Source organism: Brienomyrus brachyistius, chromosome 16 (assembly GCF_023856365.1).
Source record: "Brienomyrus brachyistius isolate T26 chromosome 16, BBRACH_0.4, whole genome shotgun sequence".
NCBI lineage: Eukaryota > Metazoa > Chordata > Actinopteri > Osteoglossiformes > Mormyridae > Brienomyrus > Brienomyrus brachyistius.
The window spans coordinates 9,138,813-9,359,574 of NC_064548.1; the positions used below are offsets into that span (position 1 = coordinate 9,138,813).

Below are 220,762 nucleotides of genomic sequence, written 5' to 3' on the forward strand. Positions count from 1 at the left end.
ACGTTACTCTTGGAGCTTCTGTGCGGTTTTGCAAAGGAGGCGGCAACGTAACACTTTGAGTCTCCCGTAAAGAAGCCCCTCTCTTGACAGAAACAGGCATATCACAGACGTCTCTCCAAAGAATACCACAAAAGATGCTTAATCATTTCTATGCTCTACTGTTCTAAGAGAATTAGGCCACTTGCCAAAACAACACCGTTCCTTTAAGGTTTCATTTTGCATCTCATGTTGCCACGGTGCCAAATCTCAGACTGTTTCGTCACATTGTTCCCCTTCCTTTGTGTCCATTTTGCTTTCTCCTACCTGGTCCAGTTCTTGGCATGAAGCATTTTTGTTGTTTATTCAAGGATACCCTTTGTCTTTCTGCTGCACTTTGATGTCCTTAGTAAGAGGGTTTCTCCTTTGATGGGGCTGAGATGAGTAGGAGGGTCCCTGCGAGGGGCCCGGGCTGTAAAATTGATTTGTTTCTCAAACATCATTTGCCTGGCATAGCCGTCTGATCTGAAATCGCTTAGCCAGGCCTGGGAGGAACGACTCGGGGCTGCATGCTGGTGCAGAGGTTGTGTTAATACTCCCATTTAAACACCAAGTCCTGCTCCTGCCTTTGATTTATACAGCTCAGCACAGAGTGCCAGCAAACCGGATCGGCAGCAAAAGTTCCCTCACATCAACGTTTCAGGCATCGTGCAGAGGTGACTTGGCTGAGTCGACAAAAAAGATCCCCCCCCCCTTTGGCAAAGACACAGTCCTCTGGGCTGCTGTGTATGCAGTCAGTGGGGGATCAGCTACTTACGTGCCAAAGCAGGAGATAAAGCCGCAGAAAATCAAAGCAGCAGCCATTGCATCTAGCAGGTGCAGCACAGCACCAGCAGCCCCGGGGCTCACAGCTTTACCCAGCCTCTGTGCACAGAGTCACTTTAAAAACTTTCAAAGATGTCTCTGATGCATGGAGGATAATCATCATTATTACTTCAGACAAATAGCCGGTAAATAAGCTCGAATTACACACAAGCAGGAGCTTTCCCACCAGGCTGCCTCTCCGAGGGAGATGGAGCCATCAGACTTGTGGAAAGCGTCCATGTCTGGTAACAGGTCCATCGCTATAATTTCCAGCCACAGCTACGTTCCAACTAATTAAAGTTCATTTAATTAATAAGCTTCCGTTTTTATATTCCGACTCCAAAAGCTGTCATGTTGACAGTTTTATTTGAATTTCCAGATGCCATCTGCTGATTATGTTTTTTTTGATTATTTATTTTTTTTTCTGCCTGGCATATATTTTTTGGCCGTGCTGCAAGATGGCAAATCGGAGTGGGCAGGGACACTGGCAGCGTAAATAGTGATGTCATGGGGGGAGGGGGGGACACAGTAAGCAATATCCATCCCCGCTGTTCCAAATATGTGACAAGAACAAGCCGCCCCAAGTTAATGAATGTGGCTTTATTGATCTTCTTTCATTAAAATAAAGTTCAGTTCCATTTGCCCAGAGACGATCACTTTGCTTTGTTTAGCTTTGACATTTAAAGGCTACTGGCACATTTTACACAGACTTTCATTCGTGTTTGACAAACCCTTAAAGCCTTGACTTACCGCTGGTATTTCGAGCAAAACCATTTTCACCAGGAAGAGAAGCATCTACTTCCTGCTTTTCCATGGGTTCGCTTTCAAAACTTCAAATCTTTGGTTATTTGTCTCCTATCACCTGATGCTTTCGTGACACCAAGACAACAGCTCATCAGCAGACATTCATCAGGCCACAGAGGAATGTTCAGATGTGACTTAATTGATTACAGTTCCAAATTAGTCTCAAGCTAGAATTTTCCATTAAAACCATCTATAGCAACGATTCTTAGCCCGTGGGTCACAACTCAAGTTCTGAAAAGGTCACGAGGCAGCGTTGGAAATATAACCATATTAAAACCAGCAAGCCCCTCTGCTGATCCACGATCAGATTTCCCATATAAACCAGTCTTGGGTTTGCATCTGCTTAGTGCAAAACTAGTGACCACTCAACCAAGCAACAGATGCTTAATTTAAATTTTAAATTCACTGGCACATCCAATCAAAATTGTGCGACAGGCATTGATTGGCATAAACTGCAAAGTGCATTGCGCACTTGATCATAGCATTGATTTAGACCTATTCTTCATATAGAGTTGCAACTGAGCTGAAATGGTAAAAATTGGGTCGTGGTACAAAAAGATTGAGAACCGCTGATCGACAGGCGGCAGTTTTTTCTCATTAAAGCATCAGGAAAGTAGTGTAGTGACCACTGCTCCAGTAAAGGTAAAGGCGGGCAAGGGGGAAGGATGTGAGTGTTTCAGGGACGAGGGAGAGATGTTCAGGGTCTCACTGAAAGTGATTAACATTGTAGAATATTACAGAATACGCTTTTAAGTTTTTAAGTAAAAAATGAAGATGATGCTGCTTGTGATGTAACATCTATTTGATATCTGAAATATTGTCTAAATGCATTTGGTAGAGTTCATTTTAATTCAGTCCAATCAAATCTACATTGACAGATTGCAGAAAAAATAACCCTTTAAAATTTTAGTATAAAAAACCTTGATCCAAAAATATAATCCATTTAACACTTACAGTTCTCACAGAAAGTCTCGGGATGCTTAGTATTAAGCAAATGCTTAATTGCTCAATTAAAAATATTGCAAATTTATTGGTTTCATAACAAAAGTCATGACTTTGCTCATTAAAGGGAATTAGTAACACCTTTGGAATAACATAAAGCAACAAACATTTGTGTTTGGTATCCCTTTGGGAGTAAATGACTATAACTGCAGTTTATAGCAGAACAGAAAAACAGAACTGAATGAGTCCATCAAAATGGACTTGTCAATGGACATTTGTTATAAAACCAATAAATCTGTGACATTTTTACTGAATTAGGCAAGCAACCCCAGACTTTCTGACAGCACTGTATTTGAAGACAGCACATTCTTTCAAATCGTCTCAGGTTTTTGAAAGGATAAAATAATCATAGTCTAAAATATACAAGGGCGTATAAAGTCTGTTTTAGGCATGAAACACTATAAGATATGGAGAGAGACACCTACTTCAGCCTGGTTACCCTTCACAGCACAGTCATTTGTCTTTCTATCATCTTCAGAACCCACACTTCCTGTTTGTCAGCTGCTTCTCCCGCATCTCGCATTACTGATTTCCAGCCTCTAATCAATCCCTAATCTGTCCGTGATGACACGGCCAGTGAAGACGTTTTGTTAGCCACGTCAGCCCATTAAAATGCACCATTGGTATGTACAGACATGCCACCAGAAACGCCAAAAAATCCGGACAACGGAGCTCATTAAAATGGTACTCGGTGGTCTGCTACAGCCAGTGACTGACAGCTTGGATAAAATATGTTTTGTGTGTGTAGCTGTCGATCCAGAAAAGCCGGGTCACGCTTAATGTAGGAGAGCAGAGCCCCCTAAGGGCCCCTGTGAGGCATTACAGATGGACTTCATAAGCCAACTACTACCACCGACTACCAAAGGAATACTACTGTCTTGTAATCATGGATACAGTCTCGAAATGGGTAGCAGCTCTTTCTACTCAAAATGATATTCTGAACACAGTATTGTGGGAATTAGTTAACCAAGTAATGCTTACCTGTAAATAGATTCAGATTAAGGGAGATACTTCACAAGACAGATAACGAGAGACGTGGGAAATGTAAACCGTGAAATGTGTGAAAAGTTCAGTGTGCAGTACATTTTGGCTGAGCACTCAGGTATAGTTGAGCATTAAGGCTAAGCAAGGTGGACAGGACAGAATTCAGTGGATTATAGCTCTCCCCACGGTCCTGACTTCTGAGGCCAACATCTTCTAAGACTACGGGCATAACTCCCTTTGAGCTAATGAGTGGAAAGGTCTTGAAACTACCTATTGATCCAAAGGTCGCCCTCGAAGATTTGGGACACCTCATTAACGCAAGTAAGCAGTATGTATTTTCCTAGCACTACAGGGGCCTAAGATCATCCTTACGTCTTCGACACAAGCATCCAGGTCTTCGGCAGTTACCCAGTCATTGTCAAACTTTTTGTAAGTAATTCAAACCAGTTTTTCTAACGAAAACCAACACAGTTGCCAATGTAATATCCAGTGCCGGTCAACCCTTTGGGCAGCATAGCCAGCCCCTTTTGCTTTGTCTCAGACAGGGGGCGCCAGCGGTAAAGCTTGCCTAGGGCACCACATGGCCTTGACCAGTACTGGTCATACCCCAGCAGCAGGGACAGCCTTTTCAAGAGAAGATTATCATTTTACTTTACATTTACTTTATTTAGTAGATGCTTTTATCCAAAATAACTTACAAGTGAGGCAGATAGCACATTGCAAACATACGGCTGTCGAGGTATCAGCTACAGACATAGGCTGAGCTTCCAATGAATTCTCAGGTACAAGTGAAATTAGTCCTGGAGACGGGGTTGCACAACATCCTTCAACAAAACAGGAACCCAATAGGACAATGACGAGAAATGCAACATTAAGAACCTTCAAAGCACCTAGAGGAATTCGTAGAACAAATGATCAAATTTTTATCAAAACCTTTGAAGCAAATGATAATGGTGCATGTATCATCTTTCTAATACCATCTCTTCATACCTCATCCATTCTGAGGTGTCGGGGAAAACTTCCACGTATTGTTAGTCACTTATTCAGAAAGTAATTTAAAACCAGACCTGCAAATCAACCCTTATCTACACAGGTACACTAAAGGGAAGATTTATTTACTGGTATAACAGGTGATTCATTAGTCAATGAATCAGGTAAGTATGCAATCAAACATTGACAGTGGGGGTGTAACTAATCTGTTGGCACATTGGTATGAGTGATAAAAATGCGATAAGGTCAAGTAGGCATGAGCAGAGAGTTAAATGGGCAGTGGTGGCTTAATGGTTAGAGAAGCGCACTTGTAATTGAAAGATTGCTGGTTTGAATCTCTGACCAGCAAGGCACCGCTGAGGTACCCTGAGCAAAGTACCTCACCTAAGTGCTAAATTAGCCGTCCCCAACTATGTCACGTATGGGTTAAATGCTGCAGCCACGTTTTGCTGGGGTGTGTCAACACTGATCTCTAAATGCACATCAACAGAAACTCACCGAATAGTTACAGGTGACTAACCAAACTAAGACAATGAGTCAAGTTTAGAATAACGAGGCACTGGGCGACCATGAACCTTGGCTTTACATGATGTTTGTCTAGCCGTTGAATGACAGTTTGTTGTTTTTCACGCCCAACTCAAAAAGTCACTTTGACTGCCAATCTCCCAAGTGCAATAACCATCTGAGGCCAAGAGGGGGCCTCCAGACCTTGGGAGGGGGCATGCAAATGTATGATTTGTGCGATATTAAATGCTGCTGCTGCTGATTTGGGGATTACTATTCTGGAAGACTGGGGTAAATGTTATCCTCCAGATTGCTTTTGTATTTAACGGTGCTTACTGTGCCCTCAGACTTAAAATACGCAGGAAATTCACATCCCACATCACCACAGAACTTTTTTTTCTCCCATGAGAAACGGACATTTGAGCCTGCAAACTTGTTTTCGGCAGAAGTCGCACTTATACTCAACCACTTGTTAAAAAGAGCCAGAATAATGACTCACCCAGCCATATGATGTCGTCCACACAGTAAATTGGTCCCTGTGTTTGTTGGCCCAGTTTCAAATGTGACAAGTGCATTCTTGGAGACAAGAAAGGGTTTAGCATGTCTGTCTGCCTGCCAGCACCTTCAACTGACTTTTTCAATCGTGGATATGTTTTGCATCTTGAAAAAGTACACTGAGATTATGCTCAAGGAGTTTGTGGTTTTGTCTTTTCACCTTTATTTTAGCTAGCACTCGTCATTTTTATAGATTTTTATACCCAGCATTTTTGTTCATCAACTTTATGCATTATGGACCAGTATACCATGTCAGTCAAACCGTACCACCAAGCCACCTGACCTAAACACAGTAGAAATGGTTTTTGACCAGAGAGTGAAGGAAAAGTGGCCAATGAGAGCTCAGCATATGTGGGACCTCCTTTAGGAGAGCTGGGAAAGCATCCCAGGAGGCCACCTCATTAAATTGGCATAGGGGAGAAAGCTGGGTCAGTCAGTGCTTGGAGCAGTTGGGGTTAAGGGCCCAATGGTGGGATCATTCTACCAACCCAGGTTTTGATGCTTTATAATGATTCTAAAATGTAGAGAATAGTAGGTGTGTCCAAACTTTTGACTGCTACTGTATATATACTGAATGTTAGTTCAGCACTTGCACCAGTGTGGAAGCACCTGCCTTAAATAAACTCTTTATTTCTAATTCCCTCAGTTGGGCTGATTATTCGTAGCCTGCAACACGTACAAGTCCTCACAGTTGCACACAGGAGATTCTGCATCTCCAGCTCTGTAAAAGCTCATGTCATGCTATGTCTGGATTGTTTGATCTGCATAAATGGTTCTATTAAGAAGAAAAACATGAACTTTGCAGAACTTAACCACTGTCATGCTGTCTAATGGGAATAAATGTCAAGCGTGTGTTACTGTTAAATCACTTTATACTTTATACACCCATGCCAGGTATTGCACCACTCAAATAACAATCATAAATACTTTGTTAGCCAACGTTGCTTACACATACAGTAGAAGGAATTTACCTTGACAGTGATCCTAGACAGCCATTTAACAATAGGCTTTAGACACACATAGGTCGAGGATTTCCAGAGTAGTGAAAAAAAACAGTAAGGATCTGAAGAAGTATACAAAAATTATGTATGACTAGAAATGACTTTTTTGTATGAAGGAGCTAGAGTTTCACAGGAAAATTAAAACACAAAAAAGTGTTGACCTTAATGCAGTCGGGACATCACTGACCACCACACAGCAAATGGTGCTGAAACACCCACAACTCAAGTTGTGATTAAACATCATGTCATGTGATTCATAATGCTGTAATCTATGAATCTGTTAGATGGCTGACACGATATAGGTTTCACACAATTAGCGGGATGTCATCTATAACATCATGTCATCTTTGTATGGGGGAATTTCTTATCCTTATGACACCAAATTGGGGCAGAGGACCATTCCTGAATGATACCCCAATAATACTGAAGTGATCCCCTGTGGGGAGACCGTTCCTATGATAGGGCTCTCAAAGTACCAGCCCACGGGCCAGAACCGGCGTATTCGTAAATCGTTTTTCATTGTTATTCTCTCTCGAATCTCTGTCAGCTAAAAAAAGAAACTGAAATGGCTCACTTGGGTTGAAGACTTTCTAGGCAGTGGCCCCCTGGTTATTTGTGTTTGAGAGCACTAGTGTTTATGAGAACACAGAACTCTGGTCTCACACCACGGACCTGTTTAAGCAGTTAGTCCAATATATGATTTTCAAGATACAAGCCTGAACCAAGCCCAGGAGGTAAACATTTGTAAAGAGACAGAAAAGATGCTAAGCAGAGCATCTGGCTGCTCGGGCCGCTGTGACTGCGGCTGATAGGATTAGCCCTTCTGGGGACGGATCACAGGCAGCCACCTCATTTTCAACGCTAGGTCCTCCACTGATGCTCTTTCAGACACCTTGCTGCTTCTCTGCACGCTGATATGGTTGCCGCTCATTCTCTTGGTCCCCTGTGCTCCAAGGGCAAAGAACGGGAGGTTTAACAGGCCAGTTCAGATGCACAGTCCGCCACTGGGAGCCGGAGGGGTAAGAACAAGATGTCTGATCAGGAACCTAGCACCCTACATGAAGAGACATTGACAGTGTCTCAGGTAAGGCAGTACATGATCTGATGCTGCAGAACAACTGGAAGGAGCATCCCTCTCCACCGTAGCCTTTCCCATCAGGCTCATTTGCACACAGTACTCTATCTAATGCATTACAGCCTCGTTACACCTGCCCCTGCTTTACTAATTGGGAAGGTGAACCTGCTCTGGGTTGGTTTCCATTAGACCCTAACCATACCTAAGGAGAGCAGTGATCAGTGCTCACTGCTTGATCTTCAGCACTGCTTATTGAATACATGACTACGTTGTAACCTGGTCAGTGGTTTGGTTTTTGGAGCAATAATAATAGTAATTGACACTTTTATTGACCCCCGTTGGGAAATTGCTTTTCTATACCTCCCTCAACTTGCGCTTTGTAGAGTAAGCTGTTTGCAAAGGCCAGCCACCTGTGGGGCACCCAGGGAGTTGGGGGTTAAGGGCCTTGTTCCAGGACTGACAGACATGCTGAGGCTGGGTTTGAACTGGTGATTTTCAGATTAGCCCACTGAGCCATACAGAACCTTAGGTAGATGTTTTCTCATAGGTCTGGGTTAATAGCAGGAATGCGTCAAGTTATTCCTTAGCAAGGCATTTGCCATATAGTCCAAGTCATTCCATTTTTGCAGTCAAGTCACAAGCATCCAGGGTTAATCTGTTTTCTCTATGCCTGGCAGTGTACTGTAGGTCAGGCTTGGTGCGTGCCTAGCAGTGTAGGTCTGGCTTGGTGCGTGCCCGGCAGTGTAGGTCTGGCTTGTTGCGTGCCCGGTAGTGTAGGTCTGGCTTGGTCCGTGCCCGGCAGTGCAGGTATGGCTTGGTGCGTGCCCGGCAGTGCAGGTCTGGCTTGGTGCGTGCCCGGCAGTGCAGGTCTGGCTTGGTGCGTGCCCGGCAGTGTAGGTCTGGCTTGGTGCGTGCCCGGCAGTGCAGGTCTGGCTTGGTGCGTGCCCGGCAGTGCAGATCTGGCTTGGTGCGTACCCGGCAGTGCAGGTCTGGCTTGGTGCGTGCCCGGCAGTGCAGTTCTGGCTTGGTGTGTGCCCGGCAGTGTAGGTCTGGCTTGGTGCGAGCCTGGCAGTGTAGGTCTGGCTTGGCGCGTGCTCGGCAGTGTAGGTCTGGCTTGGTGCGAGCCTAGCAGTGTAGGTCTGGCTTGGTGCGTGCCCGGCAGTGTAGGTCTGGCTTGGTGCGTGCCTGGCAGTGCAGGTTTGGCTTGTTGCATGCCTGGCAGTGTAGGTCTGGCTTGGTGCGAGCCCGGCAGTGTAGGTCTGGCTTGGTGCGAGCCTGGCAGTCCAGGTCTGGCTTGGTGCGTGCCCGGCAGTGAAGGTCTGGCTTGGTGCGTGCCCGGCAGTGCAGGTCTGGCTTGGTGGTGTGAGTAGCCCCTAACGTTCACCGTCCCTGTTGACCAACATTTGTCCTTGGAGCTCTGGTTGGCTGGTTTCTCTATGCTGCAGATATCCTCTTTGGGGTTTTAATGTCTTGTTTTGTGTTCTTGTTCCTTTTAGGTTCCTGGTTTGTGGTTTTCCAAGCCTGAAATGAGTCTTCTGTTTCACCTCATACTGATCGTCCATGCTGTCAGCAGCCCAAGTTCCCCATTCTCACTGATCTTAGGAGCCAGAACACCTAGCATGATGGATGGGTAGCCCAGGTAGAAGTTCTCATAGGTCTGGGTTTAAAGCAAGGGTGGGAGCAAGTCATTCCTTAGCAAGTCATTTACCGTCTACTCCAAGTCTTTCCATTTCTGCAGTCAAGTCACAAGTCATCAAATTTGTGACGGGAGTCCAAGTCAAGTTGTGAGTCCCTACCTGTGTCAGTTGTTTTAACCATTAGTGACTAAAACTTGCTATACCAAAAACCCACCACAGTACATCATAGGATACACTCTTTATAGGAGGTTGAATAGGGTGTCCACTCATGGTTGTCCTCACAATGTTTTTACTGTGTATTTGCAGAGAGTGATGCATCTTTCCAACAGGAGACCTTGCATTCAGCCAATGGGAAATGCAGACAGCAGAGAATTAATATACACTGAAATTATAAAAATAATGTTATAGTATCCAGAGGAGTCTATAGCCTCACATCTTCTCGAGTCATAGAGTCCAAGAATCAAATCATTGCCCTCAAGTCCAAGTCTTTCCATCAGTTTTGCCTAGTCAAGTCACAAGTCATCAAATTTCTGGCAAGTCGAGTCATGAGTCAGTGATTCGAGTCCTCACCCCTGGTTTATGGAGGCTAATAAAATGTTTTTACCTGTATCCTGAGTCTGAATCATGACTACCTGCTGCACAGGACTCGCTAATTTTCTACAGCACCTTGATGCAGTCAGGATATCATTGATCACCTCACACCAAATCTTAGTGAAACACCCACAACCAAGTGATTTGTAACCGCTCACAACATTTGCATTATATGTTTCTACTGCACCCTATATTTACATTGCATTTTGCTTATGTATCTATTCAATTCGTTACTGCTGTCATTGTACATGACACCACAATAACATTAAGTTAGAAACTTCCTGAGTGATTTAAACAAAGACACAAGATAATCATAATTTAAAAAAAAAATCAAAGTAAAAACAGATAACAAGTTGTGCATGGGGGTTATTTGTGAGAGTCCTTTAATCTCCAGTTCAGCTTGGTTACCGGGGTGAAAATTATGGTAAAATTGGGTAATTTATTGTCTCCCATGATCTGGTCTCCAGCTCTGCATAGGACAAGTGGGTGTAAAAAATGCATGGATGTATGGATGTTTTTCACAGTCCTGTCAAGTGCATTCATGGTCCAGTTGTGTCCATTAGCGTAATGGTGATGATGCTTGTGAGGGAGCGGCTCGCATGGGATTACGGCGATACATGTCATGTCTGGTCATGCGCCCTCTGCACACGCTGTCAGGACCTTTTGTTCAGGATGAACTTTTTTATTTTCCCAGCAAAGACTTTGCCACTGTGTCCAAAAAGAGATAATAATCCTGTCTCAGTGTACAATAATAAAGTGCAACAGTTCAAAGAGGCACACGCACAAACATCCTTCTGTACACAGTGCTGACATTGACTTTTATTATGACACACAAACCTCCAACCTCCAAACCTCTCTTCCTCTGTCATTGAGAGCTATACATGTTATTATACCAATGATGTGTGATTAGAATTAGCTTTATTAGCCCTAATGCTTTTATCATTTGTAATAAGAAAACACATAATATGTACATTCTGCTCTGATTGGTTCCTACATGTGTAATCGCAGGTGTGTATTAATGACGCTCTCCCAAGCCTACACAGTGTTTGAAAATAAAATAAGTTCATTAAAAAGCCATAACTAATTTTTGAAGTCAGACTATTAACATTCTCAAGGGGCCGTTTCTCAGTGAACATTAAAAAGGCTCTTTCGCTATGCACTGCTGTTACTTGATTGGCTGTTTATGTGTCGATCAGGTGAAGCACTCTGCATAGATTTGCTTGACTGTTCTTGTCATGTTCAGATTAGCCTAAACCATCTTGCTAATTTGACTGGTATATATATATATATATATATATATATATATATATATATATTTCATTGGCGCAAATGCAAGCTTGTCGAGGCATTACACCAGGTAACACCAGGAATGTCTAGGCAAATACAGCAAATCATCAAACTCTCTTTTATTATATTAGCTGTAATATTTGGGACAGGTGGCAATTCGAACCCTGCAGAATTTTAAGTGCTATTTTACGTATCTAAGGACCCCAGTAAAACACTGTCCCCTATGAATCTGCCAGGGAATCCATGCCCCTGTGGTGGCCCTGTTCTTAACTGATCTTGTTTTTACATTTCAGATTTTACACATGCTCAGCGGGAGGGTTTACTGGGGGTCAATGTGGTTATTGTTTCCACAGTGCGGTCTTTAATTCATTTTTTATGAGATATCATTCTGTATACGCCCCCTCCCCCCCAACTTCTGGGAACCTGTATATTTGCAGATGCATGTACATTCTGAGGTTTGCTTAGAAAAGCAGCCCATTAATTCAGCGTGACATTTTGTCCCTCTTGCTCTGGGTTGTTCTCAGCAGTGAGCCTCACGGTTGCACATCGCCGCATTAGCATCTGCATGCCAGCTAAACGCTGTCACCGCGTGGTTGGAGAGATGCTGCCCGCACTGCGAGCTGCATGTCTGTCTTCAGTCATGGATACAAGGTTCTCTGAAAAGCAGGAAAGTCATGTCTGCTTAATCATTTACATCCATTCATGATTTGCATTTAAATTATCTGATGGTTTATCAGTTAACTCATTCATGACCTTCTGAGATTAGATAGATAGATAGATAGATAGATAGATAGATAGATAGATAGATAGATAGATAGATAGATAGATTCCTAATGAGAAAGTTAAATAGACGGATGGATGGATGGATGGATGGATGGATGGATGGATGGATGGATGGATGGATGGATGGATGGATGGATAAACACAGCAAGGTGTCTCTACCTTAGAGGTCTTGCCATTACAGTAAGTGACTCCACACTAACCTATTTACACGCAAGTTGATGATACTGAGAAGATCAAGTTTTACTTCTAAGTGGACAAATAAAAGCAGTCAGGTAATATAAATGACCTGTTTTCATGATCCAGAGCAGTCTGGGGAAATTAAAATTGCTACTGATGCCAATAACATGTTATATGATCAAGTTTATAATGTGATGTTTGAGTCTGCAAGCATTATAGATGCTGTGATGTGCCTGATTTTCTAACCATCCAAAGGTCTTTCATTTTAGCAGTAGGCTAGCAGTGAGGAATTTCTGTGTAGCGCCATATGACGCAGTTGGACGTGACATGTTCTGAAATTAAAAATGTTCATCAAACTACAGAGTGCTTTTACCTGGTCCCTGAAACCCTCAAATGTACAGCTACCCTTGGCAGCACACAGAAGGCCCGAGCAAGCAGCTCTACAGTCATTAGTGAGCACCAGAAAATATTTCCGTTCAGGGGAGCAAAGAGACTAATGGATTTGCGTGCGGAATGTAGTCAGCCATTGATTTTTACCACTGTGTTTTTGCGTGAGGCTTCACCGGAGGAGCAGCCAGCAGAATTCACAAAGGAGCCCCACTCTTCACATATTTACATAAAACCATCTCCTCCTGTTGTTTGGAAGACGGATGTATGGATGGATGGATGGATGGATGGATGGATGGATGGATGGCTGGATGGATGGACTAGGGCTTTACAATTCTGTAAAAAATCTTGAAATACCTCTTTTGGAGTTTGCAGTTCCTAAAGTGAGTTTCTATTTAACACAGATGAAGAATAATGAAAGCAGAGTTAATTGGATATGCCCCCGGTGCTAAGAAGGAAGCCTTTATATTGAAAACTGCCTATGACTCTGCTAACGCATCCTAGGAAATGGGGGGGGGGGGGGGGGGGGGGGGCATGGGGGGTGCAGAAAGGAGGCTCTCTGTCATTTTGCCTGGGAGATCTGCTGCACTGTTAGATTTATTTAGCTTCTGCTCTTATCCAAGGTGCCGTGTGAGTGAAGCGAGTTTGCAGTGAGAAGACGGGGTCACTCTGCATCCCCAGGAATAGTGGTGGTTAGGGCCTTGCTCAAAGGCCCCTCAGTAATATAATATATTAGTCTGCAAGTCATGGGATTCAATCCCATCACCTTCCGCACGTGGGTACAGAGCCCTAACTCCTCACCCATTATGAGTTACCAAAAAAGATATCCACAGGACAATTTCACATTCAGTTCATTATGTACTATATGAATGATAACAGCAGTTCAAGTAACAACATACATATTGCAGCATCGGTGAGCTACAGTAAGTGCTGACCAGATAGTTTGCATATGTCCCAGCATGCCACGCTGCTGCACTGTAAATAACCCCTGTCTATGTCATGTATGTAGTTAATGTGCCTTATTCTGTGTCTTGCATGTTCCTGTATCGGTGTCTTGCTTAGATTTGTGCTTGATCCCTCTGTGTTTAACTGTGTGCAGATTACCCACCATGTATATTTCCTAACATTTGTCCAGTGACCTCCCCTAAGTTCCACAGTCTCAGGGTGTGTTCTAGCAAGTACTCGTGTCATTGTGTGTTTTTGGTGTGATTGGGTATTTTTGTATTTATGCAGTTTTGAGTCCTGTTTACAGTAGGACCCATCAATAACCAGCCAACTACCAGACTGTATCCTGATCTAAGAGCTTCATTATTACAGTGCATCATGTTCCAAACTGGTGAATATCGCATTATAGTATGTCTCTCTCGGTGACAATACACTTTCTGTTCACCTGTAAACACCTTTTACTACATAGTGCAAGCCTTTTATTTGGGTAGAACATGGAGTGTGACATGATTATGGAAAGTAAAGGAACAATTGAAAGTATAGAAACCATTAAAAAGAAGCACATGAAATATTAATTGAAGACCGCGCCCTGTTTCCTTGTGGGCATTTCCTGCATCCCTATTCACTGTGTGCAGTGAATGTGGAGGACAACGTGTTTTCCAGAGTAATTACTGTAACGGTCCCAGTGATCGAGCAGCACCTGGCACCTGCAAAGAACACATTTCCCCGCAAACCGTTTTCCTCAGCATCTGCTTTGGCCCACAATAAGCATCCATTCCCATTTTTCTATGAAGAAAATGGCAGCAATTAAAAAGTAATTGTGTTTACAGATAGACCGCCTCTTTCTTAGCATTATAATCAGTCAATATGTCGGGCGAGGAGCCTGAAATCTCGAAACGTCAAACGTGATGCACGTCTTGGCAAAGCAGTTGCTCAACACGCAATCGGCCATCTTTCTGTCTTCTGGAAAAGTGAGGAGGGCACCCAGAAAGCACAGAGGGAAAGTGTGAATTGCTCACATGCACACACACATGCACATACACACACGCATTGGTAGCCATATGTTTGTGAGGACCGTCCATTTATTTCTAAGATGTTAACCCTAATTCTAAGAATGACAACCTTAACCTCTACCCAAACCTTAACTGTAAGTAACCAAAGAAAATGCGAGACCTTTGGCATTTTTAATTTTTTGATTGCATAGATTTTTATAAAATTCCCCTTGTGGAGACTGAAAAAAAATTGTCCCCACAATGTCAAAATAATAGATTTTTATGTCCCCACAATGTAGCATATACATCACACACTCACATTGCCTGGGGCAAGATTTAGCTACAGTGCTAACATGAGGCACCACACCACATTGTCTGTGATGGGAAGGTAGTTGGTTTCAAGCCCAGGGTCAGCAGAGTAGTTTCACCATTGGTCCCTTGAGTGTGGTCCCTAAACCCCAAACCCCTGGGGATGTTGGACTGGCAATTTTAATGGATTTACTTATTAAAACATGTGCGTAAATACACAAAACTCCTACATTATGTCAAGGGTCAAAAATGTTTTTGAAATACATATTAATATATCTTAATACTACAAATTTGTCACATTGTGGGTATTCTCTGTCAGCACAGTAAAACACAGTGCGACTCTAAACAAAACAGACCAGCAGGCTAATATAATATTATCCATGCAAATGATAAAATCTTGTATTTGTATCTAGAAGTATGTTAAATGTGACCTTTGATCTACTGGGTAATTGCATGATCTGTCAATCGAATTAAACAGGAAACCATCCAGAAAGCTCTGCACGTGCAAACATACCAGAGAGTCTGTGCATCATTATGCTGGATTTTGTGTCATTTTTAATATTTACCCCAATTCATTTTGAAATATTGCATTAAAATGAAATTTTCTGGAGCCCTCAAGGTTTGTGCGACAGAACTAATAAGTTCTCCTCCAGTATAATTTAAACTGTCGTGCACATAGAGCATTTTTATAGAAGTGGAATTCAATTACGTTTAAAAATACCAGTTTCTTCGGGAGGTGCAGTGGCTCAGTGGTTAGCAGGAGAGTATTATGCCTCTGCTATTGTGGGTTGAGTTCTGCGTGTGAGGAGCTGGCAGCCGCATTGCTGCAGCTTTTCTTCTGCTATATAAAAACACTTTAAGTTGTTCATAGCTTTTGTCCTGTGATGGACTGGCATCCCTGTCCTAGGATTGGTTCTAGCAGGCCCACTGCGCATAACTCCTCATCCAGGGCCCCCATGATGCAGAACCCCACCCAGCTGCCTTCCCACCCAGCACCCCCCCCCCCTAGGCCTGGGTTCAAGATTTACAGTGACTTTGTAATGGACAAACAGCATGGAAGGATGGATGGATGGATGGATGGATGGATGGATGGATGGATGGATGAGCCGGGGCCAGGCATCTGTGTTTAAGCGGTTGTAGAAGATCTAGTTACACTCTTCCTTTGTCACAATCAAAACCTTGCGAATAAATGCAAGTCAACGCGAAATCTTATATTAATGCAATTACTGATGGTAAACAGCAGTGGAAAACACCAGTTTTGGCTGGGACGACAAAAATAGTGCAATGCATCAGTCACGTCACCAGAAAGCCACAAACTCATTATTGAAAATTATGTGATATTCCACAGAAATTCAATAATTTCTTGCTAATTCATAGTTAGAGTAATGTACTTGAAATATAACTTATTTACTATGTAAGCATCATAATCTGCATGCATGTGATATACTGCCTGCCATATGCATCGTATAAAACATGGTACAGCATTTTACAAATTAAGGGTCGCATTTTTTTGGTTAGTTTTCAGTTGCATTTAGTGTGTATGAAATAATCAGTCGGTTTTGTATGAATTCTCTTATTTCATTTATTAAAATCATTCATGTATCTTTGGCAAAAAAAATGTAATTTCCTTTCTCCTTCATTCTTTTTATATTTTAGAGAACTAGTTACTCATTTTCTCAGATTTTTTTGGTTTTTTTTTAGCTTTTGGGTGCAGGCAACGCCAAAAGGCAACTCATTGACTCAGACATAATTTGATAGCCTATATGAGGGACTTTTTTGGGCAATAAATATCAATAGAAAACAGAACTCTATTAAAGAGCAAAATTACTTTTTTTCTGTAATTGTGTCGAGCCAAAGCGAACAGCCTTGAATTCAATTAGATGACTCCAGGAGCGCACAGTATTTTTGAGATTAATTGTGTCTGACTGAAAATAGCAAGGAAATTTTGATGGTATAAAGCCTGCATTGTATAACAGGATACACTCTATCACAGACTGACCCAGAGGGGCGAGGTGGATCACAATCTTAAAACGTGCCCATCTTTTCTCAGCTGTTACCAAGGGCACAGCTAGACAAAGTCTGAGCTCTCAGACAAAACGCCACCTTGGATTTAAAGAGCTAAAACTTACAATATGTCGTTTTATAATTTAACATATTCAAGGACCCCTGCAGAGCACAGGGCCCCATGAATTTACAAGGGTATCCATACCCCTAATGCTCCCTGGCTATTACAGGAACGAGGTAAACAGTACCTAAGGGCAGAAGATCAGAAAAAACCAGGACTCTAGCGACACAAACGATTATTTAATCAAGAACTAGTGAATTTACTAAACTTCTCCCTTTTGAAAATAAGTATTTCTTTTCTGTTTCTAGCGACACACCAGCTGAAAACACCCAAGATAAGCTTTTAAAGAGAGGGTCGGGCCCACACTAAGTTTGCCGTCCACGCCTCCTCCTTCCTGTCTCCAATCCTCGGGCTGAAGCTGCACACGAAACAGCTGGGGCTCATTTATACCACAGAGGGAGGAGCCAGCCGAGCGATTGGCTGACAGCGAGAAATAATTAGCAAGGGAATCAACAGAGAAAGTTCAGGGGCAACAGATCAGGCCCGCACCCCTCCTCAAAAAACATATCTCCGAGGCCCCGGAGAAGAAAGAGGCGTCACTTTTACTCAAAGTGCAGCCGCTTCCTGCCGTTCTACTTCTCCTGTCACGGTTTCATCTCCCAGCAAAGACCGAGAAGCTCACAGGAAACTTGTTGCTGTGCCATCTGGAAGTCTGGTGAGTGCTCTCTCCTAATTATTCCAACTTCCCCAAATGATGTAACTATAGGTAAAAGTCGCAGAGAAAGTGCATTGCACAGTGTAGCTGTTAGCTGGACCTGGTCCGTCTCTGGGAAACATTCTGTCTCTTTTGAGACACAGCTATTCTCCATTTTTGCAAACACAGCTGCATAGTTTATCCATCTGAGTACTGGACAAGATGACAAATAATGCATATCCCTTTTTTATGCATTTTTTTCTGTTGCCAAGAAACTGGAATTAAGACCAAAGTTTTTCGCGTTATAATCAGATCTGACTTTAATGAACTGAATGAATCCTCCCAAGAATGAAATCCAGAGGGTTTCTATGTAACAGAAACAAGTGTGTTAGTTCACATTTGATGTCAAATAAACTATGCAAGTGATTTAAAACAGAGACGTAGCATTTACTGGTTGACTTTGGTCCTCTTGTGATCCCAGTATAAAAATGCATGTCCGATTTTTTTTTTTCTATCGGTCTCTCCAGTCAGTAATCTCAATTATTCTTTCAGAAAAAATCTGATGAATTCAGCTAAATTCTTTCTATTCTAATATCCTTTGGATTCCTTCTCATATACTGTAGATATTATAGCACTCTGCTGTACACTATATTTCTCAAAAACTTGCACAAACAGCCCTCTTAGATAACATACTGTATATGAAAGATTCATATGCAAAAGAACAGGGTTGCATATTTGTATTACATGAATATTGCAACTGTGCCAGGAATATATAAACCTAATCTATCACTGAGGTCAAATTTAGCATTTTCCAGTTCTCCAATAGTTTTCAGATGACAAAGACTCTCACAGTCGAACACTCCTAGAGTATTTTTTTGTGTTTTCACGTTGGCTATTATTTGCCATGATATAGAATGAAATATACATCAGTATCTGGTTTCCTTACGGAGAAACTCAGCTGTTAGCAGCTTTAGCAAAACCAGAACATGGATATTCTGGCCAAGGTTCCTGTTATACATGTATCTGGAAAGCAAAATAGGTGCTAGTGTGAGATAAATGATTCGGCTGACATACAGTCTTCCGATTGCTCTCAAATAGTATTTATTTCATAATAGTACAGTGCAAATAAAAGAATGGTATCGCTGAATAGCACACAATTAGCCTATTAGCAATTTAGTAGGTAGTACAGTTCTGAGAATTAGCTTAGCCACTTAGCAGTACTTATAGCAAAAGTGGCCTGTTAGTGTTACTTTTCAGTCACGTAGTATCATAGAGAATGGGAAGGACATGTTTTGGAGTGATCGCTAGTTCACATGGTATGTTTGCCACACCCACTGTAAAGTTAGTATTTGTGTCTGAGAGAGAGAGAGAGAGAGAGAGAGCAGCTCTGACATGTGTGATTTCCTTTTCCTCCCTGTTGTAGCAATTTGATACCAGAGCAGAGTCTGTGACCTGCACTGTTGCCACACTTCTGAGTGGGTACACCAGCTGTCCCCCTCAATCCCTACCCCCTAGCAGAAGCACACCATGGGAGACACCATGACCACATGGATTAGTTCCTCACAGGAAGTCAACACCACCACGACAGCAGGTACTGCGCGGCATTGGTCCGTTGTTCGCATGTCATTACCCAAAATGCACTTCTTCTGTTCGGCCCATCTGTGCAGCGCTGCAAAGGACTCAGAAGGAATGGCATTTTGAGTGCACGATTCGTCTCCTCCTCTTCATGAGTTAAACAGGAAGGGGGTGGGGGTACATGAAAACTATGTTTCAACTCCCTAGAGCTCCAACCGTGGACACACGTGACAGAGGTTACAGTTTCAACGTTATTTTCTGTTGCTAATGATGTAGGTAAACAATATGTTAGTATTTAATGTGGGCTGTTGTTTTATGCAAAAGGAATAGTGTTGCAGAAAGCCTCACTATTGTTATAAGTAAATAATTTTTAATCACAATTGCTCACTATTGTTATTAGTAAATTTTTTTTAATCACAATTAATTATATTTATTCACTCTACAGAATATCTTATAGTAATTCTTATGCCTGTCTTAGCACCTAATTTTATGTTATCTGATATTTATAAGCATTCATGGAAACACAGAGAACGAAGACTCCTTGTTTAAATGGATTGACACTTGCATCACAACTTACATACTTTGCTCTTTTTTAAGCTGGACACAGTGATTGTTACAGGTCTTGCTAAAACTTTGATCTTGCGTTTTTTTTTTTTTCTTGTCATTGATGTGTTGCCTTTGGTTAGAGATGTTGGGAAATGACTTGAATGACCTTGCCGGAATATCGTTTTCACACAAGACATGGTAGTTAACTCCCTTTAGAAGTTAGAAAGCCCTCAGCCAAACATCAGACAAAGTCTGCAGTATATAAACATTCTAGAAAGAAAAAAGAAAGAAAAAAGATTCTGGTGAGAAACTAGAATATAGAGAGAAACTAATGATGAATGAATGAATACAGCATTTTTTTTTCTCTCAATATTGGACGATTTTCTTGCTCCCTGTAGGCAGCATAGGGGCACATGCCTTCATTATACAACCTGGGGAAACGCGGTATGAAAAGGTTTTTTCTTTTTTAAAAAAAAAAAAAAAATGTCCTTTAGCTTTACTATGGCAAGAAAGGAAAAAAGCTGATTGGCTGGTAGGGGTGTAATGCCCCCTGAGGGAAATACAACCCAAAAGTCAATGCTCTTCTCCATTACAAATTGCCAGAGATAGTAAGACAAACTTCAGCTGGAAGTGAAGCACTTACAAATCAGAACATCGCGAGCGATAACTGCGAAGTCGCATATTTGGCGCGCCCCCCCCGTTATACGTGTCGCCGTGTTGGGTGCAAGCGGGAAAGAGCAGAGTTCTCTGACAGCTGCGAATGTTCCTCCTCAGACCTCTCGGTGCGTCGTCTGACAGCTGGCAGGGTGTTGTCTGACTTGAAAGACGTCCCCAGAGTCGTTTCGCAGAAGCGTGAAGCTGGCAGACAGAGGACTGCGTGCCGGGACCTTTGCGTAGAGTAGAAGCAAAGCAGAGGTGGTTGCGGAGCTCCCCAAATGTGTCTCTAGAAGCAGCAGAACACAGCACCTCCACCCACAGTGTGTGACTTACTACTGGGAAAACATGTTTGCAATAACCCGAAAGAGTCATATGTTACTGTGGAGTATGTATGGCAGGAAAAATACCAGTGCCGTGAATTGTAAAGCACCATCTCCGCCTTGCACTGCCTTATTGTCTGAGGAAAAATACATAGTTTCCTTCTAACGTGTATCACGCCGCAGTGAAATATTTTTTTTGTACAATTTGCATTTCTTTCAATAAATAATTTATGGAAGTACAAAAAAAACACTAAAGAACACCAAAGTTTTTGTAATGTATGTAGAGCGCATAATTCTATGATACTGTAGTGGAGTACGTTGTTTCCTGGGTGTCCCCAAGCATTGTACTCTATGCCACACGGTATATTTGTTCAAATTTATCATTTGAAACATATATCTTTAGTTGATGATACAAACATCATTGTTGTTAACAAATAAAACGGTAATAATTCCTTTATTGCTCAATGGCTGAGGAACCTGCAAAACTCTTTTGTTCAGTTGTGTTGCAATGCATATAGTAAACATAATCCATGCCGCGCTTGTCCATGGCACAAAGACCTGTTGTCCTATAATTTGCATAATCTGTGAGCAATTCATCAGTCTGTGTCAATTCATCGTCGTTATGCGAATGGGGACGTGCTGATGCTAATGGAAAAGCCTGAGGGTTGACCAGCTCCTTCCCTGAACTTCAGTAGGACCTCTCTCCCATTGGGATCGTTTTAGAGGAATGTGCACAGAAGAAATGGCATGAGGTTTTGCCGCTTCTCACTTTTTAGCGGGAGCGACCTGTCGACAAAGGGTGCACTGTGAGCTAAATTGTTTGGCACTTTGGAAAGAGGCTTTTTCAGTCTTTGGCTGCCATTTTCACTAACCATCACTTGCCTTTTCTCACTTTAGCACAATGCAAACTCCTTTCAGACTTAGGAGACCCGGCAAAGACAAATATAGAGAAAAAAAGCCTCAGTGGGGATCGCAATGCAAAGGTTGTGTAAAGTCAACAGCAAACAAAAAGAAAAACCAAGAGCCATAAGCAAACAAAAATAAAAAATATTATTGCCGCATTTGTTTTTGTGTGGGGAATGAAAAATATTTGTTCTTAGGATCGAGTCGCCTTGGGGAAGCTAGGGGCAGTAAGAGGTTATGACTCTCTGTCTCGGGCCTGCATGTGGGCATACCTCAGCGTGGACCTCTCGCATATGGGAGTACCGCAGTGTGGACCTCTCGCATATGGGAGTACCGCAGTGTGGACCTCTCACATATGGGAGTACCGCAGTGTAGACCTCTCGCATATGGGAGTACCGCAGTGTGGACCTCTCACATATGGGAGTACCGCAGTGTAGACCTCTCGCATATGGGAGTACCGCAGTGTGGACCTCTCGCATATGGGAGAAGCGCAGTGTGGACCTCTCGCATATGGGAGTACTGCAGTGTGGACCTCTCGCATATGGGAGTACTGCAGTGTGGACCTCTCGCATATGGGAGAAGCGCAGTGTGGACCTCTCGCATATGGGAGAAGCGCAGTGTGGACCTGGAGATTATAGGGAGTGACGTCTTATCAGACCGCTCCAGCGAGAGGCGAGAGCAGGAGCACCTCGAGTACTGCAACTGAGCCCCAGCGATAAATTTCGCCTTCGGAGAGCTCAATTTCTTTCCCCCTGAACTCCCACATCACATTCTGAAGCATATCAAGCGGATTGCTAGGTGAAAATTTCCCTTCCGGAAGGTTCCGGTCCTCTTCTCTTAGCTAATCTATGTTTTATGGAGTGACAACCCTGGGCATCTGTAGCCTTTTCTTTCCTTCAGCCCCCCGAAGGTTGTATCAGCGTTGCTTCTGTTCAGGCCTGTAAGGAGACGCCTTTGGAGCGAATGCCGTGAATTGAGTACGGCAGAAAGCAAGGTGGCGATAGATAGAGAACTGCTCGCTTTGAGCTATGACTTCGTTGCCTTTTGAAAAAGTCAGATGATGCAGTTGAAAGACTTTATGTTTTTTTTTTTAAAAAAAACTAGTTCAGTTGAGGTCAATCACTGACCAAGATACCCCTGAGAAAAAAGTAGAGGTACAAACAAATATCTCATCACTGCATGGGTAGACTGGCAGAGATACTACCCGAGCTAAGGGAGACTGCGAGAATGAGAGAGAATTCATCCACTGCGAGTCAGTAAGCTGGTAAATTCAGGTTGTTTTTGGCCCGGGGGTCTCGCTCATATTATTCAGCTACCAAGAGGCATTTCCTTCATTAGCCATAGCCGGTGCGATCTTGCCAGTCATGACCCACACTGAAATCGTAGCACTGTGCTGCTTTTTTTATGAAACGGACCATTTTTTTGTCACAAGAAGAATGAGCTGAGTTCCAGCTGTTACCGAAACAGCAAAAAGCCGCTTCTCGGCGTCTCCTTCGGGGGGCGTTTGATCCACTTTACAGGAATTGTCTTTGAAGGATGCCAGACCTGATAAACAGCCAGAGACCAGTGAAGGGCTTTCATAATAGAATCAACTGGAATCACAGTGAACTATTCAGACTGAGCATTAATGAAGGTCAACTCACCCTCTGTGCTCTTCTGACTTGGAGTCGTCATTATGCTCTGCACATGTGTCAAAGAGCACAGGCAAAAGGCACATTCTGTCCCGGGTAATGAAGTATGTATCTCAGCTAACGGTGCTACTGAGTGCATTTGCAGTAATGTTAATAAGGACTTTTTCAGCTCTGCATTACATTTGGAGATGGAAAAGGCCTCTGTGAACTTTTCACAATTTAATATCAACGTGAACCTTATTTTGAGAGAGTTTATACAAGTATTAAGGATATAGCATGTTAAAGTTTAACTCTATAAAGTAAAAGCATTCTCAGGGAAATAAATATCAGATATGTGTCAGTACAGCAAGGCTGGGACAACCTCTGACAGACTGAACAGTGTCAGGGGGCGTGTTTGGGCCTGGTTAATATAGAAATCACATTGACATAGACAGAAAAAAATGTGCTGATTATAAAAGGCACAGAATTATACACAAGCCATACAGATACATGCTTAAATACCAAAAACCAGTGTCAATAGGAAGAAGATGGAGTGGACATGTGATGTGAAATACAGACCAGAACATAAACGTGAACATAAACCCTTTCTATAAACGTGATCTACGATCAGGGCAGGAACGGAGGGTAGCTTGGTGGCACTGTAGCCTCATGCAACTGGAGGCCAGGGTTCGACTCTCCACCCATGTGTGGAGTTTACATGTTCGGACCATGTCATCGTTTTGGGGTTTTCTCCCCATGTTGCCCCCCTCCATCCCACTGTGAGACCCCTCCTCCGCCCCTGACACGCAGGTATAAAAGATGGATAGATGGGTAAAGACAGTGCCAAAGAAAATGGCTAAAATTACAATCTGTTTGTTTTTCTTTGATGAATAAAATGAGCATTAATTATCAGAACGCTAATCAAACAAACTTCCCACTGGTATCTGAGAGGGATGTGTCCTTACCAGTGGCAGTCTGCTTATCAGAGATCAGTCTCTCTGCGGTAGAGCAAACAGACACATATATATGGATATATGGGGAATTTCTCATTTTGCCTGTCGCATCTTGCTCTCTGACACACATACATAGCTTGGGGGGGGGGGGGGGATCACAGCACAGAGTCAGCCAGTGGGCAGCTCAGATATGTGGCTCTCATTAATATCCCTGTAGCTTCCATGTTCCGGAATCTGACAGCAAAAGAAACTTTTAATCATCATGTGGCATACATGTTGGAAGGACATGTAAGGATGAGCTTCATTGATCTCAGGGAGTAATTCTGGATAAGGAACATCCTATAATTTAATAAGCAAGGGTATTGCATTAAAAGCGCAATTGGTTCCACTGGGGCTCGAACCCAGGCCCTCCTGCGTGTAAAGCAGATGTGATAACCACTACACTATAGAACCAGCTGTGAAGAACAATACATATATCACATCTCTAGGAAACTTAGTGAACCTGATGTGCCTGGAGTAGGACTTTGGCTGATAAAAGATGTACAGACCATGTACATATTTAAAGAACTCACTCTGATCACGTGTCAGTGGATTCTGTACTGATCAGTCTAAATGAGATGCTCTACAGACAAGACAAACTTGGAGATGTATCTCGTAGCCTCCAGCATGACAGTCTAGACATGGAAGCTAACGTGCATGATGGCACTGAACTTATATCGACTTATATCAAATCAATTACTGTGATTTTCAGTCAGAGAGGAAAAAAACTACACAAACTACATCACGAAATGGTCTTAGCGAGAAACACTACTTGCATGCAAAAACAATTCAAGTGAATGATAGTTCTGTCTGATTTGTGAATGGATCGTCCTTTTGAACCAGTTCTTTTCAGTGAATCGGTCAGACCTGTTTTTGAAATCTAAAATGATGGTTCCCAGGAGAGCAAATATGATTATATCCTTTTATACCTGTCCCTGCGTACGTAGTTCTGTTGTAAGTGCACCTAACAACCTTGGAAGTCAACTGAGAAACATCTAAGAGTTACACAGACTGTGATCCATAACAGTAAGTGGATGGAATCCAAGATACAGTCAAAGTTGACTCCTCGGCGACGCCCCCTGACAGCCCTGTGAGATTCCTCGCCGGTTCCTCGGCATTTAACAGGTGTTGCGAGGTGCACAGGCTCTCCCGTGTCCCGCTGAGATGTTTAATCATTTGACAACAGCCAGAGTTTTTTTTTCTTTTTTCTTCAAACTAGCATTGAAAATGCCCCAGGACTCCTACAGCAAAGCTAACGGCTGTTCCTTCTGCCGTTCTGTGACAACAAAGGAGTCCACGGTAACCACAGGTGTCGGAGCACTCGCACTGTCAGTACCTGCGGCAGTGGCCATTCATTTCCCCTCCTTGGTTTGGTAAAACGTACCAAAATGCTCGGCACTGTAAGGATATGGAGATGAGCTGTAAATTCTTCTTTGTCTACAGACATCTGTCCATGTGCCAAGCATCGCTCTGCACTCTGTCGTGCTGGGCTTTGAATGCGTAGCCCTCAGGGATGAAGGAAGCTTCACACGATGACACTGTGACAACAGGCATCACCGTCACATTACAGCAGGCTGGCAGCGTGACACAGTCGGCTCGAACTGGCATAGATAAGTAGCGATAGCTTTACTTAGCATTCATCTGTGTCAATAAATACTTCACCAAACGCCATCCACCTCACCAGCAATAACATGAATACTCCACGTATAAAATGCACTTCATACATCCCTATATATCCCATGTTTTGGCTACTTAAAACAGATAGATCCAAATGCCAACTGTCCATTAACAGAACGATTTAAAAATCCTCTCTAGTCGGCATAAGCAGACTTTCCAAAGTCAAATTTAACCAGAGAGACACGAGCTGGGGGTGGTTAGCACAGGTGCTTTGGATCTCTGGAACCAGGGTTTGAGTCTTTGCCATGGTTGTGTGTGTGGGGGGGGGTGTTTTGTATTTTCTCCTTGTGTTATAATAGTTTTCTTTGGGTTCTCTAGTCCCCCCGACACACAGTCCAAAAACACACTAAGGTGAATTGGATTCACATAATTGCCTGTAGGTGTGTGTGTGTGAGAGTGAATGGTGTGTGAATGTACCCTGCAATGGGTTTCCAACCTATCCTGGATTATTCCCTGCCTTGCAGCCATAGGCTCAGGAAGTGGACAACCAGTTACAGAAAATGCATTGATACAGAGGAGCCCGTTTCAGTTAACATATCTGCTATCTGCTCAGCTATCACTTTCACAGAAGGTGAGAGGAACTTCTGCTGTGCCAAGTGGGGGGCAAAAGGTTATCAGGAGACTCACAACTGCTGTTTAGATCATAACTGTCACAAGTAGCTTTTTACACTTAGAACAAGTCAGGCAGACATGCTAATACGCTACGCTAATTGTAAGCTGTGAGGTCTCTGAATGATCTTAAAAATATCGTATTCATATAGCAGACACACATGTCTAAAGCAACATAGGACTGAGAAGGAAGAGTTTGACTGTTCCTGGAGAGTTAAGGGCCTTAAGGGCCTTGCTTAGAGTCTTAATCATGAAACCACACACCCTAGGATTGCATTCGGCAACTTTTCAAGCAGAGGCACACCCCCTTAACCCACTGAGCATACAGCAACCCCTGGTGAGACTCCCTAGCTCAAACCCAGGTGCCTCATATTGACCTTTGTAATACATTATGGAGGTTTCTACAGTGTATTACATATGAGCTTCATTAGAGCTTATGAATTATTATAATCAACACTATATTATCCTTATAACTGTCAATAGAAGATGTTGTAATGCTTTATTAATTATTATACTGGCCATTATAATGTATTATGAAGGCATTGATAATGCATTATAGATGACATCACTAAGTAAGGTGTTACTGAATGCACTTGCTCACTGTGCTGATGAGCTGGAGATGCTAGATCAGTTTCAGAGCCTCCCAAGCACAGTGACTGGGTATTAACAGGCTTCCCTCCTTTATCTCCCTACCCCAGCTCATGGCCTGAAACAAACCGAGTCACCGATTGCCTACATTTCTCCCCACTGTGCGCATGAACCCTGAGATACGCCTCTTCTAACCAAGGGCCAGGGAGTAACATCAGAAATCCAGCAGTCTCCAAATGTACAGGCAATACAATGGTTAAAATGATCTAGGCATTATTCTTCTCCTCTCCAAAAAATAACCGACTCCCCAGAGGAGTCCAAAAAAAGGTCGACTATCATCTCCTTCCAATGGTCGAGATAATTCATCTGTGACAAGTTTTGAAACTGCTTCCACGGTTACGAGTGAATTTGAATTCCTGGGCAGATTAATTCCTATTTCCTGAGCTTTTTAAAGCAGATTCGAACTTAAGTTGATCCGAGAGCAAAAGGCACAGAGACGGAAGGAAAAAAGTAGGATTTTCCTTTTAGGTGGAGCTTCCTAACCAGGACTAACTGTCCTCGGTGTGGCAGGCAGAAGCGAACATCCACCTACTCAGATCCCATTAGCCAGCCCTCAGTGCTGTAAAGAGGAAGTCGTCTGTGCACTTCAAGCACAAAAAGTTTTATGGGAGACAGCAGTCTGCTGCAGCCGCACAAAGCTGACAGGACATGTTTGAGGAGTCGGACATAGCCAGAGCAGGAAGACTGTACAGCTGTGAGGCAAAAAAAACCATTACACGTTTTTTTCTAGTAGCCAACTTTGTCTCATATTCACAAAAAATCTTGCAGTATAAGTAGAAAAAGCAACACAAATATAAACAGGCGCATAATCAGAGGATCGCAGCGAACGCTGGGCTCATACAGCCTTACATATGCATGAAAATCTGTCATGGGGGCCACTGGCCTATTTATTAAATTGAGAATGTGTCATTTTCATACCCAGTTCTGACTGCTTCTTCACATACTGTTCCCAGTTTGTTTTGTTCCCTCTGACGTCACCAATTCTCCCAGTCCGATTTTATATTGCGATTTGCAGGCTTCCTCCCTTAAGGCCCGGCTGCGGAGGGGAATTAACGCCCTGACAGATGTAGAAATGGGGCATGCACTCGAGACACGTGATCGTGATGTTCGTCAGGCTCGCAGATAAGTGACAACTCAAGTCCGGAGTATGATGAGATACGAGGGCGTCCGATCGAAGTGAAGAGAATAGTGAGATGGGAGTGAAACTGTGCTCGGTGCCTGCAGATCGACTTCGAGGAAATCCAACGATCCAACTTCCAGCTGCTTATCCTGCTCAGGGTCAGAAAATAGTGTGGGGGGGGCGGGGGAGGGGGTGTTGGAGCTAATCCCAGACAACATCGGAAATTAGGCTGTGGAACACCCTGTACACCCTGGACAGGATGAAACTCCATCACAGAATATAGACGTCCAGAAACGTAACATGAGCTTCCACATGCCACTATGTGGAAATATTAAATGAATTAAATTCTAGATATATAAATAAATTTATGCCTAAATGAGCACGTTTGATGCCAAAATATCAGAGCTAGTGCTGTCCGGCTGACCTGCCCTTGTAGAATGTGTTATATTTATAAAACCATCAAATCTCTGGAAACAACACAGAGGAATGGCAAGGGCCGTAAGCCATTAAGTGGGGACGACACATATTTTAGGCGCTGCGATTTAAGGCGGCACGGCGTGAATAGTTATTTTTACCCCTGCTGAATTATTCAGAAACCTGGCACTACCCTTGAGGTGGATTTGCTGAAGTCACCCCTTGAGGTTTCATTCCGACCTTCTGTCAAAACCACATTTTGTAAGACGTTGGTTGTAGGACTGAAGGGGGACTTTACTAAGTGACCTCCTTAAGGGTGTGCCCCCTCCACTCCAAAAAGAAAAAAAAACTAAAAAACTAAACTTTTACTGTAGATCAAATGATGAAAACCCGCGCTATGCTAAACGCTATTATCATTAGTACTAGTTTAGGGAAATGTCAGGGGTTTTTTTGTAAACCACTGACACTCAAAGGCCATAGTGACCATGAGTTGGGCTACATTTTGGCTGGATGCACATGTGTACATTTTCAGAGACTCGGTTGCATTTAGCTAAGTCTTATGAGCCTGTCTATTATAATTTTGTATAATTATCACAAACCACTATCAAATACGCTTTACTTAGGCAATTTAATAAAATAAAAAATAGGTTCAACAGAAAAAAAAAGGTGTAAAAAAAGATAAACTTCGGAAATCTCTTGCTTGAAATAGAAGTTTGGAGGAAATTGGGTCAAAGTTTCCTGCTGATGAACCTTCCATAAAGTTCATCCTGAAGATCTGTAGGCTACAGCGGCAACCTCCGATCCAGTGGATTCTCAGATTCTCCTGGCAACAAAGGGTTTTTTTCTTAATTGAAATCGTCGCTGATGTCCCATGCTGTTTCCCCTCTGCTTAGTGAGATAGACTCCAGACTCTCTATGACCCAGCACTGGATAAGAAAACAGATGGATGGATGAATGAAACATCAGGGGCTCTGGTTGCAGATGTAATCAATACAGGATTTCAGATGTGCAACACAACAGAGCTTTGGATGGATCTTTACTGAACTGGTTGTGTATATCAAAATATAATTCATTTGAATTTTATTTAGATTACTTTCTGAGGCGAGCTATTATTTTCATGTGTTGTGCAATATCTGTTTTTGTCAGTATTCTTGTCCTGGCACTATAAACACTGTCAAAACGTGCCATCACGTCCTCAACATTTAGCGACTAATCATATAGCAATACATCAGCCGCAGAAGAAGGGTGGAAATCTGTCTGAGCTCTCACTGTGAAACTCATTATAAATACAGGGATTAAGTGTGCTCAGCAACTTAAGGAACCAGTGAATTGTTTGGCAAAATAACAATTAAAAAGCTGCTTTGTGCAAGAATCTGTGTATGTTTTTACAGCTTGTATAGAGCAGAAACTGGTTACAAGTTCGTATCTGTAGGGTTCCGGCTGTGGAATGCAGGGTGCATAAATGATCTCTTTCCTGCAAAACTGCACAGAAAAACTAATTAGATGCTAGATGGCTGGGATCGTTATACATTAAAGAAAATGTCTTATAAGCAAATGATTCATTGCGGCCATCATTCTGTCATTTGTGTGGAGAGCGAGTTGCCAGCAAATTAGCTTACTGCTGCCAAAATGGAACTTGATTGTGCGAATACTAGACTGTCCACGAAACCTCTACCTCCTTTACGCAGATGGTGACAAGCTGATTTGAGAGGCCCAGTGTTCCCAGTCCATAGCATACGGATAGAAGGAGAAAAGAGTAACACTCTGGAATGAGCTGATATGGAACGAAAACACCCAGCCTTGACTGTGCCATAAGATTGCTGTTTTATTTTTAAGGAAATCTTTGCTTCAATGTATTTGTGAGCTTACCTCCATTTAAATATGGATTAAAATACTGATTTTTAGCACAAGGTACAGCCCCACCCACACCTGCGTTTGAACTATGCCCTGACAGAAACATCACATGTGCAGGCTACATCTTTGAGAGAGAAAATATGTAGAAAAATACCAGTGACTTTTGTGCTTATTAGACATCAAAGTGGAGTACCTCAATATCTCGCTTAATGACACTGCAGTGTTTCTCCAATGTACAATTATTACTCCAGTACTAACTTACACTTGTTACTGGTTATTAGTTCGAAGCTCAGCTATGCTACAGATGAACTATCTGTCTCGTTAGTATGCCGTGTCGGTCAACCCATCAGGCGATGCGGGCAGCCACTTAGAGCGCCATCTTGTGATTGGACGGCAACTTGCAGAACCGATTTCACTTTGCCTTGGGCGGTGGCAAAGTTAAAATACATGTGTACTAAATCTACAAAAGTGCCAGGCGTGAGTGCCTGACTGCCCAAAGTCCTTTATTAGAGGACCATCCGGCGTGAATGGGAGTCGGCCTGGACTGAACTCATACTCAGAAATCTATGTAGGTAACATAAATCACTGAAACTTCAATTAGGACATTTTTTTCAAACAGTGATACGAAACAGTGAACAAAACGCATATAGATGATAAAACACTGAATTAAAAAGCACACATAGACATTTCAGTATCTGGAAAGGTGACTTTTAAAAAGATAATAGTGGAAACTAGTGACACAGAAAAGGAGAGCAGATAAATTATGCTCTCAGCAGAAATTATTTAATCAGTGCAACAGATTTCACGCAATCTGAGCGAAGATAGCAGATAATCAGATATTTATAAATGGTGTGGGCATTTAAATTGACCCTGCACTAAGAACAATTAATCTGAATGGCAGTTTGTTTCTTTACATTAAGTGATGCGTAACTGATGAAAGTTCCACCTAAAATGGCTACAGAAAACATTTCCTGATCAACCAAAACCCGGTTCCCGGTGCCCGTAGTGCTGTAATGTTTTTACAGTGGTCAAATAATACTGCTGAATGGCCATTAAAAACCAGACCACAGTCCAACACTGTCTTTAAACACCCAATTAAGATTACTTGAGCTACCTATGGACACATAAATGCACATATGCTTTTTACATACAGCATTTATATAAACCACATGGGATAGTACCATAATATCCATACCCCTCACTTCTGGTTACCGTAATTACACTTATATGAGTAATTAAAACATTTCTTGCTGGTATTTCGGTTTCAGGAGTAATTAAAAGTGTACAATCGCAACCCATGACACATTCCAAATTAGATTTGTACTTTGATTATTTTTTTTTTAGCTCAGATGTTAATGAGTCGGGGAAAAGCGTCCGTCATGCACACAGAGCTGTCTCTCTTGAGAAGGACAACCTATTCGATTCGGAGGTCGGCTCAGCGGCTCACTGCCCCACCATATCACATCCGGCGGGATCAGCCCCCGGTGGCCAATGCTAATCACTGCAGCGAGTATCGGCGGTAAATAAATTAATAAATGCCGTTAGGTTCAGGTGAAGGAGAATCTGTTCCACCTTAATCAGTGTGAAATTGCTGGAATGCCGTTTTACTTGGTACTTAAGAGGAAAAATAGCAGCCTGATTTCACGTTAGCCTGCATGAGAATTATGAAATTGCTTTGCATCTGAGATCTTATAAGCTAATCTTTTTCTTTGACGTTGCTGACAGGATGATCTGCTAAAGAGAGAGGAGACACTGAGAGGAGAAATAGAGGGAGGGGGAGGAACGAGAGTCTGATTGTGAGATGGGGGTGGGAAAGAAGATCGGAGCCAAATATATTTGATCTTGTGTAATGGCTTTAGGAGGCAGAAAGCAATGCTGCATACTGTATGTGCTTTTCAGAGCTCATGCAATAATGGGAAGCAGACCCTCAGATTCTCACCATTACCGCAGGCCAGGTCTCGGTCCCTTGGCCTCCATCATCTCGTGTCACGTATCACTGTAGCTGTGGTCACTTCAGGTCTGAAGACCTGGTGCTGGGAAGTTCTCTGAAGACATCTTCAAAGATCTCACCCACTGCACGGTGAGCCCCTGATTATGTCACTCTGCAATGTGTGAAATCTTAATTGGCTCAGGACTGAAACTTTTTTTTTTCCTTTCTGAATGAAAGTCAGTGGAACAACTTACACTTATAAGTAACATCATTCTTGTACATCAGGGCCTGAAATAAGTTATGAATGTAGGACAGCAGCCAGTCCCTGGAGCTCAGCTGACCTGGAGATTCAAACCAACAACCTTCTGATCATAGTCAGAGGGTTCTAACCTATAGAACCTAGTGCCACTGCTATAACGCTTCTGCCAAATGCTGCGTGCAGGAGCCAGATTAATGCAAGAAGTCACAAGTTAGAAGTAAAGAAAAGAGAACACAAACAATCAGAGCTAGACACACCCATCCCTAATGGGAGTCCCTGAGGGGAGGAAATGGACCAGAGCAGCATTGGCTTGCGGCAATTCCGTGCACCAGTCGAACGGCTAACCAGCTTCGCGATGCTACATGCATGTCAGGCAAACGGAGCCCCAGGCGAATCACTTCAGATTCTCCAACGGCATCAGGGAAGCCTGGGATGGTGGCGGTCGCAAGCAGCGGGAAAGGCAACATTTTCAGACCTGGCTTTATCCGGACCCAGCTGCAGCAAGTCTGTGTGCAGTACTCTAGTTCCTTAAGACTACTTTGGTTTCAAAAATGTTAAAAATTCCTTAAAGCCAGAGGCCTTTAAGTATTCCAGATTTAAAAAAAAAATAATGCCAATGAAAATAATTTCACAGCTTATCTTTCGTACTGTATAATTTTAGTAAATACAGATGAATAAAAGGCTTTTCCAGATTATCTAATCATGCAGTTCAGTAACACCATAAACAGGATAATTATCCATAACTAAAACGATGGTAACACAGCCGAGAATGGCACAGACATGCAACAAAGGGGGAAACTCTTTAAGGGCTGTCCAGTGTAACCTACTCAGGCTGGCCAGAACGTGTTCCAGTGAAATAGCTCTCTGCTCTGACAAATAGAATTTAATTACTGCTCACGCGAAGCTCAAACCCACATTTCTCCCACCTACTGTAAATGAGGTTGTCTTTGCATTATCTTGACATAGGTAGTTATCCTGATTGAAGTCTTCCTTCGTCCTTGGCGTCTCCACATAGTCCGAGCAGGGCTGCGATTTGCTTTGTGCTTGAATCTGCCTTCTTGAACGATCTGTAATTTATCACTACCATGTGGGAAAAGTGCCCCTTGGGTCAAGATTCTTCTCAGTGGGAGATGGCTGGGTGTCATGGCCTTTTCCCTTTTCTCCGTAATATTACAATTGGGGGCGGGGCAGCGTAGCCCTGAAACTCAATCTAGGACTTCTAAATGTCACGAGGCTCCCTGGCTATTAAGCCTATGCAGTCTGTAGCATATGGTCACTCTTCTCAATGTCCTTGTTCAGTCCAATGTTCTCCCATTCAAGGAGAATGCAGAGCTAGGCTCCTCCACCAAATGGGGTAGGTGCTTATTAGCTAGCTAGGTGGTTCATACTGTTCAGATGTCAAAGTGGGGGTCATGGAAGATCATAGCATTGCACCAAGCAGAGGGAGGACCATCACTGGTGTCCCAGCTGGCCTGGGATCTGTCAGTATCCCTGCAGGTTGTCAGATTCCAGCAGTGAACGATCTGCTTGTCCTCTAATCTGAAGTAGCTTCCCTGGGTAGCGGCAGTTAAAATGACTGGTGGGGGACAAAATAAAATAACGAAAGGAAACCCTCATCTTCAGTTTTAAAAACTCTTTGGAAGGCGTTGACTTAGCATGATGGTTAGTAAAATATGCGGACTAATGGTAATTCATTATGTATATAACTGTGTTTTCAAGTTCACTTTTACTACGTCGTTATGTGTTTTGCATGCCTCATTAATGTTGTATTGCTTTATTATTAATGTACATAATGCCCTTGGTGGTAGTCAGCTATACATCAATTATAATTACTTAAGGCATGATTACAGTACTAGAGAATATAGTTGTCAGATTGTTTAATTCAGGTTGTGGAGGCTTTTGCTATGGATTGCAAGTGCTTGGAAACAGCCAGACATGCGTGACAGCAAGTGGGTGTAACTGGCTGCATCACTCCATCAGATCCAAGACAATGATCATATTGGGAAGATGGTTCAATGGGCAGGGAATTGCTAGCAATGTTGTTGGGAAAAAATTAAAACACTCTCTCTGGCTGCTATAACAGCATTAGAGTTACCCTGTCTGCATAACGGGCCCAATGCTTCTTTTTTTCGTATTCATAAAATGCAACATAAAATCCCCATAAATTATGGGCCTTACACCCCTTCGATACAATTCACCTCTACGTCCCCCTAAAGAAAAAGCCAGCATCCGTCTAACAGCTGGGTCTGACATCACCACTTTCCACAGGACTTCAGCTGTACCTCATTAAGTTGGCCGGGCCTTGGAATGATCTCACCGCCTAGCTATGTTACCCCAATCCCCGCCTGACATCCTCTGCTGATCACCACTTACAAACAAACATATTGCGCTTCGTAGTTTATTCATTTCGGGCTGAATGGATCCTGGGAGGGTCCTTTACGTGTTACGTGTAGCGTGCTTTTTTAACAGATGATAAGCATGTTTTTCTTCAGCCCAAAAATGTTACGCTGAAAAGCATTAAAATCCAAATTGTAACATTAAGGTACTACAGTTTAAGGCCCAGGTAAGTGCTGCACTGATCTCCACAGCACGTTTTGTGAAAGCATTTGTGAAAGATTCTAAATAGGGAAAATAATGCTGATTGTCTTCAATTGGCTTCATGCTTCCAGGGAACAGTAGGCGTCAGTCTTGCAACAGTTCATCATTATGCTCACCTTTAATTATTCAACTCCTTTAATTAACTATTCATCTACCGTTCATGCACTGAAAGGATCAATTAGTCATATGGAAACCATTCCCCTGCCTAGTTAAGTTTCCAACAGTATAGCTCATTAAAAACAAACAATCATAATGCCTCATTAAAGTCATGAAGCGCATGGGGACCTTCAAAAGCTCTCATTGTTTAACATGAATTAGATCTGCGGTATTAAAACATGGGCATCTTTTTTTCAAAATGGCCGACTGCATAAATCTGGCCAATGACAGTGCAGGAAAATTCTACTCGTTTTGATTGTCTTCCTCCTCTTATTTTACTCAAGAAGTTCAGGGTTAGAACAGACATCGGGATGTGATTCGTGTAGAAACTTTGAAAAAAGTAGTTCGTCCTATGTTACATACACGTGATAACTCCATAATTCAGCAAAGTTTTTACAGTATGATAACAGGGGCAGCAGATTAAATAAAATCTAGTCATTATGTAGAAATCTCCCATCTGCTTCTTTCCGTCGACCTGACAACTCTGCCTAAAAGGAAATCTTATATCACATCCACTGTTCAAAATTTGTGAATTATCAAACGTGATAATTGAATAAAAGTCCTTGCACCCACGTTATCCTTCATAATTTATTCAGTGCAGGACGAATGCAGTCTGAAATCGCCCTATACATCTTGCTTGTAGCTTTTGTGGCATTTCTCTTTTTTTCCCACTACAGATGATATAAATAAGAAATATGTTTTTGCTTCCAGTCTTATGTAAGAAATGAAAGAACGTGTAATAGAATTTTCTAGTACCTGTAATGCATAAAGAATCACTACCCGGAGCACATGTGCATAAATAATTGAGTGAAGTTGAAAAAATAATAAAACCGATTGCATTCTGAGCAAAAGTTCAGTCTTACAAAATGAAAGTGCAAACCGTGAGGATATTCTGGGGTCTTGAAAACAAATCAGCAAATTCAAGAGTCAGCAAGTGTAAAGTAGCCAGGCGCGGCCACTTACGTTACCATAAGAGCACTTTCACCCTCCGTATTTTATATCATGGGAATGAAGAAAAATGGTACGACTGTACGGTGGAGCGGCAGTGAGGACACTGTCCCTGGGACTGCATGGATCCAGGACCCCGCAGAACCAATGAGCAAGACCGTTAAAGCGATCTGATCCGATTTCATACATATTCACCTGAATCAAATAAGCACGCGTCATCTTTGCGAAGATCGAAATATGAGTGTGACTCTCGGTAAGGCGATTAGCCCGGCAAATAAATAATTTAGCTACAAACTCAGCAGAGATTTTTGCTGAGATCATTGGAGCCTTGAAATTATAAGGTGCGCATCGACATTTTGTCAAAATGTTATTGCTAACATGGAAATCCTCTGTCCATTGGGATTATGTAGAATGCTTAACATTAAGTCTGTAAACAAGATAAAACACATTCAGAACTCATCCTGGAACCTTTGAGAGTAACAACCCATATTCAATCATTTTGGTTGTTCTTTTTTATCAGAACAAGCTGTGCAATCCTGTGGTTCTTCCTGATGTTAAAAAATTACTGCTTCTGAGCTACTCAGCCGTTCACTCTTTACAAACCATGTCCACTGAGATGTCACATCAGCAGCAAACATCTTCCAGATGCTCCAAGTTTGACTTAACACATCTCTTTCTACAATTCTCAACTGTTAATTGGCCGCTCACACGTGAGATTTCTGCACAGTGTTTCAACAGACGTGTAGTGTTTTTGCGTATCCAAATGGCGCACTCAGCAACCTGTAGTGCTAAATAATTAATTACACGCATGCCTCTCTGGAAGGGAGATTAAGAGGTTTGCAGGGGGCTGGCGGGGGGCTAGAGTGGGTCCGTTTCATCCTTAGGCATGACCATATCATTTCTTGCACTGCGTTCTTCAAAAGAGAAATGTTCAGTCCAGAAGTGACAGTCCATTGAAAACAGTACATTAGGTCCTCCAACTGAACAAAGATGTCTTTGCCACAGTACTTCACTCCAATTATTGAACCCTGAACGATTTGAAAAAACTCTCTTGGTATTTGCGATGTACTTGTTGCATATTTCATTTCCTCAATGTATTCAAAATAAAGTGCAAAATATAGCTATTAAAGTCATGTATTTAATGCCATTTCTGGCCTTATATCATCTTTCTTTGGCACATTTGGTTTGTAAAGTAGCTAAATCATTGTTTTTAAACAGATTAGCTGGGGAGGGGGGGGGGGGAGTTTTGAAACACAAGCTGATTCATTAGTTTTGTATCAACGTTTAATGGCTGTTTGAAAGTGTACACTCTTGTCCAAAATCGTTTTGTTTATAGTAACTACAGGAATGGGAATTTTGTCTTGTATTGAGTCTAAATGAGCCTACTTCAAGTATACACACAGGTGCGTTCATTTTTAAACATGCCACCTGTTGTCAATTTTTCAAATACGCTGAATTATTCATTTTCTACAGAGTCCATGAGAGGAAGATAATTTTTCTTTCCCACACCAATTTTTCCATCCTAATTCAATATTTAGAGGGTCTCAAGAATGTTTAGATACAATTTTAATACGGAATGCTTTACAAGTCAGAAAAGAAAAATAAAAGCAATTTTTCTAAAAAAAATTTTGGAAAGGATTTACAAGCATTTGGGAACTGGAAGCAGAATCTCACAAAATATACTAAAGGCTGTAGTGAATACTGTGCACACAATGTGAGAGGCTTGTAATTCAGTGTTTCCTGCTAAGCCCTATCACCTTTAAATCACTATAGAGTGGAGACCCTGATTTGAAAATGCCCTGTCTTTATAGCTTATACTGGATCAGCAGCGACCACTCCAGGGCCACACTGGGACGATGGATTTTATGCTATACTGGGAGGTGAGTAAGACCCACATTCCTGCCATAGACATGATGACCAGGTGGTCTACATGACAGCTTACCACTCCTAGACGATAGCTGAACGCGACTGGCTTTTTGGAGCCCCTACCTGTATGTAAAAAGCATGGTAAAGTTAGAGGCAGGAGCAGATGTGGGACTGACCGCCTCTAATAGCTTTTACTTCAGCCGGGGCTCGGTAAACTCTCACTGGATCTTCTTGAAGCAGAGATCTATGTGGGACAAAGACCAAAAAACCTCACCCATCTCTGTTAAACCTCTTACACTGGAGCAAGTCTTCATCCATCTATCAGACAAAAACTCAGTTTGTACTTTGAGGGAGGAGTGACCAGCTCATCATCATTTTCCTCTATAATAATGTGTCTGGCCTGGTCTCTCAAGTATTTCCATAGTTATATACTTCCAAATTTATGCTGAACACATTATTTCTCTCAACCAGAAGACAGTTAAGGAAAATACTCAAACTGGTTATAAAACATATTACAGTAAAATCCCGTTATAACGGACATCAAGGGACCTGGCAAAACAGTCCGTTATGTCCAAAGTCCGTTATATCCAGAGTTGCTGTATGACCACAACACAACCACAGGACACCATTTACTCATGCCACACCCCAGCAGACACACTTGTGGTATAGATTATTATATTGTACATGTAGTAATCCAACTTTACCTGACCATATGCGTGACTATTAATAATCCCGACTACGTATCTGGCCTGGATATCACCGGCACGCCACGCGCCTTGTAGGTGGAGCTGAATGTCCGTTATAAGTGAGTCCATTATAATGGGATTTTACTGTATTCACTTTTACCATCATGATTTCCTTGTTTACATGACAATGCCATCCAAAACAACTTGCAGTCTCATACTTTGACATGAAATATTGTTATAAATACATTCAGCAAAGCCAGCCTTAGTTGATACTTTATTGGTTACATTGCTGGGTCATTTGGGTCAATCGCTACAGCCTGTTCTATGAATCAGTGATCCTTACATGTTCCTTACTGACTCCCAATTACTGTTTTGGAAGGTGTCATCATCACAGTGATTCTGGTGCTGCTTTGCCTGGTCATAGTGCTTTTGCGCTACATGTACCGACACAAAGGATCCTACTTCACCAATGAGGCCAAGGGCACCGAGTACGCGGAGACCGCCGACACCGCGCTCAAGGGTGACCCCTCCCTCCAGGAGGCCACAGACGAAAGCAAGAAGGAATATTTCATCTGAGGTGGGACGTAACGGTTTAACGTTCAAATCAACGGAAATTGACTGTGAAAATAGCTAAATAATCCGTAGAAGTTCCGTCTATCAGTGTCGTTAAAAAAGCAGAAACATAGTGTCTCTTCTCCTTTTTTCCCAGGATGCATCACTTGCTCAACCAACAGGACACATGAGATCTGTTATTATCATGACAGCGATTGATTTCTACTTCAGCAAACACTGTGACTATTGGCTTTGGTACCTCATCATATATATATAGGAAAGAGCCTGGATTTGTCATTGAATGAGATCTCGAAAGACTCTTCTATCAAAATTGGGCACATCTGAAATAGAAACTGGCAGTCGAAGAGCAATAAGTGACTCGGCAAAGAAATGTGAAATTCCTGCACCAGGAACATTGTTTAATAATATTTCCAGAGTTAATCAGCAAATGAATCCAGCTTACAGCCCTGGGCTGCCGCAGACAGACGTCCTCAGCACTGACACCAACGCGCAAAACAAATATTTTGTTGTAGCAATTCATTCATCAACATGCTGAGAAAACAGAACTAAAAACAAATAAAATAAAATCTACTTTAAAAAAAACGAAGTGACTCTTCAGCAATTAAACCGTCATCGGACACATCCAGCCACATCGAAAGAACATTAACTAGCTAAACTCTCCCTATGCCCACAACCTGCTGCATTCCCCATTTTCATGACCTAATACAACATAGACAAAGACCTTTGCAACTTCTGCATAAATAAAGTCCCCCCTCAGAAGGCATGATATATGTCACATAATGTCAATTTAGCCAAAATATCCAGATGTCTGTTAAACTGTGTCCTCTGTCACCTTCTGTATAACATTTTTTCAATATATTTCTCATCATTAAAGTTTCGTTGTTTATTTCAGTTCATGTTTAGTAAAGTAAAACATATTTACTTTGGCTTAAATGAACATAACCAAAGATGCATTTATCTGGTGACAAATAGACAGTTTGTATTAATCGAAAGGAAATGTAAAGGTGCAAGTGCTGTTAGGGCTGGAAATGATAATGGAAAATATGGGGATTAAAAGGAGCTTTAAGCACAGCACTCCTCATGTCCTTCAGCTATTTTATATATTTGACGACCTGGGTTTTCCAAAAATCAGTGGGTTCTGATACTATTGCGGCTGCCTTTAGTATCACGGTAACCATACAAGACCTCCATGTGTAAGGTATGTCATTCTCTTTGGAAGTTGGGTTGGGAAATTAATTAAAACAGACCCTTTTTGATCCAATCACTAAACAAATGTTTTTGTTCCTGAAGTATTTGCCAGCTGGAGCAGTTTGTTTGAGTAGCAAGTAGCTGCTCTAATTATTTGTTTGGGGGGATGTAATCAAATTTATGCTAATAATGCAAAGCCATTGGCGTTTTGTCGAGTTTTTCTTAAACTTCTTTGCAAAGAAATAATAAACTATACAATCTGTATTATACACTATAAAATTGTGTTTCTCTTAGTTTGTAACTGCCAATGAGTAACATCGTCGAACAATAATATCTGAAGGTTCTAGAAGCTAAATGATCTCTCGCTGTTATAATGTCTGCTGTCTAAAAGTGTCCATCTTAGATTAGATGCATCTAGGGTAGCTTACGTGCCTCGATCAGGGCATTTGTACTGTCTCCAATTTACAAGAGGATCCAGACTATTAAGTGTAATTTGTGTCCATCACAGTGATATGGAGACTGGCACAGAAGCAGCAGTAAGGCTCACAAATTGGAGGAGCTATTCTGAAAACATCTACTCCGTTTTTAATGAATTAGATATCAGGCACCGTTCCCAGGTAACACTGTTTGACACTGAGTCTTTAATTTAACCCTGGTGTTAGGAAAAAAACAGGGGGTTGTGTTACCAGCCTCTGATGATAGATTACATCTGACTTCATATTTTGGTTTAATTTAAGCTTTAAACAGTGTCTTCTGGAGTGGCACAGTGGGCAGCCCCTTCCAGGGCTGGAGGTTCAATACCTGGCCCACTTCTGCATGTGCTTCCCCACTCCCCTTTATTGACATGGGTTTTTTCCATGTACCAAATTTTCCTTCTACAGCCATAAACATCTGGTTAGCCAAATCGGTATCTCTCTAGTGTGTTTGCTTGTGCCCCTTGATGGAGTGACATTATGTCCATCTCCCGCCTTGTGCTCTTTGCTTCCTGCAACCCAGTACTGGGTACATGGATATGAAAGATGGATGACTGGATGGATGGATGGATGTTTTCTGCACCAATGCTTAAAACAGACACCCCCTGTGAAATGAAAATTTCAGAGTGGTTCTGGATTTGGTCCTCAGCGTTTTGGAGGGAAACATAAGTTTACTGTGGTTTGAGCAAAACGATTTAGAATAATCATTCTTTCAACAGCGGAGAATGGGGCCTGTATAATTGTGGTGTTCCTGTCACAGTGTGCAGAACGTCGTATAAAACTTTAATGTGTAATATAAAATTGCAGCTAAATTTTGTGAGGAGTGCTGCCTCGCAGCGGGGGAAGCTACCTCCATGCTTCGGCTAACATCTGCCGCTGCTGGCATCACCCCTGAGTGTGGGGGCGGAAAGTCGGTCTCCGTAGCAGCAGCTGTGGGAGCCGTGTGGGGGCCTGTGAGGGGTTGGGGAGGGGGGTCAGAGCGTCACAGAGGAGGACAGGGCACCCCTCGAGAGTGTGAACAGGGAGCCCGAGCAGCCATGTTCGAAATATTATCCAACCATTTCCTCTGGCTTTGAAAGGAGCTAGAGAATTATTCCCTCCTAAAGTCCCTGTGACGACTGACCTTGGACGGAACACTCCTCTCCCAAGTTACATTTTTCTCGTCTTTCCTTAAAATTCTCAATATTAGTGCAGCTATCAGAAAATTATTAATCATGAGGTAATACCAACTAAAAGCAAAATGCAAAAAGGCAACGTAAAGTGTTTTGTATGTAGCAAAATAGGTTCCAAAACAGATCAAATTTACCACCGAAGGAAGCATGTGCCTTTGCACAGAGGCTCGGGTGGGTCTCAAGGCTGCGGGGACACTAACATGCGTGTGCATGCAGACCACAGTGACAAAGCAGAAGCAAAAGACGCAGAACCTCGTCTGTTGTACAGAATAGCATCAGATTAACAGAGTCACTGCTAAGAGTAAGAGTGGGATAAAACAACCCATGTGCAGAATCTCGAATGTGCCTATGATGCAGGAGCGTACCATTCACTCAACACAAATGGGGGGTGGGGGGCACAAGTGCTACTTAAAGCATGATTATTTTGGACCACTAGAATGTTGCTGCGGTGACAACATGTATTCGGAGCACGATGAGAAGAACACAGACAAACCTGCATGTGATTTTACATATTTTACAATCAATACACTTTAGTATTAGGGCAACAGTGTAAGACCTAGATCACACGGTGTGTCATTTTATTTGGAAGGTAGGCCAGCAGATTCATTAAAACAGGCTCATTTTGATCCAGTTGCAAAAACAGAAGCTGTTTTCTTCCCCTAGAAGAGCTGGAGGAGTTCATTTGAGTAGCAGGAATTGAGTAGCAAAATTATTTGTTCAGGGTCGTCATACTTTTTATGCTACTGGTGTTTCATAGTGTTTTTCTTAAAAAACATATTAACTGTGGATGGCATCAAGAGATGTGGCATCTACTGTAACATGCTACTCCCATAGAATGTGGCTTGGATCTCATCAAGTACTTCCTGTTTTCAAAAAAGTCAAAATCGTCAAAAGCAATACCAAGCTCTTAATGATTAAAGTCACCCCTTTAAGCCTTTACAACTAATTTCTGTAATCGTACAATTAAAAAATATGACCTCATTTTTTCTAATGGGAACATTTCTAATGAACATTGTGGCCTCCTGAGAGAAGCCTTTAACTAAGCAGCAAAAACATCCAGAACTCATCGAAGGAAGAATCTAAATTACCCACTCAAAACTGTGTGTGTGTGTGTGTGTGTGTGTGTGTGTGTGTGTGTGTGTGGAGTGGGGGTGGTGGTTAAAGGCATCAACCATTCTTCAATGTTTGTGGAAGAAACAGAAGAAATTTCCATCTCTTTAGCCACTGTGCTATATTCTGCATGGAAATGTCCTCATGTATAACTTGTCTGATTTAGACGATGATAAATACGGTTCAATATGTATTACTCTGTGTCATCTAAGTCCATGTGAACGACCCCAGTGTTTCCATAAAAGGCTCCCTGAATCTTTATTAATGCTCTTCTTGAATGAAAACTTTCTTATACAGTATGAGAACGTTTTAACAGTTTTAAGAATGTTGTTGTTAAATTACATTTATGCAGGAATCAAAAACCTAGGAAATATCAAAATCGATCTGTACTTGTTTGTAAATTATTGTGAACAATGAATGCATCACGGCATGGTGGTGCAGTGGTTAGCACTGTTGCCTCACACCTCTGGGACCTGGGTTCGAGTCTCCGCCTGGGTCACATGTGTGTGGAGTTTGCATGTTCTCCCCATGTTGTCGTGGGGTTTCCTCCGGGTACTCCGGTTTCCCCCCACAGTCCAAAAACATGCTGAGACTAATTGGAGTCGCTAAATTGCCCATAGGTGTGCATGTGTGAGTGAATGGTGTGTGAGTGAGCCCTGCGATGGGCTGGCCCCCCATCCTGGGTCGTTCCCTGGCTCGTGCCCATTGCTTCCGGGATAGGCTCCGGACCCCCCGTGACCCAATAGGATAAGCGGTTTGGAAAATGGATGGATGGATGAATGCATCATTGACTGGACACTGACTTATATTAAATTTTAGCTTTATTCCTGCTTCAGATTGCAAGAAGCAATCTTGGTGATAACTGAACGACAATGAAAAGCTTTCCATTTTCACAATAAGAACCTTAAGCATTTTTTTAAATGTAAAAATAATCTGAATATACAGGGATATAAGGGGGACTGGTTTTCCCCCAAAGAAACTCATTTACCTGTAAGCATCAGAGTCTCATTTTGGCCTTTGAGTCCATCTCTGAGGTTGGGTGGAGGTGCGGTAACGTCAGACTGATGTCACTTGTTTCCGACTGTGATGCTGAAGCTCAGGGTAGTTTCACAAGCTGATCAGTCAGAATGATGTAGTTAGGCCATGGCATGATGGCAGTAAGCATTCACACATGCAGTCTTTGCTGTTCCTTTCCCTTTTCGCATTTTATTACGCTACAATCAAAATAAAACTCACTGGTTATTCTCACTCATATTAAAAAACATTATTGATAAATTAATAATAAAACATGAAAATATATCCAAAGCATATAAACAGACTTTATGACTCCTGTATATTTTGCATACAGAATCACCTCAAGAAAGGAGAAATATATGTGTTTTACGTAATCATATTATCACATTCAGCCACTGATGCATTCAGGGTATAACAGCCTGCGAGTCTCTTTGCTGACCAAGCGTATCCATCAATTAAACCTTTTAGTATTCAGTTCAGCTAAAATAGTTTATTGTCATTGTGTAAGACATGGAAGTGACCGGGCAGCTTGACGCTGCTGCATCTGTGTGCTGCCATCTTAGTCCCATAACAAACACCACTTTATGGGGGGGGGAGTTAAAGCTATTAATCATGAAATCTGAGTTTATAGGGTGGAGACAGGCTGAGATTTGTTCTTGGAATAAAACGTGTTAAAGTGGTTGAGCAAAGCAGCTTAGGAGGATTAATTTTTCCATGCTAAGCCAAACAGATGCACAAGGTATTACCCTTAAAATGGGGGGGAGGGGGGGGGTCCAATCCAGATGTGCTGTCTCCATTACTGCCAAGCCAGCAGATTCGGATGGAATAATGAAGCCCACAGTGAATCGTTGAAATAAATTTAGCCTTATTATGAAAGCATACCGGTTTATGGGCCAGAATAAGCTCATCTCTAGATCCTTCATCCGTTTCGAGATGCTGAAAATTACCTGGAAGTAGTATTGTGTCATATCTCCCTTTCATTTACTCATAAAACATTTTCCCTTCCACATATCCACTACAAATCAGTCATTTTAAATCATTTTGGTTTTACGCAGTTTTTTTATATATACGTATATGGGGAATTGCATGTCTTTTATGACATTCCATATGGTTACACGCAGAACAATATCACACTGGCAAGAAACCGTAAAAGTGCCAACGCTGCACATGCAGACGATGGGATTAACCTTGAATGGGGAGTGTAATATCTCCCCTCATGTACTGGCTTTCTGGTTGGCTGTTTAAAGTAATAGTAGCTCCTCTCCCCCCCACAAGATAACACAAATATATCTTGAACTCATAACAGACAGTACAAAAATTTCTATTATGGATTACGGAATACTCATTGTAATACTAAAAATACTAAACATTTAGGTATTTTGTAGCCATACACCATCAAACAGTCATGTATAAATATTAATATATTTGACATACCTCAGTAGGCTCCTTTTTATGGAAAACTTTCAACCTCCCTCTGACTCCCCGAGAACCAGAAGTAGAAGTTCAATGCACCAGGGGCGACATGCCCCACCTTCGAAGAGGATTTCGGTCAGCTGATTATTTGTATGTCAATGATGGCCAAGGCCCCCTGTCACTAACCACATTAGGACCTACTCTAGCTACACCTCACACAGACAACACAAACTGAGAGCTCAAGTGCATTTTTTCTTTCACCTTGCAATGCATAACGCAGATTATACATCAGATTGAATCGTGAATAAACTCATTCATGAACTCATTCGGAATGTACAGTATATTGAATGTAGCTCTTGATAGCACAGCTCTAATCACTATTACAATTTTTATACGACACTGTGCAATAGTCTTAGGCAGGCAAAGAAAATGTTTAAATCCATTCATTCTGGTAGTAAGTGTATATCTGATCAAGAAAATAATAACACAATTTAACATTAGAAGATATGCAAATAAACATCCATCCATCCATCCATTCTCCAAACCGCTTATCCTACTGGGTCGTGGGGTGTCCAGAGCCTATCCCGGAATCAATGGGCACGAGGCAGGGAACAACCCAGGATGGGAGGGCCAGCGCATCGCAGGGCACTGCAAATAAACAGCTCCACCAAAACTAATAAGAATGAATTTCTTCTAACGTTCCCCAAAACGTTACTGATATCATGTTACATGAACATGGCTTCAGCTCCCAAACCTCTCCTCAGGGGCATCTCAGCCATTCCATGTATTTGTTACATTTCATCACCAGCTCAATTAACTTTATTAGTTAAATAATTCAATGCGGCATTGATTATGCTAGTGGTTGAGTCAAAAAACACATAAGTGTGTTGGATGTTTGCAGTCGTCACTGGTGTGACTTTAGGAGAGGGTTTGAAATAGCTAAACTGACACACTTTTTCGGGCATAAAATTACACTTTTACACCAAAATTCATTTGAACATCATTTTCTTTGGCTGCCTAAGCTTTCTGCACCGTACTGTATAATTACATATTTGCATTTAACTTTCATTACAATTTATGTGTACAAATTTATAAAGACCCCCTCTTAATTAAATATTACAAAAGATAATTACAAAAGATAATTTTATGAGGTGAAACCTTGAACCTAATAGCGTATAAACAATATGAAAATACTTTTTTATAACTGCATTCCAGAAATTAACTCAAGATAAATATAAATTACAAATTTGCCACATAAAGAAATGATTCTTGCACTGTGGTTTCTCACCTCCAGGGCTCCGCTTCTCATTCCAAGTCTCAGCTGTGCATCTATTTTTATATATTTTTATTTATCCATCCATCCATTTTCCAAACCGCTTATCCTATTGGGTGGCGGGGGGTCCGGAGCCTATCCCGGAATCAATGGGCACGAGGCAGGGAACAGCCCAGGATGGGGGGCCAGCCCATCGCAGGGCACACTCACATACCATCCACTCACACATGCACACCTATGGGCAATTTAGCAACTCCAATTAGCCTCAGCATGTTTTTGGACTGTGGGGGGAAACCGGAGTACCTGTAGGAAACCCCACGACGACATGGGGAGAACATGCAAACTCCGCACACATGTGACCCAGGCGGAGACTCGAACCCGGGTCCCAGAGGTGTGAGGCGACAGTGCTAACCACTGCACCACCATGCCGCCCCCTATTTTTATTTATCTATAATATAATATAATATTATAGATTTTATTATACTTGCGGTGCAGAGTTCTGTTATGTTTCTTTTTAATCTCCTTCCCATCATTAAGCAGAGGACACATGTCTGGTTGCCATGCCTTACTCCCTTTCAGCATGTGAGTTAGGCCTGATACAAACTCCCTAACATGGCACGGCATCGTGCCCCGTAAAGGTCAGTCCTCACAGCCCAGCAGCGGGAGCGCTAATCTACCACGGGTAGAGTGTACGGAGATGTCAGCGGACATGACTGGGCTTGTTCCTCGTCGTCGCCTCCAGCTTCTGCTCCTGGGCTAAGATGCCACGCAGCATCCTCCTCTCCTTGAGAGGCACAGGCTAGCAAAGAACTGCTCCCCTGGAATAAGGAGGCAAAAGGGAGTCGCCAGGCATGGATGTCTGAGCTGGAGAGGCTCAAATTGTGGAGCTTTCAAGTACCGTAGAAACTGGCATTCTGAAGGGTCTTTTTTAATACAACTCCCCGCCTTAAGTGTCTGCCAGAGAAACTCCAGGACAGGTGTTTATCTAATGCAAGGGTCTCCAACTCTGGTCCTGGAGATCTACTGTCCAGTAGGTTTGCCATCCTACCCGGCTTCTGATGAGCCACACCTGTTCCTGGTATTTACCTGAGAACAGGTATAGCTCATCAGAAGTAAGGTAGGATAGAAAACCTACTGGATAGTGCATCTCCAGGTCCGGAATTGGAGATGCATGATCTAATTTTTCAACCTGACATAAAAAAATGTGTTTTATTCGAGGCGGGACGAGTGAATGCTGAGCTGAGAAGATCCATGACATCCACAGCAGTGTCTGCCACCACTCTAACCACACGTGCGAGGGCTCCTGAGGTCTGGGGCAAAACAGTCACCACACTATATAGTGCATTCTTTAAGGCGTTATATAGAAAAGATAAAGAAAGCAGAAGGACGATGGAGAATGCAGGGTCAGAAAGTCCCATGTGCAAACAGGGATTAAGGACCTTGCTGGAGGGCCCAACGGTGACATCACTGCCAAACCTGGGATTTGAACCTGCGACATTCCAAGCCCAGGCACTGCATCCCAATCAACTGCGTGACTTTTTCATTGGGGCCCCAGAAACAAACCCCCCCGGGAGTAAAATTTTCCACAATTGAGACTAAATACAGCAGTAGGACTGAAACTTTAGTTTTGACTCAAACATCAATGATTATGCCAGAACACACATTAGGTAAAGAAATCAGCCATATTAGGGTTACTGCTGGAAGCTAGTTAGGCAGACTATACACTTACCTCTTGCTGGGTGACCAATGCAAATACAATTTTCCGGTAACTTACATATTATAAACAGTCTAAAGCACATATTTCATTAGTCTGCAATATTCTATTAGTCCAGAATAATTTTTGAAATCTATCAAAGACGTTGAAGATGCAGATTGCATTGTATCTAGTTTACGTGATTAATTTGTAAACATTAATATATTATATATGTGTAAACATTAATATAAATATTAATATATTAATAACAATCATTTGTCTTTGCATCACATATTCCTTATAGTCTGTTCCCTAATGCATGAGTATTAAAGTAAGATCTTACAAAATATTCACACCAATAGAGCTACATTTAAACCACAATGACTTATAGTAAATCAAATTCATTGAATTTGACTACTAATGGTTGTAGGAGCTTAATTGGAGATAAACTACTTTTGCCCTGCTAGTCCTTTCAAACTCAGAGGATTAATGGTATTTGTCTGGAGTAATACCTTTGGTAAAGCATTGATTTGAATTCTTCAGTGACCTGAAGGAAATTGGGTGGGGAAACCACGTAGAATCCACAGTTAACATGGTACTACAGCATGGAGGATTTTCCTCAAAGTCGACTTGTGCCTTTGCAGTGACAGAGGTGACTGATCTTCTTGTCACAACCCCTGCAGGAGGCTGGCAAACGTTCAGTCTCGAGAGGACTGAAAACCAGTTATTCTCATTGCGTTGGGAGAGCCTTAAACCATTCAGTAAACCTCCATCCACATAAACAGGATGCATGAGCCTCCATCGTTCCGGTTTCCATGACTGCTTACCCAAAGCAGGGTCATCATCAGCCTCAAGCTTATCGAAGGCAGCACAGGGCACAATGTAGGAGATAAAAGGCCACAATGCTGTCCATGAAGTGACCCTGTCATCCCACACTGCAGTGACCTATAAAAATATCCCTGGCAAAAAGATGCTGCATTTGTTCTAAATTCCAGTACAGGATGAGGATAAACAGTTGTTGTGAAGGATTAACTGAATGTCATTCAACTAGGAGGACGTCAGCAGTAGAGGGCAAATCCAATCTTTTATATGTTTTGAAGAAAACTCAATGGGTTTACCTCCAGGTAGGTAAGGCTGTAAGCAATGCAATACCACCATCCTGCCACCAGGATGTGCTCAAGGTCAAATACTGCTCATTTTCCACTGCCCTGCTCAGTCCTCCATTGCGGATTCCATCCAGCACTGGCCCTGCCCTTGGCTCGCTAAAGGTGTTATCTGTCACAGGAGTGCGATGCCCAATCAATACAAATTAGGTTAGAGGAATTGATAACCTAATAAAACCTGTAATTACTTCAGTCCCTGGAAATGGCTGATAAAAAAATAGTTTTTATTTCCTTTGCTCATTCTTTTCCGGGTAGTTGAGGAGCACATTGGGGGACAGGGACAAACTTGCAGCCAGGATGTGCAGCCCCTCATCCCGTTCTGTTGTAGAGGTTCCTGTGCTGATCTCTGCACTTCTCCCATATACAACAATAGGCTAACAATATTAACAAATACTAACAATATACTAACAATATACTAACAATATACTAACAATTTACTAAAAATACTGAAACACTGTCTTACTTTGAGGCACAATTCTATTAATCGATTTCTTTACTCAGGTCCATGGGGGGAGTGTTTCTCAGCAGGTTAGGGCCGTCAGTGACTGGAAGATCACTAGATCTGGGCCTAGTGTCTGCGAAACGTCGTCACCAGTGGAATCCCCAGTGTTCCAGGGCCTTGCTGGTCCAGTTTCCTCAAAAATAAATAAATTAATAAAAAGATTTTATGTAGTTCGAGTTCCACCTGCGTCACATGTTTGCATGTTCTCCCCATGTCGTCGTGGGGTTTCCTCCGGGTACTCCGGTTTCCCCCCACAGTCCAAAGACATGCTGAGGCTACTTGGAGTTACTAAATTGCCTATAGGTGTGCGTGTGTGAGTGAATGGTGTGTGAGTGTGCCCTGCGATGGGCTGCCCCCCCCCATCCTGGGTTGTTCCCTGCCTCGTGCCCATTGCTTCCGGGATAGGCTCCAGACCCCCCGCGACCCGGTAGGATAAGCGGTTTGGAAAATGGATGGATGGATGGATGTTGCTTTAGTCTCTTACATAAAATGTACAGTACTGTGTCTTAGGCAGCCAAAAAAAATATGTGTTTAAATAACTGTCATGTTGGTGTAAAACTATGCTGTTACGCCTAGCAAAGTGTGTCAGCTTAGCCATTTCAAAACCTCAGCTAAAATAACCCTATTATTTCCAGCAACCATACAATATACCCATGTATTTTTTGACCTGACCTATTCAATATCGTGTTGACTTTTTTAACTAATTAAGTAAATTAATTAAGCGAGCTGGTGGTGAAATTTAATAAACACATAGAATGGTACGGGTGCCACTGAGGAGAAGTTTGGGAACTGAAGTGGTGTTCATCTAGCCATCCAAGTAGATATCAGTAACTTTTAGGAGAGCAGAAGACATTTTTACTAGTTTTTATTGCGTTACTCATAATTTTCATATGTTCTTATGTTAAATTATATTTTTTGTTCTCAGAAAATTTGCACTTACTACCCAGATAAATAGCATTAAACATTTCTTTTGAGTGCCTAAGACTTTTGCACAGTACTGTACATATCAAGCACAATTCCACCCACATTCAGACAGAACGAAATGTCTTTTAAAACAATGTGACGAAAGCTAACATTGATTGATTTTATCCCAGGTGATATCCCTAACAATAATTCAAGATTGAAAATACAGTTGCTCAGATTAATCAAAATGGAACAAAGAGAATATATATATATATATATATATATATATATATATATATATATATATATATATATATATATATATATACACACACACACACACACTTTTTTTCATTTTAGCAAAAATTCACTGATGAACAACTACAAAGAACTTTGTTTCCCATGAGAACATATATTGCACACAGATTTCACATTTTAAGGTCGAATTGCCCTTGACAATCTTTCATAAAAATTAATGGAAACTCCATTTTGCACCCTGTTATGAGTAGCACTAGCAAATAAATGGTCTGAGAGGTGATGAGGGAGACAAGTGACACTGTGTTACTTGAGCACAATATGTGTCCGCAGATTCAAGAAATAACTTTTCGCAATCCGTGGTAAAAGACAGGCGGAAAACGCGGCTAGCTTGTACCGCTACGGATGATGACCGTTTCTTCCGCTGCACAATGTTAGGACACCACTCTCTCGATGAAAGCTGCATCACAGAAAGAAATTTCATCCGAGAGCCATTCCTGTATTCTTCTGTACGTTCACTCTATAAGACACCAGATATTGTGAGATACTGTAAGCTCATTCACTAAAATCACACCGCAGACTCTTGCATCTGTGGGTAACATGCAAAAACAAAATAATATCCGTCCACGAAGTTGAATTCCACTGCGAGTAACTATAGCGATCTTGCAGCATCTGTCCCACTAAGCTTTAAATATCAGCACTAAGGAGGGGGAGTGACCGGGACATGGAAAAGAAAAGATCACTTTCCAAACACCTTTCGCCTCCATAAAAGCGTGCCGGCGAAGCTGCAGGACAGCTCGAGCTCCCGAACGCCTACGCTTTTATCCGCATACCCACATGTGTGTCTGTCTGGGACATAATTGCATTAATTAGGTCGTACTTAATCTGTAATTAAATTATTCTCTTTAAAAAAAAAGTTACTGCATCCTAATTCACAATCTACCTGTAGAGGAATAATTAAAGCATTAAATCATGGTTCTTAATGCAGAATGGGAACATAACAAATATCTGGAAAAAGGAAATTAAGTTTTATCGCCTTTACTGCTTAAGTGGTGCTTAGTCGTTGCCAATCGATTTGATTGTACGTTATCGCTACAAACCTAAAAGTGATGTATTTCCTAACAGCAAATGCTGCCAAGTGATGTTAAATTCCGCACTTTACAGATGCCCCAGCGTAGGGTGGCTTACGACGACTCTATTTATCTTTAATGTTCAAAAAGCTCTCGCCCCCTCATAGATCGAGATAGCCCTAACAAAGTGCTCATGGAACAAGACTCTGCGCTATCTTTCACGGAAGGAGCTAAGAGGTTATGTTTCATTCCAGAGCTGGTGCTTTAAGGAGATGCCAAAAAGCCCGGAGCACCATCCACGGAATTCATGTCCTTCCTGTCCTTGCAGCATGCTGGCTTTCCTTCGGCGGTATTTTGGACTGACGTGAGCTGGTACAGCACTGCCTGCTCAGGCGTGAAGAGGCCAGGCATCAGAACACAGCATTACAGTAGCCAGCTTCTGGACAGAAGCTGAATTCCTCTTCAAAGCTCACGTCCAGATAGAGAAAGAGGGCAAAACTCAATGTTAGAAAAGCATCTGAGGGGAAAAAAAAAATCAATATCCATTACAGTCCCCATTACACAGCATAACATAAAACCTGAAATACTACTGTAAGAATATAGACTGTAGCATGTTCAACAGTATCACGATTATAAATATCATTCTGTATTTATGGTAGTAGATGGGAGGACGAGACACACTCCACTGCATCGGCTGGGCATTTAATGCAGAGCACAGGAATCTCTGACCTCTATACTGTTCCTTAATCAACAAATCACAGCACAAGGCCACTTTTGGACTGGCCGAGATTCCAATAGGACAGTCGACAATGGCGTAGTCTGTGGGAAAAGCATTGCAACACCATACCTGTCGTGACCCGATCGTCCGCTCCCTCCGTGTGCCACGCCCCCTCCTTAAACCCGTGTGGAATCCCCGTGTTTATCAGTTGTTTCTTGTTGCTGTCATTAGTCCAATGTATTTAGTCCGTGTTTCAGTTTAGTACCCCAGTCCGGTCATTGTATTGTCAGTCTGCGTTTGCCTGCCTTGGCTTCCATTAAACCCCGTATATTTCCAGACGCCTGGCATTCTGCTCTCCTTTGTTTGCGCTACGTGCGCCGATCTTTGTGACAATACCTTTGAAACAATAGGGCTAGCCATAAATGTATATTGGTCAGGAGACTGGTGAAAACACCCATTGCCCTATTTTTTCACTAAAGCAGGTCACATGACCATTTCAATAGCATTATACCTTATTGGGCAATTTACACCGTCAAAGAGTTTGGATGGTAGCTAACAAAGCATCGCCGGAGTTATTTCCCCCACGTCCGCATTCCCAGTTCAGGAGAAAAGATCTCCAGCTGTAATGCCTGGAGTGCATTCTTCATGCAGGAACGTGCTGAAGTTCCTCCAGCGACATTGGCATGAGTAAATGCTCGGGTTCCCTTTTTAATATCCCTACAGAGGTGAAAATTAGACAAGCTTAGTGTGACTGCAGACGCCTTCAGCCAGTATGAGCGTCTCTTGGGAGCGAACATTTGGAGCACAGAGAATCAAGCAGCACAAGGTTTATGGAATGTTTAGTGGCCTGGAAAATGAGAAGCTACCAGCTTCCATGCGTCCAACTGCATGGACTCGCCTGTGGGGAATCATATGGAAAATATATGGACATGTATATATATATATATATATATAAACACATCAAGGTGCAATCTGTCAAGAATGCAGAAACAGCCCAGATAGCACATATCAGAACCATACAGGAAACTGGAGGTTATGGTTCAGCAGCATTGTAGCTGGACACATGTCGATGCACATAAGCCGGTCACAACGGCCCAAGCGATTTATAAATCCATTGCGGGTCCATGTGTACTGCGGTCATGCTTGACAGACTTCCTATTACCGCAACCCTACAGATCTTCTACTTCCTGTTTGAAGTCATGTGACTTTGGGTTAACATAACCCACCCCCAGCTCCCCCAGCGGCAGCTTAGCAGCTGTTCTGCCCTGGGGGGCTCTTTTTCCTTCCCTTGCTGTTACATGCCATCAGTCAGCCCGACGGTCTCTGTAGCCCTGTTTACCCTCTGCGTTTCCAGGCTGGGGGTGTTGCTGCCACCCCCAAGGACACTCATACCTGTGCTTGCCTGGTCCCTGCCATTTGTTTCCTTAAATGAGCTGAAGGAAGAATACCTCATTTTCTTTTCTGTGTCCTGCATGCAAAAACTGTACAAGCAAGACTGCAGGAGTGAAGCCACATACCGGACCATGAGATGCAAGTGATATCTTCCATCCATCCATCCATCCATCCATCCATCCTCTCTGCTTCTCCTGAAGCCAGGGCATGGTGATATCTCTCTTTTTCCTCTGTCTTTTCTTGACATGAACTCCCACCAACACTTAATCAGCTGGTAGGTTTTCAGAGAAGCTTGCCCCACCTCCTAATCCATCCACAGCGCGGAGAGTAAGTGCTGAGTCGGCGTTTTTGAACAACACTTTAATCAGCGTCTTTGATGAGCTATACAGATTAAACGAGGACTCCCCCAGCTAAAAATTATGACGAGGGTCGGGTTTAGCGTGATTTATCCTATAGGCTAATTCCATTACCAGCAGTTACTCTAGGCCCAATGTGGAGAGGGGGAGTTGAAAGATAAGACAATCACTTAAAATGATATCAGCTTTAGGGTGCCATGGCGGCTCACTGGGTAGCACTGTATGATTCCTCCTTTTGCCCTCTGTGTTTGTGGAGCTAGTGTGTTTTTCCCAGTGTCGAGTGGGTTTCCCGTCAAGTATGATTATTAGTGCATGTGGACTATGCCCCCTCCCCCCCCCCCCCATTGCACTATACTGCCTGCAACAGATGCAAGCCCCCCACCCCCCTCCTCTGGCCTGGATAAGTGGTTATCAGACGCATGCATAGCTATAATCGGTAATGAGGTGAAAGTCTTTTGGTTGGATCATTTGATGCTACATGGAACCAGCAGTTTAGTTACCAAAACACTGTGGCTTTTGACAGCATATGTGGCTCATTTATGTTAATTTCTGTTTTATACTTAGTTTAGTTTGTCACAGTTTAAGTTTAAAGGCAGACCTTTCAGACTGAAGGTAGAAGCTCTTCAGTACAAAGAGCATGTGTCAGGTAAGCATTTCTGCTTAAAGCTGACTATTGCTAAACAGGCTGTACAATGGCAGAAGATCCAAGTCATTCTATTATGCCACTTTCACAAAAGCATTATTCAGATATTTCACTATGCATTGTGTGCAAACAATTGTCAATTGTGGAAGTTGCCAAGGCAACAAGAATGCAGAGCAGAATGACTACACCTCATATTGCCAGCTCAAAAGAATTCTGTATTAAAGCAGTTCACTGTCTATTTTTTAGTTTATTCCCAAGCAGTATCCAATATCCAAGCAGAGCGTAAACCTATCAGGCATTTCTGAGCGTGCTATTCACGAGTACATCTACTCCACCAGCTCAGGGACGAGCGTGACACATACAGAATGACTATATCAGGAACATATGCATCCAATGTTCGCCAGTGCCCCCTGGGGGCTCAGTGCAGATAAATGCGACTCATGACACAACCAATAGAATAAGGAATGAAAGAAGCATGAGAAAACTGAAAACTGGTCGGTGCTCCCTCATCATGAAGCTCATAAAAAAAGACTTAACACTACTGATAGAGAATAACAGAGATGTCAGAGCCAAAAGTGAAAGAAAAAAGGAAAAAGATACACTTCAAACAGCCCCTTTGCTCATTATTCACTTCCAGCCTTTAATTGCTGCAAAGGATGTTACGGAGCTCAACACCAGGGCCATTAGGCAGTATTAATATTGATGCAAATGGCCCCGCCAGCCTATAATCTCTGCAGAGCTGCCATCCTTACGTAGCCTGTAGCAAACTTTCTGATTGGCCGCAAGACATCCAATGAAATGGCCCCAAATGCAGAAACTTCATTCATGCCCTCCTGGGGCTCGCGGCCGTGGTCTTCGCAGGTGGTGTCTGAAGCGTGCTGCTGGAAATAACACCAGCTCTTTGCTTCCAATTATGGCGCCATCCGGGCTCATAAATCTCTATCCCACAGTCAATATGGGGCTAGGGGCCAGCCCAGGAGAGGAAGAGCTGTCTTTTAATGTGTTTGTTACACTGAACGTGTCCTCACAAAAGACCATTAGATGTACATCAGATTTACTGAAACCACACTTTCCATAATGTAACTGACTCAGCAACAAAAGCGCAATATGGATGTACGGCCCACTTCAGCACTGAAAGGCGCTGACAAAGCAAATAGCTTTTCTTACAGTTTTAATTGTGGAAGTGTTTCAGCTCCACACCAAATGAAGTTCGTTGGGAAGCGAACTGGAGATCAGTGACATCATTTTCCCCAGAAGGCCTCGGATATGAGACGTACCCTTGACAACGGCTTGTTCTCCACGAACTAGCTGACTGGAAAAAGATACCAAGATCATTACAACACAACTTCCTCAGAGGCACCTCTGCCATTCCATGTATTTGTTGAAATGAATGAACTCAATTAATTAAGGTAATATCAATAACTCAATTTAGGTATTGGTTACCCATACGAGGTGTGCGAGTCAAAAAAATACAGGGGTGTATTCAACGGTTGCTGCAAATACTGGGGTGCCTTTAGGAGAGGTTAATACACTTTGACACACATAATATCACGGCCAAGCATGAACGCGAAGATCATTTAAACATCATTTTCTCTGACTGCCTAAGACTTTTGCACAGTACTGTATATTTTGGGGACAGTGGGTGGTTAATGCAGGCCTGTGACTTCTGTGATCAACTACGAGATCCTTCACATTATTCGCGTCCCATGAGAGTGATCATAATGTTTTGGCTCATCGGCGCACATACGCGCTTATTATTAAGAGAACTTCAACGCGCAGCGCTCTCCAGCCTTTAGCCGTGCCTCCGACACAATGAAAGCAAAATCATTTCCGCGTGAGAAGAAAGAGTGAGATGCTATTAAAGTTAGCTTGCCAGCGTGTTTGTTGTGACAAACTTTGAAACAGATAATTCAGCACCCCGCATGTAATTACTCAGCTGGCTGCCAGGCCATTTTCGGTTTAATTAAAACTGGGAGCCTAATATCGCTTGTCATTGCACCTGACATCGTAGTGTTATTCTTCTGCTTTGTACTCATTAGAGCAGACGCTCATTTCATTATATCTCCCGGGAAAATTGCCTTCCATTTTACAACTACCAGCACAATTCTGCCAAACCCACATAAACGATACTGCTAGTGGAGGGACATCAGGATGGAAGTCTTGAGCCCAGTCTCAACTCGTCGTGGGTCCCACTGGAAAGGCTGCCTTTACAGAAAATGTATGTGAAATGTAAAGAAAACAATGGTGATGACATCACACACATACAGAAACCTATAGGGAGAATGTGCGGAACAGTGCGTTCGGATGCTGTACCTGTAACCAGAAGGTTTGAATCCCACAAAGTAGTTTCTCTGTTGGGTCCTCGGGCCCGTTAAGCCCCCAGTTACTCCAGGGTCTGACTAATGTTACTTTCTCAATTGAATATGGCTTATAAATAAACATTAATGCATCAGCATCAGGCTCATAGGATGCTGTACTTCCAAGCAGGTGAACCAGCCAGATGGAGATTTTCATCGACACGGAATAAACAACAGCCAGGCGAGTCCTGCAAACGCTCCACTAATCCCAAGAGACGATCATAACCTGATTATCACGGCAGCTCTGAAGTCCCATCCTCCACTGAGGACCGGCACAACCAAGCATGCCAGCAAGGATGAAGGGTTCAGTCGTGCGGAACGGACAGGCCCCAAAGCTAACCCAGAGGTGGGGGGGGGGGGGTGGCCCTCATCAAGGAGGAGACAGAAGTTGACACAGCGAACAAGCACTTTTCATCAAGGCCAAAGACGGTCAGACTGGGATTTCACCAAGTGCCGCTGACGTAATATTCCACGCAAGACCAACCTGACGAGTTACAGGGTATTCATACTGGTGTTCCCCCCACTCATAGCTCTACGGCAACATCTACAGTCAACTGGAGGGAGGCCGTGGGGGTGGGGCCACAACTGAATAAAATGCCACCCGATGAAGCCTCTGGCCAATAGAGGCGAAGGGAATGGGTCAGGTGCCAGTGATTGATGTGATGTGCAGCAATGAATAGGGAGCTCTGTGATGGGACTGATTAGCCATCCTACATTTGAAGAAAATGGGAATCTCTCTCTTTTGGGGGTGGGGGGTGTCACTGTCTTTCTCAGGAAGCACAGTAAGGTGACTATAATTGCTTGTATTGATTGGTCCACTTAGTCAGCATTTCCTCTTGGCTATTTCAGTGTGTTGTCTTGGATTTGCCAGTAAGACCCAAAGAAGAGCTTCTAGGTCGGACTCAAACCCCCATTTCTCAAGATCAGACCTGGGAAGAAGCTGGCCAGCCCGTGGAGAAAATTTTACTCACCCACACAAGCATTAAAATGGAAAAAAACACAAAGTTTTATGTTCAAGTATAGGTTTGGCTCTCCAGACCAGATCTAGATGCTTAAGGTTTCACTTACCATATTTTATTTTCTAATACTAATGACACAGCACCTGAGACTTTGTTTAATGAGAAAGAAGCCCCCAGGGAATGGGGAGCCCCCAAATTAAACTTAGTGTCTGGGTGGGTGAACTCAGTCTTCCCTGTATGATACAGTGTGACAGTTTCCCCAAGTTTTCCCACAATCTCTGCATGAACTACAAAAAAAAACTAGCTTTTTCATAAATTGCAAGCACTCATGGTGGCCCAGTAGGTCCCACCTCTCTAGCATTGAAGGTTTGAATCCTGTCCCTGTTCTTACAGTGTTTGGTGGGTTTTCATTCACTGCCTGATTGTCAGTGAGAGTGTGTGCCCTTTGAGGGATTGGCATACCCCACTGGGGGTATCTCCTGCCTCATAGAAGATGAAAGGGAAAATTTCATGTGGTAAATATTAGGAGATGAGAAGGGAAGCATTATGGGATAGAAACAGTGCCCAGAATAGCAGCCTGTACCGAGGCTGTAACATGGCGGGATCAGTCCAATAGCACCTCCCTCAAATAATGATCTCATTAGCACATGCTGGAGGGCGACTCTGACTGGAAAGAGGGCACCCCGCGTTCCGGATGGGGGGAACCCAGGAGGTGAGTACGCCAGCGTTCCCGATTCAGCCATAGGCGCTGATTAAACACCTCTGGGTTTCTAGGCGACCTCCCTGTGTCCGCCACAACACAACGATGGGACGACTGGTTCATGGATTCGCTCTGTAGGGGGGTTTCCCCCTGCGTGATTTATGTACGGCAACTTCCTGCGAGTCACTTCCGGTCTCGTTAGCAGGGAGCCGCAGTGCGCCAACCATCACCAGGTGCCTGCCAACACGATTCCTCAAAGGACATCCTGCGAATCGACTTCCACCAAGAACAACAAAAAAATTGAATATTACTCCTAGATTGATTAAGGCGGAGGAGGGGTGTACTATTCCTAATCAAGCACGCTTGGGGAAGCTATCGCACAGTAGACGCTGAAGTTGGAAGAGGTTCCAGTACGGCGATATATGAAGATGTTGACCTGTTCCTGTTCCTAGGGGTAAAAATCAAATTAACGACAGACTGGAGAAATCGGCAGTGACGTCTGGTAGAGCCGAGCTTAATGTAGGACACACTTAGCTTTTCAGGCACGACTCCCCGCGAACGGGAGTTTATTTTACAGCCACAGAGGAAGCCCCCGCTCTCATCCCGCATGCCCTCCCAGTCCCCCCCCCCGCATTAATTGGCACCGTTTCTCTTTTGTGTCAGATCCTGAAATACGACGAATCGCAGGCCATTATGCAGAGCGTTCGCACCCGGAGAACTGTGACTAAATTGAAAAGTGGCAGAAGAAGGAAGCCAATTCACTCAGCTAGAAATGACTTTTCGTAATAAGGAAGTCCAGTCCATTATGATCTTGGAGGCGGGTGGGAGGGCCCGTCCGCAAATGCACACGCTTTACGAGTCAATCAGGTCACACCTTGGCTTTAATGGTGAAGGGGGGAGATGAAATGAGGCAGCTGTATCAGAACATTGTTGGTTTGAATCCTGTGCCTGAAGCAGTCACATCTCCATTGGGCCCTTTGGCTAGGGTCTCCCTCCCCTCCACCCAGAAATGGTCCAGGGTTGCTGGATGGATAGCTGACTGACCTTACACTCAGAGATTCACCCACACCTCTATATATGTGTGTCTGAAAGAATGAGAGCAAGATGGGATATATGGAAGGAAAAAAAAGACATTCGAATGTACCTGTTCTCGTATAAATGGCAAATAAAGCTTCCTTTCATTTCAAGGAGAAACACACCTCAAGCTAGAGGCTGATATGTTTTTTCCCTTTCAGGGATGCTGTAATTCTCTTGTTGAAATTGAAAGCTGAGCTGTGAAATTTGTTTGTTGTTGCTCTCTCTCCTGCTTGCTATGTGGGACAGGACATTTCTCTCACTGGACCATCCTGTCCCCCCTCCCTGTTTTCACAGTGATCCTCCTGCTTCCCAGTGTCATTTTTATCTTCTAAGCCCAGGTACCCGAACGCCCCATCCAACGCAGAGCACACACCCGACAAAACATGTCTTATCTGCCGGCAAACTGGCAGGATCTGCAGCACTGCAAGATTCCAGGAACCATCTGTCATTTGTTAGCTGAAGCAACAGGTATATTGTTTAATGTGGCATTCATATGTCAAGAAAACGTAAACAGGACACTGGAAAATCAGCCATGTGATGCGGTTTCTGACGTGATCCGGATATCCCACAATGCAGCTCTGTCGTGGGGTGCTAGGGATGTTTATGGAGAGGTCAGCCAGTGGGCCTTTCCGTCCCACCATGTGCCGATTCATTTCAGAGATCTGACTTTGAGGTGTGGTAATTATCAACTAAACAAAAAGGCTTTTAAGCGGCTGCTTCTCATTTGTTTAAGACAAAGTAACGCCATTAAAATCTAATCAGAAGGGGCTCGAGTGCAAGGAAGGGAATATATGAATATTTAAGTCTGCTTTTCCTGCGTAACCTAATGAAATGGTAATTTATGAAGTTGGGGGTTTTAATTATAGCCGTGGAACAAATTAACGGGATTTCTCGAATATCCCCAAAGTCAGTGCCCACTTCTTTATGGTTTTTACATATGTAAAGAAACATATCATTTCCTTTAAGGCTAATAAAAACAACAAACAATGAGACAGGGGTTGGCAGAAATCACAAGCTCATATTTAAGATTCTAAGCCCCCGCTGCTGGCTGAAGTCATGCGATTTTCCCGCCGATTAAAAAAGCCCCCAGAGTTGTACAGCCCCACCGACGCTGGATATTTGTCTGCAGTACAATGTTTAGCGGAGCAGACTAGATATTCTGCTGAAAAAAAAAGGCTGGAGTACTCTGACGGGGTCCCATTTCTAGTTCAGCTCCCTCTACCGTCACCTGGAAGACGCCTGGTTAGAATACCATCATTGTCAAACTAGTCATTAAGTATCACCACTCTGCTGGGAAGTTCTCTGGCTGCCGGTGAAGCTCTCTACCGCTCCGTCTTGCCAGTTCACAGCTCCCAGCCCTCTGTCGCATCTTGTTAGAGGCTCACTCAGAGACCTGTGCTCCTTCTTCTGTTCCAGGACCCCAGTCCGCACCCCTTTACAGATGTTATCTTCTCTCTGGCCTGGAAGTTTGAGGCTTTCACCACCACCGCCTCCCTCCCCGGGATTTCAGCAGCTGTGCGTAACGGGGGCGACTCGCTGGGCCGGCAGGGGAGGGGCCGCTTCTTACTACGAGTCGACAGCCAAATAACCCCCTCGCCGTGCCTCCCCGGCGCCGATCTTCCTGCATATTCAACATAGCGACGTCGCGTCGCTTCAGCACTGGGCAGGGTGCTCCTCCGACATCCATCAGCCGGAGTTGCCAAGGTGACCGGTGCCATCAGGATCTGGTGTCCCAGCTGTGGCGTGCCAGTGATGAGGGACGCCTGAGGGTACGGCAGATGGGAGAGCACAGCCTGGCAGTGAGGTGGGCCAAGGAATCCCACCGAAATGGCCCTGGATGCCACGAATCTGGAGGCGGCTCTTGAAATCTCGCTTAGTGGTAGTTGGCAGTGGTAGCCATCAGAGCTGGGAGGAGGCGCTGGGGTCGCAGCCCAGTGGATTGATCTGTGGTACGTGTTAACCATAGAGCGAATCCCCTGCTTTGGGAGGCCCATAGCCAGCTAAGCCTTCCAATGCTCGTTTGAATCGTTACCCTTCCGAAATATAAGTGATCCCCGGCTTCAAGCAGCAGATATAAGTGCTTCGGTATGTAACGGTGAACGCATCACTCTTTCCATTTACTGCCAGCGCTCCTCTGCAAATTGGCACAAGAGTTTTAGAATTTCAGTGCCCCAACCATCTCACCCCATTTGCAGGTGCGAGGAATCGGCCAGAGGCAGCTGCTCTCTCTCCGCGTGTCATTAAGGCGGCGGCCGTGGAGCCGACGTCTGGGGGTCAAAGGGAAACTCTGGGAATCGTGCGGAGGCATGAGTGGGCCGAGGAGGTCGGAGTTCAGGGGTCTGGCGCTCGCCAACGGGGACGAGATTCATACCAAGTCAGGGTGATCCCATCGCACCCAGCTGTCCGCATTCCTCTGCAATCCTATTGGCCCTTGGACCCTACAACCTCGTTCTTGAGAGAGAACGTCACGTCCATTACACTGGAGACGATGACCTACACTCTGACTTACCAAAAGCGCTTGTTTTGCGGAGGCAGCCAGCACTAGAGTAGGAAGAATAGTTAATTAAACTGGTCTTAACAATGATCAGTAAAAATTCTGAAAAAGCCTCAAAACTGGAAGGGAAAAAAATATAACAAATAATACACCCACTGGAAAACATTAAAATGCTGTTATTTGGCTAACACTGATCTTTCAGGGTTATTGCAAACACTTATATGTTCAGAGGCAGTACGCTTACACATATATGCGCAGAAATCCAACAATCGTCCAAAGCGGCGTGGCGAAACATCTCAGAGCAGCAGATGCTCATTCGGCACATCAGTGGTTTGCGATCAGACCGCAGAAGCAGAAAGTAAGAGATATCAGGTCAGCCCAGAAGATGGCGACACTCATCACGGCAGCTGAGAGCAAACAAAAGAATTATGAAAATAGAAATATACGAAAACAAGTAGCATCGACTGGCATTGCTTCACCGCGCGACAAGCTGAGGAAAGGCCCGTTTAAGTGTTATGGCTCTTCAGTAATACGAATGAAGAACCTTTTTACCAAGACCAAGCTATACTGCCATAAAAATGCAATAAGCCATCGAGCTGCTGTGCACATAACCACCTGTGACCACACTGGCTTTGAGGAAAGAGGCCAAAAACCAATAATCAAATACAGATCGGTCACCAATTGTGATTCGCTGGACTCAGTATGGGCCTGTTATGGAGCATCATTATAGCGTAAATGCTACACTTTCGGAGGTAGCCTTTGGCTAGTCCCCAGCAACCCGGCCCTAAATGAACAGAGACCACTGCCATCACGGTCAAGCGCTCATTTCTCCCAGCCCATTCAGCGTCTCGTTCCATAAGGCAATGGAGACGCGATGAGATGGTGGAAGACGAGGATTTAGAAGGCAGCGTTTCACCAGGAACGGAGGCACTAAAGGCCAAGCGTGCGGGGAGTGGGCAGAGAGAAAGCGGCGCAATTTATTTGCGATATGTTGCTAAGAATTGTCCCTGACATTCTATGGTTCCAGCTGAAGATACTGCTGCTTTGTCTTGACCTGCACATCGCCGCCACTTTTCATTGAATGTGACAATGAATTCCACCTGCTAATGCTAACTTCGCAGCAATTAACGGCGGAGGGAGAATGGAGCTCTGGCTGATCCTCCCACTGCAAGAAGCAGTTAAAAAAAAACAGTATCTGACAATGAAGTCAATCAGGCAGACAGCGACCCCCTGACAAGCAATCCTCCTCTTCGCAAATGAGCGCCGCAGCTCGGATGACGCGCCTCTGCATCACGTCCCCGGCTCCCTGATCCGCCTGTCGCTCCCTAACCTGTCCCAATCAATCCAGCCCTGACAGCGGCTCCCCGTGTTACTTCCTGTTGACCAGGCTACCTGCCTGCAGACTGACTAGCCTGTATTGACGGCGCTCATTTCCACCGGTGAGACCGAATCTTCAGAGACGAGCATCAGCGGACAGCTGCAAAGACGGATGCAAAAAAAAGAGCCATTAAGCCAAGTGAAGGCATTAAAGTAACAAAGTACTACAGCAGCCTAACGTTTTGCAGATACACAAATAAGAACCTGTATGTTTTTACAAGAAAACCGAAAAGCTGTATTCAAGCTTTTACACACTTTACATGCGCTTATATTTATCATGGAAGCTTTTGTAATAAACCATTCAAAATCTACGATACCATAACTTCAAGGTGATTTTACACACCAGGGATTTCAAAAACTTAAACTCTTGAAGTACGAAAGATCAGCATAAAGGATTCTTTCTACAAGACAGGAAACACAGACCTCGTTTCACTTAAAAAAAAAAAAAAAAAAAGTGGAATTTTGGTTTGTATGATAATGCAATACTTCCCTCTTGTGGCTAAAAAGGATTAGAGAGAGAACACTGGAAAAAACCCATCATTATTAGTGTTTAGCTAAAGGAGACGTGTGTTAAGGGTGCCACCCTGTGGTGAAAGATAACATTGCCAAATAAATAAACTCAATGTCAGGATTTTCAGATAATGAGACTTTGCAAACTGTTTAACTATAAAAGAGGGCACTCCATACGACTTTATAGTTTAACACACCTAAATGAAATATTTGCCTTTAACATGAGCTACAAGTAAAACTCCACGTGTCCATTGCAAAAAAATACACTCCAGGTTAAATGAGCAGCAATCAAATCAACATTATATTTCAATTGAATAATCTTTCAGATGTTCCAACAGGAACAGCCCACACCCTGTGGTTGCCATTTTCACTCAAGCTGAATTCATAATTAATTAGGATTCATATAATTTAATATCCCCAATGCTCAAATCAAGGGGTAGGAATTTGTTATTTAAGCATTCACTATTAATTAAAATCAGTACATTTTTTTTTAATTTATTTTTAAGTACTTGGTCTAATTTTGTAAATAAAACTAAATAGCTACTATTTCTTTTATTCAGCCCTTCGGCCATATTAATAAATTGAACATTACCATTCTAAATTTTAAAGGAAAAAACCAAAGATACTTTGAAACATTTAACCCTTTATACCATTGTAAAATTATGCCTAACAAAAGTGTGACCAGTTAAAATTGGAAAATCATAGTGATTCTTCTGACAACACACGATTTTAACTAAGGCCTTTTAAAATATATATGAGGCTTAATTATATTTATTAATTGTGCAAATTATTTGCAAACTTCGGAATAAAGTTAAATTCTGAATAGGGTGCTTCCATTTATGGTTGTCATACAAAAAAAATACTTTTTTTAAACCCATTTATCATCACAGGAGGGTAAAATTCATGTTTCATTCAACATGGAGCAGGCTTTACCCCAGTTAGTGGCTCTAGAAAACTAATGATCATTTTATCTCGTCTATTTCCTCAAATTGTTTCCCTTACAGTTTTGTAAATTAATTGTTTTTTGACTTGCCACAAAAACACCTCAGAACAGTAAAAAAAACAAATTTCTATTAATGTTTTTTTGAGTTTGCATCTTCAAAATTTGCAAAATGCAGGTCTATGAAAAGGTGACTCGACTGAACTATTTGACTGAACTTTTCCAACCAGATTGTTTGTTTGGTTCAGCATGCACTAATATTTCAACTTCAGCTGCTGGAGACAGCTCTGATTTCCCTCCAGAATACTTGCAGTAGATGGCATAGCAGGGATCATCAGGCTCGATGGTTGGTATGATCTTCTACTCAATGGCAGCTTTTTCCAAACATGACGTTTGCATTATAGCCAAACTGATCTGTTCAGAACATGTTGTTCCAGAGTCTGTTTCATAAACTTGAGTCAACTTTCTTGGACAGGAGGGGGTCTGCTTCCCTGGTTCATTTATTCTGACAACAGACGTTGACTTTTCCCAATCAGAAGAACCTCTTAGATCCATGAGTCACTCCCAAATAAAGAAACTGCTTCAGAGATTTTTTTTTTCTTCCCCACATCTTCGTATTGTTAGGAAATATATTTTGAATCCTTCAGACTGACAGATGGCAAGTCATAAAATTATCAGTTTCACTTAGGATCTGGGTCCAACGTGAATTTCAAACATAGCTTGTAATTCTATATTCCGCCAACCGCATAATCATTTTCATGCCTCATTCAAATAGCCTTCTTGAGATTGAGGACCAAAAATTCATATTTTTTAAAACATAATTGCAAAGAAAATGCTGCATAATTTCATGTTGTACACGTTCAGGATGGCCAGATTACCCAAAATGATCAAATCTTAAGGCACTGTACACTTTGCTCCATCTGGTACAGGGGAACATGCATGAGCAATAATAGCCTCTATTGGGAAGGAGGATCTTAGGAGAGGCACTATACAGGAGCCAAGAACCCCGACATGAAATTGGCAAAGCAATATCCAAATTTTCCTGACTTTTCCCACAAGCAATAATTAAGGAATAGGCCATATAAATTACACAGCAAGTTAATTTTACCAGGATATACTAGGTTTGATTGCAAAACCAAACTAGTTTAACTTCAGTTAAGCAATACTACATGCTAATAAAGTCTAAATGAAGATCCATCCGGTTAAAAGAAATCAGGTACTTCACCAGACAAAGCTAACCAGTTAAACAAATAAGCCACAGACCAGGAATCAATCGCTCTAGGCTTCGAGCAAAAACTGCAGCTCTCAATTTTTTTTGGGTTAGTCATAAACAATGAAAAAAGCCTTTTCATCTGTAGTTTCATCATAAAGTGAAATGTATCACTAATTCTTCCAGGGCTAATTCAGAAAACCAGGCTAAAGGCAGGGAAGCCCCGCAATTAAAATCATCACAGTTCCCAATGGCCCAGGATCGCTTAAAGAACCTCATTACTTGGCTTCGTCAGACAGACACTGAATGACTCAAAGAGAATTTGCAAGGGCTGGACAGTCGCCGATAACTTTAGCGATGCGCTGAAACACAAACATATCGCAAGAGCGGCTCAAGGACAACTTCCATGGAGCCACAAGACTGAGAAACAGAAACTCTGGAAGCACTCAACACCGAGACGTTTCTACATGGGTAGAAGAGAGCTGATGAGAAATTCCCAGCATGCATCTGCAACCCGCAAGGCAGAGGGAATGCAAAGTACTGGCAGCTTGTGTGCTCCATGCTGTTAAACCAGCAAGCAACAGGGAAAAGATGTCAACGTTCACAACATAGGAACCGGCTGCCTCACAGTGACATGCATCCAAAACCTGACTCCCTTTCTTACTCCATATTACACTTAAATCACTCCTATATGACAGTGGTTCTCAAACTCGGTCCTCAGGCCCCACTGCCCTGCTTGTTTCCCAGCTATCCCTTCCCTACACACTGCTGATTACCTGTATCAGGTGTGATCAGTCAATCAGAAGGTGAAAGACAGCTGGGACTTGTGTGGGGCAGGGATAGCAGGAAAACAAGCAGGGCAGTGGGGCTCAAGGACTGACTGAGAACCACTGCTATATGAGAACTTCATCTTCAATAAGATCCATGTCCACACGTTGTCTCTTGCACTGTGGCAAATCTGATTATCTCAGTGCATAAAAGGTACGTTTGGAACATACTATACGTGTGGATGAACACCACTGTGCAGAAGGGACCTTCAGAATGTATTAAGGCAGAGGCTGTGGAAGACCTACCAGTACTTGGACAGATATTTCAGGAACAAAAAGGTGAAAGACCTACCAGCAGACACACATTTATTTTAATCTAACTCATCGCAGTTCATCTAGACAAAGATAACCTTGGAAATGCACAGTATCAGACCCCAAAGATTTCTGATCAAAGGCTAATGTAGTATAAACGAAAAGGAAATGCCACAAATAACTACTCTGACTATTGGATGTTAGTATCCTTGTCATCCTTATTTGTTATTCATCACTCACAACAAGGTAAAAATGATCTGATCTTCTGAAAGGTCTCCTGTTATCTAAGAATTGAACAGTGCGTCAAAGAAGTCCACAAATACCAAGCAGCTTAAGTTTTTTTTTTTTTAATACATACATTAGTTTATGACAAAGAAATTGTCCCCTCTGCATAAATTTAGACCCACCACAGTAGCAAACAAAGCAACTCGTAGGCTTTCTAGATCACAAGTATGGGAGGGATGTCATTGGCGTAGCAACCCCACCCTCCATCCTGGGCCAGCTGCAGACCACAAAGTGGTTTCACTTTCACTTCAGCCAGATGTTCTTATCTCCGATGTCGGCGTTGTACCCTGGAGCGTACTTCTTTCCTGGGAGCTTGGGAGAGCAGGGGGAGGGTGGGGGAGAAAGAGCGAGAAGAGTCATTGAGATAATGTGGGTCACTCGTAAGCATCATGGCTGAACAGAGCTGAGCCTAGCTTGGTGTCACGGGGCGGAGCTACAACAGGATTCTCGATCACTCCTACTCCCTAAGTGTCTGAGCATGCGGCAGGCTTTCAGCTGCAGGCATCGCAGTTTGATCCTAGCTGTATTTAAACATGGTAGGACCATCTGTCGGAGGGATTTCCTTAAAGCGGCACAAGGCAGCACTGCCAAAGAACGACAGAGGGGCCAGACTGAATCGAGGACTGTGGTGATCCATCATCCGGTTTGCAGGGGAGGTTGGGACACTGCCCCATTAGCTGAAAAGCTCTGAATGCGTTTAAACAATCACCCAGCTCATCAGCATATGTAAAACAGCAGGGGACTGGCCTCGGAAGTGCTGGGGCGGGACAAAGCCAGGCGAAGGGCATGTTCAATCCTGACTTGTTTACAATCACGCCCAAGACCAGGTTTGCCGTTCTTGGCACCACAAAGGAAACCCAAACCCTGATACCTAACCCGAAACTCGTTTGGGGCTCCTCTCCACAACCAATGCCCGTCTCGCTCAGGAATTTCCACTTGCAGAAACAACTTACTTTCTCCCTTCTTCTGCTTCATTTTCATTAACTGCGCTCCCACTCCCTCCTTCGAATAAGTCCCCCCCCCCCCGGGGGTCACAGGGATCTGCGCTGCTACTAAATAAAACACTTTGTATTCACACAACAGAGCAAAACAAAAAAAAAAAAAACTTCCAACTGAAAGGAGGAAAAGGGGGGGACGGGGGGGGGGGTGGCAGGCAACAGCGGTCTCACGCGAGGACAGACGCAGACGAGGAAAACAAGCGCGGATGTTGTCATTTAACTCTGGCAAAACATGCACGGCGATGACAGCAAAATCTGCTTCAGGTTTGCACCGCCCGCGATTCCCAGCCGAAAGCTCCTGACGGGAAACCAGATTCCCTGAATAGCTGGCCATCCCGCGTTCCCATCCTCGCTTTCTATAAATACGGGAGTTCTGGACAGGCTCCGCGCCCTCATGGCGGCAAGCAGGCCCTGCTGGCGAACCGTTGGGGGTTTCGTTGCCGCGGTTCAGGCGTCTCCGAGGCTGATGGGCCAAAAAAACGGGGCCCAGAGTCGCTGCCAAGCAGCGGCCCGAACGGACCGTCCAAGAGTTTTCCCGTAAGTGTGTGGACCACCCACCCCGCCAATCGATTCCCCCCGCCACCGGCTGGGACTGATTCAGAGAGGGTAGCGTGCAAAAGGACTGGGTCGTGTGGGGGTAATGTAACCCCCCTGACCTATCAGCACTGGGACCTGGGGGAGTCTCTCCTCGGGAGTCACACACTCTTAGATCATTAAAGGATCATTAACGTCTGAAGTGTGTTAGCTAATATAAAACCCTCGACAGACATTCAATCCAATATTGGCGGAAACCTGCCTGCTAAAGTGCTTCGCTACTTTTTTACTTTGTCAAATATTCATTAATTACCATTAGTAACGCTGTGTGCGATTTATTTACTGCCGCTGTGACTTCCTTTGCCCGCAGGTAGCTTGTGCATGGGCATCGTGTGTGTGTGCGCGTGTGTGTGTGTGTGTGTGTGTGTGTGTGTGTGTGTGTGTGTGTGTGTGTGTTTATGTAAATAGGCAGCCTCCTTCTGCCAGCACGGCCTGTCCTCAGAAGTCCCGGCTCGCTCCCTCCATCCCTCGCAGCCGGCGGGATTTACGCTTACAGCCAACATCAAAGAGTCGCCCCGGCCCTCTGCTTCTTGTTCGGAATGGCAGGGAGAGGCAGAGACTCCCCCCAAGAGGAGCGTTTTAGGATGTAGGGGCGAAGCAGGATGAAAAAGGGTAAAGGGGTTGGCTTTTCACCCACAAAACTCTGGCATCAAAGCAGGGGCTGAACTGCCTCCACAGTGCCGTGCCAGCTGACTGATCCAGCTCATCGCTCCACCCTGCAGTCCTTTCAAATCAGATACAGGAGAAAAGGGGCCCGAAACAGCTGAACGGGCAGAAAGACCAGCCGCTTTGCTCAAACCCGTCGTGTTTAAAGCTTGCCCAGGCGGCTCCCTCAGAGGCCCGTTTCAGACGAAGGTCACAGGGTCAAATCCCACAGATTCTCGTCGCCGCCCGAATGGAGCTTTCGCCTGGTCCACTGTGAGTTCAGAAGCAGGCCAAGGAAACGCCTTTTATAAAAAATGAGCTCAGCGTTTGGAAAAACAGTCCCGCTGGCCACCGCACCCCACGCCCTTAGAGGGCTTGTTTAGGCCACCCTGCCAACGTCCAGATTTTGACAGTCAGAAAGAGCGTATTCAGGCTGCAGCCGGGGCTGGGCACGCAGCACTACCATTTCTCATCCAGCCAAATGAAACATAGATCTTCGTCTGCGTTCTGTCAAATGTCGTGCAGCGTCGGGGTGAGGGGGCTCGACGCAGCAAACCACTTTTACTTCCCTGTTAGTCCAATAATGAATTTTTGATAAGCCATTCAGGGAGGGGGAGGGATGGCAATTATTTTTTACATTTTGTTTTTTATTCACAGTGAGATACAGCTGAGCAGGCAGGGTCAGACCCTCCCTGGAGCGATGACGGGGTTAAGGGCCCAATGGTGAAAATACTCTGGGATTTGAACCGGTGACATTCCAATCACAGACAGTGTCCAAACCCAAGAGGTAGTGAGCCGCCTCCCAGTCACATAAATATTACAGGCAAAAACCCTGCGTGTTTAGCCACCGCTCAAACAGAGGCAAAGACAGAAAGAGCATCCGGAGTCCAACATGCGCCGGCAACCTTTAATGCGAGCGTGCATGTCAGACGGGCAGGGAAGATGCCTTCCCGCCACTGCCAGTGGGAGCGGTACAGGAGTTACTGGGCTTTCAGTACGTGAGAAGGCCTTATTGCTGCAGGAATTCTTGGACTTCAATGATGTTTGCATACAGGAGCCAAATGAAAAGTTTTGAATAGCCCTCCAAGTTTCCTAGAGCTCATCAATCCTTTGACTGCACACTCCCCCAGGCATCCCGCACGAGTACTGAGTAACGGAGAGCCTTGGAATCATAAGTGGCATCCAAAGAGCTGTTTTTGGGGTCCGCCGCAGATCTTAAGCTATGCAGGTTTTGTCTGAGGCGCCTCTGTCATGCCAGAGTAGAAAGAACAAAGGATGAGCGAATAAGGGGCCTAATCTCCAGCCTTTACTTCACTCGAACCACAGCAAATCCAGGATATTCCTGCTCAGAACCAACAGACCCGGCACAGTCATATGACCTCCCCCTCTGACCCCACCCCCATCCTCTCCCATCCTTACCGACTGGTAGGCGTAGTATGACGCATCATTGTCATGCGCCCCAATGGTGATCTCGGGCAGGAAGTTGGCGATGCAGGTCAGATCGGCCACTCTCTGCTTGTCTTCAACCCTTGGAAAGGAAACAGCCAGCTGGTAAACAGGCTGGGGAGGATGCGGCAGGTAGGGTAGCTACGAATGAAAGGCAGCCATGATTAAACTCAATTTTGGGGTCTGTCATCCATCCACCCAGGTCATGGTCAGAGGGGGCTTGAGTTCACCTGGGGCAGGAAATTAGTCCATCACAGGACACACACACACTGACACACACACAGTGCCACAGTTGAAATCCATGGGTTGCCTTGTGAAAGCTTCACCGCCAGTATGGTAACATCCCGAAAAGCAACCCCCATGTTCAGCAGATCCGAGATGTTCCACTTGGCACTTTCACACCTGACTCTCATGCCCTTGAGTCAGTGAAAGAGCCAGCCAATTAGGAAAGCCCACCAGAGAGGAAGTGAGAAGAGCCAGCCAATTAGGAAAGCCCACCAGAGAGGAAGTGAGAAGAGCCAGCCAATTAGGAAAGCCCACCAGAGAGGAAGTGAGAAGAGCCAGCCAATTAGGAAAGCCCACCAGAGAGGAAGTGAGAAGAGCCAGCCAATTGTGATGCCCTGCTGGTGTACCACTGTTCACCCTGCCATATGAAGCATCACCAGCACCTGTCGGCCATCACCTGCCTGCCTCCCACTTTGAGACTCAAATGTTAAAATTGTGACAGTGTGAATTGGGATGTCGCCATCTTGCCCATCGAACTTCCTCTGCCAGCCCCTGGAGGATGGGCTCCCCTTTGAGAATAGTTCCACCCAAGCTTTCTTCCTTGCCACTGTCACGTCTGGCTTACTCACTGGGAACTTTGGGTGGGGATGCTGTAAAGCGCTTTGAGACAATAAAATGTTGTGAAAATGCTCCACACCAATAAAAATGAGTTGAAAAAAATTTGAAATTATGAAAGCCCGCTTGAGAGGAAGGGAGAAGAGCCAGCCAATTAGGAAACCCCACCAGAGAGGAAGTGAGAAGAGCCAGCCAATTAGGAAAGCCCATTGTGAGGACCCCACATTCTCCATGTAATACATGTAATACACATCGCATGTCTAACCACGGCCCAGCAGGTCTCATTTGCGAAAGGGAAAGAACAGGTTTTGGAGAACTATAAGAAAAAGTAAGCCATCCCTCCTGAAATTACTACTTCTAATCTAACTCATGGACTGAGCAGAGGGAGAAGGGTTAAGGTTGGAGGAAAGCTTGGGCTCTGGAACGAGAGCTGCTTTGAGCCCAGCATGTCGCGTCAGCTCACCGTCAGCCATCTCCTCCAAAAAGGAGAGACACTGCTTTGGATGGGGGGGGGGATAATAAAAATAAAAATCACTAGCAGCCGTTACTGTCAATGCCACAGTGTATGGAGGAGAGGCTCGGGTTCGAGGCTGGGTTGTGAAAGGCCACTCACAGCATCCGCATGTAATGGAAGGTGACGTCATCCTGCTCCAACCACGGCCCCTTGTCAAACTTCAGGTACTCTATGTCCTCAGCCACCTGTGGAGAGAGGGGCACGGAACATTCTGGAACAATGATCACACTCAAAACAAACAGCTGCTTAGCACCTCATCTCTACCTTGGCTGAACCCAGTTACACCAAATTAGTTCATTTTCCCTGGAGGACTGGAGCTCCCCTTGTCATCTGAACTAATGGTTCTGATACCCAGGGAGTGGGCTGAGGGCCTTGGGGGTGGTGCTGGGTGCTGCCCAGTTACTCCCCATGCCCATTTAAACAGCAGAAAACTATTCAGCCGCAGATGAGTGGGACTGTGGCCAGAGCACGAAAGGATGGGGTCAAGAGTGTCCTCAAGAGTAATAAGGAAGGCGTGTCATCGCCTTGCAACCGCCCTGCACCCTGAGGTCCCAGCGGGCCATCCAAAGGCTTGGGTGGGTTCGTTAGGAAAGGGTCTCTTCTGAGGCCCCTTGATTAGGACAGAGTCACCAAGGCAGCAAGGTCTGGGCAGGCCCCCACCCTACACACCCAGCCTGACGTCTCGAGTCCAAACCAAGACAGGCCAGGCCTTATTCGAAACCCAAAACCACAACAAAAACACTCTACAGTCATGAAACTGAAGCAGCAGGTCACCGAGTACATCAAAGGTTATTTTATCTGTCTGGAAAAACAGATCCTTTTCTCCTATTTATTGCATATGAGTTGAATTTTCCTCTGAGGGAAAAGGGCAGATAATAAGGAAGTCACCACACCAGCGTACGCTTACGCAGAAGCAATTAAAGTAGCCTGTGAACAAATAACGAAATGTATACAATGGGCATACCGTGAAAACCCGAGGCGCTGTGACACTCAGCACTGACTCGGCTGTTGGATTGGCACGGGCCCGGAGAAGAAGCCTGCCTCCCCGTTCAAGGGCGGGCAGATGCCGGAGAGTACAGCGAATGACAAGTCAATTATCAGATGACAGGGGGAGGGGACAGCACCGCCCACAGCTGTTAACAGGCTCTGGCGAATTCCTCCATGCTTACTAACTCTCTCTCACACACACACACACACACACACACACACACACACACACACACACACACACACACACACACACACACACACACACACACACACACACACACACACACACACACACACACACACACACACACACACACACACACACACACACACACACACACACACACACACACACAGCACGGGGGAGGAAAACTTATTTTTTATTAATTTAGCAGACAGCTTTTGTTTTTAGTGAAATCAGAGTTGAAACCAATCACCAGAGCAATTGAGGGGTTAAGGGCTTCACTCAAAGACCAAATGGTAAAATCACTCTGCCGACCCTGGGATTTGAACCAGCAACCTACTGATCATAAGCAGAGTGTCCTAAACTACTGAGCCACACACTGTCACCAAAAAAAACAAATAAAATAAAAACGGCAGGTCTACGGATCCCTAATCAAATCCACCCTATTGTACAGAGAGGTCAAGCAAACCAGTCAAGAGTGACGAAAGTGTCGGTGTTTAGAGACTTTGGACTATATGAAGGGGCACCGGAGTTACTGAGAGGAACTGGGGCCCAGCAGGGTTAGTAGTTAATGCCCTCAGGCATGGGAGAAATAAGAGCAAGAATCGTTACTATCACTAGGCATAGGTCAGCGAAGTGTCATTTAGCAACACCACAGTCAGTAGGACAGCATGTATAATAGGCATGGAGAAACACACACAAACAGACAAAAGTATGAGACCAGAAATTACACAACTGTGGGTAACAGCACAAAATATCAAAGAGATGCAAATTGCAGAGTGAATTATCTGGATCCATGGACGCCATTATACATTGGAGTGAGGGGAGGTACTGGGGGCCTTGCCTGTGCGTCCAGAAAAACATGATTTTACCAATGGAACGCCGCCCTCCCCAGCTCTCAGATGTTTCCCCAAGACGTTTTTTTTCCCTGGGATCTTTCACAATACTGGTCTCATGCAGCTAACAATTTTCCAAAACCACGTCAAAAAGAGTCGCAGCACGAATAGGCTTGCATTCCGTAAAACCCTAATCTAATTAAAATGATTAAGGTCTCAAAGCACCTCCTGAATACCTCTCACTGAAGGAGCGCGGCTCATTTAAAGTACAAACAGGGCCTCGAGGGATAGCCGCAAATGACGATGGCAAACTGCTGTCCCATGCTGGTCGTTCTAACCTCGTACCCGGGGGCATCCCCCCCCCCCAGAAGCCGTCCCGCAGCTGGAACACCGCAGAGGAGGCGGCCCTCCTTACCTTCTCGATGTCCTGCGCCTGGGCCGTATCGTACACCAGCACCTCCGAGGTCGTGCTGGAAGAAGAGGAGGGTTTCGTGTCAGAGACGTCGGCCACCTGTGCACACGCCGCTGCCCAAAGGCCCTGCTGTCAGCGGCTCTCAACGCAAAACCCCCGCTAGCGAGAAGGTGCTGACGTACACGCTGCAGGCCTGCCCTTGAAAACATGCCAGTAAAAGCATCCTGAAGGCTTCCTCTGAGCATGCAGTTGGAAGGAATCGGGAGATATTAAAAGGAACATTCCGCATGCTCTTATACCGCCTGTATGTCACTCCTGCTTTATATCTGCCCTACATCAACAGGCCTGATTCTCAACGCAATTAAACATTCCGCAGCCACTCATCTCAGCCACAAATCGAACGGTCACGGGCCCGCATGGGAGCCACTCCCTTTATTCTTCCAGGATTGCTTTTCTTCCCTGTTTTGGGTTGGGGGGGGCAAGAGCAGGAATGAGGCAATAAAAGAACTCATCGATCAAGGTCTGCTTGGCATATGTGAAAGGAGGTCCTTGTGTAACTGGGCAGCCGTCATCACCGCCATGGAGAGCGATGAGGACACACAGGAATGACTTTCCCCTCCTCTGCCACCAAGGGACAGGCAACCATTGGGCCTTCATCAATACCCCGGGGCCAACAGCTCACCTGATCTGAGGGAGGAAGGTCTTCTTATAGGAATCCTCAATGCTCTTCAGGTAGGGCAGGGAGATGTTCTGGAGATATGCCTGAAAAGAAGCAAGGGTCCGTCAGCATCACTACGACTGGCCAATGGTCGTATGAACCAGAACCCTTGCTAGCTACAATGAAAGTAATACAGGTTTTTCAAAAAGGAATAACCAGCCATCTCAGTTCTGCGAGTCTTTTCACCAGCCTCCTGCCCGTCTTCATACCAAGCAAGCTCTCCTCCTATTAAACATTACCATATGTCCAAGGCGGGAGTAGGGTGGGGGGGCAGGGGGTTTTAAGACAGCAAGGCTGAAGCGATGACTGAGGGCTTTGTAAAACCTGAGTTTGCAATGCCGCCTCCCAATCGCCACCAGAACTCAAACCACATGTGAACCGCCAGCCCATGAGAACAGTGGGCGTGTTCAGCTACTCATTAGCATGCTTGCGGAAAATCGCGCATCACCACTGTCCAGCTCGGGGGCCCTCCATCCATGCATGGGACACCCTCCACATCCTGTAGCCATGTGCAAGAAGTGAGTGGAGAACATGAGCCAGCACAAGAGCGGGAACAAGAGCAGGAGGGAGTGGAAGAGCAGGAATATGAGCAGAATGAAGAGTAAGAGCAGGAGGAGGAAAAGGAGCACAAACGAACAGGAGAAAAAGGATGAGGAAGAACAAGAGGATAAGCATGATGAGAGGAAGAGGAGGAGCATGAGCAAGGGTATAAGCAGGGGCAGGGGCAGGAGCAGCGACCTCTCCCCAAATTATATTTGAGCAGGTCACTACCCTAAGCCAGAAGTTTAAAAAAAAAAAAAAAATCTTAACTGGCTGGAATGGCTGAACAAGCCTTGGGGTGCCGAATCCCATTATACAGTTGGCGTTGAGGGCAGGATCCTATTACATCCGGCCAATTTCGGTATAACCGCAGCCTCCCGTGGACGGGAGTTCAATAAACTGCCAATGAATAACTGTAGGAGTATAACAACACGGATAGAACTGCAGACTAATGCACACTCCTGGGGAAAGACACCATAGTCCTACAGTACATCAACCTGACAATGCCATGACCAATAGCCCCTTGACATTCTTGCATTTTACAGATGCTTTTATCCAAAGCAACTTTTTGAGAAAGCAGAGTCAGACAGTCCTTGGAGAAATAGGGGGTTAAGGGTCTTGGTCAGGGATGCAATAGTAAAATCTCAGTCGAACCAGGAATTTGAGCCCGGTGACTTCCTGATCACAGGCATAGCATCCTAACCCACTGACCCGCACATCACCCCCAGTTTGACGTAAGAGGGCTAAGCAAGGTTAGTCTTCCATAGGTGGAGTAAACACCCAGACTGAGCACGCTCCAGCCAGCGAATTACGCTTGGGAGCAAATAAGGGTTGAGAAGGCAAAGGTGCAGGTGAAGGATGAGGTGTAGCTTATCCACTCACTCAGCTCTTCCCCGTATGCTCAATCACTCACACACAAACACTCACTCGATTGTACATCCTCAGCAAACATCTGCCGCCAATTACCAGAACGAGCTGGCCCGCAATCAGAGGTAAATCAAATTCAGAGTGGGTATTAGGAGCAGGACGCCACACAACTCCTAAAGGCCGTCCCCAGTGACGTTCCCCGTCCAGCCAAATATTTCTCAGGGCCCTGGGTGATAAACAGAGGGAACTCTTGGGGAATTTTCCAGACTTTTGATTCTATTGGACCGATCTGCAGGGGGGAACATCTTCACGGGACAGCTTGGGGGAAGCTGTAACCACCTGCGAATGTGATCCGAGGAGGTGGGAGGCGGGTCGGAATATCAAAAACCATCTGCCGGACCTATGATCCGAAACCGTAACGGCTAAAACTTTGAGACAAGCTCCAAAACAAATGCCAGGGTATCGATTTCAACTACACCGGCGCATTCTCCCGAGCGTGGAGACACTGAAAGGTTTCCAAAGGCATCGTTTAACATTTCACCTTGAAGAACCCCTACTGGCACTAAAGGCAATGCGGTCCTCTCCAGCAGGAACGTCACTTGGCTGGCGCCGAAAGAACCACCTTCAGAGGCCAACCAGCGGAAAGAGCTTGAACCCAGACAGCCCCGAGGCCCAAGGGGAGAGTTCCTTCTACACAGATCGTCATCAGGCCAGGCATAATGAGAACCTGTGTCCTGTTTGTTCTGTTGTTCTTTTCCAAGAAAACAAAAACACTCCTTGGCCAAGAATAATGGGCCAGTCAAGGTCAGTTTGAAAACGGGACGGGAGCAACTGAGGCAGGAATCAATCACAGAAACTTCAGGGAACGTTGTTGCAAAAACTGTCAGATCTCGGGCACCGTCGTCAACTTTTTCCATCCATAGCCATCCTGAGCCCACGCCCAACCTCACCCCCAGGACTGCCAGAGTCAGCTCAGCCTCCGAAATTCCCCGCACTTCGTTTAGTAGGAGGGGGCACCCCAAGACAGTCATTTCTCCGAATGCTGCTTGAAAGCATACCAGAGTCTTTGCGACTTGCGAAAACGAGATATGCAAGGCAGATGTTTTCCGAAATTGTGGGGAAAAAAAAAAACAATGGAACGCAGGGCAGTAGCACTGGCCAACTCGCCCAGATTCCTCTGGATGGAAAAGGCGACCGATGTACTGTACAGGAGGTCCCATCAAGACCCCCAGGTATGTCTGTAGAAACACGGGCCAAGTCGACCCTCCTTCATCGGCCATAAAACTCCTGAAATGTACAGTAGCCACAGTAGTCATGGGAACACAATAAAAAGCTTCTGTTAAACACCAACAAAATTACAGTAAATTAGTTCGGAGCCATAATAGCTGCTGCTCCTAATTACACTGACACACAACATTTTCCTAAAGTACCTGATAGAGAGAAGCAATATTTTCCTTTTTAAACAAATTCTTTAGGAAATACTAGCTTATTGTACAAACAGGAAGTTCAATAAAACAATTCTCAACAGATGAGCCACAGAAAAGCTTAATAAAGAAGGATTTTTCTTTTTTTTGGGGGGGGGGGGGGGCTGGTAACCATCTTTACCACATTTGGAATTACGCTACTGCGAAAGGCCAATTACACATTTTTGTTTGTCTTAATTGTCAGCCCAGTTGCTGTTTTATGGAGTTGCAAACAGGTGGGACAAATTAAGCACCACCCGCCCGAGTTAACACATTCTGGGAAGATGTGTGTGGTAGGATCCGCGATCTGTAGGTTTCATGCGGAACCGAGACAAACAGATCAGTTTCAGATGTCATTTCTGATTAAATTCAGCGCAAAACTGACTGCACCCTGCAAGTCAGCCTGCTCCTTATTCGAGGCAGGACTTTTACAGACACCCTAAACGGATAATCAGTCAACAAGCAGCACAGCGATAAGCCTGCCAAGACGAACACATCTGAAACAGATGCCTTCGCACAGCGGGCTGGTGAGCGGATTCACGGCTCCTACACAGCTGGTACCCGAAAAGCGCATTGTGTGAGACTGACCCGCAGCGTACGACCGTCCCCTGGTTTAAAAGCATAGAACAGAAGTCATTACTGAACATATTACTGGTATTCTGTGTACATATCCAGCCGACTTTTTCATGCAACAGTGACATACGTCTGTCATTCAAAAGAAATGTTTAAAGCTATTTATCCGGATAGAAAGTGCACGTTTGCCCAGAACAACACACACAATTTAGCATTAGAATATATGCAAATTGAGTGTAGAAACGTATGTATTGACACATTATGTAGCAACTCAACAAAATGCAACACATTTATAGCATACATTATATAATTCTATATTGTAATATGAACCTATTTTTATTACAACTACCACTTCAAATAATAATAATAATAATAATAATAATAATAATGTGTGTGATTTTGGGTGAATTGTTTGTCTTTGTAACAGAACAACAAGTAAAGGTTCAAATAAAGAACAACATAGTAAATAACGAGTGGGTCAGATCAAATCATTCATTTATGATTGAAGCTACAAACTACTTTAGTTACAGAATGTTTTGAGAAATAATATAATTCATTGATTAATGAGCGAGTATGAGATAAATTACTTAAGCTTTTGGGAAACACACCCCTGAAAATGTTACAATTTGTCGTTATTACATAATGTGTGTTGTGTGACAAAGCATTATTTAATAACGCTGTATTATGTGATGAAAACTGAAAATGAAATAAATTAACACAACGCATTGTTACAAAGAGTACTACAATAGAAACTAGTAAGATTTTCTTCAGTTTTCCAAAAACTTACTGAAATCTAGTTCGATGACTAGATGAACATCGCTTTAGTTCCCAAACCTCTGCTGAGGGGCACGTCAGCCATTCCATGTATTTATTACATCTTTCCACTAAAATTGTTAAATTTGTTTAAAAAGAAAAAAGTCAATGAGACACTGATTAGCTATATGAGGTGCGCTTGTGTGTATTGAGTTGACTTTCGGTGCCCATGTGGCATGGAATTAATACTGTAATAATCTGGACAAGTTGTGATTGCTGAACTTCACCTATCAGTCATTCATATGAGGAGATTGATGTATTGATTGATTCTGTTCATGTAATAATTCACCCATAATATTTTTGTGCCTTGGTTAAACTGCACAAACATGTTTTTTATTGATCACTTATATAATTTGTTTCTCATAGAGAGCGCTAGCACACCTTGCCTTTCTCTGGGGAAAGGGACACTTACCTTGTCTCTCCCAGAGGAAAAGGGAAAACACTGCCCAATATGTTGTCTTCTCACAGAAAGAGGTAGAACACCTATCTTGACTTTCCCTGGGGAAAGGGACACATCTTGTGTCTCCCTGAGGAATAGGGAAAGCGGTACCCAAAATGTTTTGGAACTGCAAGCACAAGCAGCCTCACCTGGACTGGAGAACGAACAGCGCATCGCCTGGGGGGGGTGGTGAGCCTGGCCAGCTCACCCCCTGCCCGCACGTGTACCGCTCCCGATTTAGTATTCAGGAAGAGGAAAACTCAGTACTGACCGGAGCTCAGCCGTGGGATAAAGCGCGCATTGCCCGGCATTTCGCGGGACTCACGTGTTGGTCTCCTGCCAGGACCGAAAAGGGCTCCCCAGTCCGTGTGTGAAGGTGGGTGATGATGGCACATCCGAGTGTGAACAGCTTTGCAACTGCTTAAGCATTTCATTGATTATTTGGATTACTTATCACTGCATTTTGAAAGTATTATTGCTTCTTTTCTATATATTTAATAATTCGTATCTCTGCACTTATTATTGGCTATGATATACAATATTATTTGATATCACTTTGATATAATATGAGGTTTTTTTGCATTGCCTTTGATACAATGTCTTGCTATTTTAACGCAAGGTTATTTTGTATTACTTTTAATAAAGTGTTTCTGAAAGAACCTAAGCATGCCTGTTTGTTCCTTTGAAAGCCCTATGATCCCCCTCTCGTACTGAAACATTGTGGTAGAGTCAAAAAATACATGGGTCTATTGGATAGTTGCAGCAAATACCGGGGTGATGTTAGCAGAAGTTCTGATATTGGTAAGCTGACACACTGTGAAAGGCATAATATCATAGTTTTGCATGAAGTTCATTTAAACAATTTTCTTTAGCAGCCTAAGACTTTTGCACAGTACTATAGAACTGGGGAAAGCTTGGGCTCACAGAGCAGTATTCTGGTTAGTAGCCTGGTGCCAACAGTCATATGATCGGAACCCATGAAATGGGCATAGATCCCAAACCACTGAGCTACACACCGCATAGACTCTGATGTGTGGCGCAGTGGGTTAAACTCTGCACCACAATGGCAACACCAGGCATATGTAATGGGATTCAGGACCTCCCGGGGTCAGCAGACTGATGCAGCAGTTAGGACCTTCAGCAAGGCCCTTAACCCCCCCCCCCAGCACCAGGGGTGAAGCATGCTGGCTGACCCTGTGCTTTGACCCCCAAGATTGCTCTCACCCATCTGTGTGTCTCATGGAGAGCAAGATGGGGTAGGCAGAGAACTACGCGATGGTGAGCAATAAAATGTTCTTATTCTATTCTGTTAAAAACAAACAATGCGTAGATCATGCTTCCCTTACCTCCCCCGACTGCTTTAGCTTCTTCTGTACTTCCTCAGCAGGGACGTCCACATAGATTACCAGGTGCGGGGGCAGGAATTCGCACAGGCTGATCCCCTTGATCTCGTTGTAGTGATCCACACCTACGAGACAGAGCTCGGTTGGGGGCACTCGAGCAGATGCCTAGACTGAGGGTCACCACACCCCTGAGCGTCACTTACACTGCTTCCGGATGTAGCCCTGCTTGGCCATGGCTTCCAGAAACACCAGGTCACTGAAGGGAGAGCGTTCCAGAACAACACCCTGCCCTGCCCACAGAGAATGGGGGGGGGGGGGGGGGGGGGGGGAGAAAAACACTGTCATTCACAGACTGAGGGCGAGCCAAGTGACTTTCCATTGTTTTGGACTAATTTAAGTTAGACAGATCATCACATGGCAACTTGTTCTTCGGCATCATTTGTCTTTAAAAAGGGCAATTAGTCAAATAAAACTCCTGCCCTGCTTTCGCCCACGTCATCTGGAACTGTCCTAAAGCACTGAGCATTTCAGCAACATATAAAATAAACACTTGCCATCTAAATCCTACCAAGTATTCACTGCAAAGCAGTGTTTAGAAAAAGAGGTTTTTACAGTTCACACTCACATACAGCTACTCACTGCAAAACATGTTAATGAGACCACAGACGCGCAGACAATTTTCAGAACACATAAATCCTGCTCGTATAGGACTTAACAACAAACTGCAATAAGATGTTTTCTTGTAACATCAAAACACCATCCTCCATACCCACATATAACACACAGTGAAAGAATGATTCACTGATATCATCAGCGGAAAAACAAAATCGACTTTGTAATTACTGGATTGTGTTTTCCTTCAGAAATGAACACAATTGATAGCCATTACACCTACGATAAATATGGTGTAATGATTTTCAAAATACACACACACACACACACACACACACACACCAACAAGCAAACATTGTGGCCTTGCTTAAACAGCCCCAAATTTCAGAATACTACAGAGCTCCTAAAAGGTCAAAGTAGAAAAATATTTTTTGAAATGGTTTTGGGTTTCCTCGTAATACCTCGTAATCTCACCACACTTGCCCACTTGCTATTTGCTGCAACATGATGCCAAAGATAAACCTGAATAATACAGACATGTCCTGTAACGTTTGCAAAGCATTAAACTATGGGGGACAATGCACATCATGTAGCTTTAACATTAAAGGTTTTTATACATATTTATTAATAATTGCACTTTCCCTTCCTAACTTCAAGCAGTGACTTCAAGCAAGACAGTTGGGTCATTGAAAGTGAAGTGCACACACACACACACACACACACACACACACACACACACACACACACACACACACACACACACACACACACACAGAAATAAATTACAAATAATTAAAGATATTACAACTGGAAAACTGCACTTAAGGCTAACTACCACAGTTCTGGAGTTAAGGTTTAAACTCGAACCCGCTTTCTGGAGAATTTCAATATAGGTCTGCATAAGCTCACATACATCACCAAGCGAGAATACCAGGGAAGTATACCCAAAAGTGTTTTCAGGGTTAAACCTTAACGATGACACCACGATAAATTAGCTGTAAATTCAGCTTTCCAGCTGCAGCATCATTCAACTAAAGCAAGCAACACCCCTTGGTTTTTAATTATACTACATAGCAACGCCCCTTGGACAAATTTTAATTAATGTTTGTAATATATTTCAATATTTGTGTTTGCACTTTACATTCAATAGCCCAGCAGTCTTGTTGACAGTCAGTGGGGGTGAATGGACAAAGTGCAATTATTCATAAATAACACACATATGACAGTTACATGGTGTGTATTGTCCCAGTTTAATGTTTAAAGCACATTTAACTGGACATGCCTGTATCGTTTAGGTTTATACTTATTAGTCCATAATTCTATGTTTTGTACTATAAACAGACACAATACAACTTTAAATAAGTTTAAAGCTTACTGTAAGGTGAACTGATGAAGCCGCATGAAGACATTTCAAAACAAACCCAAACGGCATCACAATTACATTTTACTTCAGTCCCATTCAGACATGCACTGCCACCGTGAACTTTTCTAGAAATGACCCAGAGGGGCTGCATCCGTGAACACAAACGTCCTGGACATTAAATGGACTTTAATCTGCAAGCTCCATAGTAAAAATCTGTGTAATTTCTGCTTCAGCCACATGTGTGAATGGAGCAGGGAGAATTCTGGAGATTTCCCTGTGAGCAAGCGGCCATGTTGGTCACGTTTCTGACATGCCACTGGCACGAAAATGAAGGAATAACAAAATGCGAGGGCAAAGAATAAGGGTCACTCACAACCCAACAGGCATGGCTAACTGGACAGATGCTGAGATTCGGGAATTTGTCAGTAGGGCTGTAAAACAAAAAAAATACACTATGATTTCCGTAGCGTACTTTTTGGGTCATGCCCTGCCTCTTGTATGCTATACCCAAGTACCATCCCATGTCTAAAGCAATCTAATACTAGTAGGTGTAAATGCATCTGACATGATCAATTTTTGGTTGCATGCCACAAGTGTGACTAGGCAACTTCAGAAAACATCCAGACCTGATTCGCCAGACAATGTCTAGAGTTCACATGTGAAAAAGGCTTTACTTAGCAGGCACTCTTATCCAAATAAACATACTTTTTTTTGAGAAAGCAGGGGCAGGCAGTCCCTGGAACAACTGGGGGTTAATGGCCAACAGTGAAACCACTCTGCCAACCTTGGGATTTGAACCAGCAACCTTCCAGTGGCACAGCCTCCTAACCCACAGAGTCACGCTCAAACCCATTAGAGTGACACTCTCAGCCATCCATACCCGTAGTGAGGAGGTGCTCAATGGCGTCTGAATACTGCAGAAGCCTGATGTGATACATCCAGGACTGCAGTCGATAGGAGTTTCCGTCAGCGGCCTTGGGGTCCCTGTAAAACTTCTCCAGGCTGCAGTTGCCGTTGAAGCGCGTGTCCAGCGGCTCCTTCTCCCCCGTCATTTTGTCCAGGTAGTGCGTATCAGGCTCGGGCATGTACATCATCCCTGAAGCAGAATTTAATTCCAATAAGACTCAAACGCAATGAGTATCTGGGTGCTGATTCAGATTATTCTGGATACAGAGGTAGGTTCACAGACATCCATAATCACAGGTGGACAAGTTGCCCATTTAATAAGCAAAAACCTCTAATTAACCAAGTATGAATGCGTCAGTGCCATATCAAATGTCCACTCGTTTAAATATAGAAACAGAACTAATTTACCAGTAGTATTTCCTGAAGATGACAGTCAATAAAGACATTTCCTTACCTAACTTGTCTGCAAGCTTTTGTGCCAGAGCCCCTTTTCCTGATGCCAAATTGCCATCAATGCTGATGATTTTGCTGTTCTCCTTGAACCTGGGGGTGGTCCGCTCTCCCAGTGCATAAGCCCACCAGCCATACTGCAGGTTCCTAGGGCTGCCTGAGTGGATTCTGGCCTGGAGCCATTATTATGCATAACAATTAATGAATTCAGCAAATACTTCAAACAAAGCAATCAAACAAACACTTTAAATAAACATAGTGTAACACAAAGTTCACAGTGTTCAAAATGTCATATTGCAGAGAATAAATAATTTCCAGAGACATATTATAGCAACTAATAATATGCAAACAACGCCAGTCACGTAGAGTGTAAAAGTCGAAAAAGATTAACTATACCAGTACTACACGACTTTCTGTTTAGACTGGCTGTGAAACTGGAAAACTAATAATTAACAGTAGAATCTGGAGATGAGATCATATAATGTTACAAAATCAAACTAGAATACTACATTGCTGAATAAATTAATCCTGTTAGTCATACGTGATAAAAACTGGCAAATGTTACTTTATTTAAGAGCTGATAAATCCCATGCCAGGCCGGCTTGCAGTTATTTTGATGTCCTTGGTGTGTACGGATTGCCTTATACAGTAGTACATAAGCAGAAATAGTAAAACATATCTTACCGTCTGTACCGCGAAACCTCCTCTTAACGCAACCCCAGCAGTGGGGATGAACAGCCGAACAACCCGCACAATCATCCCCAATACCCAAAGAAACCTCTAACCTGACCCCGAATCCGCTCTCCAGCGCTTGGCGCGAAAAATATGCGTCATCGCGTCCTCTGCGAATCGAGCAGCACGAATTAGACGTGTATGTGGGGTGGTAAGCTGAATGCCTGCGAAAGTGTGTCAGATTTCATATTTAATAGCACTTGGATTCAGTGTCAGATTAGCATTTAAGAGACATACGATGACCAGGACTTAGTTATTTAAAAAAAAAACTGAAGCGCTCCCGAAATACAGTGTTAGACCATTACAATAATATTGACGAGAAAACAACAAATTTGATGTATTTCAGTAAAACGACACATCTAAACACGCTAACAGACATATCCATACTTGTGCTTAATTTCAAAATACACTTTTTATTCTCAAAAAAAAATAAACACGCCTGAAAAATTATTTTCGTCTATCCATCCTATAGATGGAGCCATACTGTACTTTTTTTTATCGCAATTTAACTATATTATATAAATTGTTTAGTGTCTCGTCTATTTTCTCCAGTGCAGGTTCGCAGGGAACCTAAAAGCCATCCCTACAAGCACAATGTATGGTTTATTAACCTAAGGGGATTTGAAGACACAAATTCAACCCAAATGGCACATGAGAGGGAACCAGGGTGTCAAGAGGGGACCCAAAGCAACATGTAGAGTGCGGGGGAACCTCACACACAGGCAGGGTCAAATCAAACTCGCTGCAGTACTATCCTCTGACCCATCAACTGACCCATCATTTATCTTGATATATTTAATGACATTTTCTCTAAGCAAACACCTATGTTTGGTTATTTCCCTCCTTGTAAGTAAGTAATAGTTTGAAGGACAATACAGACGTTGCATTTTCTTAAGAGTATTTCTATAATAAATATTTCTTGTTATACCCAATAATAAACCAGAGCAATGCAAAGTTTGTTTATTATTTTGCAACAACAATGGTAAAAAAATACATTTAACATTTCCATTAAACCAGAACATAGCTGAATTAGTTTCTTTTCTGATGCAGAAGAAACACTATGAAATTGTAAGAATTTTAATGAAAGGATAAATAGAGGAAGTTAGGAAGGGAAAGTGCACAATCTGCTAGTGGCAAGGGGGCTCCCAGACCTGCAGCTGAACCCTGACTGGACCCATAGGCTATTTGGTCATTTCATTTAAACAAGGTCAACGGAGGTTGAAGAAAAAAGCTGCTCATTTTTCTCTGGATTTAAGTGTCTGCTGCAGTTTGTTCTCAGGCCAGGCCTGGCATCCCAGGAGTGACAGAAATTGTAAGTTACTGTACATGCAAGGCTTCATTTTGGTTTAAAAATAATTTAAAATAATATATAAATTAAGGATAGCATTTAATTTTTATATTGCAAAATGCTATTGGCTGCTATGTAGTATAAGCCAATATATTTTTGTAAGTAGCAACGTTTAATTTAGAAAATGATTACTTCCTGCTCTATTTTTGCTTTGTTTCTTTTTTGTCATACCATTGTTTTTTCCTTTAAATGCTATACAGTAGGTATTGTTCACTACTAAATTGTAACTATTTGTGTAAAAATCAGCATGTGCAAATTTGACCTCTTCATGTCTCATAAACACCACAGTGGTCTGGGACTCACACTTTCAAAGTGGAACCATACCAGTTTCATGCTGTTTAGGCCAAAAATATAAACCTCACCGGCCTTTATGGGACTCGATGCAGTTTGATTCTTTAACTGCCCTTTTTAAGAGTGTAGTTCTGCTATAAATTAAAAACGTTTCACTTAAAGAAACACTGTTGACTCAGTGCATATGGCACAGTCACAGTTCTCCTATAAAAGTACCTTTGAAAGAATTCTTTTCCACCACTTTTACCATACCGGCTTTATTAGCTCCTTCTCACGCTGCATTTACATATTCTGACATGGCACTGCTACTGTTATGAAACACCAGCATGGTTCATGACGTCTTCTTGTTCATTTCACAGGATATCTTGTGTTACAGTATTATAAACATATTTAAGCACAGTGGCTGTATTTTACCTCCATTTATGTAGAACATATTTGCCATTATAAAAAGCAAAAAAAAGTATAGATTTACTTTATCCCCCAAACTCAATTTAAAAGGCAATTTTAGTCTGATTTTGTGTGGTCTTCTGCTGTCGTGTACACGGTCACACGTTGACACAGCTTTAGGTTCTGCTGTATAAATGAGCCCAGTTCAAGTCCCACTACCTAAGTGCTGTTAGTCAGGATTAAAACCTTGGCAAGTTTTCTCTTCTACATTTTCCTTTGGCAGACCTTTTTCATTTTGGTTATGCTTTAACAGTGTTATTTGGGGCAGTACATCGTAATTGGACATTAAAGTTTTGGATTGTAATGTTTATAATTAAACGACAGAGTTTCTATGGCAACAGAAGTGGTTAAACGCTGTGCGGAGGCCAGCCGCCAGCCTTTTCCTTCCAGCGGTTGTAGGGTCATGCTTTCACTGTGGCTTTAGAGGCTTTTCCTGTTTAGGCAGATCGCGCCAAATAATTTGGCAAAGGGGCTGAAGTAAGACTATTCAGGAGTAAACATGAACTGAGTAGTGCAGAGTTCCCCTTTGTCTCAATTACAAGCCAACCTGTCCCCACAACAACACACTGCTCAATATCATTTAAAGGGCCTTTTTCTCGAGAACCAGTGTTATTGTTCAAGAGGAAGTACAATCATGTTCTGTAGTGAAATGCATTATTGTAATCGTTTACATTAAACGGCACATTTGAATGTTATTGCCATATTTAATTTCCTATAGGCTCTAGGACTGTGCTTGTTACCATAGTAACCGTAATCGCTATCAATGGGCCATATTGACCAATATTTTTATTTCCATTGTGGTTTTAAAATTCTGGTCACTTTTTAGAATTACTGGTACGCATCTCGAGTGGTCCAGCCGAACAAAGCAGATGAACACAAATTTGTTGTCTACTTGGTACTAAGCAGATAAAAACATTGACAAACTTACACAGCTGCCAACTGGGAGCACAGCTAAGGAACAAATGACACTGGGGGCACACTGTATCATGTAACTGCATCACCATGCGACTCCAGTGAGTGCGTCGATGGGAAGGAGGGACTGACATTTATAGGCCCGTCAGTGAGCTTCAGCATATGGATCCGCTCAAGGGACATGGAAGGCGAAGCGCAGACATCATTCAGATGTGTGTATTTTCTCCATCGGTGCCACGAATGGCCAGATTTCCATTGTGGGCCTTTTATCTGCGGAGCTGTTTGTTTTCGCTGGCAGCACTGGCGCGTGCCGTGCCCTGGCTTTTGTTGGCCAACGGTAGTTGAGGCCCTTGTGTGTTTTTCCACTCTCACAAGGTGTGGCGATGGAATCACGGCTGGGCTGTTTACACCGGTGCCATGGCGCATCAGTAGATGAGAGCTCGTCGAGATGCATTCTGGTGATAGTGGGGACCAGGTCTCGCCCTCCATTTCCGGCAGGTGGAAGGAAAGTGTGCTTGCTGACTCTCAATGACCCGATATGCCTAAGGATATCCAGAGATACCCATTCAGAAAGGAACAAGCTTCGTGTTTCACGCACTGTGCACAGATTATCTCTGTCTGCAGAATAGGGAGTGGCATCTGCTTACATGATGATGGTTCACTTGCTGAAAACGTGTATTTTATGTGAAAATGCCTTTCATTTACGCTAAAAGTTAACTTTGGCTTTAGAACGCCATTATTTTTTTCAGCAAGATATTTAAGTGCTGCGTCTTAAGTTACAGTTTCGGTATTTGCCGGATACTGATGAACTGCGCATTTTTTACAATCCACAGCAAGATGCACGGGATCTCCCAGAAAGCATCTCATGCTACTGAAGGCCATGCAGTGGGCAACCTGAAAGGAGAGCTATAAGCTTTTATGTTTTTTTCATGGAGCTGCATATTCCCAGATTAATAAAAAAAAATCTCTACCAATAAACTCCAGCTCCTTTGAATCAAAACTTTCATTTTTCCACATGCTTTAGGCCAGGTTAAAAAAAAAAAAGAAAAAGAAATATGAGGTAATTAATGTTAATATTAGTTAACATCCCAATAATACACAGCAAGAAATAAACAATACAGCGATTGAAAATATAACTGACTATATGCTTTTAAAATGCCATAAGTATGAACATAATAGTTTAATAACCATGATAATTGTGTTAATGTAAGATGCATTGAAGTCGTCCATTGTTCTCCGCAGCATCAGAGACACACATGTTCTTTCAGAGATTTTTGGCAGGCAGACTGGTTGGTCCTGCTCGTGTACGGTAGTGATTCAGATGCATAAACGGCATTATCTCACCAGAATATCTCGATGAATAGATGAGCACTGCTTAGAACTGTAAACCGTGCTATTCTGACAAAGGCCTGTGCTAGGCAACAACAATGAAAGTAAGTTTTATCAGTTTGTGGCTTTGGGACTCAAGAATTCTCTGTATGAACACATGTCTGTCACAAATAAGGAAAAAGACAACCTTAGGCAACCATCCCTACATTCATCACTGACGTGTCGTTTTTACAAGGGGACTTTTCGGTGAAATCAAAGACCAACCCCGCGGCTCATTGTTAAATTCTAAATCGTCGTTTTCTCTACTTGCTTCTCCTTCAACATAAATAACCGGGAACCTTATTTTTAAAATTTTCTTTAATATTACCTTGTCCGTATACTGTATATTCCAAATGATCTTAACGAAACACATTTTTCAGATTTTGAAATTGTATCATATACAAATCTGAAACTAAATAATATTATACGTATAATAATCTACCATATAATGTTATTGTGCAATTCTTAATTCAACAAGAAAAATAAAATGTGAATTATTTTTGAGTGAGGCCTGACCCCTCCCTGTTTGGGGGGTTTAAACCCTGCCTCTACCGGGTGTTTGCAGAGGCTGCATGTTCTCCGATAGTGAGCAGCCTAAAAGCACGCAGCCAGGCTAACTGCTGACGTCCGTACTGTGTTTGCACTGAAGTGTCCTGCAATGACCTGGCATCCCATCCAGGGTCTACCCCAGCCTACCCCTGCAATATAAAGACAGGCAAGAATCCCTCCAGAAAATACTGCCTTTATAATAAAGAAAGAGAAAACGATAATAGTGTCATATACATGGGTAACTTTATGCTTTATCTTGGGTTTCTTCTATGGACCATTTACCAGCAATTGTCATCCAAGAATGAGAAATTACCACAAAAACAAACAGGCGTAACAAATGAAAACCAGAGTAGCAGCTACACAAAAAAATATTGAAGACTCATTCAGAATTCTTGTGGTGGAAAAATTGTATTCTTAACCATTCCAATGGTCTGAATTTTACTGTACTTTTCTGCCAATTGAGTGGAAACTTGAGTTTCTTATTTACTTTTGGATTTGAAATATAAATTCCCAATGATCATATGATCAAACACTGGATTGAGAGTAACGACAGTTTTAAAGATGACTTCGAAAGCTTAAATTCAAAGCAGGGTCGATCACGGACACGGTCTCGTGCATTTGGTGGAGGATCCACTTGAATAGTAGCGGCACAAAGAACGGTGAAAAAAAAGCCGGAGAAAATAAGTGTCATGTATAGAAAGCTTGCGGTTGTTTGTTGGCAGGTACTCAGCTTTTATAAAAGGACGCGTCTTCCGACATTTATGGGAGATCTTGAAACTGTCACTGCTGAAAGGTTAAATATACTATGCGTTTTATACACGGCTTTGCAGAAGTTACGTACATGCGCCGAAACTGTCCCTAGTTATAAATATGCGTGAGCGCCTTTGTAAACATAAAATTGCTTGAAAGTGGACGGGTACATTCTCACGTTTCTGTGACAGATATTTCAGTCAACCTGCTGCAGACAAACATGATGTTTACTAGAGGGACATAAGTTTTCACAACAATAACGTTATTGTTATGTGTAAATACTGCATTTTGCATCCCGCCATGCTATATATCTATGTGGTATTCAACTATCTGTACACAGTAATTAAAGAAGTTAGTTTTACGATTAATTTTACAATTCAGATCGTACAATAAACCGCGGACACATTTAAGACTGGTGCAAAAGCCATCATAATAACTAAAAAATTCTGAATTTAAATGACCCTCGAGTATGCAAGACATGCTGGAAAATATTTTTTTGCAATAATACGGGAAATCTATAATTCGAATGTTGAAATGAACGGACAGAAAGCTTTATTTGTGTAATTTCTTCGAAGACGAATGACGGACAGTTTCTACTTCTCCAGAAGTGCGTGTAACTAACATCCAGAACCCAATAACCTTTCTATGATTACTTTAACATGGGGTAAACCAGCCTTCCATGGACAAATTGCCTTTTTAAAATGGCTCAGTCGTAGTGAAAAATCCACAGTGAGGCAAAAATTCTTAAACTTGTGTGCTATAAATATAAGAATTAGTAAAATTTTCGCTATATAATCATTATTTAATCTTCACTGCTGTATATAATCAAAACTAAAGCTGGCGATTATTATTAGCGTATTACAAGAAATAAATGTATCATGTGCTTTTTTTCCAAAGCGACAGAAGGTAAATTTAGTCGGAGAGCAGGACCAGGCAGCCTCCAGCACCAGACCCCTACAGCAGATGGGATTAAGGATCTTGTGATTCAAACCCACAGCCTTCCTGACAGAGGCATAGATCATGAGCCCACTAAGCTACATGGCACATACCAATAAAAATGATGTAGGCCTAAAATCCAAAATTTTTGAAACTAACAGACATACGCATTCTTCAGGGGCATTATGGTTGCTTGGTAAAAGTTTGCAGGCAATCGTAATATTTTGAGATTAAGTATAAAGTAATGTTAAAGTTTTCATAATGAGGGTCATCTGCTTTTAGTTTTAGAATTGGGGGTTCAAATCTCGTCATGTTCTCCATGCGTTTTCATGTGTGACCCCTCATCCTCTCAAACTCATACAGTTAGGTGGATCAGCATCTCTGAAATGTCTGTTGCTTTTCATATGTATGGTCAGGGACAGGTTTGCTGTTTCCAGGCCCCCCTAGTAAACACTTCCTTAGTGTAATGACTGTTTGTGGCCAACAGGGGGCCCCCAAACCCTGGGGCCCCATTCAAATACATGGTTTGAGTGATGATACTCACCACCGCTATGCATTCCTCACAAACAAATACTGCATCACTCTGCTGGTTTATTCATTTCACTTCTGTCTCTTAATTTATTTATGCAAATAGTTGGAGACAGTATTTAGATAGCAGGTCAACTGAGTGGCTGCCAGAGTCGTATAGTGGTCTCCAATAAAAACGTTAAATCTAAGCATCCCCATGAAGGCGAGACATCAACTAAACCTGGTCTGTAGCCAATCAGATTGTTTCCTCTAAGTACATTTTATCACAAATATTGGTCTGAGGGAGCTTTTAAAACTGTTATTTTTGGTTGTGGGTTTTAAACACTCTGAGTGTTGTGTGGTGTAATTGACTTTTTTCTGTTTTTACTGTACCAAGCTAGCCTTAACCATCAGCTCTTTATTCACATTTTCAGTTGAGGAAGTAAGTTATAAGCATTTAGTAATTAAAAGCCTGTTTCATAATACTTAAAAGTCCTGCAGTTTGTACAAAAGCTGCACTATAATAGCGGCAGATCAGTAAAAGGATGTTGATTACTGACAAGGCCATATACACCTCAACATCCCAGTTGGATTGCTATGACACCCTCTAGTGTTACAAAGCTTCACTACATAAAAGTTATTGTTTTTGAGCTGATGATGCAACCATATTTATGCAAAATTGCGTGTGTTACTGCGCGCTGACTTTAATATGCATGTCACTTTCCTTAGAGCGAATTCCAGGTGAACCCAATAGAGTTTATCCATTGATCGCAACTGGTATGGCCTGGTTTGCACTGCACTCTGACAGATGTTACGAACTGGCCTGCATTACTCATGGATAGGCCACAGAGAGGCCGGTGACAGCACGGGCTAAAGTGCTTATTGTTTTTAATCGAGTTCAGTTACCAAAAAATAAATAAATAAATCCACGGGAATTTCCAACTGGTTTGCCTGATTATTTTTTATGAAATCCTTTTGTAATTCTTAAAAAAAAAAAAAAAAAAAAAAAAAACAGACGTAAAAAGGAACTGCCTGAGGATCAGTAGACATCCCGTTGAGTATACTGAGTCGATTATGGAAATTAATTAGTTGTCAGCGCCGGGTGAGTTTAGTTGGATTGTTTGGATTGCAAAGTATGGAGAATGACAACTCATGTGAATTGTATTGTATGTGTTTGTCAATAACGTAAATTGTGTTTATGTGTTAAAATCCCACGTTTTGTAGTAGATAAACAATAATGTAATAATGTACGTTTTCTCTTAAGCCTTTTCTATTAGACTATTTCGAAATCTGCGCTTTTTGTGCACCTACGTATTTGTAAATGATAATAACGAATAAAAAAACTTATTTCAAACTCAGTTTATACAGACAGTCGTACGAGGGAGTTGCTAGCCCAGTAACAGCACAGCTGACGTTAGCAGTCCACCTTAAAAATCGACTTTCTGTTTAATATTTCCTGAAAATACCGTGCACCAATAGAAAGAGGCCGCTGTTGACTGCGGTTAGATCCGCGTTGTAACAGTTCTTATGACTGGCTGGAACGCAGTGAAAACAACCCTAAATAGCTCCAGTTGAGTTTGTTTGGGGGGCAGTAGAGAGTGACAGCTTTGAAAACGGAGAAAGGAAGAGAGAAAATTTGTTCTGATCACGCCATTATAATCCACCGTGGAGCAGGAAACTTCTCCCAAACTTCCCGAAAACAGAACCTGTTCTGGACTTGGACTGAGCTGATCGCAGTTTACCGAATCTGCTGTTCCTCACGTCGTCATATTTGCTGTGCTCGGGGATTTTTCTCACTTAACTTATTCACTCGGAAAGTTTCCATTGAAGATCGCGAGTGAGGAAGAGCCTGGTGGATATCGTGTCTTTTTTTATATAAACTTTTTTGATACAAAGACATTATGTCGGGGAGTGTCGGGATCTATGCTGCGAAGAAACGGAAGAAGCCCGTACAGAAAATGTAAGACTTTTCAAGCTAATTTTCCTTCGTACTCTGTCACTGTACTTATGATTGGAAATTGTCCGGCGCTAAAGCGACATGCAGCGGCAAAATGAAAAGTAGGCTACTTTATACAACACCATAAAGAATTGCTATAGCTTGTATGAGACGTAATATGGCATACTTTAAGAACTGTTTCAAGCAGTTTACAAAGGATCCTGCAGTTGTATCATGATTTTGTTACATGACGTCTGAAGTCGTCTGCTTACCCTCTTCATGTTAAGTATTCGGTGTCTCGCGATAAAGTTATGATACACGTTTGAAAAGTAAATTCAGTTCACTTGTAAATAATGATTAAATACATAAAGTTGTGTGATCGTCATCTGCCAAAAAGGTTTCGTGTCGATACCAGATATATATTCTGTTGTTAGCAGGATATCGAAATCATTTTTACAATGAAGAAGACGATAGTTGCATTTCGTCAGTTTTCTGTTTGTCTTAGAGCGATAATACATTTTCTTTACCAAAAAGAATATGTACTTGTAGTGAGTGTGTGCATTTGGTGTCATGGTTGAGCCAGAATGATTTTTTTTTATTCGGCGCAGTGCACAGATTTGTGGGATATAAACGTTTCTCGTAGGTGGTTTGTTTTTGTGGCATGTTGCGCCTATGTGCGCTACGGGGTTGGCGAAGTTATGCAAGCGGACAGCGGCGGAGGCGGATCTCGTCGGGCCACCTTAAGAGCCGGTGCTCGTGCGCAGTTGTGCTCTGGCATGGAAATAGTACTCGCGCATTAATCATAATCAAGCCGAGAGCCGGCGGTGCTCTCACGCGATGCTCGCGAGAGGGAGGGGGCACGCGGGGGTGCTGGCCCCGGCCGTCTTATTGTAATCCGATATACGCGCTTTTCTCATTATGACAGCACACTCTTTTTCTCTCTCATTTTAAACTTTCTTTCGGGGTTTTTTTCCCTCTTCTTTTTAATTGACATATTTTAAGGCACGCAAGCAAGTTACACAACTACGGTCTGTTCAATAAGCGTGCTTTGTCTTCTTGCTGCGCTATACTGTACTTAACGTTAGTTTTTTCGGAAGAGGTCATATCGTTAATTACTAATGGCTTACATTATAAATATTTTATTACTCAGTTATAAAAATCGCAAAAAAATACATTTTTCTCTGACTGCAAACCATGTTTTTATACAATCAACAGTTTATTTGGGTGAATACGCTGTACAGAGCCAGGACTTCAGCTGCATTTATAAGTGAAAGCCGTCATTGCATTGACCATTTTCTGAAATTACACCATAACAAGCAGGCACAAATTAAGTGACTTTTTTCTGTATTTCTACAAGTTATGTCTGATAACCCCAAGTTATTGTGTATTTGGCTTTCAATAATTTGCCTTCATTACAGCAGATATTTCTGCGTGTATTCATTTCGTTCTGACTAGCTGTCTGTTTATTATTACTTGGTCTTTAATTATGCCTACAGACAATTCACAGATGATGGGTTGGTCAACGGGTGGATTAAGCGGGTTACCCTGTTACCAGGATCTCTGTTTATACTCTTTACGATTGTTGTGTTTGAACTGCACTTCTAATGTGCAGTGGAGCACAGAGCAGGAGTAATGGCACTCAGTCAATACCTGTTTATACTCTTTGCTGAGCCCACCCACAGTGTAATATACACTCCCCCATCTGCGCAAGGAAGGTCAATCTCTGAATCCTCACACTTGTACCGGAGGCTTTTCCTGACATTGCTGCCATTGACAGGGAAACACAGATGCACCGTGGAGGTTGCCTGCGAGCTGTGTGCTTTTGCTGAGGCAGAAATGCGACTCTGAGTAAGGCTTCGAGCTCATTGCAAAGGTGACTGCTGATGCAGCTCTTCCTAAACTAAGCTAAATTCATCCGTCCCTGCACACTTCATTTGATTTCCTCCTACTGCTGTTAGTACTGCAACCAGTACTTTGACACTGACTACCCAGAGAGCTTCACAAAGTCAATTTGACTATCTGCCTGTTCTTCCTGAAAGAATCCAAGTAAAGTCGGTCTTTATTTCTCGTATGCCCAGTATGGCAGAGACATCCGTACAATGAAATGCTTGTAGTGAGGCACAAGTATCACACATACAATCACACATACAATACGAGTGTACCACAGAAATGTAAACATGGGGGAGAAGGTAAGTTTTTAGAAAGGATGGGTATAAGGGAATAAGCCAGGAAAAAAAAAAATGGGTCTAGTAAAAATAGCAAGAAAGACCAGTAGCAGTATTATTGTAGGATGGCTGTTAATGTATTAAAATGATGAGTGTTACAGATGCAGTATTTAGTGAAAAAATAGTGAACAGTAATAATTAAAGTAGCAGCAGTGACCTGCAGTGTTATACTGTACTGATTTTGATCTGATGACCTGTGGGTAAAATCTATGTAGCAGCCTTGTAGTCTGTGATTGTGTGCTCCTATAACGCCTACCTGGCCTGTAGTCCGTGCTTGTGTGCTCCTATAACGCCTACCTGGCCTGTAGTCTGTGCTTGTGTGCTGCTATAACGCCTACCTGGCCTGTAGTCCGTGCTTGTGTGCTCCTATAACGCCTACCTGGCCTGTAGTCTGTGCTTGTGTGCTGCTATAACGCCTACCTGGCCTGTAGTCCGTGATTGTGTGCTCCTATAACGCCTACCTGGCCTGTAGTCCGTGCTTGTGTACTCCTATAATGCCTACCTGGCCTGTAGTCCATGCTTGTGTGCTCCTATAACGCCTACCTGGCCTGTAGTCTGTGATTGTGTTCTCCTATAATGCCTACCTGGCCTGTAGTCCGTGCTTGTGTGCTCCTATAACGCCTACCTGGCCTGTAGTCTGTGATTGTGTGCTCCTATAACGTCTACCTGGCCTGTAGTCCGTGCTTGTGTGCTCCTATAACGCCTACCTGGCCTGTAGTCCGTGATTGTGTGCTCCTATAACGCCTACCTGGCCTGTAGTCCGTGATTGTGTGCTCCTATAACGCCTACCTGGCCTGTAGTTCGTGATTGTGTGCTCCTATAACGCCTACCTGGCCTGTAGTCCATGCTTGTGTGCTCCTATAACGCCTACCTGGCCTGTAGTCCATGCTTGTGTGCTCCTATAACGCCTACCTGGCCTGTAGTCCGTGATTGTGTGCTCCTATAACGCCTACCTGGCCTGTAGTCCGTGCTTGTGTGCTCCTATAACGCTTACCTCGCCTGTAGTCCTTAATGAAGAGTGTATTGCACCTCCTGGTGTGCTAGCCTGCAACCAGAGCCCAGTCCCATAACCTCTGAGAAACCAGCTCTGTATCTGCCGGACAAACATCGCATACCTTTTGAGATTATTATGAACTAGCATAAAACATACTGATTGCATGCGTACTGACTTCTCCCACAGAGCTATAGTGGTGCACTAGATTATTATCTAACACTGTGGGTTTTGGGCCTTTCTGAAGTTGGCGGAGTGCGGTTATATAGCACGTTGCTATGTTAACCCAGGCTGTGTGTGCTGTCCTGTTTTGCTTGAGGTGTGTCATATGTTTAACTTTGTGGCAATCCCTGTTCTGAATATAGAGACATCTAAACATCTGTCAATAAGCTTGTCATTCTTTATGTGCCTTAGATTGCTATCAGTTAAGTTACTGGATGTCTGCATTACCTGCATGTGTAACTCTTATCAGCTTTGTGTTTTGATAGTTGTAATGTATTTACCCTTAAATGAGAAAGTCATCCTTTCTGTATGTAGTGGCTTTAGTTTGTGTTATCAATGCCTAGTCTCAGAATGCATGCGTCTTTATTTTGTAGCATAAAAACATCTGTACAAAAAGCTGAATATTGCCTAAATAATTTTTCCCAAAATGCACAAATCTGCTGGCGTAAATGTTAATGTAAATCACGGGAGTGTGCCATAGTGTTCTGTTGTTTGATCTTTGCTCTCTTGCTGTCTGTTGTATAGCCTGTCTAAAAATGCATTTATAGATGACATCATATCCGTATGCTTGGTAGAGTCAGCCATTTGTCAGGCATTATTAAGCTGTCATGGGTGTCGTCAGCGTTTTCTTCTTTATTGAGTGTTCATGAGTTAGGTGCTATGAAAGAGCTACTCTGTCTCTTATCTGGAATGTTTGCTTATGCTCCGCACCGTGCCTGCTAAGGGTGGATTAATGTATTACTGCAGGTATTGTGTACAGTACGCCTTTGCCGTTTTTTTTCCCAACGTCTCAGATTACTTCATCTCGCACGCTTTTTGTATTTTTCTTTTTTTGGACTGATGGCCATCTCCAGTCACAGTGAGGGAATCTGTGTGCGGAAAAAGCAGTTAAATTCATATGGTGAATTGGTCAATGTGGATTTTATTAGGAGACCCGAAGCCACGTTTGAGCTGTACAGTCACCATTTTGCTGTTTTTGTTTTGTAGTCTTTTAAGATGAGTCCTGCTGTGCAGTGGAATGGGAGTCCAGTTACAGTGTTCACCATAGCCCGGGCGTAGCAGCGCCCCTATGAAGCTGGAGTGTATCCTCTGCCTCTCTAGCTGCTGGGCCCTTCAGGGTCTCAGCTTACAGCTGTGGAACCTGGCAGTGATGTAATTCGCTTACTTTTACAGAAACACAAAAGCTTATTATGAAAGTGCTTGCCACAATAAGCTAGTGAAAAGGTTATTTTTGGCAGCGCTGCACACGGATTAGAGCAGCTTTGGCACCGGTGACGGAGAGGGGCACGCATACCATAGCGATGCAGAGAGAGCTCAGAACCCCACCACCACCACCTCCACCACCACCACCACCACCACCGTCTCCACCCTTCGCCCTCAGAAACGCACCCTCCCTTGGGACGCCACCTTAGAACCTCCTCTCCCTGTGAATGTCTGGAACAAAAACAAGGCCAGGTCTCCAACTGCAAAGAAGCCCTTTGTTCTCAGGTAGTCGTACCAACAAAGATGAGCTGCTGTGGTTAAAAAAAAAAAAGGCTTGAAAAGGCCTTTCTGCTTCACAACTTGGGTGATACTACAAACCAGGTCATTGTGCGATATACGATAAACCATCATAAGAGCCTCAAAATGCTTTTGTCTGGGTCAGTTTTAGTTCTTCTGTCGTTTTGTTTTAGTCTGCTGGATCAGAAACAGATGTTTATGAGTTTCCACTGAGCATTATCAGATATGGATCTGAATACTTTGATAAGATTGGATAGTAGCTCCAGTAAACTGGTAAATCTGTAGGCCATTGCATGCTTTGACTGAGGTGAGGTTGGGTGGGTAATTGTGGTCTCTGTAGGTGAGGGTGTTCTTTTGGTATAACGAGAGTAAGTCTTTCGTTGGCGATGCACACTATGTTAGCATTTCTCTATTGTCCGATTTACATTAAATCATGACATTGGCATCAGCCTGATGTGTCAGCCTTGGTTGATACTGCAGGTTGCTATTTAGATTTTAGCTCTGGTGCTGTTAACTTTGAACAGTAATGAAAGACATAAGTACCAAAATAATGCAGATGATTGTATAGGATGACCAGCCATTTTACGTAGCTGAGGAAGAGGGATTTGGTAAGCTCATTCACCACTTAGAAGATGGTAGTAAGGTTCTAAGTCGATATTTCCTTTACTGATTTCTCACTGTGTGTGTTTGTATGATATGGTTGTTTCACACATAATCTCAAGAAGTAACTTCACCGACATCAGTTTAACTACAGATTTGTGGAGGTCGGAGGTTAGCTGGTTATCAGTGTCAGTATTGTACAAACAATATATCCGCTATTGGTATCAGCTAAAATTTCTACCTTGATGCACAATTAGTTTTCATATCTAATATTTTTTTGGACTGAAAACGTCAGGGAGAGCAGCTGTTGACAGCTACAGATGTAGCCTGTTTTCCTGCAGTGGGTCCACAAACGAAAGGTGAGAGTGGCGTCCTTCAGCCTCTCTGTGCAGAAGCCTTCTGGGCCCCAGAGCAGCGTCCCTGCCCATTGCCCAGCTCTCGCTAAAAACCACCGGTCCCGCAACAACAGCGCCCAGCCGTTTCCTGCTTCTGAAATGACTCGGACTCGCGCTTCAGAGCACTGTGGCTATTGAGCAAGCAGCCAGACGTGTTGATATGAGAGACACCACAGGATATCTCGGGGCCGGAACGCACACTTTAGACAAAGTGAATAATTTAGCAGAACTGTGAAAAATTTATGAACGGCGTCGCATGGTCGTTTAAATACATAACCACTCTCCTAGTGATTTGACTACCTTTTGACAAACATTAGCAATTTAAAAATGCTGAAAAATAACATCCATTGATCTTCTAATTGCTTATCCTGGAGTAGAGCACAGGCCTGGGCTTTTCCTGTAACAGGATGTCAGTCCATCACAGGGCACATACGGTACATGCAAGCAGTCATTCACCACAGGGTTGGCCTAACAGCGAATATTTATGCTGAGGGAGGAAATGGGAATATCTGGTGGAAACCGTCACAACATGCAAACTGAACATGCAAAATCCACGCACACAGGTAGGGATGAGATTCAAACCCCCAGTTCTGGAGGTTGTGTGGCAATAGTTCTACCCACAGAGCCAACTTGTATAAAATGGCATGGTATGCCGAACTGTGGTGTTATTGGGTAATTTGGTTTTGGAGACCTATGGTTTCAGTGGTTTTCAAAGTGCATGTTAAGATATGGAGCACTTTTCTTGGTTAAACCTTTAGAGGTAATTGTGTCTTCTAGGCCTTGAGACAACGTGATTAGTAAATCGCAAAAGCTGCGATTTAAGTTATACATCATACAACATGTCTGTACCAGGGTTTAAATCTGCCGTGAGAATGGTTTTAAAATTCTTTCCATCCTCTTTGTGTGAAAGTAATTCTCATCAATCAGAAGTGCTGTGTTCCTCACGTGCCAATCAGACTCACTGAACCAAAGTGGCCCAAAGCAACTGTGTATACATCCACAAATGGCAAATGTGAAACCCAAGGAAAATGTCACATGTGCACCACATAAAACATCCATCCATCCATCTTTCAAACCGCTTATCCTACTGGGTCGCGGGAGTTCCGGAGCTTATCCCGGAAGCAATGGGCACGAGGCTGGGAACAACCCAGGATGGGGGGCCAGCCCATCACAGGGCACACTCACACACCATTCACTCTCACATGCATTCCTACAGGCATGCATGTCCAATTAGCCTCAGCATGTTTTTGGACTGTAGGGGGAAACCAGAGTACCCGGAGGAAACCCCACGACGACATGGGAAGAACATGCAAACTCCACACACATGTGACCCAGGCGGAGATTCAAACCCGGGTCCCAGAGGTGTGAGGCAACAGTGCTAACCACTGCACCACCATGCCGCCCCCCCCACATAAAACATAATCATTATATTGCTAATATAAGTGAACTACCAACGCTCAGAGATTGTTTCAAGAAAAGCCCTATTATTATGGGTCCAAGCAGTGTTTTAAAAGCTCTACATATGTTTGACTGAGCATAGTGTTTGACGGGTTTGATCTAATATGTCGCGGTCATGATTAACACGATGCCTGCACCTTGCCACTGACTCATTTTCTTTGTGTGCTATTCTGTGAACGTGAGCCAAGTGCGTGCCATAAACAGAACACAGTCTCTGTTAATTAGTGTACACAGACATCTCTTAGAAGACGGTCGGTTCTTCGTACGCTTCCTTCGTAAAGTTCACCTCCAGACGTGTGGTCTGGGTCTATGCTCTTATTTCATTATTTATTTTCAGTTTGACCTTCATCTGCTTTCTCCAAAACCATAATCTTTATTCATAGCCTGGTACTTCTTAAATGAGGTGTCTTTGAGTGTGTGTGTGTGTTTGTTTTCTCTTCTTCATTCTGACCCAGCAAAACCCACTGCTTCTTTTATGATTGATTTTTTTTTTCTTTTGCAATGGGGAAAAATGAAAGAAACCTCCACATTGTACTCTGGACAAACCTGTTTATGCTTTGAGAAAATAAATGCCATGATATTGCTCGTCAAAGAATGGATATATAAATGGAGTATTCGATGACAGCATGCATTGCGAAACAGAACTTTTTTTTTTTTTTTTGAGATAAAAGTTCAAAAAGGTCATAATATAGCCATTCATTTACCACCATCACTTAACTGCCTTCTGTTTTGGAAACAAGGAACCTCAAATTTTCACTTGCTGGCAGCATTGAAAGTAGACCTAACCACAGGAATATGTCACTGTTTGGTTAGGTGCTGTTTAATTTGACCTTTTTTGTTAGTTATTCGCCTTCTGTAAAAATTGCTTCACGAGTTTTCATGGAAATATGACGTTTCCTCACAAATGAATAGGCTGAGAAACTGTACGAATCTTCTGGGATATGGGTCTGTCAGAAGGAAGATAATGCGGTCAGACATGCCATAACGTGCCGCAAATTAAAAAAAAAAAAAAAAAAAATCTCCCTGCTGTTGCAATGTGCTGTGACATTGACGGTGCCTTCACACATGTCACAAAGGATTATTAAAAACACACGTTTGGCAAGTGAAACTGTTCAGCAATTAATTTTTTTCAGCTGCCAACACAACCAATATTATTGTACATAAACAGACATTCCAAAAAGTAAGTGGAAGAATGTTTCCTTCAACGAGGAATAGTTTTTCCATCGTTTTTCACACCCTACACTGTTCCTAGATGCAATTTCGGTTTTCCTTTTTTAAATACAATTCCTTGTTTCCCTCTAATGTCTGTTGTTAGTTCTCTGTACCCTCAAGCTGACCTGTTTAAATATTTCATCTTGTTGCAATGTTCAGTAATAATGTAATAATACCAATATAAGGCAATTATATAATTGGGGAAAATACATAATTTTTGCCATATGTTATTTGGGCATAATTTAAGTAACCCTTTCATGGCTGCATGCTAAAGAAATGAGGGAAACTGAGTTAAACCATAAATTTTTATTAACACATTCAGTGCTCCTCTGTGCTCAATGCAAAACAACTAGCTAAGGCAAACGATTATTCTGTTAACTTTAGATAAACTCTTGAGACATTTTAAGTAATTTTGAGGTCAGTAATGGTAATTTGATTTTCAACTAAAAGAAGATATATGTTCTGTATCAGTACAGACATGTCATACTTTGGTTTCTCAGTAGAAATGCAGGAATGTTGGCTGTGAAGTTGGGGTCCTAGTCATTCCTTAAGGTCAGCGTACCCTCATGGATGAAATAAAACGAGAGCGTGGTTTGTTCGAGTTGATAAATCATCCCATGGGCCTACATCCCGATAAAGGCAGACCTGCCATGCATCTGTTCCTAATTAGCAATTAATGGCACGTGTCTTGTTTGGAGGTTTTGTTCAGAAAGTGAACTTCTCACAGGATCTGAAAAAGTAACTTCATCAACATCAGTATTACTACAGATTTGTGGAGGTCGGAGGTTAGCTGGTTATCAGTGTCAGAATTGGACAAACAATATATCTGCTATTGGTATCAGCTAAAATTTCTACCTTGATGCACAATTAGTTTTCATATCTAATACTTCTTGGACTGAAAACATCAGGAAGAGCAGCTGTTGACAGCTACAGATGTAGCCTCTCTATAGGAGGTGTAGCCTGTCCTCCTTTAGTGGGTCCACAAACAGAAAGGTTCTCTGTGCAAAAACCTTCCGGAGTTTTCCTCCGATACACCCCCTGCCCCACGCAGCAAAAAACGAAACCACAGCAAAACGATTGAGAATGCCCTTGGCAATCAACTAGCATTGGGTTAAATGGTAAACCTACGCAGCCTGTTTTGAGCACCTTCGTATATCTGTCGGCAGTTTATACCAATGAGCCGGTAACGTGCTGATGTGTACCAGGCATCTGCTACCTGCGCGTGCCACAGTTTAGTCCGTATTGTTCTGGATCCATCCGTTGAGTATATCTTTTCCACCTGGTTGTGCTGAGATCCCCGAGGGTGGGGGGCACAGCAGAGGGATCTGGCTTTCATCAGAATGATGTCATACCCTTAGCCTGCCTCCTTGGCAACAAGGGTCCAGGTTCCCCTTCGGGTACGCTATCAGTGGGAGCTAATGAAGACAGTCACTATGGTTCCAGACCTTAAAAACAGACTCTGCTTTGAGTAACCTAGCAGGGTGGAGGGTCTCTGACTCGCACAGCGAATCATGTAGTAATACTGGCAGATTTGGGTTATTTTTACAGCCCTCCCCCCATTCTGTTATTGTCATGTTGGATGTGAAGACTGCGCCTTCTCAAGTTGTTATGCTTAATAGTGAAGGACTTGTGGCTGAGTTACTAACACTGTATAAAGCACGAGCCAGCTGCTAGGCATATGATCGTCTGCTTAAGTCATATCCTAAAGACATGAGTCAGTTTGACTAGATTAAGTCAATTTTATCCTATTGTTAAGCAATGGCTCTGGTTTTCTACCCAAATTCTCCCCCACCTTACTGCTTGTGACTGCACGTACCAGTCACATTCTGAACGTACTCGCTACTGGTTGAGAAACTCGTTATGATGCAAGGTTCTTAAACAGCATTTAAAATTTTTTTTCCGCTGTTACAACAGCTTGACTTTGGCAGACGAAGGACTGAACTGATTCGCAGTTGATAATTTTTCTTGCAGGGAATGCTGCAGGCATGTTTGTTGAATCATGCTCAGCGGGTCCTTTGAGTGTTTATTTCTTTGCTTTCATCTAGAAGCATCAGCAGAGGTATAGCTTTGCATTTCATCTTTGGTATTTTTCTTGCTGGTAGCAAATCATTGTCACACCCAGTATGGGGAACTTTCAAAACTTTGCACTGGTCACAAGTTATTTCCTTATGCCATGCAAACGGTTACTCATTTTTAAGCAATCTTGTCTGGTCACAATATATTTCTTCATCTCTTGCCTGGTTTATTGATTTTGGTTTTTTTTCCAAGTTGTATTTTCTCAGTGGGGAGACACTAGACCTCACAAAAGCTCAGTAATCTGAAGTCGTCCCAGTTGAAGCTGCTTGAAAGCTTTTGAGTGCTTTGAGTCTCTTTCCAAGGGCACACGAACCTGTCCTCTGTGCTCGTTTTCCTTACTTGTGCTTACCCATGGGTATAGCTGGAGTCAGGAAGGCTACAGGTGCAGTGAGAGCGAGGTCATTTTGCTGCCACAAAACACAGTTGACTAGTTTGTTTTGTCAGAGGCCAGTCCAGCCAGGTGGCACTGTGGGGGGGATCAAGTCTTGGTCCCAATGTATATCTGTGGTTCCCCTGCGAAGCCCAGTGGCCCCTGCTTACGTGTTTCATCAACAGACTGCCACCGATAGGACGATATCCATCTAATCGTTCAATTCTACATACCAAAGATCACATGAAGAGTTCAGAATCCCAGCTAGTTGACCTTTGCATGACCTTTTGAAATTTTGACTTCTGACGTACAGGTAGACAGGAATTTTACGCTCGTGTCCATAATTTTTCTGTTATTTGATTTGCACTTTCAGACATCTGAAGGAGTAACGGGTTGAATATTTCTTACTTAAGCACTTTTCATTCCCAAGTACGGAAGAAGTTTAGCAATACCAATTTTTCATCCATATTTTAAAGAAAAGTTAGATGTATTGGATTTGTTTGTTCATTTATATCATACTTTGGATAGGTACATCTTGTTAGGTATTGGGTACTTATCGGTTTTTCCTGGTTCCCTGACAGCCCCAAGCCCCCACCTCCAGATGGGGTCAAGTCAAATCCCTCCAAACGCCACAGGGACCGGCTCAACGGGGAGCTGGACAAGCTGACCAGCCTGCTTCCATTCTCTGAAGATGTGCAGGCGCGCCTGGACAAGCTTTCTGTGCTGCGGCTCAGCGTCGGCTACCTGAAGGTCAAGAGCTTTTTCAATGGTAAGTTCTGCCAGACGGGCACTGAACTCGAGTCATCTGGTCACCTGAGTGAGTAAACATGACTTTGATTGCTTGACTTGACAGGGTGGGAACTGAAACTGTAGGCTGGCTGTAGTTAAATGTAAATGAATAGTCCTTGCCCTGAAAGATGGCACAAACCACTGCTAACGGGCATACCGGTGATTGCACCATAAAGCAAGACGTCAGCCTCTTATCAAAGCACACCATTGTCCTCTCTGGGAAGCCTCGTTTAAGATTTCTCTCCAAGCTAATCTTTTGTGTTACAGGAACATAAAATCGGGGAAACTAATGTGCCATTTTTAACCTCATGTTACGGAGGATGAAGGCACTTTTGAGGCCTTTTCTGAAGGTGCCATAATGTCTTTGGCTCTTAGAACTGCTGCATGATTTGAAATGGTCTCATTTCCTGTCTGAGTGTGAAAGGATCATGTGGAAGCTATGACTTGGAGGTTTTGAGAGTGAAAGATTTGTTTTAATGTGACTGTCTGGCTGCTCCTTTAACGGCCCCATAATCAGACATGCATCAACTGCTGCGGTACCTTAAAAATCACCATTTCCAAGCTTGTAGTATATTTCTACTACATACGAGCACAGTGATTTTGAGAGTAGTTGCCACCTTGTTTTATTCTGCTTCTTTGCCTCTATGAAGGGGTGGATCAAGACATAATGTGAGAAATCCTCAAATAAGTTTTGCCAGCAAAAGCAGTTCAGGCTCTTGCATTAGATAGGAAAAGAGGACTTCCCTGCTAAGAATCTGAGACGGACACGGAAGTGCCAGATCTGTGCCAATCCTTGTCTGCCTCTCCCATAATGCTTTTAGCTCCTTCGCACAAGTTTAACTTGATAAATCAGCGAGAGACTGGAATTATACTCTATCAAATGTTGGACAGTCAAGAAGTATTGGGTGTCTGTCTTGTACAGGCTCCCAGTTGGTTTTCTCCACTGGTAACATGACCAATAGGGGGAGTGTAAGTGCCTCTGAGGTATGCAAAGTGTGGTACTCTTTGGTGGCTGTGTTTGCTTGTTGTTGCAGCCGGCTCTTTGTGGTGAGTAAAAGGGCTCTGACACCTAAGTTGTCCACGATGATGTCAATCTCTGAACTATTTTTGTTTAAGCCACATATTTGTGACCCATCACCACGAAATGAGTCTTATGGGTGAAATTCTACCAGTGCGACTTAAGACTCATTTCGTGGCGACGGGTCACATTTGTGGTGTTCTTCCTGTACAACCATTTTTGTTTTGCCAGTTAAAAAAAAGTAAAGGGATCAGCTTATTGAATTTCTTAGCATAGTCTGTGTAAAGAGGTCTGCCTGACAAAGCTTGTATTTCATGTTATTGCTGTTTTAATTAACTCCTGAAATGATTAGCTGGCCTCTAGTACATGGGGGGGGGGAGGGGGGGTGTTGAGCATGTTAGTAGGTCTCCCCCATGGCTGCGCAGCTGGCAGTTTATGGTCGTGTTCTTTGAAGCTGTTGCAGCTTCTCCCGTCGGTCTTGCAGACAGGCTGACGTGGCACCAAATTAATCACTGGCTCGCCTGGTACGAAGCCTTTTGAGAAGAAATCGGGTGTCCTGGTCACCCATTGCTCCACCTTCTGTGTTTGCTCTGAGTTACTGGTACATTTTGATTTCTGTTATTGTGATGCAAATCAGTAGACAAAGTAAGATGAAGGGAGCGTGTGATTCGTATGAAGATTCCAGGCCTAAAAGAGCTGCATCCTTGTGAAAATGTGCCCGGGGTCATGCCGGCTAGCTTTCTGGTTCTGATATTGTTAAAAACTGAAATGCTGGCAGGTGGTGCTGACTAAGGCTATCCACAAAATCCACACCCTGGCATTACGGTGACCCTGAGCTGCAGCCAAACTGGGCACGCATTTGTCTCCCGGCAGGTGTTTGCCAGCTCCAGCGGAAAGGTATCCGCAGGCGGACTGGGGTGTTGAGGGCCAGAGGAGACAGCTGTGGATAGACGTCTGACCTCAGGAGGTCACTTGGCCCGACTGAAGCTTCCCTTTCCGCTGTGGAAGTGGGCACACATTGCCCAGCATATTCTCAGAGGAGTTTGTGCCCGTCTGTGCCCTCACTAGGACGTGAGTTACCAGTGTACCCAATAGACACTCTTGTCCTTTTGGCTTAGGACTTAATTACATAGCAAATGGGCCCAGCTACAGTCCAGGCTTCCTCAAATTGTTCTGCTAGTAACTAAAATAGCAGCCATTAAACATAGAAATGAGCGCCGTTGCCATATGGGATGGGCCTGCAGCCTCTATATTTGCCCTTTATTTGAGGTTGAGACCTTGTCAATCATGGTAGGACCAGACGTGGAGGGTGAACAAAATAAACTGGTGAATGAGGTGCTCTGGTGCTTACTGGTGCTAAGTAAACGTTGTCGGAAAGATCGGAGCATGCCGCGTGGTATTTGCTCTCTTGCAGCCAAACAGGAATCCTTGATGCTGCTCTTAGAGTGCTAACACCCCTGAGCAGTGTTGAATGAATCTTTGGATCCTGTTCAGAATTAGCCCTGTGCAAGGAGTTGTGTAATTCGAGAATCAGGATTGGGCCTGCGTTACATGTGAGCAAAGTTCCTCAAATATGTTAATGTAAAGCTTGCTTCCTCATTCAACGTCTGAATGTGACACAACCAGATGGCAGAGGAATATTTGAGAACTTTTCTTAATGCATTTTGAATCTGAAGTTCAAGGACAACGTCCCCTTCATTGGATCTATGACTCTTACTCTGCCACTTTCACAAAACTTATACTTGACAATGAATGAAGAGATCTAAAAAAAAAAAACTGCTAAGCCATCTTGAACTTGACCATGCATAATGTTGAAAGGTTGCTTGCCATTGTTGTGCTTTTCAACAACTGTGTGTCTTGAAGATGTATCGTATTGGCCCTATTGTAGCCGAAATGGCAGAAAGACAGGATCACCTATTTTCACGCCTCCCCCGACATTGTGGGTAGTGCCATCCGCCTCGTATGATGATGGAGCCATTGGCTGGACCTCTCCCATTTCCTCTGCACCTCAGTCTCTCTTCCTCCTTCTGTCTCCCTTTTCCTCCTCGAGTGCATTGATGTCCCAGCTTTGTGCTCTTGGCCCTGATGAACAGAGAGTCACTGGAGGTGCTTTCACGAATACAGTGGAACTTGCATCTTTTCAGCACTGGCGCACTGCTCGCTGAAAACATTAGGATTGTTCTCAAAAAAAGACACTGTGTTGTTCTGCCGGTGTACCTGCCCAGTGTATTCCACTGTTCCACTTCCTTGTTTTTGGATAAAATGACTATAAGATAATACCGTTATTGCATACAGAATCCCTTCAAATTTGTTGTGACCATCCTGCTTTGGTAATTTTAAACATTATTATTTAAAAGTTTGATTTTGATATGCATTTAGTTATAGCAGCTAGTAAATGTTTATTCACTCCGAGTCGTTTTGAGCTAAATGGTTCTGACAAGCTGGTTTTTGTTTTTAGGCTCATGTGTGGTAACGGTGCATGGGTTGTTCTGATTACGTTATGTTACGAAGGGTTCATACACTTTGCTCTGTTTGGTTGCAGTATACTAATTGTAACGTTTTGTTTTTTTCCCGTCACCTGTACTATGAGGTTATCACTGTGCATGCAATGGGTCTTGGTACCAAGTCTTTGGCCATTTGAGCCAACAGAATGATGTAAAGTATTTTTGCTCTTGCTTTTCTGTGATGTCGGGAAATATTCCCTCTGGGCCACACAAGAAGGCCAGTGATGGGTCCTTAAGAACCGGAAGATGGCGATGAGAAAGGGCCCGGGGCTGCAGTCCCACGCTTGCTGCATAGAGTGGTATTGTGCGGCCGGCTCCAGCTCAGAACCCTCTGCCGCCCCCCTCCACCGGTCATCCCGCTGTCCCTTACAGTGCTCCGCATTGATGGCGGCGCCGCACTCAGCCACAGACACCGAGCCCTCCAGACCTCCTGAGCCCCCGGCACACAGCCCGCTCCTTGTCTTATGGAGGATGTGAGGCGTCATATGCTGCTATAGTCTAGCCTATTTGCAGTTTTCCAGCCGGGGGTTGCAGATGTGGGGCACCTCGCACGGTGTTCACTGTCTGGCATTTTTACTGATGAACGTGGACAAGGACGATGGCTGTACTGCAGAATTACTGCTTCTGATGGGAGCCATGTTGGAATAGCGATATTGCTAGTAAACTTGTTTTTTTGCTGACAGTAAATTCCTCATTCTTAGAAAGGTACGATGCATACGTCTTGTAAATACTGAAACGCATGTGTTACTTTTTGTTTATCAGCCAAAACTGAAGAACATAAAACAGCAAGTGTTCTATGAATGATGAAAATGGTATTTTTTAAATTAGTTTTCCTTTATTATGCGATGGGGACAATGATGGTCCTATTCTTCAAATTCCTTATTAGGTATCTCATGGACACAGACCTCATCATCTCATCATGGAAGAATGTCTTTATCAGTCCCTCTCGACTTCTCCAGTTTCGCCCTCCTGTCTGCCGTTTTCTCCCCCCGCTGGCTCTCGCTTTGTGCCTCCGGAAAGCCCCTCTATCATGGTGAGATCAGCACCCCTCCCTACCCAATGACTCTCCTAGAGGGAAGGAGGGCTTCACAGGCTCTGGAGCATGCCAGTGTAAAATAAGGGCCCCACTGGTGACTTTGGTGGGCCTCTCTACTGGCGCCTCAAGGTTCTGCCCCATTCTGACTGGCACCTCCCACCTTCAGACTTACAGGCCCCGGAAAGTCTCAAATGCTGGGGTGATTCATGCCCTCAGTCACTTTTTGGCAAGCTATTCTTCAGAGTCATCTTTATTTTACAAGCTTCTGCTGTGACTCTTCTCGATGTTTTCAGTGGCCGTTGGGTCTGGGTTTTGGGGGTTACTGTATTAAGAGTTTGACTTTGAAAGCCACGATAAAAACAACTACCCGGAAAAATATGTGGCCTTTGCTTAGGCTTACTCTAAGACATTGGTGTTGAGATTAGCTTTAAGTGTTACCCTTCATATTATAGATGGTATGAAAACAGTGGAGTGGCCTGTTTAGAAAACCAGTGATTGTCGCAGGAAGGAAGACCTGCTTCGATGTGGTAATTCGATTATGTAAAAAGTTGAATAACAGGACTCTAGGATCAGTATCTGTGTTGATGATGTTCCTGGGGCAGCCAACATGGACAGTCTGCATGATGTAGAATGGAGGGATGAACAGAGGTATAAAGTAGCATGTGTTAAGTATCACCAATGGTGGTACTAGAAGAGGGAGAAGACAGGGTGAGCTGAGTGCCGTGAGTCAGTAAGCAGATGGTGCACACCACACACACGTTCATAAAAAGCTCAGCATGGACGGCAGCGACCGCACCTCTCGCGTATGACTCACAGCGGGAGTTTTTGCACGTTGTCGTCCTGGAAGTGACGGCAGTGTTTCAGAGCCACACTTCAGTTGTGTCTGCTTCAGTTCACTCTTGTCATCTTGAAGGTGTCATTTCTGTTCGGTGTTGCAGTCTGCGCTCGGCAATGTGACAGTCTTCTGTTTGTCCCCCAGCCTTCGTCAACCACCACTTGTGTTCAGAAGTGTCAGACGGATGACTTATTTCAAGAAGTGGGTGCATCGTGGTTTCAGTAAATTAACTTCTGCAAAAAGCATCAAATAAATTTTGTTGATTCCGCCACCCACCCAGATCATTAAAAAAGCAACTGTCTTCAAGACATTCTACTAAGAATGAAATACAGGAAGTTTAGTTTTAAAAACTCAGATGGTCTAGGAGATGCTATTGAAATATTACAATTCTGCATAATCCCGCAGTGCCATTATATTGAGCTTCTCTCTCAATTGTCATGGTTAAAAAACATTAAGGACCTTATTAATGATATACTTGAAAATGGGAAGTTAACCTACTTTCATGTTCTTTACAGATGTCTAGGAATAGGACAAATCATTGGGTCTTGTACTTGGTATAGACCATTCCTCTATTTATTAAGAAGAAATTTTTAAAATTGAGATTCCAGCTTAAATTCAACACGTTGAATATTTTGTTTATTTATTTATTTATTTTTTGCTCCATCTCTGCAGGTGCAGATATTACTCTTTCATACGATAGCAGCAGAATAGAGTTTGATGTGTGATAGGTCTGCTTTATGTAAAACAGGCTACAGTAAGTGCACCTAGGGCTTATTAAGCTGGTGCATGTATAGAGGTCATCTTGCCCATCTTGCCAGAACACTGACTGGATCTGATATGAATGGATTATTTGGATGTGCTCATGCTCGTACATTTAAATGACTGCCTGCATTGAAGCACTTTCCCTATTTACTCAGTGTTTGGTATGGTTGAACTCACCTATTTATGCCTTACCCTGAGAAGTAAAGATAAGCCTTCAAAGCATCTACTTACAAGCCACCCGGGAGGCCTTTTGCAAGCTTCTTTTAGGGGCTAATTCTCACATGTACTGATTCGGGGGATGGAAGCCAGCAAGTACTTTTATCAAGTTTTGTGTGGACCGTCCAGTGTCGGTCACTGTGGGTATGTACAGCTCACATTATTGGTTGTCTTTTGTCTTGTCAGTGTTGCATTGTGACTGGTTCTTTCAATGACATCGGAAGGGTTATGGGACAGGTTGACTAGCAAAGCATGGCGTAGACTGACTTTGAAGAGCATATAGTCTGCTGATGGTGACTGCTGATGTTGGCTGTATGATCACACTACTAGGCTGAGACCAGAGGGGTCATCATGGAGACTGTCTTTGCCAAGTTGACTACAGGGAAGGTTAGAGTGGTGTCTGGCATTGTGCTTGAGTTTACGTATACCTCTTAGGGTTGAAGGTGAATGATGTCTGTCAGGGAATGAAGAGACACCCCCCCAGTCACATCAAACAATTGACTAGGAATGGTCTGTTTCCACTACTAGCTGGCGTAAAGAGGGGACAACTTTCTATAGATAGCTGAGGGCAAGTACTTCTTTTCTTGAATATTGCCAGCCTGAGGTGCATGATTGCAAAATTGAATTAGGGACTTGGGTGTTGGCGTACACTTTAGTGCTTTATAAGAATATTTGTTTTGTCCCTCACCCATTCCACAGGCCCATGAGGAAAACTCTTCTGCTCTCCTGATCCTCATGGGACACAGTCACTTAAAATGTTCCTCCCCTCGCCAGGGATTCCTGCTTCTGTACCCAGCTATTTAGCCCTCAGCACTTAGAGGACCCTGTCAACTCTCATTGTCGCCGCTGTGTCTTTTGAAGTCAGTCAGGAGGGGCTGTAGTGTTTTTCTTTCTCTTCTTTCCTGCACAACGAAAACAACTTGAAATTGTCCTCTGAAGGACTCGGTTTCCCATCAACATGTTTGTTTTGTGACCTTTTTGTATCTGAAGAACGAATCCAATTTTTCCTTTGTTTAATGGAGAAAGAGGGGTAAGAGTTTGTCTTGGCCGCAGTCAATGACTGTAATGTAACGGCCACTGGCTATGTTCACAGCAGAAGGCGGTTGAGTCAAGATGATTTCCTCTCTGTTGGGGGGAAAAACACAACAATGAATTCATGTGCCTTAGATGAAGTAGTGTTATCAGTTAAAAGGTACTCGTGTTTATGTCCTGTCCTACCAAAAATGCACTGGCCAGGCCCGATTAAAGCTAAGGAAAGTAGCATCAAATTCGTGATGAAACTCTCTTGATCTCATCGGTTGCTGCTATGTTACCTCAGGCTATCACTGTGGGGAAGTAAAAAAAAAAAATGCTAATATCTGTCAGTTGACAAGAATGGTTGATAATTCAAATGAGAACTAAATAAAGATAATATATAAGGAATGTGTGTTCAGGAACTGGTTTGCATATCTAGCGCCAGGTTGCCTCTTGTCTGCTTTCTGTTTGGTCCTTTTGCCCTAAGACGTTGACAATAGATACCGTTCTCGGTCGGCCCAGCTGTTAGCATATAGGTATGTGAGGCATGAGCAGACAGCCAGGCTCTGTAATTCACCGGCGCTCCAACTCGAGAGGTTTGGTGCAGCAGCCGCGCCCCAAGAGGGCCGTGCCCTGATTGCTGCTTCCGCAGCACACGGCAGCCTTTCCATGGGAGATGCATGCAGACGCTCCTCATACAAGCCATGCAAGATTTTTTTAAATGGATTTAATTGTTGAGGTTAAAAGAGTTCTCATGTCGCTTGTCGTCTTGGTGTCTCTTGGTTCATTGTAGTGTGTGGAGAATGCCTTGTGGTGATAGGGAGTTTGGGAGGGCTTTTTTTTTTTAAGAAGTGTCAACGTTGGATGTTCATGTTGCTGTTTCATTTCTGGCTTCCTTACCATGATTTCAGCTCGAATAAATGCCTGTTAGCACAACAAGTCAAAGCAAGCTTCACAGCAGCAACCAATTGAATTCAGATTCAGAACCTCAGGTCATCTATAAACACCGTATCAATCATAAAAATCCCTGCATGTAATGGTATGATTATGACATAAGCACCTATTATAGCAATTGTAGTTATCGAATAGTGCTAAAGAATTGTTTCAGATTTCCAATGTTTTCATTTTGCATGTTAAATAAGGCACATTTTCCAAGAGAAAATTTTGTATTTTCCCTCAAATCATGTCCCACTCAACTGCACTGATCCACACGTGTGCCCTGTATGGATGTCTGGCCTGGAGAAGGACTTGGATTGACATGGGATGTAACCTTTTAAAGTTAATAACAGTTGCTCAGTTTTGGGAAAAACTGTTTTCTAGATTATCTAACGTGATTCAATAGCACTTATTGAAACCGCAGATGAAGTGAACCATCCACGGACCCACTATATATTGTGATTTTTGTGTACTTATATATAGTAATTGATAAACTATGCATAGTAAAACGTTAATAACATTAAAATGGTAATAACAAAATACAATATACATTATTATACAGTACTGTACAACTACTCGCTCAAAAAGGATTCCAATTTTTTAGCCCAATTTTCAAGAAATGATAGAGCAATGAAAAATATGTTTCAAAGGATGGTTGAGCAATGAAAATCATGTTCTGTATACCACTCAAAGAACACATCATCAATGAAAACAGTGTTGCACATTTTACGGTTTTTATTTTGGACTGTGGTAAACCAGATACCTGAACCCACAGTTAGTGGTTTACTATTGTATATCTAGTGTGGCCGTGTTGGATTAGACAGGAGCAATCCAGTGAAAATGGTCCACCAATCAGAAATCTGTATTCATTAGGGCCCTCCCTCCAAACTTGAATGGGTCAAAGTGATAGTTTGCATTTCAAGGCTTATTTTATGTCATATGCCGCATCCCTTAAATAAATAAATATAGATCAAACCAGCAATAAATAATTAAATAAAACCAGGAAAACAATTTTAGATTTATTTATGCTTACATTTCATATAATTTATTTGTCATATTTCACAATACATTTATTTATACATTTGTTAATCCACCCATTTCTTCTCTCCATAAACAGAGCAACAGCCTAAATTATAGGACTCCCTCAGCATGGCAGCCATGCACACTTGTGGAGATCAGATAGCATCAGTTAGCATGGCTCTCCAGTTCAGCCTGTGGATCTCAAAGTCAAAACAGCATTCGTGTGGGGACAAGCCCAGACCTCCAGATAAAGATCCTGCCCACTCTAAAACAAAGAGGAAGACTGTGTCTCCTGCACTGACTGTAGGCGGACGGCTGTTTCAGGCAAACACATCTTTGCCACAGACAGCCAGCATCTCATGCCCTGTGCAACCAGCACCAACATGAGAAATGCTGAAGAATTTCAAATTCAAGGGGGAAAAAAAACAACAACCCTAAGAGACTCTGAAAGGATCCAGGACGTCAGCAGACAGGCCCAGGCTCCCCATGCTTAGGGTCCGATAAGGGCTCACGGGGCTCCAAGATAGAAGGGGAGGTGAAAGACAGATTAAGTGAGACCACCTCCATCAACCCATCTCCATCAGGGGTCGCTAAAGAGAAGATGGCTGCGTCCGGAGTCAGGGACTGCATCCTTTTGAAGGGTGCAGTCTATGTTGCCTCGGTAGGCAGTTGAAGGTTCACGCAATGAATCTTGGAATCTTGGCAAAAGAATAACGCATTTCTAGGCCGCATTGGAAGGAGCCTTTGAAATGGGACAGTCTTGTCGCACCGCTGTTACGCACTCGGGTTTTGAATGCAGCCTTAGCACCTGAAATTGGACACAGCCGATTGAATACTGGTCTAAACACCTTCTAAGCGGTATGCCCAGTACTTAATGAAAGCAAGGGGTGACATTCAAAGACACAAACCTGTCGCTAATAAGGTACACAGGTGCAAGTCAACTGATCACCTTGAAGCACACAAGAACGGGGCCAAATGGCGACACCCCTCTACACACTCTCAACACACCCTTCTGGGACTTTTTCACTTCCTGTTGCTTACGCATGGTGATCGCACAGAGAGAGAGAGAGACGGCAGATGCCTTTTGACCTTTGCTGTTTGCCGTAGCTCTGCTGGCAAGTGTGCGTGCTGAGATCATTTACAAGCTTGAGATTTCGTTTCGGCTGACTTGACGCTTCCGTCAGGCCGTTCGTGCTCAGAGGAAGAGGCTCGTCTTGCAGTGTGTCGTGACAAGGAAGGGAAAAGGAGCATTAATCATGTTTTCACATTTTTACTGCCGTGGCTTTCACGAGCTGCCCGCGGCCCGGAATGCTCCAAGCCGGCCCGCGCGCTCCGAGTTTCGGGAACCAGTAAAACATGTTTAATCTCAGTTATGTACACAGGAAGTGCTCTTTGTTCTGACAGAAAGGATTGTAGGAAGCGAGCTGAACGCAAAGGCCTGGGGCAGGTAGGGTCCAGGGTGAGAGAAGAGGCACTGGAGGAGGCTGAGGGGCCAGCCTGAGGGGGTGGGGCTCTGGGTGTGGGTGTGAAGGAGGGAGTGCTGTGCTTTTCATGCTGTCCAGCAACTGGCTGTTAGGGGCAGGGAATATTGCAGGCATCAAAAATAAAAATGACACTAAATCAAATAAAAATATGAAAAGACTGAAGAACTTGGGCTAGGTTTTTATTTACTGTGCCCACAACCTCCCACCAGCAGTATGTCCCAGATGACTGGAAATATTGGTTAAAATAAGCAACCGGCGTGTGTATTTTTTTTTTCCTTTCTGCGTTTGCTTTTATTTCCATCCACTTCTCTGACATAGCGAGCAGAGCCAGGTTTCAACATGGCCGCCTTCCCTGGCTTTCAGCCACACCGGACAGCAGGCAAAACGTCAGCAGACATGCGTCAGCCAGGTTGGGGTCCCCATAAGGGCTGAGGGCCACAGGGTCTCTGCTCAACTTCTGGATTCTGGGGGCCCTGATAGTAATAGAAATGCCAGTGTGGCCCTGGGGACTCCACAGGGCTTTTTGGACTGCGGTGACATGCTTGGTGTATTAGGCCACTTTCGTGTGTCAGGTCCCTTTTGTGGAGTGTGGTGGCAGGTTTCAAGTTTTATTGTCACATGCTCAGAGGAACACAGTCTGATACTTGTGTCACATTTGCAGTAGAGGGGACAGGTGCTTCGGGGGACAGTCGAACAAACAGCAGTGCAGTAAAAGACAAGCCAGGGCAATATAGGAAGTGGAACCATTAATATGCAACAAATAGGTGGTGCATTGGGGAAGGATGTGCAAATAGCAACAAAGGTAAACGGTACTAATACTCATTCTAAGTGCGGAAGTGGACTCTTAACAGTGTACAATACATGGGGCGGCACAGTCGCCTCACACCTCTGGGACCAGGATTTGAATCTCCGCCATGAGTTTTTGCGTGTTCTCCCCGTGTCGTCGTGGGGTTTCCTCTGGGTTGTCTGCTTTTCCCCCTGCAGTCAAAAACCATCATGAGGTTGATTGGAGTTGGCAAATCACCTGGTTTGATTGGCCAGTGCGGGTACCCTGTGATGAGTTGGTGCCCTGTCCTGGGTTGTTCCCTTCCTTGCGCCTGCAGCCTCTGGCATAGACTCCTGACCCCCTATGACCCTAAGTAGGACAAGCAGTTAGGATGGATGAATGGATGGATGGATGGATGGATGGTGTGCTATACAATACAGCGGGGACAGATGCAGGTCACTGACTGTTTAGCAACCTCACCCTGAAAATGTAGATCCGGCCCACCCTGATCCTCATCCTCCTCCATGCCCCTTCCCCCCCTCCAGCTGTCCCTGCTCTGTCAGCTCTGGGGCCAGATGAGTCGTCAGCAGCACGGGCAGCCATCCAAGCAGCTGCAGTAACACCTCCCCCTCCTCCTCACAATCACCCCCATTCACTCCACCTGTCTGGCATGAGCTGCTGCTGGACGGCTGCCATTCCTTCATCTCCATCACCGTCATAATCATGCTCATTATCATTACCTTCACCAGAATTATCCTTCTCAAATCAGCATTCTCACGTGATTTTCCCAGAATGCTTGGGGTGACATCCACGATTCAGTTACACCCCCCCCCCCTGCCCCCGAGTAAGTAGATGGTGCATCTCCCCCCCCCCCCCCAGTCGATGGTGGTTTCTGTCTGTGGTCTGTCTACTCCACTTAACATTATTTTGAATGCATGGTCCTAATGTAGGCTAATTTATATTAGAGCTGTACCTTCAAACTTCGGATTATAGAGGACCTTCTCCATTAAATGGTTTCCACCACATAACTGGATCTTTGAGGGTGACATGCCTGGCTCTCACAGGCCAACCCCACTCTGACATTCAGCTTGCTGAAACGCTGGCTCTAAGTCTGTGAGAATGGAATTAGCTGGTTACCTTAACATTATACCTAATTTAATTTTTTTTATCCAGTGGAGAAAGCAAGGTCCACTAGTCCCTGGAGCAGTTACTCAAGGGCCTAACCCTGAAACCATTCTGCAAACCACAGGATTTGAACCGGCGACCTTCCAGTCGTGGGCAAATCATCCTAACCCACTGAGCCACATACTGGTTAGCTTGAGTAAGCTGAGAGAAAGCTGCCGAGAAACCTGCAAGCTCATTTTGGTGTTGCGGAAACATTTAGTATGGTAGGCCAACGAGTCATTAGTAGACCTTTTTGGTCTCCTCCTCCCCTCAGTTTTGTATTATAGGTTACGTTTGATGGCCTTATATGTGAGGGCTTCCTGCTACATTCATTTTTTTTTCCACTTGTAATCTCGGCGCTCTGTGTCCGGCGCAAACCGGTTGCCGGCGGCGGGCGCCTGGATGCAGGTGTCATGCCGCATCACTGTAGACGTGACCCTGTGGTTATAGGGAGGAAGGAGGGCGCTTCCTGACTCCTGTCTGTTGTAGAGCCGTGCCTCTGCTTCATAGAGACCCTGCAGCTAGAGACACTGAGCTCCTCCCAGTCATAGACTGTTGCGAAGAAGAAGAGGAGGAGCTTAGTCGCTTTCTTCTGAAGCTCGTGAACCTGAGGGTTTAAACTGCAGTCAGTAGCCTCCCGGCTTCTCCGGTATCCCGCCCTCAAACGCCATGGTGATGGAGGTGTTTTTAGCAAGCTTGTGGAAATGTAGTTTCAATTACACAGGCTTGGCTGTGCAGGATGGGACCCTTGGTGTACGCAAGCCGTCCTGTGCAGTCGGGGAAGTTCTTCCTATTGTCAGAGTGGAAAACTACTGGCAGGATTCTTCCACTTCTGCTAGACGACAATGTTATGAATGAATGTTTACAAATCCTCCTCCATGTGGGTTACCAACCGGTGAGGCCTTGCTTTCATGTCAAAGAGTTGGCAAGAACCAGTCATTTCATTTGCTGTTATTCTTCCTGTAATTAACATCCGACTGATAATTTTGCTCCTTTAATCTATTTTTGTTTACCTGTAATTGGAGCTGAGAATTGGGATGGAATGAGGAACATGGCATTTTGATTTAAGTAAAAACCAAAAACAGTGGGCTAATGAATGGTGGAAAGGCAGGAAAACAAGCTGTTTTATTCCTCCGAGAAGGCGATATAATGCGGGGGAGTGAGAGCGGGCCGGGTCAGGCGGCCAGGGCCGAAGCCGGCAACATCAGTGTTACCTGCAGATAAATACACATACCTGATCCAAAAGGAAAATATGCCAGAGAGGGTGTGAATTGTGTTTGGGGGGGAGACTCTGAGAACAATATCTGCTTTTTGTGAAGAAACGGATATTCAGAATATCTTTGACGCAGCTGCATGAAGTTTGCTTTGGCCCCAGCCAGCATTTCCTCTGTGAACAGGATTGGGGGGGTGGGGGGTGGGGGTTGGTACTCAGCCTGTTTTTTTTTTTTTTTTTAATCCAAGCAATAGGTTAGAGAGCTGTGTGTGTGTGTACGCGTTATTAAGGGTTGTTATCCGCTGTGTGAGGCACACAGGAAGTGATGCGTGTTCCTTCCTCTTGGCTGCGCCAACTCTCCTGGGAGGCCTGCCTCGCGTGAGAGCATGGCCGGCAATCTGTCAGCGGAACGGGGACGTCTCAAGGTCTCTGGTATTGGGGCCAGGGTGGTGGGGGGGGGGGGGGACACAGGAATCCTAAACCTACAATAGGCCAACAAATAGTGCGCCTGCACGTAAGATGGCTGCCTTTTTTATTTTTATTTTTTTCTTCTCCCCCCCTGCCCTCCCCCTCCAATGTCGTCACTGTAAGTTAAGGCAATACTGGGGTCTCACTTCACACGTTACTCCTAACCGAAGCCAGTTTGCAGTGAGCAGATGAAATGACACTGTATTGGTGGGCCACTTCTCCTGATTCGAGGGGGGGCAGGAGGTTATTTTAGTATGCTGTTCCGTGATGAGAGCTCTGATGCCGGGGCAGCTTCAGAGAGTTGGTACTGATTGTCAGGTTGTGGTTGTAAGTGACTCATTCTCTGCATGGCGTGTCAGGCAGTGTGGGTGCGCATTGTGTCAATCTAATAGAGATCAAATTAAAGATTTAAGTACAGCAGTTTGAAGTTTCGGTGGTAAGAAAAATGGGAAGTGCTAATGAGATGTCTGTCACTAGCATGGAGGGCGCGATGCCACTCTGCAGCAGCGAGCGTCCTGCAGTTACAGCCGCGTTCCCAGAAGCACAGCCCACCGCTTGCGGTGATGGGGAAGGTCGGGGAGTGCAGCTGGCTTTCCCCTAGTGACACTCATATGGGAGTCAGACTGTCGTCAGCCTGAAAGCCTGACGTGCCAGCCACTGACGTCACATGATGCTTTCTCGTTCTTCTCGCAGGCCTGTGTGCCGACACCTTCCTGCACGATGACCAGATGTCGGCAAAGAACTTCTCATATTTTCATGTGGTCGCCTGCACATCAATGCATTTTCTGCATGCACATTGCATGCACTTTGTACATGGGTATATGATGCACGTGCACACTCAAGGTTTTGCATAAAGTACGTGCACGTGTGTGTGTGCATGCAACCCTTCTGTGGTACCGTGGAGAACCACCTCTGCCTGCTTCTTGCCTCCTGTGTTTTAGGGTTTCAAAACCTCCACCCACCATCACCAGGGGGAAATGGTTTGTCCTGTGGTGTCACCCTGCCCTCACCCCTACCGCACACCAACGAGAAGCGGTTCTAGAGTTGAGCGACTGCATATCCTCATCCCTTTTCGTGCGATGGACGGCTGTTCTCCTTCCATCTCTCGGTGTTGGGCGGGATGGTGGGGTCGTTGTCAACGTGGCGACTTTGCATCCCTGCTGCGGAGGCAGGAAGGTCACGGCATCTAAGCGAGCTGTGATTGGGCTCTGTGGGCCCCAGGTCTTCCCCACTATTGCGAATCGCCAAGGACAAACAGCCTGGCCCTGGGTATTGCTGTCATGGTGCCCCTGGAGCTCCATGTGCAGAACTGCACTGATCAAAGCTGCCACCGCAGGGCCCAAAATAGGTAGCCAAGAACTTCGGCTGTGTTGCAAATTCATGCTCTTAGATACAGCCTGCAGAGTGGCCCAGGGCAGCCTGTTTGGGGGGAGTCACTGGGTTGCACACAGGATATTGTGCTCATCGGGATGAGTTTGGTGTTTCCGGGGGGCCCCACTCAAAAAGTCACTTCCCTCCCCCAAGATGTTTCCATAACTAAATAAATAGTGCATGAGTAGAATCAGAAGATCATACTTTGCTGGCTAAGTTGCGTAGCCCTTTGGAAACAGACAGTGCAGTATCGAACACAAGGCCACCAAGTCTTGTTGGCTGTTTATTTAAGGACCTGAGAATCAGAAGGGCTGTGTGCTAATGAGATTTAAGAGGAAAGTGTTCTGCCTCTAAGCTATGCAGTGGCTTTCAACAGGCTCATTACTCTTAGCACAGACTGGAAAGATGTTCCCTCTTTGAGCTCAGAGGGCTTCGAATTGGCCCCGTAATCACACCCTGAATGCAGTTAAGTGTAACTGATATGTTACACAGATTGGCTCTTTGTGTGTTTTTTTATTTATTTCATCTCCTCATTACTCACCGTCTCTGAACAAAAGACTCTCCCTGGTTCCTGTGTGCTCTCCTTGCAACCCCAGAGCGCTCATTGTTCCCCAAGTCGGCGCTGAGCTTCCTTCTTCCTTCCTCCACCTTCGCCCAGTTGCCTCCATCTGAAAGGAACCACCCTCCCCCCCATTCGGATCAGCATTCCCCCTCCGCCACCAGACACGGCCTGTCTCCATACCAGGCCAGACCTGGGCACAGAATCGTAACAAATAACGGCAGACATATAAAAAAAATAAATAAAAAATAAGTGCTATGTAGGCTGCACCGTAACATGGTAAATTGTGCTTGCAGTATATAAAACCACATGTTGTGATTTCCTCATGTATCCCATGAGACATAAAGAAGTATGATCATGCTAACAGCCCTTTTTTAACAGCTAGTTTAGTGGCTCACAATGAAAATGAAAGAAATCCATCGTAGTAAAATCATAATGAAAATGCAGGATAAGTTCCAAATCATGGTGCGGATGCATCAGTGGTTTCAACTGGAAAATGTTATGTTTCTGAACAAGGTGATAACAGTAGGGCAACAGCTTGCTAACGGGTTTTGCAGTTCTAAATCCTTAGCTGCTGGTTTTGGCTTGTTGAAAATGGCACAAAAAGCTGTTCCCTTCCTGGTCTGGTCAGTGTAGGATTTTTAAGCCATGTCTGGTGCCCTGTGAGCAGCAGAGGAGCTCTCAGCTGGACTGTGTGGGAGACTGAGACGTTGGTGGAAGGCGGAGGGGAGGTCCCGGAGTTTCCATAGCATGCAGGCGAGCATGTCTGATTGGCTGCCTGTAACTTCCTGATACCGTTGGCTTGCTCCTTCCCAGGGCCCTGCGTGCAAGGAGAGATCTGTGGGCTGGATCTACTGGAACTAAATGTTTTCAGATTAAGATAATATCCCTGCACATAGCTTGTGTGTGTTAATTTTTGCTCCCTCCCCCAATTTCCCTCCTGCCCCCCCCTTTCTTTCCCTCCCTTCTGCTTCGCCTGTACTCTCTGACCCTCACTAGACTGAAATAAATAAGCTACTTTGATACCATTTGGCAAGAATTCAAGACCGGTAGACAGAACTGTGTCAAAGTAATCTTGCTGTTCCAGATGTTTTCCGCAGAAGGCTTGATCCACCACTCAAGCGGGTCTTTTACTTGTTCTTTTGTCAACTTCTTTTTTTCTCCCTCTTTTCTCATGTCTACACTTAATTACACGCTATAAAAATAGTGCGTGTGCTATTAAGGACCACCGGCATTTTTTTCTGAGGTTTCTTCGATAAAGCTTTGCATTTTCTTGTAGAGCAATAAATCAGAGCTTGGACTATTTCTGTTCTGTGGTCCTGTTCTCAGGCCTTGCACTTGACGACGTGAACCAGTTCCACAGTTCGCCCAAGAGAAGGGCTTTAGTGCACCCAGGTTTCAGTCAGTGATCACATCGTCCATGATTTAGACAATATTTCAATGTAAATACTGGCGGAAATTTCCAAAGAACAATGTGATTTTGAGCTAAAATCCCATGATCTCTGGTGGATTTCCACTTTGCTCATGGGTTTCTTCCTGCATCCATCCATCCATCCATCCATCTTCCAAACCGCTTATCCTACTGGGTCGCGGGGGGTCCGGAGCCTATCCCAGAAGCAATGGACACGAGGCAGGGAACAACCCAGGATGGGGGGCCAGCCCATTGCAGGTTTCTTCCTGCAGTCGTGTTTATTTTGTCTTTCCTCCCCTCCTCGCCATCACTGTACATGTTGTTCTGGCACTCTGATCCAGTTTTTCCAGTTTGACATCATTGGCAGTTGCCATTGTTATTCTTGTTAGCCTTTCAGTTTATTGATAAGCATCTCCTTTATTTATTTGTATATTTTCCACCTATGAAAAATATAAACGTTGCTTAATGCAGCTTGGCTGACAGGCACGGGCAACACAGAAGTGTCAGGCCTAGTCTGCGAGTTCTGGTCACCCTAGAGCTTTGCACTGGGTGCTAAGTCTCAGAGACTCCCAGACTCCAACCTGTGAGCTTCCCCACCCCACCCCCTCCCCACACACACACACACACACACCACCCCCTTGCATTGGCAGGCAGAAGCAGCTTGCTGTGCTTGATCGTTTGCTGCTGATCATCAGTGTATCTTTAATCAATAGAAGGCTGGCGAGCAGTGGGAGGGTTTCAGTGTCACAGCCCTCCCCATGCTACCCCGTTGTTTGTGTTTGTGAATCAAACGTTCATTTGCATGTCTGCTGGGGGAATGTGGGCGAGCTTATAGACACTGTCTTAAAGGGCCAGCACAAGGGACTGGCCCAGCAGTGAGTCTTGGCTCAATGGCATATGTGTGGTTTCTATTTACAACTTTAGTTTTTAAATAATTACTAAAACATGCACCACATTTTTTCTTAGTTCAGCTGTTATTATTTTATCAAACTATACAGCCACCAGAGCTTGGCTCGGACACCACAGTGTTTTTTTAAATGAAGTATTTAGTTTTCCTATTGAAGTCTAAACCCATAGGCTCTCTTTGCCAGGTCACCTTCCAGCTGTCTGTGTGCCGTACCATGTATCTGGGTGACTTCTACGCTGTAATTAAGAGCGTTGTGACATATTTTGGGGTGAGGGTGACAGGCTAGAGACAACAGCTGTCCCATCACACCGTCCCACATATTGACAGACAGGATCCAGTGGCCACACCTAGGCCTGTCGTGATAAACGATAAATCGATTAATTGCACGATAATTAAAATGAGGTCGATAATTTTTCCGGCTGCGATAATTTTCATTTGCATGCTTGTTTGTTTTCCTCATGTCTCTCTCTACCAAATGGGAATATCGGCTCTTTTTAGCAAACCAGCTCATTTGGCTCAGCTCACCAAGAAGAGCCGGCTCTTTCAGCTCCTAAGCGGCTCTTTAAAAAAAAAAACGCCCCTCTTTTCGTTTAATCTGATGCTGATTAGTGTGACCTGATTTGAGCTTGTTAAAATTAAGATGCCGTCTCGTGGGCATCTTAAAAAAAATCTCCTGTTCAAGAGCCGGCTCCCATCGTTCACTAAAAAGAATCGGCTCAAAGAGCTGTCTCGTTCGCGAACGACGCGTCACTAGTAATGAGGAGTGAACTCTCTTGACAGTGGGCTCTTTGTACGTCAGCTTCCGCGTTCATGGAAATGCGGCTCACACACTTCCGGTCTGTGAAAAATGGCATTGGTTTATACATGCCATTCACAGGACTTTCCCAAACATATGATCAACGATGTACATCGCTTTTGTAAATCCTTCTCCAAAGTACCAATGAGTTTAATTAGAGACGGGCTTTAAGATGTTTGCCTTGTCTTACATCCAGAGATGCAAAGGGGAGTTTTCGTTCAACTCTGTGGTTGGCGTTGGACTGAGACATGAAGAAAAAATCGACTGTGATGATCAATCGATTATGATTATCAATTTCGCCCAGGCAGACATATTCGCTATAAGTGGTAAAATATAATGTGGCAATAAATTATATGAAATGTGAGTGTAAATATGTTGGATTTGTCGAATTTCCCAGGGATGTGGTGGAAGCTTAAAACTCGATTTGTATTTTGAGGACGTAGCACAGCTGGATACATTGCTACTCCTGAGAGATCCTGCCTTAAGCCACACAAAGTCAACATGTTGGTATTTCTTGCTCGGAATTTGCCAGACTAAAGTAGCTACGGATTTGCATGCGGCCTGTTGAGGCACCTGCTTTTATTCATATGGAGTGTTTTGTTGTTAGTTAGCACTGCCTGACTGGCAGTTTTGCCTGTTTTCCCTGTCTGAGCATAATGTTTAATATTTTAAGGGCGATTTTGTTTACAGAGACTTCATAATCCATTTCATTTATTGTTTTTGGTTGTTTTGTTTTTGGACATTAAAAATGTCTTCCAGTCCCAATGTTGAACGTTATTTCGAAATTAAAGTTTTGATCGTTGAAAGGGTGTACCTGCATTAATATGCCATTATCATTACATCAGTTGGTCTCACAACGACAATATTATTGTTTATTACCATAATTCCTGGGACAATTTATTAATTTGTTATTGTGACAGGCCTAGCCACACGGCTTTTACGCAATTTCCCTGGCACCCTGTTTGCCGCTGGCTGTGATTCTTCACGATGCATTTGTGCAGCTTTTGCCTTGTGGGTGGGGGATATCCCTGTCACGATGAGTGTAAAATGGTAAACTATGACTGCAGCCTCTCACAGATGCTCTTCTTCCGGCGTTTAAATGTCAACTGAACGGAAGCCAAACAGTGTTAAGACTGGGTCCCTTTCAGCCCCAAGCCTCCTGGAGTCCCGCCACGTGTGACTCGGACTAAAGGGCCATCAAACATCACAGAGAATGTGCCCTGTTCACTGAGATCTCCCGAGCCAGACCAGTGTGCTTATTGGCAGTTAGTTTACTTTTTCTTTAGTGTTAAAAGAAGTTGCCGAAATCTGGAATGTCTCTGCAGCAAGTTGTTTGACAGCACAGTGTGGGAATATGTCAGGTGCTGGGATCGGGAGTGTCCGACTGGGGCAGAGACCCTAAACGGAAGCAAGTCTAAACCGCCAGGGCACGTGAACGCCCTGTCAGGCAGCGGCGAGCTTGCCGTAACCTCTAAAACATGCTGCACACCACAAGGCATAACCTAGCTTTCATTTTCTCCCCATCGTCAGTAGGGGGCGTACTTTCCCCGCCCCCATTCTGTACTCCCCCAGTCCTGCAAGGGTAGTTGGCTCGCTGTATTGATTTCTTGGCGCACCTTGTTTGTTCACTTTTCAGAGGTGGTTATACTAGAAACTCGGGCAAACTAAACAAGGGTTCCTCATACAAAAATATGACCCCCCGTGACATTCATGTCCCAGGTCCCCATGAGAAACGGATGGCGCTCTTGTGATTGGTGTCGATGGCCTAGCACAGTCGCCGGCATTTGCAGTCTGTTTATAAACCTCATGCTTGATGTGCTAAATGGCACGCTAGCACGTGTCATGTGTGTGGTTTTAATTTTTTTTAGGCATGACCAAATTCTTGCAACATTTGGAGTAAAGTACAAACCACTAACATTTTATTCACCTGCTGCATAATATATGAAACCCACCAACAAGGCGTGACGGACCCTGGGCAATGCCCCGAGGCCGCTTCACAGCCCAGGGGCAGGACAGACCAGCCAGCGGAAGCTACCCGTTCAAGCAGCACATGATGTGCAGATGAGCGGATACGGGTGAACGCCACGCGCTGCCTGGGCTGCTCTCATGGAATTCTGGAGGCCAGAGTGGCCTGGCGAAGCCTCTGCTAATCACACGTGGTCGTGAAGCAACATTCCGGCTCCTCCTCCCAACCATTGCTTAAGCTGGAGACATTTGCATGAGACCATTTCCTTATCTGCCTCCTAACCAGCCCCTCCCTGTCCCCCTTCCGCGAGGCCGTTTGGGCCGGAGGTACGTGAAATAGGGTTTGCAGAAAGATAAATCTCTGTCTGGGTGGGGCGGGAGTGTTGCTGAGAAAGCAGGGGGCTTTAATAACAAGAACAAAGAAAATCATAAAAGGAGACCTTTTGACAGGTTGACCTTATTTGCTGGCTTATCAGTTCAGCACATCGGGAGAGAGATTTTCCTATTCAAAAGGCAGAGAAGCCGACAGCTACCTGGGTCCTGTCTGCTAGGGGCCGCTTCTTTTCACTCTCCACACGAAGGCACAGGTTAGCATTATCCCAGCCTCAGGCTGGCTCAGGCCCCCTTTCTCTGTGAGAGGTGAGAAGTTTGCCAGCAAGAGCCCACCAGTGGTTGTGGAGTAAAGGCTGATTCATACTTCTGTGTAAAATCTACTCCGTACCCTGATGGGCACCTCCCCAGAAATGCAGCTACACGGATCAGGCTTCAGCCCTAACTGCTCAGTCCCTATGGACTCCATGGCGCGCCTGCATTCTGTACAGTTTGAGTTTTTTTTTTTCTTCCTGTTCTTTTCTGTTTTTGTTACTCCATTTGGAGGGTTTGTCTGGACTTGGTCCTGCTGCCCCCCCAACCGCCGACACAGACACACATACACACACACACACATATATACCACCTCTGGAGAGTGGTATGCGTTGACTGACAGTAATTTGCAGATGTAGCCAGGAAGTGGCTAGCTTGCCAGTGCCGTTGCGTGTAAAGAGTTTATTTAGGGAAAGAGAGAGGGAGCAAGGGAGGGAGGGGTGTGTGCGCCGGAGTGCGTTTGATGAGGGAAGGAGGGGCATTTTTGGTAAAAAGAGAACAGATGAACGATGGCAGTGGGCCAGGAGCTGGGCTTTTGTCTGCGGAGGCTAAAACTGCGAAGCATCCGACTCCCAGCCAGTGGAGTTCAGTCTTCCACAGACACGTATAGCAAGACCCTGGTTACCCAGCTTACCCCCCATGTTTTCCTCTCCCACGGCCCTTTAGTCCTTACATAAATTCATTTTTAAGGTTTTCTTTTAACCAACCTCGACATGTGCTTAGCTTCTTCATGTTTGGCATTGCATAATCCCAGCAAGCCCACAAATCTCCCCCCCAGCCCCCCGTGCCTCTGTCCTGTCCCCCCGGCTGTGCACAGGCCTGCATTGTGTTTATGCTGTGGCCTTGTTTTCCATTGGCACCATCAATCTGCAGTTCAGTGCTTTCTACTCTAACGGGCTTCCCCTAAGCTTGCAGGTTCAGTTCTAAACCCGGCATCCTCCCTCGCGATTTCTGCCAGCTCTGCTAATGAGTTTCGGCAAGAGACTCATCGTTCAGAAGAGCCCGATCCTGTTTAGTGAACCCCGCCAGGTGTGCTGCCTCCCTCTGGCTGCCCCAAAACATTTCCCTCATTCGCCACAGTGGGATCCGTGCGTCGAACACGGCCGGCTGATTTCCCACCACGAGACGCTCTTTTTCCTACTCGTACTTCATCAAGTGGATTTCAAGTGAACTTTTTTGTTAGAGTGAAATGACAGATGTTGCAGTGGGGCTCAGTGAAATCAGCAGTTCATGCACTCTGAGAGGCTAAAAACTGCTATAGCATGTAAATCGTGCTGGAGGGGGCACCTCCATAGCCCAGGCCCTTAAGTTACATTTTGATAATGCCACTGCTTGCATGCGGTCGTCTTGGTGCTGCAGCAGTGCCACGATGCCCCGTGTGCTTTTCCAGCTTCCGTGCAGAGGAGGGGTGGGCTGGGCCAGGATGGATGTCACGTGGCCCACATCTGGCACTGGGCACTCCACTTGCGTCAGGTCGGACCCCAGCAGCTGTGTGCTTATGTGTGAGGTCTGGCCAACCCCCGGAGTTGCAGAACTCCTGTTCACGGAGCGCGGGGCTGGCCGTTCTCTGGGCAGCGCTGACTCCCCTCTCAGGTGAGCCCTTCAGCTCCACCCAGGGAGGATGGTGATTAGCAGAACCGGACGTGCTGTCCCTCTGCATGGCTCCTCCTCCTGGGGGCACCTTTCCTTTTTTATTGAATAGCAGACAAAAGCTTTTCATACATCCTGCTTTTCACCCAGTTTCACCAGTTCGCTTTAGGGCGTGTGCCTCTCTCCCGCGGTAGGGCTGGACCGGCACTGCTGCAGGGTAGGGCAGCGTTGCGGCTTCGCGACAGCAGCTTGGCATGAGCTGTACCCATCCGTGATGGGGGGGTAGGGGGGAGTTCTCTAACAGGCTGTGTCCCAGCGCAGGTGGGAGGGGCCACACCGCATCTGCAGCTGTGCATCTGGTTGTTAATGCTCAGTGTCTGATCAGGATTATCGCCAGACACTCCTGGCTCTGCAGGGACCGATTCTGAGAAAAAGTCCACAAAAAAATGGCATCCTCTGAAATTCAGGCATGGCAGGGAGCTGCCAGCCAAACAGGGGCCCGTGCAATGGCCCCGTCAGGTCACGATTTGTTTATCACCTTTTGAGGTTTTGGGGTTAAGGGTTGTTAAATTCGGTGAAAGGGAGAACTCCATAAAGACAGGAATACAAAGGTTTGTGTTTGTGTGCGTGTGCGTGTATGTGTATGTATGTGTGTGTGCGTGCATGTGTCTGTGGCTCTGTGTGGGTCCTCGCATCGCGTGAGGAGCGAGCGTGCGAACTTTCAACCCTGGCAGCCGACAGTGGAGTTTTTGGGAGAGGGGGGGGTGGTAGAAGGAAGGGAGTGGGCAATGGGGCGGCCGGCGGCGGGGGGGGGGGGGGGGGGCAGCATAGAGCAGGGGTGTTTGGTTACACAAGGATATGGAGTTCGGTAATTAAGAGCAGCGGGGAGCTGAGCCGAGAGCCGGCCGTGCGGCCAAGAGAGCAGAGAGTGTCTCAGTGAGGGCTTTCCGGCACAGCCTTCCCGTGGCCGAGAGGGGGAACGTGGGAGATGGGGGGTGGACGAGGGGGGAGAGAGGGAGAGAGAGAGGAAGAGGGAGTGTGGCCATGCATTGTCGTGCCATGAAGTGATTTAGGGTAGGAAATGACCCGCCGGCCCACGTGGCGGCTGCCAGCAGCGCGACATTAGATCTGGAAAACGCTGCCTGGGCTTATCTGAAGTGTTGAAAGTAAAAACGGGGGATATTAATAGCTATGTGTGAACAACAGGGAGGGTGGCCTTGATTCATTCCGAAACAGGGACAGGCTCTGAGACTACCCCCACCCCCGGGTCCAGTCCCGCAGTCACAGATGCTGGACGCCAGCCGCGACTCACCTGCAAAGCAGTTAGACCATGACCGTTATAGATCCTCACAGCAACAGGAACTGACCTCCCGCATTGCCCCACCCCTTCCTGTCAACCAATTAGACAAATGAAGGCACAGAACTGCACTAAAGTCTCAGGCAGTTAAGCCACAAAATGCATGGGCGTATTGGACGGTTCCTGCGAACACTGGGGTAACTTTAGAAGATGGTTCCCAGGACTTTTGCACAGTAATATATGTGTTGGTTATTGTCTTAAGTGAAGCCTGAATCCCTGGGGCATCCCTATTAGTGTCAGGCAGTGCCAGACTATATAGACCAAAAACAATATAAATATCAGCAATTTTGAGGTGTATTAGCAATACATGATATTTTCTATGTAGTGTGCAAGATATTCACTTTTAAATCAAAACTACATGTGAGATATAACAGTAATTCCTCACCTTTCCATCCATCAAATTCTCTTGCAGATGCCGATAACTGACTGGTTTGATTTTAGCTGTGAATTGTAGGAGTCTGCGCGACATCACGACCAAAGCTCTTTCGTTTTTTACAACCAGGAAGGAATAGTATTGGTTTCTAATCGAAATCTTTGACAGAGCCCTTATTTTAACATGCGATAAGAATGTATCGTCATCCTGTATCGCGTTTTGAAAATATAAACCAATATAATGTAGATACCACTCAGCCATAGTGTTAGGCTCCACTGACACAGCTCACGGCGACCCCTGCAGGGCGGCCCGGGCCGGTTCATCGCCATGGGTACAACTGCATCATCATGCAGTGTGTACTTTTCATTAGCAGCACTGTGTCCCTCAAGTCTCTCGCTTGGGGAGTTATTTTCAGCAGCTGCTCTGATCACCTGTCAGAGATTGGGTTTGGGTCCAAAGAAGTAAAGTTGTAAATGAAAATAAAAATAATAGTACAATAAAACCAGTAGGGGGGCGGTGCTTATGGGAGGCCGGCAGAGTGACGTGGGTGTCTCACTATGTCGCTGCCAGTGTGTGTGCGGGTGGTGGTGATTGTGTTGAGCCCTGGCCCCAAACCACATGCCAGACTCCTCACTTCAGAGCCCTCCCCCCACTCTGCTTTATCGGTGTGGCCACCCTGATAAAAGGCCAGGATATGCTCTGTCCATGAGTCACTGAATGAATTAAGAAATGGGGCCTTTCGTTCCCTTCCAGGACATGTAGAGATTATGAAACAGACTTTTTTCAGGAACCAGGAACCTCTGTTGCATTCCCACCACAGGAACTCTGCCCGATTGCAGTTCCAGAACCGTTTTTTTAGTCCCCATTCCAGTACTTTTCATTTGACCAAAAACTACTGTGGCTGGGCTTGTAGCGATTAACTGGCTGAGTGGTTGACCACAAGCACTGGTATTGACTGCAGAGGTCTGGGGAAAACAGAGATAGAAGCAGTGGAGCGAAAAAATGAGCAGATGGAATTATTTTTGTGACTCAGATACATTTAATACATATATGAATACTTTGTGGCTTGCGTCTCCTTATTTCTGCATTGGAAAATTCATTTGATAACTGATATCCTTTTGTCTAACATCATCGGTGCCAGCACTTATTAGTGGGATAACATTGCATTGTTTTTTTTTTCTCTGGAAAATGAAAGATCGATATGCTGTCTAGATTTAATAATGAATTATTAACATGTAGCGGGTCATATATAAATAAATGTCACAGTTCACAAGAAGGTAACAGTTCCTGGTGCACGGGGGGTACGCAACAATGAAATTGGCCATCGGCAAAGTGCCTTTCCTTCCCCTACAGGACATGCAGAGATTAAGGCACAGGGCCTTTCGCTGGGGCCTGTCTCCATGTGCTTAGTCCTTCCATCGTGCTGTTTTTGTCTGCTCACTCATCAGTGAGCTGTGCTATTGTTTTGCTCCTTTAGCAATTAGCGATTATAGCTGTGCTGCCACTCTGTCCCTGAGGGCACACCAGTCATCAAACCACCCCCCCCCCCCCCATTTCCCTGTCCTTCAGATGGCGCATGGGAACGGACCTGGAGGGTGCTGGGGGCCAGGAAACAGCCCATACCCCTGCCATAGGTCCTTTGCACTGATCAAATTTACCGTAGCCTGCTGGTTTCCTGCGACAGTATGCCCCCAACACACACAAACACGCAAACAGAGGCCCCCATGCCTCACCGCGTCGTGAGAATGTAAACATGGCCAGCAGCAACCACCTCGCTGTTCAGAAAGCCCCAGGGAGGGGTGAGGTGAGGGCGCCATGGTCTGGCATTCCGAGGTCGCAGCATTTGTGTGCGTAAACTTTAGACCCCCGCTATGAGTCTGCATTTATGTGTACAGAAATATAAGTGTAAAAGCCGATAGCGTTATGTGGGCCGTCCTCTTCTGCGTTCATAACGTACACAAAATATGGTAAAATCTGAACGTCTTTTAAGCTAAGTTTTATATTCTTGGTTGCGTGTTTGCTAACATTAAGCATAAACGACTCGTCTCAGTTCTCCGAACATGTTTGTGTCTCCCCCTGACCACGCTTGGTCCCAGCACTCCTGCATGTCTTTTCACGCTCCCCACTCTGCCTGTCGCTCGTTACACGCCCGTGCGGATGCCCGTGCTGATGCCCGTGCTGATGCCTGTGCAGATGCCCGCCTCTTCCTTTTGCCCTTTCACACATTTCTCTTACTCACGTTTTTCGTTTCCTCTGGTTTCGAACACCCACGTTCCTTTCTGTGTTCCGTCGGGCGTCTGTATTTCTTATGAGGTTGCGAGAAATCGAGTCGCATGTCCCCCCTGTGACTGAGAGGGACGTCACTCCCTCAGCGGTGACCCCTGATGAAATTGGGTCAAACTGAATGGAAACACTCGGGATGTGTATTTGGGACATGTTACTGGAAAACTGAGTTTATCTTCATGTAACTCTAAGCTTCCACTGCAGACATGAGACAGCACACCACACTTCCTGATTTATCGGAACACCCCACAGCCCAACGCGAACCTAGGGGGGAGGGGAGAGACCGTAGTCCTCAAACTGTCATCTGCAGAGTCCCTTAAAGGAAAACCTGGCTTAGCTCTTGGAGCTTGAGACTCCAATGGCTGAAAGGCGAAAATCATGGCGAGATAGCTGAGTTGTGGTGTAAATTAACAGAAGTGCAGGGTGGCCGTGGGGGGTTCGAGCAGGTGAGAGAGAGAGAGAGGGAGAAAGTGTGTCATAGACGCCCAGTCTCAAATTGACGTATGCGTCTCGCATCATGTGACACCCTCCACGTGACCTCCAATCTTGCAGGGGGCAGTGTACCTCTGCCCCTGATGGACAGTACCTTAAATCACCCCAAGTAAATAAGCAGCATGAGTTTTAGCGACAGAGGGGCCTCAGAGTGGTGTGCCGATGAGAAGGCAAGGGGGGCATGGGGGGCAGGGGTGTCAATCTGAAAGGACACCCCCCCCCCTCTCTAAGGCATGTCGTGGCAGGCCGTGGACCTGGGGGGGAGGCAGTCAGCAGTGAAATAACAGCTCGCTTCAGTGCAGCACAGTCTGGCTTCAAAGGTCATATTTGGGGGGGGGGGGGGGTTGGCGAGGCTTTGCAGGATTAGGGGGCACCGTGTGTATGAGTCTGGAGCAGCGTCCGTACCGGCTCACCGTCCCACGGGAACAGTGGGCACGCCTGCGCACGGCAGACAGTGGGAGGCGCTTTCTCTGCTCGTTATTAAACCAGCTGCTCCTAATTAAAGTCGGAAGGTGGGTACAGGGGGTGGGAGTCACTGACATCAGAGTCTGGATCAGCGTGTCTGTCCTTGGACACCCAAGCAACTGTTTTCACTCTTTTTTTTTTTTTTTTTTTCTTTCCTTTTTTTCTTTGGTCTTTTTTGAGATTGAACAACAAGGGCTTGTGTACAGTAACATTCACATAACCTCACTTATAGACTGGTGGTCTGGGCCAAACCAGGGACGTTAGGGTTCAGCCTGCACTGATCGTCACGAAAAAACAGCAGAAGGAAACAGCAGACACACTCAGGAAGTCGCCTTTAATGCCACAGCAGGAAATAACTAGGTATCTGTCTTACACATATGGTGACGTAAGAGGATGAGCCCAGGTGGGAAGCAGAGGCCCACCGTTTACGGCCTGCAATCACATGCATGGTCCTAACGCCACATAGAGATACATGCATTGCGTGGGAGTATGTAAAATGCTCTTCTTCTGCTGTAAATCACGTTAAACCTGTTGGGACAGAGCAGTAAATAAGTCTGGCAGACTTTACTACAACTCCCAAACCGAAATGACACGGTGACACAAATATAAACCATGGAGATGGATGCGGGGGTGACCATTTGTCATTTAAATTTATACACCCGATACATTGTTTTCACCCCATATCAGATTATGTAAGGGTAGCACGCATGAATGCGGGGGGGGGCATGCTAGCATAATTCGGCAAATTGCCAAATCACCAGGCACTGCATTCCGTTAGCGGTGAACGAGAAGCCTGGGGTGGGCTGGGTGGGTGGGGGGGGGGGGCACGGGGGGATCCAGGGACTTAGAATACTGGGAAGCAGTCCAGTCTGCTCACTAATAGGGCTCAGGTGTTCTCACGGTCAGAGTCTCCCTCCGCACGCGATGCCCATTAGCCGCAGAGGTTTCCCCGCTTGCCAGGGTGAGTCAGGGCTCCCGCTGGTGCAGCCACCATGAGCCTCCAGCAAGGGGCGCACCAGAGCACAGGCTAGAATGGGGACGCACATTTCAATTTTGTTTATAGTGCTTATCATTTAGTAGCGATAAAGTTGAATATGAGGATTTAGAAAACATACAAAGTAACAGGTCATGAATATCAAAATCTATAAAAACGGTGTTGTGGCTGTAATCAGAAGATCTAGAGTAAGGAACAATAACCAAGATCTCACTGGCTTGTGGGTCGAACTCAGGACTCTCCCTGGATCCACCCTTATTGCACCGATTATAAGAAGCATGAGTGAACTTCTGACTGTATAGGCGTAAAGATGACCAGCGAGAAATCTGTGTTTATGGCTTAGAATATTGCTTGATGTTGATCTGCTATCAATTTGATTGTTGTAAAACAGAATTCTTTTTATGTTTCAGAATTATAGGGATGTAAAACTGAAGATGCTTATTTACTGTTCACATGTTTTTCATCATGATTTACTATGTGGAGATTTCCTAATTTTCTAGTATATCTGTGACAATCTCTGTGTTGTGTTATCATCAAACGCTAGTTGAATTAGCATTAGCTTGTGTAAATTTGCTTTTTGAGTCCATTCCATTCAGCTGCTCTATAGTAATATCTTTTTAAGCTGGAGAATGGAAATTCCACGCCGTCAGGAATGCACCAGTACATTGCGGTACTACTAAAATGCCATTTTTTTCCTTCAGATGATCTATGGATATTCCCCCCAGATCACCAGGATCTCCCTACATTTAAACCAATCAGATGGTAGCGATGCTACCAGCTCACTTTGGTCACGCTTTTGTTAGTAAGCAGGGCCATATTAGTGCGTTTGTGGCTCGGGTGCAGGTTGTGGTTCGGCTCAGTTCTTGGTGGCAGAGGAAAAGTGCCGTATGATTGAGCACTATCAGTCAACCTGACACCCTGTTGCCTTGGGTTATGTGTGAGTTATTCTAATTAGTTATTAGCAGAAGATGAGGCTTGAGATTTGACGGTACAGAAATCATTTCTCACGGTGATTTAACCTGGAGAAAATGTCACAGGATATGGATGCTTATACTCTTCTGTGTTCTCAGAACAGGGGAAATTACAAAACCACAGCAAGATAACTATTAAAATCATGTGAGATCCACATAGGGAATCTGTGTAACAGCCTCCCCTTCCCCCAGAAGAACTCCAAAGTTGAGAGCTGTGAAGAGCTGTGAACAGAGCACTTCTTTCTGTTTGACCACAGAACACATTTCACTGCTGAGATACAGAAGGCTCACAGCGCTGATCTGCCGGGAAATGACCGCTTGCGATGGCTTGATTTCTTGTAGTGCGGAGTTTCAGAAATGGGCCGCAGCCCGTACCGAAGGCGAGAACCAGTCCAAAACTGACCGCTGACTCGACAGAAAACCGCCAAAGGGGAACCGTTTCCTTTCTGTTAAAAAAAAGATTCAGTATGAAACCACTTCTGTTGTCTGCTTCCAGTCTGCTGCGAGTGGCTTTAGCGCTCAGATACTCTCAGCCTGTTGCATGCATGAAGTTTTGCCTCCGGCAGTAAAACCTTAACAAAACAAATCATGGGGAGACGTTAGATTAAAGGGCCTGAATAAACCCTTCGTAAGGCATTCACACAGCAAAAGCATTTTGTTCACTGGCAGTTTGTAAACACCCATCCATCCATCCTCTATGCATAGGGTCGCAGTGCCAATCCCAGAAGCTATTGGCAAGGCAGGGAATAATCCATCGTTTGACACACATACACACAGTTTGGCAACTCCATCAAACCTTAGTGTATTTTAGGACCATGGAGGGGGGATCCCTATTCCCCGCCCCCCGAGCTGCATGCAGTGCAGTGCATTGTGGGATGCCTAATATCTGGTCAGTTAACCCTGACTGAAAATAGGCAGATTGCCATTTTTTTGTCTGTATTTTTCGTATGATTACCAGTTACCCTTCCACACTGCAAAATAAAACGTAGAAGTATAATTCCCAGACGCACCCCCTGTGTTAGATATATAATTATGAGCATTAACATGCCACCACTGCACATACATTGACAGAAGGTAACCTTTATATTTTCACTGCATCTTTTCTTCGCACTGAAGAATTTTGTGAGGCATTTTCCCTGCAGGGCAGTCAGGAATGACATAGGACGCCTGATGTGTCCGTCCACCAGGTCAACAGGGTTATTGATCCGAGACACCGATGGGTATGTCAGGTATTGTTTAACAGCCTCATAATAATTCAGTTTTTAGGTGTGTCCCCCAGCCCATGATGCCCCCCCTTCGAAAGATGGTGGTGCCGTAGTAGGCAATTCTCATCCCATGGAAACATAATATTAGTGTAAAAAAAATTCAGCATAAAAGAAAAGTATGTGTAATTATTACACATAACCCGAAAGCTGAGCGATTTCTATAAATACTCTGGGTAATGACAGGCCTCATATTGCCTTATTTGTAAGGACTCAAAGCTAAAAACAAGGACTGTTAATTTACCCGGTGACATGTTGCCAAGTTCTGCCCAGCCTGGGCCATGCACAAACGTTGAGCGAGCCCTGACCGTTCTCCTCTTTCTTGTTGTGGTTATTGACCAGATCAATTTAATGTAGTTTTGACTTGTGACGTGCAACCATGTGACAATCCGGCATGTTTCCACAATGGCTTCGTCTCCGATGTGCGTGTGTCCTTGGTGTGGTGATGGGCTTTGGTGTCGGCGTCGTGGGTTGACTTGGAAAACCGAGGTGTGGAGAACCGCAGATGCAGACGCGCAAAGCGAGCAGCGGAGAAGGAGGGCGTGAAACCTGCCGCGTATGTATCTGCCATCTGCTTCCTGGACCACTGTCTCTGCAGACTCTGCCAACATCTGCATGGGCTCCCCTTTGACAGCTTCCTTATGTCTATAATGACAGTCACTAAAACAGTAATGTACTACGTACAGTCCCCTAAATATTATATGAATAAACAATGAAACACAGCTAGAGCTAATATGTCTGTCAAAACTGCCTTTTCATCCCAACTTTTCATTCGACTTATGACATATGACAGTTTAAACATGCCGTTTTCGTTTAGCGGCCTGCCTTCGGCTTCGCATTCTCCCCAGAATTATCTCGAAACATCTGTGTCCTGTGGGAACATATTTGGGGTTTCTAGCTTGGAAGTATGTTTTTTGTTTTTTTTTGTTTGAGTTGATAAGCAGCTGACTCCATAAATAGCTCCCCTGTCTGTGAGAGAGAGAGGAAGTGAGCGCTTGCCTCGCCCATGGCGGTATAGGGATTGCACCCTCACTAGGCCTCCACCGGGGGCAGGCCTCGCTTGAGGGGAGGAGTCATAGTAGCTAGAACTAGAACCCTTAGTCATTGGGCAGTAGTTGCCATGGAAATAAAATGCTGTCGTTTATACCCAAGGAAGATCTCTTTCAGTCGTGCCCTTGAACAAAACAGCTAGCATGAGTCACTCTTGCAAAGTAGCCGCTGTATAAAGGACCAAGTCACCTGAGATAAGTGCCGGTTAATCCCTGTAATGGTGATAGTCACAAGGCATCTTCATTTGTTACTGCACCTCCTGACCATCTGCATTAGTTTATGGTTCACCATGGAGGCAGTCCTTGAGAAAGAATGGACCATTGTATCCCTTAATCTCCCCCCAAGCTTGCTGCATCTGCACGTGCCCTCAGAGGACTTCTGGGAATGGCATGTGCTGACATGGGGACCCAGGGCTCTACGCTGACTTTCTTTTTCAAGGTGCCTCTGAGTTGGAAAAAATGTGGGAGCCCAGTCAGTTCTGTTTTTAAGCACCCTAACGTATTGCATCGTCATAATACAATTTCACATACAAGCTAGTGGAATGTAAAGGTTATGAATGACAAAGCTGTCAAGAAACTAGACTTTTATTTTTGTATCTAAGATTTCTTTTGATGCTTTATCAAATTCCACATCTAAATTCATACTGTAAGTCCGAATGGCTTGGCCTAGCTTTTTATGTATAATGTATGTAACCAGTTTCTGTGGTGTGTGAATTTTCTATTAAACTCTGACGCCGTGTCCCGATAGCAAATTTAAACAAAATAGTCAAAATAAACAGATTTTGAATAATTGTACACATTAAACAAAAATAAACTGGTTACATACATGTATAGTAGTAAATTAAAAAGAGAAACATTCCCTCTAAATCAGCATATGTATGTGCCGCTGTCTTCATGCAAGGTGCCTATGCTCTGCCCTTTTTTGTGCTAATAACAGCAGTGAATCTATTACCCTAAACCAAAAAGCCATAATCTTCCTAAGATTGTCCTGAAATCATACAGCTGAAAAGTTTTCAAATACAGTATGTATTTTATAAATGAGAGAGAAATAGGTACAATTTTCTTGGTGGTTTCATGTACGTCAAAGTTTTACGTTTTTTTTGACAACTGTATAAAGTAATACAAAAAAATGTAGATATTCAGAGTTGCCAACTCGCACATCAGGTGTTATGCTCACACCATTATACACCTAAAATAAGCAACATCAAAAAACGCTGGGGTAGTTTGCAAACCCTGCAGACTGTTTACAAGGTAATAAAACTGTCGCAAACATGTAAAATGCTTGTGCATGTGTGCAGACTCGTCTCAAATTGAAAATCTCACTCCAGCCAGCTGACCGAAACTGGCAACCCAGCATTTTCTTTTAAATGAACTGTGAAACGCACTTTGTTCACTTGAAACAGCATGTTAGTCTGTTTGTGTTGTTACTCTGCCAATTATAAAATGAATATGAGAACATTACCTATGTCACTTTCTCTATCTTTTTGAAATAAGACTGCCCATACCCAACTCTAATAGCAATTAAAGTATACTTAATATATTATGATATATAAATGTAATAAATTTTATAATAATATTCTATACATTTACATAAAGGGACAGGACATGCTTCTCCTGTCAAAACCTGGAAAAAAGTAATACTATGATATAATACCATCAGTGTTCAAAAGGTGAAAAATACCGTGATAATTATTTTAGGTTATATCACCCACCCCTAATTTGTGCTGAGAAAATTCTTTATCTTATTTGAAGAGGTGCGTGCTGGTTCTGAAGTAGCCAATTGTAACTTGAAACACTACTGACATGTAAATGTATGCAAAAGTGGCAGCGCGCATGCAGTGTGACTCACTCAGTCACTGAGTACTTTTTGATGTTTCAGGTTTTCTGAGGCGATGTCACAAGTAACTCGCACCAGTACGCCTAAATCTTTTTTCATGTTTGCACGCCCCCATTTTTACTCGCATCTGCCAGTGAAATGGGTGCACTGTAGAGCCCTGGGACCATGTTTGTCATCATCCCTTGATTTTTGCCGCCGAGCATACTGTACCACGTGGCTGTGGCCTCCAGGGTCAGCCGCTTTCATCCGCTACCTCACCAGCATACGGCTTGTGCACGGGTCACACGTGACTATATGGCCGTGTGACACATGCAGCCCTCAAACAATAGCACCAGTAAAAGCGAAACAAACCAGTTTGGCCTATTCTGATTAATGTCTGAGTGTCTCTCTTCTGTGGCCTGGCTGAGATGTTTCAGGAGTGTCACGTAATGTAATCGATCCGCCACGGAGCCTTGGCGAGGCATTATGTTCTGTCGCATGACTTCATTTCCCACCTGACTTCTGGACTGTGAAAAAGTAACCGCATTTTTCGTGCTGCAATTGGAGGATTGTCTGTCTGGTGCTGACTCAGAATTAAGCTCTGGTGTAAATTGCTCAACACAAGCGCGACCTGTCACCGCACCATTGTTTGCTTTGTGGACGGGCTCATCTCTGGACGATCCGAGATCACTCCAGACACATTTACTGTAGTCACGGTCGCCGGTGTTTCCTTGGCAAGCATGGTGGTGCGGAGAACGTAACTGGGATCATGAACATAGATGGCTGCCCCATTCCTGTTTCATTCTTCTGCACAGCACATTTACACTGAGGCCTACCTTGACCTCTAATCCCAGGCTGTTGTAGTTCCTCTAGGGAGGGAGGGAGAATGAAAGCAAAGAAGAAAGAGGCAGGCAGGGAGGGAGGTGTGGTAGGTGGGCTTGCCTCGCTTTGACTTCCTCTGAAGTCACCTGGGGCAGTGTGAGGGGTAAACGGGGCAGTTTTGTGGCCTAGGAAGGCGGGGCGGGGGTTGGAATAGTGGGTTTGTTGTTCAAATGAAAAATTAAGAAAATTTAAGAAGCTGGCTTGCAGCATATAAACAGTGTCGAAAGAGAATGAACAAGTTGCTTCTTTGCACTATGCTAACATGCTAATGTGCAGCCTCTCATCTCCTCTGTCTCTCTTGCAGCCACCATAAAGAAGAACAGTCTGGGCTGGATGGCGGGATATGGCACCAACGGCACCAGCGCGTCCACCATCGATGGGGTCTCCTTCTCCGAGGGTGAACTCCTCCTCCAGGTTGGTGGCGATCAGGGCCGGAATAACTTCTCTGGGGGCCGTAGGCGGACATGGGACCCCCTAAGTGGGACATTGGGGATATTTTTGGAGCTGAAAGAAAAACAAGAAAGAATTAAAAATAATGTAACATCAAAAATGTTCTTATCAAAGTGCCAGAGGGTCAACTGGTTTAATCATTCTCTCTTTTGCTTTCATTTAAGTACAGCAGGACCGTGTCAGACAAGAGAATGTTAGTCTTGTATCTTTGTGCTGTTTTCTTCTTGCTTTGTGCTGGTTTGCTTGGCAGTGAACAACCGGTAGACACCAGTAGTAAAAGAAAGCTGGGTAGCATGAAGTCTCACAGTAGAATAGTCCATTACAACTAGGACAGGGACATCTGTGTTTATCTTGAATACTGTCGCTAAAAATGTGAATATACAGGTTGCTATTCCGTCGTCATGGGGCCTCTAGTTTTCGTGGGCCCCAGGCAGCTGCCTACCCTTGCCTAATGGTGAGTCCGCCCCTTGTGACGACAGACAAAGCGTGCCCCCCCCCACTGGCCTACACGGGGGCCCACCCAAGGGGCTGAGAAGTACCCTTGGTCCTGACCTCTTCCTGCAGATTTAGCTGGAAATGCAGGCAGGCAGGGAAGAGGCAGGCGTCAGCTTGCCCCAGTTCAAACCGAACACGCCCAGAGGCCAGGATCTGAAACGAAACACCCTGCTCTTTGAAACCGGCTCTGGCTGCGCGCCCGCCTTCGCCCATAAACGTGGCCCCTCGCCTCTCCTTTAAGCCGCCATATTGGTTTTGTCTAAATTGTATTTATTCGCGGAGTGGTGAGGATCCAACGCCCCAATAATGGCGAACGTGCTTGGCGGCCACTGGCGTTGCGTAACCGTGAGTGAACGTTACGCTGTAAGCATGTGCCATCCAGGCAGTGTCCCCTGCACCCTGACACCCTCCCCTATTGTAGAATACAAGTATCCCACCATTAACCGCAGGGTCTTTGACCCCATAGGGCAGCAGAGGAGGCTACAGCCATAATGAACCCCTCCTGGGAAGGTTACACAACGTGCACACACACATACACACATGCCATCTCCCTCTGCCTCGATGCCAGACTCATGGCTGTAAGGTATAACTGTAGCCTGCCAGAGGCGATTCTGCAAAGGAAGCTCATTATTTCAGGGCATGCGATCCTGTGATCTTTGTGGTAAGTTTTCCAGAATGCAGTTGCTGCACCCAGAATCTTCAAACATATTTATGTATTTTGGATTTTCTGTTACATTCAGATCAGCTTCCCTGTGTTTGGCCCGGGCCTTCAGAACAGCCAGGGGTTATCTGTGGGTTTCCGTTTGCTTGTTAGCAAACCTTGCCGGTGGAGACGCAGTCCGATGTCGCTTGTAGCTGTCAGTCGCTGCGTAAATAACCCGTGATTTTTTTTTAAACCACAAGCTCACGTGATGCTGCGTGCTACCACAGCTTTGCGCTGGAAGCTCTTGTATCTGTCAATCCAGGAACCTTCGGGGAAACACAGACTGTGACTTTCTCCCCAAAAAACCCAAAATTTTGCCCTATGTCCTCGGCACTGACCAAGGCCCTGGTCCCTTCAAACTTTCACTCTCAGGGTTTTCTAATGTCCCCATGATTCATCTGTTATTTGAACTCCAGCTCTGCTGCGTACTGAGACCAGAAGCTTTAACTCATGGCTGACAGAAAAATATAGAAATTATCTGTGTGACCAGTGGTGGGTAAGTGAGAATGGCCTGGTAGCCAACGTTTGGAGACACGGGGGTTTGCTGTGCTCTGCCTCCTTCCCCACACGTCCCGCCCCACCCAGATTTAGTAGCATTCTTTGGCAGCACTGACAGAAACATCTTGTGTTTCCTTATTGCTGGAAAAATGCAGATTCTAATAAAACCAAATCTAACAAATCTGCTTCCCCTGCCAGGAGTTTTAGCTGTGCAGAGGCCTGGTTGGGCACACAGGTGCAGAAATAAAAGCGCTTTTTGAAAAGTTTGTCCACTATTGGTCAAATTGGGCAGAAGAATGTGCACAAGAGAGCTTCCCAAGACGCCTGACGTGGCATTTAATTGGGAGATGGTGACTGCTGGAATCCCGGCCTGCTGCCAGGCTCCCACAGACGCTTCCTAAGCCAAAGTCTGCCGCTACCAATTTGCTGCTCTTAAGCAATGTTTACATTTCATTTGTGTTTTTAACACACTCGATCTGAGACGTTGGCATGACCATGCCGCACTACATTAACATGGGGCGAATAATGAGGCAAATGCAGAAGGCCATCAGGAAGTATGCCGTACTGCTCGTCAACCGAACGCGTTAATCATTTATAAATGTCGAGGGCGTAATCAGAGTGAACTGATCATTACTGAGAGACAGCATGCAGCTCAGGTTGTCAGTCAAGGGCCCTTTGTTGAATTTGGGCAGCAAAGTTAGAGATTGTGCAGGAAAAAAAGGAGTCCTTTCCTTTTTTGAGTTTTACGTAGACAATCTCGGCTTCTATCAACTGAATCTGCTTGCCGTATCCCCCCCCCCCCCATCTTGCTGCTGGTGGTAGAAGGGTTGCGGGGGGGTGGTCCATTGTTTGCAAGGAGTAGGAACCCTGGCGTGACTGGGAGCCAAACTCTTTCCATCTCCTGTTGACATGTTTAGCACCTGAACAAAGACATCAGTAAGTGTGTGTAATGTTTACCCTGCCCCCCACCCCCCAACACAACCGCGCTTTCCCAGCTCCCGACTCCCCCCTTCAGTGCATCCAGGATGTTTTGTCCACCCATAGAAAAGCCTTAAATAAAACCCAGGAGCATTTGGAGGTCACATGACCGTGCCCGGTCTGCAGCTTCACATAAACATACATTCTGGGCCTCCACCCGGACCATCCTCACACACAGCTGCATGGTGTCTGTGAGGAAGTCCTCACTGTGCTGCTCTAGCCTGTCAACGTCTCCATCAGGCAGTTCTGCTCCGGTCTGAGATTGATTGCAGGAGGTGTTGGATCACCGCATGCTTTGCTCAGAAAAACAAGATTAGCTGCGCACCAGGCACAGTTAAAAAAAAAAATTATAATAAAAAAACCCTCACGGGCCACCCGTCCCCAGGCATGGGACCTGCAGGCTAGGATATGGAAAAGGAACAGTGAGCAGTGGAGGTCCCTCGAGAGCAGCAGGGAGCAACTTCCCCTGAGAGCCGTTGCATCACTGTTTACTACTGTGTTGTGTGTGCGTGTGTGTCTGTGCGGTTGCTGTGCACATGTTTCTGCACACGCCTGTGGGCGTGTACTTCTGCATGCCTGGGTGTGTGCCATTTATGTCCGTCTGCATGTGTTACTGACACGCCAACCCCGTGTGTCCCAACAGGCTCTGAATGGCTTCGTCCTCGTGGTCACGGCCGAGGGCTACGTCTTCTACGCGTCCCCCACCGTACAGGACTACCTCGGCTTCCATCAGGTGGGTTCCAGTGTCATCTTATCCTTCACACATGGGGGGGCTCCAGCACATGGGGGGACTCCAACAGCTGCTCATCTGGATACAATCTAAGAGACTCACACACCTAGTTGTTTGTCATTTATAAGAACATATGGCCTGTTATCAATGCATCTATTTTTTCCCTAAATTATAAAAAAAAAGAGCAGATTGAAATGTCTTCCAGACAATTTACATCTTGTCAACCGTTTCCTTTTTACTGAACACGGTTCTATGACTATGATTATGTAATCAGCCATTTTTTTGTTATTTGACAACAAAGGACAGTTAGGTAACCCTCTTCCAAGCAGGATCGTCTTACAAAGGATTGTTCAGTTTTTTCCTCCTTCCAGTTTTCTCTTTCTTGGTTTGCTACTTGCATGGCGCTTGGGACGTCCCATTAGGTCGAGCCAAAACGGGGTGTTCGTGTTGTGCTTCTGCTGGAGCGCTCTGTGCTGCCAGCTTGCCAAGGCTGCCGTCGCTAGCACAACAGCTTAATTAAGCCCCGGTTCCCTTGACATCAAAGGAAGATAACTAGCAGTTGTTCGAGCAACATAATTAAATGCTTAAATGCAGCGCCAAAACCAGAAAGACCGGCTCTGCGCTGGACGTTGAATAAGAGCTCTCTGGAGTCAGAAAATAAGGAAGTACCTAGGAGAATTCATTGTTTCATTCGGAGAGGCCTCAGCTATGTTTGAGGCTATCGACAAGGCCCCTTTGCAGCAGCAAGGCTATGTCAGCAGTACAAGATTGCAGGATATCTTCACAGTCAAGCCATGCCCAGCCCATAAACCCTTTTTGTTTGTTTTATTTCTCCAATGACAATCCTGTACCTTTTTTCCTCTGTGAACATAGTGAAAGCTAGCATGGGGGACCATCGTGAGCCCCTGAGAGATGCATGCCGTCATCTGTAAAATATTCAACCTCGCCAAAATTCACCATGTATCAAGCCACCTGGAAGAAACAACATGCCCCGATTGCAATTTCAATCTCACACTGGCGGTGGTGCATGCACACGTTACCCCCACCCCAGTTCGACATGTCTGTTTATGAGAATCCACCTCCCTACTCTGTATTGATTTTGGAATGGAGGAGCGTATTCCCGGAAGACGGAGGCCCCCCTGACTTTTTGAGTGGGGCCATGCCCAGCAGACCTTAAACGCCCCTGTGTGATGTGGTCACAGGTCACCTAACCCACACAGGTCATTCCCACTGCAGGTCCTTGTGAGAGTTTTCTCTATTTCCTGGGGGTTGGGGTCTGAAAATCATACTTTTGTGTCTCAAAGCATTTTCTTAAACCAGAACTTTCCAGCCTACGAACAGCAGGAGTCGTGTTGCTATGGCTTGCTGGGTGAGGGTGACGTGAGAGCCGGTATCGGTTTGTGTTTCTTGGTGGGCGTCTGAAGGATCAGTCAGGAGTGCTGATCCCATGAGTCATGCATTGCCAGTCTGACCGTGAAATAAGTCTTGTTTACTGTTGATACCTGCAATACCCTTGCTCCCTGTAACAGAATAGCACTTGAAATTGCCGATTCAGTGCGTCAAATACCAAAACAATGTCTCACTTCCAGCTTGGCAAACACAAAGGAGTGCGCATGCTTTAGAATCACTAACTCTTCAGACATGTCACTCTGTGGGCGGTATTCCCACCTCAAAGGATTTACCGTGTTGGGCCTTTATTTGGTCATTGTCTTTTCATCATTGTGCGGTACCAGCGCAGAGGTCTGGCAGTCTTTTGACAGTGGTAGCATACTTCTTACCTTTTGTCAAATCATCTGTCTTTGTAAAGTTGCCTATGTGCATGTTGACTCTGGAAAAATCTGTGTGTTTAAGGCTCCGCAAAGCAGCAGTGGTTGGTAGAACTGCTTGTGTCTGTTAAGAGTAGGATTCTTTGGGGGGGGGGGTACGTGTTCAGTTACCCTCAGGTCAGTGGTGAGCGCAGGAAGATATGGCAGGTCATGTAGTCCATTGTGACTCAAGGTTCCTTAGAAGGGGACATAAGTGTCAATACCATGGATACTGCACGATGACCTTCACTGAATCCTTGCTGACCACAGTGTCCCCTTCGCCTTTCTTGATTCTCCCCACAGTCTGACGTGGTCCACCAGAGCGTGTACGACCTGATCCACACAGACGACCGCGCCATGTTCAGAAGACAGCTCCACTTTGCCCTTGACCCTACTCAGTTTGACGCGGAACAGGGAAGCGATGGTGGGTGTATATCCATACTACTCTGCCTTAACACACAAAACTCTAATGTGTGACAGTAATGGAATAAAGTGTGCCATCTTACTACCAAAGAGAACATTTAGAGTTTGATTTTATCGTTTAGCTTGTCCAGCTGATGAGGGGGATGCCCTAACTTCCTTGGTTCTGCTGTAGTCCAGCATCTACAGAAATTTTCAGAAAAGTCGTTCACGTCGGATCAGTCAGGCTGGCAAAAAGGCCAAACCATCGATTTACAAATTTCTTTGGAACGTCCTGGTTAAAAGAGTCCACAATTCAATAAGTGCAGGACCTTTCTTTGTGTTCAAACAGTGGCCTTTATGTGATTGAAACACTTACAGCTTGTGTAACATGACAATAAGAATGATCGCTAATAGTAAGACATTATTTGTTTTCGGTTTTGTTTTCATTTTGTTGTGTCATATAGCACACTTAAATCTTCATGGCCATGTTTCTCCTTTGTTTATGATTTTCTGTGTAACACCGCCGTATTCCTTTCCTAGGCATGCAAAGCCCCAGCGATATCAACACCAATGTCGTGACCTTCGATCCCCAGCACATCCCCCCGGAGAACACGTCCTTCCTGGAGCGGAGCTTTTGCTGTCGTTTCCGCTGTCTCCTGGACAACTCGTCTGGCTTTCTGGTAAACACAAGCGAATGCCACAATCCCCTGTGGCTGAGCCAAGCGCAATGATTAAGCACTTTCCGTCACCACGCGTCTGTTGTTCCTGTAACTAATGGTCTTGACTTGTCAAAGAAGGGCTCAAAACAAGACCCATGATTTCTGTGGTGTTGTTTGGTCTGGGCCAGGTTCTTCGAAATTCTTATGCTCTCGACAGTAGTTACCCTTTGACTGGCTTTGCCAGCACTAATTGATTGTAAAGTTACATAGTCACCTGCTCTCCTGAAGTCCTCCCTACCCACATGCAACAGAGTACCCTTTCCCTAATTCTCCCTGTCTACCTTGCATACAGGCCCTCAACTTCCAGGGAAGGCTGAAGTACCTCCACGGGCAGAATAAGATGACTGAAGACGGCACCATGGCCCATCCCCAGCTGGGCCTGTTCGTTATTGCCACACCTCTGCAGGCTCCATCTATCACCATGATCCGTTCAAAAACGCTCATCTTCCAGACAAAGCACAAGCTGGACTTCACGCCCTTGGGCATTGACCCTAGGTACATTTCCTAAAGCATGCTCGTTCCAGTGGGCTTTTTATCGTTTACATTTAAACAACCACTGTTAGCTGCTATAATGATTCAGCATTCTTATTTTTATCTTTTCAGAGGGAAGGTGGTTCTTGGCTACAATGAAATAGAGCTGTGCATGAAAGGCTCTGGATATCAGTTCATTCATGCTGCCGACATGATGTACTGCGCAGACAACCACATTAGAAGTGAGTTTCATACACTGTTAAATATAATGCTTATAATCCTTTTGTTTGTTGACTCGAGTCGCGCAAGAATATGTTGCTTGCAAAGGAGAGTTGTTGCTTTGTAGTTCATTGCTCTGATAGCTCATTATGTTCTTTTCCTAGTGATAAAAACTGGGGAGAGCGGTCTCACAGTCTTCAGGCTTCTGACGAAGACTCGGGGCTGGATCTGGGTTCAAGCCAACGCAAGGCTGGTGTTCAAAGGAGGAAGGCCAGACTTCATTGTGGCCCGTCAAAGAGCCTTAACGTAAGTTAAACTAGTGGAACTAGTGACTCGACTAGGCTGGTTACCTTCATCAAAGGTGATCACTCATGGTCAGTTTTGGTGCTCTGTTTTTGTAGGAATGAGGAGGGTGAGGAGAACCTGAGGCAGAGGAAGATGCAGCTGCCCTTCAACTTTGCTACAGGAGAGGCAGTTCTTTATGACACAAGTCCAACCCTTGACATCCAAGGCAGCAGTAAGACTCCCAGGATGAACAGGATGCCTGATCAGAAGGCCCTGGATCCCGATTCCATTCTTGGGTCCATGCTGAAGCAAGATCAATCTGTATACCACCAGCCCTCTGAGTCTGAAACACAGTTCCCCCTGGACAAAGCTTTCATGGACAGCCATGCGCTTTTCAATGTCCCCAGTGACAACTGGCATCTAGGGAACCAGAAGTCCACTAATGAGGACGTTATTATCAAAGACATGATGGAGACACTGGAGCAGATCCTGGGTGACAATAACATGTGCATCACACTCCAGGAGATGGATGTGGATGCGATGGAGATGAAGGATTGGGAAAACACCCTGCTCAGAATGAACACCAACAACAGCGACATGTCTGTCGAGCTCAAGGACATCCTCACAAATGACATCTTTAACTATGTGGAGGAGGAGCTCTTCAAACAGAAAGGGGAGAGCCCCTGTGTCTCTAGCTCTGAGCAGGTCAGCCCCATGGATGATATCAACAATCTACTTGCCCACCAGAACACTTTCCTGGGAGCTTCAGAGAGCCTGACAGCCGTGGAATTGCCAGCCCCTATGTTGCATGAAAACCAGGGCCTCAGCCCTCAGAACCAAGCGGTGACAGATCCCAAAAATGGCTTCATAGGCTTATCAGGGCAAAGCCTGGTGAACGGAATGCAAAACTTCACTCATTTGAGGACCCCGATTCCATTGGGGATCAATGGTCCCACATCAATGGAGCCTGCTTTACAGAAGACACCACCAGAGAGCGTGTTTGCCCCACCTGTAGGCTACTCTCAAGGCAGCACTCAGAACAACTTAGTCCATAACAACATCATGTCCTTCGGTCCCTGTTCCACAGTGTCTTGCGCTCAAGCTCAGTCAAGGCCTGGCCTGCCCAACTCCCAAGCCTTGATGAACGGGTTGGGACCTTGCTCCCAGAAACAGGCACAGATACCTGCCCAGGGCTTCTCCAGCCCAGTGGCTCCGCATCTCCAGGGCCACCTGCAGGCAGGTATCCTGAGCCAGCAGCCGCACTTCCGGCAACACAACAATGTCAACCAGCCAAACGACATCAACCCAAGTCAGTGGGGCCCCACTATGCCCAGTGCCAACTTCACAGACCAACTAGAGGAGGCCTGTCCCCCCAATGTTTCCATTCCGGATAACCTCATAGATCCCTCACCGGTAGTCCCTGTTCAAGGACATTTGTCACTGCAAACGCAGAATGTTCAGGTCCCCAGGCTTCAGTCATGGCCAGCTCCCATGGGAAAACATCCTCCTAGTTGTTACAGCCAGAAGCCAGGCTTTAAGAGTAACTGTGTGACGGGTCATCAGACTCTCAACGGCCAGAACTGTCAGACTGGTTTCAGACTACATAAAACAACCAATGGGGTGTACCCGGCCCTAGGCCGGCAGCCGGTGGATACCCTGTCACCGTCAACCAGTAGCTGTATGTTTCAGAGTGGCCCAGCTGCCCCCTCCAACAAGGCTTGCTTCAATAACATGGGGAGGATGGCCTCGGCCCCCACATGTCCGCCAATGAATAAGCCTCATGACCATAGTCAGCAGCATGGCTGCTACTATTTCCAGATGAGCACCACTGATCCCCTGGCAGGCACGTCGTCCCTCCCCCAAAACGATATCAACATGGGCTCGTTGACGTGCTCCCACTTCCCTGGCATTAGCCCAGATGGCATGATCACCCAGCAGCAATACCTCACCTGAAATATCCACACACAGGTATATGTGCATGTCTGTCCTCTCTTGTTTCCATGGTTATAATTCTCAGAGGAGGTCACCTAAGCCTTTGGTCTCAGGTTTATAAAGTAAATGGTGCCTTTCTCTGCTGAGTATACCGTGATTTTCAAGGAAGTGCATATAATATACAGTGGCGATCAAAGTTAAAGAACAAGAGAAGTTTGGAATTTAGTTTTCTTGTACATCTTCAATATTTGAGAAATGAAGCTCTTGGAATGACTAATCTTCTCTTTCAGTCGCGAAGAGGGTCATCCATTTAGCCTTTATCTGAACAACCTGACGTCACAGGCTCTCAGGCACTTTGGAGAGGACCCCCATCTTGCAAAATGCCTACCAATGTTGTCAGATAGACTGGGGATGCCTGATATTTCAAGATATGATTAGATGCAAAAAACTGTCAAGTTTAGCAAATCATTCTCTAATTTTGAGCGCATGCCTTCTTCAAATTTCCTGTTTTAAACCATTTATTTTATGATGTGGCATAGCTTTCACTGATGGAATATGATTAAAATATCTCCATGTTATAATAATTTTGAATCTGGATAAGTTGTGACTTTGTATATTAAAGAAACATCTCTTGTTCTCAAATTTTGATCACCACTGTATATACGGCTGCATTTTGTCTTGGACAGTCAGTGGTAGTAGGGGGATGCTGGTACAAACAGTGTGAAATACAGTTTTACTGCTACAGTTACTTTTTATGGAAATGAATTCTCGAAATTTCAATGTTGCAAAAGTGCATAGAGGACATGCATTCCGGACTTGAAATTGGGATTTTAGATTTTTGGTAGGAATGCAATAAAGAAAAATATGCAGATTCGACGACATTAACCATAATATTTCTTGTGCTATCCACTTACCTCTTTCTCTTGAAGCGCTATTTTTGTGTCTATTTACAACTTTTGTGTTCTTGAGATGATAACTTTGGCTATGTTGAGTTCACAGAAAAAACAAGTTGTGATCTTAACATAAAACAAAAAACAATGATGATGGATGTTCTCTTTGGACATCGTACAATCGGAGTTGCAGTAAAAAGAATACAGAGAAAGCAGTTGTGTGTTCACATTAGGCCTGTCACTATCGATTATGTCATTAATCGAGTAATCTACATTCAGCGATTTATGGAGTAATCATTTATAATATGGCATAAACGGACATGCAATATATCATACCATATCATATACATTACTGTTGGTGTGCACTCAGGCACACACGGTCAGGTTAGACACTCCAATTGAAGTCGCATGTTTATGTTACATTGGAAGAAAGCTGGAGGATCCGTTCACACACAGGGTGAACGTGCAAATTCCACACACATGAAGAGGCGGTATGTGGCAGCGGCGGCGCTGCTCACTGGGTCACCATGCTGCCCTGACAGGCTTGCATGATGTGTGATGTTAATATCGACATGGCATTTCATGCACATGCATGTTTAGCATGTCTTACGTTTAGCGCTGCTGCTTTTGCCTAAGCTCCTGGCTGTCGGACTCATTCATAATCTGTGTGGTGCATGTGTAAGAAATTAGACAAAAATGAGTAATGATGAGAAAGGGCAACAAAAATGGGTCACGTAAGGATATTTGTCTTCTGCTGTATGGAAATATTTTGTATTTGCTTTGTCGGCTGGCAGACTCTGTTAGTTGATAAGATCTACTTGCCTATAATAGTTACTTTTCCAGTATCCTTCAGCCCTAATGTACAGTATTTTCAAAAAGAGTAATAAACATTATATGGCCATTATCTACCATATTATGTAAAGCCATGCAGCTAATTGATGGGCTAACCTTAGTTTTAGCAGTAATCATTTTGAAATACAGGAATCAAAGAAAGTAAATGAAGCAAAATAGTTTGTCAAAATGATGACTAGGCTACTCCGGGCAGCAAAACGGCACGTATCTATGGTTAACCTCACATTATTTATTTTCCTAAATGTCTTCTTTTAAGATATATTTACATTGCAGTCATTCCGTGGTGATATGTAAGTTCTGCTGTGCAATACTGACAGATGACTGACTGTGCGAAATTTTGAATATGCATCTGCGAAGTACAAATCTTGCCAAGAAATGTCACTAATATGCTCAGACTCATTCCTATAAAGGAAATGTTTCTGATTATGCGAGGAAGTTGAGCGTGTGTGATAAAAATTTTATTGAACGGGGTAGGGGCTCATTAATGTCATCAAGCGTGCGATCGGTGTCACATGGTTGTGCCCATGAAGCGAACCACATGTCGGCAGAGCTGACGAGCTGCTAACTTTCCTCTGTCTTTGTCCCCCGCAGATCTCTAACTGTCCAGTGGAAGCAAATGGACCCCCTCCCTCCCCATCCCCCAATGGAACTCCATGCTCCTCAGTAGTCTCGCCAGTTTCCCTAGGCCTGAACTTTTCTTGAGCAGCAAAGATACTTACTGAAAGCAGCACTTGCTGTGGGAGCTTGCCGAAACCTGTTCTCCCTGCACCTCCGGAACCTCCCACCTTCAGTCTCTGAAGGCCTGGTGTGGCTAAAATATCACCTCTCCCCCCCCCCCCCCCCCCCCCCCCCCTCGCCCAACACACACAGTTTATACAGTGAGATTCCAGTTACTACCAGCCAAACTGTGTGTGCGTTTGTGTGAGAGAGAATGTGTGATGTGGGTGGGGTCAAGATTTGGGTGGGTGGGGTCAATTTAAAAAAAGAAAAATTAAAAAGGAGCAGGTGTCGAGCAGGCTCCTGTAATTGCTGTCTTTTTTTTGGTGCAGAAGTGGAAATGAGTGGATGGACACACACACACACACACACATATATGTGTGTGTGTGTGTGTGTGTATGTATAAAACCTTTTGGATATTTTTCTTTGTGCCTCCAGCTTTGCTTTTCCTTCCACTAAAGGAGACCCACGAGACTTGTGGAAACTTGCAGTTAGACTGTGCGTTGGGTGGAAAACTCACCTCCCCTGGACACTATAATGAAGTAAACAATGGAGGATGTAAGGAGTCTGCGCCCTGGAAATCAGTTAGAGCTCTCATGATTTACTCATGCTTACTGGAACAACACGCGCGGCACTAAGGGAAATGCGGTGTCGGTTGGCATGGAGCTGCACAGTGCTCATCCGCACTAAATGAAATCTCCATGCACAGTGTCTGGAAGGTGCAGGATCGTAACTGTAAACACCGTTTCAGATCATGACCTTACAGTCAAAGATATAAAACGTATACATTTCTGAAAACCTGAAAAAACACCTTTTTTATATATATCTTCAAGGCTTCCGTAGGCTGTTTCCCTAGCAGTCCTTTTGCTTGTTTAAAAAAATGTTTAAATGTTTATGAATCATGTTATAACAAGATACGATAATCAGAGTAATACCATAAAGGATCATTTATCCAGCTTTGTTTTGTTGTTAAAACATGCCTCTATTATATTTTTACCAGCATTTATTTGTAGTTATTGACTTGCCAATGAGCCATTCTTTGTATTTCCTTCGCTGTCCCCCCCCATAGAAAGGAGCTAGATTGCCCCTATTACAAATGCAGTTCCCATTCTCGATCCATGTGCAGTTTTTAAGCACGCCGAATGCCCAAGAGTGGTTGCTGCTGATGACAAACACAGGACACAATTCATTACCACTTACCATGCAGATTTGCAGCATGTATATGCTCTCCCCTCTTGGGCTACGGTTATAGCTAAGCAGCCCCTGACATCAGTTTGATGGTTACAGTAGTGTGGCTCAGTTCACATTTGTTTTATTCGGAATTGTTTTTTTTTTCCTACGGGCCTCTGAGTCAGACAGTGATGCAATTTAATTTGCTAGACGTCGTTGTAGCAGGATTGTGTTGAATTTTATCAAATTGCCAGGGGAAAGACGCTCACATGGCCTTAGTGCAGGGATCTCATATTCTAGATGGTCGCCGTCTGGTTATCCTAGCGATTCATCATCATTTTCACAAGAATGCCACATAAGGCATGGTTAGGTATCGTGTTATTAAGCGCACAAAGATTGTTTGTTACCCCCCTCCCTTGCCTACCCCTTGCACATGATGTAATTATGTAAAAAATCTAATTAAATGTATTGTATGTTTTTCTTCAGGCGTGCATGTGAATGTTGGCACTGTGGTTAACTGGTAGGTTTCCTCACCTAATGGTCGTCTAGCGTGAGAAACGTTCATTGTCTGCTCTCCGTCCAGTGCGGCTCCATCGACAACAGCCGCTAGCTGAATAGAAGGACATGGTTGCAAAAAAATGATGGTATGTTGTCACGGGAACTGCATTTTTCGTAAGCATCCTGCCCCTTGTGCCCTTCGCTTTGTCACAAAGACAAACTTCCATCCTCATCTCGTCTTCTGTGTTTATAAATTTCATTCTCACTGTTTTTTTTTTATGAAGGTGCAATATGTATTGCACTGTTCAGTGAAGATGAGAGTAACTAGGCAGCTATGTTTGAATACAAACGTTGCATTTGCATAAATACACCAAAGAACTAAAATAAATATGTTATTATTATTATTATTATTATAATTAATGCCAGGTTTCCTTAAAATTTGAATCATTGTCATAAAATGGGTAAAACTACCCAAAATAACTAGCTGACATTGCGTTTGGTTGATTATAATATCTAAATAAACTTTACATATCCCAAGGACAAATTAAGGGCACACAGTTTTGTTGAAAATAACTAGTGGCACTTTTCTTCTTATCAATGTCGTCCCAGACGCTAATTATGTTACACTCTGCAGTAATGCACATTTCCCTAAGCTGCATGTGTCCTGCAGTTTCGCCTTTTTGATATTTGAGAGATGTTATGCTTCCAAAGCTTTTGATACAATCAATCAGTCTCTTTTGGTTTTTTTGATATTGATCAAAAATAGGACATTGTGTGTGAGTTTTTCTTATTTTGCTGAGTTGAAACAGCTTAGTTGTCTTTTGACAAAATCTGATGGTTGTCGTTGGCCAGTTCTAAGCAGAACATCAGAAAGTCGAGGCCTGTGATTCACTTCAGACTCAAAAGTGGGTGAATTAATTAGTTTGGGGCAGGGGGGGTGCGATTATGAGACCTTGGACCTTAACTATGTGAGTCATTCACTGTTTTGTTTCATTGTTGACTGCTTTTTGCCATCACCCTCTAAGTCTGTTGAGGAAGACTCCTCCTTTTCTGGGTGGCTTACTGTACAGCTACAGAATAGCCATTGGTTTTTACATCATTTTCTGCATGTCTTACAACAATGGAAGCACTAGCTGCTGTAGATATTTATTTTTAACTGGCCTTTTTAATGGTTTCTTTGTGAACCCAAGTATATTAATCAAAATGCAGTATCAGTGTATTATGCATTTTTCTTTTTTATTATTTGTTTATTCTCATGTCACATGGTCTTGTAAAGGCCCCCATGTACCACATACATTTTTTTACATTTTCAGCACCACATTGTATGATGTAAGCCTTTTCCTGTTTTTAAAAATACGTTAAAGTCATATAGCTTTCAATTTGCCTTGTAAAATGCATGAATAGTCTACCTTTATATGCTTTCCTTTTGCTTTGCAATGATAATATTCCATCTTTATTATTAAAGACATTTGTAATGCCTTAGCTTGAATCACATAAATCATTGTGTCCTTCCAGAGCCCACAAACAATAGTGTGTAATTAAAACACAAAACCATTGTGGAATGAATCTGAAAGTGTGGGAATGATACCTAAAGGAGAGAAATTTTTATCCACAATTTAAGATTTTCACAAGCCGCCATGTTTATTGACTTGCTTTTAATGAATGGGCTAGAGGGCGAAGCATATCTCTGTGAAGATTCAAGAGATTTCAACTCTCCCCCAGCAAAGAAAAATATGTGACTTTGATGTTCCAAAGGGACACCACTTAAGGGACACCACCAATGCTGCCACACATTATGGGTTCACGTCCCTATCATATGAAAGGTGCCCTGCATCTGTTTGTGATTTAATGCTATACCAGCAGCAATGGCTCAAATTGTGCTGAGTTTCTTGTTTTTATTCAAGCTAATACAACACCACTTTAAAATTATATAATGTCTATTTTATAAAGAAATGCGACAATAAGTGTTACACGCCCTAAATGTCACTGGAGAGTAATGATTAGGACACAATTTACTGCAAGTATGGATCAGAACCCACACACGTGCTGGACAACGCTACTTCAACAACCTTGGGGTGTTCCTAGTCCCACAGGCATTGCTACCCGCCCCACAGCACTCGAGACGGATACTTGCTCAGTCGTACACTGCCGCAGCCTAAAGAAACACGTTTTTCACAACAACCCAAGCATAACACACCTGAACTCACATGGCCTCCTGACTTCCAAGCCATATCTAATCTATATTTCCATATTTCAGATATGTATACCAGCCAAGAGTTTGGGAATTCTTGCTGGAAACTACGTATTATCCTAATGTGTAGAATGTTTGTCTTACAAAGACACTACTGTCACAACTTGGGGGAGGGATTTCCCAAGGCTCAATGCTCCTGGTTCCTGCTGCCAGAAGGAGGAAGAATCTCATATTCAACATTGGTATCCTGCAGATCCAGATTGCACTGGCCACCCTAGAGCCCAGACTCAGCTCTGTGTTCTTCCCTAGCTGATTCCCCCTTTGTTTTCAGCCATTTTCTCCCCCATGTTGCCCCATATGAAAGTTTTGCTCCCCCATCCAGCCACAGTGTCCCGTGCATCTGTTTGCCGTCAGCTTGCATTCCTGCATTATAGAAGTCACATTAGAAAAAGAATATCCTAAATGAGTCAAAGGGAAAAATGCCTAAAATTACTAAATCCCTTCTTCAGGGCCCAGTCAAGGAAATGACATGTATTCTTGAATCATTCTGACCGATGAATGAGTCACTCTCCAGTGGAAGTACTGATCCACAGTAATACGATTCTGCAGCCTTATACTGATAGATCAAGCATTATCAACAGTGCTGTAATGCCTGAAGATTTAAACGCAGACCATCACTATTATCCCATTCAGTAGTAATGAAAGATTACTTATTTACACAAAACCATTATATCCTGGTTAGTTTGACCTTTTGGTTATTCAATTTACATAATGTTGTGAGATTAACATGGAAAAATCTGGAGACCATAGCAAAATCTTCAGTTTCACTCATTTGTCAATTTTTCGGTATGCATCAGTGTCAACTTCTTTTCAAAACTCCAGCCTGGCAACTTTACATTGATGAGGGGCTTCTTCCTTGCTTCACAGGTCTTCTGTTCTGCTTGTAGAAGCCTGTTATGAATTGTCCCAGCAGTGCATGTCACACCACTTGATGTTTCCCATTCTTTTTTAAGGTCACTTGAGGTCATCCTCTGATTCATGAGGCACTGCATCAGAAAGGTGCTTCTGCTCTCTACCTGGCTGGTTTTTGCTTCACCTTGTTCTTGTATACTGCTGTTATAGAAACTTTGAGCCTAGAAGCAGGCTGCCACACAGTGTAGCCGTCTACCAACAGATCCAGAATTAAACCCAGATTTTAAAATGCAGATTTGTAATATACATAGTCGTCCCTACATTTTCTCCAGAGCTGTATGTAGTTGAGATGAAATAGGAAATTCAGCTGTCTGGATATTTAGTTGATCAGGCCTAAAAGAGATAGGAAGTATGCAGGAAGAATACATAATGATTTTTTATGAAGATAAAGGGGTGTATTACAAATATATGTACATGCATACATATATCCATCCATCCATTTTCCAAACCGCTTATCCTACTGGGTCGCGGGTGGTCTGGAGCCTATTCCGGAAGCAATGGGCACGAGGCAGGGAATAACCCAGGATGGGGGGCCAGCCCATCGCAGGGCACACTCACACACCATCCACTCACATATGCACACTTCAAGCTGTTCATGCAATTTAGTAACTCCAATTAGCCTCAGCATGTTTTTGGACTGTGGGAGGAAACCAGAGTACCCGGAGAAAACCCCACGACGACATGGGGAGAACATGCAAACTCCGCACACATGCAACCCAGGCGGAGACTCGAACCCGGGTCCCAGAGGTGTGAGGCAACAGTGCTAACCACTGCACCACCATGCCGCCCCCGCACACATATATAATAAATCAATCTTGTAAAGGAGGGACTTTATATTGACTCATCTCCCTTAAAACACTGCTTGTTCTGCGACCCCATCTACCTCAAGCAGACCTTACTGGGCTCCCTGTGCCATGTCAGGACAAGCCATAACTTTTGTATTTTGCATTACTTCATCCTGTCTCTGCTTTCTGTCCCTGCTACCCGTATCCTCAGTTTTGAGGTTGCACCCCTACTCACAATGTAACCACCATACACTCCAGATCAGGGCAGGAGTACAGAGTGTACAGTATCAGCTTAAGGCTCTGCAGGGGGGGTCTTGTGTTGCCTCTGAGGGTGAGGTGCCTTTCTCTGATTCCTCAAAGTCCGCCCTGTGAAAACAAACGTCTATATCTTTTCATATCTAGACAAACAGGAGACCACCAGCATATCAGCAAAATCACTGTGGAAAGATACATCCAGTAAAGCACAGAAACATCCAGATATACTAGCTTAATTTTTTTAACAACAAGTTCGTCAACATTTCTGTACATGGCAGTTATTTAACACACAAATGGCTTCTGGAGTCTAACTTTGGACTTTGTTGACCCACAAGCTGATGGTTTCACCCGGAGAAGGTGAAATCTAACGGTGAAATTCAAATCCGTAGAAAACCACTGTTTTAGAAATTTCATGTACTCTGCATCCGATGAAATCCAAGAATTCCCCCTGGAAATAATTTTCCCTTTGGTTTCATATAAGGAATTAATTTAAAGAAGAATTAAATATGTTTGTCTATGCATAATACGATGTTCACACGCAAGGAATTTGGTGTAGGATCAAACCCAAACGAGCAAATATCTCAGAGATAAAAAGAGTTGGCAGTGAAAACGAACAACAAAGAGAGGCCAAAAATCCTTCTAAAGGTTGAGGTTTAGTATATAATTTCTCAGCTGTAGATGGAATCTTGTGGGGGAGTGTTTGGTCTGGGAAATAGAAAAAATGTAACTATCCATCCTATTTTAAAAACCTTCAGACATACTAAACCCCTCGCATAACTCAAAAATAATAAGACACGTCCGCTTGATAGTTACAATAGCAATAACTAACAATTACAGCAAAAAAGCTATGATAGGGGATGTCAAAAAGGAGGTGATGGGACTGCGACCACCTCACTGCTGTTTCTTCGGTGCATGAGCATCATAAGGACGGTCACTTTGGATTCCTGGTACACCTCACACACATCCCTGAGCACTTTCATCCTTCAGGGATTTTTTCCAGGTATCAAAACCTTGTTCCGGAACCAGAAACTTTCATCACGTTCGCACTATCGGAACTCTACCGGATTGTAGTTCATCAGAGGCAGTTCAGGAAGCATTTTGTAGTCCCAACTCCAGTCTAGGTACGGCTGGTACTTGATTCCAAAAAGAATAGACTCCTCATTTCCGTGCAGCATTGATTCGAGAATTTTTTTCAGTTTTGACTTTTCCGTATATCTGTCAAAACATGAAGTTCTGAAGACTCGAACAGAGGCTGCTGTGAATGCCGCGTGTTGATGCCTCGATTGCTCTGTATGGTGTTATCACATTTACAACTGACACCCTCGTCAGATTGTATTATTTCCATCCAATCAGAGCAACCCGTTCTTGGTTGTTGTTTACATCAGTGTATGTCAGAAGTACCAATGAATGAAGAACTCTAATCATGTGATTAGAAGTGTGACGTGAAATAAGCAGGTTTGCTGTCATTTAGAAATGCCAACACCAATGCAACTTTCAATAGATTGGCAATATTTTAATTTAAACAAGCCACTAAATAAAGTTAAATGCAGTATATTTAAATGATGAGGTATACTGTTATGCATACTGTATGTATAATTTTAAAAGGTACACTTATCAGCAAAAGATTCAGTTAATTAAATGAATTGGAAAGTATCAAGGTCATTCATAGCACTGCGTCCTGTGCTTTTTACAATACCTTCTTTGTCTCAAATTTTAAAGTCTTTGAAAATGAGAATTAGGACAACTGGTGTTTGGAAACCACTCTTGCAATAGACTCTTGGAATCGAAACTGGAGTCGACTCCAAAATCGAATACAAACTACTTAGGGAGGCCTTTACTGTGATAAACTTGCTGATTGGTTGAGCACGAGCACCGCAGCTAACTTGAAAGTTACATGGAAGTGTGGGGAAAAGGCATAGAATTAGCAAAGCAAAAATCAAGCAAACTGAATGATTTTTGTACCTCGGTAACACTTAATGAATAAATAAATCTCCATATTTATGCATCAGAAAATTCAATCAATAACCAATACTGTATGTAGTACTGAGGTTCCCCCAAACAGCGTGGCAGGTTAGACTGATGTCAGCCTTGTATATAGTTCCCCATAGTCACATGTATTGCAATGTAAATATGCTGTATGCAATGTCAAGTGTAGTGTTAAATGACTGGTACGAGTGTAATAAAGACCACCTGTTGGTTAAACTCAGAACTTTCTCTGTCTCATTAACTGTCTGCAACATTACACCGATTGCTAGCCACACCATGCCGAAGTTGCACCTGTGTGCCGGGGGGCTCTGACATTGAGGGACCGATAGAGCCAAATTGGAGATTTGAAGAGATTGGGCACTTTGCCCACAGTTGCCCCACCCCAGCACCACACCCTTGTCCTGAACAGCAACCAGGAAATGGTCTATGGCACTTGCAGTCAATGCCATTTGGCCTTTGCAATGCTCCCACTCATGATCAAGAGGCTCATGGGACATGTCCTAGCCCACATTGTCCAAAACCCAGTGTGTCCTCTATCTTAATGAGGTGCTTGTACACGCTTCTGACTTTGCTGGGACACTCCAGAACCATAAAGTTGTGTTCTCTGTGATCTGGCAGGCAGGGTTATGACTGAACCCCCGGAAGTGCTCCCTCCTCCATTGTCAGATGTGCTACCTAGGTCACATTGTTAGAGCAAAAGGTGTGGCCACTAACTCAGGAAAGACTGCAGCAGTGAGGGACTGGTTGATTCTGTGCAACATGAATGAGGTATGGTGCTTCCTTGGGCTACTGTCCAACTAGCAACACTTTTTGAAGGGCTTTACCAGCATTGGGAAACCGATGCATCATCTTACAGAGAAGGAAAGAGGTTTCACGTGGATGGACCCCTGTGCTGCAGCTTTTAACAAGCTTTGCGCAGTGCTCACCTATGCCCTTGTGCTAGCTTAACCATGTCTCCCTTTCATCCTGAACAGGTATGCTAGAAATGAGGGGCTAGATTCTGTGCCGTCGCAGGCGGGACCCGAAGAGGATCACGTAGTTGCATATTTCAATTAGATACTTAGCCGAGAGGAGCTCAGCTACTGTGTGACCTGACAGGAACTACTGTTTATGGTGCAGGCATGTCAATACTTCTGTCCCTACCTCTGTGGCCAGTGGTTCTGGTTGTGGACAGACCAATACATCACTGCCGTGGCTCATAAACTTCCGCAACCCAGAAGTATAGCTAGCTTGCTGGCTAGATGTGCTGGCAGGGTTTGACTTTAAAGGTCACACTGCCCTGGGAAATGCACTCAAATGCAGATGCTCTGTCTCACCAGCTCCGCACCATTGAAAGCTGCGGCCGTTGCTGCCAAACAGAGGAGCGGGATCAGCTTGCAGCGACAGTGGCCACTGCCCACACAGCACTGTCCTGGATCCCTTGCCCCGCACTGAGGCCTGGAACTGCTACATACCATGGCCATGGATTACATCACGAAGTGGCCCAAGGTATATGCGATTCCTGACAAGAGCACCACCACCATAGCGGCTAAGCTCTTCAAGGAAAACTTTTGCAGGTTTGGGGCCCCGGGAAACTGCGCAGTTACCAGGGGAGGATCTGCACAGTTGCTTGGCACCATCCTCCTTCACCCTCAGAGCAACAGGCTGGTGGCATAGTTCACCATACCCTAGCCACACAAATAGTGATCCACAGGGCCGAACACCAGCGCGACTTGGACACCCACCTCCCCCTGGTCCTGTAGACATACCACGCAGCAGTGCAGGAGAGGAATGGCTGTGCCCCCGCTGCCCTCATGTTTAACCATAAGCTGTGGACACCAGTAGACCGGGCGTTCAGCCTGCCCCCTGAGTTGGAATTCCCGGCGACATCTGGACTGACCATCTCTGGTGCCACATATTGATGTAAATAATTTCCTATAGTCACATTTATTGTAAGTGTTCTGTATTATAATGTCAAGTGTAGCAATAAATGTTAATCGTTATACATAGCATGTCTGTGTGCCCACAGAAGTAAGCAGGGCGACGGGCAAGGTGGGCAGTGCGAGAGTGTTGAAGTGCGGTAAGTACGACTGATGTGGGTGCAGTAAAGACCATCTAGTGGTTAAACTCACCGTTTCATTAACTGAGCTCGAGATGGTTCAGCAACGTTCCTTTACAATACTTTTTTGTTTAATATTGCTGGTTCCTGCGGTGAATCTTGCCAGCACTTATTAGCAAAATAACTTTACATCAATTTTTATTCTGTGAAACCGAAAGATCGATCTGCTGGCCAGATGTAATAATGATGTGCAAACACGTGCCGATGAATAAAAAATAATAAAATAAAATGAAATAAATAAAAGGCTGTGTCCTGCAGTCGAACCCCCCCCCCCCCTACCCCACCCCAAGATTCAGATGTGCACACAATGTCCCCCCCAATATATATTACAATTACTGCTTTGGTTCCCCCTCAGTGTTGACTAATATTAATGCACAGAGACGGGTGGCCACATTGCAATATGTTTTGAAATGAAATGAAATGATGAAATGCATGTTTCAATTTTTAACCAAAACAGGTAACTTCAATGAGACATGTTTCGCTAGCCCATCTATGACAGAACCAGGATGACTGTCCCATCACTAGGGGCTACGGCCCGAGTATTTTAGCCCCGATGCTAATCTTCCTTAAAAGTCAAGCCCCGGGTAAACTTGACTTAGTCCTGGATCTTTTTGATAGTGAGAAACTCCCTGGGTGACAGTAAAAACAAGGAAAACATTATACAGGGTCAGAAAAAGGGGTATAGCCCAGACACACTTTTGTCTCCCAAGGTACAAGCAACATTAACGTAGCCCCAATGGTACAATAATGTTCCTCAGAGTCCATTTCTGTACCTTAAATTAGACTAAAAGGTAAATTTACCTACAGCTAAGGATCACAGTCCCAGTGATAAGTAATTCTCAAAGGTACAAATTGGTAATTTTCCTGAAAAAAACCTCCCTGTCATTGAAGCACCTGACAGCCTTGTCATGTGCATCTATGAAGAATGAATACAAAATATACATTGTGAAAAAATCAAATTACCCTCCAAACCATGTTTCTCATACACGACTGCCCTTTATTTTAGCTCAAAGAGTATCACTGTTTCCTACCACGGCTGGGGGCTCAAATCCCCCTTTGTTCTGTGTATGAGTTTGTAGTTCTCACAGTGCTGTATATTAATCCTCCTACTTAAGATAACTGGCATCTGTCAGTTGCCTGTTGTGTATATATCATGGAGGAAGTGGCCCTGTCTATAGGATAAATGCATGTGACCAGAAATTTCTTTGTCCGGTAGAAATGGATAAATATACAACAAAAGTTTATTTATGCAGGAAAAAAGTAAAATGATCACTAATTTGAAGATTTATGGATGGCAGTCTTTCGGTTTAATCTGTATTTTTGTCACAGCCATCCAGATTCCCTGGTGTTTCTACTCAGTCGTAACTCAGACCTGCAGTTAATCAACGGGTCTGTTGCCTCCTGGCTCTGTTTTAGGGCGTGTTAATCGCTTCGGTCCTGGGAGTCGGTTTGCGATCAGATCCTTCGCTGTTCCCGATTCGGCTCGGCGATTCACACAGTCCCTCCCATGTCCGTTTGCCTGTGTCTGAGCTTTTCTTCTGCACAGTGTAAATTTCAAATATTTAAGTTTACGGAAAGCAAAAAAAAGCAAGAGGAGCGCCGCTGCTTAACATCTCAATTGACCGAACAATCCGTAAATACTGCTTACTTATTAGGCTGCTACATCTGCCATGTACATCTGGCTCCAGAGTAAATGATATATTTATACCTTTCTCATCCTTATCTTTGTGCTAATTTAGGGTGCCCGGTCCTTCTTTGGTTTCACCATCTTTCAGCTTGAAAGACAGTTTAAAGACAGCTTGGCCATAGTGCATTTAATAAGGTTGTATTCGCATATTTTGCAGCAAATCACAAAAAATCTTTTTTGATAATAATGAATGTAAAAACCCTAAATAAATTCCGTTCATGTTCTTGCAAATTATGCATTTGGATTTATTTCAAGTATGCTAATTAATTATCGATAGATATAGGCTAGTCGCAATCAGTTACAATTATTCTGTTCATATAGGTTCATACTATTGTTCTGTTTCTGCCAAGCCGTGTAGCCATAGTCCGCGGGATTTTTGTTAAACAAATCCGAGCAGGATCATCCGCTAGTCCATTTTGCGAACGCGCGTGCGCGCCCCCACAGCCGGAGGGAGTAGATAACGTCGGGGACGCGCGCCGCTCCGTTTCTTAAAGCGTTGCATCCCAGGACTTGTGTCGTATAAAACTTTTCTACATAAATAGTCCTTGTATTTATGTTAGATCTCAGTTCAGTTTTGCAGTGAACTGACACCTGCCTTATTAAATGGATGGCGTCATTATATGTGTTTAGTAATACTTTATTTTCTCTTCTGAGATATTAACAAACGCTGATTCCAAGACGCATATAATAACCAGAAGATTTTTTTATGACAATATAAAGCAGATTTTGTTGTGGGCAGTATTTATTTTCGGATCGAATACTTGTCTTATTTGCTTAAATTATTTGGATTTTGTAAATAACAAATTGCAGGTTGCTACATTTGGTTCGCAACAGGCAGAAGCAGTAACGGTGCCTTAATTTATAATATTGCCCAGCTGCAGTAGTTATCATTCTGATCATCACACAACAGGGACCCGGCAGCGTTTCTCCAGTCTCACATGCCGCTGGCGGTCCGTACTTTGAAAATAAATCCTTCTGTGTCGGTCCGGGATATTACACTGCTTTTCGCTTCTTATAATTATCTGGATATTCCATAAAGCCTAAAGATGTATGCTGGACGTAAAAGAAGAAAACCGGTATCGAAAACGTAAGTGCAAACTCTGGGTCCGTGTGTTTGATAAACCCTCTGCGATCGTTATGTCATTTTCCCCTCAATCGCACCTTTTCCCCTCCTCTTTCATTTTGCAATTTATCTGTAAGTAGAAGTGACCTGTCACAAATTGAAATGGGCTGTCAAAAAGTGTTGAGTAAATAAACTGTATAGATAATTTGGAATCATATCTACATCATATAGAGTATTGAGTTTTCAGTTAATTCATTAGACAGTCGTTTGATATTGAGAAAAATCACGTGAGCCATTAGCAAATATTTGGCTAACAGAAACAAACGCAAAAAAAAAACAGGTTGCATCACCCAGGTTATTATATGTGAACACGCACATGGAGAGTCATTCTCGTGTGTTACTGTCTAATAAACGCCGTGTTTGTACCGAAACTCAGTCTGGGAATAGCTGAAGTAGCAGCCAACTTAGTCACTGCGCGGACACTTCATTCTTTCAGCCAATGTTAGTCATTCCCCAGTCGGCTGTGCTGTTCATGCCTTCACATAACTTTCTGTTCTCTGAAACCAATTTATGTCGCTTGAAATATATTGTTTACATCATAACAGGCTTGCGTTAACAACTGAAAAATACATATATATACATTATTGCTGTAATTATTGTTATTTCTATTGTTAATGATATTTGGCTGCTAATAGTTGTAGTGCCAGTATAAATAGGGTCATATTAAAAATGAAACATGGTTATTTGGTGCAAGAAAAAAAACACATGTTTACGTTGTGTTTTTTTTTTTATTAAATATAGACTAAATGAAACTCGACAGGGAGTTTTCCTGCTGCTTTAAATAAATAGATATGGTACGTTTTACCATCGCAATATTTTCTGAGTCTTAGTTATTTCGTATTTTCTACTACTCGGTGCCTCGTCACAGATCCAGGTATTGCAACAATAATAATAACTATTATTATTATTATTATTACTATTATTATTATTATTATTATTATTATTATTATCGTCATCATGTAGGCCTACCAGTGTTTTGCGGTAATTTCCCAGTAGTCCGAATAAAATGGGAACAAGGAATGTAGTATTTAACAGATTTAATTAATAGGCCTATATTTATATATTTTTCTATGGAATACTGTGATGCAGGAAATATTTTTTCTCCGGCTCAGAGTAAAACCTCAACCAGCCGAAGGGACCAAGTCAAACCCATCAAAGCGCCACCGGGATCGGCTCAACTCCGAACTGGAGCGCCTGGCCGGCCTCCTGCCTTTCCCGGAGGAAGTGACATCCAGCCTGGATAAGCTGTCAATCTTACGGCTGAGCGTCAGCTACCTGCGAGCCAAGAGCTTCTTCAGCGGTAAGAGTGGCTCTCTCGCCGCGGCGGGCTGCTGATACGCGCTCATGTTGAACTAATAAATATTACAGCCTAATTCGCGTATTGTGTCCTGTCGCAAAGAGTGCTGTGGCGCACACTTCATATTTTCAGGGAGTTTTAATTATTTAAAAATGTTTTTTTTTCATAATTTAAGTACTTATTGAATTGAGCTGAATGGAAACATCGCTTATGACCCTACCCTGGGTTTGGGGGCGTTTCAGGTCGAAGCGCTGGTCCCGGCGCACCCGCGGAGCGAGAGCCTCTGAGTGTGCGCATGCGCTCTGCGTGGACCGGTTTCAAGGGAGCGCTGAGAAACTGCCTCTGGGGCAGAGCCGGGAGTTAGCGGAGGTCTAGTGTGTGTCACACAGACTAATTACGAAGCCTTCAATGAAGAAAGGACAGCGCACTAAACTAGTCGTGACTCAAGAATAAGGCGTTATTATTTAACTCTTTAATATCAATGGCATATATTGACCAGGACATAAGATATGCACTACGTTATTTATCCCTGAAAAGGAATTACGACATTGTAGCGGGTAAGATTCTGATAGCAAAATCACAGAGAAATATTCACTGTAATAATAATAAATGCTTCTCTGTTTTCATATATGGCGACTACTGTAAAAATGAGTCGCTTTCTGGAAAAATCATATCAATGTCTTGAATCCCAGCTTGCTAATTACAAAGTTTAACTGTCCCATTTGCCAGGTGTCCCATTTTCGCAATACTCACCCTATATAAAAACAATAACAAATAGCATTACGATGTCTTTGTTGTGCAGATCAATAGGCCATAGATTCCATTTGTCCCTCAGTCTGGCTCTGCCCCTTTCATGTGATGTGTAGCTCTGCAGGTTAGGCCGCTGTGCCTGTAACAAGAAGGTTGCTGGTTCAAGTCCCAGGGTTGCCTGATTGGATGGAAGTAGCTGTTAAGTACATTAAATGTAAGTTAATCAGTCAAACTGATTGGCTATTTAGCTGCTCCCCCCCCCCGCCCCCAACCCGGTCATGCTATTCCTTGATTAGACCACCGCATGTGTTTTCTGACGCTAATGACCAGCAGGCAGTAAAATGGAAACAAATGAGGTACAAGGTTTGCGTCACAAACCAAAAGATTTATCATTAAGCATAACGAAACAATACAGTCCTTCTTTAAAGTGCAGGTCATGTCGCAAAGCTAAGAGGTTTTACAGACCAGTATCACTCCCATCCATTTTCAGTAACCACCTACCCAGTTAGCGTCATAGTGATCTGGAGTCAATCTTAGAGAGCATATGGCACAAGGCAGGACAGGCCGCTGTGTGTGATGTTCAAAAGAAATCGCTCACAGCGAACATCTTTATGCTGTAACGGCCTTGTTTTCATCATGGAGAAAGAGGGCAAACCTCAAAATTCATTTGCTTTCTTGTTCTCTTCTGGGATTCCCGGCCGAGGGAGAATGTTCCCAAAGCCGGAATCTGCCACTATGTTGCTGGGCACTGGGATGCTGTTGACTGGTTAATTTCAGATATGTGTCAGTTTGTTTTTTTGTTAGTTTTTTTTTTTAGGACCAAAGATTTTTTGCACAATTCTTACCAGATCGCTCAAGTTCTCTATGGCAAACTTCATGCAGGCTTTAGGTTTCCTGAACTTCAGAGGTGTCCTGGGTGTTGTTGGCTGCTTTTTCTGGCATCTTTAGCAATTCTGACCTCATGGTAACGTCTCAGAAGTGTCCTCCTCGCTTCAGAAGAGTAGTCAGATACAGACAGTCTTTGGGTAGTATTTGCACCATCAATCCCGTTGACATATTCACCTTTAGTACCTGATATTTCTTGTGAGCATCTCCTCATTTGACGTTTTCTATGAGTTTGCTAGTGTTTTGGGTTCTTTAGTCTTTAACACGGGGCGGTATGATGGTGCAGTGGTTAGCACTGTTGCCTCACACCTCTGGGACCCGGGTTCGAGTCTCCGCCTGGGTCACATGTGTGCAGGGTTGTTCCCTGCCTCGTGCCCATTGCTTCCCGGATAGGCTCCGGACCCCCCGCGATCCAGTTGGATAACCGATTTGGAAAATGGATGAATGGATAGTCTTCAACACACAGACAAATACACACAGGTTTGTAATAATATCTTTGTGGGAATTCTCCATTCATATCTATGTGGAAAACTCTAATCCCAACATGCTGACCGTAACCCCTACCCAGCCCTAACCTTAACCCTAAGTAACCAAACAAGATACGAGGCTTTTTTAGTTTTTTGATTGCAGTCACAGATCTTTGCAGGGATCTGGAAAGTGGTCCCCACAACATCAAAATAACAGGTTTTTAGTACATTACGGGGAACATTTGGTCCCAATAATGTAAATAATGTAATAGAAACATAATCCACAGACACACACACACACTATGCACAGCTGAGTCACTGGACTGCAGGAGGTACCTGGCTGTGTTACCCTGGGAGAACAAGCAAACTTCACGCACATGGAGCGGTAGCTGGGTTCAAACACCAGACCCTGGAGGTGTGAGGCAGCAATGCCATGCGCTTCCCCCCCTTCAGCTTACATATAAAAAAGTCCTAGTAAGTGTGTCATATATGGGTGCCATGTCAGAATGCGCTGCTGTGCAGATGTGCATGTGTGTGTGTTTATGCTCAGAGTGGATAGTTGCCAAGGTTTTCAGGTGTGTTGGGGTGCACAGGAGTACCTGCCTTGTGCATCCGGTGTCAATATGTCTGGATGAGAAGTGACTCAGAAATGTGATGTGATGGATAAAAGGGAGAGTCTATCCCCGTCCAGAGAATTACACAACTCTTACACTTACTCGATGATCTCTTGATTAATCAGGAAATAATTTGATACACCCATAAAATACCCCCGACATACCCGTTTCTGATTGGTTCCCCTTCCAGTGGAACCGACACCATAGCAACGTTTCTGTAAGCCATGATTGCTATTTCTCTTGTATTTTCTTTAAATCAGACATTTACCTTTCACAGAGCACCAGCGATGCTCCAGTCGTCAAAGTCATCCTGCCTCCCATGTCCTCCAGCCTTGGTCAAAGGAAATTCGTTGGCTGGGCAGTAATTCGGGCAGGACCTGGAGCGTGGTGGTGGTTACGTCAAGGCAGATTCTCCCCTGGCACTCTGCTCCCAGCCCTGTTAGCCTAGTCACAGCTCCTCCGCAGTGTATAAAAGGCCTGATCCGGTAAATTCCATTCTCGTCCTGTGGGTCAGAAAGCACAGGGCAACCTGCCTCTCATATTTACTGCACTTGTCGCTGCTTGAAGCTCTAAGAGCCTCTCGCCAGCCGGGAAAACGAGTTGACGCACTGGTCGGGCACTGGCTGTGGAGCGTAAATCCCCACATTACCATTTGGAAGTTTTGCAGCCTTCCAGTCTTTTTGTAGATTGTGAGATTTGTACAAGTGTGTTTTAGGACAGGGCTGCGTTCCAGGCTGAAGCTAACCGCCGCTGGGTTTGACGATGATGACTTCTGGGTGGGTGCCATTAGTGATGGAGCGAGGCTGCAGTGGGCCCCAGCTTCAGACCACACCCAAGCCCAAATGCTCAGAAGCTCGTTCCCTCGATCAGTCATTAAACATGAAGAACAATGTGTGGGCCTGGATTATATTTCCTGCCGTTACGGTTCATGGGGCACCATTCTCATAAAGCCTCTGCCTTTTTTGACTCAGAGAGAGTCTTCCAAAGCTGATTACCCCCCCCCCCCCCAACCACCACCACCACCCACCATTATCCCACCCAGATTCCCCATCTTTGGATGTCCTTCTCCTCAGATGTGGGTGCAGCTTCGTTTCTGGCCACATGACACACGGTCAGGTCCTGCCCAGCAAGCCGGGACACAGTGACCCAAATCCTCTGTCTGCCCACCAGGGCTCAGCAAGCCAGGCCTGAGGGCCAGCCTCCTTTTTGCATGTATTCATTTTATACTCCATAAATCCTTTTTGCTTTTGCACATTTTTAAGTATGTAACTGAGTATCTTCCTTATGGGAACAACTGCAAAACCACTTCTGGGAAAATAATCACCACCTTTCAGCGAATTCCTTAAATACTGCTTCTAAATGCTCCCTTTCAGTGAGCTGTTTGCTATTCTGTAAATGGTCATTATAGAGTTTCTCAAATGCTGTTCTGCGTGCTGGCTGTGCATTACACAGACCGTCTGCCTCACATGTCAGTCTGCGCCCTGACAGCTGCTCTGCCAATAAGCTGATCAGGATTTATTACATTCTTTACATTCCTGGTTCGGCTAAAGTGACTTCTGATACAGCTGGTTTTATTAAATCCGGGGTCCTGATCAGAGACTGTCGTTGGATTTTACATCCAGAAACCTTAGGAAAGAGTGATTAAAATCGCCCAGATTGTTTCTGGACTTTTTCCTCTTATTTTCAGAGGAGTGAGAGCCCATGTCTGGGGAATTTTGTCCTGAGCATTAATTTACAGATTGAGGGCATGGTGGGGGGGGGGGGTCTTTAGGGGAACTGGTTATGTGAAGTAAGGGCCAGAGGGGCCGCCAAGCACGTGAAACGTCCCCACCCATTACAGCACCACCCAGCACTGAAGGATGGGTAGTGGAAGTTGCCGGAAACCATGTGGCTGGGATGCTAAGGTTAACTTTCACATTAAGTAATATTTAAATTATTCTTTAAAAAAAAACCTGCACTTGGCAGCTTAGAGAGGATGACCTACATAGTAATCATAACACTGATTTTGTTGTTAGACAAAATTAATCCGTAACAGGAAAAGTGTTACAGTCTGAAGCTGGAAATTGACAAAGCAGCTTTCTAAAAAGGCTGCTTATGAAAGCATGGCTCCTACATTTGTCCGTACTCTGACATTTCTCTGGCTCTTGCTTCGGCTGACATATCAATGCTCTGTACTTTAAAAATAGGACAGAGGAAATCCTTCGTACCTATGACCATGACCTAAGGAGAAATGCATTTTGGGCGTGGTCACAGTTGTAACTTGCATGCCTTGCGGTACGCCTGCTACCCCCCCCCCACTGCTGCGGCCCCCAGCAACAGTTTCCAAAGAGTTTGTTCCAACAACATTGATTTAACAGTAAATCTGTACGTGTTTAAATCAAGTAATTTTGCACATTAAAAAGGTGGTGCACCCCCCCCCATTCACATATTGATATAAATGTGGGAGGTGTTGTCATATCATGTGCAGTTTGGAAAAAGATGGTATCATTGCTAGTGATGTTCCAAGCCCGTCACAGTCTGGTGGGTCATCCTTGCAGGATGGAAAATACCACTTAGCACGGACTGGGGTCAAGCAAATATTTAGCTGACATGAGGCCGATGCTTCATTGTAGCAGTCAGGCTAATCGTTGGGCGAGTGTGAAGCTGGTCTTAGTTAAGCTCCATGCTTGTTTAAAATGTGGTCCCAATTTGCATGCTCAGTCATTTTTTTCTCTGTGTTTTGCTCCAGGATTTTCTGTGTGTCTCCTTTTATGTAACTGATTAAAGAATCCAAATAAACGTGTACAATATACATAATTGGTTGATGTGTAGAAGCAAAAATGATTTGAGAAATGGTAATGTAATCTTGGGCTTGTGGCATTGTTTTTTATGTTCTGTGAATGCCTCCCAGTCTATAGGGGGCAGTGTCTAGTTTTCTTACACTCACTGCATTTTTATTCTCTGTCAATCTCTGAATTCACATTTATCGTCATAGTGAAGAGTTGAGGCCTGACCTTCAGCTTGTTGGCATACAGAAGCAGGAAAAGTGTTCAACCAATCTATTTAGCCTTTTTCCTAAAATGCCACATTAAAGCAATAGTTCCCCTTTTTCTAAGTGTTACTCATGACCGGAGACTAAGCCAGGAGAAGCTGAATGACACCCTTATTCATAACAAAATATCATTCCGATTGAGCAGCAGTTATTGTTGAAGTAGGACACAGACTAACAGAAAGCAGCCTTTTCTGCTTCAGTGAAATGCTGGGGACTTTCCTGGCATTTGCCTCCTCATGGCTGATCTTAAGAGGCACAGACACAAGGCCTTTTATTCGAACTTTATCGGAAATTCCAGTCACACCATGTGACCGATTCACTTGTCAGTGTGTTATGTGAAATAATGTGTTTATAGATTCGCTAATACCCATCAACAGTGCAATACACAAACACACACACACACACACATATATATATATATATATATATATATATATAGGTTAGCACTGTTGCCTCACACCTCGGGGACCCAGGTTCGAGTCTCCGCCTGGGTCACATGTGTGTGGAGTTTGCATGTTCTCCTCATGTCATCGTGGGGTTTCCTCCGGGAACTCCAGTTTCCCCCCACAGTCCAAAAACATGCTGAGGCTAACTGGAGTTGCTAAATTGCCCGTAGGTGTGCATGTGTGAGTGCATGGTGTGTGAGTGTGCCCTGCGGTGTGCTGGCCCCCCATCCTGGGTTGTTCCCTGCCTCATGCCCATTGCTTCCGGGATAGGCTCCGGACCCCCCGCGACCCAGTAGGATAAGCGGTTTGGAGAATGGATGGATGGATGGATGGATATATATATATAATTGCACCATATAAATATATATTTAAATATCGTATAGTGAGAGCGAAGAGAAGGGTAGCCTCAGACACTTGATCTTGTCAGCATGGTAGTTCAAAGATTTTTTGTCGGAACTAGAGACAAAACGCAACAAAATTGAAGCAATGGCCCTTATTCAATGGTGACTGCAGAAGACATTTCACCTTGTGATATGTGATTAATCTACCCCGTAAATCTACCCCTAGAGTAAAACACCCCGTTTTACTCTGCTTCATCTTTCATGGATCTTGGTGTAACTATGGAAAATTAGATTCCACCCAAGCGTACTGTAGGGCAATAGCGGGTGGGGGTGTGGGAGGAGGGAGTAGGGATTTGACAGGGGAGTGGGGGTTACAGGGTCATCTAAAGAATACATTGTTGCCATTTTTGTCAGCCGCCAGGCTATTTTTCTGCATGCTTATCTTATCTAGTCCAGCGTTAAAAATAAATGTTTATTCCCAGAGTTAAAATGCTAATATAGCACATATTTATTTGCTTGCTGGTGTTTAGTTTTCACAAGTTTGGGATCAGACACATTATATCAATTTTACACCCCAGTGTGCCTGTGGGGCAGATTTCCTGCCAGCTTGTGTGTTTGCAGATACTAGGTAGAATCTAGAAGTAGCATTTGATCTCAGAAGAAAATCACAATGGAGTCTTTATGTGTCTGTATCTTTCTGTGTTTGATATTACATAGTTATTGCATAGTTGTGCTCTTGTTTGTCTACCACCAATGTATAACGGTGCTCGCTGTTACAAAAAAATATGTAAGTCATAGTGAGACAAACTAATAAAAACATTATAAATATTTAGACATAAAAGGAATATAAATGACAATATATGGACATTTAGACCTGTACAAATATGTGGACTGTGCAATGAATGCATAGGTGTTGTTTCAGAGTTATGTGTCACTATTAGGAAACGCATTTATTGGCTTTCACATTTCCAGTTGATCTACCCAGTTATTCTAGAAATTGTAGAGGTTGGGGGGTATGGGATGAGTGGGGATTAGATGGGAGGGGGCAAGGAGGCTGTCCAGGGAATACAGTTATTCCAACAGCATCTTTTTTAGTTTTGTACAGTGTTTGATTGTAGCATTATGTGTGTATCCATTTATGCTATTCGATTTTATTGTACTTGTTTAGCCTTCTAGAAGAATGACAACTATAAAGCCATGATCCTTGAAAATGTGACCCAACTTTGTGCCACAGACATTATCCACATTGCACCACAGTGTCCCCCTCCCTCCCCTCCACACACACACACACACACACACACATGCGCGCACATGTATTCTGTGTCTTCCTTTGTGAGATCGTGCCCGCTTGTCCGCACAATGTCCTGGAATGAGCCCCTTGACCTCATCAGACTCGCTGCTGCTACTTGGGGTGCAGATGGCTTCAGGAGACCCCCCCCCCCCCAAAGGAGTCCCAGGTTGGCTTCTTAAACAATGTCAGTAATGACAGTGAATAGCCCTTGTTGCAGGTCATGAGAACAGGTCCAGCGAGCCTAGGCTGAAGCCAAAGCACGGCCTTTATGTTCCATGGGGTTAGTCATGTCTGTCTGGGAGGAATCAGAGAATGAGGGCCTTCAGTTTCCACAGCTGCCTTCCTTTGTAGAGGTCATTAACAAGGCAACTGAGGACACAAAGCTGTTTTTGAGGGAAAGCCACTAAAAAACAAAGTGCAAATGGTAGATATCCCTTTGAAAATAAATGCACTTGAAAGGCTCGACATTATTATTATTGTTATTATAATCTGGCACTCTGAAGCTGATGTTAACTCCCGACGACCACAGAAGTGGCATCGTACCAGAATGCTCTGTTTTCCAACCAAAGGTATTTTCACTGTCGTGACAAGAAACTTGACACCATGCACGAAAACTGAAATATTCTGCTCACAGTCAAAATTTGTATGATAACAGCCTTTATAGTTCATGTTTACATCACAAAGAAATAGTAAGGCTTTGTAAACATTGACTTCATTGCCAGCAGAAATACAGATTAGTCTGCAGATTAGACTAGAGTAGAGAGCGATGCTCGAAAACACCTGCTTTTTACTAAGTGGCCCTTGAACATACCTTGAATACCATCACATTTTGCTGTTTATTGAACCTAAAAATGGGCTTTGAAAAAAAATGTCAGTGGAGGGGGCTGCCTATGGGAGGGAGGGGGGCTATGCTTTTACAGAGCATACTTTAAGTTGCGTGCCATTCCAGTGGGCGGTATCACATTTTCCCACCGCGGAGTCCCCCCCCCCAGTCTAGGTCTGTGTGTACCCCACCCTGATCCTCAGATATCCTTGGATCGGACCAAACTCTCAGAACTTGATGTCTGATCCTCTGGCCAGCGCCACCTGGTCATTCCGAGGGAAAAACACATCCGAGCAAATGAGAACCCCCCCCCTCCCACCTCGACGCGGCCCCTGCTTTACTGTCTCATTTGAATGTTTCAGCTGCTGAAAAGCTGTGTTTTTAACGGGCCCCTGGGGCCGCTGGTATACGCCATTATTACACAAATGCCTCCCACCCTCTCGCTCCAGATATGGGTTTCTCACATTCTCACAATGCTCTCGTTTATTTTGGCCCAGACCTGCCCCCCCCCAACCCCCGTTGTGAGGAAATTAGCCAGCATTATTAGATGGAGACTCGAACTCGGCGTCGTCTTGCGTGAGTAGGAGCGGGAAGCAGTGCTCTGCCAGGAAAACGATGCAGGCCTGATTGCTCTGCCAGCCCCTGAGCTAGAGCCGGGCGCGACGAGGCCGTCCACCAGGACCCCAGACTTCTCACTGAGACACGGCCTGCCTTTTCTGTTTTATCCTCCTCTTTGTTCAGGTTTCATGCTCACCGTCTGCTGGGAGGTGAAACTCGGACTAAAGTGGGCGGAACTTCCTCCTAAATCGGCAGCCATCAACCTAGGAGAGAGACAGCTAGTCCACCATCCCGTGTCACATGCTCCAATGTCAAAATACCCATCTATCCACCCATCCATCCATATTCTACCTGTTTATCCCAGTCAGGGTCACAAGGTAAAATACAGATGGATTCATCATTAAAACCAGCACGAATATACCCTCCCTTTTTTGTGGTTAGATGTAAAGTAATATCTGTTACTTGCTGACTTCACCAAAAACAACAGTAATCACTTAAACTGTGGAAACATAAAGTACTGAATAATATCCATCTCCTTGAATCAGGGGTGGGTTTGATGTTTTTGCCCCCCCCCCCCCCCCGCCAGTATAGATATGTTTGTGGCCAACTGAGAGCCCCATGTAAAAGAGTGGCTGAAGTGGTGGTAAACACAGTCTGCCTTCAACCCATCTTCTGATACAGAGTCACTGGAGGCCAGGAGCCAATCCCAGGCAATACTGGACAGGGGGACATCCTGGATGGGATGACAGTCCATCACAGAGAACAAAACAACATTTGTTATGAATTAATTGCAAATAAAAACCAGAAACCACATAAGCAGAGCATAAGTATATAACCCTCCAAATGAGTACTTGTACAAGGCAGCTTTGGCACCAACTGGGTCGATTTGGGTCAATTTGCCAGCGTTGCACCATAATTTTTGCAGATTTTAAAAACCTTTCAAGGTTGTATTTTTCTGTACTGGCCACACAGAGCTGGATTCAAGTGTCAGCTTAGATTTTTTTTCCCTTTTTAACTCCATTTTGGTTTTTTTTTTGTTTCATGTAGCGTTTCCTCCATCATCTCCCCATCCTTCCTACCCTATATTTTGCCTTCTTTTGTTGTGGTTACTGCGTCCTGCCATCAGCATGCTTCCCGGGGGCGATGCAGCGTACTGGCCCCGCCCCGAACGGGACACTTAGCATCCAGGCCTTAATGTCATATGTATTTCACTCTGATTAGACCGTAAAATCTTCTTCCACATGGTTTCAGTCTCCCCCACTTTGCTTTCTGGCAAATTCTAGCTGCGAGCTCATGTGACCTTTATTGTGACTGTTTTTTCAACAATGGCTTCTTTTGACAACCTCTTCCATTCAATGCCCCCCTCCCGTTCATATGGATACATATATTTTGAAGACTTTGAAGACATTTATTCCCATATACTCTCTGTTTCTTATTTGAGCGCTTATCTGTGTTTAAAGGGATATCCAGTGTATTTTACTTTGCTCGTATTAGCTGCATTTACCCATTTTCTCATATTCCTCCACATTGCATCTTTCCAGGGAATTTTTATGAACAGCCTTTAACTCGTCCTTTACATTAATTGACAAATTTTAAATAGCGAAAAACACATTAATTGCACGTTAGTGCAGTTCATGTAGATAATTGTGACACGTGTCGCACATGTTTACTTATGTGACAAAAATTAATTTATCATTTTTATCAGAAATTAGTGAAAAAAGGAATTGAAATGTGTAGATATATTCACAGTGAATGGCTAGATGCTTGTGACCTGTAAACAGTCTTACAATCGAGTTTCATTTGTCTTACTGGAACTGATGACCCAGTAATCTGAGGTAGATGATGGCACAGTATATCATGCGAGGAGCCATAATGGTCCATGAAATGCCCACCACTGGGACTGAAGTAGCCAGTGATTAGAACCTGATTTTCTGTTTGGTTCTTCCCGGAATTCTGTTGGGCTTCCTCCGAGCCCATGGTTAACTAGGTCCAGTTTTCGAACTTATACAGTACTGTGCAAAAGTCTGGGGCAACCAAAGGAATTTATGTTTAAATGACCTTCATATTGGTGTAAAACTATGAATTTTTTTGTCCGTCAAAGTACATGATCTTAGCCATTTCAAAATTTCCGCTAAAATCACTCCAGCATTTGCAGCAACTGTTCAATACCAATGTATTTTTTTGATTCAACCACTAGCACACCTTGATTGGCTGACTGATACCTCACTGAGTTGTTTAACTAATTAATTAATTAATGAAGCGAATATGTATGGTGATATGTAGCGAATACATGGAACGGCTGAGGTGCCGCAGAGGAGAGGTTGGAGAACTAAAGCGGTGTTCATCTAGCCATCCAAGTAGATATCAGTTACTTTTTGGAGAACAGAGAAGATTCTTGTTTTTTATTTTTGTTATTTTATTGTATTACTGCTAATTTGTATATGTTATGAAGTATTTTTTTCTCTGAGCAAATATACATTTACTACCCATATAAACAGCCTTAAACATCTTTGTTGACTTCCTAAGACTGTTCAGTACCTTGTATGTTTGTTTGTTTCCCATTAAATAACCGTTTCCAAATATAAGATCATCAAAGCAAACTATTTCACGCGAATGTCGGCCCACAGGACTGGCTCCCTGTCCTGAGTTCCCCCATCCTGAAGTTCCTGCAGGCATTAATAAGAAAGCTGCTGGTGTGTTGCTGGGTTTATATCTCGCTAATCCTGACCAGGCATATTTCGCAGGCTCCGTGTGTTCAGCATCGTCAGGGATGTTTTCACACGTCGTTTCCACTCCTGTATACCTGTGGCACGTGACACAAGCACTGGTGTCATGGCGACAGGTAGAGCTGTGAGAAAAGGAGACCGGTCATCTTAGCAGGGCATTAAGGGCCCATAACCCAGTACAAGTAGTCCCTGGGTAAAGAACATCTGACTTGCAGACAACTCGTACTTACAATCGGACTACCGTAAAGCTAATTATAGTAAAAATTTGAGCTAAACACGATTGTGCGTAATACCGAAATGCATGCACTGTTTTGCGATCCCCATGGAAACACTGGCCAGTTTCAGCATTTCTTCGGCTCCATTGTAACGAACCGGTTTTACTCTAAATGAACATCGTGCACACAACATACGCATCAGTGTGAGCTTGAGCATACATTCATGCAATTAAGACAATACAACAGGCTCAAGGTACAGTACAGTGCCATAGCTACATGTAGTTACTTTTATTATTACTGTATTGTTATGTACAGTATTAATAAGGTATTTTAGTGCATTTGGAAGTGTTTCTCAAGTGTTTATATGTATAGAAAAGTAAAATATACAAACATTTGACTAACTGACACTAAATAAGAACCATGTGTATCTGTCCCGACTTACCTACAAAATACAGACTTGGAGAAGAAATCTCAGTAAAAACTTACTTAACATTATTACTGCTTCCATCAGAGTTCTGCACCATGCTGTTAGTGAGTAAATAATAACATACATTATAATACGTTTGACACTAGACTCGTCACACTGGGTCATTCCATTCAAATTCCATTTTGGATTTTGACAAAATTTGGTATGTGAATTGCATACTGTATACCTTTCAGAGCTGAGAAATTTTCATTGTTCATTAAAAAAAATGCTTTTAGATATGCCTTTTCTGCACCTTGGGTAGCTAAAAGGAAAAAACTCCATAATTGAGGGTGTTTTCTTATGGCCTATAATGTTTTTTACTATTAAAGCCACAGTACGTCTGCTAGTTTTCATGGTATGAAACTTTAGCATAAGTCTAAGATTCCTTTTTCAAGGTCAAAGTTCATCTCGCAAATCACATTCTTTTTATCTATGGTTTTTAAATCTTCGTGGTTATTAAAAAAAAAACAGTGAAGGATTTGCTCATTTAAGATGGACAGAGGCAAAGTGGTCTGATGAGTCAAAATTTCAAATTCTTTTTGGAAATCGTGGACGCCGCGTCCTCTGGGCTAAAGAGCAGAGGGACCATCCAGCTTGTTATCAGCGGACTGTTCAAAAGCCGGCATGCGTGTTGGTATGGGGGTGCATTCGTGCCCATGGCTTGGGTAGCATGCACATCTGGGAAAGCACTGTTAAAGCTGAATAATGTATATATGCAGGTTTTGGAGCAACATATGCTGCTATCCAGATAATGTCTTTTTCAGAGAAGGCCGTGTATATTTCAGCCAGACAATGCCAGACCGCATTCTGCTCGTATTACAGCAGCAAGGCTCCATAATAGAAGAGTCCAGGTGGTAGACTGACCTGCCTGCAGTCCAGACCTGTCACCCACTGAAAACATTTGGAGCATCATAAAACGAAAAATACGACAAAGGAGACCCCGCATTGTGAAGCAGTTGAAATCCAATATCGGGCAAGAATTGGAGAACATTTCACTTTCAAATCTCTAGCAACTGCTCTCCTGGGTTCCAAAACATTTACAAAGTGTTGTTAAAAGAAGAGGTGATGCCACACAGTGGTATATAATGTCCTGTCCCAACTTTTTTGAAATGTGATGCTGGCATCAAATTCAAATTGAGCATATATGGGTTTATATGATTTGTAAATCATTGCAATCTTTTTTTATTAACATTTTACAAAACATACTAACTTTTTTGGCAACGGGAATGTAAAACAATTATCATATGCCAAAGGAAATGAACTTAGAAAGACAAAATAAAGCAAGTGTATAGAATAGTTATTCAATTTTTTTTCTCATACAGAAATGAAAATATAAAGTGTATTCATACATATACAAGCTCAGTATATACATCTAACCGAGAAAACAATTTTGTTATATAATTATTTCTGTTTTGTTAGTTTTTTTTTAATTGAAGTGAATTAAATTCTTATTTCTGTCATTCCAATTCCAATTTAGTGTGTGGCCAATTTAATTTAAATTCCAATTAATTAATTCTGTATTTTGCACCATCCTGTTACTTCATTATATTATTCATCCCAGTCCAGTAATCACTGGTACAGCTCAGTCTCTTCACAAAGTAAAGAGTGAACTGTCTCAGGCAATGAACTTAGTCAAAGTTTATTTTTGACTTGCACTCGTACTCGTACAGCACAGTGAAGTACTTGTTCTGGCAGATCCATCCACTATATTGTATGTAATAGGGAATATATATATAACATGTAAAATAAATATATAGAACACAATAAAATATACTAAATAGAAAAATAGAAAATACCAAAAAAAAATACAATGCGGTGTGACAGTGTGTAAACGTGCGAGGCTAAGGTAGGCAATCGTGCAAAAATATAAGAGAGGTGAAAAGGGAGTGGGAGACGTTCAAGGGAATTAGGTCCCGTACAGATAATTCCAGTGCTTTTCCAAATGGCATCAGAATACATAGTCTAAAAAACACCAAAAGAAAAATGCCACTGAAATTCAGCTTTATATGCACTGGTTTTCATATCGTCTAGCATCTCTTTATACTGCTCACCTTTAAAATCTATGCTTAAGTTAAAATGAATTAAACAACACCATATCTATTACAGTATGTTGAATATTAAATGTGACAGCAATGCAATAAAACAAGGAATCGTCATAAATATTTCACTGGGAACACTTTGTCATTCTCTAAGCAAAAGGACTTCATGCAGATGTTCAAAAACTAACAAAGTGATGGTCTTTCAGGAACCCTTAATATTTCTCGTGTGAAATATAATGTAATAATTTCTTAGCCACCTTAAAGGAATGATGCTGATTCCCCTGGAGTTCAGCAAAGAGGAATTACGGACCCTCTTGCTCTCATTTACGTTTTCTGGTGGTCCACTCCATCACCAAGGTGGATGACAAAGTGTGGTGAGCAATCTAGCAAACATCTTGATGTCCTGAGAATTTTAGGTCTTGTGTCAAAAAGAAAGTATCTGTGACCTGTTGAGTTCACACTAAGAAGCAAGGGCTATAGAATAAGAGGCATTTTCCAGATGCTTTTATCCAAAACAATATACTGCATATTGTTTGCAAAGGCAGGGTCAGCTGGTCCCTCAAACAGTTGTGAGTTAAGGATCTTGCACAGTGACCCAACGGTGTCATCTGCTGACCACAGGATTTGAACCGATGAGCCTCCGATCGCAAGCATGATATCCTAACCTTCCAAGCCACCTACCACCCCTTTGTGATTAAGAAGGTGTCTTGAACTACTTTTCCCTTTCAGTCCTGTTATCCAACCCACTCATCCCATCACAGATGAAATGATTTGGCATTTGCAGAAGTACAGTGGAATGTCTCTTTTCAAATATCCCATCTTGCTCTCGCTTGAGACATAAATAATATATATATCCAGATGAGTGTGAAGAATCGGGTCCAACGACAGGGTCCTGCCATTTTGTCCAACACCCCTGGAGCATTTGAGCAGGGGAGTTAAGGGCCCAACAGCAGTGTGGCTGTACTGCCAAGGCCAGGGTTCAAACTGCGACCTTCTAATGACACCAACTCATGGCTAAATATGTGCAAGGGAGGAGACATGCCTTTAGCCAATGCTCCTTACATCAAATTAACAGCGATTACTAATGAGTCACAGTTTTCTCCATTTCCACGAATAGCCGGAATAGTGATGTCAGTCCATCGAGGGTGTTAAATCCTGCTCCATTTTCGAAAGGCACGCCACATCTGGGATCATTTTCTGGTCAGTTTTTTTTTCCATTTCTGATGGACAAGCAAGGCCCCCCAGTGCTTTGATGCAGATTAACATCAAACTGAAAAATTTGACTTGGCCAGGATTAGTGCAGCGATTTGGGGCTGATTAATAATTTATGTGTCACCTTAAAAGAATGATGTTGATTCTTCTAGAGGAATTACGGACCCTCTTGCTCTCATGAACGTTTTCTGGTGGTCCACTCCATCACCGAGGCGGATGGCAAAGTGTGGCGACCAAACATTTTAATGTCTTGTGAATTTTAGGTCTGGTGTCAAAAAGTGAACGGACATTCTGCATTCTGAAAAGCTCGTGCCACTCACTTTGGGCGTTTATGGTTCTAGAAGCAATAATCATTACATCAGAACAGTAATGTCTTGCAGGTTGTGTAACAGAACATAAGTATGTCACTGCTGTTCGTGTTATACTGTAAATAACTTGTACACGTGAAATAAAATGAAATCCGTTCAGTGTATGAATGTATAAACATTACTCTATTAGTATTAATATCAGCATATTAGTAACATATGGGCATCCTAAGATATAAAAACAAGAAGCCATTTAGAGTAACTGTGTGTAACTATGACGCTGACTGCCAACAGATTTGTTTTAATCAACTTTACACTGATGTTTGTCCCTAATAATTTGCTGTGCAATAACATGGCCGTCAGATCAGAAGGGAGCATCGATAAATCAATGCCACGACAGGCTTCTCTCTCAGCTGGGATGCTACACATCTGCCTCTAGTTCGCTCTATCGCTCCCTATGTGCTTGTGTTGATGTGAAGCACGCCATTTAAAGGTTAGCATATTGTGTCTCCTTATCTTAGGGTTGTCAGAGGCGCTAGTTCCTGTGCGATGAGCTGTGATATTCGTTCAGGGCTTTTAAATGAGGCAGTTTCCGTTACCTGAGACCCCAGCTGTGACACAGAGGACACTCCCCTTAGGGGAGTTAACCAAACAAGGCCTTTTGAATTATCCCAGGCTGCATTACAGAAAGGGTGCTTTGGAAGCCATGGGTGAAGTTAAGCTTGTATATTCCTGCATCTTTGTGAATAGCCTGAGACATGTTAGTGTTAGTCCTGGGTAGGATAGATGGTTTGCACTGGGAGGTGGCCTCCAATCACTCTGCAACAAGGGCTGCTAGTACAGTGCTACCATTCACAACCAGTTACGAAACAACTTGCATTGTACGTGTCTTACATCGATAAAAAACCGAGACCAATGAAAGAAGTTCACCAGTGTCATTGTCAAGGTGTCAGGAATGATGGAATGTGGCTGTGACCTGTTTGCTCCGCAAATATGAGCTGATTCAACTGCTCGCAATAGAGTGTCTTTGAAACTCGACTCAGTTAATCAGGATGATGAAATGATGCCTTATTTGCCATTTGCAGAAGTACATTGGAATGCTTCATTTCACACATCCCAACTCTCCTTTGAGACACACACAGGTGTGAGAAAAGCATGGGGTCTAAGGAAAGGCTCAGCTGCATACTCAAGAGCCCAGTAATATTTTTTTTGTGGGCGTGGGCTTAAGGGCGATACGTCAAAAGGGCCAGTTAATCACACACACAGCGGCCTAAAGCACACACCCTCCCCAGTGTGACCACAGGCAGAACACCAGGTAAAGAATCAGGTCCCCATCGCTGGCTACTTCAGGGCCTATGGTTGGCCTGTTACAGACTGTTATGGTGCCATGTGTGAGAGTCACACTATGCTGCCATCCACCACGGATTACTGAGTCATCACTTCCAGAAAGGTAACGAAAATGTCTCGACAGTAAGACTGCTTACAGTTCTGACACAAGGATCAACCTCATTTTACGAGAGTAAGCCTTTCATTACACTCTCCCATCATTACTCTTTAAACTTTATCTTCATGAATATTGATTATAGCCTGGGTTTGCAGGGGTACTTCATCTCAAGTGCTCACTTTTGGATGAGGCCATGATAACCAGATGGTCTGGACTCAACTGAACTTTGTAAATGGTAATAACAGGTAATAACAGAATGGCAGTTGTGCTGTTGTTTTTTTTTTTTTTTGCAACCAGACTGTATAAATTTAGAATGAGACTAAAGTAATCCCAGGAGGATGCTGAGAAGACTTCCACTTGCCGAGAGGGAATTTGGCCAGCAGGTTCAAGTTAAGGCAGGAACCACATGGCAAGCTTGACTCAATGGCCAACGGAAATGAGCCCGGCTCCACCAGCCAATCGGAAATGAGCCACAGGCCCATTAGCCAATCGAAAATGAGCCACAACCCCCATTAGCCAATCAGAAATGAAACTGGGCCCTTTCTCTTTCAGGTGGGAGGACAGCCTTGCCAACAGTAGAACAGTTTTGCCTCTGACTGCATTTCTGCCATTTTCCAGAGACACTCCCTTCTAATGAGCACTTATGCATTTCCCCCACTAATTTTATAGGAATGCTCAGTAGCATTTAAAGCATTCAGCAGCATTTAAATTATATTTCCAAGATGCCTGCTTTTGTTCCCCAGTAGTAATTTATCTTCTCTGTAAACTGTGTGAGCTGTAAATTACGAAGAAGCAGTTTAAATTCTGTGGATATAATTATGTGTTATTTTTTAATTGTATTTTATAATGTGATGAGCTTTTTTTATAGTGTTGCCTAGAAAAGAGTATCTGTCCAACATTATTAGTAAGAATACTGCTAGAAGAAGTCACATTCATTGTTATTAATAGGATCCTTTATTTACCGTAATACAGTCTATATTTTGGTGACTTATTCCATTATGCAATTTTATCATATAAGTTACTGGTTGCCCATATTTACATTAGTAATAAGTTGTTTGTCATAGGGTGTGTTCAGTAAATCCTCCTTGCAGCAGCAATAGTGAATGCTAAAACTTCAAGGTTCAATGCGATAACTGCCCACACCAATAGCACCGTATGACATTTTATTATTTTTTGATTTGTTTAATTCTTAGATTGTTTTGCCTCTTTCGACGGGTATTTTCACTTTTGCCCATATTTGCTATATCTGTAATAACTTCGTTTCTGTGTTTTGGCGAATCGTCCAGGCCACCCAAGGGTAGGCAGTGTGAGCTTGCAGAGTGAGGTCTCGTCAGTCTCTGAGAGGGATTTTTACTCACAGATTAAGTCCTGCCAAAAAACAAGCAACATGGATTTGGATCCTAACAACTCTTTCCACTCTGCTACAGATATGGACCGATAGAAACCAGAGTCCACCAGCATCTCCACAGTTCGCCACTAGTAAAAACCACCACAAAGGTGCTGGATCAGTTTCATATGACTCAGCTATTCTCTTATTTAATTTCCTTATTGTTAGTCTAAATATAGCTCAGTGTAGTGATTCATTTCTTTATTTAGTTATCTTCTTGCTAAAATATCAAAGTTCAGTGTCAATATGAATATTAACCTTCGTAAATGTCTGGTGACTCTCTTAGATTTATGAAAATTAAAACCAAAGCTACATATTTAGGATCATTTGCCTTTAGCTTTGGCATTTTTTCCGGGCAGAGATGTGATTTGTTGAGTATTGTGGTTACCCCGGGGCTTTGTATCCGTCCACGACTTGGCATGCTGTCACCGAGTTTCCTGAGTTTTCTTCACTTACTCAAGTTTCTTCTCACAGTCATGCAAGACATGCAGCTTAGGTGCTTCTGAATTGCCTTGTACTTTCTGGAATAATTTACCTCCTGGCCCAGCCCTGTTCTGGATAAGCAGATGGAAGATTGGATGGATGTTTTTTATACTGCACCTGCATATGTTGGGTGTGTCCATCCCAAACATATTTAATAAGCCCCAAAGATATTACTAAACAGCAGACACTGCTCTATAGTGGTTAATGTCCCAGTGCTGTGAAGCCAACCACCTTCAAACCCTCCAACATGTGAGAAGTGTCACTCCAGATGTTTCTCATGTGTGGTTCCCCTGATCATGCAATGAGCTGCCAAACCACAACTGGTCATCAAACTTCCTCTCCACCTTCAAGAGACGCATCAAGACCCATCAGTCGGCATTTACACCCTGCTGCTACATGGTTATATCTGACTGTGCTTAAAGTAAACTTCATCATTATCTGGGTTTTGCTCACTTGGTTCAAGTCACGAAATATAAAATGCATAAATGACCAGTAAATTGAAGATGACACAGATTTTAAATATGTGAAGCAATGTGCACTCCGAAGTGATACTGTACACCGTTGATGTTTAATGATGAGTCTGACTGGGGATGCACACCACTTCCTCCAATCCGGTCTTCCTGACTCTCAGTGGAACATGGCACAGAGGGCTGTGGTGAGTGCTGTATGTTTTGATCTTTTAATCACTTGTTGGGGGCTGCTGCGATTTCCAGCACGCTGAGGGAAGCGGCCCGGGGCTGAAGCCATCACTGACTGCAGTCTGAGGCACTCTTATTTCATCGAGTGTCACTCCGCATCTGCCTCCATGCCGTGATGTCGTCCTTACGTGACACGGCACAAGTAGGTCACTGTTTTAATATTTAATGGCAGATGGGCCTCTTGCTCCTGCGGCTCACGTTTCTACTCCATCACATCTTCAGGGTTTTTCTCGCTCCTTCGTGACTCATTTATCTCCAAAATAAAACTCTTTGCGCCGAGCTCATTTCATAGCGCTGTCATGCCAATGGCAGGCAACCAGAATAACGCCACACTTTACAAAAGTTATATCATTGGTTTCCAGGGATGATATTAGGATTTTCGTAAAGTGGGTGGGGACATCAGAGGGGCCATTATTCATAAAATGGGGCCAAACATGTCATTAGCCAATCATTTGTTTTGAATTGAGTAACGGGACACTCCAGGAGACAATCAGTTTTCAGCTGGGGACAGTGCCCCCCGCCCCCCCGCCTCTTTATACACCCCTGTTAGTTACCATTGAGTTAAACCCAGCAGTGATCATCAATGCATATTAATCACCCGCACAGTAGTTTGGAGTCTGTCATTAATGTTTTTGGGTGTGTGTGCGTGTGTTACAAATAGAATGAAACAGAATTAAAAGCAATATCAACATTAAGTTAACATTAACAAAGTCCCTCTGACTAATGTTACTGGCAGCATGACTATTTCCCATCATGCTCTTGGACAGACAGACCAGTAACCAGTTTTGTCGGCATAATTCACAGCTCTGTCCACTATCAAGTCTTTATCATTTCAGTTTAAGTTGGCACATTCCAGAAAGTATTTTATCACTTATTTATCCCATTGCAGTTGCTATCTGCCCCTTTCACGACACTTACTATCATACCGATTCAATCTGCAGATAGCTGGCAATGTAGACAGCTCACTTTTTTCAGTTAGATTAGGCTGAATTAGGCCATCTTACAATTAACAAGACGCTCCCTCAAAGACTTGAATGAATGTCAAGTTAAACTTCTTAATGGGGTCTTATTAAGGAGCTTTAATTGAGTTATGCATGAATTTAGGTTGTGTTGCCCATATGTGTCGTCCATTTTTCTGTTGTGATGGTCAGGTCTCGTGGGAGGCTTGTAAAAAGGCCGTAAACCTCCCCCCACCTACCCAAAAAATAACTGAAGAAACTGAACATTCACAACGAGCGACAGTGAGTCTTGCATCTGTCCTTTTCCCCCTATTTTCTGCAGCTTTCACCACCACAGATTTTTTTAAAGGCAAAACAAGGCTTAATCATTTCCAGAAGGAACGAGGAAATATCGTATGGAGAATTATTTATTGTGTCAGGACGTCTCTGAGCAGAGTGAAAGAGCCAGCAGAAGAATGAATGGAGTCCCAGCTGGAATATGTGGTCTACATCTATCGTTTTTTTGTACTGTTGTCCTTTAGTTTGTGGCAAATGCTGCATAAATTGAAATAAACACGCACACATAGCAGACCTCTGCCATTCAGATGTTTAGGAGCATATATGGAAAAATGCAGAGCATTGCATGGTTTTAGGCTCTTACGGTTCCTTTATCATTCTATATATATGCATTTTATTAATTACGGAGCACAGAGCTTCTGCAACCTGCTTTTATCTAAATGTAAAATAGGTTATTTAAGTGTCTGTTGTGTGATTGTTTAGGCATGTTTACATCTGCTACACCCCTTTCCCCCCCTCTCCATGGGGTCGACTCTCTTTGGCACAACCACAGAGCACAGAGGTCTGATGACGGCTTCATATGTGGTCTACATGCATGTTGATATTCAGACCGATGTGATCGGTTTGCGGAAAGTAATGCCCTTAGCTGACATGGGTACCGAGGCTGGGATGAAGGTTGGGTGGCTCACTGACCATCCTGAGTCCAGTCCTCTGCTAACTGTATCAGCTATACTGACCATCATGAGTCCAGTGATCTGCTAACTGTATCAGCTATACTGACCATCATGAGTCCAGTGATCTGATAACTGTATCGGCTATACTGACCATCGTGAGTCCAGTGCTCTGCTAACATTATCGGCTATACTGACCATCATGAGTCCAGTGATCTGCTAACTGTATCGGCTATACTGACCATCGTGAGTCCAGTGCTCTGCTAACAGTATCGGCTGTACTGACCATCATGAGTCCAGTGATCTGCTAACTGTATCGGCTATACTGCCCATAATGAGTCCAGTGCTCTGCTAACTGTTTCGGCTATACTGACCATCGTGAGTCCAGTGCTCTGCTAACATTATCGGCTATACTGACCATCATGAGTCCAGTGATCTGCTAACTGTATCGGCTATACTGACCATCGTGAGTCCAGTGCTCTGCTAACATTATCGGCTATACTGACCATCATGAGTCCAGTGATCTGCTAACTGTATCGGCTATACTGACCATCGTGAGTCTAGTGCTCTGCTAACAGTATCGGCTGTACTGACCATCATGAGTCCAGTGATCTGCTAACTGTATCGGCTATACTGCCCATAATGAGTCCAGTGATCTACTAACTGTATCGGCTATACTGACCATCGTGAGGCCAGTGATCTGCTAACTATATCGGCTATACTGACCATCATGAGTCCACTGTTCTGCTAACTATATCAGCTATACTGACCATCGTGAGTCCAGTGCTCTGCTAACTGTACCAGCTATACATTGTGAGGAGCTGCAGGCTTGCTCTTACGTTCACACCCAAGGCTCACGCTTCTGCTGGCACCTCCTTTTATCGCTTGAGTGTGTCCCTCTGGTGGCTGGATAGATGATGGACGGCAGGTCTTGAGAGAGTGTGGAGATACGGACAGGGCCCCAGGTTCTTCTGTGCCGTTGAAAGGAATCCGCCTGTGTCCCTATGCACTTATCTCCTCCAGGTTCCCAGAGTTTGTCGCTGTGACGTCGCGCCTTTACGTGACCTTCGTGCCGCCACACGCTATTCCACTTCCCGCAGAAGACAGACATGCCCGACCTTTCGAGTCTGAAGGGAAGAGAGTCCTCCAGGCCTCCTGTCCGATCGCGTTTTGGTCCGTCGGATTTTCGCTGCCGAATACATCAGCTTGCAAAATATGGAGGGGTGTGCGGTTAGTAGGTTGGGCCTCTGTGTTTGTGATCAGGTCACCAGTTTGGCCCTGAGAAGAAAAATGCTCCCGGGGGACTGGATGGGTGGCTGACCCTGTGCTCAAACCCCAAGCTTCACTCTCAGCTCTGTAAACGTGTGTGTACCTAAGAAAGGAGAGCACGATGGGATATGCAAAAATGAACACATTCCAATACACCTGTACTAAACTTCATTTCACTTAATAAAAGTCTGCCTCAGTCAAGCAGCCAGTTGGCCAAAATGATTCAAGACATTGGTGTTTTCTTTCCCTATTTGTACTGTAACAATCCCTAAGTGAATGAGTATGAATCTGTGGAAAGCTGAATTCTAACATTGCTATTATTATTACCTCTGGGGTTCCTAGTCATTTGTCTTCTTTGGTGTTTTGTGAGTGCCTTTGTCTGGGTTTGTGCTGTATAATCCTACTTCATGTTACTGTCTGTATGGAGTGAATAAGGATTCCTATGTACTCATGTGCAAAAGGCACATGAAGAATCTTGAATCTATAGCAAATTAATCTAAACTAATGATATGGATGTCGATGGACACATTGGTGCTGTTGATGGGCATCTCATGGCTGAACATGGCTGTTTAATGGGGCAATGGGTCCAGTTCTGCTGCCTAGTTGGCCTTTCTACAGAACTTCTGGCAAGCAGGCCAGGTTCGCACAGCACCAATGCCCAGGAGGAGCTCCAGACCTCCTCGGAGAACACACCATGAGATCCCATTACTCCCAGTTTAAAACAAAACACCTTTGGCAGGAAATTAAACTGAGCTTGAGTTAATCTGACAGCTGGTTATCCTGAGGTATCTGTGTGACACTCTGTGCTGGTGTATTGGGAAGGGGTTTTGTATCATAGCTAATATAATTATTCCTGCCAGAACTTTCTCTCCGGTCATAAAAAATATCATTATACTAGAGGAATGCAGCATAAATGTTTGAGAAAACCTGACAGGGATGGTGTTGGATCCCTCCCAGACCTGTACATGGGTCATAGAGTAAGTGTAGCCCCATGATCCTGTTACAGTATAGCACATTCCGTTGTATGTGTACCACTCTGGTGTGCCATGTGCTCGCAGCAAAGCCTTCTGGGTAATGGCATATTCTCATAAACGAGGTGTGACTGTTGCTAATTTCGTTTGCGCTGGGTGCACTTTGAATGGCAGATTAGCGAGTAAATGGGTTAAAACTCCCCAGGTCAGCGTCCTGAGAGCCGCCTTGTGACTTTAATGGTTGGAGAAATGCCCCCCATCCCATCCCCCCCCCCCTTCAGCTTTTTTCTTTCCCCGAGAGTCTGTATTCTCTGGCTCACCGGCTCACTGCCCACTCATAATGTGTGTTTGCAAATGCATCAGTAGTGCTTAAAAATAACAAGGCAATGCCCGGGGTACTTGCCAAGACGGTCTGTTACTCGCATCCGTGGCACGCGGACAGAGGGCGAGGTGCACTGGGCCGACGGCAGCGATTGTCAGCGAGATAATGAATAGGTCATCTACAATTTTGATTTGGCTAAATTATAAAATAGATGTCCCTGCTTGAAGTTGGGTCATGCCATGTTTTGGTGTGCTGTATCATGTCATGACCTTCACCCACTGCGGCGGCTTATTCGGGCATGAAAGCCAGCTCTCTTCCCTGCTTCTGCTTTTCAGTGACCCTGAAGAACCACACACCCAATGGAGTGAAGGACAACGTCAGTAAACGCAACATCGAGAAGCCCACGGGATTGGCCGACAGCCGGATGCCTGAGGGGGAGCTCTTGCTGCAGGTTAGTACTTGGGAAGTGGGCCAGAGCCAATTTACCTTAAGGGGGTGTGTCCAAATGAATCGCAGGTGGCCATTGGCTCACATTTTCCGTACCCATATGCAAACTCACATATGCCCACTCTCTATATATCCATCCCCCTCATTGACCTCAGGCCCATCTGGAAGGCTGCTTCCATCACATAAATAAAACACAAAGCATGAGGCTGAGGGGATGTGAGTGCAGCAGAGAGGGAACACAAGCATTTTTCGACCGTGATCAAAAATAGAGCGGCTACGAAAGCCAAACCGGCTTTGCTAGGAAGTTTATAATGGCGGGTTGTGAATATTGAAGAGCAGACTGTACCACAGCCAATCCCGGAGACGAGTCAGGAGCCACAGGCAATCTAAGCCATAGCCTCTGGTTTCCACTCAGCCTGGGAACAGACCACCAGCCCAGTGAAAAATCCAGGAGAGCAGTTAGTCAACTTCTTATCCATATGTTCTTTCAAATGTTGTCCTTGCTGTCCAGAACAACATAATTGCTCATTCTGAACTTTTACCTGAGCTCCTTAATGAGGAAGTTCTGGAGATCTCGTTACACAAGCGGGTCAACATGGTCTCTTTCGGTTCAGACGTTCCTTCAAGTGTAATTTAATTTGCAGGCCAGTACGTCATCCTCCTGATCTATTTCGGATGAGCTGAAGTACCTCCAAGTAAAATTCTTCTCCTGTCTGCTGTTTAGAGGAAGTGTGACTGATAAGCTGAGGACTCTTGGCTCATCGTAAGTCGAGGAAGTTTGAGGAGCCTGGTAAATAAACAAGGAGACGTAATGTCCAAATAAACCTATATTAGTCATTCTGTGATGTTTATATGAGAGGTAATAGGCAAGATCTGGGAATGTGTAAGTTCATACCTTGTTTAAAGTTGTTTTTTTGGGGGGGTGGCATTTATGCAAACAAAGAATTGGAATCAAGCCTCGCCCCCGATTAGGAAACTGGCACTTTGCCAGCAGAAAATCGGGAGTTCCTGTGCAGTTAACCTGCGCCATAACCGAAATAACCATTTACTGGGAGGCTGAGGACTTCTGGAGCTAAATAGCAAGCCTTCGCATGGGGATTGATAAAGATGACTCACCTCACAAGCGTTAGCCTGCCGAGCTCCCGGCTGAGAGGGCTTCTCCGACGCTGATTATCTGAGACATCTAGGCATCAACACAACAGGGGTGCCAGCCCCCAGCCCCCAGCCCTGGCTCCTATGCTACCTCCCCATCACTCCATGCTTCTCCTGGGACTATAAAATAAGCACCATGTCATTTTTCCTGTGATCCATATCCTGCCGAGTTATGAAGTTTGGCTTCACTGTTGTACTGTTGCAGTGCTTAGCCAGACCGTAAACAGGGCAAGAAGCATCCTGCTCTCGCTTGGCTGGTGATCTGAGAGTAACAGACAAAGAGGAGAGGGTGGGAGAGACTGAGCAGTGACTTGTAAGGGGATGGAAGCATAAAAAGTAGGAGCTATTTCTGCTTATGCTCCTGGTCCTTCTGAGTTACATTTCAGATGCTTTTCCATACATTATAAATAAGTTGGAGGGGCATCAATAATTCAAAGGAAAGAAAGAACAGAAAAGTGCATATGTGTTTGGGAAAATCCTTTTTTTTTTCCACCGCATCGGTGAAACAGTGCTGGTTTGTTTACATTAAACTAGGCAGAGTAAGAGGATTCCCATACGGCATGATGACGTCATTTCTCATTAGAGTGAGGCGACACAGACCGATGTCATCATTTTACAGTTTTTTTTTTTTTTAATGATCTGCTTGCGCTTGTGCATCTCCCAAAGCAAATATATCTGTCAGATGTCAGACAAAATGAATGTTATTAGAAAAAGATCAAGCAATGTTTGGCAATCCTCTTTCAGGGCTGTGAAATAACCAAAATCTGAGTACGCCCTCCTAATTCTGATGCTGCTTTTGACACCATAATTCCCTCTTAATATTTTGTATTTCAGTAAATATACCATCAAGATTTATCTCTGATTTTTTTTAAATCTGTATTAAATTTTTCAATGTCATTAACAAATTTTAGCATATATTACTGTATGATTTAAATGGAATATATATATATATACATATATCATTTAAATTTGAGCAAATTGATTTAATAATGGGTGGATAGATGGATGAATGATTCCATTTAAAACCTTACTGTAAAATACTAATGAAATCTCTCTACACAGAGATGAACCTAAATATTTACATTGAGGTATAGAGCGTAACCTCTGGTTTGAGGGAACTGGGCCAAAGCGAGGTGTAGGTTGTCGTTTTTGGCCCATTGCAGGGAGTTTGAGGCCCCAGTGGGTAGGTACTGATGCCCCAGAAGTCACCAAAATTGACTGCAGGCCGTAGCGAATGAGCAAATAGGATAGGACCACACTTGCAGTTGTTCTCTGCAGTATAGCTTATCTGGCCAAATGTTAATCGCACCATCCTGAAATCCTATAATCGATATGCACTGAGAAGCTACAATGAAAAGTCCAGATGAAAAGTCATCCAACCGTATATTTAAGGTTTTTATTTCCCTAAGGTCACTAGGAAGACTGCTGTGAATCGGCACCCTCCGGATCGGTGCTGGTGGCTTTTGGGTAATGGGGGGTATGGTTCTCATGGCGTGCCATTGGTTGGGTCAGGTTCTCCTTCGTCCTCGCGTGACAGTGGCGGCTTCTCCCGCAGGCTGCGGCGGGCGGCCGGACACGGCAGCGAGGTGTGAGTCACAGCACCGCGTGGGTTTGTTTGGACGCGGCCCTTCCTGTCTCAGCGGCCCAACATCATAGCCCTAAATGACACACCATTTTCACCCGGGGACACTTTTTGCCCATTTCTTGCCCAGTATCTAAGCACTGATCCTTCAGTATCTAAGCATCTAATCCTTCCTGCTGTTTCCCCCCTTAAAACCAGGCTTGATTTTTTGTATTGTGACATTTAATGCACTCGTCGGTTGCTCTAACCCTGGAGGGGGGGGTCTTTATCAGACCATCTGCGTGCACGACCCATCACCGTAACCTTTTTCAGCCCTTCTAGACATTTATAGTGACAGTTTCTCGCACCCTTTCACCACAGGCTATTTGTGAAGATTGTCCAGTGTTTTTTTTATTGCCTTTATATCGCTCTATTTCCTAGCTGTGCTTTTCTTTTAAAAATAAACTACAAACAGGCTTCAGGTCAGATGATTTGTGACACATTTTCTAATGAAACTTCTGTAAAGCTGGTAACCAAGTGAAGTGTTTACAGAAACGAACATGAAACTTCTGGCCTCTGAAACAATGACACAATTTCCATGAAGAAATGTGTTTCTTTTAATAGGTAATTAAAAATAATCCCATTTTTGTGCATGAAGAACTTGTACAAAACTAAATCTAAGATGTCTGGGTGTAGAGTGGCTGGAATAATTCATCAAATCGTCTAATTTTCCGGAGGTACTGAAGTTACCGTTAGTATCAGTTTGCGGTGTAGCCGTTTTTTAAAAGATCAATTTTGTCTAGACGATATGCAGCACATATCACAAGAGAAGCCAGTAGAAACTTGAAAGCTGAAAGGTACTGAACTTGTAGAGTAGGTGTGTGTGTTGAATTACATTGTGATGAATTCATTAATTTTGAAGAACATGTTGAGGAATCGCTCACATTTCTCATGCTGGGAATACGTTTCGGTGGGAGTCTTTACCACCTTTGGTGCTTCACCTTTGACAGAAAGACAAAAGCCAAGATCAAGACCCTTATTTAATGAGACTCATGCCAGAAGGTTACCCTTTTTATATATTTCAGGTGCTATTTGAGGTGTAGTAAGGCAGAAAGAAGAAAGCTGGGTGGGTTTGATGGCGCTGTGGAACTCCCTTGTGGTACCCGTAAAAAAGACGACAGTCAGCTGGTGCTCCTATTCAGCCGAAAAGTCCCCGTTTTTATTTAATGCCAATGAGGCAGAAAGGTCTTAAGGAAGCCGCTCAGCCGGAATCGCTCTCTTCATATGACCCCCGCCCCCTCCCTCTTTTACAGGCCCTGAATGGCTTTGTGCTGGTTGTCACGTCAGAGGGGATCATATTCTACACCTCTCACACCATCCAGGATTACCTGGGATTCCATCAGGTAATGGCCGCCACTCCCACGCTCAGCAAACTGTGGGGTAATCGCTGGCTGCCTCACGCATTTTGGCCCTCATCCTGCCCCCCTGCCCCAGCACCAGCCCATATATGGTCTGCTGCCTCAGGTCATTTGTTGGTAAGCTTTTCAACTGCAACATCGAGCTGATCAGTTCATTTCAGCCGTATTATATGCAGAAATATCTTTCTGTTCGCAGCCAGTGTAACAACTTCCGTGTGTCGATATTCGCTATACGATTATTTATTCCTCCCTTTGTTTACAAATATATAGCCTTCTTCTGTGCTTGGTAAAAATAAGGACCTAGTTTAGTATCGTTTGCCTTTTGCATTACATGTCTACACACCTGTTTCTTGTTGCCATCACCTGGTGAAGTCAATCATTCAATCGCTTTGTATGAAACTGCGATCTTGGGGAAATGCAAACACTGTAGAAAATAATATGGTAGTTTGCCATTACAGCAGCACTTGAACAGAACATGCCGACTAAGAGGTTCCAGACTCAGGTTAATTAAATATATTTTGAACTGCACCATGGGTTTATAATACAGTTGTTTTATAATTCACTTACAGATGTTAATAATAGTGACTGATCTTTATTACCAAATGTCCCTCTTGCTTAATATAGGTCCACTTCTTACCAGTTTTCCTCTGTCAGTCCCACGGTTTCGGTTAAAATCTAATGGTGACCGTGCCTTTGCAACAGTCTTCCATTTCTGAATACATCAGCTCCATCAATCCTGGTTTTTAATCCATCCATCCATTTTCCAAACCGCTTATCCTACTGGGTCGCGGGGGGTCTGGAGCCTATCCCGGAAGCAATGGGCATGAGGCAGGGAACAACCCAGGATGGGGGGCCAGCCCATTGCAGGGCACACTCACACACACCATTCACACACACATGCATTCCAATTAGCAAGTCCAATTAGCCTCAGCATGTTTTTGGACTGTGGGGGGAAACCAGAGTACTCGGAGGAAACCCCACGACGACATGGGGAGAACATGCAAACTCCACACACATGTGATCCAGGCGGAGACTCGAACTCGGGTCCCCGAGGTGTGAGGCAACAGTGCTAACTACTGCACCACCATGCCGCCCCGTTTTTAATCCAGATAAATTATTTATTTTTATTTATTGGCTTTTGCATTCTAAATGTTAGTGTTACATGTCATCATTAGATTGGATTTTATTGTTGGATTATATGTGTAATGAATGTTATTACTGGATTTGCTGTTATAAATTTTATGGTAAACACTTATGTGTTTTATACATATAATGACTTGACACGCATCATTATAATTGTCTTTGACTTTAGGTTTTAATTCAAAACATTGTGTTGTTTTTCCCATTTATACAGTAAATTTGAACCTATTTATACAGATGAATGTTTCATTAGAATAGTCTAGGTTTGGCACTATGTTCTGGAGTATAATGAGTGAGCCTCGCACACTTAGGTCTGCACATTTCCTCCAGTCTGCGTTGGTTATCTACATGCATGCAGACGTGTGAACGCGGGAACACGCCTTTATCACCTCGCAGCTCACTCTGGATTTGGAAAATGCAGCCCAAAGTGCTGTAATAAATTTGTGTAATTGGTGTAGAAGGGGAAAATCCCCATCAGCCCAATCTTTTGGTTAAACGACGATTTATGTATAGTGACAGCCGTGATCTTCTGAAATAATATTTACCGACTCAAACTCGCTAGGCTCCCAGTGCGCCAAATGTTGACGCTGTGATGAATTAGAACGTTTATGTTGATGCACATGTTTTTGATACTGAAATGATGTCAGTGGGAGGGGAAACTAAGTCAGACGATTAGCGCTCTCACCCATTTTCTGCTGTATCTCTGGGGGGAGTGGAAGCTGGAAGCCAGGATCCTACCCAGGATTTAGCAATGATGAAGCCTCGCAAATAGCTCGATCAACGGTTTCATGTTTAGCGATTTCAGAGAAGCTAGAGGCTAATGGTTAATGAGGCTGTTATATTTTATGTTTTTCTCGGTGAAGTCGACAGCATCCCAAGCAAAGGATCTGGTATAGCAAATGCTACATAAAGGTGTAACAGTACAGTAATTCCTAATAACATCACAAACCAGTATATGGTACTAAATATTTATGGGCAGCAGTATTTTTTTTGTCTCTGAATTCATCCTGAAGTAACATTAAAACATGCAGCCATTAGTTAAAAGAGCTGATAATTACAGATTCCTATAATTTAGCACATTGTCACAAATTGTTACGATAAATAATAATGAAAAATAATGGCAGTAGTGTGTTATCTGTGACTTGCTCTGATCTGAGCGTTAGTGGGGGGGGGGGTGATGTAGCCTCCCTGAAATGACCGATCTGCCTGCCGCCTCTCCCTCTTGTCTCAGACGGACATCATGCACCAGAGTGTGTTTGGGCTCATCCACACTGAGGATCAGCCGGAGTTCAGGAGAAACCTGCACTGGGCTTTGAATCCTCCGTCAGTGGCCCAGCAGGACCAGTCGGGTGAGATCCGCCACCCCTACCAGACTACCACCCCTACCAGACTACCACCCCTCCCAATCCCCAGAAGGTGCAACAAATGCAGGGACTCCTCTCAAAAAGTCACCGTAGCGAAATAAATAGTCAAGGAGTAGAGTCAGAAGGTCGTAGCTCGCTGGTTGGTTGGCAGAACATTCTGCTTCAGCATACATGAAACAAAAGAGGAAAATTTTCCAAACCAAGGCACTCTTTGTACCCTGAAGAAGGTACAAGCCACTGCATGTGGGCTTTTTTAACACGGTAAACACTGTCATTTCCCATTCAAGTCTTAACCCTCATCCTCCTCATTGATCATTTCCAGTTGACAGAATTCACATCACATAACAGTATTGTGTTCATAAAACTAGTTAACAGACAGGAAGCAGCAAGTAGTTATTAGAGGCACAATGTCGCAGTGGGACTGCGTCCATGGTGGGGTACTGCAGGGTTCAATTTTAGGACCACTACTGTTCCTAATTTACAGTAATGATATTTACACCAATACATACAGTAAACTGGTTAAATTTGCAGATGACACCAAGGTGGGTGGTGTAGCAGATACTGATCCTGCAGCACAGAGACTACAATGGGATCTTGATTTAATACCTGGCAGATGAAATTTAATGTAGATAAATGTAAGCTAATCCATGCAGGGAGCAGAAATATAAAGTACAGATATTTTTTGGGTTCTACTGAAATAAAGGTAGCTGATTATGAGAAAGATCTCAATGTGTATGTTGATGCTTCCATGTTCCACTCTCGCCAGAGTGGGGAAATAATAAAAAAGGCCAATAGGATGTTGGGTTACATCTCTAGGTGTGTGAAGTTTAAGTCATGGGAGGTGATGCTACGATTCTATAATTCCTTGGTAAGACCCCACTTAGAATATTGTGTGCAGGTTTGGTCACCATACCTTAAGAAGGACATTGCTGCCTTGAAAAGGGTGCAACGTAGGGCTGCGAGAATGATTCCTGGTCTTAGAGGAATGTCTTATGAGGAGTGGTTAGCTAAGCTGAATCTGTTCAGCCTCGAGCAAAGGAGACTAATGGGGGACATGATCCAGGTATATAAGATTCAAACAGGTCTGGATGCTGTTCAGCCAAATGGCTATTTCAGTATTAGTTTAAATTCTAGAACTCATGGCCATAAGTGGAAATTAGCGGGAGAACATTTTAAAATGAATTTGAGAAAGCACTTCTTTACATAGCATGTAGTTAGAGTATGGAATAGTCTTTCTGTTAGTGTAGTGCAAGTTAAAACCCTGGGTTCCTTTAAATCAGAGCTAGATAAGATTTTAACAACTCTGAGCTATTAGTTAAGTTCTCCCCAAACAAGCTTGATGGGCCGAATGGCCTCCTCTCGTTTGTAAATGTCTTATGTTCTTATGTTCTCATAAGGATCAGGTTGCCGTTGCAATGGAATAAGACTTTTCATGGCCCTGATCTGGTGTAACACTGAGCTGTGTTCTGTGTAGGAGAATCTAGTTGATCTAGTGTAGGGATCCACAACTATTTTTCCCCGAGGGCCAAATTCCATCAGCAACACAAGGGCAAAGTCTACTGCATCCAAAATAAGGCTGAGCAGGGGGAATCGATCTATTGCGTTCCGATCCAAACGTGGAATGGAGACAACCAACTGGTGACCATGGATCTGCCGCACACTTTGTCGGCCTCAGCACCATTGTGCCAAGTCACTAACGTGGCGGCCAACTAAAACGAATGGAAATGTGTGACCTTTACAAGAAGCTCCCCAGCTGGGCGCGGGGGGCATCGTGTGGACAGATGTCTGCTTTAATTAATAGAAAGGGGGCGCCGATGGCAGGCACACACGATGGCGTTTACGCGCAATGACGGTCACAGGCGATGGTGGTCACAGGCGATGGTGGTCACAGGCCATGGTGGTCACAGGCCATGGTGGTCACACGCGATGCCTGTCACAGCCGATGATGGTCACACATTATGCCGCTCACACACAATGGGGCCAGACAGTGGCACAGCAGGGCACCAAGGCAGCCAGCGGACCCAGACCCCTAACTGGGGGAAGCCCAGATCTCAAACAGGGGAGGGTCTCGCCAGCTGCTTATTCCATTTGGGGACATATTCATTGTCCAGGTTCAGCACAATTTCCATGATCAGCTGACTAGAGAGCGCCATGTAGCTCAGCGGGATAGGAGGCTGTGATCAGAAGGTTGCTGGTTTGAATCCCAGGGTTGGCAGAGTGATTTCACTATTGGGCCTCTGAGCAAGGCCCTTAACTCAACTGGCCCAGGAACTGTCTGACCCAGCTTTCTTTAAAAATGTACAATGGAAATGTGTAATGGATAAAAGCATCTGCTAAAGGAATAAAATGTACCTAGTTGTCTACAGGGTGGGTGTTGAGGGGCTGATGGTGCTAAAATGAAATAAAAGGGATTGAGGAAAAAAAGACACCCTAGAGGCCATTTTATATCCTCTTCCTCAGATGAAGACCCAGTCACCTGTTCCCCCATCTGCACCTACACCCCGGACCAGCTACCCCCGGAAAACTCCTCCTTCCTAGAGAGAAGCTTTGTGTGTCGCTTCCGCTGTCTTCTCGACAACTCCTCTGGCTTCCTGGTACGTGCCTCCTCATTAGTCTCCAAACCCTGGCCCAGAACTGAGGTAATTTAAGGCCACGATGGAGAGAAAAGCCCTTAGTTATTAACACTAACCAGCCAAAACCTTACCTGCTCCATATTTGTATGTGCAATACTCCTAATCTAACCAAATAATGAGCCCTAGTTTCATGTGCGAAATTATGCTAGTAGGGCATAATTTCAGTGATGATTTACTACTTTTATAGAAATTTACATTTAACCAGCTCCTTAGTTAATCTCAGATTTCATATCACATTTTTGTGTAGTATTTTTGCTGTAATACCTATATGCGGTGTGTATCTTTTTCTCAAATTTGCTCTGTTAACTTTTGGGTCCTTTTAAGATGTAGTCTTGTATTTTTTGCCACCGGTTTGCATGAGGGCCACACACCGGTCTGTGGGCATGCCACCACAATACACAGGACCTTTGTGATTGGAAAAGAGCCCTCTGATAAGGGGCAGGTGTGTTGTTTAGTGATGTTTAAAAAACTAAATAGCCAGTGTGTAGATTCAGAAGATCATAGCTAGTTAGATGATTAGCAGAACATCCTGCTTCAGCATCTCTTTAATAAGTAATGCATTTACTTAATATTTAGTGTAGTGACTGTTTGTGCCCAACAGGGGGCCCCCAAAACTCAGGGGCCCATGGAAATACATGGTTTGAGTGGAGGTAAACTCTGCTGCTGCACCCCTTAGAGCTGCAGGACTACCATGACCACCCTGTGTAGAGCAAGGCTTCACCCTGTGTAGAGCAAGAAACCTGGCTAGACCCCACCTACCACTGCCCACCCCCTCCACACAGGTGACCCCACCCCCTTATTGCCGCTAATGAGATGTGGTGCCGCAGCAGATCCCCAAGAGATCAGACACAGGTAATCCGCATTAAAGGGGCAGCGGGGTCATGGGGAAAGGACGGGTAATCCTGGCACGGGGGTGTGAGAACCTCCTTAGTACAGCAGGACAGAGCTGTCCCCTGTCTTCCCATGGCGACCCCTGCACGAGCTAACTGGAGGCGATGGCAGTGCGCCCGGAGCTGCTCTCATTTCCATAGCCAGACCCACGTCTTCCTCAAATTTATTGATCATCGCAAGGCCCGTGGTACAGAACTGCAAAAGCAAAAAAAGCCAGCGAGCTTGTCGGGACGGGCTTCCTATAGCAGCCTGGAGGCCTCCAGGCCATCCGAGTTGCAGTTTTTTTAACGGATCGACATCAAAGGCTGTCAGCGGGCGTGGCAGGGCATAGTTTGGATTGTGCGGAGTGCCGTGTGACACAGAAGGACCAGCTTAGTGCCGTATTTATAGATTAGCCAAGTCAACACTTGCTTTGGACCTAATAAGAAAATGACTGAAGTAAACTTATAAAACTCATAAACATTTAATCGCACCGCTTTAAAAGACGCCAGGAACGGTCAAAGTTTGGCTTTCTTTTGCCTTTTTGCTGTTATTTACAGCAACATTTAGTAGACAAAATGGAAAGGAGTAAATATTTTCTAAAAATCTTTCTTATAAATATCTTTGTTTCTTTTTGAACCATTAATGAGTTTTTCAGCGTGCCGCACATGCAGTGAAGTGTTTCAGCGTGGTTGGCAGCACGAAGGGGGGCAAGTAACCAGGCACACTTTACGGAGAATGTGGGGGGGCCGATAGGCATCCCTTCCAACAGGGTGCGCTGTGAGATTCCCTTTCACCCAAAATGCATGTAGGAAGGGTGTAGCGAGGATGGGGGTGGCTGTGTGACTCATTGGCTAAACAGGGTAACCTTGATTGGACACCGTATGTTGCTAAGGGAAAGCTTGAGGAAACCCCAGCATCTGAGGAGGCTTTTTGCAATGGCCATAAGATCAGCCCTTTAGCTTAGTTTTTCCATTACTATACCCATTCCATTCTTATTATGTCCACCACAGCATCAAAACCTCTTAAGAAGGAGTAAAGGGAGTAGGTCATGTGTCCAAGACACTCGGACCCACGTGAGAAGGGGGATGATGCTGACCATTCCCATCTTATCATACTGGATAATGTATCTGGTATTGATGCACACAGTAGTGCTTTAACGTTTTCCATGCTGCTGAAACTCTACTTACAGGGCCTGAGCTCCCAGACGAGAAGTCGGAGAGGCCCGACATCACAGAGCGGTCGTAAAACGCGGGGTCATTACGTTAATCGAATCAGTTTGAGGGCACGGGTTTAAGGCATGGCATCAAACCCCCGTTAGCAAAATAAAATGAATCCTTTGTTGTCGGGTGTGTTTTGGATGAAGGGGATTTGAAAATTGTGAATGACAGTTACCGAGTTGGTAAAGTATTCCCTGGACCGGCTCTCTTCATGGCGCATGTCTTCCATAAGTTATGCCGAATGAGAGCAAGATGGTGCATCGCGCCACTTTAACGTTTCATCTCTCGTACGCTGACAAATCTCCGCCGTTCTGTTTTTCCCCTGCGCCCTCGTGTCGGTGCCCATTCTGGCCGGGCTGCTTTCTGCGGCTGCTCGCGAGCGCATTTCAGATTCATCAAGAAACCGCGGGCTCTCCGTTTCATCTCGGTTTTGGTTTTTTGTTTTCCTGCTCCTCGGGTTCCCGTGCAGAGCTCAGCCCAGATTCGGACGCCGGGGGAAACCGGATACGCGCTGCCTCGCAGAGACGATTCTTGACCGCATTCCTGGCTTAGTCCGCCGTGCCTGTCAAAAAAGCTAACGCTCACAATTAGAGGGCCTGGCACTTCCAGAGAGGCGGCGAGGCGGGGGACCTCATAATGGAGGATTTGTGGTGTCCGCTTTCAGGACGACTGGTAAAACCATCACAAACAAAAAGGGAGCCAGGTAACAGCTCTGAGTACATTTCCCTGAAATGTTTAAAAGACACAAACACCATTAGCATAGTACGCAGCTACCAAGCGCTATCATCAAGCTGGTTCTGAATCGGCTGCTCCGTACTCTCTGGGTTTGTCAGCCGTGTGTCCGTATTTGTGTGTGTGTGTGTGTGTGTGTGTGTGGGGGGGGGGGGGGTGTCTGTCTGTGGAAAGCAGCTACACGAGACACGTCACACAAATCGCACATGAACAGGTGATTTACAGTAACAGCTTGACTGAAAGATTCCTAAAATTAGTGTTATATTGGGACGCAGCCCATATGGAAACTGCAGTTGTGTTATAATGGAATCGCTGGATCTGTGCTCACCTATTTTAGACTTCACAGTCTCAGGCTTAATCACGGCTGAAGCAGAGCTGGCCCACTTTAGCGTCAGGACTTAGAAGATCAAAAAGGGCTGCACATCAGAACCTCTGCCTAGGGTGGTGCTCACCGCCCAGCACCTGCTACACACTGAGGGGTGCATATTAATGCCGCGTTTGCTGCAGAACAGAACCGTTGTTGTGCACTGGAGTTAAGTCTGTTTCCCTGCTATAGCCTGAAGGTACCAGGGGATGATCCTTCTTTTCCCCTCTCTGACAGAGGAATGTGTTTTTCGACCTGGCTGCACCAGGACTGACGTCAGAACAGTCACCAGTAAATCTCAGGGCTGGGGAATGGGGGGGGGGGGTGTTTCCACAGAACAAGATTTTGTAGTTAGCTGGATAATTTAAGCCAGAAGTCAAGACTGTTCAACTGCAATTTTCCTTGCCTACCTCCTACCTCACTAGATGATCATGACTTAAATTTTCCAGCTAACCACAAAATCTTGGTTTGTGGAACACTCCCCTGTTATCTGATAAATATATTGTAGAAAGGATTTAATACTTCTAAATGATGAATTGTCGGTGTCAAGTAAAGTAAGGTGTCACATGGTCATGAAAGTCTAGGTTCTAAGTTCTTAATTAATCAGTTGATTGATTGACACATTTTTCTCTTCTTCTAGTATTTATTTTGTTGGCTGGGAAGCGATGCCGATGTACTGTGATTCGTAGAGATGAAACACTACACCAGGGTTACCCAACTCCAGTCCTGGAGGCCAGAATTCAGCACAGTTGGTATATTTCCATGCTCAAACACATTTTATTTAGCTACTTACCAGGTTTAGTAGGTGTGTTTGAGGAAGGAAATATGCAAAGTGTTCTGGGGAACTGGGGAACCCTTCTCTACACCTTCCGCTAACAGGAAGCATGGCTGTCGTCTTGCTCTCCATCCCCAGGCCCTGAATCTGCAGGGTAGGCTGAAGTTCCTCCTTGGGCAGAACCAGGCATCAGAAGGCACATACCACGTGCCCCCTCAGCTGGCCCTATTCGCCATAGCAACGCCCCTGCAGCCACTCTCCATTCTGGAGATCAGAACCAAGAACATGATCTTCAGAACCAAGCACAAGTTGGATTTCACCCCCATGGCCTGTGATGCCAAGTAATCAAAATCATCTATTATAACTATTGTTCATTTTCTTAGTATTATTGTGTGTTTCTATTATTATTTTTTATATTTCTGCTTTTATTTTTTTATATATAATGGCCTCCGTTCTGTGTCACAGGGGCAAGGTTGTCCTGGGCTACACTGAGGCAGAGCTCCGGGTTCGAGGTTCAGGATATCAGTTCATCCATGCGGCTGACATGCTGCACTGCGCCGAGAATCACGTCCGAAGTGAGATGTTCTTCTGTTATGGGCCTGCCTCTTCAAGAATGAGTGACCATGAGTGATAATTAACTTATAAGATGGCAGTTAGAGCCGTTAAATAATTGAGGTTAAACAGATTGATACTTTGTTCTGTGTTGCCATCTGCAAAATCCTTTAAAGAGAGAGAGGGACAGCAATGTCTCAATTAGGAGGTAAAACTAGGGCAGGACTGGGATTAAATTTCAACCCTGGACTTTGGAGACCCCTACGGTAAATTTTGCCTAGCATTAGGGGGGGGCATGATGAATTTTACCAGGCCACTGGGAAAATGCCTGGTCTGCAAGATGGCCAGTCCAGACCTGCTCGTACCCCCAGAAGTCTTTGCGTTTAACTGGTCTGTGCACTGTTGGGAGACAGCCACGTCACAAAGGGGCCGATGGTAATGCGTCCAGGAACACAAACGGAAATCAAGTGGCTTCCTGCTTGCTGAGTGAACCACTAGTTACAGTTACTCTGGGAATGTTGGCATCGATAGGCAGTCAGACAGCTACATGGATCTTCCATAATCCAACAGCATTGGATTCCTGTGTCAGCAGGAAGCCCAGCACAGGAAGTGGGTCAGCCAGTCGGGGTAGTGTAATAATGACCCTAAAAGGGCTAATGGCAGATGACAGCAAATTAGGGAACAGAAATTTAGAATAGGAAGATACTGGGTGACCTGAATAAAGAGAATAACATAAATATGGGAAGATATGGCTATTTGCGAAAGAGAAGGAGATTTTATGTTATTTTCTCAATTCCACTGGATCGATCTTCCATGTTTCTTGTCAAGGGATGAGAATGATAAACTCACTAAATGACTTATCTGAAAGGCCAAAGTGAGGCAGTCTTCGGGTTTCTGGAGTCCCATTGGCAAAACGGGGCCCCGACATCCACGCTGGGCAGTGAACTGAAGTACGTCATGGCTGGTCTGGGCCTCCACTCGCCGTTTGGAGGAAAGCGGAGTCCTCAGTGACAAGCAGTGACAAGAGGCAAAATGACTGCAGCCAGAAAGCCCCACTTAAAGTCTTCGAGTGTGCTGACGACGCCGGACATCTGCATCTACCTCCGTATCTAAGGGGGCGTGAGATCTATACACTAAGCCTGAAGGTCTGTCTGTCCTGCAGATAGAGGGCATGTCTTTCACTGGGAAAGTACCTGTTTGTCTCTGATGTGGCGTGAGGTTCTTGCATGTAAGCTGCTGAACTCAACGGCAGCACGAAACCCCGCCCTTTCCCAGGCTCAACGGAGGCACGGCCAGGGGCTCATGGCAATTACTCCCACTCTCAGCGTCTCCGCCGGGGTCTCTTGGTTAGTATGAAGCGCCCCCTGCAGGCTCGGCTGTGTCTATAAACCACCTGCAAAGTCCATTACTGGCAGCGTCACCTGTGGAAATGACGGGGTCCTGGTGCCTCACACCTGCACCGAGCCCAAATAATGAGCCCATTCCGGATAAGCTGGGCAGCTGGCTGGTGCTCTTTTGAGCCAGGGGGCCCAACCAAGGACACAGTTGGCCTTTTGAAGATGGCGGTCGGGGGGAACATTAGCGAGTCGAGTGTGTGGGCGAATGTACGCAATAGCTATGTTCCCTTTGTAGCGATGCCAGGGAGTAATTTGCTTAAATCGCTCACAGTGATCAAGACGGGCGAGAGCGGGCTGACCGTGTTCCGACTGCTCACCAAGGACAACCGCTGGAAGTGGGTTCAGGCCAACGCGAGGTTGGTGTACAAGAATGGCAAACCTGACTACATCATCGCCACCCAGAGGCCTCTTGTGTAAGTGCACCTATCTGTACCAGAGCGTAACGTGGCTTTGAAAGGCAGTAATTCAGATTACTCTGCGTCAGTCACACATTGGTTCAGCTCCATGGAAGTCATTGGAGCAGATCCTCAAAAATGGGTTAAACAAAATTATAATAATCCCAACCCCATGGGTTTTGATAAAAGAACTAAGCTACACCAACCTTTGAGTCATGTCAGTGTTCTTTAGCAAATACTTTCCTTAAATTAACTAAAAATAGTTAATTAGTTACTTATTTCTGCCCATTGTCATACACACCCTGCACGTTCATGCATGTGCACTGGAACACGCTAACCAGTGTCATGTGCTGCTCCCCTAGGGAGGAGGAAGGCGGGGAGCATCTGCGGAAGCGCTCCATGCATCTGCCCTTCACCTTCACCACGGGCGAGGCCTTGCTGTATGAGACCAGCTGCCCTATCCCGGGATTCACCCATGCCTTCCCGGGCAGGAGCCGCAGTGACAAGGCCAACAAGGGCCGACTGGATGGGAGTTCCCAAGAGAGCTTGGATCCCAGCTCCCTCCTGGGAGCTATGATGAGACAGGACGAGTCTGTCTACGTGTGCCAGCCTGCCTCACAGCCCAAGCTGACCTTCCACAACAGCCTTCTCAATGAGCTGGGTTTTGGGGCCGCGGGACCTTCTGATGCTGAAGCCAGCAGCACCTGGAGGGCCTCACCTAATGACACCACGCGGCCTGGGCTTGAACCATCAAATGTCGAACCGCTCTTGTCCACACTGGACTCCCTGACTCTGGAGGGCACCGACGATTGCTCCAACGCCGAGCTGTTCAGCGCTTTGGAGAACCTGGGCCTGAATGCTGAGGAGCTCGAGCTTCTGCTATTAGATGAGCGGATGATCCATGTGGACATGGAACCAGAGTATATCCCACCTCTCAATGACCTGCTGACCAATGATGAGATCCTCTCTTACGTCCATAACTCCCTGGAGGGCAAGATAGGAGAGGGAGGTCCCAGTAAGGATGACCAGGTAGCCATCTCCCAGGGAATACCCATCCTTGGGCACACTCCAGCAGATGGTCCCACCCCTTCTCACCAGACTGTGGGGTATCCGTCCAACAGACCACAGGAGCAGGCACCGATTATTCATATTTCACAGCAGATGCAGCAGCACCTAAACACTCAGTCGGTCCTGAGAAGTGTGGATACGCGGCGCATGCAGTTTGGGCCGCTGGTATCAGCCTTACCCGCCCAGCACATTATCACCAAGCCTTTTCCTGCTGAGAAGAAGCCTGTGTGCTGGGAGCAATTGCTCATCGATGGCAGCTGGGCCACCCAGCAGTACCAAATGGGAGGGAATGACCATCCGCGGGGGAAATTGATCCACACTGAGGCCCTGCAAACACACTCAAGCCAGCCGCATAAACACCACTCGCTCCAATGGCCTCAGAGCCAAATCCCTACCCAGCTCCACTCTCAGTTCCAGTGCAAACAGAGTTTTGACAGTGGGGGAGCATCCATGAATGGGATCTGCAATGTTTTCGGGCAGCAGACTGCAGATCAGGGCCCCTGGCCAACTTACAGCTACAGCGGCCCAGGTTCTCTCCACAGCCAGATAGAACTAAGGTCAACTGACCTGTATTATCACAACAGGCAGGTGGCACCTTGCCTGGCCTCTCACTCCAGCACACCTGGGCTTTCCAGCGTGGATTGCAACATGACGCCCGACCCGTCACTGAACCAGCAGTACCATGGAGAGATGGACACAGCCGAGTCTGCCACGTGTTCAACCACAGGTCAAGTCGGGCTCACGTCCACCGGCTTCTCGCAGTACACGGCCCAGAAATCCTCGCCGGTTGTGGCCCGAGCCGAGACGTTTCCCTCTCTGGAGTCACACAGCTTTTTCATCAGCGCCGGTTCACCAGAGGCAAGTGAGGTAAATGAAAAACGGGATTACAGCGTTTTAGTGGGTGTGTGTTTGACCTTTACGAGCTGGCTTGCTGCGACATTCATGTTAATGCTTGTCGCAACACAGATGTGTGCGTCTGCGAGCCTTCCTCCGCTTTTGTGTCTGAAGGCTCTCCTAAAAGTCGACAAGAGCAAACAGGAAAAACACACGTCCGTGTTATCCCATGCGTGTTTACCAGCGCTAGACTAGACAGAAGAACCCTGTAAAATTAAACCACTTGTGTTACTCAATATGGTCTCTTTCTAACAGATTTTGTACCCCTCCGATAAAAGGTTAATCTGTACCAGCGAGGATCACTTACCCAATTTCTGTTGAAGTTAATATTCGGTGACCATCTTGCCTTACCGTGTCATTGTCTCTTAGAATCACGTAATAATGGGGAAAATGAAAGAAAGAATCATCTAACCACTGCTGATGCCACCAGGAAGCGGTTCTCCAGGCATTTTAGCGTGGCTTTGGGTTTCTTGACCTCAGGGTCTGATCTCAGGTGCCGCAGGACTGCAATAGATCAATAGGCCACGCTGGGTCAGATTGCCCTGAGTCCGGCACATGCTGCTCTGCCGTAAATTGATGCGTAGACAGGAGCAAGCTGGCGGGTTGCTGGAATATTTATGAATTAATTATTGCCAGCCCTGTCAACTACAATATTACACTCATCGCATGCAACTGCAATCATTAGCTTTGTTTGTAAACAAAACTGGATCCTTCCTTTCCCACCGGTATTTAAAAACCCAGTAAGTAGTAACAAATGCATAATGGACTACAAATGATTAGAGTAATAATGTTGCGATACCCTTAACTGTTCTCCTTTAGCTTAGCACAATGCTACATGGCTTTGCTATTGGGTGCTACTGTTAATGCTAACAGGATGTAGCTACTGTATGACTTCAGACCCCCCAGCTGACTCTAGCCGCACCTGTGCTGCACAGTATCTTGCATTTACCATGTTTATCCTTCACAAGCCTGCGAATTTCTGCAGTTTAGCCACAGGGTCTCTCTGAAGTCACTCCATCATATGGGAGTCATTACCATCTTCAGCATGCACTGCGATATGGGAATCATTTCCTTGTTTACAAATAACAGTCTTGTTATGGTCATGCACAGTACTTAATATGGCCCTTTGTCTTTTTTAAGTAATGTTTCAGTGTAGTTCAGTCAGATCTTAGTAATGAAGTCCACTCATTACACTATAAAAGCATAAGTGTAACTAATCTATCTTAACACGTGTTTCATGAACAGGCTCATGTGGAAAATCAGCTTGCTGTATGAGGGCCGGTGGTACGGTGGCTCTCTGGGTAGCACTGTTAGCTTATACCTCTATGGCTGGGGGTCTGAATGCCGCGCCCGGAGCTTGTGTGCCCCCCCGTGCTGGGTGGCTTCTTTCTGTAGCCCAGAAACAGGCGGCTGGGTGAATTGACATCTGTAACTTGTTCATAGTTTGGTTGTGCATGTGAGTGCGTTTGCTCTGTAGTGGACAGGCCTCCTGCTACCTCACACCCAGCGCTGCCCATGACACATGACAGAACTTTGTCGATTTCAGGTGCTGAATATCCTGGGAATAAGATTGCTCCAGAACTCTGGCTGCATTACATGAATCTCTCTCCATTTCCTGAACTGTCACTATTATGATGAACTCAATCAAAGCTAATTAATATAAAAATTAGTATGAAATCTACCAGAACCTGACCAAACTACCAAACGCCTGGATCTGAGGGCTCCTGGTACTGACCTTTTCAATGCTGTATGAGAGAATAGTGTTTCTAAAATACCTACTTAACTTCTGAGGGAAGTTTCAGTTTACTTATCAGAATAATCTGTACCTTTATTACATCATCATAATAAAGTAAAAGTTACCTGTCAAAATGTAAATATAATCAATAAATAAATAATTTCATGACAATGGTCAGTGGTCATCTGTGCAAAAGCGGAAATCTATACAGCTTCAGGGTTGGATCTAATCCTCTATAGTCCCAGAAAACATGGACAGAATTCCTACCCGGGGGGTTAAGAAGGTGAAGGATCAGGACAATCAGAATCAGGTGATCTATGTCCATTTCTCAGTGTCTCTAATACCTGCAGCATATACATACATAATTAAGGCAAGACAATAGTCACATACAGCCTGGTTCTTATACACAATGTGCTTGTGTGGTTGATAAAGTCTAACAACACAACCAGCCTTCGTGTACCGGACCGAAACACAGATCAGTGCTGCCGGACCGGCCGGGGAAGGACAGCACGTCTCTCTTTTTGTTTTTGTTCCTGTCCGTTTGTCACACTGTCATTATTCATTTTGCGAAGTGGAAGCCACAGAATCGGCAAAGCAGAGGGAGAGCGAGAGCAGCACAGGTGACGGAACCAGGCCAAGTATCGAGTCTCGCTGAGCGGGTCGGTCCGAGGCTGCCACTGCGGATAGCGACTCACTGGGCTGTGATGGAAACGAACCAGGCGCCAAGGCTGCCGCACTGGGCAGACTGGTGCATTTGGATGCACAATGGGTCGATGCCTCACTTATCCTTTTACATACACTGAGCAGCTTTACAATTAGGGGCACCCCCCACCAACACCCCACGGGCCGTGCCCTCGTCACCTTCCTGCACTAAAGAAAGTGGAGTGGCTTACAAGGTCACCTAATAAATGTGCTGAAAGCGCTAATTGGTTCGTTACAAGCATTACAAGCAGTTTGCGACTGATGTAAGTAATCCGTTCCGCAAACCATTACATAAGTCAGCTTTTACGCAAGTCAGATTCATCTTCCCATTCAAGACACTTTGATGCAAAAAAAAAGTAGAAATATACTAGCAATACACACTTATACTGTATATGGAATAGGTGAACATGTCTCAAATAAGAAGAGGATGTGCAAATGTACTTACGGGCACGTCACCCTTGTGTTTCTGAATATCGCGATATTGTTTGCCTGTGTCTGGATTTCATAAGTTGACAGCTGCCTGCACTGTACCTTTGAGTGCTTGCAGTCCATTTTCTATGGTTCTTATTGGAAGTTTTTCTTAAAATAATATCTGATACTTATTTATTAGCCACGCAAGATAGATAAAAATTTTGAACCAAAGAGGTGACAGCGAGGACCCTGTTCAGTTAGCCGGGGGACAGTCACTGCCCTGCGTTGTCATGTGAGCATACCGTCACCCTACCTCGTTTGCCTTGTACCTCTGGCCAGCATGGTTTATGTTTTAAACTACCATTTCAGTTAATAGGACCTGGATTTCATTCTTCACTGAGTTCTTGCTGTGTGCTGATTGGTCAGTCTCCTGTTATCATGCATGTGTCACTAATGGTAATGTGACCCAGCTGGATGAGTCTCTCAACCAAGGAAGCAAAACAGTCAAAGTACAAGAAGAACGGAGCTATTTAGCCAAACACAGGAGCCTTTCAGTTTTAAAGTTGATTGTAAAACCTGAAGTAGCTCAAAATGTCCTCCCCAACATGGATTATCTGGTCAACTAATACAATTACACATAAAAACAGGTACAGAACGTGAGCTAATTGAGCATTTATGAAAACCACAACAAGGGAATAAATGTTCCACCACATGACCAGTATGGTATAAATGAATTACTCTATTTTCCAGCTACCAGACATATGTATACAGCAGCTGTTGTAAAGGACTTGAGCTGTTGAGCTGTGCGATTGTAATAGTTTGATTAAATCAAGGTGTTTTCATTTACTTTATTTTTCACTGAAAATATGCAGCTGCACGATTCCCGTGCAGCAGACCATGGAAATGGGTCTTTAGCTCATTTTCTTGTCTCTCTGTAGATAGAAAAAGGAGGTCTGCCCAGCAGCACCAGGCTGGCATATGCAGCGGACAGCCTCTTGCCCGACACAGAAGCTACAGGACCCACTGCCTTTTCCCAGCCCTGCCCTGAAGTCCTGCCCAGCAGTACCAGGCTGGCATATGCAGCAGACAGCCTCTTGCCCGACACAGCAGCTGCAGGACCCACTGACATCTCCCAGCCCTGCCCCGAAGTCCTTCACAGTCCTCCAGACATGCTTCCCACCGGCTTTTACGTCTGAGGCAGTATCTGGTTAATCTCTACTGACAAGGATTATGGTCCCCGGATTATTCGGAGGCTCAGTCTTTCAAATAATGGGAAAGTCTGAAAGGGAGAAGCAAACAAACAAAGTCTGCATTGTGTACATGGCTGGTCTTTTGTTTCTTTGGTGTGCTATGAAATCTTCTATGAATTCCCGTGTAGCATAGTGAGCCCAGCGCAAGCGTGGGGCCCAGCGAGTAAACACTAGTGAAAATGAGCTCTCTTTTCTACTGTGATTGGTAAAACTTGACAATTTCACATCTTTTTCCCAGTGATTTCAATAATGGCTGATCGTGGCACCCCGTAACACTTGTGATGTTGGTTTTTCCTTCCCCGGAGTGTAGTGTTCTCATATGAATGGAAAGGTTCCGGTTGAACCATTACCCCTATGGTGGGGGGTAAACGTACGTGCACTGTTTTACTGTGAATATCCCATGGTGTGTTTTAGTGTACTATTCTTGGAATCTGCAGTACAAACAAGGACAAAAGTCTAATATATTTTAAAAGCAGATCAGATGCTGGTGGGTTTTCAAATGCCTTTTTGATTTATGCACTTGTGAAGATTTGAGGCCTGCCTCAGAGGTCCCCCCTCTGTCTGTGTTACTGACAGAAAGGAAATGGCACGACTGAAGGGCATGTGGCTGAGTTTACAGCGTGGCATGTTCATTTCTCCACTGAAGGGGAGGGCCAGATGCCGTATATACCATAGGGGGGCATGTGTGGCTTAGTGGGTTTCACTGCTGTGCCTGGCATCAGAAGGGTGCCGGTTTGAATCCTGTATTTAGCAAAATAGTTAAATCTCCATTGGGTTCTGAGTTAAGGTGCTTAACCAAGGGGCACTGGATGGACAGCTGACCTTGCACTCAGACCCCAAGCTTCACCCCTGTGTGTGTGTGTGTGTGTGTGTGTGTCTCTGTGTTTGTTTGTGTGTGTTTAAAAACAAAAAACAGGATCGTTAAGTGGGGTATGCAAAAAGCACATACTGCAATGTACTTGTACTCATACAAAAGGCAAATAAAGCCTCCTTTCATAAGGTGTTGGTAAGTGTTAAACGTTCCATGAAGAAAAAGAGCAGGGTTAGGGAATGACTAAATACTGTTTATTCTTTATTGTTTTCACAATTTGTGCTGCAAAAACATCACCTCTAAAATTCCTCCAAATATCATTCCCGTAAAGTATTAACCCTTCCCGCAACTCCTGTAGAATGTCTTCATTTCAGATAGGTGTCAGGTCTGAGTAAGGTTAGGTGTGCAGAGGAGAAGCCTGCCCCCATAAGGTGATCACTGATGCTGTTCTGGTTGTAGCAATGATTTGCAATGTGAAGTAAATCCTTTCTCCAGTATTAACTGGGCAGATGCATTTTCAAATGTTTTCTGTACATTGTGAAGATTTAATTTCATGGTGCTGAACAGTGATTTGATTGCTGTAGTTCCAATAATTTGTATTCTGATGAAAATATGACAAGTACGCACAACATGTCTTAAGAATTGTTTGTGATTTGTTTATATATATGGGGACAATAATAATATATACATACATGAAAATGCATCTTCTACAGTACAAAGTTAAAACTGATTAGAAATTATATATAAAAACTAAAGTGACAATCAAATGTTATACAGGTATGTAAATAGTAAAAGTGTTTTTTTTTACATTTGTTGCAAGCACTATTTAAGAAAACAATGAAAAGCTATACGACACTTTTCTCTAAAATAGTCACTAAAATTGTAGTTGTGGGAAAATCTGTATTTGATATTGTATGAAAAGCTATGAAACTATTTATGTTAAAAAAATTTTTGAATTGAGTTGAAAAGAGGATGGTGTCGTACTGGTGAAACCATGAATTTATTCGAGTTTATGATTTTTTTTTTTTCAGTCACGTTAAATTAATTCTATAATGCAACACCCTGAAGGTCATTGCACATGTTGTTTGAAAGAAAGTCAAAATGTTTGAATACTTCTTCAAATGTGTATTTGGGTTTTCAGAAATAAAGAATTTGTGCATTGTCACATTGACTTAAACCTGGTGGTTTTGTAAGTGTATCACCACGGTACCATGGTGGAAATGATTTGTTTGGTACGTCAATCATGCATACTCTGTTTCAGATGCTTTGTGAATTCAGACCGTTACACAACATTATATCCATCACAAACTGCTTATCTATGTGGTTGTTGTGTGTGTGTGTTTGTGTGCGTGTGTGTGTGTGTGTGTGTGTTTACCCATGACCTTGTATGGGACCAGCTGTTGGAAGGTCTCCCCAGGAATGAGATCACATTTGCCTGGTTCCCATGTTTAACATTCCCTTCGCTGTGACACTAGTACGGTTCGTCAAAATAACCACCAAGACAGAGCCCATGCCAGTAAACGAGATCATTTTCAGAGAGTCTCATACATTGCAAACAAAACCTCCATCCATCATTTGTAAATCCATCATAAAGCCTCAATATTTCATAAAACATTGCATTTTCATTTTTGGTAGCGTTACCATTTCTTAAATTTAACACGGTTTTGGCAAAGCAGGAGTACGGATGCTCCTCATCTTATGATGGTGCTACGTCCAAATATGCCCATCATAAGGTGAAAAGTGAAATATTAATATGACGTGACACAATATAGACGGTGGACTTTTGCACAGTACAATATGTTGTTATACAGAGACTGGAAGCGTGGCTGCCTGGATGCTGCCATCTCTCAGCATCCGAGTTTGATGACTGAATGTACGTCACTGTCACACCGTCGAAAAGTCGAATCATTTTAAAGAAAGGAACATCTATACTTCATCTTGAAGGACCTCCTAGCAAAATCATCCCTCTTGAGTCCGGTCAGTCCACAGCCTGATATTAAACTAAATGAAACAATGTTTCCGCAGAAGGTCATGCTCTCTCTGGGGGTTTCTAGCACATTCTTACATGTGAGAATGGGATGCCTGCTCTTTAAGTGCTACATCCTGCACTTCAGCCAATGAAGGGGCAGTTCTATGGTGACCTCTCTCATCCCCCAAACCCCCCTGGTCCCAGACCTGCAACAAGCTCTGCTTATCACACGAGGCATGCAGGAGCGCCACCCCAAGAGAAGAGTGACAGCAGATTGTAATATAGGAATCTAAACCTGCTATGCCCACAATGACCAGCAGGAGGCACTGTGCTTTTTCCAAAAGTGGAAAAATAATATAAAAGTCACATAAAATGGAATTAAGCTGCATAGCTTTTTTTGGTAGCCATTCTGGAAATTGTGGCAGTTGTTTTGCTTTCCTGTTCCAGTTTAAACTGGAACATAAATGTATCTGCATTGAAATACATGCAAAATCATTTTTGTAGCTTATGTTGTTGACATGACAGTCATTGTATGGTATGTACCTCTGCCCTTACAAACAGGGTCAACATTTGTATCAAAGATGGGTTCTTTATTTGCTTCTTTCACTGTGGGGTTTACACATAATTGTTTGTTTCCTTCTGGCTGCACATTTCCCCCCGAAGTTCTGTACCTCTAACACATGCTTGACAAAGCACTGAGAATAACAGGAAAGGCTGTTGCGTTAACATCCCAGAATGACCTGCCCTCTGTCCTTCTCTGTGTTTAGTGGGAAATATGAGTCTTCCACTAATAATGGGGCATTTGTTCCCTGGTGGAAGTACCACCCACTGACACATCCCTTGGCCTCAGAACCCAGATCCAGCCGCCTGCGGAGATGGAGGCACTGGGAATTAGAAACAGCTTTTCCCGCTCGGCCGCGATCCAGCCGCGCCCCATGGCAGTGACCGCTCACTGTCTTTGCTGGCGTTTTTTTGGGTCTGCCCAGTTTTCCCCCAGCTCTGCGTGCATTTCTGAGCTTGTTCCCTTCTTGTCCACTTCCCCTCTGTGCGTGACGCAAGGTGAGGTTTGTTCGTTCGTACATATCCACCCTGGAACTCGCTGGGAGTATTTTACACTCTCTCTTTCTCCGTCCGCACCCAGGTAGTCAAAAATCTTCTTTTGCCTCAGGTCTTCTTCTGTAAATTGTTGCATTTTGTTATCATTCCTTGTTATATATAGATTTCTTAAATGAATAAATGTTTCTCTAATTAAGACCTTTTTAGAGACAATGACTGAGAAGCGAGGCTACATGTTTTATTGATGATATGACAGATGGAATCAAGTCTCTTGTCCAAAGCGTGAAGGTAAGGAGATACACTAAGCTGAGAGGAACAT

At 44.2% G+C, this 220,762-nt stretch overlaps 4 protein-coding genes, 1 long non-coding RNA gene and 1 other non-coding gene across 17 annotated transcripts; 3 read left to right on the plus strand and 3 right to left on the minus strand.

Moving 5' to 3' along the window:
• The first annotated feature begins 17,430 nt into the window (after positions 1 to 17,430).
• gypc (glycophorin C (Gerbich blood group)) lies at positions 17,431 to 41,030 on the plus strand. Its single transcript, XM_048978191.1, has 5 exons — positions 17,431 to 17,643; positions 19,046 to 19,213; positions 38,250 to 38,318; positions 39,370 to 39,567; positions 39,700 to 41,030. Exons 2-4 carry the CDS (start codon positions 19,150 to 19,152, stop codon positions 39,564 to 39,566), a joined length of 330 nt encoding a protein of 109 aa, XP_048834148.1. The 5' UTR covers positions 17,431 to 17,643; positions 19,046 to 19,149; the 3' UTR covers position 39,567; positions 39,700 to 41,030.
• On the minus strand, positions 24,567 to 24,639 carry trnav-uac (transfer RNA valine (anticodon UAC)). Its single transcript has one exon. It is a non-coding gene; the product is annotated as a tRNA-Val (tRNA).
• Positions 41,031 to 68,935: 27,905 nt separating the features above from the next.
• ndufa10 (NADH:ubiquinone oxidoreductase subunit A10) lies at positions 68,936 to 87,276 on the minus strand. The gene is made up of 10 exons (XM_048978805.1): positions 87,120 to 87,276; positions 86,440 to 86,608; positions 85,960 to 86,175; positions 83,308 to 83,394; positions 83,108 to 83,229; positions 77,031 to 77,110; positions 76,352 to 76,406; positions 74,026 to 74,111; positions 72,546 to 72,654; positions 68,936 to 69,201 (listed from the first exon to the last, which is right to left on the minus strand). The coding sequence occupies exons 1-10, from the start codon at positions 87,192 to 87,194 to the stop codon at positions 69,133 to 69,135; spliced, it is 1,068 nt and encodes a 355-aa protein (XP_048834762.1). The 5' UTR covers positions 87,195 to 87,276; the 3' UTR covers positions 68,936 to 69,132.
• An 8,524-nt stretch (positions 87,277 to 95,800) lies between these two features.
• On the plus strand, positions 95,801 to 158,966 carry ahr2 (aryl hydrocarbon receptor 2). The gene is made up of 11 exons (XM_048977910.1): positions 95,801 to 96,235; positions 107,842 to 108,029; positions 143,975 to 144,084; positions 147,438 to 147,527; positions 149,633 to 149,753; positions 150,272 to 150,411; positions 150,743 to 150,945; positions 151,054 to 151,163; positions 151,305 to 151,446; positions 151,542 to 153,393; positions 155,691 to 158,966. The coding sequence occupies exons 1-10, from the start codon at positions 96,177 to 96,179 to the stop codon at positions 153,376 to 153,378; spliced, it is 3,000 nt and encodes a 999-aa protein (XP_048833867.1). The 5' UTR covers positions 95,801 to 96,176; the 3' UTR covers positions 153,379 to 153,393; positions 155,691 to 158,966.
• LOC125709458 (uncharacterized) lies at positions 98,541 to 99,452 on the minus strand. Of its 12 annotated transcripts, none has more exons than XR_007382709.1 (4): positions 99,267 to 99,452; positions 99,103 to 99,225; positions 99,021 to 99,061; positions 98,541 to 98,897 (listed from the first exon to the last, which is right to left on the minus strand). It is a non-coding gene; the product is annotated as an uncharacterized LOC125709458 (long non-coding RNA). The 12 variants fall into 12 exon arrangements; XR_007382706.1 differs by having other exon boundaries at positions 98,541 to 98,815; positions 98,857 to 98,979; positions 99,021 to 99,225; XR_007382705.1 differs by having other exon boundaries at positions 98,541 to 98,979; positions 99,021 to 99,225; positions 99,349 to 99,452.
• Positions 158,967 to 167,958: 8,992 nt separating the features above from the next.
• On the plus strand, positions 167,959 to 218,577 carry ahr1b (aryl hydrocarbon receptor 1b). Its single transcript, XM_048979725.1, has 11 exons — positions 167,959 to 168,545; positions 169,694 to 169,881; positions 194,863 to 194,978; positions 199,001 to 199,090; positions 201,477 to 201,594; positions 204,070 to 204,203; positions 208,342 to 208,544; positions 208,669 to 208,778; positions 210,424 to 210,565; positions 210,910 to 212,482; positions 216,296 to 218,577. The coding sequence occupies exons 1-11, from the start codon at positions 168,505 to 168,507 to the stop codon at positions 216,551 to 216,553; spliced, it is 2,973 nt and encodes a 990-aa protein (XP_048835682.1). The 5' UTR covers positions 167,959 to 168,504; the 3' UTR covers positions 216,554 to 218,577.
• Positions 218,578 to 220,762: the final 2,185 nt, after the last annotated feature.

What these genes read in the sequence shown, in the direction of transcription:
- ndufa10 (XM_048978805.1), bottom strand. Translation starts at nt 87,194, where the DNA reads ATGATTGTGCGGGTTGTTCGGCTGTTCATCCCCACTGCTGGGGTTGCG. An exon ending in TTCCATTACATGCGGATGCT is followed by an intron (nt 72,655 to 74,025) that starts GTGAGTGGCCTT and finishes TTCCTTTCCAAG; the next exon opens with GGTTGAAGACAAGCAGAGAG. An exon ending in CATACTACGCCTACCAGTCG is followed by an intron (nt 69,202 to 72,545) that starts GTAAGGATGGGA and finishes TGCTCTCCCAAG; the next exon opens with CTCCCAGGAAAGAAGTACGC.
- ahr2 (XM_048977910.1), top strand. Translation starts at nt 96,177, where the DNA reads ATGTCGGGGAGTGTCGGGATCTATGCTGCGAAGAAACGGAAGAAGCCC. An exon ending in GGTCAAGAGCTTTTTCAATG is followed by an intron (nt 108,030 to 143,974) that starts GTAAGTTCTGCC and finishes TCTCTCTTGCAG; the next exon opens with CCACCATAAAGAAGAACAGT. An exon ending in CGCAGACAACCACATTAGAA is followed by an intron (nt 151,164 to 151,304) that starts GTGAGTTTCATA and finishes TTCTTTTCCTAG; the next exon opens with TGATAAAAACTGGGGAGAGC.
- gypc (XM_048978191.1), top strand. Translation starts at nt 19,150, where the DNA reads ATGGGAGACACCATGACCACATGGATTAGTTCCTCACAGGAAGTCAAC. An exon ending in CAACACCACCACGACAGCAG is followed by an intron (nt 19,214 to 38,249) that starts GTACTGCGCGGC and finishes CTGTCTTTATAG; the next exon opens with CTTATACTGGATCAGCAGCG. An exon ending in ATTTTATGCTATACTGGGAG is followed by an intron (nt 38,319 to 39,369) that starts GTGAGTAAGACC and finishes CTGTTTTGGAAG; the next exon opens with GTGTCATCATCACAGTGATT.
- ahr1b (XM_048979725.1), top strand. Translation starts at nt 168,505, where the DNA reads ATGTATGCTGGACGTAAAAGAAGAAAACCGGTATCGAAAAC. An exon ending in ATTACCTGGGATTCCATCAG is followed by an intron (nt 199,091 to 201,476) that starts GTAATGGCCGCC and finishes CTCTTGTCTCAG; the next exon opens with ACGGACATCATGCACCAGAG. An exon ending in CCCATGGCCTGTGATGCCAA is followed by an intron (nt 208,545 to 208,668) that starts GTAATCAAAATC and finishes TCTGTGTCACAG; the next exon opens with GGGCAAGGTTGTCCTGGGCT.